A 288,358-nucleotide genomic window follows, 5' to 3' on the forward strand; every position below is an offset into this window, starting at 1 on the left:
AGAGTTAGAATCCTAAATTTCATATGGAATTAAAAAAAAAAAGCCTGAACAGCCAAAGCAATCCTAAGCAAAAAGAATAAGTCTGAAGGTATCACATTACCCAACTTCAAATTGTACTACAAGGCTATAGTAACCAAGCCAGCATGGTAATGGCACAAAAATAGAGACATAGACCAATGGAATAGAATAGAGAACTCAGAAATAAAACCATATACCTACAACCAACTGATATTTGACAAAGCAGATAAAAATATACATTGGGGAAAGGATGCCCTATTCACTAAATAGTGTTAGGAAAATTGGAGATCCACATGCAGAAGAATGAAACTGGATCCCTATCTCTCATCATACACAAAAATTAACTCAAGATGTATTAAAAACTTAAATGTAAGACCTGTTACCATAAAAACTCTAGAAGCAAACTTAGGAAAAACTCTTCTGGACATTGGCCTTGGCAAAGAATTTATGACTAAGATCCCAAAAGCAAATACAACAAAAAGAAAAATAAAGAAATGGGACTTAATCTAAAAAGTTTCCTCACAGCAAAAGTAATAACCAACAGAGTATTTAGACAACCTACAGAATGGGAGAAAATATTCACAAAGTATACAATCCGATAAAAGACTAGTATCCATAATCTACAAGGAATTCAATCAAATAGCAAGAAAAAAACAAATAACCCTATTAGAAAGCTGGCAAAAGACATGAACAGACATTTCTAAAAAGAAGATATACAAATGGCCAAAAAATATGAAAAAATGTTCAGCATCACTAATTATCAGGAAAATGCAAATTAAAACCACGATGAGATGACACCTTTCCCCTGTCAGAATGGCTGTTGTTACAGAGTCATAAAACAATAGATGTTGGTGTGGATACAGTGAAAAGGGAACACTTATACACTCTTGGTGGGAATGTAAATTAGTGCAACCTATATGGAAAAGAGTATGGAGATTTCTCAAGGAACTAAAAATAGAACTACCATAGGATCCAGCAATTCCCCTTCTGGGTATTTACCCAAAGGAAAAGAAATCAATACATAAAAAAGATATCTGCACTCATATGTTTATCACAGCACTATTCATAATAGCAAAGGTATGGAATCAACCTAAGGTATGGAATCAACAAATGTCCAGACGAGTTTTTCCTGCTAGCTTTGTAATTATAAAAATAATTTTTATGGTCATGTTTCTATCCTTTGTTAATTAAAATTATTTTTCAGTTTCAATGTACCCACTTAACTCATTGCCATTGGTTTTTTGTTGTTAATGAAATATATTGTAACTTGAAAAAGAATTATAATAGCATATGCTTTGGTAGAAGAGGCTTATATAAATTCACAGCATGCTTAAAATTACAACATTTTAAATGTGCCAGTGAATATAATAAAGAAGAAAAATAAAATACTGTAAGCATTTTCTTTTATAAAATATGGTTCCTTACAGAATTTTAACATATTCAAAAGTCATAGAAACATTAACAATGTTTGAATTTCACACTCTTAATGTAGAATCATTAACATTTATATATTGTGTTCCTATAAAAAGGGATATAATTCAGCTAGACAAAATAAAACAAAATTATGTGTACCCAAACAACGAAACGTTGTGACAACATCCAAATCTAAATGCTAAAAGTGCTGCCTTACAAAGCAGGACAATTTCAAAGAATACCTAGAGATTTCATTTTATGATGCTATCTAAATGTTAACAGAAAAATGTGATGAAATTTGGCTGAAATAATGTACTTTGAATACTATGAGCAAGATTCTTCTATAAACATGTTCTAATTTTTTTAGATCATCATAAATGCTAACTTAAGTTAATAAAATTAATTAATGAAGATTATGGTCTCTGTTTATTCCCAGCACGAATCTAACCATTGTTAGTGAATATTTAATGATAATCAATACCACCCAAAAGCATTTGTCAGGTAAATGTTTGTATATCATTACCATTGTTAAGAGTCATTGTTTCTAATGACTAAGGCACATTAAAATTTTTAAGTTTCTTTGAGCCAACAGCAATTCATGAATAGGTTTAGAACTCTGGTAAAGGGGTATGGGGAAGGCTTTTATAGGGTGAATGTGGAAGAAAGGCAAAGAAGTTATTTGTTCGGTTGAAGTGGAACAGTAGCCTTATTTGGATCATTTCAGTGGAAAGTCCCCAGTTAGAGGTTAGTTGGTTATTGCTGACTGGTTAAGCTAAGTTTCATTTTACCATTTGTACTAAGTGGGTTTTGGTTTGCTTATGTAAGAACTCAGGGTACTGGAGCAGCCTCAGTCTAATGGCCTCCCAATTAGATTTAAACACTGTAAAATAATATATATCTTGTTGCAAAATAAAACTTTTTGAGGCTTTCTTAATACAACAAAAACAAATCGTTATGGCACTTAGAATTCTATTTGTGGGTTATAATAGAGTCTATTTTTATATTGTATATTTATACTTATTTGTATATATTTATATACTATATGTTTTATATTGCATTTTATGATTTTCAAAGTGCTTTTCACACAATTTGATTTCCAATGAAACCCTGTGAAGTTGTTAGGGCAAGTATGATTATCCTGTTTTACAGATGAGAAAATTGAATCTCAGAGAGATTGGTGGGTTTTGCTCAAAGCCCTCTAGTAGTAGGTAACAGAGATGGGGGTGAAACCCAGTAACCTTGTCAAAACAGGATACCAGCCTGCCTCCTGTAGGCTCTGTTGGTTTCTATTTCCAGCTGAATGTTGGCATCACAGTCAATTGCCCTCTTTGGTTGATAGGCAGGAAAGCAAAAAGACACTAGCTGAGTCATTCTAACTACAATTTTTTTTTTTTTTTGAGACAGAGTCTTGTTCTGTCACTGGGGGTAGGGTGCAGTGGCCTCGTCATAGCTCACTGCAACCTCAAACTCATGGGGGCAAGTGATCCTCTTACCTCAGCCTCCCAAGTAGCTGGGACTACAGGTGTGTTCCAGCACTCCCAGCTAATTTTTCTATTTTTAGTAGAGACAGGGTCTCACTCTTGCTCAGGCTGGTTTCAAACTCCTGAGCTCAAGCAATCCTCCTGTCTCAGCCTCTGAGAGTGCTAGGATAACAGGCGTTGAGCCACTGCGCCGGGCCTCTAACTACAGTTTAGATCAATTTTACTATTAATGGCAATCTAATGTAAAATTCAATGGATTCTAAAGAATAAAGTTAAAAAATTAAACGTTTGATTACCATGAATTTAAGAATAAGATATATCCAAAGTAATAATGACAGGGATGTAGTAAGTAAAGCTAATTTTATTTTTTTTCTTCTTCTGTGGATTTCACGGGTCCTGAAGATAGGACAGGTACATTGAAAACCAAATAACAAAACCAAACCAAAAACTTAACTTGTAAAAATCCTGCAAAATACAGAAAGCAGGAAGAAGGTGAACAAGTTACTTATAATGTCAATATGCTGGGATAACTTCTATGAATATTTGGACACACAATTTTTTCTTATTGTTTTAGCAATGTATGTTTTTACATAGTTGAGTTCATACTGTTTATAGAATTTGCTCTTTCCCTCCTAAAATATAGTAAAATAAAAAGCACTTTTTCAAATTATTAAACACTCTTGATAATCAATACTGAAAGCTGCTGCAGAAGCTTTCATCTTGTGAATGCATTAAAGTTTATTAAATCATTCTTACACCCTTGTTCTTATAAAAAATAGAGCCATACACATTTAGTGCATACATGAAAAGTATTTTCTATACTTTGGATTGCTTTCCTAGCATAGGTTTCCAAGAATTGCACTATTCAGTCAAACTATGAACATTTTAGTCTTTGGATATCTATTGAAAATTTTCTAAAACAGTTCAATCAATTTTCATTCTCACCAGAAGAATATGAAAAAAATACCCATTTCACCTCATACTTGTTACTACAGGGTATTCTTATGTTCCTTTTTTCAAACTAGAAATAATTTTATTTATTATTTTTGCTTATTCAAATAAGAAACATTGCAAAAAACATTTAAATATACTAAAAGATTTTAGAAAGTGAAAACCACCACCCAGAGTTTATATCTATTAACATACTGGTTTGTATTTTCTAAGACTTTTTGGATATATATTACTGGTTAAGCTTAAGTTTCATTTTACCATTGACACTGAGTTTTGTATACATAAAACTCTCCTAACCACCTGTTTTCACTTGACTAAATATGATGCACATCTTTTAATGTTAATAAATATAAATCTACATCACATTTTTAACAGGTGGGTATATTGCACTGTATGAACATATCATAATTTATATAATCAGTCCTTACTACAAGACATTTATATTGTTTCCAGGGTTTTTTATTATTTTAAAAAATGAATCTGCTAGAAATACTATTACCTAGGGCAGATCAAATAATTTCTCGAAGACTCGTTTTTCTAATACGGTATGTTATAAACATTTTGAGTTAATTTATAAACATCTAATGAGCTATATTATAATATAGAGTTGCCCAAGACCCAATTTTATGCAAGTTGAAATAATAAATGAAGTGTACCAAATTGGAAAGCCTATGACTTTGGGGCATGTATTAATTTTCTGTTACTGCTCTAACAAATTACCACAAACTTAGTAGCTTAAAACAATATACATTTATTATCTTAGAGTTCTAAAGGTTAGAAGTCTTAAATTGTCTGCAGCACTGAGTTTCTTCCGGAGGCTCTAGGAGAGAAGTCGTTTCCTTGACTTTTCCAGCTTTTGTAGGCTGTCTGCATTTTTTGGTTCATGGTCCCTGCATCCCTCTGACCTTTAACTTTCACATTTTCTTCTCTTTCTCACTGTGGCCTCCTTATAAAGACCACAGTGATAACATTGGGACTACCCTGCAGGATAATCCAGGATAATCTTCCCATATCAAGATCCTTAATTTAAATCCCCTTTGCCATGTAAAATAACACATACACAGGTTTAGGGGTACATCTTTTATTCTGTTATATCTACCACAAAACGTTTACCTACATTTGAGTCTGTGCTCCTCCATTTAAGAATTTGATTTTGGACAAATGACAATTCCCATGAGAATCATCTTCTTATCTGTAAAATGAGGAAAAGAATACTGTCCGTATAGGGTGATGATGAGGATTGATAAAATAAATTATATAAAATGTCTCAAGGCCAATACCAGACACTTAAGAAACCACTTAGAACAGCAGGTGACACATAGGGAATATTTAGAAGTTAGTTATAATAACATAATTATTGACACAAAATGAATTGCATTGTTACTGTATTGATTTGTTTTCTTGGAACTTAACTTGAGACTGACAAGTGAGGAAGTCAATGTTTCTTTAATTTAGCATTTCCTTCACCAACTTTTTGCTTTCCCTTTGCAGTTGTGAAAGGGAAATTTATATTAAGATTTCAGATATATCCTGAACAGACCCAATGATGATTTAATTTAAATTAATTTAAATATTTGCCTTTCTCTCCAAAAAAACCTGAGAATATAGCAATGAAATGCAGTAATATGAGATTATTTATCCAGCTGTACATACTTACTTTGTGCCTAGTATGTGAATAGATTTTACATTGATAGGAGCTGAAGCTAGGACTTCCAAATGTGTCCTAATTTGGGATACTGGTATCGCAGGCAACATTTGTATACATGCAACTTTCTAAGTCACGGCTCTCCTTAGATTTACAAAGGATCTATTATCCCAAATAGAAGAGATCTATTCTCCTAAACCAATTTCTTCATTTTATTTTGAATTAGATAATTTTTTTTTGTTTTATTGTCTATTCGTTATAGCCTTATTACTCAATGTGTCATCTGTGGACCAGCAGCTTTGGTATCACCTGCAAACTCATTAAAAATGAAGAATCTTGGGCCCCACCTCAGATCAAATGAATCAGGACTTGTATTTTAACAAGAGGCTTATGTGATTCTATGCACACTTAAAATTAAAATTTGAGAAGTACTATTTTTCAATAAGATCAGAAGATACAGTTAAGCAAAAAGAAAATAAAGCATGGTCACAATACCGTCCAACTACTGACAAACCTTCTTAGTATTTTGGCATTTATTTATTTCCCAAAGTGGGACATCTTGCTGAATATATTTATAACCCTCTTGTTTTCAGCATGCATTGTGAATGTGTTCACATGTCAACAAATACACTTCATCATAATTTTAAGTGGCCAATTTGTATTTAATTAGATAGGGCTACATTATTATTTAATCATTCCTCTCTAGTGGCCATTTAGGTAATTTTTACTTTCAAAAACAGCCCTTGTGCCTTCCTAATGTAGCAGAGCAACAACAACAAAAAACAACCAAAACCAAAACCAAAAACAGCCCTTGTGTGATGAACATCTTTGTAATGCAGCGCCCACTACTGCTTGGTTCAAATTCTAACACTGTGATTTACTAGCTGTTTAACCTTAGGCAGGTTACTTGACTTCTTTGTGCTTCAGTTTCTTCATCTGTAAAATGGAAATAAGGAAAGCACCGACCTCATAGGATTGTTCCGAGGATTAAAATAGATGATTCCTGTAAAGATCTTACAAATGTATCTGACATATTCCAAATGAGCAATGAATGTTTTCTGTTATTATTAATCTTTAAGAAAAACTCAGCTATTTCCTTACGACTTCTCTTTGTAAACAAGAAAATTTAGGTCACTATGGTAGTTTTTAGCAGAGTCTGGCAGAACTGGATTTATGTCCTTTTAAATCTTTTCGCCCTTGCTATTGCTGGGAGTAAGTGCCCAGCAAGTCCAGGAACTTAAAAAATAAATACTCGTGGCAGTGGGTGGGGAGGGTTAACTGATCGGAATAAAATTCTTTCAATACCTCTTCTCTGCTGTGACGGACCAGTAAAACACGCAGTTTAGCAGCTGATATCTAGAATAGGCAGTGCAAAATGGTTCTGATTTAAGCTTCAATCAACGCAGGAAACAATTGATTTTCCCGGGAGTGGGGCAAGGAGACCTATGGTTTCCATGGTTACAGATCCCGCAAGCTCAGGCTCCCTGCTCCACCTACTGCGCAAGCGCACACAGCTGATTTGGACACCGGGCGCCTTTGGGTTCGAAGAGGAAGCCCCTCCTTCCCTTCTCGCCGTTCGCCTATCACCTTCTCCCTTTGCCTGTCCCAGGCGCTCTGAGTGTCTGTGACGTAGTATTCACGCGTCCGCGTCGTTTGGCGGTGCGACGCTGAACATGGCGCGTTCCTAGAAGCCGCTTTCGGCATCAGTAGGCGGCGGCGTGTGAACTGGCAGCGTGGGGCGCGGGACCAACCGACGCCACTTCGTATTGGGAAGTGGGAGCGGGAGGGCCGGACCGAACCAAACGGTGAGGCCCCGGCCCGAGAGCCACAGAGCGCGTGCAAGTGTAAGGGAGGAGTGGGTTGGGCAGCCGAGACCCACAGAGGCGAGGGAGGAACGTGGAGCTACCGGGAGACGAAGGATAGCGGTAGCGAGGCAAGGGCGGCCTTGCAGGCTTGGCTCTCTGCGTAGTCTTAGGAACCCCTGGGAACTAGGGGCTCGCGGAGTCAGCCTGGCAGCGGGAAGCATGGTGGCGGAGGAAGCAGGGTGCTGGGTGGCAGGGATTGTGTGCCAAGCTGAGCAGAGTTGAGGGTAGCCACTGTGGCTGCGGTTGCGGGCCAGGGTGGTGCATTTGTCCTTGGGGGGTAAATGGTGCAAATTTTGAGAGAACGTGGCTACGTTTAGTATAAAACTATTGTGTGTAATTGCACACACGATCTTGCCGCTAATGGCAATACTGTGAAAGCTTGAAACATTAGACCCTTCCTTTCCTTTAGTAAAAAAGTGAGAGAAGTTATCCATTTTTAGAGAGGAGCTTCATGCTGAGGTATGGCCGCCAATGCTCAAGCTCAGCGACTCCTGCAGCTTTATATTTGGGGGTATTTGTGATTCAGCAAAACTATTTTGAGGCCCATTGCATTTGTCATTTTTCTCTATTCTTTTGTGACATGGTGGTGAGTGAGAGCATCACTCTTAGAGTGATTTGGCTAAATAGAAAGAACTGGTAAATTGCCTACTGGTGCCAAGGTTGCAGTTGACACACCTCCACCCCACCACAATTTAAAGGATTTCAATGGTAGTGTGGTCGTGCCCTTGAGATATGGTTATTCTTCAGAAGGTTGTTAACAAGAGAAGTTTGTAGCCATAAAGTTCCCCACCCTCTTAGATAGGAATTTCCCTCCTCCATTTTTACATTATTTCAGACTTATCTGTTCAGTACAGAGGCTTCATGTTAAGGGCAGGGTGACTTTACTATGTAAGATCCATTGCATGACACCCTGACACCTTTTCTTACGTCCTTTGTTACTGAGGAAGATTTCGGTGAAATTAGAAAGAAAATTTTTCCCTATTGGTTGTGATAGGATTGTTGAAATTTTTTCCAGGGGAACCTAGCACAGAGAATAGGATAAACAGTTTAATTGCAGCAATTTTGTGGTCATGTATTATAGCCTCAGGGCAGGAAGGTGGTCTTAGTCCTAGTTACACTTCCTAAAGCCAAAGAGAATTCTCACCACAAATGAATCTGGTTGTGGTAATGTGATTAGAGGTACTAAACAAATATGTAAAGATTATTTGATAATCAGTAAAAAGATCTTTAGAGTTTGTTATATGTTATAAATGTATTTACATTCAGAATCAAGCCAGAATGCAGATAATCCTTGAAGGCATGTGGCAGTTAAAATATGCTGAGTTGAGTTGTTGTAAGATGACTGAAAAAACAAAATGTTGGAGATTTTTCCAGAAATAATTATATATTTTTCTAGAAATAAAAATATTCATGTTTTGGGTAAGGTAATATGTTTGATTAGTTGGATTTTGACCTTTGTGTTATATGTATGTACGTATGTATGTATGTGTGTGTTTGTATTTAAATCTAACTTATAATTTAGTGTTATTAGTGGTAATATTCATCCCTTTCATTAACTATCTGCTTCAAATGGGGACTGTCAGTTAATTTCAAAGCATTTTAGGGAATAGCAAGACACATTCAGTGCAGGTGTGAGTCTGGAGTGTTTTGTTTGGTTTTCTAAATATCTGGCTGATTACAGATAAGCCAACAATTAAAAGCTTAGTAGAACTTAAGTTGGATCAGTGTTCTACACCGTTGCTACTGAAATGTGTTATATGGCATCAGCTGGGAGTTTGTTAGAAATGCACAATCTCAGGCTCAGCTCTAGTGCTACTGAGTCAGAATTTGCATTTTAACAAGATATCTAGATGACAGGAATGCTCATTAAAGCTTGAGATGTACTAGTTTGGTTGGTAAAAGTTGAAAAAGACTAAGGTCATGCACAAACTTGCATAAAATGATAGCATCATGTATTTTAATATAAGGTGATCTTATGCTCATAATCGAGTCTGATTTATCTGGTTGAAGAAACTGAGGGCCTGAAATGGTAAGTGACTTGTATAAGGTCACAGATGTCTAGATTCATAACTCAGGTTCTGACTCATTCCAATGCTTTTCTTTTGCTGGTCATTGCCAGAGTTCATTATATTGAAAACGGACTAACATTCCTGAATGACTAGGTATTCATTCACCAACAAATGTTTGTTGGGTACTGGATAGGTAGCCCAGCAATTCTGTGTTTCCCTAGTAACTGCTTCTGTTATTCATGGTGTCTGTTAACACTACTTTCTCTTCTCACTCTTTGCCAGATAATGTTTTCTTCTGCTTCACAGAGGAAATGAAATACATTGGGTGGGAACTTCATTGCTTCATGTTATCTTTTACCTGTAAACATGTGTGCCTTTATCTGTCCATCTCTAATTGTGTTTCATGTTTTTTCTCCTTAAAGGCAATATTTCCTTCATGTGTTTGCTAGGGCCGCCATAACAAAATACCACAGACTAGATGGCTTAAGCAACAGAAATTTATTTTCTCACAGTTTTGGAGGCTGGAAGTCCATATCAAGGTGCAAATAAAGTTGTTTTTTTGTGAGGCCTCCATCCTTGGCTTACCAGTGGCCGTCCTCTTGCTGCCACTTCACATGGTCATCCCTTTGTGTTCATGCACCTCGTCTCTTATAATGATATCAGTCATGTTGGAGTAGGGCATCACACTAATGACCTCATTTTATCTTAATCAACTCTTTAAAAACCTTATCTCCAAATACTGAGGGTCCTGGGATTAGGGCTTCAACATACGAATTTTGGGGGAACACAGTTGAGTGATAACACTTAGTTATCACTCTTTTCAACTGGTACTAGCTTATCAGGATTTAAGCACATGTAAATATTTTATCTTTTTTTTTTTTTTTTTTTTTTTTTTTTGAGACAGAGTCTCACTTTGTTGCCCAGGCTAGAGTGAGTGCCGTGGCGTCAGCTTAGCTCACAGCAACCTCAAACTCCTGAGCTCAAGGGATCCTCCTGTCTCAGCCTCCCGAGTAGCTGGGACTACAGGCATGCACCACCATGCCCGGCTAATTTTTTCTATATATATTTTTAGCTGTCCATATAATTTCTTTCTATTTTTAGTAGAGATGGGGTCTCGCTCTTGCTCAGGCTGGTCTCGAACTCCTGAGCTCAAACGATCCGCCCACCTCGGCCTCCCAGAGTGCTAGGATTACAGGCGTGAGCCACCGCGCCCGGCCAATATTTTATCTTAAATACACTTTCTTCACCCTAGATTCCTCTTCAGCTTCATCTGTAACTACATCCCTTAAGTTTCTCTTCTTTTTCTTTGGAGATGGAGTCTCACTATGTTGTCCAATGATACTTTTGTCTTAGCCTTGTCAGTAGCTGGGACTATGGGCATGTGCCACCACTCCTGGTTTATTTCCCTTAAGTTTCTTGGAGAAGTTATCTATGTTCATTTTTCTCTGCCTCCTTATTACTTATTCTTTTTTCAGTATTTTGAAATCTATCAATCCATTGTAGTCCCTGTATTTGATGGGGTGGTGGTCACCATTGATCTCTTTGTTGCCTCATCTAATGGAGTCTTTTTAATCATTTGCCATTTTGACTACTTGTTCCTCCATGATGTTTTCTTCTTATGCTTCTGGGACACCAAGTTCTCGTGATGTTTTCTTCTTATGCTTCTGGGACACCAAGTTCTTATTTGCTTCGTACATCTTGGCTGGTCTTGGTTTATCTTTCTCTTACCACTTTAGATGTTTGTTTCACTCTGGGATATCTCCTGCTCTCTTTTGCCTCTTTCTACTGTCCTTGAAGGGTCTTGTCCTTGGTGACTTGAACTACTCTCTCTATTTTGATGACTTCCAAATCTGTCTTTTTAGCATAAATTACTCTTCAATTCTGATGTGTGTAGTTGTCTTAAGATACTTTAAACTCATGTCAAAAAATAATATATCTCATCCTTCCTGAAGTTCTTTTCCTCCTCTGAGCAATGCATGCACAAATCAGTTGGAAAAGCCCAAAGATAACTCTTCTCTCTTACTACCTCAGGCACTATTCTCTCCTGCAGCTATGTATTTACCTAATCTTATTTTACCTCTTGATCTACTTCTTTTTCTGTCCTGCTACTACATTGGTTCAAATTACCACTTATTATCTAGACTTTTGTGTAAACCTTCTAAATGATTGCTTTCATGCATGCATACTATCACTTTCTACCCTGCCTTTTTCTATAGATAGGTTGTGGTCGTGTTTGAGGTGTTAAGCAATCTTTCCATGCAGACTTTCATATTAAAATCCAAACTACCTCACTTAGGAAATAAAGTCCTTAATGGTTTGGACCTTGCATGCTTTTTTGTTTTCACCTTCTGCTCACATTTTGCACCATTTACCTCACATTCTTCTGGCATGTGCCACCACATCCAGATAATTTTTCTATTTTTTTGTAGAGACAGGGTCTCGCTCTTGCTCAGGCTGTCTATTTACAGTTCTTAAAGAGTTAGGACGTTTTAAGACAATTTGGACCTTTATATGCCTAGAACGGACCACTCGTCTGACAAACACCCCACCGCATGCATTCATGTGGAAAACTCCTCAACTTTCAGGACTCAGCTCAAATGCTACCTTCTTCTCTGGGAAGCCTTCTCCAACCTCCTTTGAGTGAACCTTCTTCCTTAGCAGCTTATCATAGTCTTTATGCTATATTGTAATTGTTTGTCTTTTTTTCCCTTTTTCTACTTGAATGCAAAGACTCCCTTACTTATTTTCTTCTCTCTCAGAAGAGTGCCTGGCCAATAGAGGCTGCTTCATTGTTGAATGCTGTGAATGCAAGTTGTATTACCCAAGGGTTGAAAGAAAGTGGAATGTAAACTCTGGAGGTTAGACTGAGTAGTATTGAAAAGTCAGAGGCTTGGGTGCTTTTTGTGGCTTTACACAAATAACTATAAGTAGAGATTGGGATATATTCATACAATTCATTTATTTAATATCTATTCATCACTTTCATATGTGCTAGGTACTGTATTAGATTCTAGGATATAGCTTTGAACAAATTGAAATCTCTGGACCTTAAATTATAACCAGGGAAATCTGGACTGTAAACATATATATATTAGAATGTAAGGTAATTAATAGCATTATGCAGAAAAATTAAGGATATCAAGACCAGAGAGATTCTGGGTTGAGGGGTGAGCTGTTCTAGATTGGCAGTCAGGGAAGTCCTCTTTGAGTAGAGGACAACTTGAGCAGATACTAGAATAAAGTTAAAGAGCAAATCTTGCTTATATCTAGAAGCAAGAGCTTTCCAGCCAGAGGGAACAAATTATACAGGGGAAGGATAAAATAAAATAAATTTTATGAATCTGTTTCACTAAAGATGGACATGTGTTGTCTCCAATTTTCTGTTGCTGTAGACAACTCGAAGGTTGTATAGACAACAACCTTGTCCTTGTCTCCTTGTATGCCTGTGCAGGAGTTTCTTGAGTTATAGCACCAGGTGTGAAACTGCTGGGACATAGGAGATATAGATACAGTCAAGCATCACTTGACCTTGCGATACATTTTGAAAAATGCGTCATTAGGTGATTTTGTTGTGTGAACATCCATAGAGTGTACTTGCACAAACCTGATGGTATAGCCTACTACACACCTAGGCTATATGGTACAGCCTATTGCTCCTAGGCTACAAACCTGTACAGCATGTTACTGTACTGACACTGTAGGCAATTGTAATACAATAGTAAGTATTTGTGTATGTAAACATATCTGAACTGCAAAGGTACAGTAAAAATACATCATAAAAGATAAAAAATGGTATACCTGTATAGGGCACTTAACTCTGAATGGAGCTTGCTGGACTGGAAGTTGCTCTGAGTGAATCAGTGAGTGAGTGGGTGTTGAGTGAATGTGAAGGCCTAGGACATTACTGTACTGTAGATTTCATAAACACTGTACACTTAGGCTACACTAAATTTATAAATAGAATTTTTCTTCAGTAATAAATTAATCTTAGCTGTCTGCAACTTTAAAACTTAAATTTATTAAACTTTTTGACTTTTGTCATACACTTAGTTTAAAACGTAACCACATTGTATACATCTGTACAAAAATATTTTCTTTATTAAATAAATCCTTATTCTATAAGCTTTATTGTATTTAAATTTTTTTTTTTTTTTTACTTTTTAAACCTTTTTTTTATTTGAAACTAAGACAGAAACATTAGCCTAGGCCTATATACGATCAGGATCATCAACATCATTGTCTTCTACCTCTACGTCTTGTCCTACTGGAAGGTCTTTGGGGCAGTAACACACATGGAGCTGTCATCTCTCCGATAGCAATGCCTGCTGGAATACCTCCTGAAGGACCTGAGGCTGTTTTACAGTTAATTTTTTTTTTTAATAAGTAAACGTATACACTAAAATATTGATAAAAAATATAGTAAAGATATAAACCAGTAACATAATTGTTTATCATCACTATCACATATTATGTACTGTACATAATTGTATGTGAAATATTTTTATATGACTGGCAGTGCAGTAGGTTTGTTTACCGGCAGCATTGTCACAAACACGTGAGTAATGTGTTGTGCTACGATGTCAGGACAGTTACGATGTCACTAGACAATAGGAATTTTTCAGCTCCATTAAAATCTTACGGGACCACTGTCGTATATGCAGTCTGTAGTTGACTGAAATTTATGTGACATATGACTATGTGTGTATGTGCTGGTCATTGGGTGCACACAGATATACACACACTTAATTTAATTGGAGATAGCAAGATTGCTTTCCACAAGTGGTGGTATCAGTGTATACTCTTAGTAGCAATGCATAAGTTTTTCTGTTCCCGTGAATTTTTGTCAGCACTGAATGTTTTCGGACTTTGTAATTTTTAGTTTCTCAATGTTTGGTTTCTAAGTCCCTGATAGCCAGTAAGATAGTATCTCTTCTGATACTAATTAACCATTTGGCTTTTCCCTTCTGCGAATTGTCTATTTATACGCTTTGCCCAGTTTCCCTTTTGTCTTGTTGATTCACTAGGGTTCCTTATATATTCTATGTAGTAGCCCTTTGTTTTGGTACTTTAAAATTTATTATCCTAATCTTCATGTTCTTAACTTTGTATATAGTATCTTCAAACACTCCATCGATTTCAGTCTTTGATCCTGATGTAGTGTCATGTTCATCAGGAAGACAGGCTGTAGACTTGTATTTTGGTTCTTTCTCAGGTCTAGAGCTAAAAAATCCCTGTTAATTTCACTTGAGCTATTAATGGATAGCAACTGTGATCAAAAGTAAAAGTGTGGTAACCTATAGGGAGTATCGAGTTGGGACAGGAGACTTACATTCTAGATTCCAGAGTGTTACTCATGAGCCTGTGACCTTAGAGAAGTCACAGTTTATCTCTTTAACCTCTTTGGGTCACAGTTTCTTGGTCAGTAAAACAAAATGCTTAAATTTGATACATTTGCTGTATTGAGAGCTGATATGGGTGGCTCCAAGGTGATAGAAAAATTATTTTAATGATAAAATGTAGAATGGTTAGTAACTATAGGAACGTTAATGGGCATACGGCCCGTACATGTTTGAATAAGTAAATTTTTATAAATGCAATGACTGCTTAGGCTGAGCTCTCAACAAAAGTGAGATTCTTCTAAGATTTAGTGTTATAGACAGTGAGTTATAGACAGTGGACCAGTAATTGGAAACTGTCAATCAAAGATGTCTGTATTTGGAGAGGACTCATGATCCCTTGCACTTAGCAAAAGGTTTTGACTAAAATTATCTGCTGTAGTCTATTAAATGTAATTTAGGCTGTGTTTTTCTGATCCAGTGTCTTGTGCAAAATCAGGCTTACAGTTTTTCCTTTCTGTTTCATTGTTTTATTAATATATCAGAGAGGGAACTTTAAAATTTAAGCATGATTGCTGTTCATTAGTAGTTTTTGTATAGATGGGTATTTTTGTGTTTTAGCTGAAGAGATGTCAGAGGGTAATGGTGATAGTAGTTGGGGCCTCACAGCTGGGCACTACTTTGGTGGAAGGGGTCACTATTATTTAGGATAACATATAACTTTTCCTGTTAGGAGGTGATCAGCAATGGGAGACTCCTATGTATAGTAAATAGGCAAGAGACTTAGTGCAGCATATCAATGCCATTTTACTAAAAACTCACAGTGAGAGAGAAATGCTTGAGTTTATTGGACAGGTCTTCTCTTGCAGCTACCTCCTGGCTCTGTGTACTGCCTTCTTACATACTTTATAGTTCACCCATTTGTTTCTCTGTCCCCATTTGTTGTTTGTTTGCCATTTATGTCTCCTACTAGAAAATACTCTCCACAGGGTGTGGAAATTTTTTGTTTTTTTAGTTCATTAATGTATTTCAAATGCCTAGAATAGTGTCTGGCATTTGTAGGTGTTGAATATGTATTTATTGACTGAATAAATACTGAAAAGTCTAATGGTAAACAAAGTAAATATCAGAAAGGTAATTGGAAAGCATAGGATTAGAACAAAGGGTGTTAGATGTTTCTAGTGAAGAGTATTGTTAAATTTTGTTAGCTTGATGTGCCCTGTTTTGATATAGGAAGATACTGAATCGACTGTTCATTAATTCCTGCATTTTTTTCAGCCATTCAGCATACTGTTTACTCTTGTAGTGTTCTATTGTAGATATTTCTTTCTTTACTATGATACAATTTCTGTTCTTTCAGAAAGATAGTTGACCTCTTTCTGTCTCATTTTCCACTCTTAGAAATCAAAATTCACATTATTCCTTTGTTCAGTTGATCATACATTTACTGAACATTATACGTTATATATATTAAAATATATTTTTTAATGTGTGTGTGTATATGTAATTACTGAGCTATATCCCTGACATTGTGCTAGGTGGTGGCATATATAGATAAATAACACACAGTTCTTCCCTTTAAACAGTTCATGATTTTGTGGATGAAACACAAGTCAACAAGGAAATAGGTATAATAATAGAAGTGTGTACTGTGTAGAACAGCATGGAGGAAGGAGTGCCTTACTAATCTAGTGCAGTTTAAGATTTCCAGAGGAGATGATGCCTGTCGTGAATAGCGACTTTAGCACTCTCTGTATCCATTAGCTGCTATTAAAAAAAAAAAAGAAAAAAAAAAACATACATAAGGTGTTGTGGCTACATCCCAGCATTTTGGAGGACTGAAGCAGGAGGATCACTTGAGGTCAGGAGTTAGAGACCAGCCTGGGCAACCTGGCAAGACCCTTGTCTCTACAAAAGATGAAAAAATTAGCTGGGCATGGTGGCATGTGCCTGTAGCCCTAGCTACTTGGGAGGCTGAGGCAGGAGGATTGCTTGAGCCAGGAGTTCAAGGCTGTAGTGAGCTGTGATTGTGCCACTGCACTCCACTCTAGGTGACAGAGACAGACCCTGTCTGGAAAAAAAACCCACACTCACATGAAAGTAGACAGAATTGTATAATGAACCCCCATCTACCTATCACCCAGCTTTAACAATTATCATCCATGGTTCATCTTACCTCCCACCTACTTCTGTAATTATACTGGTTAAAGATCTAGAAGCTTGGTCAAATTAAGTTTAACTTTCATGAAGCTTTTCTTTTAAGATTTTGTTTTCTCAATAAAGTGTTCCTTTTTTAACTTTTCTAATATGGTAACTTTTCTATTTTTATTATCTTTGAACTCTTCCCTGGTCTTCACAAAAATTCATTTCTTTCTTGTCTTTGGCATGTTGTCTTTCTCTAATTTGCTTTTGACTTCAGGCAATTTAGCAACTTTCTCATATCTCCTATCCGTGATTCCTCAAGAGTATGCTTCCTGCCTCCTATTCTTCTCTTTGTAGACTAAGGCTGTAGATCATGATATAGCATACAGGAATCTAACTATCTTTGGAAAAAATGCCATTTCCCTCTCATCCCTGTATGGGAAATGCTCCAGTAATACATACTAAATACTATATTGCTTATACATTTCCCCAGTAGGCTACTCTCGAAGTTGTTATTTGCTCACTGTCTGTTCTTTTAGTGGAAAAATTGGAGCTTTTAAGTTGTCAATGTGTCTTTTGCAGTGGCTTGCATATGGCAATTCTTTTTCCTCTTTCTGAATATTTATTCTCTTAAATGTGAAATCCTGCAGTGAATCACTAGGTTGTTTCATTCCTCTCATATAACTCTGCCTGTTCTTGTTCCATGGTTTCTCAATCTCCTTTATGCCAAAAGATTGCTTACATTATTATATTTTTAAAAATTCCTTTATGTTTACTTTTACTAAAGCTCAAAAACACATCTTTCACCTAACATTTGGTAGAGAGTACTTTTAGTGATGCAGTATTTAACTATAGAAGTAGAGAGAGTACTGTAAGGACTTTCTTTGATGGTCATGTTTGGCCTCAGGGTAAGGTTTTCATTTTTATGTTTTGAGTCTTACCTTTCTAGTATTATATTACTCCTTAGGCTTCTATTCATTTCTTTTTCTCAAGAGCTCAGCATTCTTTGCTCTTTCCTCTTGAACCCTAAGAACCTTGCTGCATTTTGAGATGGTTGTCCTGGCCAAATGCTCATTGAGAATTCCAAAGTTCCTTCCCCCACCCTCCCCTCGCCAGCTCTCCTTGAGGAGAAAGGATGTTTACAACATAGTTTTTGGGGTGTGGTACTTACTTCTTGCCATCAGATGGCACTGTAGATTACTTAATTTATTTTTATGTCTTTAGGAATAGACCTAATAGTATGTTATTTTTTAGTAAAAAAACAAGTTGGGAACTGTCATGGAGAAGACTTAGAAATAAAAGTAAAGACACTATTGCTAACAAATACAAATTTATTTTCTTTTATGTAATGGAAGTGTATATAATACATGAAGTTTAAAGGAAAGTAAATAGTTAGAATTTTTGGGTTACTTTGATTTTCCCAGGCTTTTAAATATTTTAAACTATTTTTCTTTTTTTTTTAATTTTTTTTTTAATTTCAGGATATTACGGGGGTACAAATGTTTAGGTGACATGTATTGCCCCACCCGAGTCAGCTTCCAGTGTGTCCATCCCCCAGATAGTGAGCACTGCACCCATTAAATGTGAATATACCCACCCCCTCCTCACCCTTCTCACCTGCCCGACACCCGATGAATGTTACTACTATATGTGTGTGCACTTAAGTGTTGGTGAGTTAAGTCAGTTAATATCAATTTGATGCTGAGTACATGTGGTGCTTGTTTTTCCATTCTTGGGATACTTCACTTAGTAGAATGGGCTCCAGCTCTATCCAGGATAATACAAGAGGTGCTAGATCACCATTGTTTTTTGTGGCTGAGAACTCCATGGTATACATATACCACATTTTATTAATCCACTCATGTATTGATGGGCACTTGGGTGGTTTCCACATCTTTGCAATTGTGAATTGTGCTGCTATAAACATTCTAGTACAGGTATCTTTTTTATAGAATGTCTTTTGTTCCTTTGGGTAGATGCCCAGTAATGGGGTTGCTGGGTCAAATGGTAGTTCTACTTGTAGGTCTTTGAGGTATCTCCATATTACTTTCCACAGAGGTTGTACTAGTTTGCAGTCCCACCAGCAGTGTATGAGTGTTCCTATTGCTCTGCATCCATGCGAACGTTTATTGTTTTGGGACTTTTTGATAAAGGCCATTCTCACCGGAGATAAGTGATATCTTATTGTGGTTTTGATTTGCATTTCCCTGATGATTAGAGATGCTGAACATTTTTTCATATGTTTGTTGGCCATTGGTCTGTCTTCTTTTGAAAAGTTTCTGTTCATGTCCTTTGCCCACTTTTTGATAGGGTTGTTTGATTTTTTTTCTTGCTGATTTTCCTGAGTTCTATATAGATTCCAGTTATTAGCCCTTTATTGGATGTATAGCATGTGAATATTTTCTCCCATGCTGTAGGTTGTCTGTTTGCTCTCGTGATAGTTTCCTTGGCTGTGCAGAAGCTTTTTAATTTGATTAGGTCCCATTTATTTATTTTTGTTGTTGCTGTGATTGCCTTTGGGGTCTTATTTTCTTTTTAAACACCAAATAATAATAATATTAAATGCTTCATAGAGATGACCATTTTCAGTTAAAACTGCTGCTTGGAAAAAACCAAAAACAGCAAACAAAACAAAACCCCAGCTGTTTGATTATAAGACCCAGAATCGCTTCGTTGAAGAAAATTGTCTCTTGGTAAACATTGCCTTCACAAATCTAGACAATACGATAAAACTGTTGTTACTCTCATGTCTTCTTTAGCTACTGAAGACCAATTTTATAAGCTTTCTCTTCTGAACTTTTGTGAGAAGAGTGTAATTACTGACCACATTATATACTTACAAATGGTATATTTAATATATTGCAATGATTTCTTGATATGTGCTCAACAAGAGAAATATATGTTAATCAGCAGCTCTTGAGAAGTTGGGATGTTTTAGGAGTAGGGAAGAGAAATCAAGCAAATAGCTAATTCTCATGGTAATTTAGAGTAGGTGTAAAATGAAAATCCTTGCCTTAAAAAATTTTTTTCATTATTAAGGTAAAATGTGTAAACTATAATAAGGATAAGCCCTGGAGCTATCTTAATACAACTACCGTTTATAATATGATATGTTTTTTGCTTGTCTTATTTGTAAATGTTTTTATATTTGTATAGTATTATACATGTATTTTATATTGTAATTTGTATTTCTTATAGATAGTCCTCTAATTACAAAATAGACTAAGTTAACAGAGAGCATTTTAAAGTCCCGATTGACTTAGATGGATTTAAGTTGTCGTTTCCAAATACGTTTCTACTAAGCAGGAGTTCATAGGTCCTTTGAAATTCTTGAGTAGAGGTGATATTTGAAGAATAGGGAAAGATTAATTAAGGAAATAGTTCCTCTCCTTCATATTATGTATGTTTTGTTGTATATTTCCTTTCTGCAAACAAACCAATCTTTGACAGTCTGCATGAAGTATCATAGGAAATGCATCAGTAGCCCTGGTGGTTCTTTTACCTGAGAGTATTTGGGAATATATGGAAGCATCAATACCTGGGAAGTGTTATTAAGATGTAGTGCGTAGGGACATAGAGATTGTTCTGGCTCTCTAGGACCCTGGCATTTCTATATGAATTTCAGTATCAACTTGTCATTTCCTGGGGAAAAAAAAACCAGCTAATGTTTTGATAGGGATTGCACTGAATCTGTAGATCAATTTGCTATCTTAGCGATACTAAGTCTTCCAATTCATGAACTTGGTATGTCTTTGATTTCCTTCAACAATGTTTTGTACTTTTCAGCATTCAAGTTTGCACTTATTTTGTTAAGATTTTTCCTAAATATTTTTTGTGTGTAAATTGTAAATGGAATAGTTTTCTTTTTTAATTTTTTTTTTTTTTACAATTTTATTTTATTTTTTATTTTATCTTAAAGACAGAGTCTTGCTCTGTTGCCCTGGGTAGAATGCAGTGACATCATCAGAGCTCACTGCAATCCCAAACTCCTGGGCCCAAGTGATCCGCCTGCCTCAGCCTCCCGAGTAGCTGGGACTACTACAGGTGCATGCCATCACACCTTTTTCTATTTTTAGTAGAGACAGGGTCTCACTTTTGCTTAGGCTGGTCTCAAACTCCTGAGCTTAAGCAACTCTCCTGCCTTGGCCTCCCAGAGTGCTAGGTTTACAGGAGTGAGCCACTGTGCCTGGCTCAAATTATTTTCTTGATTTAATTTTCAGATTATTGCTAGTATGTAGAAATACAGTTGATATTTGTATACTGATCTTGTACCCTGTAACCTTATGGAACTTACTTATTAGTTTAATAGTATAATGCATTCCTTAGGATTTTTCTACATATAAGATATGTCATTTGTAAATGTAAATAGTTTTATTTCTTCCTTTCTAGTTTGGATGCTCTTTCTAATTTACTTGGCTAGAACCTCCAGTATAATGTTGAATGTGTGATGAGAGTAGACAACCTTGTCTTGTTCCTGATCTTGGGGAAAAAGCATACAGTGTTAAGTGTGATATTAACTGTGAGTTTTCCATGGATGCCTGGATGCCCTTTATCAAATTGAGGAAGTTTCCTTTTATTCCTAGTTTATTGAGTGTTCTTATCATAAAAGGATATTGGATTTTGTCAAATGGTTTTTCTATTTCTATTGAGATGATCATGTGGTTTTTGTCTTTTATTATGTTGATGTGATGTAATACATTAGTTGATTTTTAGTTGTTGAACCAAGCTTGCATTTCTGGAATAAATTCCACCAGGTAATGGTGTATAATCCTTGTTATATGTCACTGGATTTTGTTTGCTAGTATTTTGTTGATGATTTTTGCTTCTGTATTCACAAGAGATACTGGTCTGTAGTTTCTTGTGATGTCTTTGTTTGGTTTTGGTATTGGAGTAGCACTGGCCTCATAGAATGAATTATGAAGTGGTCCCTCCTCTTCTATTTTTTTTAGAACAGTTAGTGGAGTATTGTTATTCTTTTTTAAATGTTTGAGAGACTTCACCAGGAAGCCATGTGGTCCTGGGCTTTTGTGGGAAGTTTTAAAATTACTAATTCAATCTCTTTGCTTGTTACATGTATTATTTAGATTTTTTATTTCTTCTTGATTCAGTTTCAGTAGTTTATATTTTTCTAGAAATTTGTGATTTCTTGTAGATTATCTAGTTTTTTGGCATACAACTGGTCATAGCATTTCCTCTCATCCTTTTTATTTATGTAAGGTTGGTAACAATGTCTTCTCATTTGTTCCTGATTTACTAATTCACATCTTCCCTTGGTTTTGTTGATTAGTTTAACTAAAGGTGTTGTGTGTTGATTTTATTGATCTTTAAAAAAAACCCAACTTTTGGTTTTATTGATTTTTTTTTTTCTATTCTATTTTCTATTTCATTATTTTCTGTTCTAATTTTTATTTCTTTCCTTTGCTTACTTCAGTCTTAGTTTACTCTTGTGTATTTAGTGTCTAGTGTCTTGTGGTGGAAGGTTAGGTTATTGATTTGAGATCTGTCTTAGCCAGTTAGGGCTGCTGTAACAAAATAGCATAAACTGGGTTGCTTATAAACAGATTTTTTTCTCACAGTTCTGGAGGCTGTGAGTCTGAGATCAGGGTAACAGCATGTTCAGGCTCTGATAAGGGGCCTCTTCTGGGTTGCAGACTGTCTTTTTGTATCCTTACATGGCAGAAAGAGAGTGAGCTAGCTCCCTGGCATTTCTTATAAGGACACTGATGCCATTCGTGAAGGTTCTATCCTCCTGACCGAGTTAACTCCCAAAAGTCCCACCTCCAAATACCATCACATTGAGCATTGATTTCAATATGAATTTTGGGGTGGTGGGGGGCAGGGAAAAGACACAAACATTTAATCCATAACAAAATCTTTCTTTCTTTTTTTTAATACTATCAGCCCTCTGTGTTTTCAGATTTCGCATCTGTGGGTCCAACCAACTGTAGATTGAAAATATTAAAAAAAAAGTAAAAATAAACCAATACAAAAATTAAAAAAATACAAATAAAAAAGCAATACAGTAAAACAACTATTTACATAGCATTTTCATTGCATTAGGTATTATAAGTAATCTAGAGATGATTTAAAGTATATGGGAGGATGTGTACATGCTTATGTTATATACAAATACTACTGTGCCATTTTATATTATGTAAGGGACTTAAGCATCCTCAGATTTTGGTATCTGCAGCGGTTCCTCCAACCAGTCCCCCTCAGATATTGAGGGATGACTATATAGGCATTTACAGCTATAAATTTCCCTTTAAGCACTGCTTTAGCTACATCTCATATGTTTTATTATATTGTCTCCATTTTCATTCATTTCAAAGTATTTTCTCATTTCCCTATAATTTCTTTGACCTATTGATTATGTAGGAGTGTGTTGTTTCATTTCCATATATTTGTGAATTGTTCATATATCTTTCTGTTATTGATTGTGATCAGAGAATGTATTTGTATTATTTGAGTCCTTTTAAATTTATTGAGTCTTGTTTTGTGGTCTAGCATGTGGTCTATCCTGGAGAATGTTCCAAGTGTACTTGAGAAGAATGTTTGTGTGCATTCTGTTGTAGTTGAGTAGAGTGTTCTGTAAATGTCTTTTAGGTTTAGTTTGTGTATAATGTTGTTCAAGACTTATTTATTTAGAAACAGGGTCTCCAAAACTCTGTCACCCAGGGGGAGTGTGGTAACATGATTGGTGCATTGCAACCTGGGCTCAAATGATCCTCCTGCCTCGGCCTCCTGAGTAGATGGGACTACAGGCATAAGTCACTGTACCCTGTTCAAGACTGTTACGTCCTTGTTGATGTTCTTCCTTATTGTTCCATTCATTATTGAAAATGGAATATTAAAGTCTCCAACTGTTACTGTTCCTGGTGTGATACCTCTGCCCTTTGAGCAAGCTGATATGGGCGCAATTGAGGCTCATTGTTCTTTGCCTGCTGCCCTGGGGTAGAGCTTCTGTTCCAGAAGGGGTACCTGGATGGAAGAAGTGAGCCCAAGACTACTAGCTGTGCTTGTTTAAAATAGAACTTCTGCCAGCACATAGCTGGGGTAGATGAGAAGTTCTGGCTGCCTGTCTGCCTGGGGAGAAACCGTAGCCTTATGCTAGGAGCTGGGATGAGAGAAAGCCCTGTGTTCTTGACTGTATCTTCCTGGAGTAGAGCTTCTGTTACACTGTGGGACAGGCCTGGGTTTGTAGCTCAAGAACCAGAGATTCTTGCTATTCTTTTGAAATCCTGGACTCAAGCAATCTTCCTGCCTCAGCCCTTCTAAGTAGCTAGTACTAGAGGTACGCACCACCACACCTGGCTAATTTTTAAATTTTTTTTGTAGAAACAGGAGCTTGCCATGTTGCCTAGGAGCTTGCCATGTTGCCTAGGCTAGTCTCTAACTCCTGGCCTCAAGCAATCCTCTGGTCTTGGCCTCCCAAGGCACTTGGCATTACAAGCGCTTGAGCCACCAAAGCGCAGCCTGGCCTCCTTTAATTCTTTTAAACTGGAATTGAGGCCAAATCTTGATTAGATTAATGTTGAACTTTTTTTGTGTGTTTCAGAGGTAAGGCTGTAGACTTATTGCATTGCATCTGGAGGCACTTAAAGTCAAGTTGTTTTGCTGTTGCTGATACTAACCCAAACCAAGTTTGGGTTCTTGGTTAAACTGGTGACTGACAGATTTCTTCAGTTTAAATATTTGCTTGTTTCTTCATTGTAATTAGCGAGTAATCTGTGTAATGATCCTTGACACACTGGAACATTCTGTTCCTTCACAACTATTTTTTCACTTAATGGTTTTACCATCTGTTATTGATCCATGGCTTAATAAATTATTTCACTGTGGGAACCTTTTTTGATTTTGAAATTCTCTTATCTTCAAGTTTTACATCTCTTTTTCTAAGTCAGTCCACTTACTTACTGCATTAACATTTAATAGACTTGGTGGGGTTATTGTTTGTGTGAAATGCCCTGAAACTAGGAACAAACACACATAATGAAGTACTCTAAAGAAAATTATGGCGGAAATTAAAGACACTGCAGGCCTGTAAAGTCTATCTGTTGGTGGCAGGTAGAGGTGCTGAGTTTTCTTTTGTTTACTTGTTTCATTTAATGAATATTTATACGTTTCCAACTATAGGCACATCTGTATGCCTTTGGGCTTTGGATTTTTACCCATTAGATGAACCACTCGTATTGTTTCTGTGTGAGAGATAATACTCTGAGTGCCAACTGCTATGCTAAAAACTTATTTTTCATAATTTTTTTTTTTTTTTTTTTTTTTTTTGAGAAAAGGTCTTGCTCTGTTGCCCAGGCTGGAGTGCAAGTGGCATGATCAAAGCTCATTGCAGCCTCTAACTCCTGGGCTCCTGCCTCAGCCTCATGAATAGCTAGGGCTACAGGTGCGAACCACCACACCCTGCTAATTTTTCTTATTTTTTGTGGAGATGTGGTCTTGCTATATTGCCCAGGCTGGTTTCGAATTTCTGGGCTCAAGTGATCCTCCTACTTCAGCCTCCCAGAGTGTTGAGATTACAGGCATGAGCCACGGTGCCTGGCCCCACAGTTTATTTTAATAATAAGAATGATTTCCTCTGCTTTTCACCCCAGTAACCCACAGAATTTGGGTTGAACACAGAGACCTTTCTGATTCTTATCATCCTATCAACTATTGCAGTGCCTGGCACAAAATTGGTGCTCTAAAAATGTATGAAGTGAGCTCTTCCTCACAGACTTTATGGACTTCATGGGAGCAAAGTTCAAAGCAAGGCGAGACAAAAACAGGGCATATATTTCTGGAGAGGACCTGCATGGACAGGGTGCTGGAGGGAAGTATGGATGGGAAACTCTAACATCTTTCATTAGAACAGGTAAATGGTGAGGGTAAATGGGGCATGAGGATAAGAGTACATAGACTTAGGGATTACTTTGCTGGGAAGGTCAGAGATAAGGTGTGTGTTTATGTGAGTTCTCTGCATAAGTTTTTGCTCTAGGGGAAAATTCCTTTGGGGTTTGACAGTATTCAGTGATTTTTCAAGTAGTAGCCCCAAACAAGGCTATGCCTTTTTTTTTTTTTATTTCTTTCTATGGTGATGGTGGTGGGATGGGGATGGGTTTTGGTAGAGCCTTTCTCTATTCATATGTTGATATCACTATGTTCATATATTGTTCCTATCCTATGGCTTTTTTCATACCTGTATATAAATTCAGAGACCTTATTTTGCCCCATAAAGTCCTACGTGATCTGTTTCTGCTTACTTCTCCAACTTCATCTTGTACCACTTTCTCCTTTTCTTACAACAAGTGAGTCACACTGGCCTTCTTAAGTTTGTTTTTAATCCCAAGACCTTTACTTCTAGCTGTTTTTTTCTATCGGGAGCTCTGCCTTAGATCTTTGCCTGGCTGGATCTCTGTTTTCATTCATGTCTCTCATAAATGTCACTTCAGAGAAGCTTTTCCTTGAATACTCAATCTAAAGTACACAGTCATTTGCAGTCAGTCTTTAATGTTATTTTATTTTCTTCATATCACTACCTCTTTTTTTTTTTTCCTTTTTATAGATCTGTCTTCTACTAGAATGTAAGCTACATGAAACAGGGGCACTGTTTTTTTCACTACTATCTTCTCTATACCTAGATGATGCCTGGCACACAGTAGGCTTTCAGCAGTTTTATTGAATAAATGAGTTAATTAGCTAACATGTGGTTAAGAGTGAAGTAGTTTATTGTTCAGAATTGATCACCTTCCTTTATTCAGCAAATATTTATTAAGCATATGTCATGTATCCTGTTGGGCTGGCTCCCAGCACTACAAAGATAACTTAGATGTTGATTTTGTCTCTCAAGGATACTTATTAAGACGAGTGGCGTTGGTGTTCAAGTCCAAGCAGTACCACTTACTAGATTGTGGCCTTGGCAAGGTAAAGTCTCTGATCTTTAATTTTTTTTTTTTTTTTTTGAGATGAAGTGTCGCTCTGTCACCTGGGCTAAAGTGCCCTGGCGTCAGCCTAGCTCACAGCAACCTCAAACTCCTGGGCTTAAGCGATTCTCCTGCTTCAGCCTCTCAAGTAGCTGGGATTATGGGCACACACCACCATGCCTGGCTAATTTTTCTATATTTAGTAGAGATGGGGTCTTGCTCTTGCTCAAGCTGGTCTCAAATTCCTGACCTCAAGCAATCCTCCTGCCTCAGCCTCCCAGAGTGTTAGGATTACAGGTGTGAGCCACTGCGCCTGGCCCTTTAATTTTTTACGTAAAAAATGGATTGCCACATTGTATTCTTGTTAGGAATAAATGAATGAAGCACTTAGCTAGGCATATAATATATGCTCGAATATTAGTTTATTTTGTAAAACTTTTAATTTGAGCTGGCTGCTCTTGCATAGCTTGGTAGAGAGTGAATAAATCCCTGCTTTTCATACCCTAGACTGTTAGTTTCCTTGTGAGAACAGTTCAACTATAAGTCAGTGCATTAGCAGTGGAGTTGGACTTTTAGATGTACCTCAGTTTTAGATCTTTTAAAGTTGTGCTTCATAAACTTTGGCAATTAAAAGATTGACCTAGAGAACTTATTAAAACACAGATTTTTGCCTTCCTAACTCCTGCTGCTATTCTCATTTGCTAGGTTTGAAGAGAGGATAGAGAATTTATATTTTTATGAGGGTCCCAGGTAATACTGGTGCTACCAGCCTTTGGATCACACTTTGAATAGGGCTTTCCTAGAGTTGTGCTAATATGGTAGCCATTAGCCACATGGGGCTGTTGAAGTGTGGTTTGAAGTGAGATGTGCTTTAAATGTAAAATATAGACAAGATTTTGAAGACCTAGTGTAAAAAAAGAATGTAAAATATCTCAGTATTTTAAAGATATTGATTATATGTTGAAATGATAACATTTTGGGATATATCAAGTTAAATATATATTAGAATTAATTTCACATTTTTTACCATTTAATGTGGCTAACAGAAATGTAAAGTTACATACATAGCTTGTTTTCATAGTTTGCATTATATTTCTATTAGATAGCAAAACATACTGCCTATCTTTTTAAAGTATCTACCAGGACCTCAATAAAGTGAATTTCTTTTATATATCCTGTTTTTGAAGTCATACATTACCAACAGGCCCTCTAAATTGAGTGAAAATCCATTTACTTGTTTTCAAGTGCTAATAAACACAGAAATTTTATATTGTTCAAGACAATTTCAGTTAATGAGGGAGACAATACACTAATATTACACAAGGCACCCTAGTCAGTTCTAAAATATAGTTAAGAACAGAGTGCTAATTTAAAATATTAATCCAACTCTATGGCTAATTGGTAGAATTTTTCAGATTCCAGTTATTAGGCCCTTCTTAAGATGGTACAGTGAAGTTTTTGTGTTTTAGATGAGCCCTGCTTTACTTTAAAATGCTTTACAAATGTTTGATTTTCCTTAAAATTTCTCATATTTTAGGTAAATTTCTTATTGAATCAACATTTGAGACCTTCCCTTTCCCTGAAACTTAATTATTAATATAACCCTTGTACTAAAGGAGTCATTTGCTTTGGCTATATTCTTTATAGGTTAATGACTTTCAGACTGTTTTTTTTTTTTTTTTAAAGATAGGGTCTTACTATGTCACCCAGGCTAGAGTGCAGTGGCATCGTCATAGCTCACTGCAGCTTCCAACTCTGGGGGGGTCAAGGGATCCTGCTGCCTTAGCCTCCCGAGTAGCTGGGATTATAGGGCATGTACCACCACACCCGGCTAATTTTTTAACTTTTTGTAGAGACAGGGTCTCGCTTATTGCCCAGGCTGGTCTAGAACTCCTGACCTCAAGCCATCCTCCCACTTCGTCCCCCTGAAGTGCCAGGATTACAGGTGTGAGCCACCATGCCTGGCCTGACTTTCAGACTTTTACTGTCTGGAACATTCTTCAGTTTTAGATATAGCTGGTAGCAGAAAGCTAATTCCCAGTCACCTCTGTACTGAGAACTTAGATTTATTTTCTATCAATTTTTAGCTTTCAATTTTAATCTTACATATTTTGTGCATATACATTGTGAACAACTATACATACTTGCCAAATATACAATTGTACATAATTTTGGGAGTGATTAGAAACAGAATCCTAGAGAATTCAATAAATTGTTCATGTATTTATAGAAGGGCTTCAAATATGTGATACAGGATTAGATGACCTGACTTAGGTTTTATATTTTTGTTGAATGGTTCAGTTTGGTTATTTTTCAGCATTTTCTGAGTATGCATTTATCTTTCTATATTTCTTAAAATGATTTGGACATGTACCATTGTTGGCATGTAAGATGATGTTAGAAGGTACTTACCAATGAGTCAAAGCAGTTCTTCTTCAATTTTCTTCCTTCTGATCTTCTCAAGGATAAAGTTGGGCACTAGTATGTGGTTAATACCTTTATAACACTTATTAATCTTTTTAAAAGAAAGGCAGAAGGCATTATGCTCAGTCTTGGGCAAACAATGATATTTAACTAGAATTTAGAAACTTTGGGTTTTGTGTATGTGTCCCAGCCCCTACCTCTCCATTTACTATTAACTTCTATTTATGGAACAAGAAAAGACAGTTTCCTTTAGAAATAAATTGATTTAAGCAAAAGTAATTTGAACTATGGAAGTTTTAAGAGTATGGATGGTACATAGAAAAGGTAGAAATCAAGTGGAAACATGAAGGAGTGAGTGAATGAAGTATAGGAGTACTTCAGAACATAAATTTATGTTACTGTTAATTTTTTATTACTTATAATGTACATTTAAGTATGTGAATTTATCACTGCCAGGTTTCCATGGATCTCAATAGTGCCAGCACTGTTGTTCTTCAGGTCTTAACACAGGCCACCAGTCAGGATACTACTGTGTTAAAACCAGCAGAGGAGCAGTTGAAACAGTGGGAGACCCAGCCTGGTTTCTATTCAGTGTTGTTGGTAAGTTGTTATAAAGTAATTTATTTTTATTTTTGATAAGATGAGACACCACTCTTTTAATTATTCTAAAAACCTAGTTTTATTGGGGATTTCTTTAAGGAAACTGATCCATATGTTTGGCTGATGTTGCCACTGCCAATATTTTATTAACTTAATATGTGGCTTATTGAGGGTCTTTAAGAAATATTTATTGATAAATATATGAATAATCAAGCAGAATATTTGTAGTACCTCATTAGAAGACAACACTGTACTGTTTTTCAGTTTTAGCGTCTTAATGCTGACATCATGACTATAGGTAGTACACCTTCATTTTTTGTCTTCATCCCTACTGTAATTAATGATGTTGCCATAGTTGTTCAGGTATCTGTACTGCAGCATCAGATTCAGGAATGCTGTGCTCAATGTATTTCATTTTAAAGCATTGTTCTTTTGTTCTTTTTTTTTTTTTTTTTTTTTTTGTTTTGAGACAGAATCTCACTCAGTCAGTGGAATAGACTGAGGAATAGAGGGCAGTGGCATCATCATAGGTCACTGCAACCTCAACCTCCTGGGCTCAAGTGATCCTCCTGCCTCAGCTCCCGAACCACAATGCCCCGGCTAAGTTTTTTATTTTTAGGAGAGACAGGGTCTTGCTCTTGCTCAGGCTGTTCTCAAGCTCCTGACCTCAAGCGTCCTCCTGCCTCAGCCTCCCAGAGTGCTAGGATTACAGGCTTGAGCCCCCACGCCTGGCCAACATATCTGATCTTTTCCTGGGTGTTCTGGGAAACAGTATGATGATTTAATTAATAATATGTGCTTTAACCAAATCTTCCTTGGAGCTTACAGTTTGTGGCTAATTAATAAAAATTGCTAATTATTTCTCAATGCCAGAATGAAAGAAGTCTTTTTGTGTTGAGAGCCTTCCCTATTCTTTTCCTCTGAGAAACTGAGAACTTTTAGTTTCTGGTCAGAGCAGTGAGGCTATTGATTCGCTCAGAAATTGACCCAATATTTGTGACTGGGTAATAAATTTGAAGCAATATTGTTTACCATATCTTATTAAATAGAATAAATGATAACAACTTAACATATATATTTTAACTTCTTGGCTAAAAAGTTTGAGTTTTTTGTTAAATTTAAGAAGATATTGGTCATGCCTGTAAGGGAAATTAAGTGTTTAGAGTCATACTTGTTATTCTGAATATAACATGAAAATTGGCTATTCGACTCAGTAACAAAAAGGTAAAAAAAGAGATTGATTTTAAGATAATAAAAATATCTTGCTTTTTAATATAATCCCAGCATCATGTTTGTAAATTTTGAGCAAAGTATAAATCTTCAGAAAGTTTCTGTCTTTACTCCCTGTATGCTTATTTAAGTGAATATGCTCTGTAATTAGCCTTCTGCTTTTTTCAGGCCAAAATATAAAACTTTTAGAATTTCTTACTTTAGTTACTGCTGGACCTTAAAAACCACCAGATTTAAAAGCTGTTGTATTTAAGTCAAGTCTTCATGTTTCCTTCTACTCACCGTCTTGGCACATTTAATTCATTTAGCCGAGCTATCCGTTCTAGTCTGCCAAATTTGTATACCTGATCTTGGACTTATGTTCCAGTCCTGTTATTCAAAGTACTTTAATATATTTCTACTTGGATTGACATCTGCAACTTGACTTTTCTTGGTTCCCCAAGGATGCCTGAGACGGACTGAATGAGACCTACCAACTTCCACAATATTCCCACATTAATTCCATTCATTCACTCATTTGCTTAATAGATAAGTATGAAGTTTTCTGCTGTGCCAGGCGCTATGCTAGATTAGAGTCCAGGCATGAGACAAGACTCTGTCTAGTGCTGAAGGTAGACATGTAATGTGTCAAAGTCAAGTGTGATGAATGTGGTGAAAGAAAACTACATTCTTTCTTTTATAATGGAGACCCAAAAGAGGGACTCTGACTTAGTTGTCAGGGGTCTTAAGGAATAAATGAAAGTTATACACCTATCTTTATAATTTTTTTTTTTTTGGTATGTGCACATGATTTTCTAAAATGTTTAACATATATTTTCCTGTAGCAAAGAACATACTTCCACATCATTATTTTTGGCTTTGGGATTTTCCCACACAAGGTTGTGTATAGAAGAGGTCTTCTCTGGGGATTTGAGTTGATTTTGGTCTGAGGTATAGTGTAATTGCATTCATTGTTTAGTGAGTACGTAACACATTCATTCCTACATTTTTCTTATCACCAACTATTCTAGATAAGAATTAAAGTATTTTATATTTCTTTGTAGAAAACTTATTATTGTAATGTTTTAAATTACAGTTAAATATTAGTTTTACTATTCCTTTTATTTACCTGTACATTTATTTAGAATTGCTGGTAGTAAGGTCTTTGTAATGTTCTGACTGAAATTTTTAAAGGTCACGGAACAATTGTAATTTTCCCCTTGATTATTAAGATCCTGTTGCATGATTTAGCTTGCACAGTTATTTTTATGGTCTCTTACTACTGTGCAAAGTGAGGGCTTGTGTGGGTTATTATTATTATTTGGATTAACACAGTGAATACATTTTTTGAGCAGTGGTTAATTTTGAGATGAAATTATTCACATCGCATCTGGTTTATATCACTTAAAAATGTTCTGCTGTCAAACTTACTTGTAAGCATAATTGTGTTGCTATGAAATAGGTTGTTTATTTCATAGCATGTATTAACAACCCAGGGGCTTTGTCTCCTTAGAACTCTTTGATGTACTGTAGTGGGTCTACTTTTTCTTTTTTAATTTAGAAGTTATTTATTTTTATTGGATGTGTGTGGGGTTATTGTATTCATTTTAAATATAATTAGGTTTGCTTATTTCCGGATTTACTTTTTTACTAGAAAAATTTTCAAACATACCTAAGAGCAGAATAGTATATTGAATTTCCACATATTCATTACTCAGCATAAAAAATTAACATGCTATGAATTCTTACATGAATTGCAGAACTGTATATATTTAGAAAATATCAATATGATATTGTAGTGATAAAATTTAAACATTTAATTGAATGATCTATCCATACTTCGTTGTGGGTATATTAATCATTTTTTCACTAATTACATGTTCATTCTAATACTGTGTTTTTTATTTACAGAATATTTTCACAAACCATACACTGGATATAAATGTAAGGTGGCTTGCTGTGCTGTATTTTAAAAATGGAATTGATCGCTATTGGAGACGTGTAGCACCTCAGTAAGTTCCATTGCTCCCCTAACATCCTCCCCTCCAGTGTATTTCTTTCTGAATTCAGGAAAGTTTAAGAATGTACCTATTTATGTAAAAGAATGCGTTAGTACTTACTTTTGCAGCACATATACTAAAATTAGAACAATACAGAGAAGATTAGCATGGTCCCTATAGAGGATAACATGGGAATTCATGAAGTGTTTGATATTTAAAAGAAAAAAATATTAAAAAAGTGTGTTCACTACTGAAAAACACAAGTATTCTACATAGTTAATTACAGATCAACAGCTATATTATTGTTTTTCTTCATGGATTTTTTTCTCTGTGTTTGTGTCATGTTGGCCTTCTGTTTTTGAGGATGATGCTGAGTGAATCATGTTGGAAAAAACCCTTTTTTTCCCTCCCCTTAAAAGAAGTATAAGTCAGGTTTGGTGGCAGTTGTCCCACCTCCTCTAGAGGCTGAGGCAGAAGGATTGCTTTAGTTCAGGAGTTCAAGACCAGCTTGGGCAACAGAGCGAGACCTTGTCCCAAGAAAAGAAAGTATAAGGTTAGGTTAGGATTTAGAAAAAAGCCACTGAGAAGGAAATCCCTGGTCATTTCTGAACCAACTGGATGTTAATTCCTGAGTCTTCAGCATTCTTGCCTGAGTTGGGAATGGGGTAGTATATATACGTTTGTAATCTCTTTATATTCCATTGTAACTGCCATGCCGGTGGGTAAGTTAGCAGATTTCTCTTAATAGTTAATTACATGTTATATATTTGATTGAAAGACAGTGTAGACATGACCCTGGCATTTGTTTGATAGAAATATAAGTAGTGAACTTTGCTGAAGAAGTAATGTGATCTTTGTTCTCCAGTAGATGGCACTATAGCTCTGTAAATTCTCATTCATAAACCCTTTCTAAAACCTAAGTCCTTCAAGGTGTGTATAAAACATGTCTTTGAATAATATTGGAAGCAAGTAGAATATTTTTATGCTGCACTTAGGATACTATGGTTTAAAGCAAACCCATCTCATCTTTTTGTTAAGGATTAATTTGTGATTTTGGGAGAAATGAAGTAGTTTATGATGAAAAATTGTACATTATTGATTATAGGAAATGACCCAGCAGTACAAACATTTCTACTGTTCTATTCCATTAAATTTTACATGTCTCCTAAAATTCATTTTGTTTTAATGATTATATAAAAAATATATATAAATGACCGTTTTGAATGGAGAGTAAATTATGATTGAATATTTTAGCTTGTACTTTTACATAAAGAATTAAAAGCTGGAATTTAGCTTAAGTTTAAAAAGTTAGGGAGAAATCATACAGCATTAGGTAGTTAAGTCCCAAGCTGTTTCTTTTAGTACATATTTGAGATAAAAGCTAGGAAGGAGGTGAATGTACTTAGAAAAGGGAGTGAGAATGTCAGATTAGTAATTGAACTTTTTTTTCATGTTTTTTGAGACAGGGTCTCATTCTGTCACCCTGGTTGGAGTGCAGTGGTGTGATCATAGCTCACTGCAACATCGAACGCCTGGGCTCAAGCTATCCTTCTGCTTCAGCCTCCTGAGTAGCTGAGACTATAGGTTCACACTACCACGTCGACTTATTTTTTAATATTTTGTGGAGATGGGGTCTTGCTATGTTGCCCAGGCTGGTTTTGGATTGCTAGTCTCAAGCAGTCTTCTTTGCTCATCCTCCCTAAGTGTCAGGATTATAGGCATGGGCTTCCAGGCCTGGCCAGTAACTGAATTTATATTTAAATTTGAAACACTTAAAAAAATCTATTTGTTATGTTCTTATCTAAGTTTAATCTTATATAGTTCCTACTCTTACCATTATTTTCACAGAATGAGAGTTAACTAACTTAAACTTATATATCGTTACTATACACAATGCAGTTTACCTGGGTCCTATATAATTAGATACTATTAAATTCCTGCTTGGGATATAGTCTTAATTCATCTATTGATGACGTGCATAAAATTAAAGTTGGAAAGTTAACTATTATTGGAAAATTAATGAACACATGACTTTTCTCCAGGTTAATGGCTTATTTTTTTAATGTGTATACAGATGGTACCCAATTTACGATGGTTTGATTTAATAATTTTTTAACTTTACTATGGTTGTGAAAGCATATGAATTCAGTAGCAACTGTACTTTGAGTACCCATACAGCCATTCTGTATTTCACTTTCAGTACAGTACTTAATAAAGTACTTGAGATATTTATCACTTTATTATAAAATAGGCTTTGTGTTAGATGAGGTTGCCCAGCTGTAAGCTAATGTAAGGGTTCTGGGCATGTTTAAGGTAGGCTTAGCTAAGCTATGATGTTTGATATGTTAGGTATATTAAACGCATTTTTAACTTAACAATATTTTCGATTTCCAATGGATTTATTGGGATATAACCCCATTGTAAGGAGCATCTGTATATTTTTTGCGTGGTTTCTATCTCTCTATTTTCATATCTAGTCATTATGTTATATACTTTTAATTAGAATTATGAAAACCATGGAAATTGGTGAACTTGGCATAAAAGGAAACTTGAATTTAAAGCTTGAAGCAAAACATTACAGGAGAAAAACATTATGTCAGGGATTTGATGATAGAAGGGAGTTATTAAAGCTGGAAAGTACGGCTTGTTTATAAAAGGGTTAAAGAGATCATTTCTCATGGGAAGACAAAGGCCTGTATTGGGCTTGACTCCTAAATGTTTATCTTAATCTTGTTTTCTCATTTGAGTAAGTCACTGTTAAGGTTTTTGTGAACTTTCATTGAAGTATGATATATAACATACTTAAAAAGTACACATATGAAGGGTGTGGTTTGAAAGTTTATAATATGAACACACCTGTGTAACTGCCACTTGCAACTAGGTAGAACACTGTTGGCACTCCAGAAGCTATTTGCACGTAAGTGCATTTTATTGCCATTTATATTCACATGTATGTTCGGCTTTAGTAGATAACTATCAACTAGTTTTTCAGACTGTTTATACTGATTTGTGCTCCCATCAACATGTGAGTGTTGGCATTTGCTCCACATTCTCAATAGTTGGTCTGATCTTTCATTCTAGTCATTCGGGTGGGCTTGGTAATTTTAGTTTGCATTTTCCTAATGAACAGTGAGTACCTTTTATATTCTTATTGGTCATTTGGGTATGCTCTTCTGTGAAGGGCCTGCCATTTGCACATTAAAATAATTTGGGTTATCTTATTGATCGATTTTTGGGACTTTATATATATTTTGGATATGAGTCCTTTGTCGAATATACATATTGAAAATATCTTCTCCAACTTCGTAACTTGGCTTTCACTTCTATAATTGTGTCTTTTTATTAACAGTTCTTAATTTTAATGAAGTTTAACTACCTTTCTTTTATGATTAGTTCTTTTGGGACCTAGTTGTGAAATTTTTGCTCAGCCCAGGGTCACAAAAATATTCTGTTTTCTACTAGAAGCTTTGTTTTACTTTTCTCATTTAGGGGTATATCCATCTGGAATTTATTTTTGTGGAAGGTGCATATATGAAGCAGAGGCAGCAACATATATTCTTTTCCCATTGCATTACAATGGTACCCTTGTTATACAGGCACTTTATATGTTTCAGTCTGGTTTGGATTCTCAGTTTTGTCCTATTGGCCTATTTGTCTATCCTTATGCTAGTTATTTTTCCTTATAAGGCTTGATGTACTTTATATTAATTTTTTGGATTTAATTTGCTGTTATTTTTCTAGATTCTTGAGATGGACACCTAGAGAATTTTCAGTTTTTCTTCTTATATATGCATTTAAAGCATTAAGGCTTTTCTTGTAATAGTGACTTTAGTTTCACAAGTCTTAATATGTAGTATTTTCATTATCATTCAGTTAAAAATATTTTAAAATTTCCTGTGTGATTTCTTTTTGGAACTATAGGTTAATTAGAAGTATATTACCTAATTTCCAAATATGGGGCTTTTTAGTTACTTTTTTATTACTGATTTCATTCTTTGAAATATGCTATCTTCCTTTATGATCCAACATAAAGTCTTGGTGAATCTTTTATATGCACTTGAGAAGAAAATGTGTTTTGCTGTTGTGGATTATAGTGTTTTCTATGTCAATTAGGTCAAATTTGTTAATTGTGCTATTCAAATCTTATGTGTCCTTCTTGATTTTGTGCTTTTTCCATCAGTTATTGAGAGAAGTGTGTTAATCTCTAAATATGATTATGAACTTGCCTACTTTTTCTTTTTCTTCTGATTTTGGTCTTTCTATATTAAGGCTCTATATAAACTCGGGGTTTTTATTCCTGTTTAATCGACCTTATCATAATTATGAAATGTTTCTCTTTATCTCTAGTAATATGTTTTAGCTTAAAGTCTAGTTTGTCTGTTATTAATAGAGCCACATCAGCCTTCTTATGATTAGTATTTGCATGGTATATCTTTTCCTGCTTTTTTGTTTCAGTGATGTGTGTTGTTCTATTTAAAATGTGTTTATCATAAACAGCAAATAGTTGGATTTTGTTTTTTATCCGATATAAGCGTCTTTTAATTTTAGCATTACATCCATTTACATTTAATGTAATCAATAATATAGTTGAGGTTAAATCTACCACCCACACATTGTTTTCTATTTGTCTGTGATCTTTGTTCCTTTTTTTTTTTTTTCTTGTCTAACTTTGGCTTATAGTAGTTCCCTCTTCTCTGGGGATAATAGGTTCTAAGACTGCCAGTGGATGCCTGAAACTGGGGGTAGAACTGAACCCTTCGATCTGATAACAAGACAGCTACTAAATGACTAATGGGCAAGTAGCATATTTTACATGGATATGCTGGACAAAGGGGCAGGTAGTTCACGTCCCAGGCTGGACAGAGTAGGATGGTGGGAGATTTCATCATGCTACGCAAAATGATGTGCAGTTTAAAACTTAGCAGTGTATATTTCTGAAGTTTTCCATTTACTATCTTTGGACCTCGTCTGACCCACAGAAAGCAAAGTTACAGATAAGGAGGGAAAACAAATTTTTTATTCCTCAGTTTTTCCCCCTAAAAGCTTGTTTAGTACATGTTTATTGCTCAAGTGGTTTTCCTACATGTTATAACATGCATCCTTTGAGACTATCCTTATATTAGTACTTTACTTTTTCTAAATAATGCAAGAACCTTGTAATAATACTTTATGTAGACATTCCTGTTTTTAATGATGTTGTTGTTGTATACTTTAATTCTGCATATATTTTAAATCCTACAAAATGTTATTTTATATTGTCTTGTCAACAGTATTCGTTTAAATTTACCTTTCTAGTGTTCTTCATTTCTTTCACTGTTGCCGTGCTTTGCTTCCATCTGGGTCTGTTTGTCTTCTGCCTGAAGAACTGCTGTTATTATTTTTTTAAGGGCTCATCTGCTGTCAGTGAACCCTCTCAGAAGCAGAAATGCTTTTTTTGTCATTATACTTTAATCTGGATATTTTCCACTGACCTGTCTTCCAGTTTGTTACCTTTATTTCACTTTTTTTTAAATCAGCTCTGGGATTTCCCTTTGATATTTAAAAAAAAATAGATTCCAGTTATCTGGTGAAATTCTTCACCTTATTTTCTTGAATATATTTATAATTATTTTAAGTGTGATTTTGGTAACTACAATGTCTGTACTCCTGTTTTTGTGTTTTGGTTTCAGTCATTTTTTCCTATGTGTTGGTATGCTTAGTAAATTTTGATTGAATGCCGAACATCATGTAGTTAAAATTGGAGGGGATTTGAATTCTGTTATCTTTCTTCAGAGAGAATTTAATTTTCTTTGAGCAAGCAAATGGAGTATGACTTCAACCTTGGTACAGTTGAGGGTGATCTCTTTCTCGTTTACTGTTAATTGCAGGTTTCAGCCTCCCTGAGGTTTCAAGTGCAAGTCTTGGTTGTTTACCACACTGCTTTGGTGGGCTGTGAACTTTAATTATTGTCTCTTCTGCACTGTAAGACCTGCTGAAATCTCTCCTTAGCTCTTTAGTTTCCTAGCTGCTGCTTTCAGCTTAATTTCTTGTGGATACATGCCTAAAGGGGAAAAGTACTATTTAATGGTTCATCACAGTTTATTCCCTTCTCTGAGACCTAGATCCTTCAAGTCCTGGCTGCCTGGATTGTTTTTAGGTCCTGTATTAGTTTCCTGGGGCTGCTGTAACAAATCGCCACAACTTGGTGGCTTAAGATTACAACAGAAATTTATGCTCTTGCAACTCAGGAGACAAGTTCAAAATCAAGGTGTTGGCAAGGTTGGGCACCCTCTGAAGATTCTAGGAAAGAATTCTTCCATGTCTCCCTAACTTCTGGTGGTGGCTGGCAATCCTTGGTGTTTCTTCGTTTGTAGTTGCATCACTCTAATCTCTGCCTTCATTGTCACATGACTGTCTTTCCTGAGTCTCCTCTGTGTCCAGATTTTCCTCTTCTTATAAGGACATTAGTCATTGGATTAGGGCTCAGTGGAATTCAGTATGACCTCATCTTAACTTGATTACATCTGCCAAGATTCTATTTCCAAATAACATCACATTCACAGATACTTGGGTTTAGGATTTAAGCATTTCATTTTGTGGGGACACGATTCAGTTTGCAACAGATGCCTTCAACTTTTTTTTTGTTTTTTAAAAATTGAATACAACTTTTATAGCTGATCTTGTTGGGATGATTTGTCTCAAACCAGCTATTCCATGATAACCAGAATGGAAAACCTTAAAATGAGGCTTTAAAATTTAATTAAAAAGTAAACAATAAATTCATACACTTCAGAACTCAGCATGTATAAGGTCTTATACAGTGAATATACTTCCCTCTGTCCTTTAGCTTTCTAGTTTTCTTTTTCATATGCATTCAACATTATTAATATTGTGTTTATTCTTTCCAGAGAGGTAAAATGGAAGGTTTTGAACTAGTGGATTTCTAATAAGTCTTCCATCCCAAATAGTCTCTGATTCTAAATCTTTTTTTCCTATAAACCTCACTCAAATTTTATGAAAAAAGCCAGTGGAAGAACAGTACTTACTTATATAGATTTTTCTTTTAGCCAGGCATTAAATGTTCTTGTAGGAAACTATTTTTACATCAATAAAAGTGAACATCAAATATCATATTAATTACTCTGGATTTGTCTTATTTCCTGTTGTTCCTATTTATTCAGTTGTAAAGGAATTGTATGCTTTGACTTAATCAATGTGCCATTATTCAAATAACGGAAAAATGCTGTTTGTTTACCAAAACCAATCAGGACACATGTTTAAAAAGCTTTTTCATTGTTAAAATTCGTAGTAGTGTTTACCTGCGTTTATTATTAGGTGGCATTATTTTGTGTAGTAAACATATCTTTTTACAGTGCCCTCTCAGAGGAGGAGAAAACTACTTTGCGGGCAGGGCTCATCACCAACTTCAATGAACCAATAAACCAGGTTAGTGAGAAAATGAATGATAATTACTCTTTATTCTTCCTCTTCTCTTAATTTTTGCTTCTTTTCCAAACTAATTTTGTTTCTGGCACTAAAAATAAAATCTTACTTACTACACTGTTTTTATTTGTGGTGTTTGTATACACATCTTTGTTGGTTTTTAAATTTCAAGATACAGTTGTAGCTGTTAAGAATTTTGCCTAGATTTGGCTATTATTGAAAACTCAGAGGTTGTTTTAAGGTATACTCGTATACTTCTCAGTTTTTCAGTTTTTGAGCCAGTATTGAAAGCAAACCTTATGTGCCACCTAATGACATTTTGGTCAACAATGGACTACATGTACTATGGTGGTCCCATAGGATTATAACGGAACTGAAAAATTCCTATTGCCTAGTGACATCGAAGCTGTCCTAAAGTTGTGCAACACATTACTCTATAGTTTGTGGTGATGCTAGTGTAAACAAGCCTACTGTGCTGCCAGTCATATAAAAGTATAGCACATATAGTTACTCTACGATGTTCACACAATGATGGAATTGCCTAATGACACATTTTTCAGAACATTATCTCTGTTGTTAAATGATACATGGCTATCTTTATAGTCTTACTGCATAGGGATTAGTTTTGATGATTTGGATTATCTTCCCTGCCACTTTTTAAAAAAGACCACAGGATGGCTTTAGGTTTTTATCTATTTCCTACATCCATCACATTTTCAGTATTCTCACCACTCTGTGGCAGATGTGTAGTAGATTATACAGTTTTATTTTTTCTCATAGCGAAGTTTTTCTTCTCAGAATAAAGTAAGTTTTGTTTATGGGTACAAGCATTCTTAAGTTTTTCCAAAGTAATTTGTTATACTTGATTCTTTTAACTCACATATTAAAGTATACGGTATTTGGCAGTACTTCTGATGCAGTTTCATCTTGACCTGTTTAAATGATCTCATTTGTCTGCTTTGCATTTCCTAGACAGAGGAGATGAGGGTAATGGAGAAGAAGGGAATTATTTTCATTGGGGCAGAAAGTGGTTGGGAAGGGTTTGGGTGATTGAGAAGTAAACCACTGTCTAGCTGTTATGGCAACTAACATTTGGGAAACACTGATCTATAGAAATGTCATTATTTAAATACCTAATATTTGATGTTTGTTTCTACTCTTCAGTCAGTAGTTCTTAAACTTAGTGGTCGCAGGACTTCCTTATACTGCTAAAATTAAAGACTTCAAAGGGTTGTATCTGTTGGTATTTACTGTTTTAGAAATTAAAAAATATTAGTTATTTAAAAAATAATAAAACCATACTTGTTAACATAAATAGTTTTTTAAGAAATGAGCAATAAATTAGGGAGAAGGATGGCATTGTTTTGCATTTTTGCATCTCTTCAGCATGTGGCTATTTAAAAGAAGACATCTAGATTTTCATATTTGCTTGTTTACTCTGTTGTGATATACTGTTTTGGTAGAATTTAGATGAAGAAAACTTAGCTTCAAACTGACATGTAATTGGGAAAGGGAGGACCTCATAGACCCCCAGAAGGGTTCTAGGCCTCCCAGGGGTCCATGAACCACACTTTGAGAAACACTGTCTTAAGTAGTCATTTGGTGAAATTTTAATTATTTTTGTTAAATGAATAATTAACCACATAGGCCAGGTGCAGTGGCTCACGCCTGTAATCCTAGCACCCTAGGAGGCCAAGGTGGGCAGATCGTTTGAGCTCAGAAGTTCGAGACCATCTCTGAGCAAGAGTGAGACCCTGTCTCTACTAAAAATAGAAAGAAATCAGCTGGACAACTAAAAATATATAGAAAAATATTAGCCGGGCATGGTGGTGCATGCCTGTAGTCCCAGCTACTTGGGAGGCTGAGTGAGGAGGATTGCTTGAGCCCAGCAGTTTGAGGTTGCTGTAAGCTAGGCTGACGCCACCGCACTCTAGCCCAGGCAGCAGAGCTATACTTTGTCTCAAAAAAAAAAAAAAAAACAAAAACCCCACAGGTAGTTTTTAACTATGAATGCATTCCTTATCCATTGACTTGATTTCATATGTTTATTTCTGATAATTTTTTCTTTCTAGATTGCAACTCAAATTGCAGTGCTGATCGCAAAAGTTGCTAGATTGGATTGTCCCAGACAGTGGCCCGAACTGATTCCCACTCTTATAGAGTCTGTTAAAGTCCAGGATGATCTTCGACAGCACAGAGCATTACTTACCTTCTATCATGTTACCAAGACACTGGCATCTAAACGACTTGCTGCTGATAGAAAATTATTTTATGATGTAAGTGATTTAACACAGTTAAATTTGATTATGAAAATTGTGCTATTTGTATAAAAATGACTACAGTTTTACTTTTGTTAATATTTTATTGAAAGATGATGAATTCTTTTTAATTTTATGCTAGGCAGTGATATGAATGGAAAGATCACTTAGTTGCCAGTGAGGAAGATTGGTTGGTAGGGCACAGTCTGAAGGCAGAGATCAGTTTGAGGCCATTAGAGTAGTTCAGATAAGATGATAAATATCTTAAATCAAGCAGTGGTAAAGGGAACAATAAAGTGGGCGTAGAGTTGACATTTAGGAAATAGAATTGACATGTCTAGGTAATTGATGCATATAGGGCAAATGTAGGAAGAAGTCATCTAACAAAACTGGGAGGTGATAGCCCTTTATCAGTTGTTTTTGCACCATTTGTTGAAAGATATTCCTTTCTCCGTTTGCTTGCTCTGGTGCTTTGTATTTAACTATTTTTGACCTTTCAAAATAGTGATTTTTATATTATTCAACCTAATATTTTGGACTGCACCATGTAGTAGTACTAGTGAATCTGGAAGTATTTTTAATAGTGTTCTTGCTTACCTTTGGTACTTATAGAGAAATTAAAGATGTTTAACTTGAAATCTTATATAGTCACATGATCAAGCTCAAGAAAATGATTTCAGGTGTGTTCTGAACCATGCTGCTCTGCAGAAAAAATAGACTAACATAGTGTTTGTAGAAAGATTTTTTTTTTTTTTTGTCTTTCCTTCCTTCCAGCAAATGCACAATATTTATTGCTCTTGCTTTTCCCCAATGAGCTGGCTTTTCTCTGGGAGCTTTCAGAGTTCCTTGTGCTTCTGAATTTAGCATGTGGTCTTAAACAGCCGTTTCCAGGCCTCTTTTCTTCTGACTTCTCCTCTGCTCTCTAGTTCACCTTCCATGATTAAGTGATGCTTCATCCTTTAAAGAACGAGATAGCTTGGTCCTATGTGGAAAGGAATCAGTGAAGAGTATGCAGCATGTAGAAGAGACAGTATCTAATGGAGGGGGAGCCAAGTGAAGAGAGAGTTCTAGAGGAAAATACATGTCCTGGTTTGATTCATTTTATATTGCCTTTATCTCTCCTCCAAGAGTTGGCCTACTTTTTGTCTCTTGAGCAGTCTGTTTTGTCCTGGACTCGCAGTGTAGTTCCTCATTTTTGAGAGTGGACTAGGGAAGGGGGAGAGGGAAGAGCTGTTTGAGCTGTTTTCCGTGTTAAGGATATTAGTTTTCAATCTGTCACAAACAGATTAAGAGGTTTCTGAGCCACACCTTTGTAATCCTCACTTTGAACATATGGCTTGGCAATCTGCATTTTTATTAATAACATTTGTTGTCCCAGTATTAGTGATGAATTATATCACTTTGATTTAAAGTTTTTTTGGTGCTAACTTTTCTTAAGGGAAAATTCTGAGCACAGTGGTCTTGCTGCTAAAAAAGTTTAAGACTTTTTGAAATGCTTAAAGAAATAAAACTTATGGTTTGCTTTTGATACTTCAAGGAGTTGAGGCTGCGTGCTTTTTTGTTAAAGTCATTAAGTAGTCAGTAGGTGGCACTGTTTCTTCTGGTTTAGAATGAAAATTCAACTACTTGGAGTTTTCATGAACCGGTATCTAAAATGTTTCATTAAATAGTTTATTTTCATTATGTCTCACTGAATATTCCTTTCTGTCTCCACATTTTTTAGAAGAAAATGTAGAAAAAATATTATTTACTTGCTTCATTACTTTCTCTGTTCCAGAGGAGCCTTCTATAAACCTTTATTAGCTGGTGTTTTCTGGAGCAGATAGAAAGTTTTATGTAGAGCTTGTGGATATACAATAGTTAACAGTGGTTTCTTCCTGTGTTACTTTCCTTTTTATTCATGTGGTTTCTTCCTTCTTTACCCATTTCCCCTTTTTTTTAGCTGTTTGGCTGAAAGGTGTTAAAAAAAAATTACTCAAACATTTATTAAAGATGGGAAGGCAGACTTTATTCGGGGGGGAACTACTACAATGGGGTTTTGCAGTAGGGGAGAGAGATTGGGCTCAACTCTGAATACAAGGAAAAGTGGGAATGTGTAGCCAAGGAGCAGGGGTACAAAAAAAATAGGGGGTGTTTGTGGATGGGAAATTACTAAGAGGAAACATCAGAGGTGAGGGGGGTTTCTGGCTAAACCGACTTGACAGGATTCTTGCTGAAGGCCACCTGATTAGATAATGAGGGTATCAGATGTTGAGGATTGGGGATTTTGGCTAAACCAATTTAGCAAAATTCTTGCTAAAATTGAGTGATATGAAGATAGACATTTTGGAAGTCAAAAAGTTTGAAGTCTATTTAGGAAGAAGATTCAGAAGAGCCTGACTAACATTTGGTCAAGAGGAGGATCTTTGTTAAAAGATAGTGCTGTTTCTTCTTCTTCATTCCAGTTATCTCTATTTGTTTGTTTAGTGATCTTTTGTAGTCTAGCTAAAAAGGATCTTGAATTGGAGCTTTAATAAATTCCTTATATCCTTAACTAGGTAAAACTTTGTAGAGATGGGGTCTCACAATGTTGCGCAGGCCGGTCTCGAACTCCTGGCCTCAAACTCCCCTCTGGCCTTGGCCTCCCAAAGTGCTAGGATTACAGGTGTAAGCTACCACACCTGGCCCAAATGTTTCTTAACCTACATGCTTGGGACCAGAAGTGTTTCACATTTTTTTTTGATTTTGGAATATTTGCATTATTCTTAGGTTGAACATCCCAAATTTGAAAATCTGAAATTTGAAATGCTCCAATGAGCATTTCTTTGAGCAGTGCTCAAAAAGTTTCAGATTTTGAAGCATTTTGGATTTTCTGATGTGGGTTTCTCAATCTGTAGTTCTTTCATACTAAGTACTACTTTTCAGGGCCAGAAGGGATCAAGATCTAACTTTGCCATTAATATCTATAAACCTCATTACATTGTTTATTTTATTTTTGTGAGAAGTAGAGATGAAAATTTCAAACACAGATGAAAATTGCTTAGGATGGAATGGAGTAGAAACTTTGATTACTTGAATTACTGAACTTTCTCAAATTATAAGTGGAAAGGAAGATGATTTTATGGAGCAAAATAGAATTTTATTTCAATGACTTTGATTCCATCATGATGAAATGCTTCCTTTCATCAAGCCTTAAGACCATAAGAATCTTTGGTACAGTACTCAGAGATGTTCTTTGGCATTTTTTGTTCTTTGGGGATGAGTGGAGAGGATTTTATATTTATTATGTATACTATAATTGGCACTATGTGTATGCAGGTGGTAGAATTCTATAAAGGAATGTTCTCCTGGTAACAGAAACAGTACCTGAAAAAATTATAACAGTTAAAACAGTTCTGCCCTTCTGCCACCATCATTATGAAATACTTTGAAAATAAATCAGACATGATTTCAAAATGCTATGCTCGTGATGTAGGGTAGTAAATTCTCCCTAATGTTTTCCTTCTCGAGCCTGTGTTATATTCTGTTTAGTCAACTCTTTTTTTTCAAGCTTAATCTTATTTTTAATTGAGGAACTAGGGAATGGTTACCATCACCATCTTTTTTTTTTTTTTTTTTTTTTATCGAGTCTGGTGTGCAGTGGTAGTGGAGGGTATTAAGAATTAGATAAAAGGTTCACTGGCTCTTATGACTAGTGAATGGGACCAGTTCCAAATTACATAAGCTATTACTTACATATATGTATATATATCTGAGAAAAACATAGGGTTTATATTAGCTATATCTTGCATGGATACTCTATGCAAACAATAGAATAAAAAGGACACATTTTTCTGTTGAGTGGTGTACAATAGAGGTGGTACTTCCTGAAGAATTTGTTACAGGAGATTCTAATTCAAGCAACTCATTATATTCATATTTATAGTAGTATTCACCTGGGTGAGTGTGTGGAAACATTTCACATTTCTGTAGTCATGAAAAGAAAATTTTACCGTTATCAAATTATTACATTAAACTTTCAGAGAACAGGATATACTGTATTGATATTGAACATATGGGATAGTATCTACTTAAAAATAGTTTATATTTTGACATCAGAGAGTTTAAGCAGAACTTAATTATACAAATAATGCTTATCTCTTTTATTAAATTACTATGTACCTAATTGCTAGTTACTATATCAAGAGGCATGAGAACATAGAGGGTAATATCTCAGGTTCTGAGCACCTTCCCTGGATTCAAATCCCATCTTTTCCTCTTATTAATCATGCTGTTTCCTCTTGGGCAAGTTACTTAATCTTTCTATGCCCACTGAATTTTCTTACTGTAAAAGGGGAATGATAATATTTACTTTTCAGATTGTGATGATTAAATACATTGATATAGACAAAGTGGTCTGAGTCGTGCTTAGTGCAGAGTAGGGTTTAATAAATATCTACTATTATTCTGTTAATATTATGTTATTTATCATATTTGTTAATCATTATGGATGTAATGATTCAGGATATAAATATTTATATCCTGAAAATATCTTTTAAAAGAATTTAAGTGACTTCAAGTAACACTGACAAAAAAAATCTCTCTATATAGGTAATCCTTTTGAACAATTTTAATAGACTCTATATGTAGAAGTTAATGTTAAACAGGTAGTTATAAGGAAGAGATGCAAAGGCCTATAAAATAATTCATCTCATCATTTTGTTGTAAGCAAAAAACTGATTTATGGTATAATAGCTTTTTGGTCTTATTTGAAATTTGGATATGGCACCGTTTGGGTTTTATTTTAGTTACTACACAAAAACAAAGTACAAAATGAATCTAAAAATTAAAGCCAAGGCTTTAGATTTCATATTTTTTGTTGTTGTTGAAAGATTTGCTACAATAAGAATTTTTACATCAGTTTAAAATTTAACTTTAGGTCTTCTGTAGAATTCCCATTCCTTCCCTGCCTCTAAATCCTTCTGTTTCTATTCTTTTACTTTCTACTGGCTAATGAAATATTTTTATGATTTATGTGTTTGGGGAAGTATAAGATGTTATATATTCTACAGTAAGTATAATGAAATTTAGAATAATAGATTTAGAATGATAGATTTTTCCAATTCAGGACATATATTTTAATCTTTTATTCTCTGAGAGGACTTGATTTACTAAGAAAAAAAATTATTTTTAGGGTTTATTGAAGTTATAAGTAAAGCTTACAAGTTTCCTGAAGTAAAGCTTTTTTTTCCTTATTTAAATTATTTCCCTTCTGATTACATTGAATGTTTGATTCTCTGATAACATTACTTCATGGGAAGATGCCACTTTTCAAATCTTACTTTTTATGGTACTGCTACTTGTGCTATAATCCTATGTTGATTGTGAGAATGATCACTAAAATATATTGGCTATAATGAAACATTAGGATTAAATAATTTGATTTAAATCTTTGAAATATTGCATGTGTACTCAAGAATATGCTAAAGTAGCTTAATAAGTAGTCATTGTACCTGTTGTCAAGTGTGTGTACAAAACAAAGGAAGGCCAAGGCCTAGCCCTGACTGATTTAGTTGGTAAAGATATAGTGAGCCACTTCAAGATTCAGAAAGTTTATTACTTAATTTGGATAGAGAAAGGAAGTTAGCCAAAGGTACCAGCTTCCTGTGGTCCACTTGTCTCACATGCCAAAAAGAATGACACCAAAACAAGAGAGAATGGATGATTCCAGTGGGACTTGTGGGCTTCTCCTTTGCTGGGAAGCCAATTATAGACTGTGGCTAAGTAGTTTTATATTCTGCAGTTCTATTTTAAGGGGAGTAGGGCAGAAAGCCTTATGCCTCTTCAGGACCTGAGATGTGATGAGAAGCTGTCTTATGGCACCCTAACAGAGGAAATAATCATGTAGAAGATGGTCTTATAGCAGTTTCTTACAAGCCTTCTATCCTATTGTATTCTCAGAGAATTGAAAGATGTTTTGCCAAGACCCACCTTAGCTAAGGTTCAAGCCTTTTACTGTGTGTTCTATGTAGATACATGCAAAGTTGCCAAGGGAATATGGTGAAGTTGTATTCCTATACTTATAAGCACAACACAGGCCCATTAAAAATAATGAATTGAAATAATGGACATAAAATTTGATTTTTCTGTAGAAACATTATTATGTTAACAGGATTACATCTGACTAGTTTCTGAGGCCAAACCTATAAAAGAGTACAATGTTTAGTCAAAATGGTATATTTATATCTTGAATAAGAAAAAGTATTCTGAAGTATGCTAAAGATAACTAAACATATATATATTCATCTACTTTTAATTTAAAGTAAATGGCCAGGTAGGCTCAGCTAGATTGCTTTGAGACTTTATGGAAAAAACTAAAGATACCACTGGAACAAACTCCCTCAAACTGGGAGCAGAGGTTAAGTGCATTCTCAGTGTGAGTCAGGTTTTTAAGTACCAGTACACAGTAGGAAAGCATCCTGAGAAGCCATGTGGTTTTTATGTCCCTGATTTTAAATACCCAAAAACCGTATAGATAGAACTGGCAGAACACAGAAATTTTGACTCCTTTGTATATTTCAGCATATTGATTTATTAGACATTCTCAATGACGGTCCATAAATCATTGTTTTTTTAACCTGAGGTTGCAGCTTATTAGTGGGAGGAAAAAGAGTAAAAATAGAATATATCATACTGTAGTGCAAGCATTTGACTAAGTATTGTTTTGAGAAACCAGTATTTTAGGTTTTAGGTGTTTGTGCACTAGTGTATTTGTGTTAGAGTGGCAGCTAGCATACACTATACTTGTTATGGTGAGTTGTGGCTACAATGTTTGAAACATTGCCATAATAGTCTTTGATTATTTCAAATCTCACTGAAAATGTTGCTTAATTGTAAAACCAAAAAGTATTGCTTTGTTGTTCTACTTTATTACTAAAATCTATACTATATGGTGAACAGATTTGTTACTGTTTCTTTGCAGTTAGCTTCTGGAATTTATACTTTTGCCTGCTCTTTGTGGAATCACCATACAGACACATTCCTGCAACAAGTTTCTTCTGGCAATGAAGCTGCAGTTCTAAGTGCACTAGAACGAACTCTACTATCCTTGAAAGGTACTATTAAACTTCATATGTTCATTTTTGAAATGTACCTCAGAACAATTACCAAATGGTTCCTTTGGATGGATTTTTCTGTTCCCAATTACACTAGGAAAATAAGGGGTTAATTTCTCCCTGAGAGATAAGGGCTTATTTGTAGTCTGTTGTTTTCTTTTGTGAGAATAGCTCTTCCTCTATCCTAACTTATTAGTTTTAATTTAAATTTTTTTAAATTTTTATACATTTGAGGGTACATGTGCAGTTTCGTTACATGGATACAGTGTGTAGGTATGGGCTTTTCGTGTAACCATCACCCGAATAGTGTTCATTGTTTCCAGTAAGTAATTTTTCACCCCTCGTCTCCATCCCACCCTCTCACCCTTTCAGGTCTCCAGTGTTATTTATTCTACTCTCTGTGTTCATGTGTACACATTATTTAGCTGACATTTATAAGTGAGAACATGTGCTGTTTGACTTTCTGTGTCTGATCTCAGGTAGTCTCTGTTACTTAGTACAACTCATTTTGCATGTTTCTCAGTTTAGCTTATCAGTTCTTTTATCCTTAGAATACCACCACACACTTTTGGCATTACCCTAATGCATCACTTATTTTAACCAAACAGTAGATGCACAAACTCCGAACTGCCTGTGCTTTTTGGTAAAACCTATTAACAAATGTGTGAATGATTTTAAAGGACTGCTGACAAATAAAATCCATTCTACAGGGGAGTGGAGATGGTTTTGTCATTATTCTTAAGACATTAAAAGGCCTTGGACTGAAATGTTTACTCAGAATTAGAAAATCTGATATATGTTTATATATACAAAACTATGTATATAGCAGTATATTTAATAATTAATTTAAGAAATTTTCAAGAGTACTTTTGATTGTAGGGTTTTCTTGCCTTATTGATTTCAAAACCTGTCTCTTGACAAAAAGGATGTAGCTTTACTCTCTGTTAGCCTGCCTTAATCTTTTCATACCTGTCCATCTCAGAGTCTTTGATACACATTAGCTTTTTAAAGTCATCTTGCCTTGGAAAATTTTGTTCTGTCCAGCTATAAGTTTCTGTCCTAAAATGAAGAAATACTTAGGACTAGAAATTTTGTTATGTGTAGGCTTTATCTGAATTTACACCTTTGTGAATTTAGTATGTTTTGCACATACATGTGTTTATTATTTCATTCTACAAATTTATAGGTGCTTGGCACTGAGGAGACAGACATAATAAAATGATCACACAAATACATGTAACATGATGTCTGTGATAGGGACCTTACAATGTTATGATAATTGATAGTACTCTCAGAGAAGACTTCTCTGAGAAAGTGATCTTTGAGCCCCTAGCATAAAGGATAAATGGAAGTTAACTAGGTGATGAAAGGAGAAAAAAAGCATCTTCCTAGGTAACATGGACCAACGTTCTGTGGTGAGAAAGAGCATATCCAGAATAGGGGACTCGATTTGAATTCTGTTTCCGACTGTGATGATGCAGTTACTTCTGAGTTGTATATATAATTGATTGTATCAAAGTGAAGGTCTTGTAGACAGTTACATTCTAAACCTAATTTTAATATGTTGCCTTTTGACTTCACCTTATGAAAAGTATCTAAATGATAATTCTTTAGTAATACAGACAGCAGTGCTTATTTAATGAATTAACTTTAAATTCTGTCTCTTATCTTGTTATCATTGTTGCTAGATTGTGCTAAGTGTTTTCACATATATCATTGGGTTCTTTAATAACCTCATGAAGTAGGATTTATTAACTACATTTTACAGATGAGGAAAATGAGATCTAGAAAAGTTGCCTAAAGTAATATAGCTGTGTACAGTGGAACAAGGATTTAAATCTAGCTCATACTTCAAATCTGTTATCCTGCTTGTTTCTCTGTGTATGCTAATTTGTCAGTGTTAATTCATAAAATGTCTTACTTACAATTGAGCTCTATAGTCTATTTCAGATTTGGAAATAGAGCCTAATTTTTATGTGTCTTTTAGGAGATACTGTATTTCCATTAATATAGCTTAAAACTGAATGAAGTTTTTGGTCTGTGTTGAGTCATACCTTAAAGTTTAGGCACTAATAATTATATAAATTAAATCCTACAATATAGTTTGAGAAACATGAGTACTAACTTTTTTTTTTTAAGTCTTGCCCCTCCCTTTCCCCCATTAGTGCTTATGATAACTGAGTAGAACACTGCTTTTATGAGTCAGAAGAACTAGGCTTTAGCTCCGTTTTCCCCACTAACTACCCAACCAAATGACTGGGGGTTACTTTTCTTTATGGATTATTAAATGAGAGGATTAAACCAGATTAACCTCCAAGATTGATTAGGTTTTGTGATTCTGAATCTTTATTGTGATTGGGATTTTAGTTGGATAAAATATGAAGAAATAAAGTTCAAATAAAGCTTGCTTTTACTTTTCAGTGCTGCGTAAATTAACTGTTAATGGATTTGTGGAACCTCATAAGAATATAGAGGTGATGGTAAGTGATAGAAGTAATTTATTTGTGACTTTGGGAAAGTGTTTGGTATTTTCCTGAATGTTTTAAAGCGTGTTCTTATTTGACATTAATTCAAAACAGTTTTTATTAAGTGACCATCTAGTTGTTTTCTTTGAGGGTTTTTTGTTTGTTTGTTTGTTTTTTTACCATTCTTGTATGTTATAGTGTATTTTTAGACTTGTGGTCTGTTTTCATTACATCAAAGTGGCTGTTGTATGAAAGAGAGGAAATAGGCCCAGGATATTCTTTAGATCTAGTGGTACATCGAGAGTGTTAATTTTATTTTATTTTTTTAAGAGATGGGGTCATAGTCACCCAGGCTGATCTTGAACTCCTGGCCTCAAGAGATCCTCCCACCTCAGCCTCCCTAGCAGCTGAGACTACATGTGCTTGCCACTGCTTCTGGATAATTTGTTTTCTATATTTTAGAGATGGGGTCTTGCTGTGTTGCCCAGGCTGGTCTCAAACTCCTGGCCTCAAGCCATTTTCTTGCCTCAGCCTTTTGTTAATTTGAATTTAAATTAAAATGAACTTCTATTAATTTGAATGCTATTATGACATTACCAGGTGAATTGTAGACAGTTATTTATATCCTTGATATTCCTTGTATTTGTTTTTATGTATTTAAAATGAATTTATTCCTCTGATTATAACATTAATACATATTTTTCACAATCAATTAAAAAATAAATGTATAAGAGAAGAAAAGCCTATTGATAATCCTATCACAAATTGTGATGTATATTCATTGTTGGTATATAGCCATCTATTTTTTCTCCCATCGAAGTACTAACCAGGCCCGACCCGCTTCCGAGATCAGAGGAGATTTTTTATTTCCTCCTTGAAATGACAAAGAAAGAAAATAAACAAAGGAAGATGTTTCCTAGTGTTTTGATGAATCAGAGGATGGATGCTCTGAGACTGAGAGTGGCAGTAATGATGATGGTGAAATTGATTATATAAGTAAGATCTCAGACTCTAAGACTTCAGATGATGATATCCTGGTTGAATTTTCTCAAACTCCATAATTGATTAATGAATGATATATTCCTAAGGACAAAAAGAAAACATGGCATCTGAAGTTAATCATTGCGTGGGAAGGCCTTCATCATCCATTATATTGTGAATAAACCTAGACCATCCCATTTGCTAAAAGGGCTAAAACATCTTTTATGATGTTTATATATCAACATTCATTGATACAAAGAAGTCTATTGCATTTAAATAATAAAAATTTTAATAGTTTTTCATTTATTCCTTTATATTTCCTTCTGTAAATTATTCACAACATCTCCTAAAATATATTTTAAAAATAAGGGTCCATTAGACTCAGCTGGTACATGGTGATGGCTTGTCTCTTCGGTTTCTGAGGATTAATGTTTCTAATACTTTAGGTTAAGGATGTATGCTTCAAATAATTGGTGCCATTTATTCACTTACTATTGCCAAATGCTGTTACTGAGTTCTGGGATAGAGCATTAAACAAAGTTCTGGCTCTCAGGAGCTTACTATGGTCCAGTGGGAGGAGCCAAATAATAAACAAACAATATTGCAAGGGGTTATAAGGCCTGTGAAGAAAAATTATGCAGAGTAAGGAGAATAGAGAGTGTTTATTGAAACAGAATGCTTAATAAATAATTTATTTATTGCAAAGTTACTTATGTAACAGAAATGAGATATTAAAGAATTGAAATACTATAGTTATTTTCCTGTGGAAGACTTGTTTATAATAATGGTGAATTGTTTTTTACTTCATTTAATTTTAACTTATTTTTCTTCAGCTGGTTTTTAAAAATGGTTATGATAGATATGTTTTGGTGTTTCTGATAAAACTACAAGGTAAATGTTTATAACTGAATAAATTGAGACACTTTAAAATATGTTCTTTTCTAGGGTTTTTTACATGGAATATTTGAACGTCTAAAACAATTTCTGGAATGCAGTAAGTACTTCTATTACAGTTGTTTTTACTGTAGAATCCTTATTAATAGCTTATTTAGCTAGGATTAATGAAGGATTAATAAGGGTTAATGAATCCTTATTCATTAATAGCTTGTGCTCTGCACTTGCAAATCTCCAGAAAGTGTTTTGCCCAACCCCTCTGGGTGAGTTCTTGATGGCTGGAGAGATCCTGTAGGTGGCTAAAATTAGTATCTTTATAATTAACTTTCTGAAGTTAAATTGTAAGGTTAGTTTTTTTTGTTCATATAGAATAGGCCCCTTTTATCCTCTAGGGATACCATCCAAGTCCCCTAGTGGATGCCTGAAACCACAGATAGTACCCAGCCCTGTATATACTATGTTTTTTTGATTCGAGAACTGAGACAGCCAGGTAGCATACACAGTGTGGGTATGCAGGACAAAGGGGGAATTCATGTGTCAGGCTGCACTGAGCAAGACGGTGTGAGATTTCCTCAGTATATTCAGAATGCAATTTAAAACTTAAGAATTATTTCTGCAATTTTCCATTTAATGTTTTCAGGGCACAGTTGACCCCAGGTAACTGAAATGATGGAAAGTGAGACCGCAGATAAGGGGGAACTACTGTATCTATCTCATCCTGAGAGTAGAGGAAACCTTTTTTTAAAAAATCTATTTTTTGTCCATTCCTTCTTCTGTATTTCTACTGCAGCTTTTGTTTTCCAGGCAGACAACTACAACAGTCATATATTTAACAAATATTATGTGTAGATTATATGCCCAGTGCTGTTAGACTTCTTGTAGACTGTATTTCTTTTAGTATGTTTTACCTAGCAGTATGATATAAATTTTCTTAAGTGGCATTTTCATTTTATAAATCCCCTTATTCATTAACCTCTACTGGCTTACTTTTAGGATCCTTTGTAATCTACTACCACACATAAGAGAATTTAGCATTTACATTTGTGTTGTATTTTACGGGCGGTCTGTTTGTTACCCACTTTTCTTCCATGTGATTGTAAGCACCTTTGCTTAGGACATGCACATGTGCATGCATATATATATCATATGTCGTATATATATCATATGTCTCATATATAGCTCCTATGTATATATATCTCATATATATCTCATATATATATCATGTTATCTGAGGACTTCCTACCCTGAGAGGGTATCTTGGTCTACTCAATTTTAGGGAGTTGCTGATTGTTTTATGTCAGTCATTTTCAATTTAGTAAAAACATCCCAGACACTGTCCTGGGTACTATGCATGCAAAGATGAATAAGACAGCTTATATCATGTAGTTCATTTTTCTAAAATGGTTATTTTTCTCCGGTCTTCCCGGTGGGGGTAGCAGAAGGAAGAATAGAAGTCCTTCCAGGAGAGGAGAATGAGATAAATGACCTAATGGAATATGAAGAGTATCATTAGAGAGCAAAGTAGTTGATGGGCTGATATACATTATTTTGAATGTACAGAAAAATTATGTCAGAAATTATTAGAAGAAATTTGTCAGAAGGTATATGAAAAACGATAATGACCATGTTACTCTTTGAGTTCTTTGTTTTTACACATTTTTGTTGCTTGAAAACATTTCAAATATGATTGAGTTGTTAAAAATGTGATTTATGATCCATAGCTAAAATTGCTGCCCTTTTACTTTAAAATGGGTTCAGTTCATATTTTAGGATTAATTTATGTGATGTGGCATCAGAGATTACTGTTATTAAGTGCAAATCTTAGAGTTGCTTTTTAATAATGAATTCATAATACAAAATATGCAAGAATATAACTGGCAATTTTATTTTTGGTAAAGTTTTGGTGATGTCTTGGTTGTGAAATTATAGAATATTATCAACTTGTACTAACATTTGAAATGTATTTTTAACAGGTAGAAATATAGGTACAGATAATATGTGTAGAGATAGACTGGAAAAGACCATCATTCTTTTTACTAAAGTGGTAAGTTTTCTTTTTATCTTAAGTATGTTTTCTCAAATATAATACATTCAGATTTAGAATGGAAAATGATATTTTTGTAACCATACATTTCACTTTAGTGAAAGGAAACTTATGTTCTCTATAGGAAAGCTAAAAAATTACTTTTGTGTGCACTTTAGAATTCATATAATTAAATTTATATACCATATATCATAGTGTATAGGTCACTTTGGTGTAAAAAAACAAATCAAATATCAGAGAAGTTGATTTCTCTAAAGCTCATTATTAGACCCACTGGAGAAAGCAGAGATGAAGATAGCATTTCAGCTGGAGATAGATCACATGTAGCGGGCAGTATAATACCAGAAAGTCAGCATATTCAGATTGACTATCAGATTATCATCATCAACATCAAACACCTATTGAGTGGAATTACATGGGTGCACTGTGCTAGGCAATGCATAAAAATTTTTTTATAAAATTAAGGTGTTTTTTTTTTCTTTTTATTTTTTTGAGACAGAGTCTCGCTCTGTTGCCCAGGCTAGAGTGCCATGGTATCAGCCTAACTCACAGCAACCTCAAACTCCTGGGCTCAAGCAATCCTCCTGCCTCAGCCTCCTGAGTAGCTGGGACTGCAGCCATGTGCCACCACGACTGGCTAAAATTAAGTTTTATAAACCACTGATTTTTATGAAATTTTGGGCTTGGAGGATTGGGAAAAGCACAAAGAATTGGGGTGTAGCAATTAGGAAAACCTAGCTTGAGGGCTGCTCGTACTAAAATAGGTACTGACAATGGGGCATATCTAAATCTGTAATCTATTTTCCCTTTTTCTCTGAAGATTCAGTAATGGGGCTGGGATTGTCTGTCCCTGGGAGGAGAAAGGAGCAGAAAGGAGTTGTTTTTATTTTTGTGTTTAGGTAGTTGTTACCTTTAGTTTCAGTTGCCATCATTTCTCATGTACCAAATAGCCTCAATAGCAAAAGCCCACCTAATCTTCCAAGATCCAGCATGGAATTGACTAAGATCCTTTCTGTTAAAAAAAAACACAAAGCAAGGTAAAACAGGATGATATAGTCAGTGGGGCTGTGTGGGTGTATCACTGATACTTGCCTGCATCTCTGCTACCAACAGTCCGTGCTTAATATGTTATGTTAATTACATAAGTAAAATTTAAAAAGCATTTTTTAGAAGGCCTGATTTAAGACATTGATTATTGAGCAACTTGGTTTCCAGTTCTTTCTTTTAGTTCTTACTCAAGGTAATGATACGGATAGATGGTATCTGTTATTTATTCTTCTTTTCAGAAGAAGTTGGAAGAAATTTCTTTTTTTTTTCTTTTTGAGACAGAGTCCTGCTCTGTCACCCTGGCTAGAGTGCCGTGGCTGTCAGCCTAGCTCACAGCAACCTCAAATTCCTGGGCTCAAGCGATCCTACTACCTCAGCCTCCCAAGTAGCTGGGACTCCAGGCATGTGCCACCATGCCCGGCTAATTTTTGCTATATAGTTTTAGTTGTCCAGATAATTTCTTTCTATTTTTTAGTAGAGACGGGGTCTCGCTCTTGCTCAGGCTGGTTTCAAACTCCTGAGCTCAAACGATCCACCCGCCTCGGCCTCTCAGAGTGCTAGGATTACAGGCATGGGCCACCGCGCCTAGCCAGAAGAAATTTCATTTATGAAATTCATATTTATGATCTCTAAGACTTTATCAAGGCTTTTAAAATTGGAATATTTCAAACATGCCTCCAAATAGAATTGAATAACTTTTGAGTATCCACGAGATCATCACTCACCTTCAACGATTATCAAAATGTGGTTGTGGTCAATCCTGTTCTATCTGTATGCCTTCTTTCCCTCCCACCATTGCTGGTTATTTTAAAGCAAATCCCAGTATTATTTGTAAATATTTGAGTATGTGTCTTTAAGCAGTAGGGTTTTTTTTTTAAATGTAATATGAACACAATGATCACATTAAAAAATAGTAGTGACTTTTTAACATCATTTAAATATCTAGTCAGATTTTAGATTTCTCTGATTGTCTCATTAATTTTTTATAGTTGGTTTGTTTGAATTAGGATTAAAATACTATGAGTTCCCTTTCCCTCCTTTTTTTTTTCCTTTGCTATTTATTTGTTGAGGTAACAGGTCATTTCCTATAGAGTTTTTCATGTTTTGGATTTTATTGCTTATATCCTCTGTGTTATTTACATGTTCCTTTGTCCCCATGTGCTATTTGACATGTTCCATTGTCTCTGCACTCCTCCTCCTCCGATATTTCTTAAAAATTTATAGTTAGATTTAGAGGCTTGATCACATTCAGGCTTTTTTTTGTGTAAGTGGGATAGGGCTGTCAAGAATACTTTATAGGTGGTACTGTGTGTTTAATACAGCATGACAGGAGGAGGCACACAGTGTCTGGTTGTCTCTTTTTGCATGGTAAGATTGATGAGTGAGCTATCAGGGTTCCTCAGTAGCTTTCTCCTATTGATTTTAACAGCCATTGATGAGTGCCTAGATCCATTATTTGATTAAAGGTTTACGAAATGATGGCATTCTAATTGTATTATTCACTTTACATTTATTAGCTGAAATTCTTCTATAAAGGAGAAATCTCCCTCATCTACTATTTGATACATCAAAATACAGTTCATGCAGGAAAGGCAGGATAATTTTTTAATTCTTTCCTTTTATCTATTACTTTTTAAAGGCCTATCTTTTATATACTTAAACTTTTTATATCATATTTATTCATAGTTAACAAATTAAGGATGAGGTGGGTCTGTTTTGGTCCCTGTACTGGAAATAATAGAAAGTTCTTGTTATGAAATATAGTCTTACGTAATCCGCATTGTATGATGTAACCCAGGAAACATTATAGTACATGTAAAACTATACATGTACTCCCTACCAAGGTTCAAAACTTGCTAAATGTTTATTAGTAAAGTTCTAATTGGAGCAATTCTATTCCAGTATGAATTTGGGGATAAAACATTTTAATTTTTTTCTTTATAGCTGTTGGACTTCTTGGATCAGCATCCCTTTTCATTTACACCTCTAATTCAGAGATCACTGGAATTTTCTGTAAGCTATGTTTTTACGGAAATTGGTGAAGGCATTACATTTGAACGATTCATTGTCCAGTGCATGAATCTTATTAAGATGATTGTCAAAAATTATGCTTATAAGCCATCCAAAAATTTTGAAGGTAATGTTTTACTGGTAGTTTTTTTTCTTTATTTTAATGTAAGTGTTAAGTAATTGGTACTTTTATGTATGTTTTTTGAAATGTATTTAAAAAATAAACTGTTGCTAGGACATGAAATAGTGATAAGGATTACAGTCTTTAATATGTTTATACCAACTTTTAAAAATTATATAGTGCATTTAGTAAGCTGTTTTTGTAGCATAATAAATTGGTTGAAGCTTAGGGACCTTAAGAATTAGGTACTACAGTAATCCCTGCAGCTCATGTTTCAGGCTGTATTTATTTGAATAATTAAAAGCTTTCTCTGACTTTATATAAAGTAGGGGTAGCTTCTAAACAGGTTAAGTTGTTTATTATTTGGAATTCATTCATATGCATGTGTGTCAAGATGAATGAAGAAGTCTCGTAGGAGAGAGAGAAAGGCCTGTGAGTTAGTCATCTCAATATGCTGTGATAATAGAGCATGGTAATGTACAAGTTGTGTGGTAAGATAGAGACAGAACTGATGTGGGTATGTTATAAGTAAATGAAAGAGATTTGTTTATAATAAAAATGAAGATTATACACAAGTGTATCTTTTTCTCTGAGAGTATATTTTTAATTTATTTAAGCCATATAATCCAATTTAGGTAGATTGTTTGGCTGTTCAATTAACTTGGGGATTTTATTTTTCTAGATAGCAGCCCTGAAACTCTTGAAGCCCATAAGATTAAGATGGCATTCTTCACATATCCCACTTTGACAGAGATATGCAGAAGATTAGTCTCTCATTATTTTCTATTAACTGAAGAAGAACTGACAATGTGGGAAGAAGACCCAGAAGGCTTTAGTAAGGATTAATTTTTTAGTTTTAGCATGGATTTCTCCTCTTTCTGTCAATAGATATCTATTTGAATGACAGGTATATTAACATTGTATTTTAATATAGCAATTTTGATTTGGAAATTTTGGATTTTCAAAATTAACTTATTCTCTACAACTAGCAGCTTGTTCTTACTGAAAAAAAAAACCATAAAACAACAACAAAAAATTAACTTATTCTCTCTTTGTTATCCATTAGAACAAAATGAGAAGCAGGAAATGAATGACTTGTTTAAATATGATGCAGAATTTTGTCCAGAAAGACACCTTTTTTAACTTTTAGATTCTCTTACAAATGTATCATGTAGTTTCAGATAACTGCCTGTCTCTGTTAAATCAGGTCAGTTTCTACTTTGTGATTCATTCCATATTATTTTTTTATTTGTAGAAATATTTGCCTCAGAAATTTGGAGTGTTTTTAAATTTTTTTTACAGATTTTTTTCAATCTGTTTGAATTTTAGTAATAGATAAATTATTAGCATAATTCTGTTGGGACTCTTCTTGTAGAAAATCAAAGAATCACATGTCTAGAAAAGTGTTTGTGAGTGAATTCTTTCGGCCATGGTGGGACATAGGCTAGATTGTAGCCTGTTCTTACCCGTTTGGCTGAATGTCCTTGTGTAGATACACGCATATGTTTCCTAATATTTTAAGAATGCCTTAAACTTTTTGGAAGATTTATCTTCCTCTTCTTTTTGTTATTTAGAAATAATTTTAGTTCATTTAGAAAATGCAGCATTGCACTGCCCAGTGCATCCTTTTTTGCTTTTGCTTTTTCCTAGCTAAAATCTTATCTTTCGATTTGCATTCTGTATGCAGTACATTTAATATTGTAACTTGAAGCATTGAGTCTTTAGAGTTGTAGAAGTCCTAAAGTATTTTACTTTAATAACAGATGCAGGAAATCTTTGAAAAGTGTGACTAATCATTTTAACTTGTGAAAAATGATTACTGTATTGAAATGAAATGATTTTTAGGATTGTAGTGATATTGTATCAGGTCGTATCAGATGCTCTGGAAGTGACAAGTACTTTGAGCTTTCCTGAATAATTTTTAATGAAAACAAGAATGCTTGTAGATGTAATAAGCAGTTGGTAATTGTGAGATACACGGGTGTGACCTCTAGCGTATAGTAAAGAAATCTGTGTAAGGCCTATGTTCCTGATTGATTTTAGTGTTATGTTTAAAACAATTCACAGAAATATTATACTGATGTTATCCAAATCTTTGTTTTTCAAACTGAGGTTTTGAAAACGTCATTATTGCGTATTTTTAATTGCAGCAGTGGAAGAAACGGGAGGAGATTCTTGGAAATATAGTTTGAGGGTAAGTATTGAAAGAAAAATCAATAGAGGAAAGATTAATGCTTCTAAAGTTCTTAATTGATAATGACATTGAAGATTTCAAAACATTAAGTCAGGTAGATAGGAAACTGTTTATAATTGTAAGAAACTTTATATTTGAGAGGAAAGTACTTAAATTATGAATTTTGATCTGAAATTTCTTTTTGTTAACTTGAGGATTTGCAAACTTAATTTTTCTTCATTTTTTAGTTGAATTGCTTAGGGAATAATTGTCAATGTACAAATGAAAAATGTTTGTGAAAGTAAAAGCTTCCACTTTTTGACTGGAATGTTTTTTTCCCCTTCTTAAGTATTTCATTAATAAAACTTCTTTTGATATGTTATTTCTCTTACCATCTAGTGTGAGTCTCAGAGACCAGCCGATTGCTCTCAGTTACAGGATGCTTTTAAAACACATGTATTAATATGGCAAACGTTTTACCTTTAAGGAAGATTTACCAAATGTGGTCTTTGAGCTGTTCTTTTTGTTAAGACTTGTGTTTACATAATTTACATTATTACCATTGGTTTTCTAAAAATGTATCTTAATGATTTTACATTCCATAAGCTTATAGTTGTAAACCAGATAAAATATTGGTGATTTTAAAACTTGAAAAAATTTCATTCCTTTAATTTTTAAAACTTTCTTTTACAGAGGTCAAACATACTAAAAAATAGAGAAAATAATATCATTAGCTCTTCATGGTAGTCCAGTTTATCACTTATCAAATCATGGCTAGTCTAGTTTCATATAAGCATGTCACCCCTTCAGCTTACATTATTTTGAAGCAAATATCTGGAATGACATATCATCTGTACATATTTCTGTATGTATATCTATAAGTTTCTTTTTAAAACATAACACACAATATCTTAATTATTTCTTTGTATTATGAATCCTTTAGCGATTCAATACTTTTAAGAACCAAAGCAAATCATTCTTTTATGTAGCAAATGGTGATATCTGTTACTGTTCATGCTTGTTAAGGGAAATAGTACTTTATATGGTAAATTGAATTCATGAATTGCTGTTCTTGCCTATTATATCATTGCTGAGAAAATATGTAATTTTTAACATATTAAATCTTGGGCAGTTATTTATATGATTGAACTATGAATATGGCTACAGAATGTTCTTTTAAATTTAAAGTATGATTAACTTCAAAATACAGACTGTTTGCTATCTGTGGTTATAAGTTTTTGAATGCATAATGCCAAATGATTGAAATAAGGAAATAAACTTTCTATATGTTATGAATTAAGTTATTATAACTTGATTTTCTTTTCCATTATATTTGTTAGAGAAAATCATAATCTTTTTTTAAAAGTAAAAACTGGAAATATTTTCAAAGCTTTAGGATTTTAAGAATGAATATTCTTTGCTTTATTGTAGAATTAGTAGATACAGAATAGCATTGTTTGAAATTTGTCTCTTTTCTCCTTCCAGCCGTGCACTGAAGTCCTTTTTATAGATATATTCCATGAATATAATCAGACTCTTACTCCTGTACTTCTAGAAATGATGCAAACACTTCAGGGTAGGATATATTTTGTGATACTTTGATTTACTGATTTAATAAATCAGTTAAAATACTCTGAGTGCCTACTATATAAAATGCTCTATTTCCTAGGCCATATTATCGATATGAATTTGAGAAAGGCAGAATGTATTTTTTCTTGAAGGGGTAGCATTTGAGATAGATCTTGAGTTACAGTTTGAAAGATAGTTAAATTCTGCTGTCATAAACATAATAGTAACACAAGCAAAACAGCAGTCATATTGCTTGGGGAAACTGTCCAGAGCATGTTGTGAGAAGTAGTGAGAAATGGTGAAAACAGTATGTTAGCCTTTGTTAGAATGGTGGCAGTGGGAATGGAAAGAAGGTGATGGATTTAAGAGAAAATGATGAAGTAAATTTTTGGTACTTGATCGCTGTGCTTTGTGCATGAGTAATTAATTATTTAACTATTAATTAAGATTGACTAATGATTTCTGACTTTTCTGCTAGACTTTAAGTTCCAGGGGGCATTGATAACATCTGTTTTGTTCATACTTTGTTCCCCCTGCCTGGCATACCCAGTAATTTTTTGTTGGTTGATTGGCTTTTGCCAATTGATTGAATGTGCTGGGCAAGGGAAAGTGATCAAAGATGATCCTGAACTTTTGAGTCTTAAGGACAGTGAAACAGTTATCTCATTAGTACTGGTTGGAGACAGAGATATACTTTTGGAGTGCAGGTATATAAGGAGCCTTGGGAGAAGTAAAGTCTTTCAAGGACAGACCTGAGATTTTCACCTATAGGGAAATGAGGAGGTGAAAGGCCCTACAAAAAAGCCAGATAAGACACTATCCCAGAAGTATGAAGAAAGATATGGAGGTGTATTCTGGAGAAGAGCATGTCAGAAGTGTCAAATGCTTGTAAGAGGCAAAAGGCAATGGATTTTCTAAGAGAATTGATTATCCAGTTGGTTGCTGCAGGAATCACATTGTAAGGGATCAAGAATTGAGTAGGGGATGATATAAGATAATGAGAGAATTTCCTGGAGGGAAGGAGATTCCTGATCTTATTTGTAGTAAGAGAGTTACTCACCCTTTAGGCTTTTATACTCTCAAAAGCCTAGTAGAGTATTTCTGTTTAAATTACAAGCCAAGGGAAATATGTAAAATCATTATGTTAATTTTTAAAGATAATTTGAACATTGTTGTATTTCAGATGAGTTGATCTGCATTGTACAATTAGTTATAATTTCTTTCTTTTTCTTTTTCGTTTTACATTCCTATGAGCTAGGGCAAGTTACTGCTTTTTCAGTGCAGGATTACAGATCCGTAAATTTGTAATATGCTGTTTACATTGCTTTTTTTTTTGATTTTTGAACATTATTTCTGTTTTCTCCTACACAGCCTATTTACTGTTTACTTTTTAATTTTTGTATTTTTAAATTTTTTCTTAACCTCCAAACGCCCATTTACTTTTTTAGACTACTGTAGGAAAGGATAGGCGTTTCGGTTGCACTTTGATAGGGTACTGTCTGCTGGTAAGGTTTTCAGTGATTTCCGAGCTTCATTTTCTTTCTAGCTCTGGAGCAATTTATTTATTTAGGGCTGTACTTATTCTAGCTTATTGGAACAGTGAGCTTAAGAATTCTTATTTATACTTCTCTATAAAGGTCACAGGAAAAAAACAAAATCTTATTTAGCAGCAGAAATATGCTTTGATAAACTTATTAGAAATTGTTCTACTCTAAAAAAATATATTAATACTTATTAAGTAAATTGTGTTTTCCATGTTAACCATGGTATCTTCCTTCCTGAATAGTAGTAGCATAGAAACTCCCAACATTTTATCCTAATATTTCCATGTTTCATAGTGGCTGTCACCTTTCTGTTTCCACTTTTCATTTTACTGTCATTCTTTATCTAGTGTACTGTCATAACCAGGTTTATTTTTTCTGCTTAGAGCTTCTTTTATGAATTGCTTATTCTTGTTCTTTGCTTCTTTTTTCCTGTTGTGGGATTCATCTTTTATTCTTTCTTTTAAGAATTTTCACTTATAATAAGGGTATAAAACAATAGGGTATAAAGGTATAAATAGGGTATACGGGTATAATAAGGGTATAAAGCAATTTGTGATATATATTTTTCTAGAATATTGCTTGTCATAACATTTTCCAAATATGTTATAATGGTTTGTAGTATTGTTTATGGCTTTAAATATTGTACCTGTGTTTTGTAATGGTGATGATAATAAAACTTAAGACTTTCCCTTTCTATCTGTATGCATATTTAATATAATGAAGCATGTACTTAACTGAATTGGGGAACTAATAATTGTATTTAAATGAAATATATTTTTTAAAAAACTGGTTTTATTTATTTTTACTGATACTTATTTTTTAGGGCCCACAAATGTGGAAGATATGAATGCACTATTAATTAAAGATGCTGGTATGTTAAACTTAAACTTAGTTGGTGTGCCTAGGGAAAGACTTATAAAGAAGTGTAATGTGAGGACACAAGGATAAGTAGAAGTTAGCTGTGTGAGGGGAGGGGAGAGCTGTTGGGTGGGAAGAGAGTTCCAGGGGATGGAATAGTATATTCAAAGACTTGAAAGTAAGAAAAGTAAGCACACTTAGAGTTTGAATAATGACTATTTTGGTTTAACTAGAACATAGAGGTTAAGGGGTTATGGTGAGAGATGAGACTAGAGATAAGCAGGAACCAGATTATAAAATACTGCATCCGCTTAGAAGCAGATGTTATTTTATAATTTTAATAATTTGACTTAAATATTTCAGAATAAATTTTATTTTCTGTTTGAGAGTACTAAGGAGTATTTAGGAAAAACATGAAATGAAGTAACTTAGTGTTTCAATGTAGTCCCTTTGGTTTTGTTTCTTACATATATTATGACCCAGTATCTGAAATCTTTAATTTTTTTCTTAGTGTATAATGCTGTTGGATTAGCTGCTTATGAACTGTTTGACAGCGTTGATTTTGATCAGTGGTTTAAAAACCAACTTCTTCCAGAATTACAAGTCATTCACAATAGGCAAGTATAAAATTTTATGTTTATTTTACACTTATTTTACCTTACTGATTTTCTGATGAATTGAAGAAGGCATTAAAATTGCTTATAATTTTAAAAAAATTGTACTATGACTTAGTAGGTAATGTCTAGTATAGAAAGGAGTAAGACTTGTGAATTTTATAACTGAAATATAAACAAAACTATTACATTACTTTATTTCAAATGTGAATTGTGACATCTAGGAAGTATTTGACTTCATAAAAGATATTTTGCAGGAGAAAGGAAGTAGGACTTTACGCAAAGATGAGGGAAGATGGAGGTCTGTGAGTTTAGAAAGAAACTATACACAAAAAGAAGACAATTGGATACTTAGCAGGGGCTATGCCCAGTGTCAGAAGTAGCCTAACCAAAGTAACATCGATGAAAGGTGACTGTCTTGGAATCAAGGGGAGGGGAACCTGCAGCCGTGGGGCACATGTGGCCTTCTGGGCCCTTGAATGTGGCCTTTGGACCGAATCCAAATTTCACAGAACAAATCTTTTCAATAAAAGGTGTATAGCAGAGAAAGATGAAGCTTTTCTTGCCTCCTTTGGTGCTTAAAAATGAAAAATCTTGAAATGAGAAGGCCATAGGTTCCCTACCCATATGAGATGGCAAAAAGCATTTGAATATACTTTAGGTTCTTACTGAGATGCCTAATTCAGTAGTACAGATTCATATTATAAACATTTAGAGCCACAGAACTGTATACCTGGAGATGCTTTAAAAGTTATTTTAACCAGGAAGTAGCTATCTATCTCTTTAGTTATTCACTAAAGAAATATTTTCAACACTTGGGATTTGCAATGTTCTATAGAGCCAGTAGTGAATAAATAGACTCTACCTCTGCTCTAGGGAGCTAGTGAGCCTTTGATGGAGAGAAAGCTTTTCATTTCAGACAAATGTGCAGTTTAATTGTCCTTAAACCCAGAGGCTATTTAGTTTAAGACCTTCATTGTCTGTTATGAAAGCTCCCTATATATGGCTATTGAGCACTTGAAATGTGCTTAGTGCAATTGAAGAATTGACTTTTCAACTTTAATTTAAATTGAAAAGCTGAAGCCATGTAAAATATGTATTGATTACAAGTTGAAATGATAATATCTTGGATATATTCAAAGAAAAGTTTTATTAAAATCTCACCTGTTTCTTTTTACGTATTTTAGTGTGAGTACTAAGGAATTTAAAATTACATATTTGGCTTGCATTATATTTCTACTGGACAGAGCTGGTCTAGTCTAGTGCTTCTCAAATTTTAATGTGCATATGAATCACCGGTAATCTTGTTAAAATTTAGGTTCTGATTTAGTAGGTTTGGGTCAAATCACGTATCCCTATCTTACTCCCAGAATAATGAATGGTGCCGCTAGTCCAGGCACCACACTTTGAGGAACAAACAGACCTCTAATTTTAACTCTGCTTGGAAGTGCCTATGACCTTGGAATTTGACCTTTCTGAGCTTTATTCTCTTTTATCTGGAACAGAGAGTCAAATGTAATCCTCAAGTTCTCAATCCAGAAATTGAAGGTTCTGTGGTTCCTTTACTTCACTCTACAAAAGTCTTGTTACTTCTGCCACTGTGACTTGGTTTTTACAGTTCTTACCCCTGGAAATGGCATTGTTTTCACTTTTTTACCCAAATACTGTTTACCTTAAAAGCCTGTTTAAATTCCGTCTCTCTGCCCGCTCTTCTCTTTCTTTTCTGAAACCCTAGTATACTGCTTTGCATTTTTTAATTCTTTTAGATGTGTTATAAACTTTTGGGGGATAGAAAATAGTTACATTGTTTTATAACTTTAATGAGCAATTTTTTTAATGTGCTTGATCAGCCGTCTTCTGAGGTTATAGTTTTCTGAAAAAACATGGTGTATTTATTAGCTTGTTCCATTTATACCCAGAAATTAATATTTATCATCTTACCACTGAAATCATTGCTCTCCACCCCAAGACAAGGTCTCTCTGTCACCCAGGCTGGAGCATAGTGGCATGATCATAGCTCACTGCAACCTCAAACTCCTGGGCTCAAGTGATCCTTTTGCCTTAGCCAAGTAGCTAGGACTACAGGCACATACCACCACACCTGGTTAAATTGTTTTTAAAAAATTTTCTGTGAAGTTAGGGTCTTGCTGTGTTGCTCAGGCTGTTCTCCAACTCCTGTCCTCAAACGTTCCCCCCCACCTCAGCCTCCTAAAGTGCTAGGATTACACGTCTGGCCTAAAATTTATATAATATCAAGATACTTCGTAAGTAGAATACTTGGACACAAATGTTTTGAACTTAATGATTTTTCTCCTTGCCTAAAGAGTCTTCATTTCCTTTAGCAAAGATGATCACAGAGAAAGAAATTTATTTACATGTTACTGCAAATGTTTTACAACTTTTAAAATATAAGTCATTATTTTTGTAATCTGAGTCACATTCTGTAATTGGGTACCTCTTACAAAATCAGAGAGCTTAGCTGAAATCAATAAATTTATATGAATTTTTAAATTTGTTCTGAAAATCTTATGGTATTAACAAAATTGGAGTAGGAAAGTGAATACAGGAGCTTCTTTATTATTAAGTTTTTGGGACTTTCCCAGCTTTAGGATTTGGAACATGAGCACTATTTTGAGTTCCTGGAGAAACAAAAGTGGACTTGGTTTTTAGGTACCTATCTATGTTACAATTCTTTAATGCGAAAGAATCAAGGTTACAACATACCTGTTTAAGGAATCATTTATTTAGATTGGATCTTTATTGTTAGTATTTCATACCATGGTATATTTAGAAGAAGCTTTTAAGGTCTTTATAAAAAAATGCAGATTGCATTTCTTACTATATTTTAGATTTAAGTAATGAAATAGACCTCTTAAAATATTTAACATTCTAATTTCATGATTTTTTCTTATCTTAGGTATAAGCCACTGCGACGCAGGGTGATTTGGCTCATTGGTCAGTGGATTTCTGTGAAATTCAAGTCTGACTTAAGACCCATGCTATATGAGGCAATCTGTAACTTGCTTCAAGATCAAGATTTAGTGGTATGCTCCTTAATGTCTTAAAAGAGTTATTTTTAAAGTTTAATCTATGCTAAACTTCAAGTTCACAAGCAGTTTATATTTTTATTTAGAATGTTTATGGCCTTTTACTGCAGTAGTTATTCCTTGGTGAGCAGTTTGATTTGAGGGTAGAAAGTCGTTTGATAATTGTTTGCCCTCCCTATTACTAGCCATTGAAAAAAAATTAAACTCTACTAGTCCAAATGACTTATAATTTCTTAGTAAGAAAAAAAAGCAGTTTTTTTTAAGATCTCTTAATATTACATATTTATTTTCTTATTCAGGATAGACTTTGTCATTGAGATAGCATCATAATCTGTTTCACCCCTTTGATTATTTGTGCCTCATTTTTAAAAATTATTTTAAGTCTTTGGAATTATTGTTTCTTTTAGGAATTTTACTTTATTTTTGGTGTTCACATAATATTCTTTATTTTGTGTTACTGAAAATTTGATAGTGACTTCTTTGTTGCTTTTCCCCCCTTCAAAACAGTAGGTTTGCTGCTTTATTATATAAGTCAATTATTTATAGGCCTATGATTTTAAGAAGTTTAAAATTATAAAAATGTATAGAATTGTTTTCGTCTTTTTTTTTCGCCCCCTACTGGTGCTTTATTATATGACTGAGTGAATATGTTAGTGACTTAAAATGCACTTTCTTTTTCTTGGACTTAACTTTGACTCTAGCATAGTGTTTTAAAACATGAATCCAGTTGTCTTTTCCTGACTTGCAAACTGTTGTAGGTAAAATTAAGTGATCCCTGCCATCCACCTCCTTCACTGAATTGTGCTAAGATCTCATCTCATTTCTCAGTAGTTTGAACCCATCTGATTTTTTTTGTAGTTTGAACCCATCTGATTTCCCTGCTTTTCAGCAAACACGTGGACTACACTTTTCTCTTTTTTTACATATGCCATAATAAATAAACTACTTGTAGTGTTCACCGAAGTAAAAATATAATTAGAAAGGTAAATTTGTTGTAGAAACATGGTACATTCCAAAGGCAAATAGGACTGATCTTTGAATTTTCTGCTTAAATATTATCTACTTTGTGTACATAATTGAGAATTTATTTTAAATATCATTCTATAATTATTAAATAGTATTAAAATAAGCATGGGAAGTCACAAGGGAACACAGTTTTATTTTACTATTTTTAAGTTTTTAGAAATTCATTAATATAACCTCGCTGCTTCTAAAATCACTGTTTTCTGAGATTAATTTACTTCTGTTATAGCTTTAGAATAAAACATAAGATTTAAATTTTTTATTTTCCTAGTAGGAAATATTATTTACTCTTCTGTCAGAGTTACCAGAGAGGATATTAAAGATTTATCAATGTATTACGAAAGGATTAAATTTCAGTTAGGTTTTCTTTGGGAAATAGAGAAATTTCTTGAGTCTTATGCTCTTTTTATAATAAGTCTATTAGAGAAGAAGAGAAAAATGAGTTATTTTGCCTAGGCTTTTAAAAGCAGAACATTATTTCTATCAGGTATCAACAAGTGTTATTGGAGAGAAAGCGTTTCATGGCCAGATAAGTTTGGAAAACTCTGGGCTGAATATTCAAATAGGCCTCTTTACTATAGGAATGGTGAGAACCTTAAAAATGTACAATTGCATTGTGACTATTCAAGATGACTAATACATTAATATCTATGTAATACACTTTGAAAAAATGCCATTTTTGGTTCAGCTTTTGCCCTTTTCCTTTACATCTTTTGGTGGCTAGATCTCATACTGACATTTTTTGCGTTTGTTTTATCATGTCACCGGTATTTTGTAATAAATTTTTAAGAAGACAGTGTTTAGTAAGGTACCAAGTTAATGTTGCAGACTTTGGCCTTTTTAAAAAGTATATTTAAAATCAATAATATGTGTTATACTGTTTTAATTTCAACCTTTGAGAAATCCTGGCTAATGAAATGTAGGAAGATACTTTTTACATACATAAACATACATACAACAGTGTATACACAGATTTGACATGTATGTGTATATATATGTATAAACATGCATTTTTATTTGTAGACCACATGTATATACACATAGTGTATACATGTGTATATCATGCTAAGTAAATTGGTAAACACTGAGGAAAAGTTAGAAGTATTACAAATAAACCACTATTTGCATTTTATTTCCCTAGATCAAACAGTAATGTTAAACTGTCCCATAGCTATCAGAGGTAGAGAGACATACATACTCTTCCCAGTGGCCTTTGATATTATATTTATGGAGTCCTATACTAACTGGAGAAGTTGCTTCCTTCAGTTGCTACACTGTTTCCACTCTGTCTTAAGCATGTAGATCTGGATGAGTCTGAATCCTCTCTGACTTTCAGAGTCTGCATTCTCTTGCTTGGGTGCTGCTGTTAGGGAGTTGGGATAGATTTCATATCGAGCAACTGCAGTTGTCCACGTGGTTTCCTTTTGTTGTTATAAGGAGACTGGCTATCACAGAGTAGAAATAGTTTTTAATTTTTAACTCTTTAAAAGTTAAGAATTTTGTCAAGGAAAGAGAAAAATGCAGAGACTGACATAACAAGCACTTTTGTGCTCATCACCCAGTTTTCCACATTTTTATTTTAAGATTTTTCCACATATATATTTCAAATATTTAAGACATCAAACACTACAAATTCAGTTTGGATCCCTCTACATCTTTCCTGTCTCATTCTTTTGAATTTGTTAAGCAGAGGTTTTTAATTTAATACAGTCAGATTAAATTTTTTAATACTTTTTGTTTCTATTTTAAGAATTCTTTTATTCATCTTTGGTTCTTCATTCTATCTGGAATTTATTTTTGAACATGATGTGAAGTAAGCTTCCGTGTTTTATTTTTTATAAGGATAACAATGCTACAATGATTTATTGAATAATACATAATTTTCTTAGTGGTTTCTAAGGCTGTCTCTGTCATATTCCAAGTTTACATACAGCTGTGGGTTGCCCCCTCATATTATAGCAGATTCAGTGCCTATGGCAAGTTTCCGGTTTGAGAACACTATTTCCATGTTGTAAACTAGAATTACTAAATTTTAGGGGAGAGGAACCTTCTTTTCCCAGGGCTACAGATGATTCTGTAACCAGAATACTTTGTTTATATACTAGCCTTCTTTAGGTTTTAAGGGTTCTGTACTAATTATATCTTCAAATTTCAGAAATTTGAAATAAGTTTTAAAAAAGTTTTACAACCTTCAATAAAACATGAAGTAAGCTACTAGAAAATTAACATTAGTATAATCTTTCACTTTTGTAAGAGCCTATATAAGATTTAAACTTTGGTGTGACCAGAAGGTCTATAGTTTGAGGGTGTGTGTGGTTGTCTGTGAAGCAACAAATGGCCATCTTCGTGGGCAGGTTGACTGTCAGTATAGAAATACAGTCATGCATCACTTAACGACAGGGATAGTTTCTGAGAAATGTGTCCTTAGGTGATTTCCTTGTCGTGCAAACATGATGGAGTATACTTACACCAACCTGGATGATATAGCCTACTACACACATAGGCTATACGATATGGCCTGTTGCTCCTAGGCTACAAATCTGTATAGCATGTTACTGTACTGAATACTGTAGGCAGTTATAACACAGTAGTAAGTATTTTTGTGTCTAAACATATGTAAACAGAAAAGGTACAGTAAAAATATGGTAGAAAAGATAAAAAATGCTTATCTCAGGGTGCCAATTTGTAAAAATATATGTGTGTGTGTGTGTGTGTGTGTGTGTAAATAAATAAAGATAAAAAATGGTAACTCGGTGAGTTAGTGAGTTAGCGGTGAATGAATACGAAAGCCTAGGACATTACTGTACACTTAGGCTACACTAACTTTGTAAAAAATTTTTTTCTTTATAAATTTATCATGGCTTACTGTACCTTTTTTACTTTATAGAGTTTTAAAGTTTTTAAATCTTTTTGACTCTTTTTATAACAAAACATAAACGCATTATTCAGATGTGTAAAAAAATTTATTTCTTTATATCCTTATTGCATAAGCTTTTTTTCTGTTTTTATTTTTTTTACTTTTGAAAATTTTTGTTAAAACTTAGACCCAAAGACACACAGCCTGGGGCTACATAGGGTCGGGATCAGCAGCATTGCTGTCTTCCACCTTTACATCTTGTCCCACTGAAAGGTCTTCAGAGGCAGTAACACACATGGGGTTGTCATCTCCTATGATAACAATGCCTTCTTCTGGAATACCTCCTAAAGGACTTATCCGAGGCTATTTTACAGTTGCCTTTTTTTTTTTTTTTTTTGGGATTAGTAAAGAGTACATTCTAAAATAATGATAAAAAGTATAGTAAATACATAAACCAGCAACATAGTTGTTTATTATCAAGTATTATGGACGGTACATAATTCTAATGTGCTATACTTTTATACTAGTGGCAGTGTAATAGTTTTGTTTATACCAGCATCGTCACAGACACCTGAGTGATGTGATGCACTAAAACATTACAACATTACAAGGGCTATGATGCTGCTATGCAATAGGAATTTTTCAGCTTCATAGTAATCTTATGAGACTACTGTTGTTATGTATTGTCTGTTGTTGACTGAAACATCATCATGTGTTGCATGATTGTAGTAAATTTTTAAAAATGGGAAGTTACTTAGTGGAGTTTAATAAAGGACTTTCAGTGGCATGGACAAGACTAGCAAACCCTGTGTGTACTGTGGGAGGTAGAGCTGGGATCTGGGAGAGATATTGCAAGGTGCATGGAAATTCTCCCATCTTTCCACTCTTATGCCTTTTATGGATCTTTCAAGTTTTGTCAATTTTTCTGTCTTAACGGTTTTTATTTTTTCTATTTGCCTATCCTTTGTATCTCAAAAACACTACTAAAGGTTTTAAACTGTCTAGTTGGTGTTTTGAAAGATGCCAGAATGAATTCTGAGTTCCATTATATTCACTGAATGTAATTTTCAAAGGAGATATAAAATAATCTGTGCTTGAGACATGAAAATACTAGGCAAATCTAAAACCAGTAAGAAAAGAAACCTTAGTCTAGTCAGTTTCCTGCAGTCAGTTTTGGGTTTGTAATTAATATGTCTGGTATCCACTACCTATGAAAATGAGCATTAGAATTATTTTCTTAAAAGGAGATGAATAAATTGAAGGTGTTTTTTTTGTTTTTTAAGAAACATATATGTATTTCAGAAGAAATAATATATATATCAGATTGTTTATTTGAGTGATCTTGATTTTATTGCAGAATAGAGAAAAGAAAAAGTACCTAGTTATATGTAGTAATAGTAGTAGTAGGAATGTATAGGATAATATAGGACAATATTATTCATATTAGTATCTCTTATGCCTGGCCTGGAATCAAGTCTTAGAAAATGTTTATTCAATGGCTTAGGAGACAGGGATAGGAGAGAATCTAAGAATGAGGATGGCTTTTTAAACAATTAAATTATGAAGTCATTTTTATTTCTCAGATTATTATTTCATATCTACCTTATTTATATTTTTTTGGTGGTCTTAAGACCTGGAGACACTGCCATTTCTTTCTGGCCCTAGCACCGTGCTCACTGCTTTAGTCTGTAGACTGCCTTCACTGCTGTGGCCAGGATGTAGAAGTGATCAGGCATTAGGGTAGTCCGAGTCCACCTAATTATCCCAAGGCACATTCATAGTGACATCTGCACGGAACTGTCTGGTTATGCTCACCTTTGTAGCAGTATTCTCTCGAGCTAGTGTTGACCTATGTTTCTTGCTGTTCATGTCTCTGTTGCTCTCGTGCTTTGGGGATCCTTCCAATGTTTCTGATATCTTAATGGCACTTGTTCTCCTAGTATAGAATTAGCCTGTTATTTTTTAAGGAATTTCCTGAGGTTTTATCTGGAGGTAGGGGTAGACTGTCAGGCTGAGTTTGTGGTCTGGATCCAGTTCTGAATACTTAAGGTTTCACTCACCTTCAGAAGGTCTGGATTTATTCTATGAAAAATCATGTTTAGAGTCTTGCTAAGGGAGGTTTTATGTTTCGTTTTCTGCATTTATTTATGGAAGTATTTCTTGAACAACTGGTATCCTGGGAATGTGTTAGACTCTTCTACCAGTCTTTCAGCACACTCCCCAACTCTTCATTCTATAAATTTGGGTTTTGATTTTTCTCCTCCATCACTTATGAGTTGCTGCCAAATTCATTCTATTGGTTTGTGGTAAGTACCGCCTGTTTCTTTTAAAGCTCAGGAAGAATGGATTTTGTTTTTATTGTTATTTGTCGTATCATTTTAAATGCTCCTCAACTTTCTTAGAAAGTCTGTGTTTTTTTTCCCTTATGATCTGGCTTTCTGTTCTTACAGTTAAACTGGAATGCAGGCAGGTCATCTCAACTCATTTCACCTTTTTCTCTGCGTGTAATAGGACACTGACTTCCCTTTGTTAGCAAGGAAGATACATCTGGTTTCTTTCAAGTGGCTTTTGTTTTATATACTGGCTTGCATAGAGTTTATGGTTAGGAGTTGAGTGCATCTTTAGAATAAATGGTCCTTTTGGAGAGGAAAGTCAGGAGAGAATTGAGGGTTAGAGTGCTGACAGTTCGTTTCTTGTTTCTTTTTTGAAGGGCTTTTCTGTCCTGGTGTCTGTGAATTAAATTATTAATACAATGCTTGTTGAGCACTTGTTGTGTACTAAATGCTGGCAATTAAAAGATGATTAGACATAGTTCATGTCCTCAAGGAGACCTTTTCAAGTTAGCCATTTTTATTAGCAATTATTTAATATTGGTCCCTCTTCCCTCATTGTAAGCTCTATGAGGGAAAAGACTAGGTTTGTCTTACTCAGCTTTTTCTACAGCTAACACAGTGCCTAATAATAGTTACTCATTGAATATTTTTTATCAAATACATGAATATGCTCTCTTCTCATGAGGCCATTTTGTAGTAGAACACTTGCCACAGTGCTTTGCATGTATTACATAATCAGCAAATTTGTGAAATCCAGTTACAAATCTGGAAATGTTCACGTTGTCTTTAGAGACAATGAATAAAAGGAAAAGGCGGGTGAAAAACGTCTGTACTGTAGGCTCTTAGAATCTGTGGATTTGGCAGTAGAGGACTTAACATGTGGCACAAATGCCTAATCAGCATCTCAAGACCTCATAAACTTGTGTAAAATGTTTAAAACTCTTTCTTTCTGAAAAAAGAGTCTTTCTTTATGAAAAATGGCAATTAAAAAAATCAGTTGCTATTATAGGTGTGGAAAGTATACCATCTAAGAAAGTAATGACTCTTAGCCGGGAAATAAATGTTTTAGATATATTATTTTACAGAGTAGAATATAGAATTTAGTCATGGCTTGAGTTCATGTTACTTTGTGTGGAAACTGTATGTTAGCCTATGCCAATTTAGCTGAATAATTCAGAGGTAAAACTAGACAGAATGAGATTATGTTCTAATGATATGATTTGGCCATGCAACATGCTGATAAACATAGAAAAATATGATTTGGGAGGTCAGGAGCTTGTATAAACCTTTCTATATTGTAAACTTTGGGATTTAGAAAATTAGGATACTTTTTTTTTTGTTGTTGTTGTTATATAAGGATTTACTGTAATCAAGGTTACAGATGGGAATCCATGTTCTTTTTTTCTCCCCCTCTTCTTCCTTGTCTCCTGCACTACTGATTTACACATCTTCCTGCTTGCTCAAGCCCACCCTGTTTTCCTGCCTCTTAACCTTCTGTTTTCCTTGGGCATCACATGCATGCTATTTTCCCTCAGTCTCATGCTCTCCACATACCTTATGGCAAATAATTTTTCTCCATGGCAGCACCCACTAGATTAAAGGCTTCTTAGGCAAATTATGGGAAACTGAGAAGAGTAGGAATAAATACTGCTTTATCCTTTCTTTTTATCTCTTGTTGCAAACTAAGGGGACTGTCCTTTTATTTCTAGATATTTATATACTCTGTGACTTTAATACTAATAAAAAGAACAAAGAAAGTGGTTTGGAATAAAATTTTTTGTTTGATAGTAATGATTTTTAGTCATGCTAGAATAATTAAAAACTTACGATATACTTTCTTTTAGGTCCGTATTGAAACAGCTACAACTTTGAAGTTAAATATCCTTTAAAAAATTTAAAAATACGTCATTGTGAAGAATTTTAACACTTTTAAATTGTACATATTTTGTGAAATTAGTTTATGAGATAGTTTAAAATGTAGTGTTTGATTGTTTTATTGTATTTGTTTTAGATATTGTATCCTAATAAACTCATATGTTCTCAGTATTCCTTAACTGCTCTTTACCTGTTGATGATTTTGAATTTAGAACAGATCAATTTCTACCGGTAAGAATATTCATTTCCAGATTGCTTTTTTTAAAAAGCAATTTCTGCTTATGTCTTTGAATATTGAGTGCTATTTTATAGCTGAAATTATATGTATTTGTTATATATTACATACATTTGTTGCTTATTAAAGCTGAGTTGTAAAATGTACTATATTGGATTATTTGGGAGGGTATAACTTTCACTTGTGACTATTCTGGTAACTTTTGTTGGTAACAGGTCACATTTATTCCATTTATTTTTATTTAGCTATTTTGTCATATGTTTTGGAGTTGATTGCCAAATTTTTTCTTTTCTCATGATTTTAAAACATCTAATGTTTTTATTTAATGTGTTTATTACTTTTACTCCTTATGTTATTTCCCTGTATTATTTGTGCATATGTGTCTGTATCCTACACTAGATTGCAATTTATTGCTGCATGAACAGAATATCAAGTCTTACTCTTTTTACTCTTTACTCAACCCCTAGTACCTAACAAGGCATTTTCACATAATTGGTACTCAGTAAGAACTTGTTAAATATGTCATTAAGATTGTGGTGGTAGTGTTTGTTCTTAAGAGGACTAGGTGAGAGGAAAGTTACATGATAAAATATCTGTCTTCTTGTGAGGGTCATAGATGGGGAAATTTTTAGAGTAGTGATTTTTCTTTAATAATCACTGGATATTTTTAGATGAAGCAAATGTGTTTCAGAAATTTATATAAAAATGAACCAATTATCTGAAAGAACAAATATTTATTTTATGTAAGTATCTGTGATTTGTCAGTTTCTAACATAATTTTCATAATTTCCTGTGTCTATTCATAGCCAGACACAAGATATTTTTCTATTTCCTAATAAGAAATACTCTGTCATTCTTACGCTAACAAGTATATATCTATAAAAATGTGTATCTCCATACAGCATATATGAAGGGCCACATAGCTGGCACATAAGTTCAATAATTGATGTTGTTTTTGCTTTAATGAGTAGGTATTCCAAACCAAAACATTTCGTGATTGGCAGCAGGTGTGCATTGAAGAACAGTGACAATGCGCCATTAGTGATTTAGTTAACAGTATGAAATTTAAACACACACAGTTTAGACAGTCTTCCTCTAAACATTATTCAGTTTGTGAATGAATTAAATTCTGAAATGGACACATTTAGCAGCAATAAAGAAAAAAATCACGATCTTACATATTGGCAGCTTGAACAATTTAAAGTTGTTTAGGTAATGCTACAGTTTTGGCTTTCTACTTTATTGCTTTGACATGATTTATTTCTTATTCCATCTATCTATCTATATATATGTTTCTATTTTGAACCTTTTTTTTTTTTTTTACCTGCAGTATTTGGAAACCATGTTCACACTACTTTTTCAGTTACTACAGCAAGTTACAGAATGTGACACAAAGATGCACGTTTTGCATGTCCTTTCTTGTGTGATTGAAAGAGTCAACATGCAGGTAATTTTGCTGTAAAACATGAAAATAAATGTCAGAGAGGTGAGTAGAATACATGTAGAATTTAATACCTTTACATTGTTTAAAAGTTAAAAGATTCATTAAAATGCTTCCAACTTACAGGCTATGTTCAGTTATGTATTATTCAAAATTGACATTTATTATTAGTTTTTATTTGTAGGGATGGGATTTCACTGTATTGTCCAGGCTAGTCTCGAACTCCTGCCTAAAGCGATACTCCCACTTTGGCCTCCCAAAGTGCTAGATATATAGGCATGAGTCGTGGCACTTGGCCTACAGTTTTTAAAAAATGACTAAGAAAATTAAAATATTTAAAATGGAGGTCATAGTCTTTGCTGTCAGCAAATGCAGATTTTCTCTGAAGTCTGTTATTTTTACCGTAAAAATTAAGTGTGTTTTGCAACCTATTACCCATTATATCTACATTTGGCTTAATATAAAAATGATGTGTAAAGTTCTTAACAGTTAAATTATTCATCCTCCTGTCGCACTTAATCTTTGTGAAAAACTGATAATCAAAGAAACCACACTGTAATTATCCTGTGGCTTCTTTTATCCTAGTTGACCACTGCATATCCTTGTTTGAAAAGCACTGAAGCAAATCTGTAAGGTACTAGAGAAAAATAACTCATTTAGAATTCACAGACTTAGAGTCTACTCTTGAATCTGCTATTAGTGAATGCTGACACCTTGAGCCTGTTTATTAATTCTGAAACAATTGATGAGCATAGCTATCAATATTAAATAATGACAGCGTACCAACTTACGTGCTTTACGTATGTATCTCATTTAATCCTCACAAAAGCCTTAAAGTGGAAGTCAGAATTTATTATATCAAACAATCTGAAGCTTTAAGGAACTTGTCAAAGTTCATACATTTTAATGGCATTGTCAATGCTCAAACTCACCATTTGAGTACTGAGTAGCTTACAAATTTCTTAACACTTGGGGTTTCTTATTGTATTAATTACATTAATTCATTTGATGATGGTTTTTGAACAACACTGAGAGTTTGGTTATACGGATAGTTAATTGTGGTGGGCTTATTTTTTTTGATGTGCAGCTGAATTCGATTTGCGAGTACTTTATGGAGAATTTTTACATCTATATTTATAAGGGATATTGGCCTGTAGTTTTCATTTTTTGTTGTGTCCTTTCCTGGCTTTTGCATGAAGGTGATATTGGCTTCCTAGAACGAGTTGAGGAGGATTCTTTGCTTGTCGATGTTGTGAAATAATAATCTCTTTAGTATAGGCACCAGTTATTCTTTGTAGGTGTGACAGAATTTGGCTCTGAAACCATCTGGTCTGGGACTTTTTTGTTCTTGGCAGACTTTTCATTGCTACTTCAGTTTCATTGCTTGACATTGGTCTGTTCAGGAGTTCTGTCTATTCCTGAGTCTAAGGAGGTTGTGTGTTTTCAAGAAATTGTCCATTTCCTCGATGTTTTCAAATTTATGTGCATAGAGATTTTTATAGTATTCAGAGATGATATTTTGTATTTTCGTAGTATCAGTTGTAATGTCTCCTTTTTCATTTCTGATTGAGCATATTTGTGTCCTTTTCTGTTTCTGGTTAATCTAGCAAGAAGACTGTCGATTTTGTTCATCCTTTCAGAGAACCACCTTTTGTTTCATTAGTCTTCTGTATAATTCTTTTATTATCAATTTCATTTAGTTATGCTCTGACTTTATTATTTCTTTTCTTCTGCTGGGTTTGGGATTGGTTTGCTCTTTCTTTTCCAGTTCCTTGAGATGATTCATTAGATTGTTGATTTGTAATCTTTCCATGTTTTGGATGTAGGCATTTATGGCTATGAATTTTCCCTTTAGGACTGCTTTTGCTGAATCCCACAGATTTTGGTAACTTGTGCCCCCTTCGTCATTTTGTTCAAAGAATCTTTGGATTTCCATCTTAATTTCCTCCTTGACTCAATAACTGTTCAGCAGTAGGTTGTTTAATTTGCATGACTTTGTGTACAGTTGAGTGTTTCTGTTGAAGTTGATTTCTAATTTTATTCCACTGTGGTGTAAGAAGATACATGGTATAATTTCTATTTTTTTAAATTTGTTGAGACATGTTTTGTGTCCTACGATGTGACCAGTCTTAGAGAATGTTCCATGAGCTGATGAGAAGAGTGTATATTCAGTGGTTTTGGGGTAGAATGTAAATGTCTGCTAGGTCTAGTTGTTCTAGAGTTCCATTTAAGTCCATCATTTCTTTGCTTATTTTCTGCTCGGAGTATCTGTCCCATTCTGTCACTATAGTGTTGAAATCCCTGGCTATTACGATGCTGCTGTGTATCATTTCGTTTGGATCAAGTACGGTTTGCTTTATGAATCTGGATGCACCTGTGTTAGGTGCATAAATATTAAGAATTCTTATGTTTTCTTGTTGAATTGTTCCCTTCACCATTATGTAATGATCATCTTTATCTCTCTTAACTTTTGCTGATTTGAAGTCTATGTTGTCTGATATGAGAATGACCATACCAGGTTTCTTTTGGTTTCCATTTGCGTGGAATATTGTATTCCATTTCTTCACCTTGAGTCTGAATGAGTCCTTGTGAGTTAGATGTGTTTCCTGGAGACAGCAGATTCTTAGCTACTATATTTTTTATCCATTCAGTCAGCCTATGTCTCTTGAGTGGGGAGTTTAAGCCATTCACGTTTATTGAAAGAATTGATAAGTGGGGTGGATTTCTGTTGAGTAGAACTTTATTGCTTTGTTTTACTTCTTGAGCCATTGTGGTATCTGGGCTCTGATCTTTAGCTTTTGGATTATTTTACACTGGTGCATGTTTATTGTGCTGATCCATGTATAATGCAGTTCTGAGTACTTCCTGCAAGGCCAGGAAATTCCATCAGTGTTTGCTTATCTGAGAAAGTATTTACCCTTCATATAAGAAACTTAGTTTTGCGGAATACAAAATTCTAGGCTGGCCATTTTTCTGTTTGAGAAGGTTGAGAATGGGGCCCCAGTACCTTCTGGCTTGTAAGGTCTCAGTTGAGAAGTCTGCGGTTATTCTGTTGGACTTTCCTTTATAAGTTACCTGCTGCTGCTTTCTCATACGGCTCATTGGAGTGCCTCTTTCGTGTTTACTTTGACCAGTCTGATGACTGTGTGTCATGGTGATTGCCTCTTTGTGATGAGTCTCACAGGAGTCCTTTGAGCGTCTTATACCTGGATATCTAGATTTCTAGCAAGGCCAGGGAAATTTTCCTCAGTCATTCCGTCAAATAGATTTTCCGTCTCTTGTGTGTTTTCTTCTTTGCTGTCAGGGATGCCTGTTATTCTTATGTTAGGCCTCTTTACATAATCCCATATTTCTGGTAGGTTTTGTTTATTCCTCTTGTTTCTCAGATCTTTCTCTTTGAGTTTAACTCAAAGATGTTGTCTTCAAGCTCTCATAGTCTTTCTTCTGCCTGATCTAGCCTATTCTTAAGGCTTTCCACTGTGTTTTGTATTTCCTTGAATGGATTTTTCATTTTTAGAAGTTCTGTTTGATTTTTTTTAAATAATTCAATTTCCTTAGTCAATTTTTCATTCATTTCCCGCATTGTTTTTGTGGTTTCTTTGTATTGGGTTTCTATTTTCTCTTAATCCTTCCTTGCAATCCGTATTTGGAATTCTTCATCTGTCATTTCAATCTTTTTGTTTTGATCATATGAAAGGAGAAAGGAGTTATTGTTTTCTTTTGGGGGTGTCCTTTTTGCTCTGATTTTTCATGTTTCTGGAGTTCATTCACTGATTCCTTCTCATTTGGCCTCTTGGTCAAGACCTCAGGGTGCTAGACTTGGCTTACAGGCCTGTCTCCACGTCCCTGAATATTGATGTCTGAGCATGCCAGGGAGAGGAGTGCTGGTCCTGAGTTACACCTATGGGGTATTTTAGCAGGTTTGGTATACCTCTTGGGTTAGCTCTGACCTGCTGTCTTTACCTCTTCCCAACAGTAGGTAGTGAGTTAGGTTCCCCAGCTTACTCTTGGTGATGGTGGGTGGTACTTGTGAGTGTGAATCAGCCACACCCTGTTTGCTTGGGTTGGAAGACGCTATGTGAAGCATTGTTCTTTCTGTCATTGGTTGATGTTTGTGTGATAGAGCTAGCTGACGAAATGTTCTTTTGTGTCTGTGGTAGACTGGTCCCCCAGGTGAAATACTTGAGTGCTCCAAACTTTGGGAGGCACCTTGTAGCTCCCAGGGGGTTTCTTGATCTCCACCACCACTCGGGACTTAAAAAATTTTTTTAACCCCCTTAGGATAGAGCTGTTGTTAAAATACTTGTTAGACCAATACATACTTGATTTTCATATTTTCAGTAATGTGTTACGAGTGAAAGTGGAGATTTCCCTATGTAGAAACTAACTTATGAGTCTATAATACTCATTGTTCTCCACCCAACAGACACATATCCCAAAATTCTGTGGTAAGAACACTTCACATGAGATCTACTCTCTTCACAAAAATTTAAGTGTACAGTACATTATTTTTGACTTTTGGTACAACATTGTACAGCAGATTCGTAGCGCTTATTCATCCTGCTTACCTGAAACTTTATGCCCATTGATTTAATAATTCCTTATTTCCCCTTCCCCTAACCCTTGGCAATTACCATTCCACTCTTTGATTCTATGAATTTAATTATTTTAGATAACTCATGGAAGTGGAATCGTGCAGTGTTTGTCTTTCTGTGACTGGCTTATTTCATTTAGTACACTATCCTCCAGGTTTATCCATATTTGTCCTGTGTTGCAGAATTTCCATATTGCTGAATAGTATGTATATGCTATTGTATGTATATAGCACATGCTCTTTATTCATTTATCTTTTGATGGACATTTAGGTTGTTTCCACATACTGACTGTTGTGAATCGTGCCGCACTGAACATGAGAGTACTAATAATTTCTTTGGGATCCTGCTTTCAGTTCTTTTGGATAAATGCCCAAAAGGTTGCTGGTAGTTTTAGTTTTCATTTTTTAAGGAATCTCAATACTATTTTTTTGAGGAACCTCTATACTGTTTTCTATAGTAGCAACAACATTTTGCATTACCACCAATAGTTTATGAGGGTTCCAATTTCTCCACACCTTTGCCAATATTCTTTTGTTTGATAATAGCTGTCCTGATGGATGTGAGGTGATATCTCATTGTAGTTTTGACCTGCATTTTCATGATGACTGTAAAAAATTCTTAATTCTATGTGATTTTTAAAATGTTACACAAATAATTGAAATTGACCTGCCCCCAAAACCCATGGGTTATAAATCTTTTCAGAATTGTATATGAACAGTATTTTCCTTTCATGTCTTTTTATTGAAAAATCTCAAATCTACAGAAAAGTTGCAAGAATAAATCAAGACCCAAAAATCCACCTAGTTTCTTCAGTTACTAATGTTTTACCACATTTACTTTCTTATTATCTATCAACATATATAGATTGTTGTTGTTAAACCATTTGAATTTTAGTTGCAGACATTGTGACACTTTACTCCAAGATATTTGACCTCTTCTTCTTAAGAGATATATGCTCCTTTTCCTGCATTACCATAACCATGTTTAGATGCAAGAAACTTAACACTGATGCAATATTGTTATCTAATATCAAGTTAGTATTCAGATTTCTTCAGTTGCCACTGCCAATTAGCCTCCTACCTCCCATTGGAATATGTTTGCCTCTCATGTCACCACACTGTTCACTTTAATTCCCAGGCTTTTTTTTTTTTTTGTATTTTGCAACAGTGACTATGGGTGGTTTTTGAAATATTGTTTTTGAAGCATTAATTTTAATTTAGAACATCATATGTTCTAATGAACAGGTAAGATTAGAAAATAAATATTTTATGGCTTTTGGATACAAAATATGCTTTGGTTTTATTACCCCATTTATAATTTATAGAATATACTTCCCTTCTGCCATTCCTTGGAAAGTAATCCTATTTATTCAAAACCTAAACCGGCTTATTTTCCTTATCGGTATATCATTCAGTTATATACTATTTTTAGTTGAGTGTGAATGAATTAGGTACTCTGAAACCTGTGTTTTTACATATTAATTGACCTGCTTTTACATGCAAATTGGAATGATCTTTGAGGTAGAACACTTAGCAAAATTGAGTATGTGCTCTATAAATATTAACTATTATAATTCAAGTTTTGAAAATAAGATATTATATAAGTTAATACATGAAAATAGGTAATACATGAGTCTCTGAATATTTTATTCAGTTATATCTCATTGAAATATTTGGGCAAATATTTATCCTCTTGTCTTTCTGCTTCCACTTCTACCACTAGGGTGGGGAACAAATCCTGTAGTTATTTGGCTACCCTTTTGAAATATGATGTTTTATAAGTATTATAGAATATAGAAATTCATCCTTTCTGGGAGCAATCTTTAATTTTGATCTATGAGCTTCAAGTAGACAGTACTGAAGCTATGAAGGTCTAGTGTTTGTTTCATCCCTGAGGATACTCTGGTCAGAGCAGTTTCAAAGACTGTGATGCTAAGCCCGGAGCCAGGGTGCTGTCCAGCTTCTGTGTAGCTCCATTTTACTTTTCAAAATGCTCACTGCCAAGCTGTGCCGTGCTTCAGGGTAAATTTTAAAAACTGATTGACTTAATCTATGGTGGACTTCACAAAGTACTTCACCTTTATCCTTTGCAGGTGGTTTTCTTCCCCTGCATTTCCACCATACCTTGTATACACCTTTGTCATCACACTTATCCTTTTTCATTGTAAGGGTATATATGGCTTTCTTTCTTTCTTTCTTTTTTTTTTTTTGGAGACAGAGTCTCACTCTGTTGCCTGGGCTAGAGTGCCATGGCGTCAGCCTAACTCACAGCAACCTCAAACTCCTGGGCTTAAGCAATCCTTCTGCCTCAGCCTCCCAAGTAGCTGGAACTACAGGCATGCATCACTATGCCTGGCTAATTTTTTTTTTTTCTATATATTTTTAGTTGTGCGGATAATTTCTTTCTATTTTTAGTAGAGATGGGGTCTCCCTCTTGTTCAGGCTGGTCTCGAACTCCTGACCTCGAGCCATCTTCCCGCCTTGGCCTCCCAGAGTGCTAGGATTACAGGTGTGAGCCACCGAGCCCAGCCCTATATGGCTTTCTTTACATACTTTTCTTTCCAGTGCCTTGTCCTCAGGGTCTCAATCTGATAATTGTAGAGTGAATGAATAAATGCTGACTCTTTTTAAAACATTATATAATTTCCAGTCAGGTAAGCTGTTTTATTTAAAAAGTAGCAGGATATAACAGCATTGTATATTCATTTCTAAAGAACATTATTTCATATTCATATATTTTATTTCATTCAGTAAATTTCATACTTGTTTAAAATTATTTAAAAATATTTACCATAGGGCCATGGGTATCTATGTGGTATCTGATTTATCTTTAAAAGAATATAGGCTTAATATGTTACATCTAGTGAATATTAAGTATTTGTTGCCTGGGACTTAATAGTGTTCTGTCAGTGTTTCTCAAAGTAAGTTACCTTATTTACTAATAGGATTCTGTTGCTTCCCCTACTCTTATTACGATAGATACGACCGTATGTGGGATGTTTGGTGCAATATTTGCCCCTTCTTTGGAAGCAGAGTGAAGAACACAATATGTTGAGATGTGCTATTTTGACGACACTTATTCATCTTGTTCAGGTAAGTGACTTCTCTACAAGAGTTTTTTTTGTTGGGGGGAGATGGGAGAACAGGGTCTTGAGAGTTTTTTAGGTGGTTTTTTTTTTTGTTCTTTTAAAAAGTTTTTCATTGTTTTTATGTGATTTATGTTAATTGTAGTGAAAAGCTTTACATTTTACTTTTTTTTCATGTATGATCTAACCAGTTTTAAGACAAATTTTGTATGTTTACTTTGGACATTTTTTTGAGGACATTTGAAAAATATTCCCTACTTTTTGAAGATTTATTCCATTAGATGTAGTAGTCTCCAGTTATGATGGATGCATGATCTGTGCAGTCCATTGTACTGTGCATGCCGTTTCCCTGGTGTTCAGGGCTTTTCTGCATAAATATAGTTTATATTTTCACTCTTTTTCCTTGATTTAAAATAAAAGTTTTCCCAATCATAACTTGGGAAGGCCGGAAACAGATAAGTTGCTTTTGAAGGGAGTTGATTTCAGACATTTGACTTTGAAGTGTTGTGGTTTAGGAGAGACAGCGGTACAGGTATTTTAGACACATGGAGCAGCATGTGTGAAGCTCTCTAGAATGTGGTACATTTTGTTTATTTTTTTTTTGGGTGTATATATTAATCAGTTTTACATGTAGATAAGGTTAGGTAGTAGATAGTTTAAGTAGTCGGTTCTTAAAGACTTTTTAATGAAAAGTGACAGCATAGTGCTCCTCCTTCTCTCTGTTTCCTGTTTGATGGGAGAATCTTCTTTTGCTGTATTAGCCAGATCTTTTAGGTTTTTTAATCTTTGTAGCTCAGAGTTAACATGCTCATATTGTTTATTCTTGATTTAAGCATTATAGGCATTATCTCTTGCCTTCCCTGCATAAAAGATGAAAATTTAATCCTTTGATACCTTCTATGTCACTCCTATCCTGCCATCCTCCCAATATAGTTATATTGTAACTTAAGGTAGGTACTATTTAAGGTCTTTGTTTGTGTGACTGTATAAAGGTTGTTGAAGGCATATATCATAATGTTATGATTAATTTTCTTTCTTGTACACGTCTTTCTATTCTCTACCCTTGTATTAATAATTTTGTTTGCTAGCATATAAGTTTTCCATTGTTGTGTAACAAAATACCATAACCTTGATGGCTTGAAACCATATCCATTTATTAACTCATACTTCTGTAAGGCAGAAGTCTGGGCACACTATGTCTGAATTCTCTGATTAAGATCTGATGCGCTGAAATTGAGGTGTCTGCTAGGCCAAGTTTTCCCCTGAAGGCTTTGGGGAAGAATCTGTTTCTACACTTATTCAGCTTGTTGGCAGAATTTAGCTCCTTGATCTGTAGGACTGAAGTCCCAGTTTATTCGTTGGCTGTCAGCTGGAGACTTCTCATATTCCCCAGAGTCCAGCCACATTCCTTAACACATCTTTAATGTTAGCAGTGGGGAAATTCTTGAATGTGAGATCCCCTGAGGCTTGGATTCTGTGAGGTTCCCTATGCAATTAGCCAGGGAAATCTTTTTTTAAAGGGCACATGTGAGTAGGTCAGGCCCACCTGGGTAGTCTCCCTGTCTTAAGGCCAATTGATTTGGGACCTTAATTATATATGTAAAATTTCTTCACAATAATATCTAAGTTAGTGTTTGATTGAATAACTAAGGAATGGTGTGTCTACAATGGGGACCAAGGATCTTAGGTAGCCATCTTAAATTTCTGCCCAGTACACTTAATTTTCTATGTAATTGAACCTATACTCTTCATCTGATTACCTCAGTATGGTCAAACAAACTGTTTTGTTACTTTCATTATTGTGAAGAAATATGAAAAATTGTTAAACACTTTAGTTTGGAATGGTTTTACTTTATACATGTGCATAGCTGTTGTTACTGGATCCCCAATTATTGAAAGGGATTCTTGCCTCTCCTTTCTGTGGGGTGCCTGTTTTCTGTGCCTCATGTCATGTCTTTCTTGTTTTACTCCCTCTTTCTGTTTCTGATGGAGCCTGTGAATAGCAGTGACATTCTGCAAAAGATACATTGGAGGTAAATTTTTTTGAGATTTTGCAGGTGTCAAAATGTGTTTATTCTACTTTCACATTGATTAGTAATTTGGCTGGTATAAAATTCTAACTTTTCTCCTCAGAATTTTAGAGACATTTTTTCTTTGTCTTACAGCTTCCAGTGTTGCTCTAAGAACTCTGATTCTTGATTCTTGAATATGTCACTCCTCCTTCTCTTCTCTGGCAATTTGTATGATCATCTCTGTGTTCCTGTTTTTAATTTCATGATGGTGTGGGTGTGATTTAATCCATTGTTCTGGACACTTGGTGGACAGTTCAAACTGGAAACTTACGGACCTGGGTTTTTGATAACTTTATTGTATTTCACTGATTATTTCTACTTGTTCATGTTTTTCTTTTCTCTCTTTCTGAACTTTTTGTTACTCAGATGATAGATGCTCTGAACCAGTCATTTACTTTTCTTACTGCTTCTTTTCTGCCTTTTCTTCTCTTTGTCGTTTGTTCTACTTTCTAGGGAATTTCCTCAACTTTATCTTTCAAGCTTTTAATTGAGTTTTCTTTTCCCTGCTGTCATGTTTTAATGTCTGTGAGTTCTCTTTTGCTTCCTTGAATAATCCTTTTGTGCAACATTTTGTTTTTGTTTCATGAATGCAGTGTTTTCTTTTATTCTACTGAGGATATTAATGATGTATTTTTTCCAAGCTTTTTGTCTCTGCCTGGTCTCTATTTCCTTCAAGGTGCAAATTTCTATTTATGTTTTATTCTCTATTTTTCATGTTAGATGTTTTAATTAATCATACCTGTTGATCCTGAGTTGCCTGATTTTGTTTATTTACTTTCTATTATGAAAAACTTGAAGCATACACAGAAGAAGGAAATACAGTATAATGAATCACCCAACATCACGATCATCACTTTTTTGTGTGTAAATGTAGGAGTAGGCACTAAAAAGCTGAGTGGAAGGATTGAGTATGTGTGGGAAGCTTGCTAAATGTGAGTTTTTTTCCTTTATGATGATAGGGCTAGGTTTTGTAGGAGACTTTTCCATGTAAATATTTTGAGGTCTTTCCTCATTGAAAGATCCTTCAGTCTCCTGCCTGTTATATACTAATATAATCTTCCTGTTTTATATTGTATCCCTGTTCTTGATTACCTGGTATCCCTCTTGAGACTGTCTGTTTTATCTTACCAGAAAATAGACAACCAGTTTTATGCTGGTTTAGAGGAGGACCAGTTGTTTGCTTATGTATGTGGATGAGATCTTGACTTCCAGCTGCTTTTTAAACACTTTCTGTAAGTTGTCTTATTATTAACACTTCACCTTTACCACCTTGCAAATATATACTTCTCAAAATACCAGGTGCCACCAGTTTCTGAGTCTTTTGGAGGTTCTGTAATGTCAGTCAGGTTGCTTCTTGTCTATTCCGTCACCCCGTTGGATTTGAGCCTTGCTTTCTTAGTCTGCTAAGTCAGTTAGCACTTGTCTTCCTTCCTACCTTCCAAACTGAATTGCTTTTATTCTTCTTATGCTATCGTTGTACTTATGGTTTTAGGTATTTAAAAGAAATCCTCTTATACCCTTTTAGTTGGTTTTGGGAGAGAATAGTAGTAAATGCACATTTGGATCTGAATCTGTCAGCTTTTTTCCCTGATGTTAACATAGTGATTTCTAATACTAGAGTTGTTTGGTATAGCTAGAACATAGGGCATAGAGCTTGACAGGAAGGCTAAAAGAACATCTCTTGAAGTTCAGAGAAAGAGCTATGATCATTTTTAGTTTAGAAAAGTAAACAAGGCATCACTGGGGACACTGGTTTGGAATGGGGTAAAACTAAGCTCAAGGAGAATAGTTAGGAGACCCTTTCTATTAACCATGAAAAAGATGATGAGGGCCTGAATTAAAGCCATGAAAAGATGGGGAAAAGTTTGAAAAACATTGAAGAGATAGAATTAAGGGTTGTTTGGATGTGGGGTGAGGAAGAAGAGGAACCAGGAGGTGGTTGGGATGTAATTTATCACTAGGTAGATAGTGGTTCTTGTCACTTGAGTTAGGAAATGTGGGAAGAGGAACTGTTCTTTTAGGACGACAGTGAGATGGTTTAGTATTAGAGTTTGAGATGCCGTCTGGATGATGATATCCTGCAGTCATTTGATTGTCTGGAGTTCAGAGTTGGGTTGGAGATAATAGGTATGGACATCAATCACTGTGTTCCTGGAACGGGAGAAGAGAGCCAAAGACAGTACCCTGAGAAAGGCCAACAGACAGTACTGTTCTTTTTTTTTTCCTTAACTTTTTTTGAAATAATTATAGGTTGACAGGAAATTTCAAAGATTGTCCAGCAACTGCACGTATCCTCTACCCAGTCTCCCTTTTACGTCTTATGTAATTATAGTATTAATACAATATGATTTTTCCCCCTCTTTAATCATTTCCAGTAGTTTTCTAAATAACTGATGAATTTATTTTTGAACTTTCATAATACTGTAGACAATGTCTTGTAGTTACTGTGGGCCCAAAGAGTGTTCACATTTACTTAAGCTGTATATCGGGTATTAGACATATCTCAAAGCCACTGGATTATAAAGTATTGAATTTCTTCAAGCTTTAACTGAGAGAGTCTTTGTGTGTTTAGCAATTACTTACTTTAGTTTTCTAATGCTGGTACGTTTTGCTTATTGAGACATGTATTTAAGTTTAAGTAGATAAATTCTAATTTTCCAAGGAAATTTTAAGTAGATGATAATCAAAATGAACTTGACTAATTTTTCTTAATGTTCTTTCTTTTTTTGTTCCACAAAATATTGAACTATAGATAGTAAAATTTAACTGAATTTTAATGTCAAATGTTCTACTTTGTTAAACAATGACATTTTTATAATTCTCTTCCTTTGGAAAACTCTTTAATAAGATGTTCCAAATGATTTTTAGTTATAGAAAGGGCCAACCTTATACTTCCATTTAAGGGTAAACTTTATGTATTTCCACTGAAGTGTCTATGCCCCACTTGTAAAGATTGAACTGAAAGACATATGTGGAATCTAAAAAAAGGTGAACTCATGGAAGCAGAAAGTAGAATGATGGTTGCCTGGGGTTGGTGGAAATGTCTTGGGCAAAGTATACAAAGTTTCACTTAGAATGAACAAATTCTGGAGATTTAACGTACAGCATGGTGACTGTTAATAATAATAATGCACACTTGAAAATAGCAAAAAAAGAGATCAAACTTAGTATATATATATGCCATTAAAAGGGGAATACATGTATATTTTGTGGCATTGTAATTTGCTATAAACTATATTGACATTTGAATTATTTCTTAAGTGAGGAGGTGTTTGATAGCTCATTTGTTTTCCTTTCTGTGTTAATTAGATTATAGGTATTATTATGGTTTAGAGATAGATTTTATATCTTTTTTGTTGTCTTCCAGAGTACTTATAGTGTGATACACTGAATCAGCTTCCCTGAGACAGTGATTAGGCAAACAGAAATTTTAGATTAAACCCCTTTTTCTTCCTCCATCTTTGTATTCTTGGCTCATTAAAAATATTAACAAAAGTTCTTCATTTTAAAAAAAGTACATATTTTCTATAAAAAGCACACAGAAAGTGAAAATCTGTTTGCCTTCTTCTGAGCATCGTTTTTCCCTTCCCATATTTAATGAGCATCAACAGTTTTTTGTTTGCTGTCAGAAACATTTTTATGCATCTGTCTGCACATGTATAATAGATATGTAGATATTTTAAAAATTCTTTGACATGTGTAATTTTTATACATACTTCTGTACGTTTTAAATCCAATTTGTAATTAATTTTGAAAATTTTTTCATTCCGTGCCAAATCTTATTTTATGGCTGCTTAGTATTCTAGAATATGGAAGTTCTATAATTTAATTATCTTACTGCTGAGCACTTAGGCTAGGTTCATTTTAGATTATTTAAGTGAGAGTGTTTACAGAATTTAAAATACTAATGTTTATACCTCCTCAGTAATCACAAGGAGGGGAAAAAGAACTATTTCTTATATGTAGAATCTCTTAAAATGTACAGATGTGTGTAGCCTTGGCATATGTATATATTTTTACTGCCATTAGGCAATTGTAAAGTATTTTTTGATTTTTTGGTTTACAATTTTAAATAGAGCTAACTTTGTTTTACTACTGCTTATAATTAGGACCATTCTTAAAATATCTGATTTATTATTTATAAATTGGGTTTAGGGCTTTTATATGACAGATGATTTTTTGGTGGGGAGTGGGACCTTAGAGTGTCTTATTGTAAGTTTTATTTATACTTCCCATAGGGATTAGGAGCAGACAGCAAGAACCTGTACCCTTTCCTGCTCCCAGTTATTCAACTGAGTACAGATGTTTCCCAGCCTCCACATGTTTATCTTCTGGAAGATGGTTTAGAATTATGGTAAGAGGAAAACCTTGATACCATGGATCTTATTTTTTTTTTTTTGTGGCCTTCCCTACTCATGCCAATAAAGTAAAGATCATGTAACAGGGCTTTTAAATACTCAGCATTTAAAAACAAAAACATAAAATTGGTTTTCCCAAACTGGGTAACACAATAGCTCTTTATCTTTTTGTCAGCTGTCACTCAGTGTAGGTTTATGATAGACAAAAGTTAAAGGGGAAATTCCAGTAAGAATTCAGCTGCATTTCATCTTTTGGAATTTGGCATGTAAAATGGGAATTTGATAACTTTTCCAAACTAAAAATTGAGTTAAAATTTCCAGTCTGTTAAGTGAGATGTTTTGGGGGATATTGAGGCATTATTTTCAACCTCTTACTATATCTTACCTAGTAAGTACCTAGATATCATACCTCAGCCCCAAATGCAAATAGTCTTGATTTATTATTTTACAGAGTGAATAGAATGTAGTATTAAGAGGTTTAAAGAAAAACAAAAACAAAAACACAACTCTGCTTCTGTGGCAGCTCAGCGCCACAGATGTTTGTTGACGGCCCACTGTGTGTAAGGAACAGTGCTGAAAAATCCTTTTGTTTTATTAAGCTCATCTTACTGATGGCAACAGTTTTCTTCAGAGAAAATCTTTCAATAATACATGAAAGGTTTACGAATCCCAGTTTATAAATTGACTATTATAATTAAAAAAGCAAGTCCTAGAAGTCAACCCATAGAAAAAAATGAACATTTGTTTCCCTCCCTGCCTGCCTGCCTCCCTCCCTACCTCTTTTCCTCCCTTCAGAATTTCCTTCCTTTGGAACTTGCTTCCTTCCTTCTTTCATTTTGCTTAGGTGTTCTAGAATTAACAGTTTTGGTTCTTAGAAATAATCTTTGGTGCAAATTACAAATTAATGATCTATATCAGAGTAGTAGAGGAACACATTTAAAACTTAACTAGGTAGGTATTTAATAAGTTGCAATTTGGGTTCCTCATATTCTTTTCTAGATTATATTGTTTGAGCTTAAAGGGCGTCTAGAAAGTTTGGTTGTAAATTAGCATGTTGTTGAAATCTTTTCATATATTAATATTTATATTTGTACAAGGATAGATTGTAGATTGGAGATTGGCAAAACTTTTCTGTAAAGGGCCAGACAGTAAATATTTTAAGCAGTCCAAGTCATATAGTCTCTTTAAGAACTACTCAACTCTGCTCTTAGTGTCAAAGCAGTCACAGACAATACGTAAACGAGTGGACATGGCTGTGCTCCAATTAAACATCATTTACAGAAATAAGTGTATGGGTAGAATTTAGCCCATGAACTGTAGTTTGCCAACCCCTGTTCTAGATAATAAATTAAAATATTAATCTGTGGGCCGGGCGTGGTGGCTCACGCCTGTAATCCTAGCACTCTGGGAGGCCGAGGCGGGTGGATCGCTCGAGGTCAGGAGTTCGAGACCAGCCTGAGCAAGAGCGAGACCCCGTCTCTACTAAAAATAGAAAGAAATTATATGGACAACTAAAATATATATACAAAAAATTAGCCGGGCATGGTGGCGCATGCCTGTAGTCCCAGCTACTCGGGAGGCTGAGGCAGTAGGATCACTTAAGCCCAGGAGTTTGAGGTTGCTGTGAGCTAGACTGACGCCACGGCACTCACTCTAGCCTGGGCAACAGAGCGAGACTCTGTCTCAAAAAAAAAAAAAAAAAAAAAATATTAATCTGTGGCATCTAAGTACTTTTTTGTAAACATATAGATACTATATGTTGTTGAATATTAGAAAAAATTTAAATATGATAAAGAAATAGACTCAGACTTGTCAGTATTACAAACTTAATATATTGTGCTTATTAAAGTGTATAAATTTTCAAAGGATTACATAAACAGGTAACAAAAATGTACTGCTCTGTTAATGGTAAATTTTTCCCCCTTATCCTTTAGGTATATGTAAATGAAAATAATTAGGACAAATTTTTTAAAAAATTACTAAATTTATAATAGTTAAGTTTGTCTAGATTAAAGAATTGGGGCACAAATTTTTTCATATATTTTTCTTAGCGAGTTAAAGCTCATATTTGGAGTTAGATATGGGTGCCAATCCCAGTTATACCACTGTATTAGATGTATCATTTGAATAAATTATCCTCTTTTGAGCCTCAATTTCCTTATCTGTAATATGTGAAAAAATCATTCCTACCTCACATGGCTGTTGTGAGGTCGTGATAGTTTGCCAGCATAGTTAACACTTTGTACGTAGCATTTAAAGCCTGAGAATATATATCAGGTTGCTTAGGAAGAGAATGGCAGATAGAGAACATTTTGGCTAGGGCAGAACCCTAATGAACTTAACGTTTTGAGGACACAAGGGGAGCCATCTCTGAAGACACAGAAGAGCTATGTACTGATGTAGTAGGAAAACCAAGCCAAAATAGAAGAATATTTCCTAAAAGACAGAGTGGTGGCCTATGTCAAATGTTGCTGATTTTCCTAGCAAGATTACAGAGAAGTGAAATTGGCTACATGTAGATGATAGGAGAGTTTTCAGTGGAGTTCTAGGAAGTGAGAATTGGAGTGGATTGAAGAATGAATTGGGGAAAAGTAAATACAGACTGTGAGCATTTGTAACTTCTTTGAGAGCTTTTACAATTAAGAGGAGTATGGAAATGGGGCAACAGCAGGCTGGTGAGGGGAATGCAAGGTCTAGAGGCATAAAGTGTAATAGTTATCTCAGTTTGAACTTATTAGGGGTAATCAGTACCAGTTGATGTTTGTGGTCATGAATACATACTGAAATTCTTGGACCAGGTATGTCAGGAGTCCCCAACCTATGGTGAGTTGTATAACTATTTCATTATATATTACAATGTAATAATAGAAATAAAGTGCACAGTAAATGTCATGCACTTGAATCATCCCAAAACCATCCTCATTACCCCCCCAAACCTCATTCCTGGTCCATGGAAAAATTGCCTTCCATGAAAATGGTCCCTGGTGCCAAAAAGGTTGGGGACTGCTGAGATATGTCATCCCCTTCTCTGCCATGGCTGCTCCTTATTTTCCTCTTGATCTGTCCCACTAGAGATTTGTTAGTGTTATTTTGGCTTGATTTTCTTCTTCTTTTTTTTTTTTTCTTTTTTCAAAGAATTGGCTTTGCTTTTCTTTGTTGTATATTTTTTTCCTATTTATTAATTTCTGCTCTTGTTTATTATTTTCTTGTTATATTTGCTTTAGGTTTACTTTTCTTTGTCATTTGACCTATATTCTAAGAATTAGCTCAGTTTTCAGCCTTTCTTCTTAGTAGAAACATGTAATTATTATTAAATTATTGAGTAATATTATAAATTAATTTATATAAAATATAATTTGCAATTGTAAATTATTTTTAATGACATCCTGAGGTTGTTCCTCCATTATTAGTTTATACATACTTCTTTTGGTTTTGATTTATTATTTTTGTTTTTCTTATTAAGTACTAAAATATTTAAAGCTGAATTTCTCTTGGAGTATAATTGCCTATTTCCCATAAGTTTGGATATATAATGTCCTTATTTTTTATTTTAGTGGTAGCATTACAAGCTTTTTAGTGATTTCTTTGGCCTGACATTGTTTATTTCTTGCTGTTATTAAAGCAAACAATTCAGATATGGATTTATTACATTAGAGTTACAACATGTGGCTTATACAATTTTTTTAACTTAATGTGAATTTTAAGGACTAAGGCTCCATTTTGGTAATATATTCACAATATTGTAGCAGTGATGGTGTCAAAGATACAGATTTTTACATAGATTCTTTTTAACTTGTCAGTTGGGTGGTTCACATTATTATTTTGCTTTTTCTTCTTGACACTGATTTATTATAATATCCTATTTAGTTTTCTGTGCCAGTGTCCCTTTTTATTTGTAACATTTTTGATCTGTACGTTTTAAAAAACATTGCTCAGTATGCAAAATTTTGGTATTCTGGTACTTTTATGTATTGTTAAAATGTTAAATATGGTATTTAAAATCTCATGTTTTAATGAAGCATCATGTTATTTAATATATGTACTCAATGATTTATGTTCCTTTTAGTTCTTTTACATTTAAATTTTATCTGGCATTAATATTGTCATGGTTTATTTTGTTTAGATTTGACTTAACTATCTTTGTTCGTCTTTTACATTTTAGCTTTTCTGTTTGACATTTACTTTTGTCTTCTATAAAGAGCAAATTTTTATCTTTTATGTTTTAACTTAACCAAAGATACTTTACTTCAATAGAATTTTAATGTCTTATATTTATTTGCTGAAGTGATAGTCTGCCTTTTTACTTTATGCTTTCTCTTTTCAATATTTTTTGTGGAAAGGTAACACTAAATTTTATATTTCTCTAGTCAAAGATCTACTTACATAGCTTTATGGAATTATTAATCAAAATAGTGACTTTCCACCTTTTTGGTGGTAAACAATAGTGCTTTCACTTTGTCTGCGTCACTTCACCTTTCCCTGTCTTCGTTAGTTTAATCTGGAGTTACATACCCTGTCATTTTTTTTTAAGTAGTTTAAATTCTTCAGGTTTTTTCCCCTCTTTTGAATAGCATGATTTATACTGTGGAAGCAAGCATAGGAAATGAGAGTGACAATAATCTGAATGGGCTTTAAAGGTAGTGACAAAATGAGAGAGAAGAAGCAAGCTTCAAGTAGGTCCTTAATCTGGACTTGTTGACAAGGAGAGTATGTTTATTGTGCTTTCTGTTTTCTTTACTGTATTAATTATAGTGATTTTATAGTAAATTATAATGTCTGGTAAATCAAGCATCTCTCTTCTACCCTCTCACCCCACTGGTCTTCCCATCTATATAACATTTTCTTTTCTTGGGAAATTTCTTGTCTGTTCTTGGCCACTTGCCCTCTATATCATTTACAATCAACTCACTTAATTTCTAGGGAAAACCCTATAGGGATTTGAATTGAAATTGTTTTGATTCTGTTTAAAAATTTAGAGAGAATTGGCATCTTTATGATGTTGGATTTTTGTGTCTATGACTCTGAGAACATCATCCATTTACATCTTAATGTGTGTTTTGATATATAGAAAGTCAGTTGATTTTTATATGTGCATTCATATATTCAGTGACCTTGTTGAACTCTCTTGGTAATTTGAATAATTTGTCTATAAATTCTTTCTCCCTCTCTTTCTTTTCTATAGGTCATTTTTAAAAATAGTAGATACTAACTTTTTCCTCTCTTATGCCTATATCTTTTATTAACACACTTGGCATGTTATGTGAAAGGCCCTCTATATATACACTGAATAAATGTGAAGGTAGACAAGGTAATAGAGAGTGTTTTTAGAGGCTTGTTTCTGCCTTTTTCTTTTTTTTTTTTTTTTCTTGAGAGAAAGTCTCACTCTGTCACCTCTGGTAGAGCGCAGTGAAGTTGTGGTAGCTCACTGCAACCTCAGACTCCCTGTGCTCAAGTGATCCTCCTGCCACAGCCTCCTGATTAGCTGTGCACAGGCCACCACACCCAGCTAATTTTTCTATTTTCAGTAGAGTTGAAGTCTCCACTCTTGCTCAGGTTGGTCTCAAACTCCTGGGCCCAAGCAGTCCTCCCACCTTGGCCTCCCAGAGTGCTAGGATTACAGAGGTGAGCTACCACGCCCAGCCTTGTTTCTGCTTTTCAAGAGAATGGTTTCAGCATGTCATCATTAAGTGTGTTTGCTGTGAGTGGTTGATACTCCCTTGTCAGATTAAGGAAGTTCTTTTCTATTTATAATGAGTTAATGTTTTTATAGCAAATCCTAGATTTTGATAGGATTTTCCCCCTTTCTTACTGCTACTGTGACAATCATAGGTTTTCTCTTTTATTTCTTTGAGGGTGAGGGGAGGTGAGTAGATCGACCAACCATACACTTCTGTGATAAACTACAACTCCTATATGTTATATTTGTTATACATTGATTGATTTATGTTGATAATGTGATGAAATTTGCATGTAATTGGCCTTTGTTGTACTTAGTTCGTATTTAGCACTGATTGTTTTACCAATTTATTAGCCCAGTTTCTCACTGAAGGACACATCAATTACATTTGGCAGAGGAATATATCAAGAAAATCAGAACAGCAAAATAATTTTTATCCCTCCATGACCAATCCATAGTTATTATGCTTTTGCTTTATCATTATACGTTCATTACTATAGATATTTAGTATATACAGTCTTCCCTCAGTATCCACAGGGGATTTGTTCCAGGATGGTTGCACATACCACAGTCCACATATATTCAAGTCCCTCAGTCCGCCTTGCAGACCCTGGGTATATGAAAAGTTGACGCTCTGTGTACTTGCCTTTTTCATCCTTTGAACTGTATTTTCAATCTGCTTTTGTTTGAAAAAGTCCTTATATAAGTGTACTTGTGTAGATCAAACCTGTGTTGTTCAAGGGTCACTTATAGTTACTTTCCCTATCACCTTTGCTATGTATGTAGAAAATAGGACACAATTTGTAGTAGGTTTTTAATTTTTGAGGTATTTGGTAATTTTTTTCATAGAAAGATGATTTTTGTAACTTACTGTATTGTCTACTTTCTTTCTTCCTTTAGATGAGACCATTTTTTATATTTAAGTTGAGTTAATGGCTTTAATGGGCACGGAAAGTGATTTAATCATCTGTTTTTTCTTTGTAGGTTAGTAACATTGGAAAACAGCCCATGTATTACACCAGAGTTGCTTCGTATATTTCAGAATATGTCTCCCCTTCTTGGTATGTGTTAAAACATAAACTTATTGATGTTTTTGAATGCAGCCATAATTTTGGGTCATTATAGCTAGCTGACTTTCAGTTATACCTTCTCTTTTGAGTAAAGTCCCTGATATTGACAAATAAGTTGAATGATGTTTTAATAGTTTCTAGATTTTTCTGTATAACTTTTTAGAATTATTTCTGTTTATTAAAAGGGAGCATTAAATAACCTCACCTAGTGAGAAAATTTGTAATAAAACCAGAAAAATATTCTTAGGAAACTAATTACAAATTAAAACTGAATTTTGCCTGTTAAAATGTCTATGTTTGATAGCAGTTTCATAAACTATTTAGAACAGCGGTCCCTAAACTTTTTGGCACCAGGGACCGGTTTCATGGAAGACAGTTTACCATGGACGGGGCAGGGGTGAGGGGGATGGTTTGGAGATGACTCAAGCACATTCCATGTATTGTGTACTTTATTTCTATTTATTATTATGTTGTAAGGTATAATGAAATAATTATACACCTCACCATAATGCAGAATCTAATGCCACAGCTGATCTGACAGGAGGTAGAGCTCAGGGATGCTAGTGATGGGGAGTGGCTGTAAATACAGATGAAGCTTTGCTTGCTAGACAGTTGCTCCCCTCCTGCCCATTTCCTAACAGGACATGGACCGGTCTGTGGCCCAGGGGTTGGGCACCGCAGATTTAGAAGACAATATTATAAAATATAGTATAATGTATTCTGTACACTATGGTTTTATCCCACTTTTTTTACAAAGGGATTTTGTGCTATCAGTTGTTCACAAATGATCTTTCTATATATTTATCTGTATTAGCTAATGCACCACCAAAAAAATAAAGTTTATTAAATATTAGGAAATTATTGTTTGTTGAAGTATTATGAATGAGCTATAAAATCATGAAGTTTAATGGTTTTTAAGCAACACTTTTGATACATAAACCAATCTGAATATGTATTTTGGAAACAATGGTAATAAATCCATATTTTTCTGTTACATATCAGCTACCATTCTCAAGTATGTAATAGCATAAAGTTTTTAAATAATATTTTGTTTGTATCGCTGTCTTGTGTGAGAGTTTACTAGTTGCAGGTTTATACCTTAAACTTATAGTGTATTTAAAGAATTATGTAGGGTGCTATTTACTGGCTCTGTGATTAATTTGCAGTCTGAAAAATATTTTGTTTTGATCGTTTATAAACTACAATTCATATTGTAAAACTTAAGTTTTCAGGGTTATAGAAATTCAGGGATCCATTCTTCAAGACTCTGCCATGAAACATCTTTAATTTGTTCATTAGAACTTTGGGTATGCTAACTGAATAGTTTAATGTTGTCATGAGAGGACATTTAGATACAAAAACACTAGGAAAAATGGCATAATTATTATGGTGATATTTGAAGACTTTTTTGTTTTGTCTTGAGAATGTATTCCTACTTAGAAATTTTATCAGAGGCAAAACTATTACTGAGGTATAATGACACACCAGAAAAATAGTCACCCTTTGAAAATACTAGCAAATGTGGGCTAAAACACAATTGTTACTAATTTTAAAAACTTACTCTATCCTTATTTGTTGGATGACCATGATGGCTAGATACATGATTACTCCTTCACATTTTCTCTGAATTTTTTCGTTCTTCTATCCTATTCCTCAGAGTAAGGTGAAATCTTAAATCATAAACAAAATAACCATTTGTTTTCCAGCAAAGAGCCATTCTAGTTCCAACAAATAGCCATGCTATTAATCATCTAGCATCCACACAAAAGGAAAAAGATACTAAAGACGAAGTCGGGAGCAGTAGGCATTGGTCTTCTAGAAAAAGTTGTGTCTTTCTGTGGTCATAGAGAAAAGAATAGGAAATGCCCTTTTCAATTCTCTGTGCTCTCTGATGAAGGCCTTTTTATTTCTATTTTCCCTAACTTGGAGACCATATGCAATGCCATGCTGGGTAATCCACATGCTGCTTTATACTTGGCCTAAGACTGGAAACCTTAACCAGGCCCGTTATCAACTTTGTCGTGAACAGGATTCAGCTGCTTTCACAACTGAGTGATTTCACAGAGGTCTCACTTCACCTTTGTGTTAATATTCCACCCCAAGTTCAGCATGCCTGGCCTTTACAATGTACAATTCCTTTAGCGTGGTGGGAGGTGGAATTGGTAGCCAGAAAGAAGAGATTTAAACAAAAAAATGTATGACTAACCTTATATAACCATATGACACCATTTTTAGTGTAGCTTTAGATTAGTGCTTTAGTGGAGTTTTGCCATAAAAAGCTGTATAGTTGATGCATAATTCTTGTCAAATCAGTAAGGACTTTTATGTGTTTAGAATAACATCTGGCACATTGTAAGCACTATTTAAGTGTTTTGCTATTATGTTTATTACTGCTACAGCTACTCCTATTAACATTACTACCATTTTAAAAGAAAAAAGATACTACTGCCAGACTGGCACTAAAGGCTTAGTTTGAATTGAAAGGTTGGGTCAAATGGTTATCTACCTTTTTTCTGAAAGGAAAAAGAGGGCAGAGTTTGGTCTTTTTCTAAATTGTTTCAACTACTGAAAAGTAAATGAGATAGCATTAAATTATAGGTTGATATGAGTTTTTAGGTAGATATCTATGGATACTGTAGTCTGAATAGCACTCTGAAAAGATTTGTAAAGAAGGATATATAACTTAGTTTGAAATAAAAATGAATCACTTCATTTAAACTAATTTGTCCCCCGCTTGTTGAAATTTGTTTTGGCAGAACTTAGTTCAGAAAATCTCAGAACCTGCTTTAAGATTATCAATGGGTATATCTTTTTGTCATCTACAGAATTTTTACAGGTATGTTGCAGTAGTTTATGCATTATAAGGAGTTATTTATTTATTTCTCATTTGAAATGAAGAGGTGTCTTTTCAAAGTTTAAGATTTGTCTATTATTTTCAGGGTGTTGGGGAACGGAACATTGACTGTGAACATTCCTCACTGCAGGGCAGATGTGATGCATACAATTCTATTGTTATTTAATACAGAGAATGTGGTATATAAATAAATATATCTTTATATTCTTATAAGAATCAGTATATCAATAAACTGTATTAGGTATAATCTTTTTTTCTTAACTTTTCCTAAGAGTTCTAATTGAAACTTTATATGCTTAGACCTTTATTATTTATTAATAATCCTTAAATAGATTATAATGAGTCTCAAATTGAATTTATGCTTTTTTGATATTATGGATATATTCTTATGTATATATTGATTTTTGATTGAATTTCAGACATATGCAGTAGGTCTATGTCAGTCATTTTGTGAGCTGTTAAAGGAAATTACTACAGAAGGTCAAGTTCAAGTGCTCAAGGTATTGTCATCTTTGATGTAATTCTGGACAGGGTGTTTTCTTTTTAACAGTATTCAGTTGGTTTAATGCCACTGGACAAGAGGTCTCAAATTTGAAGGTGCATATAGATTACCTGGACATCTTGTTAAAATGCAATTCTGGATTTGTAACAAGGTCTGAGCTGATTGAGATGTTTCTTACCTTGAGACCTTACTTTGTGTAGCAAGGATTAATTCTTTTATAAATTGTCCAATGACTGGTGATATATGATACTTCTCACGCCTTCATTTTGTTAGTCTGCTTTTGGGACAAACTTTTCCCTTTATAATTTGGTAGTTTCCATTTGAGTTGGCTATGATAGAGTACCAAGTTTGTGGACATCATCTATATTTAAGAACTGAGCTAGGCATGGTGCCTCACACCTGTAATCCCAGCTACTCAGGAGGCTGAGGTGGGAGGATTGCTTGAGTCCAGGAGTTTGAAGTTGCTGTGACCTCTGTGCCACTGCTCTTCAGTCGGAGCAACAGAGGGAGGCTCTGTCTCAAAAAAAAAAGCCCAAACCCCACAAATGTACGTATATTAAAATATATCTTTACATGTACATATGTGTATATAATATATCTTTACATGTGCATATGTTTATATATATGTAAGGCATACATATATTCTTTATGTATGAACTTTGAGAGAAGATGTTAAAAGTATCCCCTTTTTTGTTTCTAGTTTCTCAGCTATGTTCTAAGTGAGATGAGAAAGCTGAATTCTGGTTAGGTGAGGTGTTACTGTCAGAACTAAGTAGCCCTTAACGGTGTAAAAACCACAGCATTGCCTTAGATCCAAAAACAATTCGACTTCCTATCAGTGAAATGAAAAAGTGGTTGCCCAAAGAAATTCAATGTCAGAAATGTATTTAATCATAACAATTATAGCAGCAATCCAAAGTATACTTTGGGGACTAAGTGGGTAAAAGTTTGTACAGATGGTAAAGTCTTATTTCATATTTATGTGTTAGATGTTGTGTATCTGAGAAGAGTAATCATGAGTCTGAGCTTATAAGGTTCTGTACTTCGGAGATATTATACACACATATAAAACTCTAGATATCCATGTAAATATGTATAGTTAATTTGACTTTAAATTGGTTGTACTTAGTATCATTTGCTAAATAGTCATTCACCCTATGGGTCAGGGTTCAGCTATTATAATTTTTTCTGTAAGAAATGAGATAGGAAATATTTTAGACAGTGTGGGCCATACAGTCTTTGTCTCAGCTGTTCAAGCCTACTGTTGTAGTATGAGTGCAGTCCTAGATAATATACAAATGAATGAGAGTGGCTGTGTTCCAATGATACTTTATTTACAAAATCATGCAGTGGGTTGGATTTGGGCCATGGGCATAGGTGCCAGCCTCTGGTATTGGAATTCAGCGCTTTTGTCTGCTTGGCATAGGTGATAGAAAAGCTGTAGTTCTTGCTCTTAAGTAATTACGTCTGTTGGGAATGGGAAACAAGTAAACAACCAGTTAGTATTCAGTTTTATGGCAATAGTGGTTCTGGGTCCGAAGCATCTCAAAATCACCTGGTGAACTTTTTGAAAATTCAGGTAGAACATAGGACATTAGTTTCTTGTTTTTACAAAAAGAGGTGATTTTCACAAATGCTTCCTGCTAGGAACCATTGCTGTTTGCTTATATTGCTGTGAAAGTATAGAAGTGGTCATCTAACCCAGCATTTTGCAGAGCACATTTTCTTTTAGAGAGGAGTTGAGAGGGAAACTGAGTCTTAAAAGTTGAGTAGGGGTTAGGGTTGCCAGATAAAACATAATACAGTCATATGTCTCCTAACATTTCAGTCAATGATGGACCCTGTATATGCGGGTGGTCCCCTAAGATTATAATATAGTATTTCTTATTGTGCCTTTTCTATGTTTAGATACACTAATACTTACAATTGTGTTACCGTTGCTGGCAGTATTCAGTATAGTAATATGCTGTACAGATTTGTAGCCTAGGAACAATAGAGGCTGTACCATAGCCTAGACTATATGGTACCTATAGCAGTAGGCTATACTACTATACTACTGGTATAGCCTATAGCAGTAGGCTATACCATCTAGGTGTGTATAAGTACACTCTATGATGTTGGCACAATATGAAGTCAGATATCTAACTGTGCATTTCCTAGAACATATCCCTGTTAAGTGATACGTGGCTATATTTTTATTTGCTAATTCTGGAAATCCTACTAGGGTGAATCGGGCTAATACGCCATTATATACTGCAGAGAAGTGAACAAGACAAAGGCCAGGAAAGTACTGTTAGCATTGTCTGTTGAGGATGGGGATGATGGTGTTATTTAAAACAACTTTATAGTCTGTAAATTGGAGGAATCATATGTCTGATTACTGACATATGATTATATGTGTTAAATTATAAATTGATGAGAAAGGAATGAGCTTGAGAAGATCATTAAGGACTGTATTAATTTCCTAGAGAGGCCAGAACAAAGTACCACAACCTTGGTGGCTTAAAACAACAGAAATTTATTTATAATATTTATATTAATTATGTCATCCAAAATCAATATATTTGCAGGGCCATGCTCTTTCTGAAGTCTCTAGGGGAGAATCTGTTGCAAGCCTTTCTCTTATCTTCTGGTGATTGCAGGCAATCTTTAGCATTCCTTGGCTTATAAGTAGATGCATCATGCTATCTCTGCTTCCATTGTTGCATGATGTTCTCCTCCAGTGTCTCTATATCTCTCTTTTTTCTGTAAGTATACCAATCATAATGGATTAAGGACCCAACCTAACTACCTTGATTGCATCAGCAAAGACTATTTCCAAATAGGGTCACATTCACAGGAACAGGTCATATTCAACATATCTTATTGGAGGACATAATTCAACTCATAAGAAGGACTTCCTCTTAAAATGTAAAAAATAGCTTTTGTGTGTAGAGACAATAAGCAGAACCTGATCTGAATAACACTTTCTCTGATTTTTGCTGTTTTATATTTGAGTCATGATAGAAATTTAAAACTAAAATAATGTTATAAACTAAAAAGACAGTGAATAAGAGTGAAAATATGGCAGAACAGTTTGGTTTTAATTTCATAGGTTCTTGAGGGTTTTTTTGGTTTGTTTGTTTGCTTTATTTTATTTAAGAGTAAGGAATTTACTGAAAGGTAGGAGTATAAGCCACTTTCACCAAGCATGTGGGCTGGGAAGGGGTAATAGCAGGAATCTATGCATGTGGCTCGTTGAGACCCTTGATACTTAAGCCTGGTCTACAGCCACTTTTCTGTCATTCTTCACCCTTAATTTCAGCATAGTCTCCTAGCGCCAGTGCTTATAAGTAGACATGTTGTTTACTAAAGTGTTTTTGTGAATTTTTGTTGCATTTATACCTTTACCAAACTGACATAGTGGCAATATAATTATATTGAGGGACTTCATCGGTTTTATACAATCTCAGGTTCATCTTTTGCCTTGGTGACAATTTCTTCTCTGGAGGTGGAGATAACAAGGAGTTGGCACTTTGGACTTTATTCTGACCACTACAGGAGAAAGTGATTGGCAGTGTAGGAGTCACTGAAACAGGAGAAAATTGCCATGTCATTTTAATATTGCCTTATGGATTTCTTTAGTGTATGTGTGTGTTTTATCTTTCTCCTTTACTTATACTGTGAACTTCTCCATTATCCAAAGATCAGTAAGTATGTACTCTGTTTTCTCTGAATACATACATAGTAAGTGATTTGAAAGGCAGGGAGTCAATAATTTTTATGTTAAGATTGCACATCCAGTGGAAATGCCCTCTCTCAAGTACACTAAGGTCAATTTGGAATTCTCTCCTTGACCTGTATACTTTGGTTTACACACCCAGCTCTGCTACTTATATACCTCTTCAGTATACTCTGGGCTTCAGTTCCCTCATTTATTATATAAGGAGCTATGCCAAATGATTATTTTAATCTGTAACTATGTAATATCGGAAATTCTCTGTTAAATTATAATTCACATACTCTAAGTGATTAAGAAAAAGTTTTTTCTCACATTAGAACTCCTCCCAGACCAAATTTGAATTGAAACTTTTGATTGGGGGGTAGTTTCTGCAACATTATTAAAATAATTGTTGAAAGATATTAATAACTTGTGAATTATTTGGAATGGGCATTGTGAAACATCCTTCAAAAATGAGACAAGTTTTTAGGATGTCCTAAGGAAAATATTTAGTTCCTTCTTACTACTTTGTAATTACACTCTGGCAAAATAATTAGAGGGAGTATAGCCCAGTAGGTAAAACTGTACACTGAAGTGAGATTGCCAGGGTTAGAATATTGGCTCTACTACTTCGTGGCTCTGTGATGTGGGCAATTTACTGTTTGTTCTTCACTTTCCATCTATAAAATGGGAATGATGACTTTACCTACTTCCTAAGGTTGATGTGTGTGGATTACTTGAGCTTATGTATATAAAGCACTTGCAACAGTCCTCACGTAGCATGTAATAAGCTGATATGAGAGGTGGCTATTTTTGCCTAATTATATAATAAAATTATATAGTTTCATTATCCAGTCTCCCTTTGGGGGAAAATAGGAAAATACACTTGTAGGCCAAATAATTTGTTTAGCTGCTAAGATCTTTGGCTGTAGAAAAACAAAACAAATCACCTTGTTCTCCCTTATTCTTTGACCATTTCTTCTACATAAATGCTTATATGAAATAAAGAGTACATTAATTGAATTTACTTTTAAAAGTAAGCAGCTGGCTTACAAAACGATAGTATATTATCAAGAACTATGGATCTTATCTGGTTCTTTAAAATTAATTGTGTCTTATTCTTTTTTGCTTTTCAGAATAACACAATCTTTTAAAATTTTTTTTCTTACTGAAAATTCCAAATTAGCTTGCTGTATAACACTACCCTTATAATTTTAGCAGCAAAAACCTATTTCTTCTTTCTTTTCCTTTGAAACATAAAAAGGTGATGACTCCCTCAGTTATATACTTAATGATTTTTGGTTGAATGATTTAGCACAAATCAGTCACCTTCCAAATATAGTCAAATACTTGCAATGTTTAATACAAGTTACAGATTAAGCCAATTTCTCTGTAAGTATGCCAGTAGTAAGTTATTAATACGATACAAATACTTGAGTTAAAAATTTGGAATCTGATAACGTGTTTAAAACAGTATTTTTGTATAAATATTACTATAGCTCTGAACCTGAATGTTTGATTTGAATCTCAGAAATTTGATGTCATTTAATAAATGGATATTAAATAGTAAGCATATACTAGTTATTACGAATAAATTACTTGTATTTTTATGTTAAAGAATATTTTAGGACAATGCCTGTATTTGAAGGCTGGGAGAGCTCTCAAAATTTTTGGTATTTCTCTGTTCTCAGTTCTATTATGGCCATAATAATAGTCTTTAATATTAGCTCATTATTTTCATTTTTAATATCTCTCAGATACTGTTTCCTATTATAGTATGCTATGTAATGTTTTAAATATATTTTTGACTAAATGTCACTGTTAAATTAATTTCTGCAAGTAACTTCTTTGTTCTTTGAGGCATAAAATTGCAATGTTATGAAAATTGGATGGAGAGACCAGTGTGCCTGCTTTAGGAGCAAATGGCTTAGAACAAAAATAGACTTTATTATATTCTGTGTCTTGGAATAAGTTATTTAGATGAATACAATTATATTCTAAAAACACTCAAATTTAAATTGTTAATGTTTCTTTAATTTGAAAAATGTCAATATATACACATACTACTTTGAGTTTTGAAATTTTCCTTTCTCTTATGGTTGTATAAAGCATTATTAAGCTAAGTTTCTTTCATTCACTGACAAGGCTTAAGATGATACAAATATTTTTAAGGTATAATTTATTCTATAATAATAATAGCTAATCCTAGCATTTACTATGTGCTGTACATTTCTTAGCACGTAACATAGAGTTCATTTAATCTTCACATAAACCTGTGGCAATAGTAGTATTCTTTTCTTCAGTCTTACAGATGAGAAATTAAATCACAAAGTGGTAAATAATCTCCTCAAGGTCAAACAGCTAGTAAGTATTGGAGCTGTGATATAAATGTAGATATTTTGATGTCCGCATCCATGCTCTTAATAGCCGCATGCAGTATAAGCCTAAATTGAGAAAGTTTAGTCCTAAGCACAAACTAAAATCCACAGGAGTTTAAAAAACCAATCTGTTGCAGGTATATTCAGAAAAGGGATGGATGAAAACTAAAATCTATTTGTCATAAGAAAATGCGGTTAAAAATCAATCAGTAATAGATGACTGGATGATTAGAGGTACCACAGCTTATTCAGCCGTACAGTGGAGTACAGTGTAGCTTTAAAAAGAAATGATCTCTGTATACATCTTTAAAGTGATTTTGAGAATATAAATAAAGAACAGTGCCCACAGTTTTCTTTTGTTTAAAGAGCGGAGGAAAGATAACAATGGAAGAATAAACCAAGCTAATAAAAGTAGCTGTCTAGTAGGACTAGGGAGAGAGGACGGAAGCTAGCTAGCTACATCTCTCAGGATGTACGTTACATCTCTTTTATACTTTAGAGTTTGGAATCAATCATGTAGATGTTTTACATCATTAAAAAAAAGAAAAAGCAGTTTCTAAAGATAAAACAGCTGAATCTAACTATTATGTTGGTGGCATAGTCATCTAATAAGAATATTTCAAATAATTTTAACACATAGTATTTTAGATGTACATCCCTGGTGGGATATAACATTAGAACAAAAAGAAAAGAACTTTTAAATTACACTCAGTAGCGTTGTTATTATCAATAATATTGGTATTGCCACTTTGAAACTCACGTGTGTGTGTATAGACATACACATAGTAGGTAGAAACAAATAAGGTTATTAGGATCGGGGATTTTTCAGTATAAAAGAGATAATATAGGAGCATTTCCTGTGGATTTCCCACAGGCATCTCAAATTCAGTATTCAAAATGGAGCTTTGTTATCATCATTGGCACTATAATTGTATCCATTTGACCAAACAGGAAAATGAGGAGCAATGGAAGACTTTTTCACTTTTGGTCTACTGTTTAACATTTCTTCTATATATTGTCAATTCTACTTCATGATTTTCTCTTGATTTTTGTTCCATAACCCCTATCCCCAGGTCTGAAAATGGCATTTTTCTGCATATTTTTCAAAAATTATCTCATCTTCTTTAGTTATGGTTCCTGATCTTTTTACAGATAGTAAAAAAGACTCCATTTTAGCCCTGAAATATTTTTGTGTCCTTTACACAATAGTCACTATACCTTTGTATTTATTTATTTATTTATTTATTTTGAGACAGAGTCTCACTTTGTTGCCCAGGCTAGAGTGAGTGCCATGGCATCAGCTTAGCTCACAGCAACCTCAGACTCCTCGGCTTAAGCGATCCTACTGCCTCAGCCTCTCGAGTAGCTGGGACTACAGGCATGCGTCACTGTCCCCGGCTAATTTTTTCTGTATATATTTTAGTTGGCCAGATAATTTCTTTCTATTTTTAGTAGAGACGGGGTCTCGCTCTTGCTCAGGCTGTCTCGAACTCCTGACCTCAAGCTATCCACCGCCTCGGCCTCCCAGAGTGCTAGGATTACAGGCGTGAGCCACCGCGCCCGGCCTATACCTTTGTATTTAAAGAATAGGCATAATGACAGAGCACTGGTTTGTATTTAATGATACATTTAAATGAATTTATATTTTGGTCATAATGATCTAAATACGTATATATGACTGTGTTGAAATATTTATTCCTTCTGATTCTGTTTTGTTCATACGTAGTCTCTAACCCCTTGTGTTAATTCTGACACTCCCCCAACCACCAAAAAAAAAAAACCCTATAAGGATTCCTATGGATTGGGGCCAGCCACAGCTAGCTATATATTGCCATAAATTCTCATCAAATCCTTTTTTTTAATATTTAAATCAGTTTCATATGACATAGTTTAAGGTCAACTAGATGTATAAGATTTCTTTAAAAAATTATAGTCAGCAGTCCCCTTGTCAGACATTTTCCCTTGCACAGATACAGCCACTTTTATTGCTTATAGCAAGTTGTTTTGTATGTGTCTTTTTTGTTTTTTTTTTTTTTTTTGAGACAGAGTCTCACTCTGTTGCCCAGGCTAGAGTGAGTGCCGTGGCGTCAGCCTAGCTCACAGCAACCTCAAACTTCTGAGCTCAGGCGATCCTCCTGTCTCAGCCTCCCGAGTAGCTGGGACTACAGGCATGCACCACCATGCCCGGCTAATTTTTTTTTTTTCTATATATATTTTTTAGCTGTCCATATAATGTCTTTCTATTTTAGTAGAGATGGGGTCTCGCCCTTGCTCAGGCTGGTCTCGAACTCCTGAGCTCAAACGATCCGCCCACCTCGGCCTCCCAGAGTGCTAGGATTACAGGCGTGAGCCACCGCGCCCGGCCCTGTATGTGTCTTTATTTGTAAATAACACCCTTGTGTTGTTCCCTCATGAGTTGTTAATTTTAGGTAATATCTGTTGACTTAACTCTTTGTATGTCCTCTGTACCTTCATCCTCCAAGTAAAGTCATACTAACATTTTTGTTACATCAGTATTCAGTGTTTATATTACGATTTCTAAATTTCCTGTTTCAAAGCTGAGACATGTAGTTAGCTGTGATTACTTCTCCTTTTCTATAAAACATTGTGTACTTCCCTGGAAGTAACCATTATGTCAGTTTTCAGTGTAACTTTTTACATACGCTAAACTCTGACAGATGTCTCAGTTCATGGGGCTCAGACACAGCAGGTATTCTCTTCCAGAGCCATGCTCACTCCCCTCTCCCAGCTGCTACTGTAGGCTTACAGCTGCTGCTGCTTATTCCTCGTGTTCTGAAATTTTACAATGATGTGCATTAATGTAGGTTTATTTAAATTCATCATGTTAATGTATGGGCACTGATGGTCTCTTTTAGTCTGGAAGCAGTCCCTTTTGGACCTGTCTATCTTCTCCTGGGGTGGGGTCAGTTGCCCAGATATGTATAACTGAAAATATCTGGCACTCTGTTTCTTAGACTTTCAACCAATGTAATTATTTTATTGTTTTCTTTATTTTCAGTCATCTTTATTTTCTTCTTCTTTTTAGCTTTCCCTTTCGCATAGAATTCTGCCAATTCCTATGGTTTTGGGAGAAGAGAAGGGAAGAGAATATATAAGTCTGGTTGCTTCTTAGTGTTCTTTGATCTAATGAGTCAGTTTTCTCTTGAATTTCTTGTTTCCTGCTTCTAGAATTTGCCTCTCATTCCGTTTGTCCTTTTAAAATTATTCCTCACACCCCCAAATCCTTTTACTGTAATCTTAATGGGGTTTTAGTTGGGAGTACAATTAAATGTGTGTTTAACAATCAGCAGGTAGCCTTATTTTCTACTCACAGATAAATACTGTTATTGTCAACCTCTAAGACTCTTTCAGTGTACTAGTTTATCTGCATATTCTCCATGTTCATCTCTTTTCTTCCCAGATCTAATTTTTTCAAAAATTAAACCTTATTTAGGCCAGATTTAATTTTGTTCTGAATCTTATCTCTTCTTGCTTTTAATCAGGAATTAGTATCTCTTAGTAGGTAGCATAGTGCTTGGCCTACATAAAAGTTTTTATACTGTTAGTCTTTATTTTGGACATTGTCTTCATTTCTTACTTAAAATTGGAGAATGTTACCTACAATGGGTGCTACTTGCATACCTTGGGAATGTTTTGAAACATATGGAGGTGTTTGTGATCGTCATAGTGTTTGGAGCACATTATTGGCCTGCCATGAACAGACACAGGAGTTGTTAAAAGCCCCTCAATGCATGAGATGGTTGTGCATGGTAAATGGATGTCTCACTCAAAATGCCAGTGTCAATCTTGAAAAACATTGCTGGAGTCATAAGGGAAACTTGGCTCTGCCCAGAGGCTAGAATTTGCTTACAGCTCTCTCAGATGGTGTCTGTTTTCTTTCCTGCCTCTCAAGCCCTTGGGCTGGAAGCGTGAAGTAGATGTCCTTCTTGGTCCTCACTGCTTTTTCCTGACTATTGCTTTCCCCTCTCCCTAAAAAGTAAAATAAAAACAAACAAACAAAAAATCCTATCCCACTTTGAATTTCATGCTTTCCAATTTTCGTCATAGAGGGAACATTTCACTCATATAAAAGTAATTTCTGTTTCAAGTTTTCTTCTTCTTCGTTTGTTTTATCGCCCCAGGTAGAGCGCAGTGGCGTCATCGTAGCTCACAGCAACCTGAAATTCCTGGGCTCAATTGATCCTCCTGCTTCAGCCTCCCAAGTAGCTGGGATTACACGTGCAGGCCACGATGCCCAGCTAATTTTTCTATTTTTAGTAGAGATAGGGTCTTGCTCTTGCTCAGGCTGGTCTGAAACTCCCGAGCTCAAGCAGTCCTCCTGCCATGACCTCCCAGAGTGCTAGCACTACAGGAATGAGCCACTGTGCCCTGCCCTCAAGTTTTCTTATGTAACAGTTAATATATATGCCAGATAATCTATATAATTATAAATGAAATATGATTTCTAATTTAATAAATTTATAGTATATGTGAAAAATATCATTTCCCCTCCAGTTTATTTATAAACTTAAATGTAGGTTTAATTTGGACAGTGAGTATAGGTGTTACTAACTTCCTTTTTCACTATTAAAATCCAATACTTTTTAAATGCCATTTGCTGCCTGTGTTAGTACAACAGTCTTTAAAGGTTAGTTGTTTAAATTGCAAGGGTAAGAATTATATTAACAGCATATGATATCTATGTTATCACAATATCATTAAGTATAATTTTATGCAAGATACATGTCTAAATATTAATATTATATACTCTACATCAAACTTAAATTTTTAAATGGATTATCTTGTGAAAGTATGTCTAATGCCAGGATATTGCATACCCCATGTACTTGTATGTTTTTTCAAGTTTGGTCTATACTATTTAATTTAGTACATTGTTTTCTTACCTGTGTTTTGTGTGAAGCAATTACTGTGTCTTTCTGGTTTTTAGGTTGTGGAAAATGCCCTTAAAGTGAATCCAGTGTTAAGTCCACAAATGTTTCAACCAATTTTACCCTGTGTTTTCAGAGGTATTATAGAAGGGGAGGTAAGATTTTTTTTAAGCCTCTAAGGGTAGTATTAGACTCCAGGGTTCTATTTTTAATAGTTTTCCTTCATGGCCACATCATTTGTAAAAAAGAAAGCTTTGACATTTGAATCATCTTAAATTAAATTATGTAAATTATCAGCTAGTTATATTACTATGTCAATGATTATTTATAATTGTTCATACTTGCAGCGTAACAAAATTTTACATGTGCTATATTTTGATTGTGCAGAGGTATCCTGTGGTGATGTCCACCTATCTTGGAGTTATGGGTCGAGTCCTACTACAAAACGCCAGCTTCTTTTCTTCCCTTCTTAATGAGATGGCACATAAGTTTAATCAGGAGGTAAGAATCAGTCTACTTAAATTTAAGGAAGTCTTTATCCAAATATCACTTGGAAATATTTGATGAAATAGTGACGCTTTGTAAAAGTCCTTTTGTAGTATTTAGTAATTTTTTTATACTCATAATTTGAGGTAGAAGAATTAAAAAGGAATCTATAAATGGCAATTGAAATTTTTACAGTTTGTTCTTGCTCAAAATAGGTGATTTTATTCTTTAAACCATAGAATTCTGATTTGTTTATGCTTGCAGTTTTTCCTTATTGATGCATAATCTGAAACAGGGATATTTTGCCTATAATAATATACTGTCTTTGTTTCATTTCTTTAATCAAGTTATTCTTAATGCCACGGATTGAGAGAGTTTCCATTCTAATTATTGTGGAAAATGACCATTTCAGCAAAGGTTTATTTTTAAAAAAAAAAGTAGGTGTGACCAACTACTAGAGTAAGTTTGGGATAGGTTTTTAGGTGAGTTGGTTACTTGAAACTAATATACGTGATATGCCAATAAGATTTTTATTTTAAGATATTCATTTGCTAAGATTCGTAAGGTGTAAAAGGTACAGTGGTCTTGACCATAAGTATCTCTAGAATGGAAACAATTCATGAGATTTTTCTTAGAACAGATATAACTATTTCTAATGTAAGAAAATCCATTATAATTATACAAATTTATAGTTAGATGAATTATGGTATACTTTAAAATAACTGAAAGAGTGTGATTGGAATGTTATTGATACAAAGAAATGACAAATGCTTGAGGTGATGGATACCCCAGTTACCCTGATTTGATTAGTACACATTGTATGCCTGTATCTAAACATCGTACATGTATCCTGTAAGTACATACAACTATTATGTACCCATAGTAATTAAAAATAAAAAATTGAAGAAAAAAATGATTGTCAGAGGGGCATAAAACCAGCTTGAGGATCATTTGGGAGCTCTCTTAAAAAGAGGGTAGAAGAATTAAGGTGGTCCTCTGAGGAGAGGAGAATGAGTTTCCACACAGGGGCTCTCCAGCTGGTCATTCTCCATCTGCTACCACCAACATATATCTTATAACACAAGAAAATACATTTTTAAAAGCAAATATTTGTTTATTAAAAGCATTGAATCATCAAAAAATACCCAATGAGATCATCTCATACCTGTTATTAATAGAATGACTTATCAAACAGAAAAAAATAACAAATGCTGGCGAGGATGTGCAGAAAAGGGAATTCATACACCATTGATGGGAATGTAAACAAATGTAGCCATTATGGAGAATGGTATGGAGATTCCTCAAAACAAACAGAACTACCACATGATCCAGAAATCTCACTACTGGGTATATATCCACAGGAAATGAAATCAGTATGTCAAAGAGATAGTTGTCATGTTTATTCCAACACTATTCATAATAGCCAAGACATGGAATCAACCTAAATGCCCATTGTTAAAGAAAATGGGGTATGTAAATACATAATGGAATGCTATTCAGCCATAAATAAGAATAAAATCCTGTCATTCACAGCAACATGGATGAGCCTAGAGGACATTATGTTAAATGAAATAAGCCAGGAGCAGGAAGATAAACCACATATTCTCACTTGTATGCAGAAGCTAAAAAAAACTTCATCTCATAGAAGTAGAGAGTAGAATAGTGGTTACTAGAGGCTGGGAATGGTAAGGGAAAGGGAAGATTGGAAGAAATTGGTTAAAAGATACAAAATTACATCTAGATAGGAGGAATAAGTTCTAGGATTCCTCCTTGCTACCATTCCCAGCTGCTAGTAACCATCATTCTACTTGCTGTCTTCATGAGATTGTTTTAATATTTAGCTCCTACATATGAGTGAGAACATGCGAGATTTGTCTTTCTGAGCTTGGTTTGTTTCACTTAACATAATGTTCTCCATTTCCATTCATGTTGTTATAAATGTCAGGATTTCATTCTTTTTTATGTCTATATAATATTCCATTTTGTATATATACCACAATTTCTTTATCCATTCATCCACTGATGGACACTTATATTGATTCCATATCTTGGCTGTTGTAAATAGTGTTGCAGTAAATATGGGAGTGCAGATATCTTTTCAATAAACTGATTTCCTTTCTTTGGGATATATACCTAGGAGTGGGATTGCTGGGTCATATGGTAGTTCTATTTTTAGTTTTTTGAGGAACCTCCATACTCTTCTCCATGGTGGTTGCACTAATTTACATTTCTACCAACAGTATGTACAAGGATTCTTTCTCCATATTCTCACCACCATTCATTATTGCCTTTTGATAAAAACCATTTTAACTGGAGTGAGATGTTACCTCATTGTAGTTTTGAGTTGCATTTCTCTGACGACTAATGATGTTGAGCATTTTTTCATATACTTTTTGGCTCTTTGTATGTCTTCTTTTGAGAAATGTCTGTTCAGATTATTGACCCATTTTTTTCCCCCCAACTCCTAAGTGGAACCAGATGGCCCATTCTTTAATTGTATTATTATTATTATTACTTTGCTATTGAGTTGTTTGAATTCCTTGTACATTTTCGATATTAATCCCTTGTCAGAGTTTTAGTTTGCAAATATATTCTCCCATTCCATAGGTTGTCTTTTCATTCCGTTGATTGCTGTGTAGCCTTTTAAGTTGGTATAATCCCATTTGTCTATGTTTGTTTTTGGCTGTGCCTTTGAGATCTTATTCATAAAATCTTCTTTCAGTTCAATGTCCTGAAGCGCTTCTCCTATATCTTTTTTTAGTGGTTTTATAGTTTCAGGTCCTATATTTTAAGCCTGTAATCCATGTAGAGTTGGTTCTTGTATATGGTGAGAGATAGGGGTCTAGTTTCATTCTTCTGCATATGGATATCCAGTTTTCCCAGCACCATTTATCCATTTATTGAAGAGACTGTCCTTTCTCCAATGTATGTTCTTGGCACCTTTGTTGAAAATGAGTTGACTATAAGTGTGTAGATTTATTTCTGTGTTCTCTATTGTGTTTCATTGTTCTGTGTCTGTTTTTATGCCATTGTCATGCTATTTTAGTTGCCATAGCTTTTTAGCATATTTTGAAATTCTGGTAGTATGATATGTCCCCCTTTATTTTGCTCAGGATTGCTTTGGCTATTCATGGTCTTTTGTGGGTCCATATGAATTTTAGTATTGTTTTTTCTCTTAATGTGAAGAATGTCATTGATATTTTGATAAGGATTGAATTGAATCTGTAGATCGCTTTGGGTAATATGGTCATTTTAACAATATTAATTCTTTCAGTTCATGAACATGGTAGTTCGTTGTATTTTTTTGTGTCATTTTTAATTTTTTTTCTGATATCTTTTAATTAAGAAAAATAAGTATGTGGATCCACATGAACATTGGATCTGATTAAATCTGAATGCGTTCTAGTGCAATATTAAATCACTTAAATGTAATTTAAACATTGATATTATTCTTTGGGCTGCCATTACCTTTAAAATATTAAATCGTAATACATAAAAATAGTTCTTCTTGGGCAATTAAAATAGCTTAGCTTTGCTTGTCATATAATTAAAACACCATGAGAGGGTTGCTCCAGTTACCCATTGGTAACTTTCAAGGCAAACACATTTTAAAGTTTCTTTGATTTTGATATCACTCCTGAAACAACCTACTGTCTTTTGTCCTTTGCCTACAGCTTTCTCCCATTCTCTTTTATTTTTCCCTCCTTTCTTTGCTCCCCTAGTCTTAGACTTTTCTCTCTCTCCCTGCTCCTCCCCTCTCTCTTTGTTTAACTGAAATTGCTTTTCATTTTTTGTTTGGTACCTTCTTTTGAGCTTCTTTACAAAGCCTCTACTTGGAGGGGCTCAGTATTCTTAAGTTAGATTTATTCAAATGCCCAGCTCTTTCTAAAGTCCTTTGGTGCATAAGCAACCTATCTCCTTGAGTATTTTGGTTCTCTCCTCTCTCACCTAGATCCCCTTTGAATCCTTGGCCTCACTAGTTGTGTCACTCCTTGTATCATCTAAACATTACCCTCACTGATTCTGTATCCATGTAACAACTCGGGTGGGTGGTCAGCAGCCCTGTCTTCCTTAGCAACATAAAATATGCCCGTGGCCTCTCCTTTCCTATCGACACATCATTTGTTTTGCCAGGAGGTCAGTAACAGAAATGTAAGGGAAATAATTTTATGTCTCCCTCTCTAGGCTAGTGGGCTAATCCTGACCTTATAATATCTAGTTCCCCCTTCTTTTCTTCCCAGTTCTGTGTTGTTCTTGTATGAATGTTCATGGTACTGATGCCCAGAATATGTTAATTCCCAGCATGCTCTGCTCTTATTCTTGATTAGACATTTGGTCTTCTTAATGGGACAGCTGGTGTGATATCTGTCTGTCAGATTACACTGATGAGGTTTGACTGGTTCATAAAATTTTTGCACTGGCCATATTCCCAACAGTGGCTGAAAAGAACTCTCAGCCCTCTATTCTCTGCCTTCCCGAGGCTTTTACTTTTCCTTCTCTGCCTTTACCATCTATTCTTTACTTTATTTGCTGGGCTAGATTCATATTAAGTCAACTGGAACATTATACCAAGGCTCAATATACTGTAGTTTTAAAGGTGTGTTCTGAACCCCTGTTATACTAGTTTTAAATTCTCTAGCCCAAAGCTGATATTCAGCTGATATGTGTCAATGTGGTCATACCAGTTGTTAAAATAGTGACATAAGTCCCACTAATTAGCAAGTAGCATAAAAATGACCTTGATACATCCTATGATTAATAATAAATGTTCTAGTATGAAAAAGTTTATCATTTCTTTTAAGTATTGTAAACAAATCTTTTGAATCTGCAGGGATACAGTGAAAAAAATGTTAGTAATAAACTGCAATTTAGAACATCTTCTGATATTTTGAACAATTTAAAGTCTACAACACTTTATATATATATAAGGATTCAGTGCAAACTAAGAAAAAGTAATCTTTTTTCCTGGAATGAAAAATTCCTAGTTTCTCAACAAAAATACTGTAGTTTATTATTGCTAGTGAGACAAAATTTGAATGACCTTTAGAGACATTAAAGATTGAATCTCTAAATATCCCATACAGTGTAGTATACCAAAAGGCTAGAAAAGCTTTGAATGTGATTGCATTTTGTTTAACAGAAGAGGAGGTCATTCATGACCACAAACTTTATGAGAAATTACTACTTACTAAGGCTACAGGTTGCCTAGTGACCACAAGTTTGAGTATCCCTAATACGAAAATCCAAAATCTGAAATGCTCGAAAATCAGAAATTTGGAGCATGACATGACACTCAAAAGAAATGCTCATTGGAGCATTTCAGGTTTTCCAATTAGGGGTACTCAACCGCTTAGTCTATGCAAATATTCCAAAATACATAATGTGGAATACTTCTGATCCTAAGCATTTCAGACAAGGGGTACTCAACGTGTAATAGTAATAGTTCATGATGTGAATATTATGGAAAAATTTTATATTAGAATGCATCCATGCCCATTTGTTTATATATTGTTTACGACTGATTTGTGACCAGTTGCAAATGAGACCATATGGCTCACAAAACCTAAAACATTTACTATGTGGCTTTTTATAGAAGAAGCTTGCTAACCCCTTGTATTCTAATTACTTTTTTAATTCAAGCTTCCCCAGGCTCACTGTTATTATGTGCTGTTGTTTGTTAAATATTTTTGTAATAAAGGCAATAAGTACAAGTTATAAATAAAGTTAGACTACTTTGAAATATGTCTGTGCTGACATTTTTATTTTTATTGCATATCATGATTGCATTTTTATTTCAATCAGATATATTGTAGATTCAGTTTTATATATTACATTTTAATGATAACTTGATATTTGTTTTATAATGGTTATGAGGCCTTAAAATTTTGCTTACTAGACATTAATTATAGTAAACCTCTATCTATACCATTTATTTCCAAATTAAATATGATTTGAAGACACCCTGGTATAAATCAGAAGTTACCAAACTGTCTTGATTCATTGTACCTTTAGTGCCTTAGAAATATTTTCACAGTGCCTCTAGACCAAAAGAAATTCTGTATAAGCAAACCCTGAGATCCACTTTCAATCTATGTGTTCCACTTTCGATCTAAGTGATCAGCATGCTTGGTTGTGTGTTACTTTATAGATCTAAACTGTATCTCGGTGAGGGTTCTCCAGAGAGAACCAGTAGTGTGGGTGTGGTGTGGAGGGGAGTGTTACTAAAGAATTGGATTGTGGGGGCTGGTAAGTCTGAATTTTGTAGGGAGGACTGGAGACTCAGGCAGGATGTCTATGTTAGTTTTGATACAAAATTTCTTCTTTCCTGGGAATACTATTTTTGCTCTTAAGGCCTTCAACTGATTGAATGAAGTCCACCTACATTATTTAGGGTTATCTTTTTTACTTAAGGTCAACTCGTTGTGAATGTTAATCACATCTACAAGATATGTCCACAGCAGCATCTAGACTAGTGTTTGACCGAACAACTGGGCACCTTAGCTTAGCTGAGTTGATACATAAAATTAACCATCACACTAATTCTGTATTATGTTGATTTATTTTAGCTTTATTTGTAACATAACATGCACATGTCTTAGGAAATGATTCATTTGTTTTCCTTTGAAATTTTGCAGTTTGAGGTTGCAACGTATCCTCTCTTGTGAGAGTAAGAGCAAATCAGTCCAGCAAATTGTAGAACATTGAACAATAATCATCCAACTAAATAAACTATAAGTATAAGCTGACAATTTTGAAAAATGCACTTTTTTTTTTAAGTGTACCTGATTGGTGATTTGAAGTAACTAAATGAAATGACTAAAATCACTCATTGGCTACATAGGTATTTTGAGTAAGTCTGCTTAGCTCACAGAATTAATTAGAGTCAATTTCTGGTTTTGCTCAAATTATCCCTTTCCAGCTCAAGGCTTGCTCCAAATTCAGGTATTCCAGTTGTAGTTTTTGCTGTCATTGAACATTAGCCATGACGTAAAAGGCTTTAGCCTTTAACAATCCCAATCTACAAGTAATAGCATTTAAAATATTTTGGGATGCCTCTTCCTGTTGTTTCAGATGGACCAGCTTTTGGGAAATATGATTGAAATGTGGGTTGATCGAATGGACAACATTACCCAGCCAGAAAGAAGAAAACTTTCAGCTTTGGCTTTGCTTTCTCTTCTGCCATCTGATAATAGGTGAGGAAATGTTTTCTTAAAATTCATTTCTTTAAAGCATCAAAAAGTTAATGCTATTTTTGGTCACCAGTGTTGTGGTGTGTTACTGGGCAGTGTTGATTTTATATATATGGATGCTAATTTTGTTAGTAGTTAATGATGTGGCAAGTAATTAAATACCTAATATTTCAAAGTCAGTAGCACTTCACAAGTGCTATTGGATAAGTATGGTAACTCAAGAATTTTGTTAGATAATTTTGTTTTCTTTTTATTTTGGATTATTTCTAAAGAAACTTGCAAGTAGTCTTTTTCTCCTTCAAAATTCTCATTTCCATAAAAACAAATACAAAATGCTTTGATTTGCTCATTTAAAGAATATCTGTTTTCTTTGTTTTAATCCTTGCTTTTGTGGAGTTTGGCATTATACACTTTTTTTGTACTTTTTGTTTGTTTTTATAAACTTCATTTGACAATCAGCGATTAGTTCTCATCCACTTTGTATAGATTTATGAAAGTGGTGACAGGTATATAGGTAACCAACATATAGAGCTTGATTGCTGAATCTTTATCCTCATTACTTTTTCTGAACAACTGCTCATAGATACAATATGAAATTCCTTATTCCTTTGCTCCAGTCAGTTTTGTTGAGCCTCGTATCAATGCACACATCTGGAGTCCTCCCCTTTTTCGTGGCAAATTCCCAGATTTTTTTTGGTATCCAAAGGGCATGCTTCTTTTTTTTTTTTTTTTTTCCCATTTTTTTTTTTTTTTATTTCAGCATATTATGGGGGTACAAAAGTTTAAGTTACGTGTATTGCCCTTGACCCCTCCCTCCCCAAGTCAGAGCTTCAAGCGTGTCCATCCCCTAGACGGTGCGCATCGCACTCATTATGTATGTATATACCCATCCACCCCACATCTGCCCGACACCTGATTAATGTTATTCCTAAATGTGCTCTTAGGTGATGATCAGTGAAACCAATTTGATGGTGAGTACATGTGGTGCTTATTTTTCCATTCTTGGGATACTTCACTTAGTAGAATGGGTTCCAGCTCTACCCAGGAAAATACAAGAGGTGGTATATCACCATTGTTTCTTATAGCTGAGTAGTACTCCATGGTATACATATACCACATTTTATTAATCCACTCGTGTATTGATGGGCACTTGGGTTGTTTCCACATCTTTGAAACTATGAATTGTGCTGCTATAAACATTCGGGTGCAGACATCTTTTTTATAGAATGTCTTTTGTTCTTTTGGGTAGATGCCCAATAATGGGATTGCTGGATCAAATGGTAGTTCGACTTGTATCTGTTTAAGATATCTCCATATTGCTTTCCACAGAGATTGCACTAGTTTGCAGTCCCACCAGCAGTGTATGAGTGTTCCTGTCTCTCCGCATCCACAGCAACATTTATTGTTATGGGACTTTTTTTTTTTTTTTTTTTTGAGACAGAGTCTCACTCTTTTGCCCTGGCTAGGGTGCCATGGCATCAGCCTAACTAACAGCAACCTCAAACTCCTGGGCTTAAGCAATCCTTCTGCCTCAGCCTCCTGAGTAACTGGGACTACAGGCATGTGCCACCATGCCTAGCTAATTTTTCTATATATATATTTTAGCTGTTCATATAATTTCTTTCTATTTTTTTAGTGGAGACGGGGGTCTCGCTCTTGCTCAGCCTGGTCTCGAACTCCTGACCTCGAGCAATCCACCCGCCTCGGCCTCCCAGAGTGCTAGGATTATAGGCGTGAGCCACCACACCCGGCCTGTTATGGGACTTTTTGATAAAGGCCATTCTCACTGGAGTTAAGTGATATCTCGTTGTGGTTTTGATTTGCATTTCACTGATGATTAGAGATGTTGAGCATTTTTTCATACGTTTGTTGGCCATTCTTCTGTCTTCTTTAAATTTCTATTCATGTCCTTTGCCCACTTTTTGATAGGGTTGTTTGATTTTTTTCTTGATGATTTTCTTGAGTTCTAAATAGATTCTAGTTATCAGTCCTTTATCGAATGTATAGCATGCGAAAATTTTTTCCCATTCTGTAGGTTGTCTGCTCTCATGACAGTTTCTTTGTGCAGAAGCTTTTTAATTTAATCAGGTCCCATTAGTTTATATTTGTTGTTGCTGTGATTGCCTTTGGGGTCTTCTTCATAAATTCTTTCCCTAGGCCAATGTCTATAAGAGTTTTTCCCACATTTTTTATAGTTTCGCATCTTAAGTTTAAGTCTGTTATCCACCATGATTTGATTTTTGTGAGAGGTGAAAGGTGTGGGTCCTGTTTCAGTCTTCTTCATCCAGGGCATGCTTCTTAAAGGCCACTTCATGGGTACACTTTTTAAACATCTCATTGGTAGACAATTTTTGGTGCTTTTAATTGTGAAGATTTAAAAGCAGGCCTGAAGACTTGATACTTTGTGAGAAGCATAATGGTAATATATTAGATCTTATGTGTTAGGGAATTTTTAGAACATACACATTCTAGTGGTACAGTGGTGACATAAGTCCAGTTAGTTTTGGGGATCATTATTGTTCTTTATGCATTATTTACTTCTACTATGGTAATTAGAATTAAGAATATAGGTAATTATTTTGTCCTAACACCGTAACAGTAGATAATAATTACAAAATGCTACACGCTTTGCTAAGTGCGAAGATAATATTTATATCTCATTTAATCCTTGAAACAGTCTCGTGGTGTATAGACATGATTATCTTCTTCTTCCAAAGCAAACAAGTGCTTAAAAAATGTTAAGTAACATTTCTAAGGTAAGAGATGTGGCACATGAATATGGTATGGGACATTGCTGATTCCTTTGGCCCAGTCAGTTTTGTTGAGTCTCATACCATGTGGCATGGGATAGGCTAAATTTGAAAACCTGGGCACCTTATTAAATGTCAGGACTTCCTCTTTTAACCACCAGGTGATATTGCTTCCTGGGTGGACAAGCGCAAGACAAACAGATTTCCTCACTATGAACTGGAGTGGCATCTTATGTATTTTTGGAAACCAAATTTAATCTACCTATGTTTTAACTTATTGCTGTTTCTCCTTCTCTTAGTGGGAAAACAGTGATTTGAAAATTATTTAGGCTTAATATTGAAATATTAAAAAAACATAGTCCTTGGCAGTAGTCAGCACTCTGTAAACAAAATAAATTAATGAATGGGAAAAAATAGGATTGATAAAAGCACGTTAGAATTTTCTCTGACATAAAGTACTGAGATTATTGAGAGAAAGCTATAAGTGGCATAGGATAAGTATAGAAAGATATATAAATTGTATCAAAAGCATATTTGTTTTACAGTTTTCATAAGTATACTGTTTGCTTCAGTATTTAATTTTATGTAAGTGTGTGGTTCAAAAATATTTTTGATATATAAATTACTGAAATTTAATACAGATTGAGTGTCTCTTATCTGAAATGCTTGGAACCAGAAGTGTTTTGGATTTCAGATTTTTTCAGATTTTGGAATATTTGCATATATATAGTGAAATATCTTGGGGATAAGACCCAAGTCTGAACGGGAAATTTATTTATGGTTCATAGACAACATATACACATAGCTGGAAGGTAATTTTATACCATGTTTTTATTAATATTGTGTATGAAACAAAGTACTTATATGTGAATTTTACTTGGGGTGGGAGCTGGTACTGGGTTTCAAGGCCATGTTTTCTGTGTACTTCCTTCACCTTTCCCCAGACAGAAGGAGTCTCTCTCCACACTTTGCTTTCTACAGTTGCGGGAGAAATGACAAAAGCCGTCCCTTGGCCACTGCGACTGTCATGCTAAATTGCACCTGAAATCTGTGGCCTCTCAGACCAGCGCAGAACCCAGGCCCACCCAAGGACTTTGATTGCTACAGCCTACCTACCACTGAAATTTAGTCAGGGTCTAAGGCCACTTTGGTCAGCCAGCATTGAAGTGGACTGAGACCTCAGGTTCATCCTGTCAGGGTAGTGGATTCCCTTCTGGCCCAGGGCAGGTCTAGGAGCTCTGTCCATGGGTACTGGCCTGTAATCAGGGAACATGGGTTTCTACGTGGTGCTGTGTTTCACTGGCTGCTGGGTTGGCCAGTACTGGATTCCAAGGAAAAGTTTCATGCATACTTCCCTCTCCCACTCCACCAAGCAGACAGATTCTCTCACTGCGCTACACTGGTGTAGGCAATGCAAGACTGTTGTTTCTACCCTCTTCCACGCATCTTTTCTTGTTCTTATGCCAAAACCAGGTACTGTGATCTCTCACCTCGTTTCTTTAGCTCTTCTGAAGGTGTTTTCTTGTGTGGATAGTTGTTCAAATTGATGTTCCTGCAGGGGAAAGATTGCTGGAAGATTCTGTTTTGCCATCTTGATCCACCTTCTCTCTCAATAGTTGCTCTTTTTGTTGTTTTTTCTCAAGATATAACTTAAACTTATTTCCAACCTAGTTTGTGTTATCTGATTACATTGTGATTTGTAGAAAGGGGCAGTGAAGTAACAAGGGGAAAGTTGTTTAGAAATTTTATTTTGCCAGAGTTGACTGTAAAATGAATAGTTTTCCTGGGGTTTATTGAGTAGTGACTATTTCTCTTTCTTTTATTGTTGTGTAAGGAAAATAGAAACATGAATAAGATTACTGATTACTTTGAAGTTTCGAATGTTGAGGTTTTGCTCCCCAACCACCTTTTTAACATATGGTTTACAAGGGGATAGATACCCTTAGAAGTTCAAAAGAATATCTGTGGATTATGCATGTTTTCCTTCTTTGTATGTAATCTCATGCAATTTGTAGTAATTTTTGGTTCTGATCATTTCAGTTCAACTGGGGTAAAAAATAAAAAACTCTCTTTGATGCAGCTTTTAATGTTTTTATTTTTTGACTAAATTATGTATATGTATCTTTTGTTTCTTATGAATGTATTGAGTGGTTTTCTTCCCAGGCATAATTTGAGTAAGATACCTATTTTTGAACTGGTTAATATTCATAAACTGAATTTTGTTAGCTTTAATCTACCAAAAGCTGGAGGATATAGGCAAGTTTTAGGAAGATGAACAGTTGGTACCACAATTGCATGTCCACTGCCTTCATCTGTATACAAAACAGTCTTATGAAAAAAGATGTAAATTATTAATTCCTAGGCTTGTTGATTTTTAATTGAAGGGATGTAATCATTTATATATTTTTTTAAAGCTTCTGACAGTCTAGAAGTTTTAAAGCTTCTGAAAATCAATCATCAAAAAAACAGTTCTGTACTTTTTGATGTATTTTGACATGTTTCTATCCTCCCACCTTAGGATTTGAATGGAAACAATTCATTTTCATTTTATTTCTAATGCACATTTACTTTACCCTTGAAAGATGCATTAGAACTAAAGTGCTTTGATATCAACCTTAAGATGCTAACTAAAACAACAAATATTCAGCAGTGTTTTTAAGATGTTGTTATGTGCTAGGTCACCATGCTGTGCATTGAGAACACATCCCACTTCGCCTTTAGGATAGATCATTGTTCATTGCACTGTGGCATCCTAGAACAACAACAATTTGCATCTTCTATCTCCTGTCCTAACTACTTAGGAAAGTTCCTGAATACTTGTGAATCTGGGACTGCATTCTCAATGCTTTCCTTGCATCTGGGAACAGTGCCTTGTCTGCAAATTAGATAAAGGGTTCTGACAAACTGTTTTCATATGTGACAGACATATTATAGACACTGAGTAACCTTAACTAATCCCCAACCATTGTATAATAGCCGCCTTTTAAATGTATCACCCAGAAAACTAAACTGTAATCAAACAAGATTACTTTGATGTTCCAGGACCTCAAACTGCTTTAGAATGAGAGTAAGAGAAGTTTCTGAATGAAAATGTGATATTGGGTCTAGGTCCTCAAAGTGATTGAAGCCATATGGAAAAATCGTAGTTATAGATTAGCTAGCTCCAACAAGGAGACAAAAGCATAAGAATAGAAAAAGTACTCAGAGGTATAAAATTATGAATCTTGTGTACTTTTTTGTTTTTGCTATGTAAAAAATCTATGTGTGTATGTCACAAATCATTCCTTCATAGACTGGGGAATATCTTATTTTTGGATATACTTTACCCTGAGTTTTTGCTTTCATTCTATCCAAGAATCTCAGAGAGAAAAAGATGCAGTAAGATGAAGATTAGAGCTAGATTTGACTTCAGATACATGTTGTACTATTTGTGTGACATTGGACTAGTTTTCCCTCTTTGGGCCTCAGTTTTCTCATGTATCAAAAGGGAGGTAGTCACCAGCTAGCACCTGTGGGTTATCATGAGGATAAATTGGAGAATCTGTATATAACGTCTATTAAAGTGTTGAATGAGTATGATTACTCAGTAAATAATTATTACTACTATCAATCATTTTGACCAGCTGTGTGGTGGTACCAACTTATCTGGCAAGTACATATCCTTTTTTGAAGGGTTTCTCACATTCATCCACTTTGTGTGTAAATGAGGAAAGTGTTAACAAAGTAAATAATAACTAATAGAGCTCATAATTTGTGCCAGTCTTTATACAAGATGTTTTTCATATACATCTGACTTGATTCTGTCAACAGTTCTATGGGAAATAGACATTATTTAACTCTTTTAAAACACATAATCAAGGCTAATTACCTACCCAAAGTCAAGTAACAAACTGAAATTCAAATCTAGTCTGTCTTACTCCAGTATCTACTATGCCAGGATGTGAATCACCTTAAATAATGCTATTTTTTCTCATTTTCATATTATATAATCTGATTTTAATATTTCTAAGTCATTTTCATTAGTCTGATCAAGTTGTATAAAGTGAGATCGTATTACTAGATATTTCATTATTAAAGTAAGGTACTTCTTCAACCATTTAAAATCACATATCTGGGATTTTTATTGAAGTTGTCTATAAAAGGGATAACAAACCATTCTCTCTATCCTCTCTCTAGAAATCAAATGCATTTATTAAAAAAGTATTTTTTTGAGATTCTGTAATTTAGAAAATACCATGCTAAATTACTTGGAGACATAGTGGCAAACAAACCTAACAAAATCCAAGCTCTCAAGCTCATGGAACTTATATGAGCTAGTTGGGGAACTTATATGAGCTAGTCATTAAAAAAATCACTAGACAGCCAAAAGTCCTTCAGTTGCTGAATGTGGTACATCCAGACAATGGAGTACTACTCAGCAATACAAAAGAACATTGTATGTTCCATTCTAGACAACAATCTTATCTCTTTTATCTGTTATCAACAAATACAAAGCTTGGTTTCATGATTTTTATGAAGTTCATACCCATATAACCCAGATGTGGTTTTTCGCTAAAAGAAATCATAAGTGACTTGTTTCTAAGTCTGAAGCACAGAGTACAAAATGAATTTGAGATAGCCAGAAAGCAAGGGAGTAATCAAAGACTAATGAAATTTTTATGTCAAAAAGATATAGGAGCCAGCTTATAGGGATTCCCATTGGCCAAGGTTGGGACAATTTGGACATCAAAAAGAAAAACTTTAACCGGTAATCATTTAATTAATTCAGTATATAAAATCTAAGAATCCATAATAGTTTTTTAAAAAAATTATCATTGGAGATAACTGTTAATCCAGTTCCTTAATAGGAATTGTAATTTGGGGTTACCAAAGAGCTCAGATTTCTCTATTTTATCATGCATTGTTCTTTTGGATGCTCCTACCTGTACCTTCCCATGTGATATGATATAAAATATGCAGCACCACACATGAAGTGTGCTTCCCAAAATTATTTAACCATAATATTTTTTTTTAATTTCAGCATATTATGGGGGTACAAAAGTTTAGGTTACGTATATTGCCGTTACCACCCCCCACCCCCCGAGTCAGAGCTTCAAGCGTGTCAATCCCCGAGACGGTGTGCTTCACACTCATTATGTATGTGTACACCCATCCCCTCCCCCCCATCTGCCCGACACACAATTAATGTTATTCCTATATGTGCTCTTAGGTTTTAACCATAATATTAATCAAGGCTTTAGAGTTAGTTTCCAGTTAGCAACAAATGAAGTAAAGAAACAAATGAACTGATATAATGAAACAATCAGACAAATACAACTACCCTTATGTTTCTAAAGGTCAATATGAACCAGGGGAAGGATGGGGGATTGTTCTAGATTAAAAGAGACCTAGGAGACATAACATCCACACCCAGTTATTGACCCTTTATTGGATCTTCATTTTTTTAAAAAACAAGGGATATTAAAAGACATTTAGGAAACAATGAGGGAAACTTGATTATAGATGGATGCTAAATGATTTTAGGGAATTATTATCAGTTTTGGTAGTTGTAATAATTGTCTCGTGGTTGTATAGGAGGAAGATTCCTTAATTTTTGGAGATTTATGCTGTACACATAACAGGTAAAATGTAATTTGAGTTCAGAAAAAATAAACACACAATGATGAAGCACAAATACCAAAATGTTAGCAGTTGAAACTATGGAGAGAGTATATAGGTGTTTATTGTACTATCCTTTCTACTGTTGGTGTGAAATTTTTCATGAGTAACAAAAAGTGAACTTTGTGTTCTGTTTAGAATAGTAAGTCTAATGAAGGAATAGCAGTTTACTGCATGAGTTTAGTAAGTGCCAAGCTGGTAAGATTGGAAGTCTAAAAAAGTTTAAACAAGTGAATTTTGAAAGACTCAGGCTTCATATGGAAAAGCTGGTACATATATTACTTTGGATAGACCTGTAGATAAAATGGGAGCAGACAGTTTAGCTTTGAGGAATTACATCTCCTTGTTATGCTCTGAAAAAGATCTGACTTACAGAAAGATTAGAGAAGGGCTTCTTAAATCATTGAAGGGATAAAGCAGATTAAAGATTTCTGAATACTTAAACTGTCTTTAAGATGAAAACTGAAGAAAAGGATATACTTATTGAATAAGACATACCAGTTACTCAAATTCCTGAAAGTTAGAACTAGGGAAGATGTAGATATACCTTGAAAATTTGTAAGACATATAGAAAAGCAATGCAACTCATGGAAAGCATAATTAGATTCTGGTCGTAAGTTAGGTGAGCAATTCTTACTGCTCGCTTTAAAATATTTTTAATAGCCGAGCTCAGTGGCTTACTCCTGTAATCCTAGCCCTTTGGGAGACTGAGGCAGGAGGATCACTTGAGCCCAGGAGTTCAAGACCAGCTTGAGCAACATAGTGAGACATGGAGGCATGTGCCTGGCATGGTGGCGTATGCTTGTAGTCCCAACTACTTGGGAGGCTGAGGCAGGAGGATTGCTTGAGCCCAGGAGTTTGAGGTTACATCGAGCTATGATCAAACCACTGTACTCCAGCCAGGGTGACAGAGTAACACCCTGTCTCTGAAAAAAAGAAAGTTTCCATAGGGGGGTTATTTTGGTTAATTTTTATTTATTGATGAACTTTCCTTCCATCTCTGATGGGTATTCATTCAGCTTACATTTGGATATTTTGCTAATAGAAGTCCCTGATCCTCAGGACAGCCCATTTCATTGTAGGGCTTCTTCTTAACAATAGCTATTTGTTAGGTAAGTATTAATATTATCCTCAAAATGCCAACAGTGACTCCTAAATCTATGCTCTTAACTCCACATGCTAGTTAGTCCCTGAATTCAGTACAGTTTCCATTCATGTATCTTTATCCATTTTATAATGTCTTTTAAGCCAAGAAAAAAACCAATTTCACAAAGGTTATCTATAGTTATTAGGAGAGACTTTATCACAGACTTACTATGTTGTCTTTTAGGCTCATTATCCCTTCCTTTCTTCCTCCTCCTGTGTGTGTGTGTGTGTGTGTGTGTGTGTGTGTGTATAAAACTATAGGGAGTTATGATAACCTGGAAATTGGTAATATAAGCGTGAAATAAAAACCATCCAAGTGAAAGGAATATGCAAAAATAGGAAATTTTAATGTAGTTCAGATCTGAAATTACTAAACTGTATCAGCAAAACCCAGAAAGTGCTTGATAGGGGCAGAGGAAAGTTCCACTTACCGTGCTTTACAGTGTAAAACTATAGTGATATACAACAGATAATTTTATCATCAGCAGTGGGCATGGTACCTAATAATGTCTATAGAAATAAAATGTTGCTTCTCAAAAGGAACAGACTTCAAGAAGTTAAAAATGTTCTGGTAAAGTCATGGTAGGGGGAATGATGAATTATGTTCATTGAAAGTGTCCAAGTGGCAATACATCGTTAGGAAGGCTCACTTTGTTTTTAAAGCCCTAAAGTCACAGACATAGTTGAAATTTTATGCTTCTCATGCATAGTTTATTTTTTCATTCTCATCAGTAGATCTGCAGCCAAAAATTTCGTAGTTGATTTTCTTGTTGACAGTTGAGCAAATAGAGATTTTTTTTTTTCACTGTTTTGCCATGCTGTAGAAGCACAAAATTTAGTTTTTAATTTTAGATATACCTTAAAAACTTAGAAATGGAGGCATATCCTGACAGGAATACATATGGACAAATTTTAGTTGAAAATTCATAGCTACTATCATATGATATTTATATTTAGAAATTATTTCAAACTTATAAAAACATTGGAAGAACAGTACAAAGAACACACATATAACCTTTATGCAGAATCACCTATTGTTAGCTTTCACTCCAGTTTTTTATTTGTGCGCACACATTGTCAGAGAGATTGTATTTTCTGAACCATTTGCATCTATGTTGCATATATCATAGCCTTTTACCCCTCAGTATTTCAGTTTAGAATCAAGTATTACATTTAGTTGTCATGTTTTTGTAGTTTCTTTTACTCTGTAATGTGATTTACTCAGTCTTTCTTTTTCTCTTGTGACTAACATTTTTAAATAATTTAGTCCTTTAATCTCTCCATCTTTCCCTTTGCCTTTCTGTCTTTGTCTCCCTCCCATCCTGTCTCCCCCTACCCCCACCCCCAACAGAATAGAATGTTCCTCCTTTGTGGTTTGGTGTTTTCTTATGGTTGGATTCAGGTTATACATCTCTAGTTGGAATATTGTATAAGTGATGTTGTATCCTTCTTGTAATATCATATCCAGAGGCACTTGGTTATTTCTTACATGATGTTAATTCTCATCAAGGTGTTATCTGATTCCTCTACCATGTATTACTATTTGTTTTCTTGCAAGTGGTAAGCAATCTGTATTGAGATATAGTACTTCCCCTTATTAAAATTTCCCTCCTACTTTGAACAAGGTGATAATTTTTAAAATGGTTTACTGGATTATTTTTTAATCCAGTAATTGAAAATTGAAAATTCCATTTCACATTTTTGATTCTTTTGATTTTAGGTCCATAAGTACCTTTTAAGGTTTGTAAGATTAGTAACTGTTAGGGAAATCATTCTTTATATGTAAACCGATTTTATTTGCCTTACATACAGATGCTATATAGCTAAATACATATTGATGGTATATATTTAAAAGATGCTATTAATAATAGAAAAGTTGTTCTGTTACTTATGCATTTTTATTTATGTAAGGGCAGAATCTGAATGGAAAAGAGAATAGATGTGTGTTAATACCTAAAGCAGTTATGGTTATGAGGAGCCATTTTGATGTGTTATTACAGAGCAAAATCAAAATATCAAAATTCAGATTAGGAAGAATAATTACACATCAAAGATAATATGGAGATTCAACACAACATGTTATAAGAATTAAAGCTCAAGAGAAGAATATGAATTGCTGTGAAATAATACTCCTCAGTCAAAGCACAGGGAAATGTATCTTCCAGTAAGTACAGTGGAAAGTCAGGAAATTCAAATTCTAATCTAAAACCTGAGTGGCCATTTTTGCCACTCAAATATTACTAATTACATATGTGCCATTTATATGTAATTAGTGACATGATCACACCAAGTAAGATGAGAGGTCTCTGAGTTCCCTTCCTACATCTACCTTTGTTGAGTTTCCGTGGTTTTCTCTAGTGGTGATCACTTATCTCTATAACTTTCCTAGATGATCAGAAAGGCTAAACTGTATTTTGCTGGATATTGAAATATTGAGATTTTTACCACATCAGCCCGAGAATTACAGTGCACTGTTTAGATTTAGTTTTTACTGCAGTCACTTTAATTTAATTTTCTTCAGTTTTTACAATATAAGAAATATGAGATTCATTTTATTTTGTCATTTTTTCCTTAATATAATTTTCTAAAACTTTTACTTCTAAAATCTAGTTGACTGCTTTGGGTATTAATATTTCTGGAATAGAGGACAAGGTTAATTAATGCTTTGATTTTATTACCTTGTGGTTTTTTTCCCTTTAATTTTTATTTTGATTTTTAGCAGACTCTTTCTCTGACTTTTTCCTGACTCTTTAAGTTGTGTGGTGCTATTGAAAAATCCATGGGACAGACATACTTCATTTTACTTTGTATGTTATTGAAAATACTAAAAAAAAATGGACTTGAGAAACTTAGCCCCTCTAATTCATGTCATTTTTGTCATTTGTTTTATATTCCAGTTTCTTTATGCATAAAATAGCAATAACAATAGCCAGCCACAAAGGATAGTTGTGAAAATCATAAACCATTTTGATAAAGATCTGCTATTCAGTATGCACGCCTGATTTTTTTATAGTCATAGAAAGATAGTGCCGAGTATTAAATATTTACTATGGAAATGATTCAAATTATTAAAGTAATTGTCTTGATGTGCAATAAAGCTGCCCTGTTATCAAAGGAGAGTTACAGTATGTAATTGCACAACTATTAATACTTGTATTTTAAGAGTACTATCAGAGTATTAATAAAAGAACAAGAAAGCTTAAGCAGTTGGCCTTTTGGAAAATTAATGACTAAATATATAATATCAACAATTTATATTCAGCTCTTTAACGTCTTACCTTAAAAATTACATTAGACACAGATCCATTTTCATTCCAAAAGATTCCAACTAATTCAGGTATATGTAGGGCAAAAAGTCAGTTAAGGGGTTCTTTCACTCTCACCAGCGCTTCTTGCAAAGATAACTTATGTCAGTAATTGTTATACAACTTTATGTCATCCTACAACCCAAAACATACCTTAATAAATTACTGAGTACAATATGTTGGTAGTACTCAATAATTTTTTGCAATTAAAATATTTCAAAAATTTAAAAAAGAAGAGCAAAGAGGATAATGTAACATTTACGTTCATCATTCTAAATAGGTTTTCCTGTTTTTTTTTAAAGGAATAAAGCATAAAGCTGAAGTTCCTGATATGTATTTAAAACAAAATAAATATTTATGTACATAAAAGATTTACAAAAATTATATTACTCTATATACATTTTATTTTTTTAACTTGCTTTTTCCACTCAATAGCTGCTGTTGGTAGCTAGATCAGATAGAATCTAAAATCTGTTGATATTTAGATTCTGAATATCTAAAATTTTTAAGTATCATTTTAAAAATTATTTTTTTAATTATAGGAGATTTAGGTGTGTACATTAGGAAAACTCTAACCTCATTCTGAAAAAATAAGTTTCTGAGATTTCCTTTCAACAATACTTTTGAAACAGATAAAACTACTTCCTGTCTCTCAGTTTCCTGTATCCATGGCAACCTCTGTTTTACATACTGACTGTAGAGGAACCAGTGTGAAGAGTGGTGTTTCCTGAACAAACCATGACTTAAAAAAAAATAAAAGGTGGAGGGGTGGAGGTCAACAGAGCTACAGAAAGAAATGGAGTTTAGAAATGTCGCTCTTCAGATTTAAAAAGAAAACCTTTACTTGAATCAGCTGAATGTTAATAATATGAATTTCCTGTTCTTGGTAAGATTTTTTTATTTACATAGGAACTTTTATCTGAAATGAAAAATATTTTAGTTTTGTGAAAAATTGTAGTTTAAGGAGAGTTTAATTGTTCTGCAATGAATTTGTATTTTCATAAATTATAATGTTTGATATTAGACTTTAGGTTGATAAAGGGACATATTAAAACCAAACATTGTCATCCCTACATCATTTATCACCTTTCTTGTATCAATTGTAATATTTTAAATTAACTTAGGAAACATTTCATTTTATAGTTCATTAAATTTGAATTATTATTTTGTCAAACAGTGGGTTAATTGGCCTGGAGGTGTTAATAATTCTAGAACGTATTCCAAAATCATTATTTTATGCTATCACCATAGTATGATTTATGATACTTAGTATTATTGGCTGATCCTAATTAAAATAGGATACAGTAGTTGTAGTATTATAAAAACTTTCCTTTTAAGAACTTTTTGATGATTTAAAGTTTTACCTTCTCTCTTTATAGCCAATTCTGATATGAACAGAAAAACCAAGAACAGGGCTATGTGTGGATTACAGTTTTCTCTGCCTTGCCTACGACTGTCTCTACTTGTTACATGTTGTCTTGTATTATTATTCCATAAAGAGATACTTGGATGTTCGTCTGTTTGCCAGCTCTGCACTGGGAGACATATTAACTGCCGTAACTTAGGCCTTTCAAGTATTCCTAAGAATTTTCCTGAAAGTACAGTTTTTCTGTATCTGACTGGAAATAATATATCTCATGTAAATGAAAGTGAATTAACAGGACTTCACTCCCTTATAGCATTGTATTTGGATAATTCTAGCATTGTATATGTGTATCCAAAAGCTTTTGTTCAATTGAGGCATCTATATTTCCTATATCTAAATAATAATTTTATAAAACGCTTAGATCCTGGAATATTTAAGGGACTTTCAAATCTTCGTAATTTATATTTACAGTCTAATCAAGTATCTTTTGTTCCAAGAGGAGTATTTAATGATCTAGTTTCAGTTCAGTACTTAAATCTACAAAGAAATCGCCTTACTGTCATTGGGGGTGGTACCTTTGTTGGCATGGTTTCTCTTCGGATACTTGATTTATCAGACAATAAAATTTTGAGAATATCAGACTCAGGCTTTCAACATCTTGGAAACCTTGCTTATTTGTATCTAGAAGGTAATAATTTAACAAAGATACCATCAAATGCTTTTGAAGTACTTAAGAGTCTTAAAAGACTTTCTTTGTCTCATAACTGTATTGAAGCAATACAGCCCTTTGCATTTAAAGGACTTGTCAACTTGGAGTATCTCCTCCTGAAAAATTCAAGAATTAAAAATGTTACTAGGGGTGGGTTTAGTGGAATTAATAATCTTAAACATTTGATCTTAAGTCATAATGATTTAGAAAACTTAAATTCTGACACATTTAGTTTGTTAAAAAATTTAATTTACCTGAAGTTAGATAGAAACAGAATAATAAGCATTGATAATGATACATTTGAAAACATGGGAGGGTCTTTGAAGATCCTTAACCTGTCATTTAATAATCTTACAGACTTACATCCAAGGGTCCTTAAGCCATTGTCTTCATTGATTCATCTTCAGGCAGATTCTAATCCATGGGAATGTAACTGCAGACTTTTGGGTCTTCGAGACTGGCTAGCATCTTCAGCCGTTTCTTTAAACATCTATTGCCAGAATCCCCCATCCATGCGAGGCAGAGCATTACGTTATATTAAGAGGACTGATATTACAAATTGTGTTACATCTTCGACAAATGTATCCAGAGCTTGGGCTGTTGTAAAATCTCTTCATATTCATCACAAGACTACTGCGCTAATGATGGCCTGGCATAAAGTGACCACAAATGGGAACCATTTGGAACATACTGAGACTGAGAGTGTTACTCTCTGGGAACGAATTCGTACTTCACCTGCCAGTAGATTTTTTCAAGAGAATACTTTTGGTAATCCATTAGAGACTACTGCAGTGTTACCTGTGCAAATACAACTTACTTCTTCTGTTAACTTGAACTTGGAAAAGAACAGTGCTCTACCAGTTGATGCTGCATCAGTGTCAGGGAAAGCATCTCTAATTTGTACACAAGAAGTTGAGAAGTTGAATGAGGCTTTTGACATTTTGCTAGCTTTTTTCATCTTAGCTTGTGTTTTAATCATTTTTTTGATCTACAAAGTTGTTCGATTTAAACAAAAACTAAAGACACCGGGAAACTCAGGGGAAAATAGACTTGAATATTACAGTTTTTATCAGTCAGCAAGGTATAATGTAACTGCCTCAATTTGTAACACCTCCCCAAGCCCTGGTTTGGAGCAGATTCAACTTCATAAAAAAATTGTTCCTGAAAGTGAGGCACAGGTCATTCTTTTTGAACATTCTGCTTTATAACTCAGCTAAATATTGGCTGTAGGAAACTTTAGTACCATGGACATAAATAAAACTGAAACCTACTTATAGAATTATATGCTTTATTTGGAAATATAATGAATTATATGACCTAAGCATTATTAAAATGTTTTTAATAATTTGTGAATAGTGTATTCATTCAGCACATATTTTCTTTGATAGACACTATATTAAGTAATAATAATAGCTAACATTTCTGTGTATCAAGCACCATGCTAAATACTTCACATATAACATTTAATTCGTAAACAGTCTTATTAGGTAGTGCCGTCTGCATTTTACAGGTAAGGAAACATAGGCAGTCAGTTTAAGTAACTGTCCCAAATTCTCACTGCTTGTGATACTTTTAGATCTATCTGACTAGAGCTCATGCTTTTATTTCATTTTGTATTGCTTCCTAGGTGCTAGGAGTACAATTGTGAAAAAATAGACATGGTTCCTATTCTAGGTAGAGCTTGAAATCTAGAGGAGGAGACACATGGTTACTGTATAGTATAGTACGTGCTGTACTTGGAGATGCTATTGGGGAGGTGAGAGATGGCTTTATGAAAAAAGCGACATCAAAACTGGATCATGAAGGATAAATAGAAATTAGATCGGTGAAGAGAGCTGAGTAACACCATGTCAGAGGGTTAAAAAAAAAAAAAAAGAAAGAATGCTTCTTTTCAGGAATTAAAATCAGTACAGCTAGAGTTAAGAGTGGTGGGGTGAGATTTGAAACAGAAGAGAGATTTCTGATGAGGATAGCTATGGTAATTTCATGCCTTGTGCTGAGGGCAACAGGGAGCCACTGAAGAATTTTAAGCAGTGGAATGACATGATCAAATTTACCCTTTAGAAAGTTCACTCTTTCTGGAAGGAGGAATAGACTGGAGGTAGGATTAGCTGGGTAGGAATCTCAATTACTGATCCAGCAGAAAGATTCTGGGTGCCTGGGTCAGGGTAGTGGCAGAAAGGATGGGTGGATCAAGAGCTACTGTGGAAGTAAAATGAACTGCCTTGATAATTGGCTGAAGGGTAGCAGGGGAGGGAGAAGTCAAAGAGGTTAGGTTTTGGCCTAGGCACTTTGGTGCTGCATTGACTGAGCTAAGGAAACAAGAGGAGTGGAGATAGGGGAGGGGCAAAATAATGAGTTCAATTTTAGATAGGTTGAATTTGAGGTTCATATCACATTTCCAAGTAGAAATATATAGCAAGTAGAAATTCAGGAGAGAAGTCTATCTGGTAAAAGCGAGTAATTCTTAACTGTTCATCCAATACACTGGAAGTGTATTATATACTCTTTACAGTAACAATAATCACTTGAGCCATGATTTTGGGAAACAGGTAAGTAGGGAAGAATAAGAACTTGTAGAAGATGAAAGAGACCCTAGGAGATGTTTGTAACCTCGATTGAGAATCTTTAATATAGATGGTGATTGAAGTCATGGAAGTAATATAATGTTTTTCTCTATTAGCATAAATTTCTACTTGTGTAGCTCTCTGCAGAATATTGGACATTTATAGTAAATGCCCATGCTCCTTGTCCCATTATTAGTGACTTGGCCTTGTATGGTGGCTCGTGCCTGTAATCCCATCTACTCCAGAGGCTGAGGTGAGAGGATCGCTTCAGCCCAGGAGTTGATGACCAGCCTGGGCAACATAGTGAGACCTTGTCTCTTAAACACACACACACACACTCAACTTTTTTTTAAAATTAGCCAGGTGAGGTGGTGGCACATGCTTCTAGTCCCAACTCCTTGGGGGGCTGAGGCAGGAGGATGTCTTAATCTCGGGTGTTCAAACCTGCAGTGAGCTATGATTGTACCATTGCACTCCAGCCTGGGTGACAGAGTGAGACCCTGTCTTTAAAAAAAAAAAAAAAAAATAGTGATCTGAACCATAAATATGTATTTAAAATTTTCTCTTAAGCATTGTATCTTTCATGTTTGTGTCTATCCTTCCTCTTTCTCCAAGTAAGTACTTTTTATTATTAAAAAACAATATCCATTTGAAATTAGCCTGAAACAGTTTGAGAATGTTTAAACCAAGTAATAATTATTAAATTTATATTCTAAAATGAAAATAATTATAAGTAGGTGCCATGTTCATCATACCTTAAGACAGTGGTTCTTAAACTCAGAATTACCTAGAAGTCATATTAAAACACAGTTTGCTGCCCCCTACTCCTAATCCTCCCCCTTACAGAGTTCTTTTTGTAAAATTAAAAAAAAAATTATTGATACATAATATTTGCATATATTTATAGGGTACGTGTGGGTATTTTGGGTATCCATCACCTCGAGTTGTTATCATTTCTATGTGTTGGGAACATTTCAAGTCTTCTAGCTATTTGTGAAATATACAATACATTGTTAATTATAGCACCCTACTCTGCTAGCAAACATTTGAACTTATTCCTTCTACCTAACTGTATGTTTGTACCCATTACCAACCTCTCTTCATCCTTCTCCCTCCTCCTGTTAACTCCCCACTCCATTCTCCCCACATACCCTTCCGATCCCCTGTATCTATCATTCTGCTCTGCCTCCATGAGATCAACTCTTTTAATTCCCATGTGAGTCAGAACATGTGATATTTATCGGTCTGTGTCTGGGTTTTTTCACTTAACATAATGACTTCTGGTTCTATCTATGTTGCTGCAGATGACATGATTCCATTCTTTTTTGTGGCTAAATAGTATTTCATTGTGTATGTATACCACATTTTCTTTATCCATTCATCCATTGATGGACATTTAGATTGATTCCGTATCTTGGCTATTGTGAATAGTGCTGCAGTACAAACAGGCATGCAGGTGTCCCTTTGATAAACTAATTTCTTTTCCTTCAGATAAATGCCCAATAGTGGGATTGCTGGATTGTAAGGTAAATTCTATTTTTAGTTTTTTGAGAAGTCTTCATAATGTTTTCCATAGATACTGTACTAATTTATATTCCCACCAACGGTGTATGAGTTCCGTTTTCTATGCATCCCAAGTTGTCTCCATTCTGTTGATTGTTTCCTTTGCTGTGCAGAAGCTTTTCAGTTTTAGTCCCATTTGTTTATTTTTGTTTTTGTTGTCTGTACTTTTGAAGTCTTAGCCATAAAATCTTTGCCTAGACCAACGTGCTGAAGTGTTTTCCTTATGTTTTCTTTTAGCAGTTTTATAGTTTTGGGTCTTTCATTTAAGTCTTTAATCCATCTTTAGTTGATTTTTATATATGGTGGGAGACAGGAGTATAGTTTCATTTTCTGCATGTGATATCCAATCCATGGTTCTTGATTCAGTAGATTTGGCATAGGACCTGTGTGTGAGTTTTCAATTTAACAAGTTTGCTGATGCTGCTGGCCTGGGACCACATGTTGAGAACCACTGTGTTAACATATTTGAGAGAAAAATAGAAAGGAACTGAAGAGTGGTTTTGAAATGTATGAGAAATTCCGAAGAGAAATTAAAGCCTTAACCACCCCAAAGAGTTTTCAAACTACACTCAAAGTATTTATTTTGATCTTAAAACAAAATTCCTGAATTTAGCACATTAACTGCTATATGAGTTGTGTTTAACTCAGGCCAGTTTTGAGCCCCGGGCCTCATGAAGCATTTGTAACTCACACGTCTCTTCACCTTGGGAGCCCTGTGAACTATTTTTCAAGTTGTATATAACTCACACACAGAAAAACAATAAAAAATAACAAATTTTTCATTAAAATAGAAAGGATCATTTTGTTTTTGAAGCTTTTATTCAATTTTTTTAATAAAACACCGTGGCCCCAAGGAAACAAATTTTTTTCTAGTGTGGTGGTCAGTGTGTTAAAGAAGGGAATTCAGAAAATCTGTCAGGTTTTTTGGTGTATTGTTGTTTTGTTTTTTAAGAGATTGGGTCTCACTTTATAGCCCAGGCTGGTCATAGAGTGATTCTCCCAGCTCAGCCTCCCAAGTAGTATAGCTGAGACTATTGGCACCAGCTACTGCACTTGGCTAAATTTTTTTAATTTTTTAGAGACAGGGTCTTGCTGTGTTGCCCAACTCCTGGCCTCAAGAAATCTTGCCACTCTAGCCTCCCATGTCACTGGGACTACAGGCATGAGCCATGGTGCCTGGCTAAATTTTAACTTCTAGTTGATTTAGACTCAACTAGGAAACTTTATTTGTATAGTATTACTATCAATGTATATATGGAACTATAGTTGTACACAGTGGTGGTCATTGAATGCTCATACTTCCTTTAAAAATGGTAGTCAGACTTCCTTGCTTGTCTCCTAGCAATGGCTGGAAGTGTTGTTGACATCCCTGGAGGCTGTGGTGACAACTTGAGCCTGGAGTCTTGCTGCTTGTACCATAGAAATCTACGGTCTCCATCGCGCTTCACCAATCCATGGGTGCTGACTGCCAGAGAGGCCTTTGCTGCCCGGCCCCCAGTACTCACATAGGCCTGGGTGTTCATGGAGCCTCAGTGAGGGCTGATGGCTCCAGAAGCTTCTTGGAGGGGCAAGAGGGAGACCTTGAGAAGGGGGAAGAAGATGTCCAAATAGGTGGAAGCTATCTTGGCATGTGATTTCAAGGGGTGGTACTTAGGGAAGAGTGATGTTAAGAAAGATGAGAGAGACATTGAGGGGATAAAAATGCGGGGAGCCAGGGAAGTTTGCCAAGGGGAAGAGCGAGATGGGAGGAGAAGAATCAGACCCTGAGAGGGATGGGACAAAGAGAGCAAGGAAATTGGAATGGGGAAGAAGGGAACGATATTGACTGAGAAGAAAGGAAAATAGAAAGGAGGAAAGAGGGGAGAGAAGGAAAAGATCCCTCCACCCCCAGAAAAAAGTAAGAAAAGGAGAAACCGGGGAAAGCAAAGAACGTTAAGAAAGGAACGAAAAGGAGATTGGAGATGCAGATTAAGACATTGTATTAGGAAGACTCAGAAATCATGAGAAGAGAACCAACTGGGAGGGGAGAGGGAAAGGCCAGAAAGAGAAGAGAGAGGAGTTTGAGAAAGTAATAAAAGAAAGATAAACAAGGACAGTGGCTGTAAGGAGCTGTGGATATCCTCATAAAGATGTTTAAAAATTATTGATCCCCTGTTAAAAAAAGAAAAGTAGCGAGATGGTGGCACATGCCTATAGTCCTAGCTGCTCAGGAGGCTGAGACAGGAGGATCCCTTGAGCTCAGGAGTTTGAGGCTGCAGTGAGCTATGAACAAGCCTCTGCACTCCAGCCTGGGTGACAGAGCTAGACTTTGTCTCACACACACACACACACACACACACACGGCAACCAGATCATATTTCACTGTTTGATATTTGCACAGCTTAAAACATTATTTAAGGTATAATTGTGTGTAGTAAGTTTTTGCTACAATTTCATTGTTTTACATTTTGAACAGCCCCATCTAAAACAACTAAATTACAATCAAATAATATTTTAAATTAATATAGCTAAGGAAACTCACCCTTCTTAAGATTTCTGTATTTCTCTGTCATTTATTACAGGTTCCTGTCTCTACCAATTATTAAAAGTTTTTGGTTAGAGAACTCAAAAGTAGACAGGCTCTAATTTAAAATGATTGTGTTTCAGAAGGATAAAATCTATTTTTTTCTATCGAGTATTATAAATGGTGATTACACTTTCAGGGAATACCAAAAGTCTTTTCCTCCCAATAACAAATGACAAGCATTAGAAGTCAATACCATTTATTTTTAAGACTACAAATTAAAATTGCATAACTTTTAAGGACACTTATACTTCCATTGTGGAATTATAAAATCATATCTCTCACTTCTGGGATGGCTAAGTGAGAACTTACTCCCAACCCCTTCCTGTCAATGGTATAGAGACATTTGGTGGTGAGGGCTTCAGTGGTAGTGGGACAGAGACCTCAACAGGTGTGACCAGGAAATAGAAGAAGGTCACAGATGATGAAGGGAAAAGCTGATAAAGACGACTCGGGTGTCTCAGGGTCTCCTGGAAGTGAGGGATTGCCAGTGTTTTGATAGCTGGAGGCTGAGTGGTGGGATGAGGTAAGGGTGGGCGTTGTGGGGGAGGGAGGAAATTATGTAGAACTTACAAGTAGTGGGGAAAGAGGATCTATGGGTACATCCTCTTTGTTTTCCCTCAGCTTTTTACTCTTGGTAGAGTCCTGGACTCTCATACATAAAGTTCCAGGGTTACTTTATTGATCTACTCGGCCTCATGGCCATTTGTGTCTTTTTAGTCAGTAACCATTGGATAGATTTTTATACCTTCATTTCCTATTGCCCTGTGTATTTTGTTTTTAGGAATTCTCCCAGTAGTATAGAATTTAATCAGACCCCCACTTACATCAGTGTCAGTACATTACAAATATTCGCCCCATGAACATTTTTTAAAACTTTTATTGATGTATATAAATCACAGAAGTAGACACACCTGTGTAACCACCACTCAGGTGAAGAAGTAGAACATGCAGACATAACATGTGGACATTTCTTAAGCTTAGGAGTTATATATATAAACATCTAAGTAAGCTTTGAGGTGAAAGAGGACCAACATGTAATTAGGACATTTTTATTCAATTATCTTATGCACGCAGCAACCAATAACAGTAGTCTCCCGTATTTGTTTCTAGGTGGTACAAAAATGGGAGAGAAAGCCTAGGGAAGCTTTCACAAGCTTCTGTAAAACAACTTTAATGCTGGGCCTTCCTACCAAGTTGGGCCCATTATGCACTTCCCCATGTCCTGCTTGGATGTTGTTCTTGTTATAAGGATCCAGCTCCTTCGCTGGTCTTGTTACTGGACTGCAGGCTAGAAAAATGCATATTTGTACTTACAATATGATGTGCTCCTTTGACTTAGAGGAAGGAGAGTGTGGTATGTGAAACAAAACAGAAGGCTGTTCTGTTTACCATTAGACTTGATTGATACCTCCCATTGAATAATACCTTATTTTTTTTCCCCTAAGAAGACCCATTTCATTTCTCATTAAAATTTGTATTTGTGTTTTCTGTTACTGGACTTACCTATGAGCCCTTTTAGGTTAGTGGGGAGGGATATGAATCAGTTTTCTCAAATTGTTTATTATCTAGTTTTTTAATGATTCCATAGTTATGGAAACAATTGTAATGAGGTGATAGGCTCATTTTTTCCCTTATATTAACACTGTATCATCTCAAGGATAGTATTAAAAAAAGTGCCCTCTATCACTGGTCATCGCTGTGCTGAAGCTGGTAGGCTTCTGTGGCTGCACACTTTTAACGTGGGAAGCCTGGTGAATTTAACTATCTTGGAGAAAGCAGCATGAGAGAAAGGAATGTATAGTGGATCAGATGCTGGCCCAGGTGTGCCGTGTTTCATTGCTTCTCACTTTTTTAAGGTACCACGTGATGTAATAGGACACTGTTTTAGTAGGAAGTAGTTTTCTTACCTTGAATAATGTGGAGTCTCTCTCTGTATATAGTCTTTCTTTTTTCTTTTGTCTCCATTTCTTTGCATGTTCGTTGAGTTTCCAGTACATGTGCATAAATCCTTGTCTGTTCTTAGTTTGGTCTTTGGCTTTGGACAGCCTTATTGCTTTCTGCCAGAGACCTTCTGTGATATTCCTTTTTCTAGCCTTAATACATAAGTTTACATTTTCTTTGTATTTTTGTTTGAGGCTCTGAGGAGCAAAAGTTTTTGTGTTCTAGTGCAGTTTCCTCATCCTTTGGCTTTCAAAACCCCCTTATCTTCAATTACCTGTTTCTCGTTTGTGAAAGCCTCCTCAAACACCATCTTCTAGAATCAGAACTGTACCCACTTGTAGTTTTACTCTTATTGTAAATGCTACTCACCAGGAAAATTCGGGCAATAAAATTCCTAGCAGATGGAAGACCTCCAGGAAAGCCTTGAACTAGTGTTTGTCAAAGGGAGCTGGGGAAGCTGGAGAGCAGTGTGAGGGTAGAGAAGGTCAGAGAGAGCGAGGTCACAGAGGGCTAAGTAAACGAAGATTAGGAGTTTGGATTTTTAAATGCGATAGAAAGTTATTGAAAGGTGTGAACTTCTGTTTTAAAGCATGAGAAAGGTAAGATCAGATTTTGCAAAAGAGCACTCTAGTTTATCTCTATAGAGAATGGATTAGAGGAAGTCGAGAGTAGAAGTTTCGCCATTTGGGAAGTTAGGCAGTAGTTCAAACTAAGACAGAATTGGCTTGTGGTACGATGTTAATAGTAGGAATATGGAGAAGCAGAAACAAAGAAAAATTTCAGAGATAAATGTGACAGAATTTGGTGATGAATTGGGTGTTGAGAAGGTGAATGAGAAGAAAGGTAAAAATTGGATCCCAGGTTTCTCCACTTGAGTCACTGAGTTGATAGAAGATGCTTTTTACTCAGATAAGGAAAACCAGAAAAAAAGTTGTTTTTGATTTTCTGTTTTGTTTTTGATTTCCTTGTTTTTGTTAGGAAGGCACTTGTAAGTTTGGTGCTGGATATCTTAAGTTTGAGATGCTTGTGAGACTGCCAAGAGTGGATGAAAAGGATGCTGATGTACTTAGGGTTTTGGAGCTCAGAGGAAGGTCATCGATTGTGCTAGCAGTATGTGGGAAGGATTTGGCAGTGAGTCCCTGTAAGGCTTGTCTAAATATAAGGTGATCACCCAGTTTTCCTATAAGAAAACTACATAAAGTTTTTTGGTCAACTTGTATACATTTTACTTTTATAGCTGTAACAAAATAGTCAAATGTCCATTTATGTGAAGTTCATTTAATTATACACACAAATTTTTAAATAATGTAAAATATTGCTCTAGGGATATATATTTTTTGCTTTTATTTCATGATACAATTTTATTCAAATGCTTCTTATAAACCTTTGACATCAGTGTCTTCATCACTACCAAAATCCCCCGTTGATCATGTAACACTTTGCCAGGGCCCATTGTCTTCATTGTGGTGTAAGCTGTGTGACATATAAGACTTCCCAGGAATTTAATCCTAAACTATAAGTACCTTTTCATGTAACTTTAATAACATTAGCACAGTCAGCTTTTTTCATTTGTTCTGAAGATATGTCTACCTTGTAATTACTTATTGTATAGCTTTGTTTTCAACCATTTCTAACATTTACAATAGTGAAGTCATACCCTTAGCCCCATAATTACCAAATTCTGTTAAATTCCTTTCTGTCCCTTTTTAAAAAATAAGAACCAATTCTGTCAAGTGACTTTTATAACTATTCAAAACAAACATTGATTTTTTTTTGGTTTGTTTGTTTCAGCCTGATGTTTTTTGTTTTTTGGGGTTTTTTCCCCCACCCCAAACAGTCCTATACCAGTCATTGATCATCTCTTGTTTGATAGAACGTTAGTATAATATGTCTTCATTGGGTATTATTTCTTATAGCGTAGTCTTTTCTCTCGAAAATCACATGACAGTTTCTTCTGATCTAATTATTAATACATGTAGATTATTTTAGTTGTTTCTTATACTTCTAAAGATCATGGCTTTGGGGAAGGGGCTGTGTGTGTGCACTCAAAAAACAGGTAATCAGAGGAATGGTTTATTATGTAAAAGACTTTGTTAGGATTATTTTTCAGTGCAAAAAAATTTCAACTTTCATTTAAGATAGTAAATTTCCACTCTGAGTTTGTAGCCTATTTCCTTGCCAGTATTTGTCAGGGGAACTAGATTTATTATTATACTTTTCCATGACCATGCAGAAAATTACCGTGTAGAAGGGATGTTTCCATTTAAATGACAAAAAGTATTTGTAAGCAATGAAAACATCTAGAGGGAGGAAAAATTAATTTTAGTGTAAATGTCACCACTTTTATAGTCTCTGCTGCTGTAGAAATTCTGCAATAAGACTGATAAATCAGGATTTTCTTTCTTCCTTTGATTCTTTGTTTGAATAAACTGCTGTTCTTTGCTTTATTCTGTTAAATGATACAAGCAGGTAAATATAGTTAAGAGAGTATCTTAATTTGGTTGTGGCCTTTAGTGCCTAAAAACGTGGGTTTTTTTCCCTTAAATTACCCTAACTTGACTTACCCCCTATATTTAAGATATAATAATGCAAGAGTGACTTCAAATATTAACTAGGTATGATACATAAATAGTATTATTTTCTGGTTAGATCATAGAAAATTCTATGATGATTAAGGTTCTGTCATTTCTTTTTTGGGGATTGCTATTATGAAAAACTGTTATATCATCAATTTTAGCTTATAAAACTGTTCTGAAAAAGTAATTGAAAACTTTGTCAGTGTTTCTGTCTATCTGCCTGTTTTCCTCCGAGGACCATGGGACGAAGATGTGATGTAAATATGTGAAGCCATCACTTACAGAGAAATAAGTTAAGGCACATACTTTATGATGATAAGGCAGTTATGTAATGGGAGTATAAAATTATGACTAGAAAAATACTAATAAAAATTAGACAGGAAGAAGGAAACTAGAGACCTGTTCACATTCAGTGTAATATTCACAATTTAGTCTAACCAAGTATTAAAATATTTCATTGATTTATGCCTTTGAGGATTGAAAATCTTGCTTTGTCTTTGTAAGCATTTATTTTCTGAGCACCTGTGGTTTGAATTCATAATGATATAAGAGAAATAATTTTAAGCCAGCATAGTTTTCAAAATCGAGTGAACAGACACAAGTAAGATTAAACAAATTTGGTTTTTTGTTACTACATGGATTTATTTTTTTTTTTATTTCAAAATATTAAGGGGGTTTTTGTTACATGGATACACTGTATAATGCTAAAGTCAGGGCTTCACCAGTATGAAGGACAGTATTCATTGTACCTGGTAGGTAAGTTTCCATTCCCTCACCACCCTCCCACCCTGCCCCCTTCTTAGTTTCCAATGTCCTTAATGTTTCTTTGTGCCTGTGTGTACCCATTGTTTAGCTCCCACTTAAAAGTGAGAAAATAGTTTTCAAAATCAAGGAAAAATCACTCTTCATTAAGTTTCTGCAGCTTACATACTTTATAGCTATATACATTTATATACTCAGAAAATGCCTTAAAAGTCATACCTTTAAGGAAATAACAATATAAGATTTAAGAACTATAGTTTTATTCATATGCATTTGACTAGAAAAGAGAAGGCAACTGAAAACTATATGGAATTGGTTTAAATGATCAAATGTCTTTGCTGAGTACAGTTTTTCACACCCTCACTTGTTTATTTAATGCTTGTACATCACTTATCACATACCCGAAGAACAAAATAAGCAAATGTTTTAAAAGGCCCGTGTTCTTTTTATAGTGCATTTGTAACTCATGTCTATGGGGATAATGTAATGTGTCAAATGAGTGTGTAAAATAAGTAAAGTAAAAGTGTGACAAATAAAAAGGAAGAAAATGTTTAGGTTACCAATACTTGTTTCTCTTTAGTTTTATGTTCATTCTCCTATCTTTCTTGCATTTTCCAAAATGAATGTTTCAGAAATAGATTTCCAACACAGCCACCTTCTGTTCGATTTTCTGGCTTATGTCTAGTGTGGACTACTCAGTCATAATGTTTGTTATCTACAACTCAGCTGTCCATACTTATAATTTTAAAAAGAAGTAAGTTAACATAAAATTGTAAAAAGAATCTGAGGGAAGGCAATTCTCAAGCTTTGAGATCATTAATTGCCTTGATTATTTATTGAGTATTCACATTATACACAATGTTACTCCGAGGGACATAAAAAAAAATAAACATAACACATGGGTTCTGCTTCTGCTTCAAGTTGCTTATAATCTTAGGGAGTACAGGCATGCAGCCATGAAAAATCAAAGGACATTAGAAGAAATTAATACAAAAGATGGCATGTGAGTCACGTGACAAATGAATTGTGCAAATTCAAAGGACAGAGTGCTCAATTACGTGAGTTAGACAGTGGTCAGGGAAGGCTTCATGAAGGAATTAAGGTGAATAGAAAAAGGAGGGAGAACATTGTAAGAAACTATTATATCCAGGAGGTGATGACTTAACTGCCAGTGAAAAGAAGAGTTATGTGCTATAATAGGGGTGGGGAACCTTTTAATGTTGGAAGGCCACATTAATTTAGCTGTACTCAAATAAGGCTGTATTCAATAAACTTCAATTAGATATACTTAAAATGTATATTATTTTATAAAAATCTGTTATGTACTTAATTTCAAAAAACGAAAACTGTTTGTTAATTTTAAAGTTAACTAACCTTTTGATGATTTGTTGTATCTGCTTTCTTTGGAAAGCATTTAGATATTTGGTTGCAGCATGGAGGTCCACATTCTTTGGAAAGCATTTAGATATTTGATTGCAGCATGGAGGTCCACATTCTTTGGAAAGCATTTAGATATTTGGTTGCAGCATGGAGGTCCATGGTTTCAGTTGATCCTCCAGATGAGTATCAGTCATTTGTGACCTTAAAGGCATCTTGATTTCAGTTAGGTAGGAGAATGTAGATTTGCAGCAATAAATGGTTGAAAAGCAAGAAAGCATTTTGGGGACATGTTGCCAAAAACGTGGGTATTCTGCTGCATTTTTCCATATTTCACTTGGATCTTTCGTAGCATCAAATGATGACTTTTTTAAAATGTCATCTACTAAGAGCTCAATCAGTTCCATCTGTAGTAGTTCTTTAAAGTGTCTTGGTGATACCAACTAGGTGAGGCTGAAATGCTACTTTGAGTGTGATGGTCGTGATTCTCAAAGTCAGTGAACCTTTCCTATATTCTCCAATTAATAGGTCTATAACAGCTGCATATTCTTCAGATGATTTGCTTAGATCACCCTGCTCATCAGTGACCTTTGTTAACTGGGGAAAATGTTCATCTGAAATTTCCTTTTGAAGAGGTGTTCTGAAAAAAGATAGCTTTTTGGGAAATTCTTGGATTTTTTGCCACATATCATATATAGACTTAGTTTTACCTTGCAAAGAAATACTCATGACATTTTGATTTGACATGTTATCACAGAGATATGCTGTATTCCTATAGAAATCTTTAACTAATTCACATTGCCAATTCTGTTCTTCATAAAATTTAACTATCTGTTCTCACAGAGATTAAAATTTTGGTTAACACCTGTCCCTGCAATAGTCAACACACTTTAGAATGATATGGCAAATCCACAATGAATACCTCATCATTCAACTCTAGCATGTCATAATACTGAGGATGCTGTGTTGCATTTGCACAAATATAGTTAACCATACATAACTTATTGCAGTGTCACTTAAAATAGTAGCTTGATCACAGTTTGCTGATGCAAAATACAATGAAAGGAAATGAGAACATCTGGATCTGTTCATTTTTTTATCTGTGCAATAAACCTTTCATGTTTTCCTATCATGGAAGTTGCACTGTCTGTACATAAACTCACTAAATTTACCAAATTCAGTTCTACTTCATGACATTTATCTTGAAAGTTGTTAAAGATACCTATTCCCTGTGTTCTGTTCACTGGAGTGCCCAAAGTGAGTAACTCTTAAGAAAATCTCCTGTTACGACCTGTATGAAGCATAAACTACTGGCCTGTGGCAAGTCATTAGTATCAGTTGATTCACCCAAAGCAATTGAATAATATATATTTTCCTTGTGAAATATTGTATGAAGTTGTAAGTTGAAAGCTAATTCTTGCTGCCCATCAGTTACAGTTCTCATTTAAAGAGGCAGTTGTTTGTACTTGGAAACGTTATTGGGGTCTAAGCATCCTACAACTTTTTAACAATGCATTCTTTCACAATTTCTACATCATTGAATGGTTTCTCCCTGTCCCGCCCTCGCACCCACCAGTACATAAGCTACTTTATAAGTTGCTTCAGTGGCATTGTTCCCAGGTCTTTTTGCTGCTTGAAACAATTCTTTGCTTTTGCTTTTCATCTTTTAGTTTCTGCAGTACAACCTATGCCTCTCCCTCTAATTTAAAATATATGTGGTCCTTACGAGTGTTACGATGCTGATGAGCATTGAATTTCTTTAGTGTTGATAGTGCAGTATCACAAAGCAAGCAAATCATCTTATCTTTATCAGAAACGATAATATTACAATTCCCAATCCTCATTTAAAAATCTGTTTTCTTCCATCATTGTTCTCTTGGTCTTCTTTGACATGATGGGCTGTTAAGCATACAGAATTAAAAAATACTGTTGAGCTGTGCAAACTATTCACAAATTCCACTTCAAACATAAACACAGTGTACTGTTGTTAAAAGCTGATAACAGACTGGCTTCTGGTAAACTCTCGCCAACCAGCCTCATGCAGTAGTGGTGCCAGTCAAGTGGGGGAAGTTAGAACTAAATCATGAGCATAGCAGCTGTCAGTTTAGCCCTTATGGCTTCCTAATGTTCTAATTGTGCCGGTCAGTCTGGGAGGATTATTTCGTTGAAACTTATTTTATTCTTTGGTATTTTAAATATGTTAATTTTAAAAATAAAAATATAAAAGATGAACAAAAATGTGTTAGTAAAAATAAAAGGATTTGTTCTGTAAAATTTGGATTTAGTCAAAAGGCTGCACTTAAGGACCTAGATAGAAGGCCACATGTGGCCTCAAGGCTGCAGGCTCCCCACCCCTGTGCTATAAGTTTGGAAAGGTGGGTTTAGTAGAGCCTGCTGAGGTTCTTGATAGCCCTTGAAAGTTCTTAAATTAAGGAGGAAGAATGAAATTTAAGGGACTGAAATAGCAAGCACTCGTTTGCCTCCCTGAAACCCTCAGTAATAAGGAAATGAATACAGTCAGTAGGGTTCTGTTTAGCATTGTGAAATAAAAGCTTGTCATAAAAATTGAGATTCCATTATTTAGGAGGAGCATCTATCCTAATGCAATCAATGAAAGATGAGTTAACTTGAAAACTCCAAGGTCTTAAGTGAGGATAGAACGAATCAAATCTCTAGGGGCCAGTGATGAGAATTAGAGAATAGTAATTAGCCAGTGCTTCCCTAGCAGCATCCAGGGGACAGGATACTCTGACTTTAGAAGATTGTCAGTTAAGAAGTCAGAAATACTCCTAAAAGTGAGAAAGGCATTTACACAATATATTATAACTTGATTGAAAATGAAAAAAAAAGAACATCTAATTTTGTTGCTTATTTTTTTTATCCTTCCTGTAGACTTCTAGTTCTTAATGGGGTTCTAGAGCTTACAGCACAGCATTTCTTAACTATTTCCTTTGAATGAGAGAACAAATAACGTTCGTACATGCAACACAGTTTCACATGCAACACAGTTTCACATGCATTCAAAATTATGTGCCCTAGACAGACTTTAAGCTTCCTTTGGTTTCTAAGTTCCCAAGCTAGCCATCTTTTTTTTATCCACAGGACCTATCATGGTATCTGACACATTTATTTTTCTGGGCTCACATAATGTTGACCAGAATGAATCAATTTAACCACAGTGACCTATTCACTAGGAAGAGTTAGACTGAGTAACATGTCTGATCATTTATTCTGATCATTTCTTTCTTTGTCTGTTAACTGGTATCCTGGTATTGTATGTTGAAATATACAATAAATTATTGTTATTTATTGGTACTCATAGTGAGCCAGTATTCTGAAGTCCATTTATGGGATTATATCAATATATTAGGTTTTGTCCGGAATAATCAGTATTCAGTTTATCTTCTTCTTCTTCTTCTTCTTCTTCTTCTTCTTCTTTTTTTTTTTAAGCTCCTGGGCTGCTATATATAGAATAGCATGGAGCTTAGCTAATCTTTTCAAGATAGTTTTGTCTTTCTAGTTAATATGAACTGTCACTTCTCAGTAAGCAGTAGTTTAAGTGTTTAAGGTCTGAGTGAGATCTAAGATTACATGGTTTCCTGGGGCTACCTTCCATTCTTCCACATTGTGTCTGACTTCAGATTTGGATGAATGGGTATGGGAGGACTGTTAGAAGATATCACACCGAGAATAATTTTAATAAAGTCTTACTCATGACTTCAGTATCACATATTAATATAAAAGAGAAAACCAGGCTATTTTTATAGAGAAACACGGAAAATAATACCTATGTCCTGGCTTGCAGCATTTAAAGAGATAATGTATCTAAAATTATCTTTAAGCATAAAGCCTGTCTCCTTTGTTCCTCTAATCCTTTTTCATTTTATTCTGGGTTTACAGCTCTCTTGGGTTGTTTGCATTTTAAGTGTCTAATCACGTTTTAAACCACTAAATTCAGCAAAGAGTGTATATTATTAAAATCAAGATTGAGTCTTAATTTATAAAAGACTTGAGAGTGTTAGGTGAGTAAAAAGTGAAGCAAATGTTTAATGCTCATAACTTCATGTTGTTGAAGGTTTTAATAAGAGTACTGTATATAAAAGAAATCTTTTTTAAAGGCTTCATTTTAAAATGTTACATTCACATATTTGGGGGAATGTTTTTATTAATATAATACAGTAAGAGTAAAAGAATTTATAACTTCTTAATGCTTATATTCTTTAAATATATATTCTGTATGTCAGGAAAGTATAAGCCTCTTTTGGCTTTTGTTTTTCCTGTTATTTGAGGGCACTTCTCTCAGACTGTTTAATGAGTGGTAATTGAGGTACATCGTTTTAATGAGTGCTTTTTGAAATTGAATGCTTTGAAGATACATATATTTTTGTATTAGGTTTAATTTTAAAATTATATAATTGCATTTTGGTCTGTATGGGCTTCTGTCATATTTATATGGGTTTATGGGAAGAATCTTTTGATGGAATTTTTTTTTTTTTTTTTTTACATTTTTGAACTGATACATCATTATTGTACATAGGTATAGGAAACATGTGCATAGTGCTACAATAAACATGGGAGTGCAAGTATCTCTTCCATATATTGATTTCCTTTCTTTTAGGTATATACCCATTAGTAGGATTGCTGGAGCATATGATAGTTCTATTTTTAGTTTTGTAAGGAACCTCCATACAATTTTCCTTAGTTGCTGTATTAATTTACATATAATATATGCATATAACGTATAACGATAAAATCAGAGTGATGAGGATATTCATCACTTCAAACATTTATCATTTCTTTGTGTTGGGAACATTTCAAATCTTCTCTCCTAGCTATTTTGAAATATACAATAAACTGTTGTTAACTATGGTTACACTACTGTGCTACCAAATACTGGAACTTATTCCTTCCATCTAACTATATTTTTTATACCCGTTGACCAATCTCTCCTCATCCGCACCCCCACCTTTTCCCATAACCTTCCCAGCCTCTGCTAACCATCATTCTACTCTACCACCATGAGATCAACTTTCAGCTCCCGCGTATGAGTGAGAACATGCAATGTTTGTCTTTCTGAGCCTGGCTTATTTCACTTAACATAATGTCCTCCAGTTCCATCCATGTTGACACAGATGAAAAGATTTTATTCTTTTATGGCTGAATAGTATTCCATTGTGTATATATGCAACATTTTCTTTATCCATTAATCTATTGATGAACACTTAGGTGGATTCCACACCTTGGCTACTGTGAATAGTGCTACAGTAGACATGGGAGTGCAGGTATCTCCTTGATACATTGATTTCTCTTTTCTTTGGATATATAATCAGTACTGGGATTACTGGATGGTAGTTCTGTTTTTAGCCTTTTGAGGAACCTTCATACTATTTTCCATAGTTACTATACTAATTTGCTTTCCTCCCAATAGTGTAAGAGATTTCCCTTTCTCTGTATCCCCGCCAGCATCTGTTATTTTTTGTCTTTTTGATAATAGCCATTTTAACTGGGGTGAGGTGATATCTCCTTGTGGTTTTGATTTGCATTTCCCTCATAATTAGCGATGTTGGACATTTTTTCATGTATTTGTTAGCCATTTGTATGTCTCCTTTTGAGAAATGTCTGTTTAGATCTTTTGCCCATTTTTAATTGAGGTTTTTGGGGATTTTATTTTGTTTGCTAGTAAGTTGTTTGAGTTTCTTGTATCTTCTGGTTATTAATCCCTGTTGGATGTTTAGTTTGCAAATATTTCCTCCCATTCCGTAGATTGTCTCTTTTGCTGTGCAGAATCTTTTTAGCTTGATATAATCCCATTTGTCTCATATTTGCTTTTGTTGCTGGTGCTTTTGAGGTCTTACCCAAAAAATTTTTGCCCAGGCCAGTGTCCTAAAGCAGCAGTCCCCAACCTTTTTGGAATCAGGGACCAGTTTCATGGAAGACAATTTTTCCATGGAAAGTGGGGAGTGGGGGATGGGGCGAGTGCTGGGGAAGTGGAGCTCAGGCGGTGATGCGAGGCCAGCAATGGGCAGCGGCTGTAAATACAGATGAAGCCCGCCGCTCACCGTCTGCTGTGCACCCCTCCACTTCCTAAGTTTCACAGAAGACAATTTTTCCAGGGAACAGGGGGGTTGGTAGTTTGGAGTAGGGGACGGCGGAGCTCTACAGCCTGGTCGCTAACATGCCGTAGACTGGTAGCCGTCTGCGGCCAACGGGTTGAGGACCGCAGTCCTAAAGCATTTCCCCATTGGTTTTTTCTTAGTAGTTTTACAGTTTCACATCTTATATTTAAGTCCTTAATCCATTTTGATTTGATTTATGTATATGTTGAGAGAGAGGGGGTCTAGTTTCATTCTTCTGCATGTAGTTATCCAATTTTCCCAGCACCATTTATTGCAGAGACTGTCCTTTCCTCACTGAATGTTGTTGGCATCTTTGTTGAAAATCAATTGACTATAAATACGTGGATTTACTTCTGGATTCTCTAATCTTTTCCACTGGTCCATGTGCCTGTTTTTATGCCAGTATGATACTGTTTTGGTTACTGTACCTTTTTAGTATATTTCAAAGTCAGGTAATGTGATGCCGCCATCATTGTTCTTTTTCCTGGGGATTGCTTTGCCTGTTCTGGATCTTCTGTTGTTCCATATGAATTTTGAAATTATTTTTTCTATTTCTGTGAAGAATGTCACTGGTATTTTGATAGGAATTGCCGAAGATAATTACATAACTTCTCTTTTTACTCATCCCAGAATATGGCATGGGTATTTCTCTTCCACTCTTTTTCTTCGATTCTTCTCCTTCCCTAGAGTCAGTTCCTCCCATTCAGAGCCAGCCTACATTCCTTCCCATCTCTGAATTTGGAATCTCTGTCTCACCCCTCTGGCACTTAATACATACTCCAAGGTGAGCATGGTTTTTCCTCTCTAATGAAACTACTTCATAATTAACATTCACACCACAAAGTAGGACACAGTCACACTCAAGTTGCCAGATATCAGTTAGGAAAATTCATAATCAGTGTTTTGAGAAAACACACACTCCTCAGAAATTCTTTTGACTCCTTGTGAAATTTCTGATTTTCCTGCAAGGTGTGGGGGTTGATGCTTGGAGGTGATGTGAGTAGAAAAGGGAGCTTCCTGAATGGATTGTCTCTATGTAATACTGAAATAAAGGCCTGGGTAAAGGGCTCTGGAAACTGTAGTCTACAGAGCTTTTGTCTTTTTGAACTATTTGAGATCACTTGTTGATAGCTGTCAGAATTATGCTATATTAAGAAGGAATCTCAGGTCCTGCCTGCCTTAATATGCTGTGATGGTTTAGTGGTGAATTGCCTTGCAGAGGGAAAGGGAAATGGCTACATTTCCCTCACACACCTGCCATCTGTGAGTCCAACCTTCATTTACAGATGAAGACACTGGCACCTAAAGAGATGAACTAACTGAAGTAGGATCACACAGTTAGTGGCTAAACTTTTAGTGTAAAATCTTGGTTTTTCTAATTTTTTTTTATGAGTATATTTCTCACTGACCAAATAAGGTAGTCTGTATATGTGTTTCTTTAGGAGATATTTTAAGTTCTTATATAAAGGAAATATAATGATACAAATAATGTAGCCTCCTGCAATAAGGTATTGTATGCAGATGAGAATGTATCAGAATGATATCTTCTAGTTATTATTTTGCCCATGTGGTGATTTAGTTCTCAAAGACTTGATCACATTTGAATGTACGAACAAAAAGCTTTGACTTTATGGAGGAGGAACGTGACCCAAACTGTGCTGACTTTGGGAACTACTTTACTGACCATTTTGAAAATGAATTTTGCATGCTAACACAATATGAGAAAAACACAGTATGTCCCTTGCAGAAATGGTAGTATAAGTTTCCTGGAGGCAGGAATTATAATTTATTCAATTAGCTTTAATTTCAAATAGTATAATTTTAGGAGCCAGTGGGCAGTTATATACTTTTACTTTTTTAAAAGTCAGGTTTATTTAGATATAGTTTACATATAGCAAAACCCTCTTTAAGTGTACAGTTTTAACAAATGGAAACATTGTGTACCCACTACCATGGTCAAGATATAGAACATTTCTGTCACCCCAAAATGTTCGTTTGTGTCCCTCTGTTCAACAACCATTGATCAAATAATTTTTCTTTTCCAAAAAGTCACATAAATGGAGTCATACAATATGTAGCCTTTAGAGACTGGTTTATTTCTCCTATCATAATGTTTTTGAGATTTATCCGTGTCATTGCAGCTATGTGTATTTTGTTTCTTTTTATTGCTGAGTATTATTCCATTGAATAAGTATTCCCCGATCTGTTAATTCATTCAGTAGTTGATGGACTTTAGAGTCATTTGTAGTTTGAGGCTGTTACAGATAAAGCCCTACTGTAAATGTTCACATACAGATTTTAGAATACTTGTTTTGGTCCTGAGTAAATACCTACACGTGTGATTACTTATTTGTGTGGTGTGTGTTCAACTTTATAAAAACTGACAATGTATTTTCCACGATGAATATGCCATTTTTAATTCTTACTAGCAACGTATGAGCGTTCCTGTTGTTTTTTCATCCTTGCTAGCCCTTGGTATTGTCAATCTTCTTAATTTTACATTTAATTAAAATCTCATTGTGATTTTAATTTGTATTTCCCTAATGCCTAATGCTGTTGAGCATCCTTTCTGGATGTTTATATGCCATCTGCATATCTTCTTTGATGAAATGTCTGTTCAAATTTTTGCCTCTTTTACAAAAAAGACAGAGGATCTCGCTGTGTTGCGAGAATGCAGTGGCTGTTCACAGGCGTGTTCATGGGACCCTGTAGCCTCAAACTGTCGGGCTCAAGCGATCGTCCCGCCTCGTCTCTTAAGTAGCTGGGGCTACAGACATGTGCCACTATGCCCAGTGGCCACTAAATTGAAATTGTCATCTTACTGAGTTTTCAGAGTTTTTCAAATGTATTCTAGAAGGAGTATTTGTATATTTTCGCCCAGAATATGGTGTGTCTTTTTTTCTTTGGCTTTATCTTTAAAAGAGCAGAGATTTTTAATTGTCAGCACTTCTGTATTTTTATCTTTGTGGTTATAAAATTAATATGAATATGTTAAATCTAAGAATTTTAAAATCTCTCTCTTTTCTGTCTAATCTACTCCCTCTAGTATTTAAATGCATTAATAATCTAGTGAAAGAGAAATTTGTAATGTTATATGCGAAGGTAAAATTTTTGTTTTAAGAGATATATTTTTAAAGTTTCTTTTGTATTTCAAAACTAAAATTTCACATTCAAGAGGATATTTAGGCCGGGCGCGGTGGCTCACGCCTGTAATCCTAGCACTCTGGGAGGCCGAGGTGGGCGGATCCTTTGAGCTCAGGAGTTCGAGACCAGCCTGAGCAAGAGCGAGACCCCACCTCTACTAAAAATACAAAGAAATTATATGGACAGCTAAAAATATATATAGAAAAAAAAAAAATTAGCCGGGCATGGTGGCGCATGCCTGTAGTCCCAGCTACTCGGGAGGCTGAGACAGGGGATCGCTTGAGCTCAGGAGTTTGAGGTTGCTGTGAGCTAGGCTGACGCCACGGCACTCACTCTAGCCTGGGCAACAGAGTGAGACTCTGTCTCAAAAAAAAAAAAAAAAAAAAAAGAGGATATTTAGAATACAAAAAAAGAATTACCTGTTGAAATACTCCAGTTAATGTGTTTTGCCCTTCTTTTATTTTAGTGTTATCCAGGATAAATTCTGTGGGATTATAAACATCTCAGTGGAGGGCCTGCATGATGTCATGACGGAAGATCCTGAAACGGGAACTTACAAAGAGTAGGTGGATCATTTAATCACAGTTGGATTTGGGGGGATAATTAAATACATGCTGCATGATTTTTGTTCACCATCACCATATAAGCACAGTATGGAAATTTTGTAATTTTGTCTTCTATACAGAAAAAAATTTTGTTATTTTGCTTGTAATATTTATTGTTTGATCTTGGGATCAGCTTTATTATGTTACACAGCAATAGCTTGAATTGGGCTTCTTTGATCTAATCATTGTTTTGTGATTTGACATTAAGTTTTTTTAAAAATTCCAGGTATATTTTAGCATATAAATTCCTTTTTTAAGATGTTTCAAGCATGTTCTTTTTTTCAGCTTACAAAGTTCCCCTACCCTTTAGGCAAGTTATGGGTAAAGGGATGAATTGCCTTGTATTTGCCTGGTTGAAGGAGCACTGGTGCCTTTAAGATGTTGCGGGTGGGGGTCGTGTGGTAATTGTCTAGTTCCAAAATAGAGTAGTTAAAATTCTATTCTTTGAATGAATAGGTAAAATCATGTTGTTAAGAATGCTGGCCGGGCATGGAGTCTTGTGTGTGTAGTCCCAGAATTTGGGAAGGCCAAGGTGGGAGGATCACTTGAGACAGGAGTTTGAGACTAGCCTGGGCAGTATAGTGAGACCTCGTCTGAACAAAAATTTAAAAGTTAGGCCGGGCGCGGTGGCTCACGCCTGTAATCCTAGCACTCTGGGAGGCCGAGGCGGGTGGATCGCTCAAGGTCAGGAGTTCGAGACCAGCCTGAGCAAGAGCAAGACCCCCGTCTCTACTAAAAATAGAAAGAAATTATCTGGCCAACTAAAATATATATAGAAAAAAAAATTAGCCAGGCATGGTGGCTCATGTCTGTAGTCCCAGCTACTCGGGAGGCTGAGGCGGTAGGATCGCTTAAGCCCAGGAGTTTGAGGTTGCTGTGAGCTAGGCTGACGCCACGGCACTCACTCTAGCCCGGACAACAAAGCGAGACTCTGTCTCAAAAAAAAAAAAAGTTAGCTGGCCGTAATGGTGCACACCTGTAGTCCTAGCTACTTGAGAAGCTGAGGCAGGAGGATCACCTGAGCCCAGCAGCAGTTCAAAGCTGTGGTGAGCTATGATCACACCACTGCACTCTAGCCTGGGCAACAGAGAGTGACCCTGTCTTGAAAAAACTAAAAAGAATGCTGTTAACCTCATTTTTTACAACTATTAATTTGCATTTTTAAAAATTAATCATTGTATCCTTTTGTGGTTAGTAGAATTGCCATACCTTTCTTCTTGTTATTACTTTTAATAAAAGGCATGTTTCATATAATGACAAGCAAGGCTTTGTGAGATTCCAAACCACTCAACTTCTCCTTGTTAATAACATATTGAGCCTATTTTCTTTGCTCTTTATAAATCCATCTATAGCAAATGGGAAAGATTGTCATTTGAATCACATTTTGTTGAAAATTATCCAAAGCATATATATGTTGTTGAATCTTACCACACATATGTAAACAAAATGTATCTAACATGTAACTTAGGTTTTGAGAAAACAAGAGCTCATATAAAGTAAAAACATCAAACTCTTTGAGACCACAAACCAAAAATATGAAACTGTTCATGTACATAGGCAATTTAAAAAAAATGTTTAAGCTTATGGCATATGACTATAAGTAGTGTGTTTTTATATATAATATGTGCTAAAGTTTACAATTATTTATGAAATATTTAGGATATGTTCATGTATTCCTTATCCTCTTTGGAGTATACAGTTTAGTTCGGGGAGGACATGGCTGATAGCACAGTGAAAACACTAGTAATGATTAAAGGCAGTCATATATGCTTTGTACAGAGCACACACAACAGTAGAAATCTGATTGTGCTTTAATAGAAAGGCAGTGTTTCTTCAGAGAAGGATAAGAGTGAGGACGTAGGAAGTAGAACAAAATTATAACATGCTTTAACTGGAAGAGAGAGTCTGGAAGTTAGAAGATTTAGAAATTATCTAGTACAATCTTGTGATATTAAAAACCAGGATACCCAGGCTCAGAAAAGTTCAGTGACATAGCAAATATGTGGAAGAGGCAAGATGAGAACCAAGGTCTTCTGACTCAATATGCCATGCTCAGCCAATGAAGATAAAGTTTCAGTTTGAAAGGGGAGAATGTTGGAAGTAAGGAAGACAAACTGACTAAGAGACAATTATTAGGATCCAAACTGGAATGGCCTAGATTTGAGGATTAGTGTTTATGGGTAGCTAGAACATACAACCACTGTTTTCTTTCTTCCCCAGAATCTTTTGGTGATTTCTTTTTATCCTGGGGTGTACTTGGTCTATGGAGGCACAGTGAAGAAACAAGTTACCCAACTTTTCTGAGTCTCAGTTTCTAAGAGTGGTTAGATGACGTCTGTTGGTGAATCTTCCTACTTTAAACAGTTTATTCAAAGAAAGTTAGTCTTTCTGGTTCTGTTGAATTCTTATTGTAGTCTCAGTTGACTATGAATTAGAACAAATGAAGAAAACCCTATTTTCTTCACCTGCATTAGTAGAGTATTAGAGCTCACCAGAGAAACAGAACCCATAGGAGAAAAAAATACATATATAAAGAAATGTATTATAAGGAATTGTCTTACATGATTAGGGAAGCTGAGGAGTCCAAGATTTGCTGTTGGCAAGCTGGAGACCCAGGAGAGCCAGTGGTGTAAGTTCTAGTCCAAGTCTGAAGGGAGGAGAAGCACAATGTCCCAACCTGAAGCAGCCAGAGGATGAATTCTCCCTTCGTGTTTTTGTTCTATTCGTATTGGCTAAGGCCCACCCACATTGGGGAGGACAATCTGCCTTACCCAATCTACAGATTCAAATGCTGATCTCATCCAGAAATAGCTTCAATGATACACCTAGAATAATGTGTAATTAAATTTCTGAGCATGCAGTGGCTCAGTCATGTTTACACACACACAAAATTAACCTTCACACTAAGAAAGCCTGTTGACAGATCATCTTTTAATTCCAATGAGTTTACACCAGGCACTGTGCTATGAGAGGAAGCAGCTAAGTCTCTGTCCTGAAAGAACTCACAAAAGGGGAAACAGGAACCAATGGAGCAATACTAGCTGCAGAAGAGGAAGGGGTCCAGGGAAACTGAGAATAACTCCTGAAGATATGCAGTCGATTGGAGCCAACTAGTTAAGTAACCTGTGTGAAACACAAAGAATTGTGGACTAGAGTCCCTGGTCAGTTGAGGCCCACTGGTGATTTCCAGATGGAAGTGACATGATCAGATTTATGCTTAGAAAGGACATATAAAATGTATCCTTTTAGAAGGAAGAGATACATCTTGAGAGGTTAGGAACGTAGGTTTAGTTTTTGTTGGAGTTTTCATTTGTTTTATTTGTTTTTAGATTTTTTTTAGTTTTTATTTCATTAAGCCAGGAAAATATATTAATGAGGCTCGAGATTTACCTTCTTTGCCTTCTGCTTATGTGGTTAGAGTGTTCTCCTTTTCATTCCGCAGATAATATTTAGTTGTCAGGAACATTGGGAAATGAGATTGACAATCCCTCACCAAAGTTTGGGAAGTAAAAAGGAAGAAAAAATTTATCCAGCATTTAAAAATTAGGCTTTTATAAGGATTTTCTCTCTTTCACTTGATACAATTACCCACCAGACAGCTCTTCAGAGTGGAATGGAGAATACTAGAAGAAACCTTGGCTCCCTGATTCTGAAATTATCACCTGTATGTTATCCTAACTTGTGTAGGTCCTAGTGACCTCCCTGGTGGTCTCTCTTTCTCCAGTTTCCCCCCACTCTGATCTGTTCTACCCCCCTTCTTAAAAGCCCGGTTTCTTACAGGGAAAAGTGGATGGGGCACTATTCTATGCTGACCCTCCATCCACAGCACTAGCTTTTTTTCTTGCCTCACTGGATTCTTCATCGTTCTGCAAATGTCCCATACACTCTTTTATACTCGTGGCTTGACTTGTAATATTTTCTTCTCCTTGGTGTGTCATGCCCTCAGCCTTGCCCTGCTTAGCAAATATTATATCTACCTCTAAAATTCCTTTCTAGACTTACAGGAAGAATTTATTGCATCTTTCCCCGTTCCTTCATGGCATTTTGTCTATACTGCTAATATACAGCATTTAGTTAGTTGCTTATATTCAGTCTAGTGACCATAAGAGGATCTGGGACATTGCATAAGAAAAGCACATACTTTATAACAGGAAACTATTAACACAGGATTGAAGGAATTTAAATAAGAAACTTTGGGGAAACCTGTGGCATCAGGATATAAAACTTAGCTGTGAGCTTTCTAACTACCAGGGCAAAAAGAGAAACATTAGGAATTACATGGCTCTTATTTCAATTGTTAGGTTTCTCAGGTGTTAAATGAAAAACGTAAGATAATTTAAATTTAACAGAGTTTACTTGAGCAAAGAACTGATTCACCAATTAGGGAGGCCCCAGAACCAGAATGGGTTCAGAGTGACTCTGGGGCTGCCGCATGGTTGAATAATATTTATGGACAGAAAAAAGAAAATGAGATATAGAAAAGTGAGGTACATAAACAGCTAGATTGGTTACAGCTTGACATTAGCCGTATTTGAACAGTGTTTGAACAGTTGGCCATCCGTGATTGGCTGAAACTCTGATTAGTACAAGAGTAGGTTATAGTCTGCTTACACATCCAGTTACTTTAAATCACTGTGTATTGAGAAACCTTTAGGCTGAACCTTTAAAATATGTAATGAGGAGCTTTAGGCTACACTTAATTTAACACAGGAGAAGGGAGACCGTTTCTTGACCTGAGCCCAGAAATGAATTTTTCATAAGGTATTTACATAAGGGACTATAAGAGGACTTTTAGTTAGCTTTAACAATAAAGAATTAGTTGTCTCTTTCAACAAAGGTGGCTCTAGGATTAGCTGATTGTGGTCTGACCATCAGCAGTATCATCAGAGACCCAGGTTCTTGCCACTCCATCCCTTAGTATTATACATTAACCATATCTGCAGGTGACCTCCCCTCATCAACAAAAAGTAGTTCATGCTATTGCCAGTGACAGACAAGTCATCTTCTTTTTCCTTATGTCTTTCTTAAGATCAAGGTAAACCTTTTCTAGAAATCATTTCATCAGACTTCCCTTCACGTCTAATTGGCCAGAATTCCTTCCTTAAACACGCCCCTGCTGAAAGCAACCATTGACCAAGGGAATAGGATCTTCATGACTGCTTATTGAGCCACTGGCACTGGGGCTGGAATCGGCTTTTTCTGAAGTATGTGGTGGCGTGGAAGAAAAGGATAACGGGACAGCTTCAGGGTTCAGTTAGGAAAGAGGCTGATTATATAGGCAACCAAAGTGTCCACTACAAAGACCAACTGAATAATGTCAGTTTTGTTTTACCTAACGCAATCCATAAATAGTTCTGTATATTAGCCTAGCCGAGAGCCAGTTACATAGCTTTAAAAAAAAAATAATTGTAAAAATCAGTTTTATGGGGGCCAAAGAGATATAAATATAATTAGGAAGCACTTTTGGTGGTTTGGCCCGTAGGACTGTTGTCCCACGACATTAGTAGCAACGTTATGGAGAAAGTGATGAGAAAGCATTACAGAGGAACTTGTGAGAAATGCAGATTCTCAGGCTCCACCCAGAACTACTGAATTAGAAACTGTGGGGATGGGGCCAGCAATCTGTGCTGTAAAACAAAGCCCTTCCAGTCACTCAGATCCAAGCTCAAGTTTGAGAATCACTGATACTGGACATCAAGAACATGACTTGAATACTTGGCCTTTGCTACGAGGTATTCCACCTTTGCTCACGGAAGGCTTCCAGGTAGAATGGGACGAGGCTTTTATCAGACAGTTGCTCTGGTTCTGTCCACGTGCTGAAGTAAGGGCAAATTTTAAGCATTCAAATTTGATACTCTGAAGTAGGGAAAAGTTCACTTAGGCTGGGAAAATTTTGAGGACAAATGTTCTTTATCAGTGTTTCATGAATATAAATTCAGCCTTTTCTCATCTGTAAATGGCTTAATTACTTAGGGCACAGAGTTTGTATAGATTAAATGAAAAGTGTTATTGCAAGTACCTTTTAAACCAGAAATGATTATAAAGGTTTCATGTTTCATTGCTTGTTGGTTGTATTAGGCTGGTTTGAGTTTCTTGCTGAGAAAGATTCTGATTTAGCAGGCCACAGTGCCTCGATCTATTCAGTTATTTCTGCTGTGAGTGTGGAATGGAGAGGTTGCTTTATATTCACATTAGTTGTTCCTATTTTAAAATTCTTGTTACCATTATATTAGTATTACTATTATTACAGTCCTAGTCTACACATTTTATCATATTAGAAACCTATTAATTCTCACACACCCTTTATGTAAAACACGAATTTTGCCTATCTTTATTCTTTGTCAATAAAATGAGATGTGACTTTTAATTGGAGATTTTCCTGCAGGAGAACGTTTCAGCTTTGGTCTTTTCAATCCAATTTTTTTTTAATTTTCACTTTCCACCTTCCAAAGACCCAAATGAATACAATTCACAATTGCAGAGCGAAAATGTTCTGCTTTTTGGCTAGTTTTTGGTCAAAGAAAGAAACAAAATGTGTATTTTATATATATGCATCCAGAATATATGCTCCATTATTAGTGTGATGAATCTTTTAACTCAGGGAAGGCAGAACAAAGAGTTTTCATTGTACAGGTAAGTTAATGGATTTTGGAATGCAGTGGAAGAATTTGATGCAAAATAAAGCATGCTTCCTTAGAGATCCATATGCACTGCAGTTAGAATTCAAGTCTGCAACAGGCATAAGATGGCTAGTGTGAAAGAACGCCATCTTATTATTCAGTTCTAAAATACAAACTGGGATGTAGACGTTTTCAAGGCATTTCACTTTATTTAATAGCTTTTGGGTTGATAGAGTAATACAGTTTTTACTTTGTGCCAGAGTCCATTGGCCAGCTGCTTGTGACATTGCACCTCTGAGAAGTCAAGGCCATGCCGTGAGTTAGGGGTTGAGTTCTTGCTTTTTGTCAGGACTTCTGATTTCTGGCCTAGGGTTCTATCTGTCTCCTTGACCCCACCAGTGGGCACTGACTGGGACAGAACCAGTTGCTTCAACCATTATTTTTTTAGTGATAAGAAATAGGGGCAAAGAACTCCCATGTCCACTGCAGGAATGAGTCCGATCAAGTTTTCTGGTATCAGAACTTGTCTGAGTCAAGAATTGTCCTTCACCTGTACTTGCTACAAAGCGTAAGAGAAACCAAACTTTCTTTCCACAGTTTATTGGTTAGAAACTTATGACACTGATAAATTACTGAATTTTTCTTTTCTAAATTAGGAAACAGTAGGTTTGTTCCATCACTTTGATTCACTAGACAATGTTCATTTCTGGTCTCCCTGGAACCTGTGTTAATTGAATAGGAAACTGTGTTTCTATTATCTCTGCTAATGGTGAAGAGCAGTGGTGCAGATAATCAAAATAAAATGATTTATAACTGTCCTGAAGGTGCAAGTGCTGTCAGGGACAAGTTTTTCATAGCACAGTAATGTGATTTAGAGCACAAAGTAGATTGTTACATAATTAATAGTGTTTTAATGATGTTATTATTTAAATTATTGCATGTATAATAGTCTGTAGACATGTAACGATTAGGAGAAAAGCAGTAGTAATGTTAAGTGTTTGTATCATTTTTTGAAAGATATAAAGGGCATACATGCCTTGCTTTGTGGAGTGATATTTAGTTCAAAAGTTGCCTATAAATAAATTTCTTACCACTTAGTATCTTAAATGCCTAAGTAAAAGGCTCTAAAATTTTTTGGTGTGGCCCTTTTTAAATGAAATATCTTTTCATACTTAAAAAAAATTTTTTTAATTGTATATCTAATTTGTCTAGTCTTTCCCTCACATTTTATTGTATAGAAGCATTCATGTTCTTAGTGATTTTGAGGGCTTGTTTTTAATTAAGTATGTTATAGACATTTTTTATTTAAAACATTTTTTTTAAATTATTATAGCTGTATGTTGATGTCTCATCTTGAGGAACCAAAAGTAACGGAAGATGAAGAACCACCCACAGAACAAGATAAGAGGAAAAAGATGGTAAGTTATAAAGGTAGCTTCTAAAAATTAAGATAAATTATCATTATTTTCTACAGGTTTGAAAATACCTGTCAGTCCATTTGTTCATCCATCTGTATATCTCTCTATCCATCTATCCCTTGTTGCAAGATACCTTGTAAGGTATCTGAGTTTTGAAATTTGGAGTGTGCCCTAAAACAGATAAATTGTATTCTTGGTACAGGAAGTTGAGGTTAACTGTTGATTTGAAATAATTGTTGCTTGGCTTAGCAGAACAGAGGATTTACTCTTTTACTTACAGAAAACATGTGACCTGAAAACCTTAATTTAAGTTGAAATGCTTATTCTTCTATTTTGAGGAAATATACTGAAATTACCTGTATTCCGTATTATTTCAAGGATCTTCACAATTAACTTTTTCTGATATGCATCCATAGGCTTTTATAAAAATGCCCTAAAATTAACTGCTAACCTGCTTTGAAAACCATTAATTCTCTCTCTCTTTTTTTTGAAAACCGTTAATTCTCACTAAAGGAATCTGATAAGAAAAAAGAAAAAAAAAATAGGATACATCTAAAATACCTTGCTTTTAAAAATTACTTGTAGTCTTGAATTTTTAAATACTTATTTTGATCATGAACATGAAATAAGTATACAATAAACTTTTTTTCTCTTTTCTTTTGTAATCTCTTCTAGTCTTCTGGCCTCATCATTTACTAACTTCATTATACCTTCTTTCCTCATTTGCAAAATGAAAACAATAGTGTCTGCCTCATAGTTAGAATAAATAAATATATAAAATGGTTATGGGATAATACTGGTACCAAGTAATTGTTATGTGTTAGCTATCATTATTTTAATCTGATCATTATATTCACTCCTTAAATTACCCCATGTTAACCCTCAAGGGCTTCACCCTTAGCTTGTAGTTAATACTACACTGCTCTGATGGCCTTCTTTTAAACTGTGTCTGAGTTTAATTCGTTTTACTTTGCTTTTATGCTAGATATCATCTCCCTAGCAGATAGTATAGAGAAAGGAAAACATCCAAGGATTCTTAAGACCTGAGTTGAAGTTCTGTTTGTGCCATTATTTGTGGCCTTGAGCGAGTCATCCTGTCTTTCTAGAACTGTTTTGCCTCATCTGTGAAAAGACGGGGAAATTGGATTATGCATTTCCAGGGCTTGTGAACTGAAAAATTATTTGATTTGGTTTTTTTAACCTCTTAATACCATTCCTTTTCTTCCCCAATATATGGTGTTTGTGAATACAGTGAATTCTCAATGTCATGGATAGGTTCTTGGAAACTGCAACTTTAAGTGAAACAACATATAACAAACCAATTTTACCATAGGCTAATTGAAATAAATAAGAGTTAAGTTCCTATGGCATATTTCTTGTCACAGAAGCATCACCACACTTTTAAATAAAGACCCAAAACACTTCTAATGAAATAAATGTGAACTATACATACCTTTAAAACAGATTAATTAAAAACAGGTAAGATAATTATTTACTCACTTTTTGTTGAATCAGTGAGTGATGGAAGTCATGGGTGGTGAGTTAAATCAAGGAATAAATGTTTGCAAAGCAAAAATTTGTAAGGAGCACCTCTAACCTCTACGAAGTTCAGAAATAAATCAGAACAAGTCTGATGGACTTGCTGAAAGCTTTCAAAGAGCATCATTTATTGCTGTGTGTTTGTGTGATTATCATATACTTTACAAATTTTTATTTGACAATAATTTGTATTTATTTTTCCAAACCACTTATTCCAGTTCAGAGTAGTAAGTGGCCAGAGCCTATCCCAGCAGCTTAGGGCACAAGGTAGGAACCAGCCCTGGACAGGACACCATTCCCTGTCAGGGCACACTCACACACACCGGCACTCACTCAGGGGACAATTTAGACAGGCCAATTCACCTTACTTGCACAGCTTTGAGATGTGGGAGGAGACTGGAGTACCTGGAGAAAACCCATGCAGACATGGGGAGAATGTGCAAATTTCACACAGACAGTGGTCTCGGTGGCAGTTGATTCCCACCATTAGCGCCTCATCAGCATTACAACAAAATGACATGGAATGAAATGATGTTATGCGAGGACTTGCTGTAGGGTCATGTGCTGCATAACAATGTTTCAGTTAACAACAAACCCTATATATTAATACAGATGGTGGTCTCATAAGATTTTTTTTTTTTTTTTTTTTTTTTTTTTGAGACAGAGTCTCACTCTGTTGCCCAGGCTAGAGTGAGTGCCGTGGCGTCAGCCTAGCTCACAGCAACCTCAAACTCCTGAGCTCAAGCAATCCTCCTGTCTCAGCCTCCCGAGTAGCTGGGACTACAGGCATGCACCACCATGCCCGGCTAATTTTTTCTATATATATTTTTAGCTGTCCATATAATTTCTTTCTATTTTTTAGTAGAGATGGGGTCTCGCTCTTGCTCAGGCTGGTCTCGAACTCCTGAGCTCAAACGATCCGCCCACCTCGGCCTCCCAGAGTGCTAGGATTACAGGCGTGAGCCACCGCGCCCGGCCCTCATAAGATTTTAATACCACATTTTTACTGTATCTTTTCTATGTTTAGATACACAGAGAGGTGTGCTTTTGTAATTCCTGAGGCCATTTTTTTAGTTTTTGATTTGGAATAGTTTTAGGTTTACAGAAAAGTAACAAAGGTAACACAGAGAGTTCCCATGTGCCCCTCATCTAGTTTCCCATAATGTTAACATCTTAGGTTGCGTTTATCAAATGCCCATGCCACATTTATCAAAACTAAGAAACCAACATTGGCACATTACTATTAACTAACTCCAGACTTTTATTTAGATTTCGCCAGCTTTTCCACTAATACTCTGAGTTCTGGAATTCAGTCCAGAGTACTACACAATGCATTTAGCCTGGGTCCATTTGTAATGGTTTTCTGTCTCCTCCCATTAATGCCAGATTGTGAACTGAGCTTCAGCACTGCTGCCTTTGTTTTTGCTTATAGCAGGTTTTCATCCCTGTTGAATTTATGCACTTAAGCAAATCTAAGATAATCATACTTGTTATAAATATATGGAAAATAAAAATAAACAATGTCTTATTTCTTTGACCAAATTCTGCTATGAATAATTTGTTTGAATTTGGGCATGTGGATGCCAAACTATTTTGATTGTTCACAGACCTTTGGAAGTTAATTCCCTGTAAACCACCCCCCTCCCTCCAGTGTATTCTTGGTGGTTGAGGTTGCCAGGTTACTGAGATCTCTAGAATGTGACCTGTCGCTGTCTGTGAAGAAGACTAGGAGTATTTAACCTGAAGTGAATTAAACATTGGCTTCTGCTCTATATTCCTGTGATTAGTGTACCTACAAGTGATGGATGTATGTGTTATTTGATGATACATTATGATGGAAGAGAAAACTTTAGACAGAATGCTGGACTTGATATATTATAACAGACTCTAGAAGTAATATGGAGCCTCATTTAGTTTCTCAGTGAAAGGGAATACCATACCCAAAAAGTGGCAAAATGGTAAAAGATGATGGAGATGAATACTCGGTTACAAAGGATTGTTGTTTCTTTTTACATGATGGAATTAACCTTTCTCAGCATCTTAAAAACACTAGGAGGAAAACTGGGTGTTGGAAGAGGGGATGTAAAATCCCCAAGACTTTTAATCCCCATCTCATCTCCTAAGACATAGCAGCTTCTGAGTTGGGGGGTGAAGTACAATGTAGTTGGTAACTGGTGAATAATTCTTATCCTTTTACCCTGACATACATATACTCAATAGTCTTTGGTATATTGTTAACATATATATGGTCACAAGAGGACAAACTAAACCCCCAAAATAGTAAGTTGCCTCATTGCATGTTAAGATCAGGAGAAAACAGGCATAATTTTAGGTAGTTCTATGTGACATAAATTTTATGTATTACCCCCAAAATGCCATCAAATTAGTAAGCTTATTGAAAAACGTTTTTTACTGTATGTTTACCATCCTCTTGTGAAAAATTATGTGTTAATATTTATCTGTTTCTGGAGTATACATGTAGCCCTAATCATTGTGCTTAACACATACTATATGCATTAGTCTGCTAGGGCTACTGTAACAAAGTATCGCAGACTGGGTGGCTTTAAACAACAGAAATTTAGTTCTCACAGTTCTGGGGGCTGGAAGTCCACAATCAAGGTGTTAACAGGGTTGGTTTCTCCTGAGGTTTCTCTCCTTGGCTTGCAGATGGCCACCTTCTTGCTATATCCTCACATGGCCTTTTCTCTGTGTGCCTACATCCCTGATGTTTCTCTCTCTTCTTGTAAGTGCATCAGTCATACTGGATTAGGGCCCTGCCCTTATGGCCTCATTTAACCTTAAGACCATATTTCCAAATACAATCACATTGTGGGTTGGGAGTTCAACAAATGAATTTGGGGGTGGGGAGGGGGCACAATTCAGTCCATAACATTATAATTATATAAAATTCAGAAAAGGTCAATGGTATGTGTGGGGGAGTTAAATAACTTTCTTTATTAAGAAAAACTAAAATATTATTATAGCTCTTGAGAAATTTTAACAAGTCCAGAAGGAACACACTAGAAGTTGTGTTTGCTGGGTCTTTGATTAGCAGACATTCTATAATTGAGAGAATAGTTATAGAACCTTCCAAGTGATAAATTTATGTAATTTATCCTCAAGGGATGATGGAAATGTAAGTTGTTTCTCAAAGTGGCACACCAAAACTGACTCAAAAAGAAATAGAAAATCTAAATAGACTTTTAACAAGTAAAAAAAAATTATATTAGTAATTAAAAATATTCCCACAAAGAAAAACCCAGACACAAATGACTTCACTGGTAAATTTCTACCAAGCATGTAAAGAATTAATATCAGTATTCTGCAATTCTTCCAAAAAATAAAGGAGGATGAAACATTTCCTTATTCATTCTGTGAAGCTGGCATCACCCTGATACCAAAGCCAAAGATTTCACAAGAAAGGAAAACTACAGACAATTACGCTTTGAGAATATAGATTCAAAAATCTCCAACAAAATACCAACAAACTGAATCAAACAACATAAAAAAAAAAAGATTATACATCATGACCAAGTGGGATTTATCCCAGAATTGCAAGATTGGTTTAACATGTGAAAATCAGTGTAATACACTGTATTAATAAAATAAAGAATACAACCACATGATCACTGCAAACAGATGAAGAAAAAAATTTTTGACAAAATCCTATACGCATTCATGACAAAAACTCTTAGGGAACTTCCTTATCCAGGCAGGTACAGGGTATCTGCCAAAAACCTGCAACGAATATTGTACTTGATGATGAAAGACTGAATGCTTTCTTCCTAAGTTTGGGGACAAGAATGTCCACTCTTGCCTTTTCTGTTGTAGTACTGGAGGTTCTGACCTGTGCAGTCAGTCAAGAACACTAAATAAAAGGCATCCAAATTGGAAAGGAAGAAGTAAACATGTCTATTTACAGATGACATGAACCTGTTATAGGAAATACTAAGAAGTTCACCCAAAAAATTATATTAGAACTAATGAACAACCACAGCAAAGGTTGTAGGATACAAGAGCAATGTAAAAAGTGTCTGGGAAAAGGGAAGAGATTTATTACTTTTAAAAAGGCCACACATTCCTAGGTGTCCCTGTCAGAAATGGAATGAAAATTGGGATAGGAATGATAGGGTTTTGTTCCTAGGTGGAATTTTGAGGAAGCTGGAAGTGATATAAAAGTCATGGTATCATTTTGGGTTGCCATATAATATGATGAATCTTAAAAATCTGATCCCCCAATGTGCTGATCTAGTGCACACTTAGACATGATAAGATAAGCAGGTTTATATTGTTCTCTCCTGTTCCAAGTTCCAAACAGTTAAGTGCTCACTTGACGTTGATAGGTTCTTGGAAACTGCAACTTCAAGCAAAAAGAGTACAGCGGGTCCTTCAATCACATTGTTTCATTACAATATTGGTGAGGGGAAAAAATTGGTTTTGTTATATGTCGTTTCACTTAAAGTCACAGTTTCCAAGAGCCTGTTGATGTTAAGTGAGGGCTTACTGCATTCAAGAGTCAGGTACCTCTGATACCACAGTGGTTGTTAGGTGTCAGTGCATGGATGATTCAGGAAAGACTCCACATTTAATTTGTTTAATTGTTTTATTTTGAGATCATTGTAGTTTCCCATGCAATTATAAGAAATAATAAATACCGAGAGATCACGTGTACCCTTTACTCAATTTCTCCCAATAACGTCATGCAAAACTATACTACAATATCACAACCACGATATTGGCATTGATAAGAGTCAAGGTACAGAACATTTCCTTCTATCACAAGAACCCCTCATGTTGCCCTTTTATACTTAAACCTACTTCCCTCCTGCTTTGCCCCCATTTTTGGTTATTTTGGAATGATTTTCTATTGAAAGTTGGACCTTTTTGGTATTGTAAAACTGAATCTTAAGTCTTCTGTTTTAACCAGCTTCTCCTGACACTGCTCTGGCAGGGGAAGTGAGGTGCCACCTCATATTTGCCAGGTGGGTGTCAGAGGACAAGTTCCCCGCTATGCCCCCCTGACACCTGCCTGGGGAAGAGAGGATGGAGTCCAGGCTCCCAGGCGGTCTCCACTGACACTGTTGAGGGATGGGTGGGTTGAATCCTTATAACAGCCTGGCATGAGTGGGGTCAGGGGGGCTGCAGTTTTTTCTGTGATGTTTGGCTAAAGTAGACCAATTATTGCCTAAAAGTTTTCTGTCTTGCTAGGCTGTCCCTTTCCTAGTTGCTGGCTTCTCTAGCTCCAAGTCTGGGGCACAGGAGGCAAGGAAAGAGCCGGAGAATTCTCCACTGTATTGTTCCCTAGATGCTGAGTCTCTAGTCTGTTTGCCCCCCTCTCCTCACCTTTGGAGTCTATGTTTGTTTTATGTATAACGTCCAGGGTTCTTCGTTGTACTTAGTGGGAAGAATTAGAAAAAAATATTTGACTCTATTATTTTGAAAGCAAAAGTCTCCATCACATCTACCTTTGCAGTATATTTGCTCCAATGACAGATTTAGAATTTATTTATTACATTAGAAAACTAATTATTTTCTCAAGAACATACTACCTGGTAAACCTGGTAGGAATTTTATATTTTTTCACATGAAATGGTAATTAATTTTATCATAAGTTAGATGGTCATTATTTGTTGTATAAAGGTAATAGTTAAGTTCTTTGAAAATGCTATCAGTGACTTCAGTGTCTCTTAATTCTGTTGACTATGGGCACTATTAGATTGAAAGAAATGGAATCTGGATTTGCAGTGGATGTGCAGGAATGATTCTTCTCTAAAAATCTTTGACCAACTGATTTCACATAATATTTTTTCAAAGATGGTATTAGTAGCTATGATTAGTGAATATGTACCACAAGCCAAAAGAGACAGTTATTTGCTGACAGGCGTTTTGGCTTAAAAAAATGTTTGCTTTTTTAAAAGATCTTTTAAAGGTATAAATTGGAGAGGCCTTCTTCCCTCCACAGCTGTCTTCCTAAAAGAAATTAGTGCTTTTAATCTTCATATGACTGATCACTACATTTTTGTTTTATATAATACTAATGTACTGCTATATCTGGTGGATTTTAGTATGGTGATACTTTTTATTAATCTGATGGGAATTAAAGTATGGAGATCTGATAAGTTAACTGTTTATAGTTCCTTACAGTAAATTGAAATAGAGCATTTAAGTGATACTATTAAGCTTCTTTCCTATAGTTGGAGGGACTTGATGAACAACAATTTTAAACTCAGGTGCTTTTCACTCATTGCAGCAGACAGTTTTAGTTACACATAATTTGCTATGTTTCAACAAAGTCCACATCCTCCTCATTAGTAAGAAATCTATTTCTTTTCTTAATTTCAAAATTTTAAGGGGTACAACTGTTTTTGTTACATGGGTACCTTTTATAACACTTAAGTCAGGGCTTTTAGTGTGCCCATCACCCGAATAGTGTTCATTGTATCTGACAGGTAGATTCTTATACTTCCCCCCACACACACACACTTGATTTCCTATGACCTTCTTGATTTCCTGTCACTTCGTGATTTTCTATGACTTTTACATCTCTTTGTGGCCATCAATTAGCTCCCAATTATTAGCAAGTACAAGTAGTGTTTGTTTTTTCCATTCCTGAGATACTTTGCTTAGGATAATGGTCTCTAGTTCCATCCAAGTTGCTGCAAAAGACATTATTTCATTCCATTTTATGGCTGAGTAGTACTCCATGGGGGGCGGTGTATGTATACACACACGGGTATGGTGATAGCTCATTGTTGTTTTAATTTGCATTCTCTGATGATTAACGTTTCTTCATATGTTTGTTGGTCATTTGTCTATCTTCTTTTGAAAAACTTCTGTTCATGTCTTTTGCCCACTTTTTAATGATGCTGTTTATTTATTTTTTTTTTTTCTTGCTGATTTGTTTGAGTTCTTTGTAGATTCTGGATATTAGCCCTTTATCGGATATATAGTTTACAAATATTTTCTCCCATTCTGTAGGTTGTCTGTTTACCCTGTTGATTTTTCCTCTTCTGTGGAGAGGCTTCTTAATTTAATCAAGCCCCATTAATTTTTGTTGCTGTATTTGCCTTTGGGGTCTTAGTAATTAAAATAATATTGGACATTATTGCATATTGCTTAAGAGAACAAATATTTTAAAAGTTCATCTTCAATTTCTATGCATTTTATAGAATGAGGTCTTCAGTCTTGTAGAGACAGGCCTTTGTGTTTGCAGTTAGTTCTTCTTGGTGTGCTTTCTCCTGTCTTCCAGGGAAACTAGTATTGAAACTACCTTGCCTTGGATTTATCATGTACTCCTGGAATGGTCATATATGGGGTTTAATTTAAATTTCATGCCAGCTATACTTCTCCCTATCAGTTGCCTTTTCCATTTGTGATCATTATTTTTAAATCTACTTACCTTACTCAAACAGCAGATGTGATTGTAATTCAGCTACTTCATCTACCTTTATCAATAAAGAAAGAGAAGGATTTCCGTGCAGCCGTATCAGGCAAAAAACTCATGCATTTTACTTATAGCCTTACAGATGTTCAGTTTTATTGATAATGAGATAAATGTGCAGCTTATAGCAATGGTGTATTATTTTTCAATTGTTAAATTATAAAGCATTTAAAAAATGATACCACCAGTGCTAAGAACAGTGTCAGAAGCCAAAAACATTTATACCTTTTAAGTTGATACAAACCATTGGGAAAACAACTTAGTAATATATATGAGGAGTCATAAAATTGTCTATGCCCATTGTTTAGTCGAGTAATTCTTCTGAAATGGATAGAGAAAACTATCCTAAGAACATAATCTGAAATGCAGAGGAAAGGCTGCATGCATAGTAATACGGAATGATGTTTGTGATAGACTGCTCAGCAAAATCATATTTTAAATTATATTTAAACTATCCTATGATCACATTGACATGCCTATAACAAAAATTGTAGTAGATTCAGAACTCTTAAAGTGTGTTAGAATAGATTTTTTTGTGATAAGATAAATGCCAAGAGGAGTACTAATTGTGTGTATATGTATGTCTGATCATACCACAGGCATAGAAAAGACTAAAAGCGAGCAAAATATTTTCTCTTGTTAGTATTATCTTTAGGGAGTGAAATTATGGGTTACTTTTTATGTAATTGTACTTTTTTTGTTTCCCAAATATCCCGATACGGGAGGAGGAGCAAGTTTGTTTTTTTTTAAATCATCTATCTATTTTTCTTTCATATTTATTTTTAAATTTTTAATTTTTTTCCTGTGTTTCAACTGGAAGCACTTACACAAATTGGAATATCCTAGCTTATCGGGTGCCTTCTGTCTCGGTCCTGAGGGTGCCCCAGCGTGCGGCAGTGTCCCTGATCTTCCCAAGGAGAATCAGGACCGTGTGCTGCAGCGCTCTTCAGCACGTTCTGTCCCTTTTAGGGTGCTTCCTTCCAGGGTTTGATGCTTTCAATGGATGAGTCTTCAGCTCTTGAGAAACTGAGCTAATCAGAAACTTGTTCACAGGGCTCTCGGGAACGAAGATAGATTAATTGAGTGAAATTTTCTTTTGACAAACTTTTCCACTATGAGACCATTTTAGAATCCCTATAAGAAAGGAAGCCGAAGCAATTTTTGTTACTGTGGAAGAGATTATAAAGAACTTTAGTAAATCCCTGTAAGATGAACTTGTTTTGGTTCTTTGACATAGTTGGGCTCCTTTCTGTTTCCGACAGCTGGCGCTGAAGGACCCTGTGCACACGGTGTCCCTGCAGCAGTTCATCTACGAGAAGCTCAAGGCGCAACAGGAGTTACTGGGGGAACAAGGCTTCCAGTCCCTCATGGAGACGGTGGACACAGAGATTGTCACCCAACTACAGGAGTTTTTGCAAGGATTCTAAGAGCACATGCCATGTGGCTGCCTCCCCTTTCTGAAACAAGCCGAGTACCCAGCCTGCCGTTTGTATGTGAGAGCCTGCTGAGATAAAGAAGTCACTTGCGTATGAAAATGAAGACGTGAAGACCACACATTTTTTACTAGAAAATATAAAAAATAAATGTAAATCCTGCGTAACTAAAATCACAAACCTATTCCTCAAAAGAATTTAATTTTATATTTATGAGGGGGCCCTGTGTTTACTAGAGGTACATTTGATGATAATAGCTGCTTAGTTTCCTGTTAAGAGAACAAACTGTTTGATTACCTTTTAATCATGTACTCTTAACACTCAAGAAGATGAAGGCTAATGTCTGAGATGTTTTTCTGCAACCAAAATTAGTTAGATTTGGCTGCCTTATCCCTTTTTTAAACTAATGAAACTACAAGTTTGAAAAATGACAAAGCTGTTCAGCTGATATAATTAAAGAAAATTTGTGCACCGTGAGAAAACATATAGTAACAGATATACATTACTAAGATTATCTTGCAAGGGAGTTGTTTTCATTTGACATAGAAAATGTGTTTTATCAGACAAATGCTTTTATTTTCATTCTAGTAATTTGATACAGGAATTAGTAAAGGCATTTTTCTCTTGTTATGTTTCCAGTAAACTTATTTAGTCTGTAAATGTACATTGTAAGCCCACAAAAATGAACCTGTGGTACTACTGTACCAGCTGGGAGACCTCTGGCCATGATTTGGCCCTAGTTCCTTTGTTATTCCTGAAGCCGGCAGCCCCCAGTCCCACCTGTGCTGTGCTCGTCCCTCCTGGCTGCACCTGCCCCTCTCAGGTTCCTCGGTGCAGGGGTGCGTCTGGGCCTCAGTGATAGGGGTGCACCTCGGAGGACCCAGCTGCAATCCCCAGGGTACCAACACTGACGTAACTAGTCTTCCTTCCTTATTCCTCCAACGTGCAGTACATAAAAAGGGGAAAAGGAGAAAATAAAGCCTTACTTTGTTTTACTTCGCATTTATTGTAAGGAACCTTTAAAGCATTTTTTAAAAAATACGCAGAAGCAAGGTTGGAAAATATCTTATCTTTCTATAGAAAGTTGGATACAGTATGTAACTGCGGGAAACCTATTGCCCCTTTGTAAGCTGTGGAACCCAAAATGTATTGGGATATTTGATGTTTTCAGCAAGAGGAAGAAAATATGGTCCAAATTAAATTTTCCAAAGATACCTCACCTTTGACTGATTTGTCTTATTTTTCTTGCCCCACCAAAAAAAAAAAAAAAAAAGTCCTTAAAAATTGCCCAGTGCATTATAAAGAGGAGTTTTCTTTTATACTCTGGCTTATCATTGTTACTCAGTTCTCAAGACTGATCTAAGAAGAATTTCTGTTGACTCATTTGAAGCACTAACCCCATTAATGTTATCAGATATTCTCAAACATGCTCCAGTTTTTCAGTTATAGTAAAATACTCATCTTTCTAATTCCTGACAGATTTCATTATGGTGCCATAGCAAATACTACCGAAATAGCTACCTTGCAAAAAAAAGTAAAATCTTAGGGCAAGAGCTTGATTAATGTTTTAAATTCATAGGTTAAAATAGGCTTCGTAAATAGCTCAAAAATAATTCATGTTTGCCTTTGAACTCTAGGATGAGAAAAAATTATAAATTTATGTATCTTGAATTTTTAAGTGCTCAATTGAGACATAAAATGTAATTATTGATTTACAGAATTCTATTCATTAACAATGTTATAGTAAACATATTAAGTTTAGGACAAGCCAGGCCTCTGGTTGAACTGTGGCTCCTAATAGAAGGTAATGATTGTTTCTAGTTCAAAAACATACTCCTTTTCTATTTATTTTATATTCCAGAGACTTAACCCAGCCCTCTGACAAAGGCCCATGTGATCAACAATAACGTTTTTAAAGTTTTATTTTAAGTTGGTCTCTCTTCTCCTCCTGCCTCCCCGCCTCCCTCCCACCACAAGTCATGCCAAAATACTCAACTTGTTCTCTTGAGAAATCTTCAACTTTAGACCTTTATTTTACCTGTTTCTTTATCCACCTAGTATTTGTTGCATTGCTGTTTGGTGCCATAGTGCTGTGCTACATTCTGGGGTTAGAACAGGGCACCTCCCTTCATGAAGTTTTACAATTCAGTAGGAACACCAACGTTGCCAACGTGATACAAGAAAACAGGCATTCCGATGAAGTGCACATTGAGAAGCAGCAGGCATGCAGGGCAAGGAGCTCGTGTACAGAAAACAATGTGATCACTGTGTGATTTGATAGCCGTTTGAAAACTGCTCTCCAACAGCAGTTTGGTGAGCTTATTTACAAGAAAACAGCAATATACCGTAACCGGACAGCTCTCTGACTCCAGACTCACAGTTAATTTGAAATCACTCTAACGTAAAATAATCAGTGAGATTTTGAAAATGCTGGATTTCTGTAGCTTCACAACTAATTTCTATTCCCATGAATTAAAACATAAGGCTCACCTACTGAGGGCCTTTTCTTCTGCTTCTCCAAACCTGATAAACCTCAAGTGAGCAGAAATTGATAAGTTGTAGGAGAGGTAATGAAGGGAAGACAAGATATACGTCATGAGAACACAAACACTTTTCTTCCCCTAAATTTTAGAAAAAGAAAAATTTATCTACAGAAGCATTGAAAGAATAGTATAATGAACCACAGTATACACTGCATCTAAATGTAAGCATTTTGTCACATTAACTTTCTCCATATATATGTGTGTGTACATAGATATATATACATAGACACACGTACAGTATTTGTACTTACTTTTGCTGAACCATTTGAAAATAAAGTACAAATGCTACAAAAGTTATAACATTCATCCCAAAATACTTTAGCATACATCTAAGAATGTTATTCCTCTAAATATCCACTAATACCAGTAAATGCCCAAGAAAATTAACAATAATATCTAATAAACAGCCTATATCCCAATTTTCCCAACTGCCCTAAAGATGTCTTATATGATGCCCATGTTTTTTGATCCAGAATCCATTTAATGTTTATATGTTACATTCTGCTGTTTAGTTTTTAAATCTAGACTAGTCCTTTTTGCCATGTCTTTGGCCTTTTTGAAGAATCCAAAACAGTTGTCTTGTAGAATGTCCCTTATTGTGGAATTTTCTAATTATTTCTTCATAGTTTGATTCAGGTAAACATGTTTGGCAACAACTGCATTGTTAATGTTGGATACTTTACGTGACATGCCGTCAGAAGGCACATAGTGTCAAGCGGTCTCTATTGAGGATGCTGCAATGGTTAAGGCAGTACCAGCTTCTCCACTGTAAGGATAAGTTTTCAAAGAATATTACAGCCCTAGAAGTTTCTGTGGTTTTTCATTTTTTACCTGAGTCATAATTTTTACCACCACCAGCTCGCCTGTTCATTTACAAGTGCTGCAATTTTATTTTACCCTACAAAAAACAGCATGGCCGAGCTATGGAAAAGGCGTATTAAACCTGGTACAAATTTTATCTGCCTTAAGTCTCAGAAACTCCTGTGTGTTATGGGACAGCTTTTAGCCAAGGGTCATTTCTCCAAGAGTTTGTGCTTGTGCATGTGCACGCTTTTGTGTGCGCTCTCTCTGTCTCGTGTTTCTAAGTTATGTAGATCTTTGTGAAAACCAATATAATCTGAACTCACACACCATTAAAAATGAAGGCAAACGCTGCCTGTCCCATTACCAAAACACCCTTTTTGTATTTGGAGACTGTCAGCAAAGAGGCAAATATGCAGCAATACGTTTATCTTTTTAGTGGGACTTGTATTCGGGCTGAGCTTAAAAGGCAGAAACGTGCCAGACTCTAGAACACTTTTTTTCAGTGTGGTTTAGGATGGGAAGCAGCACATTATCAGCTGGCAAAATGAGAAGAAAATAATCACCTCCCTAAACATGACGCTTTGATCTTGGTATCTCAGTAGGACTCTGACATCTGCCTTTTACACCTTAAGAAGAAACTGCATTCTGTGCCAAACATATCCCAATTATACGGAACTTGATGTCCCATGAAGTGGTGAAAAACTGTTCATCTGGCAGTAGAGCTTGGACTTTTTCCACAGCCCCATGCTGTGTGTCTGGAATTGAGCTTTAGAGCCCTTGGGGTGAATACCTTCATACCCTGGAAAAGGGCTGTAGCCATTGGTTGGAGTTTCTCTGTTTTTACTTCTGGGCGATTGGACTCCAGGCATGAGGGACTCCTTGTGGCCAGAAACACTCGGAGAAAATTCATAGCTGAGAGTGATTGACTATAGTTTCTCTTGAATTCTTTCTTACCATAACAAGTGAAGAGTCCCTGATTGGCCAAAGACCTTTAACAAGCGAGATTTTGCTCTTTGTTCCAGCTAATGCCTGCATCCAACCCATCTGGGCCTGTATGTTGGAATTTATTTAGCGAAGTGTGTTTTGAAGAACAGTCTAATACAAGAAAGAAGGTATCGATGTCTGGTGATCTGACCGTTTTTCCCTCAAGGTGAAACATTGATTTTCATGCTGACAGTGGGGAGTTCTGACCACTGCCCTGTTTTTCAGTGCCCCATTTTGAAATGTCCTGCCCATTTCTTGTTACGAAATATTGACCTTTACCCTCTTTTCCACCAAGCACTCCCCTGCACAAGTTTCCCCTAATTATGTGCTTGTTTAGAAATTCCAGAGATTGAGGCTTGAAACAATCCAGAACCCCACTAGGAGATGACCTCAAGGCTGCAGTTAATCTACAGATAAACAGCCTTGCAGATGGCCCTGCCTATTCACCAGGTGGAACAACAATTCAGGGTAATCACTAGCACAAGTCACACTGACCGACACATCCCTGCCACTCCTGCGAGCCCTTCATTTCCCTTTTTAATCCTCTACCCTCAGCCTAAGTCTTTGAAATGGTTTCTTTGAGGCATGCGCCTTAGGCATTTCTTCACCATAGCTCTGAAATGAAGTCACTTTTCTTCCACTACACCTCCTCCTTGCTGTCAGCTTTTGCAAGTGGCGAGTAGCTGATCCTGTGCTTGATTACAATGCCACTGTAATTCCCAGTGGATGCAAGTACTTGCTCCAGCAGGTATGGGTCCAGGTGGGCTGAAAGCATTTCTACCTGTTTGCCACTAGGCAGATGGCTTTCAAGTGGGAAATAGGCCATTTGGCTAGAATTCTATCTGCTGGAGATTTTTATTGTAAGGGGTTAGAGCAGGAAAGTCCGGAAATGAGACTGTGATTAGCCCTGCAAGTGAGTTTATATTAATGGTTTTTCTCAATATCTTTAACCTAAAGTAAGATCAGTATCTCGTTTCAAAAGGGACAGGTCATTTCTACAATATTCTCTAGGTTAGCCCCAAAATGGTTTTTTTTCTTTCTTTTTTTAATGAACACTGCAACTTAACCAATAATTTAGAAGAGCAAAACTTTTTGATTGACAGGGAAGCTGTAGCTCATAAAAGTGTTCACTGAACCCAGAAATGTATTGACAGCCAGGGAAGGGAAGTCTATTGATGGATTTGAAGGTAATCACAAACTAATTACGTGCTCTATTTAGGCAAGGAAGGCAGCTTGGTTATTTCTTTTTTGGACTGAAAAGCACATGTCCTGTGCTGTCTCTGGCAGTGAAATCAATACCATGAAATGACCTTTTCCTTTTAGCTTTGTGTGTTTTTACAACACAATGCATTGAGTCATGCTGACGCAGGTGAGCAAATTCAATATTTTATTATATGTACCAGATGAACCTGCTAAATGCAACTCACAGTTTGGAAATATGAAAACCTAAACTTACTGAAATAATTAATTAGGGAATTGATTATTTTAAAATCTTCTTTATACCTTTCAAAAGGCTCTTCCTTATAGACTTTGACTAAAGGAAGAAGGTAGACTTTTGAAATAGTTTTTTTTTAAGTAATAGAATTGCAGAACACTAAGAGAATTAGAGAGAGATGATATTCTAACTAGTCCCAGATGAGGAAATGGGTCCAGAAAGGTGAGGCCTACACCCCTGGGCCCCTAGCACTGTTACAGCCTTATCAGGTTCATTGTCTGCTGCTCAAGAGGAAGCCAATACCCTGAGCAGAGCTATAGCAGAGAAAGAGTTTAAGATTGCAAGCACCATGTGAGGAGATGGGAGGAAGTTCTCAAATCCATCTCCTTAAGAATTTGGGAGAAAGGATTTTTAAAGATAGTTTGGCAGGCAAAGGGCTAGGCAATTGGGTCTGCTGATTGGCTGGGTTCAGGGTGGAATCACAGTGGTGTACAAATTGTCTTCTTGTGCTGAGCCAATTCCTGGGTGGGAGGGTCGCAAGACCAGTTGAGTCAGTTCCTTGCTATGGGCCACTGGTCTGGGTGGGTCAGCCGATCCACTGGAATACAGGGCCTGGGAGATATCTCAAAAAGTAGCCTTAGGTTTCACAAGGGTGATGTTGTCTATGGGAGCAATTAAGGAAGTTAAGAATCTTTGTGACCATCAGTTATAACTATGTATCCATCAGTTGGCAATTATAGGAAAGCAAACTATGGGATAATGGCTGGTTATATATATATTTTCACTATGCATATACCTTTGCAGAGTTCAGGCCCTACCAAAGTTTTCACCTTGTGGCCCTTTATTAATTTTATAATATAAAGGGTGGTTTCAGCATCTACTTCAGTACTTCAACCATATTTCTTTTTTCAAAAAGTTAATGGCTGCCTAAATTTACAATATACATTTTAATTAGATCTAAGTCTGCCTTCAAATAACACTTTTCCTCATGTGTAGTGCAGGGACATTACAACAGGGTATTCCCAATTCCTCCCTCCCATCCCCTATGAAGTTGCTGTCACTCACTTCACTTTCATATGTTGCAATCATCCAATACACTGTTGCTGTTATTGCTTTAAACAGTTATCCTTCAGATCAACTGAGAATTTAAAAAATCTGTACAGGTGCAGTGACTCACACCTGTAATCCCAGCACTTTGGGAGGCCAAGGCAGGAGGATCACTTGAGCCCAGGAGTGTGTGGCTACAGTGAGCTAAGGTTGCACCACTGCACTCTAGAAAGAAAGAATTTCTAAAAATCAGAGATTTGGTTTTACCTTCATTTATTCCTTCTCTGACACTCATCCTTTCTTTTTGTAGATCCAAGTTTCTGACTTATATCATTTTACTTTTTTTTTTTTTCCCCTAGAGACAGGGTTTTGATCTGTCCCCCAGGCTGGAGTGCAATTGTTAGGTAGATAGTGAGGGATTTCAGGTCTCCTAGGGACGAAAGTGGGTGCTGTTGCCCCCATCTTGGTCCTGCCTCACCCTGATTCTCCATACCTGGGGGAGTGAGGAATACCCTACAAATCTGCCAATCAGAACTTGGCGCGCCAGCTGCAAAAGAATGCAGAGGACTCTCTAGCCCACGGGACAAGCAGCATAGGTACCACAGAGTCCGGAAAGTGACCTAGAACCCACACGCGCAGTGAGACTCAGGTCATGCAGCTCCCAACTGTCCAATCAAAGTAGTTCTATGGTGACATTTAAACCATGAGGGAGGTCCCTATCTGGACACCATAAAACAAGACACAAACCATACCCAACCCCTTTTTGCGCCCTTCCTTCTGCTCTCCCTTTGCTGTGACAATGAGTCTGGTCATCATCTGTGGCATATGTACCATGCTCTGTAAACCTGTATCTTGCTCTTGCCCCATAGTACTATCTTTTTCTCCTCAATAAACCTCATTTTCATGCTTGCCTTACTTTGGCGTGTCTGGTCATTCTTTGGCCATGAGCATGTCAAGAACCAACACTTCCTGACTAAAACCTGACACGATGACCTGATCATACCTCACTGCAACCTCAGGCTCCTGGACTTAAGTGATCCTCCCACCTCCACCTCCCGAGTACCTGGGACTGCAGGTGTGTGCTACCATACCTGGCACATTTGGGAATTTTTTGTACAGACAAAGTCTCACTGTATTGCCCAGGCTGGTCTCAAACTCCTGGCCTCAAGCCATCCTCTTGCCTCAGCCTCCCAAACTGTTGGAATTACAGATGTGAGCCACCGTGCCCATTTTCTTTTTCTCTTTTTTTCCAGTTTATTTCTGTTACAGTGTTTTTGTTTTCTAGCATTTACATTAGATTCTTTCCTAGAATTTCCATCTCTCTGCTTGCGTTACCCATCTGTTTCTTGCTTGTTGTCTACTTTTTCCATTTTAGCCCTTAACATAATTATTTTAAATTCCCTGACAGATAAATCTAAAATCATCTTTGAGTCTGGTTTTGATGCCTGCTTGATCTGTTTTTGCTTGCCTTTTAGCACGCCTTATAATTTTTGTTGAAAGCTGGACATGTTATATTGGGTACAACATGAGATAAATAGGCATCTAGCGTGAGCATTTATGTTAACCTGTCAAGGAGTTGAGCTTTGTTTAATGTTTGTTGTAACTAGCGTGGGAGGCTTCAAATGCCGCTGGTGTGCTTGTCTTTGTCTCCCTTCTTGGCGTTGGGCTTCCCTAAGGACCCTTCTTCAGAGAGTGCCTGTGTCTTACAGCTCTTTCAGCGGCCGGCCACTGTCACGCTGGAGCCCCGCTGGTGTGGTTGAGGCAGTGGGAGAGGAGTGTTCTCTAATGTCATGATTAAAGCTCAAGTCTCTCCGTGGGCCTGAGTCTCTGATCTGGGACCTTCATAGGCGTTTCTTCTTGGATAGCTTTCCTGTGCCCCTCAGGTGAGACAAGAAGGAGAGAAAGGGCTGCAGTGAGAGGAATGCCCGGCCCCCAGGGCGATAGGACAAGCCGAAAGCCTGGTAAAAGTCTTTCTGCAGGGGCTTAAACCTTTATTATGGAGGAAAACTCAGGATGCATTTCACAAGGATCGCTCCTCCCCTCCCTCTGCAAGGGCCATGAGGGGATCTCTGGGAACTTCGCTGAGAAGCTGGTGGCGTTCCCAGAGGTAATGCTGACAAGACCGAGGGGCTTCCCCTGAGACTGGTCCCCAGAAGTGACCCTACCGGTTTACAGCTCCAGCACTTCTGCTCCACGTAAGTAGATCTTGACTGTGGCTCTGGATGTGCCGGTCTCTCCACATGTCAGGGGTTCTGAAAACTCAGTTCTCTGATGAGTCTTATGAAAAGTCACTGTGTTCAGTTTGTCCAGCTTTTTCTCCTGAGGATGGGAGTGAAGACTTCCAAGCTCTGTATACATTGGTGCTGAACAAGAAGTCCAGTGTCTCCGTATGCCTCCCATCATATACATAACCTAACATAAACATCAGTAGGGGGAAAATTCCTCCAAAGCCTTTTGTTTCTGAAATAATTTAGAAATAGCAGTTGAAAAACAAAAAAAACCTGAGCAAATTACATGGTCAATTGCTTTTTAATAGCATTTTTTTTCTCATTATAAAAGCAACACATGCTCATGGTAAACAGTTGAAAATACAATAAAGTGTATGTATGGAAATATAAATTGCCTACAATCTTACTACTCAGAGATAACCAGTTAACATTTTGCTGTATTTTCTTTTATTTTTCTCTACTATAGATAGAAATACATACTACCAAAACTTGGATCATACTAGTGTCCTTTTATTAGGCTACCTTCCTTTTATTCACCGTGTTATATTTAACCATTTTCCCATGTCAGTTAACTATTCTCTAAAAATATGTATTTGGCATCTGCATAAAAAAATTCATCTTAAGGATGTATCATAATTTAACTGTTATCTCTTGGACGTATTACCATGATGAACATCCTTGTGCATAGCTTCTTGTGTACATCTCTTAAAATTTTCTTAAAATTACTAGAAACAGAATTTTTAGGTGTGAGTTATCAAAATTAAGAAGATAATTAATTAATATTCTTATGATTTTGGTGTAGGCCAACTGCATTTTGGGTGGCAAAGGCCCCCTACCTTTCAGACTTCTTTAAAGACTGGGAAATGTCCATTATGTTGAACTAAAACTTTATAATGAGTTGTGTTGGGCAAAGTTTCTGTGATGTGGTTTAAATAACATCTTGTAGTCAAAATCATTCATTCTCTGGGACTATATCTCCAATGTTTAAGCCGCATTCTGAGCATTTTTAAATTTATATTTATTTACCTTTCCAGAAATATATTCATTCTCTAACATGAGAAATGTAACAACATCCCGGAAGATGGTGTATCAGTTTGCTAGGGCCGCCCTAACAAAGCACCACAAACTGTGTGGCCTACAGCAACAGAAATTTATTCTCCCCACAGTTCCAGAGGCTAGAAATCTAAAGTGGAGGTGTCAGCAGGGTTGGTTTCTTCTGAAACCTGCAGGAGAGGATCCTTCCTCGTCTCGTCTACCTTCTGGTGTTTGTTGGTATTCTTTGGTTTTCCTTGGCTTGAGGATGCAGCGCGCCAGTCTCTGCCTCTGTGGTCACAATGTCATCTTCTCCCTCTGTGCTTCTCTCCTCTTTTAAGGACACCAGTCATTCTGTATTCATGGCCCACCCTGCTCCTGCACGACCTCATCTTAACTAATTACATCTACAAGGACCTGATTTCGAACTAAGTTTACATTATGAGGCAGTGGGAGTTAGAATTTCAACAAATTTTTTTTCAGATCGAGGGGGGACACAATTCAATCCTACTAAATATTTCTCTGTTCACATTTTCCTGATGGTATTAATAATATGTCTGATAACAAGGAGTCCTGCTGGGGATTGGAACTGCAGATCTAAAAATAAAACCTAGTTCTAAACGCGCTCAGGAAGCATAGGATGAGTTTTGCCCCATTTAGGGGCTAAATCTCTGCAGACAGGGGCACCTGGCTGCTGCGGTGGCAGGAGTGTGAGCTGGTGAACACAGCAACGGAGTCATCATCAAGCTCCCTGCAAGGGAGTCGAATGGAATGTTCAAGGCTCATTTACTAAGGTTGCTTCAGTGCAGTTGCTCAAAAGTATAAATAATTCATTGTCAAATTTTAAAGATGTTCCTTGGTTTCTAACTTATTTTTCAGTTATTAGATAATGACCAGGACCCACAATTAGATGCTCGTGCGTTATTACCAGGAATTGCAGTCGTACAGACAGACTGGTTTCTGCTGAGTCTAAGAAGGCAAAATGAATTGCGATAGACGAAATCCACTTCAGCATCATTTAGTTCAATTTAAAATGATAATGGAATTCCTGCTGCCTATAGCGGCACTGAACTTTAACACCGTTCATGACTTGGCCTCTAGAAAACAGCAGCATTCAATTTGGCGGCTGTTTTGAGTTGTGTCCTGGAAGGAACATGGATTCTGGAATCAGTCAGACCTGAATTTGATTCCAGGGTCCAACTTCCAGTTTCCCCGCTGTGGTAGGCAGAATAACGGCCCCAAAAGATGTCTAGTCCCTCATCTCCAGACACTGTATGTTAATGTGCATGGCAAAGGGGACTTTGCAGATTCGATTAAGGTACAGACTCTGAGATGGGGAGAGTATCTTCTGCTATCGAGGTGGCCCCATCTAATCGCTTCATTCCTTAAAGGCTGAGAGCCCTTTCCAGCTGTGGTTAGAGACATGATGGAGAAGGACGCATCAGAGAGATGTGAGTTGCTGGCTTAGAAGATGGGTAAAGGGACGGTAATCCAGGAAAGTTCAGGTGCCTCGAGAAGCTGGAAGGCAAGAAAACTGATCCTCTCCTAGAGCCCCGGGGAGGAACGCAGCCTTGCCAAGGCCTTCATTTTAGAACTGCTCGTCTGCAGAACTGTCAGATAATAAAGTTGTCTTGTTTGAAGCCACTAAGTTTGTGGGCCTTTGTCAAAACAGCCATAGAAAACCAATACACCCACTTTGTAGCAGTATGACTTTCTGAGTCTTGGCTTTCTCATCTATAAAACCTAATAGAACAATATTGATCTTGCAGAGTTTATGTGTGGATTAACAGAAGATGTATGTCAAGCGTGTTGCAAATCACTTCATGTTTTGGTGTTAAAAGTGCAGCCTTGAGCAGTCTGATCATGTTCCCTCAGTTCCTGACCTCCAGTGTGGGCCCCGCTGCCAGCAGGTGAGCGGCTGCATCTGGTGACGTTGTCCTGGCCTTGCCATTCAGGGTGATGAGTACACCAGCAGCATCAGCCTCACCTGGAGCTTCTTAGAATTACCGAATCTCAGGCCTCACCTCAGACAGACTGACCCAGGCTCTGGATTTTGTTAAACAAGATCCAGGTGGTTCCCTTGCACTTTAAAGTTTAAGAGACACTGGACTAGTAGTTCTTAAATATCATATATGCTAACAGAACAGGTGCCTGGGCCCAGAACTTAAGGGCCTGGGTCTTCAGTATGCTTTCCAGTTATTTCTAATGCACAGAGGGTTGATACCCATTGGAATAAAGGCTTAGAAATGCACTGTAGCATATGAGATTCAAATCAGAACTGTAAAATTTTCAATTAATACCTTTTGTCTAAGGAAAACAGCTGTGCTACATAAATGCGTGTTACTAAGTTTATATTTTTAAAAGATACATAAGGAAATACACATCAAAGAAGAGCAGAGACACATTCCACTGGTTCTTAATTGCTACAAGTCCTATTCTGGCGTTATCTTACGCACTTGACTAGACTCTTCCTTTGTAAGACTCCTCCAGCTTGCTTCAGTTAGAAGCAATACTTAGACAAATCTCTGGCTGCAGAACTTGACATTGAAAACTCGTGGCTGTTTTCTTTTTAACAAGGGAGATCTAACTGCTTATTCCAATTATCAGAAGACAGACAAGAGTTTCTGGAAAGCTCTCTCTGTTCGAGGAGGACCTGCACCTCTTCCTCCAGGGGCAGAAGCATAAAGAGAAAGTTCGGCAGTTTTAATTGGGGCGGCCCAGCCGTGCTTTGCGACGCCAGAATCCAAGCACAGTTACCTTCCAAGCACCAAAGCCAGAGCAGCTTCGCCCTAGGACGCCCAGGCGGGAGGTGACAGCTCCAGGCAGAGGCTGGGGAGAGGCCCAGATGCAGCCTCTGACTCTGCATTTCCAAGTCCAAACAGACGGAAGGGCTAGGGATGAGCCAAAATCGAGAATGGGGAGCGAAAAGAGTGCCCACGAGGGCAGAAGGGTGACAGGTGAGGACTAGGCAGTGGTGACATCCTGGACAGTTGGCACAAATGGCTGTGAGGTATTTGTGGTGCTTGCTTCTTCAGCAGCAAGGCTGTGGTGCAGGTGCGCTGGGCTGCCCCTCAGCTGCAGGGTGGAGACGAGCCACATACCCCGGTGCCTCTGCCATGAAGAGCGGAACGAGCTGCGACTCAGGCCCAACCCAGAGGAGGCCTAGAGAAGACCGGCCGTTGCAGCCGCCGAGGCTTAGCAGTCAGGCACACTGACTGCAAGGGCTGCTATGTAGGAGGACAGGTCCCGGGCGGCCTGGGCTGACCCGGTTTGTCCCCATCCCGCTTCAGTTCTAAGAATGTCTGAGGAATGCAAGAGCCTGAGATAAGGAGAAAATGCCTGGGACAAGCCGGCTGTGTCCTCGTGCCTCCTAGAACAGGACGTTCTGCAACGCTTGTGCCCAGTGAGCTCCATGGCAGCCAGGATGTAAAACCCCCCCGCTTTGGGGATCCCTCCGCTGTGGTGCAACGTGGGCACTCACAGACAAGACTCCACCCGCCCTGAGTGGCTTTCCTGAGCCGTGGGGACTGGCTGGCCACGCATCCTGGGGACAGGGGAGCATCTTCTTTAGGGTCTGGCAATGCAGGTCCAGTAGGCAGAAACGTATGCACCCTTCTGGGTTCTCCACTTCAGTGAACCTGCAACCCCATGACAGCCTTTTCATTATCAGAAATTGCAATTTCCTGTTGTTGAAAAAATAAAAAGATATACTTTCTTCTATACTTCTTCAAGAGTTCTGAAATATCTATTGATGATAGATATGATACCTATGATATCTATTCTTTCATTCAGGTCGCCCTCTCCCAGAATAAACCACTTTAAATGACACTTAGGTAAACTCCGTGGGGTGTAAAATGGAGACATCTGGTTTTGCCGCAGAGACTCCAGGAGCAGACTGGAAACTTGACCGAAGTTTGTTCTCAGCTACTGGCTGTTTTTGACTTAAAGCTGGTGACTCAGGTTTTTAATATTTCTCCTACTCCTCTCTTTGCTTTCCTTTGTCCCTCCCTTCCTCTTACTTCCCTCCTGTCTTCTGATTCTCACATGCAGAGTCCAAAACCAATATTGTTCAGCACTATTGAATCACATCAGACTACACATCACGGCCCTGTGTCATCTCCAACATGATTCCAACGTATCAAACCAGAACATCAGACTCTCCCAGAGATGGGGCAGTTGTTGCCAGAAAGTCCAGGAGAGAGAGCGCTTGGGCCGGCTCAACACGTCCGGGGGGATTAAACATTAACCATGCAAGTAACTTCCCTTTGAGTCTGCGTTCACCCTGGAGCCCATCTTCAGGGAAAGTATGCACCGGGGAAGCCCAGGGTCTGGGCTCTGCAGGAGAACTCCCCATTGTGGACTCATACATAGCATTCTACTTCCACTGAAAAACCAATAACAAAAGTTAGACTCCAGTTTGGAAGTCACTCCCCTGGTGGTCCTATTCCTCAAAGAATACTTCCCGCCTTTCTTTTCCTTTCTGCACCCTTGATTATAACCCAGCAAGTAACAGTGACAAAAATAATCATGATGGTGGTGCTGTTTAATTTGATTCTCATAATACCCCTATGAAATAGGTAGTGTTATTGCTTCCATTTTCTAGATAGGAAACTGGGCTTAGAAGACCAGGGAATCTGCCCTGGGTTATAAGACTGGTCACTGGTGTTGCCAGGGCACTACCCAGGCTGCCTGACATTGGCTGTGCTCCTCATTGTGCTGGTCACTGCATGTCCCCTTGCCATCCATCTGCTACCTCCTTCCCCCTCACTCACACCAGGCCACCACCCCTCTGTCCTCTAGTTGCACACAGTCTTCTCGGGCTTTGCCTGCTTGTCCTACACCCAGATTCCCCGTGCATGCACTGCCTGGTCTCGGGGTGCCCTGGTCCCTGCGCACATGCAGAATCCCTCTCTCAGGGATTTGCACGATTGTGGATTGTCTGAAAGCAAATAAGGTCTGCCAGAGCCTACACAGCTGCTTCATGGGTCTGTAAGCCAAAAACTCCTGGCAAAGGGAGAGGAGCTTCCTCCTCCAGCTTCCTCCAGCCCTCCATCCCTGGCAGCGCGCGTGCCCAAGGAACACAGTGTATGTGTACACATGGTGGCCGAGGCCAGGCTCTGGAAGGCTGCCCAGCTCCAGCTGCTTAGCTTGTCTCTGCTCCCAGAGGTGCTCTAGGATCCCACTGCTGTCTAGACAAAAGCCAAGAACAGATAGAATCCTTTTAGGGCAACCCTGCAGCCTCTTCGCAGTTGCCAGGTCTGTGTGATTTATGCGGATGAATTTATGCCTGTGGTGGTTGGAAGCAGATGTTCACATATAAAGAAAACCCCAGTGGGCAGTGGCCGCCCTTGTCAAGGCAGAGAAATGCTCTTAGACAGGTCTGAGGGCAGGAAGCTCTATTCCTTGGGCCAGAAAAGCTGAGAAATTAAAAATTGTGAAGCCACATTTCTGAAAAGCAGCTTAATTCAGATGTTCACTTCTGAGATTGCTGAGCCCCTGTCTGCCAAGAAGGCCACTGATGTCATCCCACGTGGGATTGCAGGGACAGCCTGCAAAGAAGTTGCACCAGACGGTGAATAACTCATTGCTTAAATCACTGGAACCCGCTACAGACACGGCAGCATCCCTGACCTCCAGAAACCAGGTGTTCAGCCAGCAACTAGGGGCCAGCACTTCCTATGCACCAGGAATGGCTCTGAAGTGCTTTACATGTATTAATTTATTTACTTTTTACAATATCACCTCCCTCTACAGAGAAGAAATTGAGCTACAAGAGGTTAAGTGATTTGCTTGAGCTCACACAGCAAGCAAGTGGCTGAGCACAGCCTTGAAGCTTCTAGCTCCAGCACCCTGCTCGTTGCTCCTGAGCTATGCAGAGAAGGATAGATCGGGATTCTTATGCTCCCTACCGAGCCTTCCCTGCAGGAGGCAAACACCCCAGGATGAAATGTTAGCAAGGCAGGAGGAGATCAAGAACGATTGGAGCCAGGTGCACAGAGCTTTGCCCTTTCAAGCACTTACATGTGGGGAATACAGCACAGTAGAAAGCCTATTTCTTGGGGCGGTACTTGAGACAGAGTAAAAGACGTTCTCCTTCCTTCATGACCACCCCCCTCAGAGTGCCAAGAAGAAAGACCAGATCACAAGGTGAGGCACAGCACACCCCGGCCAGGAGTGGATGAAACCGGGGAACAGAACAGAGAAGCTGTCCCAGCTTGTGGCCTGCCCAGCCCCCTGGCCCCTCCCTGCGCCGTGAGCAGGAGAGAAGTGAGGGCGACCTGGGCAGAGCAGAGGCTTGGGGGGTACTTGACCCATCCCCCAGCCCTCTCCCAGCCTCCCCAAGGTCAGGCCTGGAGAGGAGTCTCCGGTGAGGCTCAGGGCGTTCTGGAAGTAAGGCTGGTAAGTGCCTCTCACCTGCGGATGGGTGCGGTCAAGAGCCCAGCTAGCTGGTCATGTAAACGGACTCTCACCTTCCCTGGAGCCGGAGCTGTCGCTGCACAGTGGCGGGCGCGGGTGAGGCTTTCTGGTGAGTTAGGCTGAGGCCAGAGGAGGTGGCGGGTGACTTAGAGTTTAGCCAGAGGGAGCATTTCAACCGGACAGTCAATCATAACAAAAGTACTTGAATTTGAATTTGACCCAAGAGGAACTAAGAAGCAATTTTTTAAAATGCCATTGTGGTTTGTTTGGATTGACTGGATTGGGACAAATTTCATTTTCTTACTGCTGAGTGGGCATAGGGACTTCCCTGTGAGGAAACAACACACAGCTGTAAAAATGAAACGAGTTTCCTGTCTGTCCACGGGTGATTTGAGAACGTGGTTTAGACGCACCACACGTGCGTTATTAGCACATTTGTCTTCACAGAACCCAGCGAGGAGAGGCTGCTCGACAGCTCACACACAGGGTTTCTGCTCGGGCAGCTCCCGTGAGCTCACATTTTCACGAGGGAAGCCGGTCAGTTAACGCACACACACGTACCCAAGGTGTTGCTGAGAACACCGAGCTGTGGGTGGGGGTCGAGAAGCTGAAGCCAGGGCTGCTGCTGGGGGCGGGTGGTCAGAGAACACCACCAAACCTGGGTGAGACACAGCCACATACCATGTGAGGTGGGTGATGGAACTGGGGTGGGTTTTTTATTTGTTTTTGCTATAAACTGAATGTACCTCCCCAATATTCATATGTTGAAGCCCTAACCCCCAATGCGATGGGTTTAGAGGTGGGACCTTTGGGAGGTAATTCAGTTTAGATGAGGTCATGAGGGGGTCAGTTTAGATGAGGTCAATCCCATCCTGGGATTAGTGTCCTTATATACTAAGAGGAGGACGAGAGGCCAGAGCTGTCTCATTTTCTCCCCCACCCCACCCCTAAATCCCTAACAGATTATTGTCCCCCCTTACGGATAAGGACACTGAGTTCAAATGGGGGCCGTTCTACCCAGAGAGAATTGAAAAGCTTTGGAGCCGGCTTTGGAAGGTGGGTGAGGTTGGGGGGTGATGAGGAGGAGGTGGAGAAACCCAGGAGAGAGGAGCTGACCTGTGGAATCAGGGTGAATGAGACCAGTTCTGCTGGATAGGATGGTCTGAGCTGGGGACAGCAGGCAAGAGGAGCTGGCCATGGAGACTGTGAGACAGAGACTGTTCACTGGGCCTCCTACACCTGGCTTTTCCTCCTGGCTACCTGAGGTGTCTCTGCATCCAAGAGACGGTGGATATTCTCCCAGCAAGTCTGGGCTAAGCGCTGCTTGGGTCTTTGGGAGCCGGGAGTCAGCGTCAGCTCGCCCTTGGTGCGTCACGGCCTTTGTGTTAAAGTGCGCGGGGCAAGCGCTCTTGAAGCGAGTGTATCTCCTGTGTCACGGGCCATCCCGCCTGTCAGGCAGAGATAAGTTTATTTCCATCCTAGCTGCCATTTCTCTGTTAGTTGTGACTCTTTCAGTTGTGAGGATGGAACCCAACATATATCTGCTTAAGAAATGCAGGAATGTATTGGCTCACTTAACTGCCGTAGTTGGGATATATTGGCTTCAGGTACAGTCTGACTTAAGGGTTCAAACAGTGTTGGAGGACCCAGTTCCTCTCCATTTCTTGGAGTGTCTTCCATAGTGTTGGCTTCCTGGGCAGCTCCACGTATGTGTCATCTTACTTATGGAAAGTTCCAGCAAAAAAAAAAAAAAAAAAAGCAAATGCCTTATCACCTGCTACTCCAACAAAGGTCTTATTGCATCTCATTGATCCTTATCAATGAACCAATCAATCGGTGTGGCCAAAAGCCTGTGGCAGGCCCAGTCTGAGGCCTACCTCTGGAACTAGCACAGAATCACAAGCCTGCGGTCTGAGCGTGGTCAGCAAACTGCCAGGGGAGGGCGAATGGTTGCCACATGGCGGAAACAACAGTAATAAGTAAATCAAACAAAAGCAGCCTCTTTGCACTGAGCCAACAAGAGTAGTTGGTAAAAATGAGACTTATGTGTCTGGAATGTAGGCTCAAGTTGCTCAGTTATCCCGGGGAACAGCGTCTGCTGCAGTTTTCTTCTTACTTGCTCTGAGGTTCCTCGGGCTTTGCCGAGCATGCCCTGTGCGCGCTGCTGTTTGCTTCTTTTTTTTTTTTTTTTTTTTTTTTTTTTTATTATATATATATATTTTTTCAATTTAGTTTTACAGAATCAAAGAGTCTAACAGTATATCTTGTTAGATACAGTATGTCCTCATAATGTATACATTATTTCTTGTACAATGATATGAAATAATATGGGAAATATTCATGATAAATTATTAAGTGAACAGTGCAAGTTAAAAACAATAGCTTCTTTTTAAACCTGAAGACTTGTGGCCATGTATCTTCAAACGCAATATCCTGGCTTCATTTTTCTAACTGAAATTATGTGACATCTGCTTCTCTTCTTGTTCCTTTGACATAGAAGTCACCGGGCATCTCCCTCCTGTTGTGCCACCATCTCATTAGAAAGCTGCTCCCCAGGGACCCAGCAGTGTCACCTCAACTCACCCAAACTTGACTGATATTTCAGGATGCAGTGCAGGACATTTCCTCACTTCTCCCAGCCGGGCCTGACAGCATTAGTTGTTGGATAAACTTCTGTGATCCACAGCTAAGCCCCGCAAAGAAGGGGACCCATGTCCTTTAATTCTTAAATCCTCTTACACAAGCTGTTTGGCATTTCTAAGTAGGATGAAAGCTGGCAAAATGTAGATTTAGTGAATCAATTCTATGATTAAGGTTGTAGAAATATAAGTAGGTGCCAGTCAATGTAGAGCTTTCAGGGCCAGGCCAGGGTGTCTGGCCTTGTGTCCGGTTGACAGCCGGCAGCCTTTGAATATTTTTGAGCAGGAAAGAGACACTCTCCTCCCATGACACCATTCATGGAGCACATGCTACGTGTCAAGCCCTATGCAAATGTCCTTTACATATGTGATCATATCATGGCCACAGTAACCCTGCCAGGGAAGAATCCCCTTTCTAAGTGACAGCTGCTCACTTGAAATCACATCTCATTCTTGGCAGGAATCCCTGAAGACACAGAGGACGCCCAGAAACCCAACCCCCCAGCCTAGCTCAGTGCAGCTGGGGGCAGTGGCAGCTGGGGTGTTGATTTCACTCCACAGAATGCTAAGCCCGAGAGTGAGGGCGGAGTTCATCTTTCTCCCTGTGTTTGGCAGAGGGGCTGGAGAAGGTGTGAGGTTAACATAACAGTGAAAAGCAAGTGTTGCAATTTCCTCTCAAATTAGTTGTTTTCCCGCCTTCCCGTCTTGCTTCCCCAGAGTGGGAATATCCGTACCCTGCGTTTCCATCCTTCCTCTTGGCTGACACTCCCATCACCCTGTCACTGGTTTCTGTTTGTCCCTTGCCCTGTGTGTCCGGTCTTCACATGCTCGCCTCCTTTCCTTCCCACCCTTTTCCCCATGGGACGGCTTCTTGGACTCATTCTACCGCCCTCGGCCATGTCCCTTTACCCACCTGTCTTTCAGTCCTCACTTAGTGGCCCTTGTTTGACTGCCCTGTTGTTTAAGTGCCGATGCCCTGGTCTGTCGGGACCAGTGTACTCCCCACTGGAATCTCACTTCCCCTGCCGCGTATCTGGCACCGTCCAGCTTCCACTGTCATGCAGGGCAGCTGGCTGCATGCCTGAGCTGCAGACCGGCTTTCCGTTCTCAAGCTGATTTCTCCCTGTGACTCCCTGTGTGCAGAATCCGGCCGCACCACGCACGAGCTGGGTGGTTCTGCAAAGCGACTTTACCTCTCTACACCTGTGTCCACATCTGGACGATGGGGCGGGTGCCAGTACGTCCCTCACAGGATTCTCTTGGGGATCAGATGAGCTATTTAATATGTGGAAAGCAGCTGCCCAGTGAATGTTACAGCTCACTATTGTGTGGATGGTGGTATTATATTGTTCCGACATTTTGATTCCCAAGAGTTCCTCAAAAGCAGCAAACACTGAGGCAGCTTCAGGGTGGAAGCTCGCGGTGGCTGGGAGCAAGGACAAGGCACGTGCCCCAGGCCAGCTTAGTGTTCCCTGACTCATCCCTTTTAACGACTTGGGAGGAAAGTCGCCTGTCCTTCAAGGACAAGGAGAAGACATCATTCTTGCTCACCGAATAGGCGATAAAATGAAGAATAAAGTAGCTTGGGCAAACATTGACTTGGTAGAAATTTCTTTTAAAACATAATGAAATGAAAACAAGCAATGCTCAGCAGGATCGCCACTCCATCTGTTTTGTTCCTTCCTGATGCTCCATCAAGATTCCTAAATGCAGTTTGGATTTGGAGAACATCTGGAATCAGCCAAGCACATTTTTGAAGCATTGACATTATAATCTGTATCTCCTGCTGCTGAGTTTATGCCTGCCGACGGCGCCTCAGCCTCCAAAGAGGGATCCGGCCAGCGCCTGCACCTCAGTCACGTGGGTACGTGTGTGTGTGTGTGTGTGTGTGTGTGTGTGTACTTTGTCTTTGTGTACTTTGTCTTTGTTTCTGATTATAAAGGTGATAATGTTCAGTATTGAGGCACCAGAAAATAAAGAAAAGAATAAGGAAGTAGCAATGAGCATTCATAATCCAATCACCCAGAAAGAGGCACTCTTAATATTGCGATGTAAATGTGTGAAGGATTTTGCGCGCGCGCGCGCACACACACACACACACACGCATTATTCTGTGTCTTTAAAAACAAATCCAGCTAGGACAATATTGAATATGCATTTAGAATGCTGGTATTTTTGGTAGCATTATATTCTGACCATTTTTTATCCTTATATGTTTCTTATGAATATAATATTTGAAAACTGCCTGAGTATTTGGTGGTTGGATGTCTGTCAGCTCAGGCCCTCCAAGAAGCAGATGCGGAGAGAGGATCAGCTGTGCCAGAAACCCTGGGAGAAATCCCTGCAAAGGAGAGAGGCAGGGCGCAGGAGCCGGCAGGTGCAGCGAGGCGAGCCTGGCCCCTGCGAAAGGAGAGCCGGAAGGAGGGATGGGGCAGGGGGGCAGTTCTGAGACGGCCCTGCCCGGGCTGATGGGGAGTCGCTACATGGGCAAAGGCGGCCCACTGGATGGTTCTGGTGTTGGGGAGGATGGCCTGCTCCTGGCCCCCCACCGTGCTTGGTGGCTGGCCAGGGGCAGCAGAGGAGCATGGCCTTGACGTGAACAGGGTGGTGGGTCCAGAGTGGCAGCTGGAGGCTTCCAGGCGGCTGTGCTCCCCACGGATGATCCTGCTGAGGAAGATGTGAGCGGCATGGCTCCCTGGCCACCACAGATGTGCCATACGTTATTTAATTAACCCGTTATTGTTAGCTATTTTGACCATTCTCATTTTTTGCTGTTATAAATTATGACATAATAAATACTCTTCAGTGTAAAACTTTTCATTCTTCTCTGATAATTTTCTTAGGGTAAGTTAATATGTGACTTCTGGTTGAACATGGTGTGTTGCACTGTATGTTTTCCTGGGCTACCTCTCAAAACTCAATACAAAAATGAAAAGGAATCTACAAAGTTAAAATCTACAAACTTAATCCTGGAGGATATAGCAGTGGATAAGACTTTCATAAACATTTTAGAGGATGGAAAAATATGAAGATAAATGTTAAGAGATCAGTCGGAGGGAAGAAAGTTGAAATCCAAGGGGTCTGTAGATAATGTTGCCAAGCGACTGTAGAAACCCTGAAAGATTTAGGAATTAGAGGCACTCTGTACCCTAGAAGGGTGTAGAGACTGACAGCAGGTCTGGCTGAAAGTCTGTATGAGAAGAAGACAGACTTCCCGATGACCTGCATGACCCCAGGTGACCACACTCTCCTAGGAGGTGAGAGGTTGACTCTCAAAGGGGCTGCCGACTTAAGGGTATTAGGCGGGATATGAGACCTGGGTACACAGCATAGAAACAGAGATTACGTGAAAGTCTACATGCTGACCATGAGCTCCCTGGCCCTTGCTCCATTTCACTCTTGGCCTCAGTTTTTCTATCTGTAAAAATGGGGATAAGATAATAATAGTAATTTAGTTTTCGGTGTTGTTTTAAGGATAAAATATATGAAACATACAGAACAGCACCAAATCTGTACAAGTATTTGCTATTACTGTCATTGACACTTGGTATCATTTCATACATATATATATATAGGGAGAGAGAGAGAGCGAGCTTTCTCTTTTCCATTTATCTGTTTACCTAATCTTATACTGTCATCATACTGTTCTAGCTATTCAGGCTTTATAATTTGTCTCCCCTCCTTTACAGTGTTTTACTTGAGATTAAACATATGAATTAATTTGTAGAACATTGACCTCTTTACAAGATACAGTCCTTCACTTTTGAAATGTGTATGTCTTCTTGCTTATTCAAATATTCTGTGTCCTTCAAACATGTTTTTAGTTCTCTTGTAATTTCTGCATATATATAGTTTCTTTTTTTTTTTTTTTTTTGAGACAGAGTCTCACTCTGTTGCCCAGGCTAGAGTGAGTGCCGTGGTGTCAGCCTAGCTCACAGCAACCTCAAACTCCTGAGCTCAAGCGATCCTCCTGTCTCAGCCTCCCGAGTAGCTGGGACTACAGGCATGTGCCACCATGCCCGGCTAAATTTTTCTATATATATTTTTAGCTGTCCATATAATTTCTTTCTATTTTTAGTAGAGATGGGGTCTCGCTCTTGCTCAGGCTGGTCTCGAACTCCTGAGCTCAAATGATCCGCCCACCTCGGCCTCCCAGAGTGCTAGGATTACAGGCGTGAGCCACCGCGCCCGGCCCATATATATAGTTTCTTAATTTTGTACCTAGGCCTTTTGTAATGGTTGCTAATGTGAATGATAATTTTGATTCCAGTTTATTTTCAGCTTTGTAAGTACAGATATATAATTATATATATATAATTATTTTGTAGCTGGCCACCTAATTAATATTATAAAATATTTTTAGTATTTCTAATAGTTTTTTAGTCGATTCTCTTGAGGCTTTATTTAACAAAGCATTAATTCAAGGAAAATATTTTAAGTTGCTACTGTGAGGTGGAAACCCAGTGGTCAATGTGACTTACTTCCCCCATGGAGCTTCCATTCTAATGGGAAAACACAGTAACAAGTAATGACGAGAATAGAACTTGTCATCCAAGGCTACCGAGAGCGCCATGGTAATACCTTACACATCACATAAATTGTTCATGTCTTGAAAATACAGAAGAACTTAGACTGCTAACTAGAGCCTGGAGTCTTTTTAAAGGTTGTTTAAAGGTTTGTTCTTGGATAACAAAAACATTTTCTTCCATAGTTTTTGAGCTATTCAGATTTTTAAGTAGTTTTTAAAAATTTTCAGCAATTTGTATTTCTTGAAAACCATCTTTTCATTAATGCTATGTAGTTTGTTAACATCAGGATGGTAATTATATTCCTTTATATTTAGAAAAACTCCTCCAAAACTATTTTGTAAATTCTCAATGTCTTTTAAAATTAATTTTTATAAAGCTCCAATATTTAGTTATTTATTGCCTACTGCATGTTTTTAGTCTAAATCATTTATTTTTCTGCTTTAATGTGTATGATATCCTCCTTTGTATGGTCCTTAGGTAGATTTCACATTTTTTCTAACATCTTTAATTAGTGCTATTTGTGATGTTTAATACAATAATCATGTAAAGTTATGAAAGTTCCCTAATATGACCACTTGGACTGAATCTTTTAAATGCCTCTGTTTAGGGCTCTCAGTTTTTGCAACATGGTGAACTGGATAACCTGAAAATCTTTCTCATTAAAATATGTAGAGATGCTATTTATATTATAACATATAGTCTTTAAAATACATAGCCAGGCCTTCCCCCCCCCCAAAAAGGGAAGTTTCTAGGGACTAGAAAAAAAGTTATAGTAGCGTAGGCACAGAAGGTAACACTGCAGTTATTCTGGGGTAGGATGGAGGTTGTAGAGAAGGAGTTGTCAGTTTCATTAATCCAGGAGGTTGTGATTAAGTACCCATGCAGGAATAGGAGATAACGCCTTGGGCTCATGCAAGGCAGTGTTGAAACTGAAACATCATAAATCTAGAACTCCCAGAGGGAAACATCAATAAAGCATAGATTAAATATACACTCACCCCAAAATCTGCTCACCAGCAAAATGTAGACACATTCCTATGGTAGCTAGTAGTCCCATGCAGCTACTGAGCCCATGAAATATGGCTAGTCCAAACTTGGATGTGCTCCAAGTTTAGAATACACAATGGATTTTTAAAATTCAGTAAAATGAAAAAAAGTAAGTTATCTCATTAATTATTTTTATATTGATTACGTCAAAAATAATATTTTGATAGAGTAAATATAACATGTTACTAAAATTAATTTCACCAGTTTCTTTTTACCTTTTCAATGTAGCTACTAGAAAACTTAACATCATATATGTGGCTCCCATTTGTAGCTCATATTTTATTTCTGCAGGATGAGTATCCCTTATCCAAAATGTTTGGGACCGGAAATGTTTTGGATTTTGGATTCTTTTGGATTTTGGAATAGTTGCATATATATATTGATATAATGAGATATCGAGGATGGAACCCAAGCCTAAACACAAAATTCATTTATGGTTCATATATACATTATACATAGCCTGAAAGTAGTTTTATATAATATTTTTAATAATGTTGTGCATGAAACAAAGTTTGTATTAGGTATTTAATATGAGGAATTTTCCACCTGTGACATCATGGTTGCGCTCAAAAAGTTTCAAATTTTGTAGCATTTCCGATGTCAGATTTTCTGGGTAGGGGTGCTCCACCTGTATTAGGTAGCCGTGGTGTAGAAGATCAGGTGTGGCCTGGAATCTGGATGGGGGCAACCATCTCCCCTAAGAATTCATTAATATGAATTTCCTCACATGTAAAAGTTTGTCCCACACCGATAATATTCTATGAAGGTATATAGCATCAAATCAGGTGGCCCCGAATTCTCATATTCTCATAGGAAAAGTATACTGAATATTGTCTCACAATTGAAAATTATAGAATATATGATGAAACGACCCACCTTGAGGGAGTAAGGATCAGCAGACACTACAAATGGCGGAATTCAGCCATCCTAGAACTCTTACAGTTAGAACAATTTGCTAGATATGATAAGATAAATTATTTTAAAATTATTAGAACATAAAAGAAAAAAATGAACCATAATTGGGGATTGGATAAATAAATTACAAACATCAATATAACTTACATGCCATCTGAGCTTCCCTGTCTACTGAGATTTAAGTGAAACTGGCTCAAGTTCTCTGACATTCTATGGTAAATTCAGTATATATTTTTTTGAGACAGAGTCTGTGTCATCCTGGCTAGAGTGCAGTGGTGTCATCATAGCTCACTGCAGCCTCAAACTCCTGAGCTCAAGCAATCCTCCTGTCTCAGCCTCCTCCCAAGTAGCTGGGACTACATGTGCGTGCCACCACACCCAGATAATTTTTTTACTTTTTGTAGAGACAGTGTCTTGCTCTTGCTTAGGCTGGTCTCGAACTCCTGATCTCAAGTGATCTTCCTGCCTCAGCCCCCCAAAGTGCTAGGATTACAGGCCTGAGCCACCATGCCCGGCCCCTCCCTAAGACTTTTATGAATTTCCAGGGACAAAGTTCTTCTGAGCACTTACAATGCTGAGGTCTGGCTCTTAATCAACCTCAGGTTTTATCTACCAGGCTGCAAGCCACCCCACACACATCACTCATCTTCTTTTCTTGGAGTATCCTCAGACCACTCTGGCGAGGCATCTACATGCACAACAGGCTTTGTTAAAGGTTGAGAATTGGTGTTGGTATTATGTTAGCAGCATTGTAGATTTCTCCCCCACCACTTTGCTCTACCTCCTTTCCCCTTCATGACTTTAGCTGTTCACTTGGTTTAGTTCTTTGCTTTCTGTTCCAAAGACTCACTAAGGATTTGTTTATTCTGGGATCATGCTCTTTGGTAATGCAGAAGGATTAGGAGAGTTTAGGAGTGTTGGATTTGACTTTATAGTTCTCCAGCCAGTCTGTGCAAATGGAATGACACAGTACATAATTTTCTCCATTAGTAGGAATTATGTACGCCCCCTCCCATATTTAGAAAGCAGAAGTACTTACTGGCAGGTTTTTTTTTAACATGTTAATTTATAAATATGTAAATTTATTTATATAAATTTCATAAAATTTATTCATATCACCTCATTATTCATGTATAATTCCATATAGCTATTAGAGTTGATACTATATCATTAAGTGAAAAAAAACAGCCTACTGAACAATAGGATTCCAACTTTGTTTTTAAAAATACACAGAGATGCATAGAAAAAGATCAGAGGATATTTACCAAAAGGTTAACAGTAAATGGTTAGATTGTGGGTGTATTAGTTTGCTTAAGCTGCTATAACAAAACACCACAGACTGGGTAGCTTAAGCAACGGAAATCTATTAATTTATTTTCTCACAGTTCTGAAGGCTAAATGTCCAAGATCAAGGTGTCTTCAGGGTTGGTTTCTGGGGAGGCCTTTCTTCCTGGCCTGTAGACAGTCACCTTCTTGCCGCATCCTCACTTGGACTTTTCTCTGTGAGTGCTTGAAGAGAGAGATGGCCAGTTTTTCTTCTTCTTGAAAGGACACCAGTTCTGTTGGATTAGGGTCCCACCCTTTTGACTTGATTTAGCCTTAATTACCTCCTTGGAGGCCCCATCTCCAAATACAGTCACATTGGGGTTAAGCCTTCAACATAGGAATTTTGATGGGATATGATTCAGTCCATAACAATGGGTATTTATTTTCTTCATATATTTTTCTGTGTCATTTAAGATATCTATAATGAACAATATTACTGTTGTAATCAGAAAAGGAAAGTTTCTTTTTTTTCCTTAGGAAAGGTTATTTTTTAAAAAAGAGATTCTATTGTCTCGATTATGCAAAACCAGGCACACAGACTCTTTACCAAATTCCATCTGAGTAAAGTCTGCTGTTCCATGGCCCGTATTTATTGCAAGTATTTGCTGAAGCCCTCCCTTTGGGTTCAGAGAAGGGACAAATCGCCAACGGAGAGGATCGGTAGGGGAATCTTTGGGACCCTGCTGCAGCCAGAGCTGGCTCTTGAGTGCTGGGAAGGATTTAATGGTTTGAACATGTGTCCTGAGGTGTCCCACCCTGGAGGGCACTTGATCTTGTTTATATGTCCTTTCCTCTTGCTTCAAATCTCACAGGATCTACTCTCAATGCTAAAGTTACAGAAGCAGTGGTTAATCTAGTTAATCCACAAGAACCCACAAGGACTCCCAACACCGAGGGCCGATGATAATGATTAGAGTATTCTGAGCCATCCCTAAGGCAGGATGCTCTTGGCAATTTTATACTTGAGCCTTCCTCCCTCCAGTGAAATTGTAAGCTCCTGACTGGAGAATCAGGAAGGGGTGTGAGAGTAACAGAAAGATGCATCCCAACCAACCCTATCATGGTTAAGAGCATGAACTTTGGAGCTGAACTGCCTGGAATTGAGTCCTAGTCCCGTTGTGACCAGCTGAGTGACCTTGAGCAAATTGTTAGCCTCTCAGTTCCTCAGTTTCTTCATCTGTAAAACGAGTATATAATTTTTCCTACATCCTAAGGTGGTTGTGAAGATTAAATTAGTTAAACTCATCAGTAGTGCCTACTAGGGCATAAGGACCATATAAGTGTAATTTGATAAGGTCTGCCCCCAAAGGCAGGCTGTCTGTCTAACTTCACCCTCAGGAGTCTCTAACCATTGCCAAATTGAACACAGTGCTGAACCCAGTGCACTGCATCAAGTTCCTGGAGTCAGAATGGAATTGCCCAGTTTCGTGAAATGTTACAGCTGAGAGGGCCCCAAAGTTGTAGTTCAGCCCTTTCATTTTATACACAGAGACCCAGGGGACCTTAGTCATTTGCTCAGCTCCACACAGCTGGTTGATAGCAGGGCCACAGCCAGAGCTCCTGACTCTAAACACATTTTTGTTATGTTAAGTTGAAATTACTTTTTTCCCCTCCATAAACATCTAATATAGTCAAGCATGCATGTAATTTTGTAAGAGGAAAGAATTCATGATTAAGCCTCTTTCTGAATAGATTACATTTATTAGTATGCTTTCATATTACAAATTATCTAATCATTATCCTTATTGAACATACTCAATGCCAAACATAAATGGCAGCTCTGGGAATGTGAACTATATTGCTTGTGAATTTTGTCCCAGGCTAAAGTCTTTTCCCCTTCTAGTCTTTTATTTACCTTCTCACTTCTTATCTTCCATTCCTGTGGAATGTTGCCAAATAGCACTCCGGTTTTTAATAATATTAAGTTTAAAAAATCCACTACTTTAACACATCTAGTTTTCTCTTTATCTTTTTGTTCTTGTCCATGTGCACCTAGATTTTTGCATAGTTATTTTCATAGTACTCAAAAAACTTTGAAGTCTGATTTTCTCATCTAATGTTATTTATAAACATTTTATGTTTCCACAATATCCCATACCCATTTTTAATGGATGCATAATTTATTATAATCAAACTAACCATAAAATGATAAAATCATTTTCTTACTGCTGACATTTATATTGTTTCCATTTTGCGGTATTGAATATATTGCTATAGGCCGGGCGCAGTGGCTCACGCCTGTAATCCTAGCACTCTGGGAGGCCGAGGTGGGCGGATCGTTTGAGCTCAGGAGTTCGAGACCAGCCTGAACAAGAGCGAGACCCCATCTCTACTAAAAATAGAAAGAAATTATATGGACAACTAAAAATATATATAGAAAAAAAATTAGCCGGGCATGGTGGTGCATGCCTGTAGTCCCAGCTACTCGGGAGGCTGAGACAGGAGGATCACTTGAGCCCAGGAGTTTGAGGTTGCTGTGAGCTAGGCTGACGCCACGGCACTCACTCTAGCCTGGGCAACAGAGTGAGACTCTGTCTCCAAAAAAAAAAGAAAAGAATATATTGCTATAATATATGGTTTTTGTTGTCTGTTGATTTATTGCCAAAGGACATAGACCTGGGATTGGAATTACATAGTCAGATGAAAGAATATTTTTATAGCCATAAAAATATATTGTGGGATTTTTTTCCATTGACAATGCCACCAGCAGTGTATGAGTATATATCATTTCCACCCTACTCTTACTGACATTGAGTATCTAACAGCTTTTACTCACAAACAGGTATACCTGTATCAGGCAAGTGTTTGTTAAAGTAATGACAAACCATCTCTGAGTGTTATGTAGATTAATAGTTTCCCAGATTGGAAAATTTCCCTGTTTTATTTTACACTCACTTATTAATAGTAAAACCTATATGGCTTTTATTTACATAATAGTGTTGTGTATAACAAGTATTCCATACTAACTTACTGATTTAATTTTATTACCCTATAAGAGACTGACCTACAGTAGGAGGGTACCGTGGTCTCCCCCAGTGGAAAAGGGAAATAGAAAAGAGGGATGTAAAAGGGGAGGTGAGGAGGGAGATGCAGTCAGATTTTCCAGAAGGGGAAACCAGGCACATGCCCCAGGGTCAGCGTCACAACCCCATCCACTAGTGCCCCGGCATTACCACGTCTGTCCCCTTCTATTCCTGACCCTGGAAATCTCCTCACTCCTTTGCCCCATCCCCAGCGTCTCTTCTGACTCAGCTTTCCCTCTGTTCCCTCTCCCCGCATTGGACTTGTGCCACCACCTGTGCTCACGTACTCACTAAGGTATAGGCGCAATCCTCAGCCTTGCAGCGGATGCAGAGATTAAACATGTGCGCCCTGCACTCCCGGAGGCTTCAGTCTGATAGGAGACAGAAGACATGAGTGAAGGGCAGAACACGGACGATGCCACAGGAAATCTACAGATAAGGTGCTCCAGGAGCTTTCTCCTGGGTAAGATCTTCTAAGAAGACTTCCCAGAAGTGGCATTGAGACTGGACCAGAAGGGCCGGTACTTTGGATCTGACGCCATCCCCAAGCATGCCAAGGTCCTCGATGCCCTCCAGATCCTTATTGCCTCAATCACGAACTCAGGTACCCCGGAGAGCTGAATATGCCAGCGTGCATGCAAGAGGTTCAAACACTTACCAGACGTTATTCCCCCCTCAAATTGGAAGATGGTTTTGATGCTTCCTTTTTCAGTGGGGTGAAACACATTTTTAAAAAAGTGAGTGTGCTTGAGCCAGTTGAGGCAGTACAAGGGCCACCAGTGGGTACCCGGATATGTGGGGGGAGGCAGCTGGCTGGACTGGTCCGTGCCTGCACCTTGCTGATCTGTGCTTGTGCTTTATTGGCTTTATTGACCACTGTTGGTGCTGGGCCAATTGTTAGATATTTCAATTAATATTTCTGGGAGAAGGAACACTGGCATTTCTTGTAATGTAAGGAGGATGCAGGTGACCAGCTATCAATCTATGACGTTAGTTGATCAGGGACCTAGAACCACTCATGATGCCTTATCAAAAAAGAATGCCCTTTGCTGATTCTCAGTGTATGCAGATTGGATTATCTGTATCATCTCTTTTATTGTTATCTTCTTTGCTTACTCTCCTCTGTGGGAACCCAAGCCTCAACAATTTCCCTAAAATTTTACTTGCAGAACTCTGTTAACCCAAGTACATTATAGTTGATCTTTTCACAATTTTCACATTTACTAGGCTGGCTGGATATTACAGAATTACAGGGATGTCTCCCCAAGTGATGTAGTGTTGGAGGGAGAAGCTCAAACCCCTGAAGACTCATAAGTGTTTCTAAAAGCATGTTTAATTTCAGTGTCTCCAAACATGTACTAGTGATTGCTATATCGTTCTGACACAATGTGGACACATTTATCTGCCACTTTTCCCAGTTCTAATTACTGTGGTAATGAAGTTGACACTCATCCTCTCCACCCCCGGAGAGACAGAATGGCATCCTGGGAGCAGACCCCACTCACACCCAGGTGACTGCCTTTCTGAGGCCAGGTTGGCCCTCGCTGAGCTCTTCTCAGAATGCTATGCCTGCAACTTTGGTGCATAGGGTTTGACCACTGTCTTTCCCCTGACAGTCAGGGAGCTCACCTTTCAAGGGGCCATGGGGTTGGAGTGAGGTCGGGCTCCTGGTTAGAGTGTCTGTGATGCATCTTGAGTTTTCCCTACTGCCCCCGTCTATTGATCCGAGACCACACACCTTCCCATTCCTCCATTTGGGAAAATGGTGGGTGATCTATTAGATGAGTCAGTGCCCAGTGGTCCTGAGTAGTGAGATTTATTCAGAGTAAAATCAAAATAGACATATTGTGTCCCTTCTGTCCACCATAGGACCTGACTCCCCACTACCCAAGGCTCTAGAGTTGGGGGTGACTTTGGGCCTATGGAGCATAACCTTTCAAGTCATTATTTTCCTGGGGCTTGGACTATGTGGATTTTGTCAAAGAACTCTTTTTTTTTTCTTTTTAAAAAACTAGTCATTTTTGGGGATATAACTAACCTGAGACTGTAGGAATTCAGTGTTCCTTGGAATCTCTTTTAAGAACTACATGAGTTAAAGAATCATTGCATTCTGATTCCAGGACACGGATGCACTTCACAGACCATGTCAGGTGGGGACCAGAAGTCAGGTCTGTGTTCCCTGGTTCTTGGTTCCCATTACTGAGGAATGGTTACTGGTACCAGGTCGACAGAGCAAATGAGTAGATCAGCAGATGCAAGCAAGCGAAGTGCTAAAGTTTATTAAAGCATATACATTCCAGAGAAGGAATGGGTCAACCCAAAAATGGAGGAGACCCTGAGTTTAACAAGGTTTTCCCTTTAATGTTGATTTCCTAATTTTATGTTAAGTGGAGGGTGAAACATTCATGGTTTTTCTTGGAAAAAGGTGGAGAATTCCTGGAATGGGGAATCCTCCCCATTTTTAACCTTATAAGGCAATTTCAGGGGGTTGCCATGGTATTTGTAAACTGTTGTAGCATGGGTGGGTATGATTTTTACTATGTTAATCAGGGTAGGTCACTTGAGGACACTGTCACCTTACTTGTACACATGTTTCAAAGACTCTCATTTATGGCCTTGATCATATCTCCACTTTGTGGCCTTTCTATCTCTTTCTGGTTGGTCAGTCCCTGGAGACCCCCTATCGTAGACCAAATATCTGGTCAGTCCTTGGGGACCCTTTGACATATCATCTGTTCTTTCTTGGAAGCCCCCCTTCTGGTCAATTTGTTCCTCCTAGGAGACAAAACATCTCCTAATGTCATCTGTTTCTCAATAGAAACCCCCTAGACAAAGCATCTGTTCCTCTTCCTCCTTGTCCCAACCTAACAACCATGCCACCCTCCCTGGAGGCCTTATGCATGTTCAGCTGCACGTTACCATTTGAATAAATCATGATAGACTTGCACATGGAGTGCAAGACACATTCTGAAATCTGAAATCTCTGGCCGAACACAGCAAAGTTTCGTCACTCACTCATGTAAAGTCTGATCTAGGTTGAGTGGCCTTCCTTAATCCTGTAGCTACACCATCCAGGATTTCAAGGTCACGGCTAAAAGGGAAAAGGGGGATTGAGGAGACACACTGGCTTCTATCTGCTTCCATCCAGAAGCAACATAGTCCTTGAGCATGAACTAGTCCCATGGCCTGGACAAGGAGGAAAGATGTGGGAGTGTTTAGTGAGCGCCAAACCACTGTCTGCCATGTCATTCTTATCGCAAAGTGGTTATGACTTGTAAGGTGAAGGTGCTTGTCTTGCTCAGAAAGTGTCTCAAGGTTTGGAAATAGCAGGAGCTGTCTTTAATGCTTCTATTTCATGGTTCCTAGAATAACCGATGATCTCCATTCCCTCTGGGAATCACACGGACTGATGCACTTGGCACCCACTGGCACACTCTCAGCTAGGAGGTTACTCTCGAGGTTTGCTCATTCGCTTCTGTTCCCACCGCTCAAGTTGGCTATCAACCAGGTGTAGAAGACCATTTATAAAAAATGTTCACAACTAACCCCCTCCCTTGAATCTTGGCTGGCCTTGTGACTTGCTTTGAATCATAGAATGTGACAGACGCAACATGGTGCCAGATCTGAACCTAGGCCTCCAGCGGCCTTGCACACCACGGCTCACTGAACAAGCCCAGGCAGCCCACGGGAGGACGGACCAGTCGCCCCCGTCACCTCAGCCAACATCCCATCAACCCTAGAGCAGCACCGCCCAGCTGACTTGCAGCCAACACGCATGAAGGACATGAAGGAGCTCAGCGGAGCCCAGCCTACATTCCTGAGTGCAGAGTTATGAGTTTAAAACATGGTCGTGTTTTAAATCACCGAGGTTTGAGGGTGGTTTGTAATAGAGCAATCACACCAAGGGTCAGTGTGCTCGCAATAGGTTTATGCCAGCCGTAGTGTTTTGTAATTACATAATTCAATCATTTAACTAAATATTACTTCAAAAGGATGACCTGAGTGTGAAAATGAAGAAAAGTATTCCTATGAAAATGAAATTGAATGCATTGTAAAGACTTGATAAAAACACGGACCTTAAAAATGGTCAAATAAGGTGTAGGTGAGACCTCTGTAATAAACAGAGGGAAAGCCATTAAGAATATAGAGGGATTCTACCCTCAGGTTGTTTCCTACATCTCCTTAAGTTTGTAGTCCGTGTTAGCAAAGTGGAACTGGACAGCACAGATGGGTTGGACTGTGAGAGTGAGACGGAGGCCACTGCGCAGGGACATGACAATCATTCTATGGTTTAAAGAAGATTGAATTTTAATTACTTGTTTTTCTATGTAAGAGTCCAAGGTGAGTATTCTGGGTTAGAGAGAAGTCTGTTTTGTGTAATCATTCAGGGATACAGGGTTTTGTTGTTTGTTTGTTTGTTTTTTTAACCATTTAGATCTGTGGACCTATAGGTCCTTATTGTTATTTAAATGGTTGAAAACATGTTTTCATGGGCTCTGGAATCAGGAAGAGGAGAGGGAGCATGGAGAAGCCAGAACCCTTACCCAAGGGCATTAGTCCAGAAGTGACACACATCACTTTTGCAAGCATTCCATCGACAAAACTCAGTCACATGGCCATACCTAACTGTAAGGGAGACTGGAAGATGTGTGCTGATATTGGGGCAGAAACATGCTGAGCCGTAATCCTATTGTGATAGAGAGGGAGAGAATGGATTCAGGTGAAGAGCCAGCAGTCTCAACCAGGGTGCTGCATGCTGACTATGGCTTTTGCAAGAAAGACAGTGGGAAGCTTGACTCAATGGACCCATACCCAGTGGAAAGGCCTTGGCGAGCAGATATGCATTTCCATGTTCTAAATTAAAATAACATGCTTTAGACAGGATGTATCTGATTTTATAACTTATAGCCTTGATTTCTTAAAATTAATTGACCAGTTATAATGGCCTTGCTTATGATAAACAGCACCTTTTATTCATTCTTCCTTTGGGGTTCTTCAATATCTCTGTATCCTATTTTTCCTTTTATTTTCACTTTTGGGGATCAAGAATATGGCAGACACTTGAGCACCTACATGTTGTTTTGAAATGACATGTACATTTCTGAAGTAGCCTCCCATTTTTACAAGAAAATGTAGCATTAGCTCAGTGCTTGAGATGTGGCCAACTCACTAAGTCTAAATTTATTCATTTCCTAGTCAGTGCTAAAAGAAGATAAGGTTAAAAATTAAAGATGAAGAGAAGTCGCTTCTCAAGCCTGATTTTGCTTCCATACCGCCCCTGCTAAACGAGTTAGAATGACTCCATTATCTTGGGAGCCGAGGACACAAGGGCTTGATTTCTGGCAACGCAGTGAATTGTTGGAAGTCCCGTCAGAACTGCTTTCTGTAAATGTCTGAATTTGTCCTACTGCACCAAGGAGAGCCATTCAGAAGATTATATGCTGGCCCTTGGTTTGAGCACGTGCCACCTAAGAGTCCTACGGTTTGAGGCCAGCTCTCCAGGGCTTGTCCCCGAGCCAGGAAGACTCCAGTTTCAAATGCGCCTGTTCAGGGTGCCTACCCTGCTTCGTCCTCGGTGCTTCTTAAAGAATCATCAGCCTTGTCATCTCACCCCCGCAGTTTATATGCGTGGGCCCAGTCTGGGAAGGGATTTTGGAATAAAAGAATATTATTAAACTTCAGAGGAAGTCATATTTTTCTCCATTTGCCTACCGGAGTTCTCTGAAGACTTGGCCTAACGGTGACAATGTTAAAGAGGCTAAATAGACACTCAGTAACAGGATATGACGGACATTTCACAGTTCGGCAGTGTGAGAGGGCTGGGTTTTGATGTGTCAGCTTCCTGATATTGTCTCACATCTGCTCGGTACAGATTTGGGAGATACTGTTTATGAAAGGCAGGATTTCTTTCTTTTTTCTTTATTAAATAAAGAGAAACAGGGCTCTGCTGCAAGCAGTCAGAAATTCAAAGTCACTACATTCTAAGTGTAGGTTTGGACAGCGAAGATCCTGGTGGCTCCTCCTTTTGGATACCTGTCTCGTGCCAGACTTTGAACTGAAAGCGTTACGTGTGTCATTTCATTCAGCCTCCACAATGATCCTGGGATCATTGTCTTCATTTACAGAGCAGGAAACTGAGAATCCAGAGAGATTAAATGACTTTCCTAACATCCAGCTATCAAGCTGTAAGGCTCGTATTCAAATCCAGTTTTCCTCTCTTAGTCATAGCTTAGAATGAAGGGCACATGGGAACAGTGTTTATTCCAGAAAATCAAAAAAGTGCACTTCAGGATTCAGCATTCCCAGAAAAGAGGTCTGCCTGCATTGCTCACTTTGTGGAGGATGCCTGACAGCACAGGAAAACAAAGGCAAATTGTAATTCCCGATGTGAGTGAGACAGTTACCACTTGTCTGTCAGAGCAAGTAATACGAGTCTTCATTCCCCCATATTTTGTCAAGGTCTGGGCATGGACTCATCTTCTCCGCTCCAATTTGCATGTGCTCCTTGGCAGCTCTGTGCAGATATTTTTCCCTAGAAGGTTCTGCTGTGGCACCTCCCCCATGCAGATTACGCCAGGGACCCATTTCATCAGCCTGTTCGCTAGCTTGAAAAGTACTCAGAATGTGTCACTTCCGAATTTCCACATAACCTTGGGGTTTAGGAATGTCAGTTGTTTTTTCCTGTTCTTTCTGGAAATCTCTGTTTTAAACTGGAGAGGAAAAAGCTATTCAGGTGCTCATCAGATTTATTTGAAAGTACCATCTGGCTTTGGTAAATGATGCAAATGATGAAGTTCCCATTAAAACCCAGACCTCACAGTCACAAGTGCAAAGAGATTTCAGGAATGGGAGGCGGGTGGGGTTGGGGGGAGTGTGAGGGGGAGGCGGCCAAGGACTGCAGCAGGCGGGAGCGGAAAGATGTGCGCCCCCATGTGAAAGGCCTGCGCCCCTCCACTGTGCCCTTGTAGTGTTCCGCATTCCCCTCTGTGGTATTAGAATTGCTGGTTCTCTTCTCTGTCCTCCCGTCTGGACTATGACTCCTTGAGGGTAGTGCCTGACATTTACCAGGGGATGAGCAAATATTTATTGAATGAATGAACAATGAATAAGAGCTCTGATCTTCAATTCAGGTGAAGATATATATATATATATATTTGATATATATCTTAATATATGTCTATGTATATATCTCAAAACTCACTTTACTCCCCCCTTTAGAATGGAATAGATTTTAGAAGAAGGCCATTTGAGTTAATATTCTAAGCCCAGAGTTGTACTTTAGTATTTTGCCCTAACAAGGTTTTCACTCCCGACTGCACATTGCAATCACCTGAGCATTTTTTAAAACTAGCAAGAGTCAGTACTCTACCTTCCTTCCTCTGATATTCTAATTTAATTGGCCTGGAGTAGGGCCACTGGAAATCAGAATTTTTAAAAAAGCTTCCCAGATGTTTCCATTGAGCAATCAGGGTTGAAATTCACTGTCCCACATATACCTGGAGCAACTGTACCTTATGGGTGACATAGCATGGAGACCGGTCACGTCCTGCAGACTCTGAGGCTTGTGGGAAAAGACAGAAGACAAGGACATTTTCTGGAAGCCCCACTAGGGCTCAGCTAAGATGCTGCTATTAAGTAACTGCTCATCTGTAGGACATGGAAGCAGGAATTTAACTGCTGTCCTAAGAGAGCCTCAGAATTTTTCCTGTGTCATCTCTCTCCTCCCAATGGTCCAGTCTAACAATAATGGCTTATCTGACAAATCTGAAAAGGAGTTAAATGTGTAGACAGAACTTCCTGGTAAAAATGGCTGAACTAAAGACACCAAAATTAGGAGCAAATGTTGAAGTCTCTCTTGCCCTGAGAATAGAGTTTTGAACTGTGTTAAAATGCTACGATGCCTGAAAAGTCCTGTGTATGTGGTCAATGGAACCAGAACCAGGATTGTTTTTCCTAAGCTAGTACAGGCTTAAAAAGTTTTCTGGCTTCACTGATTTCTGAATCTGTGTGCCCCTGTGACGGAGTTTGTGCTTGAGGCCACTCAGGTCAGCTTCCTTTCTGCTGAATGCTGGGGGGAAACGCAGGAAGTGGAAAGACCAACTATGTTTTCCTTTTACTGTTAAACCTCTACATTCTTAGTATATCTGTGTCTAGCTTGCCATTTCCTTTTTCTTTAAAGATTTAAAAAGTGCATTTGGCTTCACGCCTTTATCCTGTATCCTTTAAAGGAAAAAGAAGGATGTGTACAGATGCCACTGCCTTGGGGTTTCTGAGAACAGGCACATAATGTGCTTTTCCAGGGTAAATTGCAGAGAGATGGACCTTTACAAACACTAAGCAATATTCCCTACATGAGTTTGGCTGATAGTTTTACATACAGGAGTTTTGGTTAGTTGTTGTCAAGAACTAAGGAAGGTCTGAGATTTTACCCCCTTGCAAGCTAACAGATTAGCCTGCCATAGTTTCATGAATGTTGGCACAAGTCTGGAGGCTCCTGGGTGAGAGACAAAGAACTTTATTACTCACAGCAGTAGCAGTGGCCAGAATATTAGCGATTTCTTGTGGCTGGGTGATACAAACAGGACCAGGTGACATCTGCATAGGCAGTGGGTTGTGTTATAGGAGAGGATCTCTGAGCTTGTGGAACCCACATCTTTTACACTGAGCAAAGCATGCCTGCCCTGTGCTCCAGAGCCTGACACTATCTGTCTTCCAAGGCTATTTGCTGAGCAAAGATCCTCGAGAAGATGCCCTAAACCAAGGACTGTCAGTGCTTCTGCTTGTAAGACACATGGAAACGCCTGCCATCCATAAAGAATTGTAAGTCAGGAATAACATGGAGTGCTCATGGAAGTGTGGATAAAACTGAACATTGAGGGAGACAGCAGATTTTATAAAATTCCCTAGACCCCATCTCAAATGTAACAAGTGAGTACCCAGTTCCCACGTGTATCAGCAAGCATTTGCTATCTAACAAACCACCCCACAGATAAGTGGCTCAAAACAACCACTGTTTATTTAGCTCAGAATTCTGTGGGTTGGCTGGGTGGTCCTTCTGGTCCTGGTGGGCTCAGCTGATGTCGGTTGGGCTCATGCATGTGTGACCTGGTGTTTGTCAGACTGTCAACCAGGACAATAGAGACAACTGGCGACTGGCCCGGGCATCTTCATGTGCCGGCAGTCATGGGGGTCTCAGGAGCAGCAAGAGACCAAGCCGCCATATGCAAGTGCTGTTAAAGACTGCATCACCTGTGCTAAAGCCCTGTAACAAAAGGTGGTCATATGGCCAACCCGAATTCAAGAGTGGAGAAATAGACCCTTTGAGGGAGGGGAAGAATTTAAGGCTACTTTTTTTTTTTTTTTTTTTTTGTCATCTTTCACATTGCAGATCCATGGTTGGCTACTTTTATCTCATCTACTTTCATTCTCACTTGATGACCTGTTTCAAGTTTAGCAGCTGTGGAATTTAGGGAAACCTGAGTATATTATTCAGGGTATAACTATGCATGGGTTTTAACACCACTCCTGGTACCAAAATCTGTATTGGAGTTCAACCAGAGATGCAGAACCAGTAGGAGATCTATATCTATATTTTTCTACATCTATGTATCTGTATATCTGTAACCATATCTATATCTCTATCTGTCTGTTAATATTCGTCTATCTATCCATCTCTCCACCCATCCATTTATTTATTATAAGGAATTGGTCCATGTAATTGGTACTGATCAAGCAAATCTAAAATCCACAGGGCAGGTCCTCAGAGTTGAAAGATCATGGCAGCCTGGAACTCAAAGGCACAGGTTGAGGCTACTGTATACAGGAAGCATTTCTTTTCTTTTCAGGGAAGTTGCAGCCCTAATTTGGAGGTCTTTTATCTGACTGATTAGGCCTATCCAGACTATTCAGGATAACCTCTCTGACTTAAAGTCAACTTATCAGAGAATTCAATTATGTCTGCAAAATACCTTCACAGCAGCACCTAGATTAGTGTTTGGTTGAATAATCAGGCACTGTAGCCCAGCCACATTGACACAGCAAAAAAGCCATCATACGTCGGTTGGATTGAAGGGTAGGGTAGAAGAGAGGCTTGAGCACGTGCTCAAAGGTCCGAATGTATTCCTTGGTGCTTCCTTAGGCAGAATAGTAGCTGGTTCAGTAAACTGATAATTTTCTAATATAGTAATAATCAGCAGATAGAATAACAACCTACCCCAATTGTGACCCATGTGAAAAAGGCTAAGGACTGTTGGTGAGACTCTGAGAAACACTGAGCTGAAAGGGGAGAAGCCAGGAGTAAGTGGGGTGCAAACAAGCCTCGAGGGGCTCTGGATGAGTGGCCTGCCTCTGATTTCACAGGGACTTGTTCTCAAGCCTTGAACAAGCCACTTCACCTTCCTTGTCTCTCAGGTTCTTCACCTATAAGTAATTTTTACTTCCAACAATAATTTAGCTTAAGTTTTATGCATTGAAAAATTCCACATCTTCATGTACATATGCACACACACACACACACACACACACACACAGTACTCCACACACATACACACATGCATTTACGCAACAAGCCCTCCTGCAGAGGAGTTCAGACACAGGCAAAACTTGAAGACTAGGAAACTAAAGTCAGTAATCTTAATAAGCGGCATGACTTCACATTGCATTTTTTGGATGTCATTCAAAACTGGGCATCCATTCAGCTTTGGGTCAGGGTCAAAACGTGTACCCTGAGATACTACCGTAGACAAGAAACTCTTCGTTATGTTCTGGTTACTGTGAACGAAAAAAAAAAAAAAAAAGAAAAGAAAAGAAAAAGAACAAAAAAAAAAAACTCTTCGTGGGTTCCTGGGAAGCTTTTTTTGTCCCTTCCCCCAGCCCATCCAAATATTCCAAATACTCCAACTGCTTCCAACACCTAACATTTTATTAACAACAGAAAAGCCTTCCTTTCATTCAATATTAGAAATAAGCTTAAAATATGAAATATACTTGGGAGAGTTAAGAAGATGAGCAACCTGTTCACACCAAGAGGCTGATGACAGATTATTTCACTTCTTTTTTAGATTTTGATGAAATATGGGAACACCTTTATGGAGGGCTCAATGGACAGAGGCCACCACTACTTGGAGAGATGAGTCGAAAGATGGCAGAAGATCGAATAGGGGTATTGATGCCTGGTGGTTTGGTTGAGAGCTGGCCCAATTGATCTACCACACAGAAGTTTTAAGAAGTTCTGCTGATTTGTGCTTTTATTTTCTTGATCCTTCTTAAGAAAACAATTATAGTCATATGTGTGGCCAGTCAAGTCCGTGTCATTATAATGAGTTTGTATCAGATTTATTTGCATTTTAAAAGGGAAGTTGATCATGAACAGAGCTCTTCTTTTCCAGGCTGTAGCTCCCAGAGGTAGATGCAAACAAATGGTGATGTGAGACTTGTTGGCAAAACCATCCCAGGATTTCTTCAGGCGACAGGAAGAGTTGAAGTCCTAAAAATGTATCTTGAGGGCAAAACAAGCCCAAGGCAGCTGGGCTTGGCCAGCAACCCTGACAGAGACAGATCCTGCATTTGTGAGGTGGCAGTAATGGCAGCGTGCCTGCGCTGAGCGTCAGATGAGATGGCCCACTGGAAGGCGCCCATCCGCAGCGGGGTCACGCTATCAGGTGAAAGCCCTTCGGAAAATCCTAAGGAAATAGTTTTCAACAGTCAGCAGCTTCTGGGTCGGTGACCACACTGAGGTGCTGGGAGGGTGCTCACAGGGGGCACTGGGGCTCTGTGCCCCTCCCCCATACCTTGCCCCATGCACCCCTTCAGTTTGGCTGTTCCTGAGTTTTATCCTTTATCATAAACTGGCAAATGTACCACCCCCCAAATCAAATATGAAACTACTTAAAGCAAGATTTAAAAAAAAAAAAAATCTAAATGCTGAAGTGATTAGAACAGAATTCAGGATTGCTCTTCAGAATGAGAAAGAACGGTGGTAGAAAAGCCAATAATTCTTCTCTAAAGTTTGAAGTAGATCAGGTGACTCAGGGCTTTTACTAGAAGGCTTTTATACAATAGTTTCACTTTTTGGAGGCTACTCATGCTGAAGTGCTAAGCGAGGGCTAAAGTCATATTTCAATTTACTTAAGCCACCATTTGTCAGAACCTAACCTGTGCAACGCCAAATCTAGCGCTGTCTTCCTGGCCCTGTGTCCTGAGGCCTGAAGTGGCCAGAGGGGATCTTTGCCTGAGAAAGAAGTCCTCCTTCCTGATCTCTCTGAGGATCATACCTCTGACCACTTACAGGGGCTGCCCTGGTCCTTCCTGAACCCCAGGGCTTTAGAGTGGACAGACCACTGGGGGGGTGGTTGGGGGAACTCCTGCTATTTAATTCCATTTAACTAACAGAAAGTGTGTGGTGTATGCAGAGGGGACCTCTGACCTCCACATGGCTCTGGTGTCCTCGATCCCCAAGTTTCTTATTTATGTTAGTGAAACTCATAGTACTCTGAGACTCTTTGTTTTGTGGTCCCAGTGGTGGGTGCAAAGGTTGACCCATTTGTTTACCCTCATCCTAGACAGTATCTGGATGGATTTGCCCTCCTGCCTTCCTGAGTCCAGTGTTGGGAGAGAAGACAGAGTAGACCCCTGCCTCCTGAAGGAGACCACATTGGTACTTTCCCCCCAGGTGTGTCTGACACCTAGAAATCCCCAACTACTGCAGCCAAATACCTTCTGGGGTAAAAAGGTGTCCTATGGATTTCAGAAAGCTAAAGATTGTGCTAATGGGGCATACCACCTTGTCTCGTACCTAAAACCAGACTCAAGGACTCACAGAGTTAGAACTGGAAGAACCTTTGAGATCACCCAGTCTAATTTCTTCCCCTACCAATAAAGACATGGAGAGCTAATGCATCCATCGGGCCAGCAGAGCTAAGACAAGAATCTGAGATTCAACCCACCAGTTCCAGGGTTCTCTGTCATTATCCAGTTGAACCTGAATTATATGTGTTTGCTTTCCATTCTTGTCACTGTGTTAATGACACAGGAGTTTCAAGACAGTTTTGTTCCTATTCATCATCCTCTGCAACACCTGTGAGATATATATACACACACACATATATATACATATATATGAATATACACACATACACACATATGTTTTAGGACACTGCAGACACTTGCTTCCTGTCCAGGGTGCCAGCCACAGAAGTCCCTGTACCTGCAGCTCTGAGGGTGGTGCTGAGCCATGGAATTATGTTTTTGGTGAGTCCATTGACTCTGCTGCTCAAGTGCGGGGCTTGCTCAGGTGCTGAGAACAGTGGCAGAGACAGGAGAACGGTGGTCCGGGGAGGCATGCAGTGGGCTCCAGGCTCCCCCAGCCTCGTGGCATGGAAGTAAGAGGCCCTCTCTCACCTGTGCTTGAGAAGATCACCTCCGCCAGTTCTGCGCTTTCTTAGCCAGCACGCCAGAGGCTTGACCAGGTGGCGTTAACACAACAAGTCAAACTCTTCAATTATAGATTAAGCTTATAAAGTATTCTTATTGGTCAATTCATCTTAGCCTCCTGTGGTAGCAATTTATTTATTATACCTCACCAAAACTGAAATCCAGTGACCTAAGAGACTTGTTTCTTTAGATAGGTAATTCTGACACTAACTGCACTATTGCCTGGGATTTATGTAGTGCTGTGCCTCTGAAGAGCTCTACCTGCTTTTAAAGTAGCCCATTCATCTTCAAGCACCTCTGAGAGGAAGTATTGTCAACCAACTGTTTTCCTGCAGGAGAACGTAAAGCAAAGAGATGCTGTCTGAAATCACAGGAGTCAACCACGGGGTATCCAGAGCTCTGCACACCAGGCCAACGTACACTTGACCAGGTGACGCTGGCTTTAAGGTGGCTCCATCTTGAATGGGGTTGGCAAATAGATGCATGGCCCCAGGTGCTGCCCGGCCCTCGCTAGGTGATCGTGGTGTTCTTCCCCAGGGAGCCAGTTTGCAGCCTGAGAACCCTACAGTGCTGTGAACGCAGTCACTTCAGTCCGTGTTGGCAAGCAGATTGGACCCCCTTTGCCATTCATGATCAGAAAATGGGCTGAAATGCTAAGGAGGCCTTGTCTTCTGCCTGAAGTGTCTGCATCAAAACCCCACGGTGGCCATTGAAAGGTGCCGTCATTCTGACCCGGACACAGCCTAAGGCTAGCTGTCATTTGACTTTATACTGAAAACTGATGTGGAAAATAGGATAACATGGGAGAGCTTGGCAAAGGAATCGGGGCCCTAAGGAGCAGGACTTTGGAACTGCTGTAAAAGAGCGAGCTCAGAATTGAGGTGAGCGCCATCACTTGTCTGAGTCAGCTCGGATATTTTCTGTTATTGTTAAACGCACGTTTGGTTGTGCATGAAGTTCAGGCCCCTGTGTCCGCTTTCAGTGTTGGGCCAAAGCTGTACAAGATCAATAAAATCAATATAATAAAGGGTTCCCTTTTTTGATAGTGAATCATTGTGGAGACCGTAGGAGTCAGGGCTGAGTGGAAAATCCAGGAAGAGTTACCCCTTTCTGCAACTCAGGATGGGAAGGAGTGAATTTTTTTTATTTCAAGAAGAGGAAAGCTACCAAGATCTGCTCAACTCAAGGATATAATTAGCTGATGAGATTTTTTGAGAGAGGCAAATTCCCTTTTAACAGATTTTGTATCCCTGAGTTTGGAAGACGATGGAAGAAAGTCAAGATCATTGGAAAATGACTAATTATAACAGTTTCACCTTTGAATTGACACTCAGTGGGTGGCAGAGGTAGAAACACCCATATGACTTCAATATTTTTAGGTTCACAAAATAGAGAAAGGGAAAGGACATATTTTTAGCATTTAGCATGTTGACAGCCACTGATTTTAAGATAAGTGCAGATTGCAAAGCCCACTGATTTCATGATGTCTAAGACATGAGCTTTTCCAATTATCTAAATAGTCTTTGGCTTTCCTTTGGGCTTCCCTAAAACTATCAAAGAAATTAAGCTTTTCCCTCTGTTTTTTTTTTTTTTGTTTGTTTGTTTTTGTGGTTTTTTGTTTGTTTGTTTGTTTTTTAGAGACAGAGTCTCACTTTGTCACCCAGGCTGGAGTGCAGTGGTGTGATCATAGCTCACTGTAACCTTGAACTTCTGGGCTCAAGTGATCCTCCCCCCTCAGCCTTCTGAGTAACTGGGACTACAGGTGTGTGCCACCATGCCTGGCTAATTTCTTTTTATTTGTAAAGACAGGGTCTTGCTATGTTGTCCAGGCTGGTCTTGAACTCTTGGCTTCAAGCAATCCTCCTGTTTTGGCCTCCCAAAGTCCTAGGATTACAGGTGTGAGCCACCATGCCCGGCCACCCTCTGTTTCTGATGCACCAATCTCTGCAACATTCTGCGAATACTGTTCCATCCCAGACAGTCAGTTTTCTCACCTTTTCCCTTGGTCTCCAGAGAGATGGCCCACCAGAAGCCAACCCTCACTTCATAGCTCCTCTGTGGTCCCACCTCTCCTCTCTTGCAGTCTTCCCTGCCCCTGCTATTGACACTAACTCACTGACGTCGTGTTCTATTCTGGTGGGTCCTTGGATTACTACGTCACCACGGATGACTGCTGCATTACCGCCTCCCAAGCAGCCTGGCTGCGTGCTGGCCCCGGGCTTCTGCAGACACAGGTAGGAAGTGTGCGCACTGTAGAAGTTTTGGTGAGGGGGCAGTTTGGGGACTTCTCCAAAGGTTGACTGCTGCCCTCATTCTTCACCAGTGCTGGGCTAGATCTCCCTGCTTCTTTTGGTCCAGACTACGACTCGCACCTCCCAGGCACGGGGACCCATACTGAGCACTGCTTGTTTACACTTACGCACTAGAGAAGGTTGGAAGCAATCGCCGGCTGGCTCTTCCACCCTGTGATTTCACAGTAAATGATTGGACGTGGTTCTGCTCAAAATAGTTACTCATTTAGCACTTTCTGCAGCGAGACTCCATGACCACTATTTGGTGGTGTTTTATTATATCTCCAGCTCTTCCCCTCCCAGAAAAGAAATCCCATATTTTATTTTTTGGTCTGTGAGATCTTTAAATGGTACTGGAGTAGAAATGGATGAGAACTCTAGTGATTGAATTTTTGGGAAACTCTTTTCTTTCCTGTTTTCCTGGAAGCCTCCAAATGGAGATTTTCTTTTGAGGAAACTATTGCAGGATGCTTGAATAAAACTTGAAAATAGGTACAGCATATAAAGGATTCCAGTACCATTTGTCACTGTGTGTGGTAGAAGGCAAAGCTTTTAACTAGTCAGGAGGAGGCTTGGCCTCTTCGAGACCTGACTTGCCTACTGTGCAGCTGTGTAGGCTTAAGGAAATTACTTAACCTCTCTGTGCCTCAGGTTATGCATCAGGCATTAACCTTATCTTAAACGCTTTCTTAAATCCCTTGACACTCTGTGGTAGGCTGAATAACAGCCCCCAAAAGACATTCTAATGCCTGAAACCTGTGATGTTACCTTACATGAAAAAAGGCTGAATATTATCTTATATGGGAAAACATGTGATTAAATTAAGGATTTGAGATGGGAGATTATTGGATAATGGGCCCTAAATGCAATCACATGTAGCCTTAGAGAGAGCGGGAGATTTTACTGCACAGACAGAAAAGGAATAGGCAATGTGACCACAGAGACTGGAGAGGTGCGGCCACGAGACGAGGAAAGCTGACGGCCACCAGAAGCTGGAGGGAGCGAGGAACACATTCTCCCTGGAGTCTCCGGGGGCAGCGTGGCCCTGCTTTGGTCCCGCGAAACTGATTTTGGATTCTGGCCTCCAGAACTGTGAGAGAATAAATTTCGGTTGTTTGAAGCCACCAGGTTTGAGGCCATTTGCTACAGCAGTGATGGGAAATGAAAGTATGCCCCTGCGGCTGCCGTGGTACCATTGTTACCCTCTGCAGGAAACCGAGGCCCCGTCAGCACGTCAGAGTTCATGTGGGGAGCTGAGGAAGAAGCTCGTGAAGCAGCCAGAGGGCGAGTGAAATGTCCCTTAGGATTCAGGTGCCTGTGATTTATGGACGTATTTTTGCTCTATCCTCCAGGCTGCAGCCCCGCGGTCTCTGCTGCAGCAGGAGTGTGCGTGCCTGCAGGTAGCACCAATGCCTGTGTGGTCGTGATGGTGGAGACCTGGGCCTTGCCTGGTGTCATCAGAACACATTCTTCCAATTCTTTCGGTAGACCTACGTCTTCCCCCTTTCCCCTAGGAAACTTAAGGCTGCCCCATGACTTTTCAGGCCACTTTTAGGGAATAAAAGTCCCCCCCCCGCCCCCGCCCCGTGATTAATATATGCAGTCCAGTGAAATGACACTTTACTGTTTCACGTTACTTCTTCCCTGCTGAGACCCACTGGAGCCTGCGGCTCCCCTTGGGCTGCCCTTTCCCCCTTTCCCAGCCTGTCACTCTTACCTCTCCTCCATCGGACCCCACCAGGGCAGCTGCAGTGAGGAAGAGTAGGGAAAAGGCCAGGAAAGTTCTTAATTAACTGTCGGGAACTGGCATTTTGTTTTGGGGTCTGGCAGGTGTTTGAAGTGGACCGTTTCCACATTTGCACTTGATAGGTTCTTTAAGCACCTCCACTTCTTACCCCCTTCTGCTGCCCAGTGGCTGCCGTGTCTCACCTACAGTTTCTCTAGTGAGGGGGATGTTCCCACCGGGCTTGGTTGCTTCCTGTGCTCAGCCCCAGGCACCTGGTGGTACCTCTGGCATCTCTCTGCTGGGCACTAGTTGCCCCTGCAGGCAGCCATCCTGGGAGACTCTAAAAAGGCCTTCCGCTGTGCCCTCACACCAGTGACCGCATCTCGTGCACCGGAATGTGTCCGGGCATCCTTGCATCAGGGCACAGCTCCAACCCGCCATCCTTTGCTCTGCCACTGAAGCAGATAGCCAGCCAGATTTTCTACATGGGAGTCACCCGGTCCCCCAAATTCAGAGGACACATGTCATAGTCTCCAAGGGGTCCTGTTATGGCCACCTTCCTTAGATTTGAGGTGAGGGATCCCGGTGGCCCATCTGAACTCAGCATACAATAGGTCTCTCATAAGTATTTCCTCTAATCCCCCATCCTCTTACATGAGAGAAAGAAGATGTGAGAAAGGAGAGGGGTTCCAGGGTAAGAGTCACAAAATGGACTTTGATCATCTCTAATGTAAAGCCTGCACCTTGATGGTCTCACACGCAGTTTAGAATGTGGCACCGCTAGTTCTGGTGCCTCAGCTGAAACTTCTATTTCACATCTTCTCGCTTCTTTACTTACCAGAGAAACTGAGTTACAGGGGCCATTACTCAACTATAAAGGTAATCCGTTCTATTCCTTTTGGATTCTTGGCAAATAACACTCCTTGCAAGCTTGCCTTAGTAAAGTGACTAGCTCTCTACTCAGGGTCTGCACCCGTCCTGGCTCCCAGAACATACTCTTAGCACATGGTTGAAATTCAGTAAATGGCAAATAATATTAGTTCATAAACGAAGAATCCCTACCAAAGAAGAAGAAAAAGCTGCTGTGTGCTATGTGTACCTGGCCTAAAGGGGAGTCTACAAAGTGTTCCAGGGAAGAACTCGGAGGATTCTGCTCAGAACTCAAATGCAGCTATCAGGTGTTTGAACTGAGAGCTTATGGCTCTTGCTTAGTAGAAGAAATCCTTCTCATTATCTGCATATGAGTTGGGCAGAATTGACTGCTTTGCATAGGTTTGAAAAGCATGCGAGAAGCTGTTGATGGAGTCTTTGTGCTTGGTCTGGTGGATTGAAAACTGAGCAGAGCACCAAAGTTAATTTAACTCAGTAGTTAATAATAATTAATGACAGATGGTTGGTAACAGAACAGACTGTTCATTGTTTTGTGCCTAACTGGCAAGATAATGAGAAAGAAAAGCCTTATCTTAACTGGCAAAGAATGCATTTATGCATTCATAGTACGAATGCTTCTTGGGAGAAGATGGATATAAGAAACAGCTGGCTTTTATAGAGATGGATTTTTCTCCTGATGTGGAACAAGGAAGATGACTTCCATCACCAAGTTAAGCTGTTCTGACCGTTCTGACCTTAAAGAAACTGGCCCATCAGTCATTTTCCTTGTCCCTGTTGGCTACTGCTATATAACAAACCACTCCAAAATTTATGTTTAAAAGAAAAAGCATCTCTTATTGCTTGTGGGTCAATGCATCAGCTGGGTGCATCTTCTCGTCTTCGCTTGGCTGACTCGCATGACTGCAGTCAGCTGTGGGCTGCATGTGCCCCTCTGCTGACCTTGGCTTGTCTTTTCCAGGCTCTGTTGGAATATCTAGTGCCCCTTCCATGTGGTCTCTCATCCTCCAGCAGGACAGCTCAGATTTGTTCCCATAGTCATGACGGGTTCCACAAAACAAGAGTAGCAATGTGCAAGGCCTCCGGAGGCCTGGGCTTGGAATGAACACACCATCACTTCCATTGCATTCTATTAGTCAAGGCACAGATTCAAAATGTATGGAGGAGATTTGAGGAGTTGTAATGTCACATCGCAAAGGGTATGGAGACCCAGAGAGCATTAATTGGGCCATCAGTGCATTCAACCTACCATACTCCACAAACAGAAACTTCCAGAAGATGCCACGCTGTTTGACATGGTGACAACTGTCTTGGGAAACACAGAGGCCTTCAAACCACAAATGCAGCTCTGACCAGAATCCAAGCTGAGAGCTCCCATCCTGATTTCTCCCGTCTGTCCCCAGTTGTTGCTGTTACTATGGGATAGTTACTGTCATGAGCTATTTGTAAGCATGATGCTGGCAGTCCCTATTTGCTAATTTCAACGTACAATATTCTAGTGAGAGACAAAAGGATTGGTTCTGTGATTAAATCAGGAAGAGTAATATTACAGTTCGATAAGTGACTTAAATGAAAGCTCTGAATTGTCAGTGAGGTTGTATGTCACTCTAAGTAAATACTACGATTTCAAATATAATTGATTGATTGATTGATTCAACAAGCACTTATTGAGCATCTACTATGCACAGGACAGTACAATTGATAGATTAGGCTAGGCTCTCAGCCCTTATTGTACATTAGAATCTGATTCAAGTGGACTTGGGTAGAACTTAGGCATCAGTATTTTCTGAAAGTTCCCCAAGTGATTCTCATGTGCTTCCAGGGTTTAGAACTACGGCATTAAATTATTAATTCAATCTGTGGAAAGCAATCTATTCAAGTACATCATGGTTGGAGCGAGGCTCTGAGCTTGGTTGTTAAGTATTCATTCTGTCAATGACATTTAGGGAGACATCATAGGCACAGCACCATGTAATGCACTCATGCCAGTGGGCAAGGGTGAAGTCATGGAAATCCTATGCATTGAAAGACTGGTGTGTAGGCAAGGAGATGCGATGGCAATGTAATGTAAGGGTAATCTGGGGAAATGCTAGAAAGGTTTAAAAAGGCTAGGACAGTGCTTCTGGAACTGTATTGCACACATGAATCACCTGATCTTATTAAGATACAGCCCGATCCTGATATAGGCCTTGAGAGTCTGCAGTTTTAAAAAGCTCCCAGGTGATGCTGATGCTGCTGGTCTATGGCCCATACTTGGCTCTAGGAGTTGTAGCTGGTACACTACAAAGTTTCCACCTTCATCTTCCAGGGCACTTTGTTCCTGTGGAAATTTTTTCCTGATTTTACAGTGCAGGTAAAATGGAAGTTTGAATTTACCATGTGGACATTTGCTTTGAAATGTAATTTTGCTGGATGAACCGGTCCGCACACACTTGCCCAAGAGCTGCAGCCCTTGCCTTGCCCAGCTCTCCCCTTTGGAGGTACCGTGGGGAGTGGAAAGGGCAGGGCGTGGGTCATGGGACTGAACTCAGTTCTCTGCTGACTCTTCCTGGTAGGGAACTTTGAGCAAGTTGAAACCGTCTGAGTTTCAGTCTCCCATATGTAAAACAGGGATTGCAATCCCCTCCATGTGTAAATGGAGCTGTTGAGTAAATGAAGCAGTATCATGTCTAGCTGAAGCAGATGGCACAGTGCCAGAGTGCAGGGGGCCCTCATTTGATGCTAGTTGCCCTACAACTGTGCGCCAGCCCCTGGGACAGGTGCTGCAGTGGAGGGAGTGGGACTCCCTGCTCTTTTGGGTGTGTTCTCACTGTCTGAGGCGAGATCTTCTCTTGCTTTCCAGGCTGAAAAGAAAGCTCAGCAAGCAGTCCTTCCCCATAAAAGGCTTGATTCTGACTCACTGTTTTTCCCCCTTAGGAATTGAGCTGAAAGACCAGATGGGTGTATTTTGGCTTTGCACAGAGATGCCATTTAAAATAGGAGAGGGTTCAAAATGCCTTTGGAGCCATTAGTCTTTCTTTATGGGCTAAGGAGAAATTGCTGATCCGTTCAGTCATTCTTCCTGGAAAAAGAAAGAAAAAAGATAAGGAAGCAGTTTCACAGTTCCATAAGGGAATGGGGAGTACTGTTCTAGGTCTTCTGAAATTCATTTCAAGGAAAGCCGTTCTGGTCACTGTATTTCCGTATACTTTAATGTGGCCTTGGTACTCGGAGCTTCAAAAACTGACCCCTAGGCCGGGCGTGGTGGCTCACGCCTGTAATCCTAGCACTCTGGGAGGCCGAGGCGGGTGGATCGCTCGAGGTCGGGAGTTCGAGACCAGCCTGAGCAAGAGTGAGACCCCGTCTCTACTAAAAATAGAAAGAAATTATATGGACAACCAAAATATATATATACAAAAAATTAGCCGGGCATGGTGGCGCATGCCTGTAGTCCCAGCTACTCGGGAGGCTGAGGCAGTAGGATTGCTTAAGCCCAGGAGTTTGAGGTTGCTGTGAGCTAGACTGATGCCACGGCACTCACTCTAGCCCGGGCAACAGAGTGAGACTCTGTCTCAAAAAAAAAAAAAAAAAAAAAAAAAAAAGAAAAACTGACCCCTGACTCTGTTGCCACGGTTTACAGGATCAGAGACAAATGCCTTTAGATGTCTTTTCTGTTATTGAAAGAAGTTAACAAGTTCATACCTTCTCTGAGAACATTACAGTAGCTACTACCAAAATTGTTGCTTCAAGACAATCAAGGATGATGTTAGAAACTAGAGGACTCGATACTGAATATTTGCTAGTGGAGCCATTGAGTCTTGTTTTAGAGCGTCTGATGCATAAGTAGCGGCTGTGGTGGAAACAGGACGCTTGCCTCGGCAGCATCCACCGTCCTAAATGAAGTTCCACATGAGGGGGTTGAAGTGCAGACTTCACAGGTAGGGTCTGATTCCCTAGAAACATCAGGACCACTTCCTGGTGACAATATGACACTTGCAGGGTTGGTTTTCATGTCTTCTGGAGGGAGGACAAAGAGAGCTGTGCCTGCCCCTTTTTGTCACCAGTTTGTTTCCTCTTGAAGTCATCTTCCACACTTCTGCTGGATGTATCTTTCTGGATACCAAGTCTTGTTATCTGGCATTGTGTTTTAAAGCCCCCACAAGCTCCCTCCCTGTCATCTATAGGATGCATCCAAACTTCAGAAGGCCTCGGGCCTCACCACGCTTCCGTCCCAGCTGTTCCGAGCACCTTCCATTCCTGGAGGAGCTCCATGCTCACAACTCCAGATCGTGAGTCTCCTTGGCCTGACGTGTATCACTTTCTCCCGCATCGTGCGTGGTAAGTGTTGATGCATTCCAACACAGACGTCACTTCTGCCATCACGCCTTTTCAGCTCTTTCAGGGTTGGTGATTCTCAGTCTTTTGGCCTCCCACAGCCTTTGCACACACCTTTTTAATAGCACTTTCCACGTGGTTTTAAAATCATTCTTTTATGTCTTCTGCTCCAGACCTTGAGCTGTGTACCTGGCATCTAGCAGGGCTCTGTGAGTGATTACTGATCTGAAATGTATCTAATGGGAGAAGGCATCATCCCTCTTTTCCTGATCTACTTTCTAAAGGTTTTATATAACTTGCCTATGGTATATCTGGCTTTACCTTATCTGTCTCATAGAGCTGTTTTGATGATACATGGAAGTATAAGTGGTAGGCTATTGATTAATAGCCTCTGACTTTGCTATTTTGTGAGCAAATTATCAATCAGGAAATTGGTGCTTAGGGAGGACTCAAAGAATTCATCAACATGTATCATATGACTATTCAGGGCTAGCCTTGTGCTTTGGAAAGTCAGAAAGACCTAAGAAAACTTAGGTCTTCTCAAGAAGTTTAATTTTGTCTGGGAGATAATAGGAGCTGAGTGCTAAATTGTGAGTGACAGGGTTTCCTCAAATGTAGCACCTTGGCATACTGCATATTTTAAGCTGAAGGAATTAGGGAAACAGCAGGTGCTGGAAAGACTTCCTGACCTTCCCTGGAGCAGGCCATAAGCCCCTCGCTATGCCTGGAGGAAAGGAGCATCCTTATCTCGGAAGATGGAGGGACGCTGAGCGGAGGCTGAAGGAACAGGCCTTGCTGAGTGTCTCCCAGTTTCCTACCTTTAGTCCCTTTTTGTCCTCTCATTTGCTTCCATGACTTTCCACTCTTCATCAAACCCAGTAGGAAAATACTCAGGTTTAACCGTTTCATCAGCTCTTCATTTCCTCACGAAGGCTTCCGTGTGATGCACAACTTACATTAAGTAAGTTTGTGTGCTTTTCTCTTGTCGATCTGTCTTTTGTTACAGGGGCCCAGCTGAGACCCTAAGGTGGGTAGAGGAAAGAGTTTTCCTCCCCTACATGGGTAAAGAGAAATGCCCTGTGTACACATTAGGCTTTCGGTAAAGACCAGCTCACTGACACCTATGTGAAAACAGGAAGAAGACAGATGGTGAAAGAGGATTATTTATTTCCACTTTGGAAACGGCTCCACCCCTTTTGATGATTAGGGCTTCTGTTTCCCACAAAGAGAACACAGGGTTCTGCCGATTTTGAAGCTCATAGAAAAACTTCAGAAAAATTTCAGAGAATTGCTCTAGTATCTCTCAAAGTCAGCTATCATGGAAAGGCACTTCTCACTTCTTTGAAGGAGGCTATTGTTAAATTTTTATAGAATTACTTCTCTGAAGAGCCCAACATACTGAACTGTATGTACCAAGAACATGATTTTATTAATATATTTTTTTGTTTGTATTTCTTGTGAAAAACAGATGAAGGAACAATATTTTGTATACTTTTACTGTTTAGGATCAGGAGCAAATTTCCCCGAAGGACTTCATTAATATCTGGGGTTACCATTTGAGGCCAAGTTCTCATTGGTTCACAGTGAGAATTTTACAAAGTAGGTCCCAGGGTGAAATGTCACAGGGGTTGGGACAAGAGAGGCTGGAGAAAGATTAAACTTTCAAGTATTTGCAGGCTGTTGTTCATCAGGAAGCAGACAAGTCTGATAACTTTGGAACTTAAGGCACTAATGAGAAAGGCATTAATTTATTTTTGTATTCAACATTTATTAAGCTCTTTTTATGGGTTAGGTCCTACGCACTAGGCCGTAGGGACACAAAAGAAAAAAACAGCAGAAACTTCCCGGTCCCTCAAGATATTTGCAGTCCAGTGGGGGGGACAGAAATAGAAACAAACTGTTAGGTGCTTTGGACAGCCATAGGCTAACTTAAAAGCTCTGGACAGGGTAGGGGTGGGTGGGTGGAGAAACTTTGGAAATACCCAAAGGTTATTTGACATATAAGATGTGAGTAACAAAGTGCTTACCGCCTCCAAATAGGAAAACTACCCCAAACCAGAGCTTCAGAAGTGCTCCTATGAATAAGTTAGGAAGAAAGCCTGGGGAAGCCAATCACAGTCTTGCCCCAAAGGGCAAAGTGTAGCCTGCCTCAAGTTCAGGGCCTCATATAGAGACCACAGCCTTTTGTCTGCCCTACCTTCACGCTTCAGCCCCAACGCCTGGAGGAGAATTTCCAAGTGGGTGGCGAGGTCCAAGGACATGCACTGAGTCAGGGTTTCATGGATGGAGGTTTCCTTTAAGTGCAAACGGGCTGACCTGCTCTTGCCCCTCAGGGCAGGACCACTTTGGTTCCTTCTATCTCCTATTTTACAAGGCTAAGGGGTAGGACTAAAATGGGCCTGGAGGTGCTCTTGGGCTGGGAAGACTTTGAGTGGGTGACTCAGTCAGCTCTACCCTAGGCCTGTAGGAGAAATCCTCTTTCTCCCCTCTTTTCCTAGGAAAGCATCTGCTTGAGTTTATCATCAGAATGATATAATGTAGAAAGCCGAGATGAGGATGCGGGAAAGAGGCCCAGGGGCTGTTAGGATTGCTTTGGTCTGAAGCCTTAGGCAGGCTTGGACCCTTGACCTGTAGTGCTCCTACTACACAGGTTAGCCCAGCTCACCAGGAAGCTCTGCTGAGCTTTGGGGCAAAAGCCACAGGACAAGACCACTGGAGGATTCAAGGATACTAAGTTTCAACTGAGCCATTACACTTAACAAGTTTAAACAAAAGGTGAGGAAGAGAGTGGGAACATGCCCTCAACCTGCCGTGATTTGAACAATTTAGGAATGGCTGCCACAGCTGCTACTCCAGAAAAATCTTATAATAAAAGAATGATCACAAGGACTCATTTTGGGATAAATAGTTCATAATTGCCTCTCGAGTCAGTTGAGCCAGTTTATAACAACTCCAAATAAGAGGTCTCAGGGCTGCCACGAGCTCCTGCTCTCAGACTGAGATGAATGTCTTTCCTACTCAAGAAACACGCGGACTGTCCACAGCACACGACTCCCAACCCCCAGGGCTGAGGCTCACATAGGCCATTTCCTCTTTCTGGACACCCTCACAGCTTCTTTCCCCCAGGTTTTACTCATTTGTCTTACAATTGCTTTCCTGTAATTTAAACTCCACCTTTCTACAGCTACCCTAACCAATTCAACACCCACTTGAGGTAGCAATGCAGTGGTACCCTCTTATGAGTGAATACCGTGTTCAACTTATTTTGGTTGCATTTGTTTCTAGATCAGTGTATCTGAAAGCTGGCTTCACATTAGAAACAGCTGGTATCTTTAAAACAATACTGATGTCCCATCCTAGACAAGTTGCATCAGCATCTGTGAGGGTGGGCCCAGTGATTCTGATGCATGGTGAGGGTTGAGAACTATTGGTCTCAACGATCCCTCCTACCCTATTTGATTATAAACTCCTGGTGGCTGTGGGGGTGGCATGTTAGCATCTGATGCTTCCTCAACTCTCCCTATCAAACTTGTTCCGTGGTGGGGAATGCTTGCTACTCATGACTGACTCTGTGACTTCTGTGATGGCTCCTTGTGCCTGGATGGGCCCACTAGGGCCTCTCGTCTCACAGTGTAACAGCTGAGAGAGGGTTGGGAGGGAGGTGGGTGCACCTGCCACCTCTTCCAGGGTGGGAGAGCACTGCCAGGCCCCTGCCCCGCTGTCTTCAGAAGCAGAGAGCTGCTGCAGGCCAGTTGAGGGAATATTCAGAAAAAAGGATAAACTTGTGAAGAGGCCACTAGATGCTGCCACAGCTGGTGAAAGCTTTGAGTCTGAGGGTGAGAGATTTGAGTTGTGCCTGAAGGAGCCATGCAGCAAGTCTCTGTTGACTGTGTCCGAGAACAAACAATGCAAAGTGTTTGCTTGGGTGAGGAGCAAGTTCATTAACATTCAGTCAGATTAGCCAGGCTGTCAGCTGCTCAGAGAACTCAGCCAGGCCTTGGAGATCTGCCCAAGGATGAGGGGCCGGCCTTCTATGGTGATTTCAGAGCAGCTACTAAGTTTACTTTTATTGTGAATGAGTTTTGTGCCTTCAAGAAAAAGCATCATCCTAATTATGTGTGGAGTCATGGGAGAGACACAACTCTGAAGACATGGGTTTGAGCTTGGCCTTGGTTGAGGCTGAGGCACTTGCCCCTCAGAGGCCGAGTTTCATCATCTGCAACTTGGGTTGTGGTTCATGCTCTAGGGAATGATGTGGGATGAAATAAATCCCTTCCCCAGAAGGTGGCAGCACACACTAGACGTCACAGCCACCAGCTATTGGCACATAGCTGGGATCCTTTAAGGAAAGCCTGGAAGAAGCTTGGACATTCTCCCAACTGGAGGGTCCTCACTTCTTGACGGGAAGTGTTCCAGCCAGGACTCCTGACAATAAACTGTAGTATAAGGCTGTCTAAAAACTCTTTCCCCCAGGGGCTCTTATTCCTTCCTTGGTACCTCCCCTTCCTCCAACTCTTGGCTCTTCCCCCCAACTCTCATCTTGGGTCTCTGTGCACGAGTCTGGACAATAAAACTGGAAATTCTTTACAGTTTCTTACACAATCTAATTCTCACTTGAGAGGAGTGTAAAAGATGCTTTCTTCTTAGCTTAAATGTTTTAGAGTTTAAGCAATTATTGTTGTTGGACTGTCCGGAATCAATAATGATAGGTATCACTGAAATACATTATAGATAAAAGTAGGACCACAAATGAGGAGCACAAAATGTCCCAGGAGAAGCAGAAGAGAAAGAACAAAAGCCAGACGCATACCCCCTCAGCCCGCCATCAACAGTGCAGGCAGGAGTTTCTTGGCACAAGATCAGAAGGTAGTTGAGGCTTTTGGACTGAATTAAAAATTCAAAGTGTGAATAACTGAAGAGAGCAAGATTCCCTCTAATAATCGCTGGCTAGGGTTGCTTGCCAGCCCCAAGGAAACAAACATATTAATGTTATAAATCAACTTCTGACAGGGGCTTCGCTGGAGAAGGGACCATGAAAGTCAAAGTTTTCTTGGGGTAACCCATGTGTTTTTCAATGGTAACCCGGTGGCTCTCAGCCCTTTGCACATTTGAATAATTTGTAGAACCTTTAAAAATACAGATACAGATGCCCAGGCCTCACCCGAGATCAATTAAATCAGAATCTCTGAGGGTGGGAACCCACCTTGGTATTTTTCCATAGCTCTCCAGGTGATTTCAAGGTGCAGCCAGGTTAAGAACCATTGGTTTGATCTGTTTGGGAGAGCCACACTTTGCAGACTTTTGTCAATATCCTCTTCCTTGCGAAGGAAAGGGGCATATCTGGGTTGTAAGTCTTGATTATTAAGAGCCCGTGTGTAATAGCTTCTGCTGGGTAGGTTAATGTAATGGGGATTGTACACAGCAAAGGGGGAGGAGGCAGGGTTAGGAAGAGCTGTTGCTCTTTTGTGTTGACTGACTTTGACTTTCTCCCCTTGCTTTCGATAATAGTATGCCATGCAAAGGAACTGTATTTATGTGCCAGACCTTGTTCTGGGAACTTTGCATAAAATATCTTTTAATTTTTAAAAATGGGTACTTTTGTCTCCCATTTACAGACAAGAAAACCAAGTCTCAGTGGAGTTAAGTAGCTTGCTCGAGGGCCAGACCTGGGCTATTGTTGAGATTGAAACTAGCAGTGTCTGATTCCAAAAGACAAGTCTCAGAATACAACAATCATGCTTTGGCAAAGTTCAGCATCAAAAACATGTAAACACCACTGGGAAAAGTTCAAGAGGAGTTGACTGATTAGGTCTCTGCTTCTAACAGCTGTGTTGGGAGATGTGCTAGAATCAACTGCATAATTAGGGTGTGACCCACCCAGGCCTATTCCATCTTCTGGGAGTCAGGAGTCAGCAACAGGGCACCCCAGAGGCTCTGTGTGCCTTAGCTTCATTGAAGGCCCTTGTCTGATGGACCTGAGGCATTGGCAGAAGGGAAAACTGGGAGCAGGGGAAAGAAATAAGGAGGGGGCAGTAGAAGGGATCTCTCCATTGACCATTGCAAACCTGATCACCTTGGAATTAAAAGAAACAGTCCTAACTCAAGTTCAGCATATTTCTTGTTTGTATTAATGTTCACGAAATCAAAGAACCATACATCTTTGAGGAACTTGTAGTGGAAGAAAACATCTTCCACCCATCTTAGGTTCATTGGCTGGGGCCCTGCAATTTAGACCGACAAAAGATAGATTAACAGGAGAAAAACAGAAGTTTATTAACGTTTGCATTTTGCATGCACATGAGAGCATTCAGATATGAGTACCTCAAAAGGGTGGTGAGAACTTGGGCTTATATATCATCTTAAAAGATGATATCACTTTTTAGAGAAGTGACAAGACAAAGGAAAAAGACTTTGAGCTTCTAGGGGCAGCAAATTGAAGGAAGGTAAATGTACGGTGGAAACTAATGGAAAGTAAGGGCTAGTTAGTAAGATTTGTTTGTGTAGACTCCTCTGGTGCCATGTTTAGATAAAGGTCTGGAATTGTTTCTCATGATTAACTTCTGTCCTTGCTGGTATAGGGGAAGGAGGGACTCCTTTACAAATTTATGTTCTGCTTTTAGGCAAATGGGGGAGGGCAGAGAGCTTTTCTATGTATTTATCGATTGCCTTCAGCTCAAAATAATCCTTATGTCAAAGTGTCGGATTTGGGGGTTGCATATTTTGCTTCCCTTTAACCTCAAGCTGGAGCAACCCTCTGCTAGAAGAATGTGTCAGGAAGGGCTGAGTTCTAAATGGGAGCTGGATCTCAGGTGAGGACAGGACACTCTGCCTGTTCTGGTATTCGACATGGGTGGAGAGGGGGACATCCCTGGTGGAACCAGCCATAACTTAATTATCGTGCTAGTGGCCTATCATTTCTGAGTACAAATCTGTCCTGCTTGAAATGCCCCATGATGTCTTTGAAAATATGCATCCAGACTATTTCCAATCTCTTAAGAAGATACCCTGTGTAGTTACAACTTGGGGACAAAAACAAGTGTACCTGTGCATAACTACCACCATCTTATTCATAAAACCTTAGGTGGTTTTCTACCCACATATCATACTGCTAGTGCTCTAGACCCCAAGTTATTATTCCAGACACCTGCAACAATGAGTGATATGAAGCAGGAAGCCCTGGAATTCTGAGTATTTTGGTTTTTAGCTCCTATATCTCTTCTAACAGCAAAGTATTTTTGTAAAGTACTCTCTGGACTTGATCTGTGTCCAACCAACCATCTGGAAAACGCGGGAACATGTACTGTCAGAATATATATGTCTGTATTTGTTACAACTTCAGCACTTTGACACATACTATTAGGCAAGAGATCAGAGAGACAGCAGATAATTACATTACTGTACCACAGTGTAAAGTTTGCTTGTTTCTAGAGAAGCTGTATTGAGCTGTGATTTATAGGAGTAGCAATAAGGAATCTCATAGACATTATGGACATATTTTTAAGATGAAAATATTCCAGGCCAGGACATAATTTATTTGAAAATCAAGTACTGTTGCTTCTGAATCAAAGAATTAGAGCAGAGGCTACAAGAAAAAAGAAACAAGTATAAGGGAGCAAAGGTGGCTGCTTTCTCCTTGCCCCTTTCTTTTCTTTTTTTTTAGTAATATAGGATTTGCTTTTGTAAAGGCATGTTGACAAATATTAAATGTTTTGTTTGTATTTTGAACATAATCAATGTTAAAGACTGATCTCCCATGGATGGACACTGAATATTTTACATTTTATAGAAGGGAACTTTCAAAGTTTTGTCAGTATTATTCCTCACCAAAATCTTCATGAAATTTAGAAGGCTAGTATTAAAAGTAGAGTTTTCTTCTTGAATACTCTAAAACATGCCAGTTTGGATTAGCTTTTAGACTTTCAGGGCATGAAAGATACACAGATAGAGTACCCAAGAATATGATTTAACACATTTAGGATAAGTTTGTTTACAATTGTGACAGAAATACCTTTGACTTTCACATATTAAAAAAAAAAAATACCCTAAGCAAACATAAAAGGTATTTTGGGTCAAGTTACTCATTAGTACAAATAATACATTGCTCTAATCAATTTTTATGCCAAATTCTTAAAAGCATTTAAAAATATTTGCATTCTATAATTGCCAAACAACATATTTATGTGGTAGAAGAAGATACAAGAATAGAAACAAAAAAACTCAAACTATTTCCAAGTCCTAAAATAAGCAATAAGAAATTTGCAAATTAAGAATTTATCAATGTTGCTTGGAAAACATACCTTATGTTTACTCTCAAATTCACTTTGACTACTTGATATATAATGTAATGCTTAAAAAGACTACAGCTAAATTAGTGATATTTGTAGAGTGTACTTCTCTAGGTAGATATGTTTCACACAGTTTTCAATTAATGCTGAGAATTCACTTGATAATTTTAATCACAATTTATGATTAACTTTTTAATGGATTAATAATTTATTCAGTAATTTAGGTGCTATAAGGGCCAATAAGTGGAATAATCTGATAATTGTTCATTGTGCAATTCTGCCCATTAGCAATCCTAAGTCAAGAATTTGATAAGATACTCCACTCAGTTGAATCACATGTTTCCATGTGTGTGATTGATCAACAACAACAACAAAAAAACAGGTACCCAATGTCAAGCTTTTTCCTTTTTTATTTTTTAAGAGCAGTTCAGTGATTTTGGGGTTGCTTAATACAATACAGAGAACATAGGGGAAGAGTACAAAATGGCACTCAGCACCAATGCCAGTACTTATCTCATTATGGTTATAACTAAGGATATTATTACTTCTTGTATTATTTGCTTTTCTTTAGAACGTAAATCAAAGCCATTAACTTGAACATGAGGTATATACACCATATATACACAACCTTATACAAAACACTTTTCATAAATAACATTACATTTTAAAATATTGGAAACTGAATATCTGTGCTGATTTGTATTTTAACTTAATGGAACAAGAAGAGACATTCTTAATATACACTATTTACCATGTGTAAGGTATTTAGCAGAGGTGAAAGAGAAGTCATGGTTTTTATCCACAAGGATGGTCACACTTCGCTGCAGAGAGGGACTTGGTGTAGATATGTAAAGACATTGTGTTAGAGTGGTTTCCAATATGAATGGGAATTATTCTGACTCCTCGTTTAGGGGCAGGGCCTGGGGATAGGCAGGCTCTAGGATAAGCCAATGTCACAGTCTTCTAACCTTCATTGGCACTTCCTTACATATTAAACAAAGCCATCTGTTGGTAATGGAAACTCTGTACTTAGCAGTTCTCATGCTTTTTGGTCTTAGTCCCCTTTACACCATTAAATACTATTGAGGATCCTAAAGACCTTTTATTTATTTTATCTGTCAATATTTACCATATTAGCTGTTAAGATGGACATTTAATATTTGCTTAAGAGTAACAATAATAAACCTGTTTTTAACATCAATAACAGTGTTTTATGAAAAATAACTATATTAACTAAATAACTAAAACAAAGTTTTAGTGAGAAAGGCATTGTTTTACATTTTTACAAATCTCTATAGTGTCTGGCTTAAAGGAAGACAACTAGATTTTTGTATCTGCTTCTGCATTCAGTCTGTTGCAATCTGTTGTGCTGATTGAAGCATATGAAGAAAATCTGGACTCAGACAGATAATTAGTTGGAAAAGGGAGAAGTATTTCATGAGTCTTTTCGGATAACTGAGAATATTCTTCTTTGACACTGAACTACAACTCGACAAGAGGTAGTTTCTTTTTCTTTTCTTTTCTTTTCCTTTTTTTTTGAGACAGAGTCTCACTCTGTTGCCTGGTCCAGAGTGCCATGGCGTCAGCCTAGCTCACTGCAACCTCAAACTCCTGGGCTCAAGCGATCCTCTTGCCTCAGCCTCCCGAGTAGCTGGGACTACAGGTGCATGCAACAACACCCGCCTAATTTTTCTACTTTTAGGAGAGATGTAGTCTCACTCCTGCTCAGGCTGGTCTTGAACTCCTGACCTCAACTAAAAATAGAAAGAAATTATCTGGCCAACTAAAATATATATAGAAAAAATTAGCCAGGCATGGTGGCGCATGCCTGTAGTCCCAGCTACCCGGGAGGCTGAGGCAGTAGGATCGCTTAAGCCCAGGAGTTTGAGGTTGCTGTGAGCTAGGCCGATGCCATGGCACTCACTCTAGCCTGGGCAACAAAGCGAGACTCTGTCTCAAAAAAAAAATAAATAAATAAAAATAAAAATAAAATAAAAAAATTAAAAAAAATAAAAATAAAAATAATAAAAAAAATAAACTCTACCGCTACAGAGTTGAAAAATATCCCCGATTACAGAAAGGCAAACTCAGTACTATACTGAAGGAACCCCTGGTAATCGCTTCTGCTTATTTTGAAATTTTGGATACATTCCTGATAATTCCAATCTATGGATGGGGAAATTGAGTCTCAAAGAGGTTAAATAACTTGTGCAAAGTTATATGGCTAGAGATGGCAGAGCCAGAATTCAAACACCTATGTATCAATGCTTTTTTTTTTTCCACTAAATTTGTTATCTCCTTTCAAATAGAACTCACTCTTTAAGGAGAGGACCACAGAGGAGAGACATGGAACTCCTGGTCTTCTCTGAGGGAGGTAGTAGAGAGCAGGGAGGAGTTAAAACAAAACAAAACAAAACAAAACAAAACAACAGAAATTTGGCATTTCTAAGACACAACAGGCTTGTCAGTCTGTCCACCATTAGAAAAATCATGTTTTCTTTTCCCTCCGCTGCTTTTTAAATTTTACCATGAGATAAAATGAATTTAAAGGAACTGAATGTTAAGGTTCAAGTATGTCTGAAATCATTCATAGGTTCCAATATTATTCCTGGATTGGAAGAAAACAAATTTGTTACTAATTTAATAACTCAATGTAAATTTTTCTGACAATGCTAGTACAATTACTTTCAAAAAGGTGTGAAAATTTTTTTTTATTGCATTTAGAAAATAAAGATTTTCTAATATTTATGAGTACTCCTTTCCTGGGTTATTCTTAGCAAGAACAAAATTTAACTTCTTAACATAAGTTTGAAGTAGAGGCAGTTGGTTGCTTCATATTCCTTTTTTACTTTGTCAGAATTTGTCAAAACATGGTAAAGTAAAAATGCATGGAGTAGGTGAACCAGAGTAGGTTTATTTATAAGAAGAAACTTGAGCCAAATGCAGCAGTAAACTAAAAAAAATGGAACAAGTCACATCAGTTGGTTTTTAAAAATAAGGCAAAACAAGGAGGATTAAAAAAAAACTCCCCAAACTAATGAACCAGTTGAAACCAGATCTGAATAGTATTGGGATGGAAAACTTACCATCTCAGTAATTGGCACCGGAAAAAATCTTAGGGAGAGCATTGTCTTACTTTAGGAAAACCTTTGTACTCTACGTAGGGGAGGAAGGGGGGGCCTGGGAGTGTGGACTGAAGGAATATGATCATCATATGGCCCTGGAGGGGAGGAAAAAGAACTTTATACTCTCTCAGTTCTTAACTGGGACAGACCCCTGTAGCAAAAGACAGATTAACAAGAGAAGGACAAACAGAAGTTTATTAACATGTGTATTTCATCTGTACATACAGGATATCCAGGGAATGAGTAATTCTCAAAGAGGTAACTTAGACCTCCAGCATCTTCAAGGAAGAACATTGCATTTTTAGAGCAGTGTCAAGACACAGGAAAAAGTCTTTAGATTGTGGGGAGGCACACATGCAGGAGCTAGCCAGGTCTGCCATGCAGATTCCTCCGGGGCTGCACCTGGGCTGATGAGGCACTGCATTATTCTTTTGTGTGACAAGTTGTCCATGCTCTTGATAATTTATTTCCCTTAAGACATATCTATCTTCTGTCTCATTCCATTATGACCCTGTTCTCTGCCATGGAGTTGATGAATTTAGTGGAACAAAGACATTCTTCACTGAAAATGTCTTAGTATATCAACTGATCCATAACATATTTGTGTTTTAATAGCTGTCTTCAGGAACATAATCCAAAGAGGTTAATAATGGTGAGAAAATGGGTCGCTATGCTTGCACAAGGGTTTTATCTTCATGAGAATCTTCAGATCTACTGAAAAAGACAGCTCAACATCAACCCTGATTACAAGCAGCCATTGCAAGTTGACATGCCACAATATAGGTGAGCCAGGGCTTTGCCTGAATGGTAGGACTTATATTTGGGAAGAAGAGAGGAGAGACCTGATGACAATAAAAAGCATCTAGAACTGAAATGTCCAATGTGGAAGCCACTAATCACATTTCTATCACTGCATACAGTTTTATTGAAAAGTTTCCCTCTAGGAAGTGAGGAGGGCTTTGATGAAAGGAAGGTGATTCTTCCTAAGAAGCTAGTTTTACCTGTGTGTGCCACGATCTCCCTCGCTTGCTAGTAGACCTAAGGATTATGGTCCCTAATATGAATAGTAAAAGGTACATATATCATTATGATGGATTTTTATTCTAGGGAATTAATTCTTATGAAGGGAGACTGTAGCTTATATAGATTTAGTAATAGTAAGGGATGCCATTTATTATATATAAAGACTTAACATACATTATCTGTAATGCAATACTTTCAAAGTAGGTATATTAATTGTACTCTACATTTTACATACAGGGAAACTGAGTTCTATGGACTATAAGCTGTTTTGCTTATTTATAAACTGGGCAAAGTCTGCCCAGTGAGTCTTTGGAAACAACTGCCCACCCAGGGCCCTCTTTTGTGCATTTGGTTGTATCAAATTCAGTCCAAATCAAGACATCCGGAGGAGCTAATGTGGTCCCTTTAATGAATGGCTTTTTATAACATCATTTCCCAAATTTTGGTTCAGGACTTCAGTATTATATGAAAAAGAATTCCAAGATCAAACAGGTTTGGCAAATATTAGCTTAAGGAAAATTAAACAAGCTATTCATTGTAGAACTTCTCAGAGCCTTCAGTATATTATTACACATTGTAAATCTCCAAGAAAGGATATGACAGCCAGGAATTCCAAAACTTACTTGACTACAGAACCCTTTTACAGCAGAGTTTCTTGAAGGAAAATGTTCCACAGGGCACTCTCTGAGAAGTGACGTCCTATGCAAATGGTTACTCAGAGTAGAGAACTCTAACTGGAGGAAGTGTTTCTCTGTTGCTGGTAATGGCATAGCTTCTTGGTATACATTAGGTGCTCAATAAATATTTTAGAGTGAATCTTTGTTGAATGAACTAATCTAGAGTTTAGGCTTCTGCTCTGCTAGATCCAGGAATCAGGACTGGTTTCTCAGCTTCTGAGAGGGCACCTGGCCCTGTTTGTGGTGGTGGAGGTAGCGTGTGTGTGTGTGTGTGTGTGTGTGTGTGTGTGCATGTACACACGCACACACACATGCATTCTCTTAGCCTATCTATAAATGGCGATTCTTTTTTTAACATTGATAACAGAAAGTTAGGCAATAAAACAACACAACCCAAATGACAGAGTGTGGCCAGTGTTTCTGTCTTATGTATGCTGCTGGGCTCTCACACTGGTCCTCCGGCTGGGAAGATGGCAGATGAGACTCAAGCTTTCATGCTCCATGTGTCCCTCAGAAAAGTCTGGTCCCTTCCATCACATCTAGTCTCATCACACAGCTCATTTCTGTTCATAACAGGTGCTGTTTCTCATCTACAGAATCCCTTCTGAGCTAAATGAGCCCACTGGGCTGCATGTGTAATTCTTTCTCCAGCTGAGTACAGTTATGATCAAGTGTCTGTGGGCAGTAATGTTTCCTTATTCCGCTCTGGAACCAATCAATAGGAATGGAAGATGCTACAGTGTATCATTCAATAGATATGAACTAAACAGATTAAACAGTTCCCTGCTAGGCAATGCCATTGATTCATCCTCATCAGTAGTCAAAACACAATGAATTAGATATATAGCCAACAGAAATTTGTGCATGTGTGCACCAAAAGCAGATACATGTGCTTTCATAGTAGCATTATTTGTGATAGCCCCACACTCGAAGTATTAATATCTCAACTCTCCCTTAATAGTTTGGATAAGTTGTAGTATATTCACGCGATGGAATATTACACAGCCAGGACTAAACAAACTAAGGCCAGAAGCAACAACATGTATACTCTTGTGGAAAAAATGTGGGGCAAAAGTAGCCAGCCACAAAAGGAGTGTAATACTCTAGGATTTCATTTATATTTAATTCAGAAAGAGGCAAAACTAATCTCTGGTGTTTAAAGCTGCTTTTGAGAGGATAACTGAGAGAGGGCACAAGGGATTCTTCGTGGATGTTGGTAATGTTTAATTTCTCCATCTGATGGTAGTATCATGAGTAAGTTTACTCAGTACAAATTGATCATACTGTGGACTTGTGTGTATTCTTCTGTGTGTGTGTGTCATACTCCAATAAAAAGTTTACTAAATAATGTAAAAAATACAATTAGGGTTCATAGTGGTCTGTTTCTGTCTTTTAGAGGGTCTATTGCTGAAATGCAGGAAGAGAAGGATGGGGGAATTTGATGAGGCCAGTTCTTTCTTCCAAACTCTCCCACTGGCAGGAGTGAGTGAGGGTCTCACTACACTGTTCTAGGGATATCCCTCCATGTGAAGATTGGGGGAATACATTTTCCCCAATAGTGTAGATTCCAAAGCCCTTACTTAATGCAAAGAAATGGCTCAAATGTAAAATTCATGACAGTGGAGTACATATTTTAGGATCTTGGCTTTTGGGGAGATTCTTAAAGCATCCAAATAGGTCCCCAGTGCTTGGAGACATGTAGTTATTAATAGAATGGCCTTTGCCAGTTTGCTACATCTCACTGGCAGCTGAAGAACCAACCTCTCACCTGATCACAGAGATCCACGAGTATGTTGTTAACGGTTTGGCTGCACAACAGATGAATTGTCAACAGATGAATTGTATGTTCGTTTCATGGGAAATTTAGGAAAACCTAAATAATTTTTGATTAATGAGGATTTAAGCTAGATAGTTGGTTTCTACTCTGTATATACTGATGAATACTTTTATTATCAGATCTTTTTCTTGGAATGGATACATTTTTTAGGTAATGGAAAATTTCCACAAATAAGTATTTTTTTTTTTTTTTGCCAACAACACTAATGAGAGAATAAAAATCACTCTCCAAGGTTCTTTCTCTACAGTGCCATCAAGGAGACAGTAATAGCTTCAAATAACTAGAACTCATGTTTAAAATCACAAATTCAGCATTCAGCGTTGTCAAAACCCTCAAATACACAGGCTTGACTGTCTAAGGCGACTCAGCATTAGCTATAGCAAGAGTGGATTCCTAGGACATGCCTAATTTGTGAGAAATCTTTGAGTTCAGAGAACTTGCTTAGTTGAAGTTTCATTATGTATAAAGTTGTTCATGTCTGGTTCAAATATTGAAACTCTGCAATTTGCCAGCTGTGCATTGAGAAAAAAATGCCTGACGGTTTTAAATGGGAAGACCAAGTCTAGGTCACTTTTAAGGCTGGACTGGGGCTTTTAAAACTTTGGATCATTAAAAAGAATATAGAAATGTATTCATTATGAAGGGATGACACCTGTGCTTCAATAATTATTAATAGGATAGTTCTAGCAAAATTAGATGTAAATTTTGTTTTTAGATCTCTTTCCCCTATGGTCTCTTTGCTTTTTTTACTTCCCTTAGGCCCTACCCCCAACACAGCGTTGCTCTGGGCTTGTTCTGCCTTTAGCATGTGTGTTCTCTGTTCATTTGTTTGTACTTCAATTCACTCACCCATCTATACATCTACCCAATATATAGATTTACATAGCACATACTATCAACCTTAAGAAATATATACAATTTATTTGGGATCTCCTAGAGATGATGTCCACCTTTTTGGGGTTTTATCTGTTAGTGATTATGAAAGGAATTCTTCATTAGTTACTTGACAAGAATAAAAACAGAAGGCTGATTGATGGGATAACTCTTAGTTAATACCCAGTGGTTTTTGAGGTTGATTGTGGAAAGAGATTTTTCTTTTCTTTTATTGCCTGATGTATAAAAAATGTGCATTTCTGCCATCAATTAAGCCATCAATTATGTACTTGCCCAAATGCTCTTCCTTGGGACAGCCCCATTAACTAGACAAGGAGCCAGCCCCTTTATCCAGGGAGCTGCATGGTGGCCTACTCTTTGTAGTTGGGTGTAGATCTCTATGATTTTGCCTTCATCTCCCACCCATGGGTAAAGCATGACCAGATGACGAGTTATAAGGTGAGTCACTTATGATGACAGTCAAACAAGTTTGGATAACAGGAGGCCCCCTCAATACACAGCCATGGAGTGGTCCACTCCAAATGGACTTTTAGCTTTCCACAATCTTCAGGTTTCAGAGGCTGAGTTGGAGGTCTAGCTGCACTCTGGTAACCATGTCTTCAGTCACTCTAAGTTCCTGTACGCAAGTGTCCAGGGAGTGGGTGACTCCAATATTCTGCTTCTGATTCAAATATTATAGAAAAAGAGTAAATGATCCCAAGGGGACCACACTATCTCTATGGACCCCATCCTATCTAGTTGTAAATGGAACCACTACTCTTTTTGGCTAGATCTAGAAAATGAAGGAGAGTATCTTCCTTTTTGAAACTTATTTTTTCTTTTTTTATTTAAACATTTAATGACAAATAAAGATTGAATATATTCAAGGTATACAACATGATGGTTTATGTATACATTAGCACAATCAAATTAATTAACACATCCATCACCGCCCATGCTGTACATTAGATCCTCAGAACTTGTTCATCTTATAACTGAACCCTCTCTCTTTTGAATTCTCTGGTATCTTACCTGTGATAGAATCACACAGAGGGACCATGACAGGTTATGTAATTCAGGGGTCCCCAACCTACGGTGAGTTGTATAATTATTTCATTTTATATTACAATGTAATAATAGAAATAAAGTACTCAATAAATGTAATATGCTTGAATCATTCCCAAATCACCCCCCAACTGGTCTGTGGAAAAATTGTCTTCCAAGAAAACGGTCCCTGGTGCCAAATAGTTGGGGACCGCTGATGTATTTAATTCCTTTCTCATGTCCTCAAATCATGATGTAATCCATGCAGGAAGTACAGCAACTGACTGCAAGTGGTTTACTGAACATCTCAGTGGGATTTAAATATGAAGTGGTTTGTTTTTCTCCTATCACTTCCTTCAAACATGCTCTTTTGAATTGCCTTTTCTTCTTGTGTCCTTTAATAACATCTTGGGAAGATCCTGTAAGTCCTCAGTTATTTTTGGAAATTGAAAAGTCCAGTCTTATCTGGTTTATGTTGAAACTTCAATCTCACATCCAATTTAGTGCTGCCCTCCTCCCTGACCCCACAGCCAGCCAGGCCTTGACTTGAGGGATTTGTATAGAGGGGAGTGGCCATGATCTATTATTTCTTTCTTCCTTCCTTTTCTGCTTTTAGCTCCTCCTGAGTTGAAACAGATAAGAGGGATCTTGGAAAAGAGCCATAGTCTTCTGACTTTATTGCTTTTGTTATGGTCCTTCCCTGCCTGCCTATCCCTGACTGCCATGTGGATGGTATCCAAGTGCTAGATGTGAGTGAGTCCACTGTGGGGCATAGTCAGGGGCATCTGCAATGCGGAGTTCCGTGACCTGAGCCCAGGAAGGGAGAGAGAAGCCTGAGCGCTTTCCACAAGGCAGCATTGTCCAACTCCAAAGATCCTCAGCCTTCTTTCCTTGTGGACCAGTTGTTCTCCATGTTGGATGCATTATTAAAATCACCTGGGAGCCTTTGAGAGCATGGTAGTGTCTGGGTTCAACCACAGAAGTTCTGACCTGATTGGTTGAGCTCAGGTGTGGGTATTTTTGAAAGCTCTCCAGATTTTTCTAATGTGCAGTGAGGTTTCGGAACCATTGGTATCATCTGGTGGGAATGGGTGTGTGTTAGGAGCAGCACTCATCAGTGAGTGCCATGGAGTTGTGGCCGGTGGTTCCTTGGTGGCTTTCTTTAGAATATGGGATGTACAAAGTACCTGTTGTTTCTCACCTTGTGACCTTTGCTGAAATTCACAATCAACGGGAAAATCCCACTTGACATTCTATTTTGCTTCCATTTTTATAAGTCTCCCTGGCCCTCTTGCCTGTGTTGGCATCTTCCCTGTTAAGAGAAGGTTCACAGAAAGAGCTACAATTGCCTTTTACAAATGCAGGCTGAGAGACTCAGATAGGTAAATTCTGTGAAATTATCCCTCACTCCAGCAGTTTCTGGAACACTCTGGCAGGATCATGAGCTCATAACACAATTCCTCTTTTCTAACTAAGATTAACAAGAGTTTTCTTTAAGAAATAGAGACATTCAAGTGACATTTTATTTGCTCTCATTTCCTATCTCCCCTTTTTCTAACACATTTTACTAGCAACTTCAGTATAAAAATAGTATCTTTGTTACTGAGCTATTTGGCGGTTCCTACTACTTAGGCTACCCATGAAGTCATTATCCTTTGGTCTCTTGACATAACCATAATTGTTTCCATAGCAACAGATTTCAATATCAGAAACTGAGGTGATGACTTGGGGTGAAGCATAAATAACAGAAGCCAACAAACAGGGACACCAAGCATACCGCTGCAAATGCAGTGAAAGCCACTCTGAAAATCATGGTTCGATACCGAAGCAGAATCATTCCTGAACAGAAATTCCAGTTTTTCTGGTAAATCATCAGAGACTCTACATGTAGTTCCTGTTGGCAATAAATTTACACAGTTTTGGGCATGAATGTTGCCATTAAGGAAATAGATTGCCTGACAAAATTGTATCTCGTTCAAGATGGGAACATTTTGACCATTTAAAGGTATTGGCTTGTAGGTGTATCAAGCAGAGGCCTTGCCGATAATAGTGACATTGGGGATGTGAAGTTATACCATGCCCATAGATATACACAGAGGCCAACAAGTGCTCATAGGTGTCGTTTGCTAAGAATGTGAAAATTCTCTTCCTCTCTATCTTGCCTCTGAAGGGGATAAGGATATGCCACCCTAAAATATGACACTTTGACATATTGGTTATTTTGAGCTGAAGGAATTTGAAAAGCAGCAGATGCAAGGAAAGATCTCTGCTCTCCTCCCCTTTCTGCCTAAAAGAAGGGCATATATTTACCCCCTCTCCTATATCAAGATAAAGAAAACAATGCTTTATCCCTGGAGATGGAGAGTTGGTACTTAAATGATTCTGCACAAACATACCTTGCTAAAATAACCCTTATCTTCCTTTTGTTTCCCCATATATTTTCTAGTCCCTTTCCCACAATTCATTGGCCCTAGAACCCCCAGCCCTCTTTCCTCTGTCTAGTCTCCACAATTTATTACCCTTTGTTAAAATGGCATATAAACCTTCGTGTCTGTTTCACTTCTTTTCTGTGAAGCTCCTGTGTTTACTAAAATTAAAAATATTAATAAAATGTTTATGCCTTTTCTTCTCTGAATCTGTTCTTTGCCAGTTTAATTTGCAGGCCCCAGTTGATAAACATAAGAGCATGGAGGAAAAGTTTTTTGCCTCCCCTATACCTCCCAAGGGGCAATTTGGAGTCTTAAAATTCTTTTTTTTTTTTTTTTCTGGAGACAGCGTCTTACTCTGTCATCTGGGCTAGAGTTCAGTGGCATCATCATAGCTCACTGCAACCTCAAACTCCTGGGCTCAAGCGATCCTCCTACCTCAGCCTCCCAAGTAGCTGGGACTTCAGGTGTGGGCCACCATGCCAGGCTAATTTTTCTATTTTTTGTAGAGATGGGTCTCACTCTTGCTCAGGCTGGTCTTGAACTCCTGGCCTCAAATGAGCCTCCTGCCTTGGCCTCCCAGAGTGATGGATTACATGGGTGAGCCACCTGACCTGGAAAGAGTTGGGTCTGTGACTTTTGCGAAAAATAAAGCCAAAAACTGGTGAAATTGAATTTTAATGGAAAAAGCACCTGCCAAAGGCTCAAGAGATCTTAGTTCTTATTAATGTATTTTTTTCCTGTCATTAATTAGTTTTGCGGTTTAGAGAAAGTAACTTAACATCTTTGGGCTCCAATTTCTTTGTTGTATATTAAGGAAGTGAGTCAGGCCATCTCTACCCATGTCCTTCATGGTGTTATTGCTCGATGAACTTCTGATTGTCACCTGCTCATCATTCTACATTAGTGATGCAGAGAGAGTCATGATACAGTTATTTTCTGTTTCTCTTCTTTCCTTTCTTCCCAACTATTGGCTCTTTGGAGGGTCTCATTACCATAAGGAGAGGCAGATACATTTTAATTTTGGATTACCTATGATCTGGTTGCAGAGATAGCTAATTATTAATCAAAATATTTACTTTCCTATCCATAGTATAGAATTTATCAATACTCTTGCACTTAAGTGAGGCCCTGTGACTAGACTCTGCCACTAGAATATAGGAAGACTTGATTGGTGCCACTGCTGAGTCAAGATGGATAAGAAGCAGGTTTCCTCTCCATGTCATCTTCCTCCTTCTGTTTGTTGGTTGTCAAGGCCCATGATAACCTTGGCAGCACAAGGTGAAAAAAGCTGCTTCTCTCAGCCTGGGTCCCTGAGTGAAAATGTGGAGCAGGGAACTTGGCCACTAGGAAAACCCATATTTTTTTCAACTCTGTTGAGTCACTAATATTAGGGGTTTCTTTCTCATAATAACTGGTGTTATCTGACCAATATTGTTTGAAATGTCATTTCCAATATGATTTCTCAAGTATGAGAGAAGGCTTTTTATTTCAAAGGTGGAATATCATCGAGATGATTTGGTTAGATTGTCTAAGAGGAGGTTTATTGATCGGAAATTTTACATTTGAAGGTTGGAGAGCAGTGGTCCATTTTCTGGGGGGACGCAGTTAGATTCCTTGTGATTGGTACAGGAATGATGTGGTCATTCAGAAAGTAGAGGAGATCTAATTCCACCAGAATGCAGCCCCCTGGAGGAGGTAGAAGATGAATTGAGATGGCTACACGGGCAACCATGAATACTGGAAACTGGCATTCTTTGAATGGATCACATGAACCTGGTGCCTTCTCGTTGTTTTTGAACTATGTAAGCATTTTGCTTTTGTTTTTGATTTTTGATTTTTGATCTCTTCTTATAATCTGACATCTGATTGATCTTGTTCTTGTTAACCTTGGCCAGTTGGAACTTGAATTGGATTTAATTTGATTTAGAAAAATAAAGAAACATGACATTTCTTGCACTCTGGGTGTTGTGGAACAAATGGTACCAGTTATAAATGGACTGATAGATAATTTGTGTGGCTACTGTACACGTTCGTGAATAGCATTCAATTATGGAAGGCTATACTTTACTAGTTAGCTTAAGTGTCTCACAGGCTAAGCAAATATTGTCACTTTTGCTTTGTGGATTAGCTCGAGATATGTTAAATTAGGGATATGTGGATTATTTTAGGATATATGAAATATATAGTGATGTTTCTGCCACTTTACCTCCAAATTCCCATTTTTTCTCTTCAGCTTAAAAAAAGTTGAGTTAATAAAAATAAGTTGGCTGATACTTCATCAAAACAAAGATTGTGCAATGCTCCTAAATCAGACAGAAATAACTTTTAAGATTATTTGTATCCCTATTATCATCTTAGCTTTCCTAATTAGGAACTGTACCTAGAAAATATTATGTGCAAAAAAATACTAGAAAAATGGGTGTCTTAAGTATTAAATGGAAGAATAAATATTCTGAAATTCAAATATTTTTCTTTTTTAAGCAGATGGTACCCACGGGAAAGATAAGCTAGTATATTGCAAGAGGGGTGGGAAGGTATTAGGGCTAAATAGTAGAAATAGAAAGTGTGAAGTCAGCAGATTGAGGGATACTTATACAGGTACTATGATCTCACATAGAGAAAAAATAAGTAAGGAGAGGAGCAGATGTAATGCTTTGTATTCTTTTAACTAGAATGGTGGGTAAATAAGAATGTAGTTTGTCCATAGAGAGCAGAGGGCATAACTGAATGTGCCTTAGTCCTGCTGACTTAGAAATGGTCCTCTTAGACTACTGGGTTTACAGTTGAGGGGGAAAATCTACTCTAAAAGGCAGTTAAAAGTATTAGTATATGGTGCTGCATATAGTCTAGTTAGGTCCATGTTGGAAAAAGATTTGGGGAGAAGGGTTGGGTGGGTTTGTGGCCTAGATGAAGAAGGAATTTGTGAAGGAAAAGGATTTGAGTTGTGTACTAAAGGGTTAACTCTTGCTCACACACTTAGGAGAGCTGCTGAGTATCGTGACCTGTTGTTTTTTCCTTTGATTCCTGCTGTGTCATATAGCCCTGTATCACATTCATTCTCCTGCCTGGGTCTGGAGGGAATGATGACTGCACAGAGGACAGAAGCTCCCTCTTTTGGTTATTTGTGGAAGTTGGATTATGTTTCTACCCATCTAGACAGCTTGCTATTTGTTTTATTTGTTTTACTTACTTTACAAGCCTACTATTTGTTTTACTTATTTTCACCATCACTGTAGAGGCAGGGCATGTTAAGACAGGTAATGAACAATTTGTATTGGTTTTCAATGTGTTAAGACGCCACCACCTCCTCAGTTAAGTGAAGACAAGGACTTACCTTAATCGTCGTATCCCAATAGCATCAGGTACAGTACTAGGCATATAATGTGCATTCAATAACTTTAAGTGAATGAATTTATGACTAAATGAACAAATGAAATATTTGGGAGAAAAATAGGATCTATTTTTACATGCTTTTAGTGGTGCAAATACTTCTCTATGTCTAGATTCAAACTTGACAATGAAAAATAAATTCTGAAGATGAAATTATGAAATCAACTTTGTTGTGTCCTCTGCATAAGTCCTCTGCATAAGCCTCTGCATAAGTACTCTGTGAGGCTAATTTTCTTTGCCCCTTAAATGATATTTTTAGATAGATCCCATAGTCTTCTGGCTTCTTGAGCACTCAAAAAAGACTCAGTTCAGTTCAGTATGTCTGATCCAGTGTTTTAATCAAATTTCCTCTTTGCAGTTCAGCCATGGAGAAAGTGGGAATGGCTAATTATACAGTCAGTATTTCTCCACCTGAACTTCATGATCTTCTCCCCCCAGCCCACTAGCTATACTTTCAACTGGTGTTTGAAATTGGGGATGGAATCAAGGTCAGCAGGAAATGTGTTACTTATTGGTCATGACGTTACTCGTACTTGCTGGGCTCAGAGGGTGAGCAAAGCTGACTGCCTTTCAGGGCAACATTTTTGGGGTCTTTGAAACTTCCCATATGCAGTTCCCTTGGGTGAGTGTTGTGCCTGCTCTGACTGGCTGCTTGGGGTTTGCTTGAGGTTTCTCTCCCTCGATATCTGACTGTTCATCTTCAGCTTCTCTCTCCTGAGGGCTCCACACCTTCCACGTTGATCTTTTGCTCAGAACCTAAGGTAACCCCATTCTAGCTTCCTTCCTCCTTTTCCCTTTTTCCTCTTTTCTCCCCATATCTGATCCACATAAAATATGTACCTTTCACCCATGATAGATGGGAGTTTAGTTACTTTCCAAACACAGCACTCTTGTCATTAACTTTCTGGCAGTCAGCTTCAACTATGGCACTTCTTTGATGTGAGTCGGGCCCAAGTCCATCCTGCTCCAAGTGCCAAGGGACACGTATAGCCCTCACTGAGGGGTTTCCGCGAGACCCCTGTCTCTAGGCTTGAGCAAAGACAAAGCACCCTGTCCATCCCCCAGGGGGGATGTGGGAGGTGGAGCTTATACAGCTCTTCCAGAGAAATCCTCCGTCTGACCTCCTGCCTCTAGTTAAACCTTCTGGCCTCAGTGTGAGTGTGTCCAAGGGGCACAAATGCTTCCTTTGCCTGTCTTGCATGGCGATGCAAACTCATTCTGAGATGCGAGAGTGGTTGGCTCCTGTGTTGGGGCCTCAAGTGAAAGTGAGTCTGAAGTAGTTCCATATGTTCACTCTGATACATGAATATGAAAAAAATTCTTATTAGTTGAGTTTCTAAAGTTACAAAAAAAAGGTCATTCAACCACACAAGTAAATTTCGAATATTTCAGTATTTCTAGAGTAGCAGACAGATGATTATTTTTAAAAAGTATTTCTGCATAGAGAGTCAAAGATCAAAATGCGGTATATGTATACCATGGAGTTCTACTCAGCCACAAAAAACAATGGTGATATAACACCTCTTGTATTATCCTGGATAGAGCTGGAGCCCATTCTACTAAGTGAAGTATCCCAAGAATGGAAAAACAAGCACCACATGTACTCACCATCAAATTGGTATTAACTGACTTAACTGACCAACACTTAAGTGCACATATAGTAGTAACATTTATCGGGTGTTGGGCAGATGGGAGCAGGGAGGAGGGGAATGGATATATTCACACCTAATGGGTGCGATGTGCACTCTCTAGGGGATGGACAGGCTTGAAGCTCTGACTCGGGTAGGGGGAAGGCAATATATGTAACCTAATCATTTGTATCCCCATAATATGCTGAAATAAAAAAATTAAAAAATAAAAAATAAAAAGTCCACCACTTTTGTTGAAAATATAAAAAGAAATTTGGTTTAATCAGAAATCAATTCTTCAGCCTCTTTGGCTTGGGACAGAAGTGCTAATTAGGTTTATGCAAGTTTCAGTTAGTTTCTTTTACTTTCCCTTTACTCTGCCTTTTGTCTTCTTCCAGATATATTCTGGTGATATTTGGATTATTTATTTTTAGTAAGTAATTTCTGGTATCTAAACAAATCTGGGAACCAAATCTCTGACTCTTTCATTCATAATTTAAAGTATCTAGTGATTTTCTGTCTCCATTTCACTACACAAATTTTCTTTTCAGAGTCTTTGAGAGAGGCTGAGGTGAATTATTAGCTCCGTACTTAGAGCTCAGGGCCCACCTTCTGTCGTGTTCATGGAGAATTCAGACCTTAAGTAGGAAGCTATTCTGTCTTGACGTACCTATTTTAGATGAGGGGAAAACTTTTAATTAATAAATTAATATTCTTAGGGTAAAGAAACTTTAAAACATCCCATTCCAAACAAACAAGTATATGCTTTATGGATTTGGGTCAATTTGATTACATACTTCTACATGAGAGAAATGGCTTTTTTTGGTGGATATTTAATCGGATTAATTAATTTAAAAGGTGTTTACTGAATGTCTACCATATGTCAGGCATTGTGCTGGGGGCTGTGGGCACAACAATGACCAGGCCACAGTCCCTCTATTATTCTGGCATATTTGTGTGTCTTTATATTTTTAGTTGGAGAAAAGATGCTTTTCACTTCAACTTTAAAAGTCTCAGGGGCATGTATTTGAAAGGAATATGGAAATAATATACATATTGTCCATAAGTGAGACAGTTGACACAGGCGGTTAGAAACTGAGATTTAAGAGTTTCATCTATGTCCACCGTTGTCTTTGGAGGTCACCTGGAACAAGCTTTATTTTCTCAAAGCCCCTTTTCCCTTGACAGATCAGTGCCGTGGAGATCATAATTGTTTGCACAGTGTTTTGAAATCTTCAGAAGCAAGCTGCTGTAAGCGTAAGATGTTATTCAAAAGACACAGGATTTGAGTCTAGTGTTGGTTTTTCTTTTCCTTAGGCAAGTACCTGTTATTTTTCTCAGGGAGCATAATTACGCAATGAACCTGTCAAATATTTATGATACAAATTTCTTGCTTTGTGATTTGGATCCTGGGGGAGGATTTTTGGTTATTTATAATTGCTCATTTTTAGCAGGTGACCTGATTTTTTTCTTTCTGTTAATATTTTATAATTGCTTAATCAGTATTATTTTAAAAAGATACCTTAGAGTCTGCTACTATTTTCATTGAATTTGAAATTCTAGAATGATAATAATCACCCTTCAGCATTTGTCTTGTGCTTTTCCAGCAAGATCTTTGAACCATTGTTGTTGTTATGTATTCACCAGACATAGAGGTGCCTGACCCATGTCAGGCAGTCAATGTAGTTTGAATCTACTGAGTCACATGGCTGTACCTCCCTGGGGAGCTGATGTCATCCACCTCCATCCAACAACTCTACGTCCTCTTTTTCCCCTTCTATCTACTAGTTCGGTCATGCTATCTTGGAAGCAGATTGGATTAACCCGAAGGATTTATTCTTAATGAAGTCTTTTTGGTTATTACCCAGGATCCCGTTACCTTCAAAGAGCTGAAACTTTGATGTTTTCATGAGTGAAATTCAGATCTCCTGGGAAACAAGGTGCTTCTCCCAACCAAGCCCTGCCTTCTGCTGCTCCTGGTTGGTCCTCTCCCTGGTGTTGGTGTCGTGAGTCCTAGCAGTCTCATGGTAGAGGGGGAGCAGACAATGTTGGAACCATGAAGTAAATGTTCTTAAGAGTTTAATGTCTAATTGCTAGTACTCTGTCCCCAGCAAAACAATCACAGTCATTGCACCATTTTCAGGAGTGTGGCCAGTTAAGGTGGGCTTCATGAGGTGAACACAAAACATAGCACTCACACACGCAGGCAAGGTAAGTGTGCATATGCTTCTGTGTGTGTGTGTGTGTGTGTGTGTGTGTATAATGAACATTTTAGCAATTATCTTACTGAAATCTGTCTCCTAGGAGTTGATTTCAAAATGTTTTTTGTAACTTTATGTATAATACTCTTAGATTGATTATAACTCTGTACCAGTGATCTTGGCAGTCAAATACTTTGACATTGTTAAAAATGGGATCACAAGCTTGTGATTTGTACTATTTTGAACAAATTAAGTTGTCTAAGCTCACCACACTCTGACCAACTGGAATTTTGTTCCATAATATCAAAGATTCTCAAGTTGGAAGTACCTTTAGGCCACAGGCCACAAACTACTAATAAAGGAGGGACCATTAGTTAATGTAAATGAGTGTAATGAATGTCGTGAGTACAAGGTAAAATAATATAAATAGTGTAAATCATAAGGCCTTCATGGGCAAGAATCCTTTTCTCACTTTTGGTAGACACGTGGTTTCAGAAAAATATTTTTGGCAATATAAAACAATGGTGAAATTGTGACACTACATATCAACAATGACCTAGAAATTCCAGTTGTGCAAATAAGAGGAAGATATGCCATGAACATATTTTTGAGTCTCTCTTCTGGTCAGGTGCAGCATGGGTGGGCGCTGGCCTGAGTTTGTAGCCCTGGGTTTCTGGTTACCTGGTCAGGTGGAGCTGGGGGTTGCAGAGCAGGGGGTCATTTCTGTTTTGGGGGCACTTTCCTACCAGTGTTCATCTTTCGTTCCCATGTCTCTTCTGTCTGACAGTTCTTCTCTTGCATATGCACACAGTGGCAGAGGGGAGGGGTTAAGGGCATCCTGGGTGCTCTGGGATCCCCTTGTCCTACTTCATATGTCTGCGCTTTCATGGTCTGGGTTCTAAGGAGAGTTATCCAGTAGCTTCTTATCTTTATCAAGCATGTCACTCTGCTCTAGACAATCACATCAACAAATGACTCTTTTGTGTCACAAAGATTTGAACTACATTCTTCTAAGGAAGAAGGTGGTCACCCTGTCTTCCTGTGGCCACTGTGTTGGACAATCCAGGAAGCACTGTCTGCTCACAGCCCTTTATCAGAAAAATAGCCCAGGTGGTTTTTTCTGTAGAACTGGTTTTGTTTCGTGCTGAGTGACCTTACCCTCTGATCCCAGCTGATTCATGCCAGGGGTGTGTATTCAAGCCCCTGGCATCCATTACCTTCCACGTATTGATGCCTCTCAAAACTTGTCTCTGGGCAGACTGTTCTCCGATGATCTCCAGCTCTAGACATCCCACTCTCTCTCTGCATCCATGTGTCTATATTTCAGTTGCCTGCTGGGCTTCTTCACAGTGTCCCACTGGCATCTTAAGTTCCACATATTCAAACTTGAACTCGTCATCTTCCTCCTTAAACCTGCTCTTCTTTCTTGATTCCCAATCTGTACAAATGGCACAACCATTCACCAGTAACCTGTAGCCACACACTTGGGTGACTGACCTCTTTTCTCCCTCACCCTGCACTCAGTGAATTGCCAAGTGTTATTGATGCGCCCTCCTAAGAATCTTCCACAATTATCTACCTCCTCCTCCTGTGCAGTTTCATCCTACCCCAAATCCCTACCCACTGCCATATTCTGGATTTCCCACCTGGCTTCCTTGCTTCCACTTCTGCTCTTCCTTCATCTTCCTCACAACAACCAGCTGGACGAATCTCCATTAAATGTAAATGTGAGCATGTCACTCTTCTGCCTAACACCCAGTAGTGGCTTCCCTTTGTGTTTGTTGATTCCTGCTTTTGGCTACAGTCTTAGGTCTCCCCACTGCCCAATCACACTGCATGCTCCATTCACAGTAGCCTTACTTCATATACCATTTTTGCCATGAAGGTCAGGTACCTTCTTGCCTCTGGACCTTTGTATATTCTATTCTTCCTGTATTAGAATCAATCCTCCTCTCCAAACATACACGTGCACCTGCATGCACCCGTTTGGCCAACACCTTCATTGTAGATCTCACTTTCTGTGGGAAATATTTTTGACCTCCCAGATCTGGGTTAGGTACCCTTCTAATATGCTTAAGAGCACCAAGTCCTTCTCAGACTGTTGTTATATTTATTGTCTTGTACTTTCCATGTTTGCCCACCTCCCCATCCCCACCCCGTAAGCTCTGTGAAGACAGAGGTCTTGTTTATCCTACTCGGTATTTTGGTTCTATCCTAAGTGCCTGAGCCAATGACTAGCCCATAGTAGGCGTTCAATTAATATTTGTTAAAATTATTGATTACAAGGCCACATTATATAGATTGCACTTACAGGAAAGTCCCATGTAGTGATTTGGAACATGTGTGGGTATTCTGCATCTGACCTGACCAAACCCATTTTTTAAAAAAATATGAATTCGTGGTACAAATTCATATTTAAAAATGACATGTTTGGTCAGGCCAGATTCAGAACACCCATGCATGTTCCAAATTTTGTTTCTGATGGGATAAGATGCCCTGCGTTCCCAGAGCTGCTGCTGGACCTGAACAAGGACAAACTTTGATTCCAGTTCTTGGTGAGGTCTCTCCTTTCTCTTAATGTTGGACATTTGGCCTCAGAGTGACTCTTTGGCAGCTGAGATATTTCCTTGTGCTTCCTCATCTTCACTTACGCTCATACCATACCTCCAAAATATGATACAACTGGGCCTATTTATTTTTACTATCCCCAAAGAATCCAAAACACTTACATCTATACTTGCTTTCTTTTGCCCTCCCTTAAATAATGTCAATTTTTATGTAGCCTAACACCTTAAATGATATTGACTAAAAACCTCAATGCTTTCATATGTCTATCTCCAGGTGTCTGCCCTCAGATCAGGGCTCAACACTGTACCGGAGTCCTTAAATTAGTCCAGTCTTTCAGGTTTTTTTTTAAAAAAATATTCTAGGATTAGCCTTCTCCCTATTTTTTCTGTTTGCTCAGTGCTTTGACAAATCTTTATTCTGTGCGTGGTGTTTTATCTTCAGCTGGTCCTTGACTTTACTCTAGGTGAGATGAGATTGATTTTTCTCACTACCATCTTTACGTGCTTCAGATCAAGTCCCTCTCCCCCATCCATCCAGTCTGGAGATCAGCACTCCTTGACTCGATAGCTCTTCTCTTTCCCCAGTGCCTCGTTTTGAATCAGGGATGTTCTTAGCGCTGTGTGTGCATCCAGACGCGATGGTGTTGTGACTGATGGAAAAATGCCAACAGACACCATTTATGCACATGACATTTCTTTAATTGCAAAGTATATAAAAATTCACCTGCTTTATGACGAGGACACAAAATAGACACACAGGATGTTCCCAGACTGATAAATGGGCTCCTCCATCTCTCAAACTTTCCAACCTGCTGGTGACCCCACCTGCACAGAGTGAGTTTCTGCCAGGTATGAGAAGTTTACCTGCTGCCTTACAGAAATTTTTATAGTTTCTGGGCCTCTCTGGGCCATGGTCTGCTCTGGAGACTCAGACTATGTGTCTGCCTGCTACCAGGTGAGGCAACCAATGCAAATCAACCTCAGACTATTCCTGGATGTTGACTGCAAAGGTAAGTTCTCTAGGTTACCTGTTCCCCAGCAGGATCAGGGCCTCCGGCCTGCCCGTGATCTATTTCTGCAAGCCAGTTTGATTTTTCTCTTTTATGTTATGCCTACAAAGTCAATAAAAACATCAAAATATTTCAGCCAGGGGAAATATTGCAGGCTGGCAGGAATTAGCCCCTGAGAAAGCTGAAGGCATTATTCTCCAGAACTTTTATTCTATGGAAGCCCTTTCTGCAGAATATCTTTTTTTTTTTTTTTTTTGAGACAGAGTCTCGCTTTGTTGCCCGGGCTAGAGTGAGTGCTGTGGCATCAGCCTAGCTCACAGCAACCTCAAACTCCTGGGCTTAAGCGATCCTACTGCCTCAGCCTCCCGGGTAGCTGGGACTACAGGCATGCGCCACCATGCCCGGCTAATTTTTTCTATATATATTTTTAGTTGGCCAGATAATTTCTTTCTATTTTTTTTAGTAGAGACGGGGTCTCGCTCTTGCTCAGGCTGGTCTCGAACTCCTGACCTCGAGCGATCCACCCGCCTCGGCCTCCCAGAGTGCTAGGATTACAGACGTGAGCCACCGCGCCTGGCTGCTGCAGAATATCTTTATTGTTTTCAACTAGACCTATAGCATCCACTTCTGGTGACAGAGGTAATCCCTAGAGACTTCTAGAAATAAAAAGCAGAGAGTGTTGGCAAAGGACAACCATGAGACAGAATGAAATTGCAACACATGTATTTTGCATACCATAATGCAGTGTGATTAAAAGAAAAGCTAATGCATGTAAATGCTTAGTCTGGTGCCTGCCACATGGTAGGTCCTCTAGCTACAATCATTTCCATTATTATTCTGTTTCACTCTTCCCCCCCCAATCAGTAGCAATGATAAATCACAAATGGCAGAGGCACATGGCAATTATTGTTTCTGTTCCTGAAGGAGGCTATCTCAAGCTCAGCATGGCTGAATATGTGCCTTCTACATTCATGCTGCAATTGGGGTAGGTGATATGTGTGTAGTTAACACTCACAAAACTCCTTCATCACTTTGCTGGAATGAAAAGCCAGTGGTGGTCCACGTGGAGCCCATTACAGACTACGCGTGCTGGTGATTAACTCTCAGGTTTATTTCCTAGAGCTGCGGTCTCCAACCCTGTTAGGGACTGGGCTGCAGAGCTTCGCCCCACCTCCCTGCCACCCCTAACCTCCCTGTGCATGGAAAAATTGTTTTCCATGAAACTTAGCAAAGGGGCGGGGGGAGGCAGGGCACAGCAGGAGGTGAGTGGCCAGTGAGCAAACAAAACTTCATTTGTATTTACAACTGCTCCCCATTGCTTGCATCACTGCTTGAGCTACGCACCCCCGCAAGTCCATGGAAATATTGTCTTCCATGAAACTGGTCCCTGGTGCCAAAAAAGTTGGGGACCACTGATGTAGATAGAAGATGAAATTGATAATATGTTACTCTAAGACCTATGGCATACACTGAGTCTTGTGGATATTTTTTTCCTCTTTGGCTGCCTAAAACCTTTTCCCCCTTCCTAACGCTATCATGTTAGGATGATTACCTCGTCTGCACCGGGGTGGAGGGCGGGGAGCCTGCCGGGGCTATAACCAGGTGCCCTTCACTAGCCAAGAGGCAGGATTTGACCCGAGTTAGGCCAATTGGTTGTCCCTCCCTGGAAAATGAATCTTAGGTAGAGGGACAAATAGACTGAATGTGATTGCAGTCTATGCATCTCATTGGCAGACAGGTCTTGGTTAAAGATAATTCCCAACTTTTGCATCTCAGCCTCTGGAGCAGCTGGGTTCTGCCTATTTCTAAGTCTGATTCTTCAGTCTTTCCTTCGGTTCTGTGATCACGCTGTAATAAACGCACTTTGTTTATGCTCGGCAGCCACTTTTGGTGTCTGCAACCAAAGCAGCCTAGCTGTAATAAGAACCTGCCTGATAGCAACAGGCCTGACACACAGGCCGGGACTTAGTAAGAACAGGTGGGTCAAGAGAAAGCGATGTGTGTTCTCAAGTCCCCGGACCCCAGAAGTGAGAAGAGTAGAGTGAAATTTCTTAATTGAGGCTAATCTCCCTTGCTGGGTTACCAACTTTTTGATTTACTTATCTGGCTCTTCCCCTGTAGCCTACTGGCTTTCACGTAGCAGGTGCTCTGTCAGTGCTAACGGCATCGACTGAGCTGATGAGGGACCCGAGCCCTGCGTTCTAGCTCTGACTCTGGCTCTATTAGCAGTGGGAACTTTGCTTAACCTTGGCATCACTTTCTTCCTGAATGAAATTAGAATCATAATATCTGCCTTGCCTACTTCTTAAAGCTGTTGAGAGGCAAAAACATTATGTTCTCCCTTTTCAGCAGTTGTCACCCTTGAAATCAAATAATAACCTTTAGAATTAGCTGATTTTATAATTAGTGTGTTGTGTGGGAAAGTGCATGGGAAAGGACTCTATATGCGAAAGCCGTGAGGAGGCAGTTGGAAAAGGAAGGCGTGGACTCTGGCTGGAGTTCTGGCCAAGGTCCACTCACTGCGGCCAAGCCCCTGCTCCTTGGCCCTCAGTTTTCTGATTTATGAAGAGAGGAGTTCGAACTGTGTGATTTTGAGGTTTGCTTCCACTTCTAACTTTCTGTAATTCTGTGAATGGAAAATTAGGATTATTTGACGTGGAACAGCTGACATCATTTAGTGAGTTTGATCAGCTGCTTCTCTTCAACATCTTAGTCTAAGCCTCCATCATCTCTTGATAACAATCTCCTGTTTCATAGATCAAGTGTTTGCTTCTCTCTGAGATGCACTGAAGCTGGGGTTACATTTTCACAAAAATCAAATGCTTGTACTCTGCCGTTCTGCCTCACTGGCTTTTTGTGTCCCAGACATGTCCATCTCTTCTCTTGTGTCCAGGGCCTTGTGCATAATTTCCCCTTCTTTTCCAGTTAATTCCTACTCATCACTCAAGGCTTACCTTGAAAATCGCTTTCTCAGAAAAGCCTCCCCAGACCTCCTAGGTCTTGTCAGATTCCTGTTAGGCACGATTACAGCCCTCTGTGTGCTGCTTTTTCAGCACTTGTCACCCTTGTAATCAAACAATAACCTTTATAATTAGCTGTTCAAGGAAGACCTCATGCAATGGACTGAATGTTTGGCCCCTCTGAAATTCATATGTTGAAATTCTAACCTCCAGTGTTATAGTATTAGGAGGTGGACCCCTTGGGAGGTAATTGGGTCATGATTGTGGAGCCCTCATGAACGGGGTTAGTGCCCTTACAAAAGGGAGCCCAGAGAGCTCTCTCACCCTTTTTCCACTATGTGGGGATACAAGAAGAAGATGGCAGTTGGTAACCCAGATAGGAGCTCTCAACAGAATGGAGCCTGGCACCCTGTTCTTGGAATTCCAGCCTCCAGAACTGTGAGAAATAAATTTCTGTTGTTTACAAGCTACTCAAGTCTATGGTACTTTGTTATACAAACCCCAATGGATTAACATGCTTGCTATGGTTTGAATGTTTGTCTTCTTCAAAACTCACGTTGAAATTTAATTCCCATTGTAACAGTATTAAGAGGTGATTAGGTCACGAGGGCTCCACCCTTATGGGCGGAGCTGGTGCTATTATAAAGGGCAAGGGTCAACCCCCCCTTTCTTTCAGGTCTTTTCAACTTCCGCCACGCGCTGATGCAGCAAGAAAGCCTTGGACAGATGCTGGCACCTTGATATTAGACTTTCCAGCCTCCAGAACTGTAAGCCAATACATTTTTGTTAATTTTACATTACCCAGTCTCAGGTATCCTGTTTAGCAGAACAAAATGAAATTACACAACCCACTAATTGGTAAGTTCCATAAAAGCAGAATGTGTATCTGTCTGTTCACTGTTGTATACTATCCCATAGCAAAGTACTGGCACATGAGTAATTATTGGTTGAATGAGATAATTTCCACAGTTACTTGGCTGTTCTGGGAGTGGGAAGATGCCTGGAATTGGAATCCAGAGACTCAGAGTTGAGATACCGGGAGCTAGATGATGTCTGCAATAAAAAGACTGAGGGACTCTATTTCTAGTGGTGCTTACTCAAGTCCGACCTCCACCCCAATCTTCTCATTTTCATGTGGGAATTAATAGGTTTGGGCTGCCTTAATTTTAGCCAACCATGTCAAGTGGGGTGTGTTTTAGTTATCTATTTTATATAGCCAATCCAAAACTTAGTGGCTTAAAATTGTAGCCATTTGTTTGCTCACAGTTCTGTGGATTATCAACTTGGCAGGGTTCACCTGGGTTGGCTCATCTCTGCTGCACTTGGGGTTGGCTGCCCTCGCTCACGCTTTTACAGTCAGTTGGCGTGGGGCTGGGGCTGGGGCTGGGGCTGGCTGGTCCCGCATGGCCTCATTCACATGTTAGGGGTCCCAGCTGGGAGCGCTGGAATAGATGGGGTGACAGCGCTTCTCTTTCCAAGTGATCTCTCTCTCTCTAGGAAGGCTCTCATCTGCAAGGCAGCTAGCTGGGCTTGTTTACAAGGGGGCCGTGTTCCAGCAGGTGGGCACAGAAGCTTCAGCTGTGCTTGATGCTGATGCTTGGAAGTCACGCAAGTGATTTCTGCCTCATTCTATTGGTCAAAGCAGACCACAAGGCCAACTCAGATTCAAACAGTTGGAAAATAGACTCCATTCACACAAAGAATTTGTGGCTATACTTAATCTACCACAGGAGAGCATTGTAGAAGACACTGGGGGATAAAAGCAGAAGTTAATATTCATATGTGTGATAAAACTGATTTTTGACTGTAAGGAGAAAATGTTAATATAAAATCATTGTTTCATTTCTCCATCAAATAAAAGATGAACAGATGTTTAAGGAATACTGACATAAAGTGCTTGTTACTATATAAAATATGTAATAAACAGATTGTTATCTTGCTGGAGTCCCCACATGTCTCGATTGGGCTCAGTATAATTTGTTGGAAATGGATACATTCTCTTGTCCAGGGGAGTATCCAAGGGAGGAGATTTTTGCATCAGATGATTTAAAATCCAATAAATGGAGCTTAAAAACAATACAGAAAAGGCCAAGGCTTTCTTGGGGGGCAGGGTGGAGGAAGGCTGTTAGGGATCTTTGAAGCAGATTGAGGGTTTATTTCTTTAAATAGGCAAGTCTAGCATGTTTTAGTTACTCAGCTATCATCATTTGGCTCCATTAACAGCTATCTTCCCAACTGGAGTAAGGGTTCAGATTTAAGACCAGTTGATTTTCTTATTGCGGAAACAGACATGCCCTGGAGGCTTACCAAGCACATCTCTTACGAACTACTATTTGCCAATTATTGTTGTTTAAGCTAGTATGTTTCCTTTCTAATAAATGCTCTGGCATGTACAATATTATCGGTGTGGGAAGGCTTTACACTGAGGTTTATCTATGCCATGATATGCCTAGGTGCGTGTTTAACTTTTTGAAAAAGAATTCATTGCTAGATGTTAGAGTTTATACAAAGAGAGGTGATTTTTTTAAACTCTTTTTCCTACCAGAAGTTCACATTTACTATGTATTTTTCTATTTTAATTAACTGTAGAAATGTTGGTATTATTATTAATAGCTAACGTGCACTGAGTGCCAGGTACTAGGCTAAGCATTTTACTTATTTGATTGAATTTAATCCTCTCACTAAGTCATTTAACCTGTGAGGGATGGATTGCCCGCATGTTCTAGATGAGCAAACTGAGGCTTATGGTAATCAACTTTGCCTAAGTTACCTAGCTAGCACAATACGGTTTCTACTGCCTTTATTTCCATGGGCAAAATTTGAAGACACAGTTCAGCCATTTTTCAAAGACTTATTTCTTTGAGATGGAAATGAATTAGCACAATAGGGGACTTTAATACATGTTCAACATTTGTGTGGCCTTCATCCTCATCTGGATATTCATGGAACACAGCTGACCCTTGAACACTGGTTTGAACTGTGTGGGTCCACTTATGCTTAGATTACTTTTTTAAAAATAAACACAGTCAATGCTCCTTACCGGTGGGTTGTGCATCTGCAACTAAACATGGATCCAACGTGCAGGTAACTGCTAGCAGGGTGCAAAGCCTGTGTATATGGAGGGCCAGCTTTTTGTATACATGGGGCCGATTGTAGGACTTGAGTATGTGTGGATTTTGGCATCTGTGGGTGGTCCTGGAACCAATCCCCCCATGGATACTGAGGGATGACTGTTTACTAAATTAATGATGAATCTGAACTTTGATTTCAAATTGTCATGACTATTCAACCTTGCCCTTGTAGTGCAAAAGAAGCCGTGATAACATGTAAGTAAATGGACATGGCTATCTTATTTACAAGACCAGGTGGTGGGCTGAATTTGGCCCATAGGTTATAGTTTGCCAACCTCTATTATAGACCATTTTGTGTCCATTTAGTCACCATTAGTGTTATTCCCCTAAACAAAGTTGTTGGAATATGTTTTTAATAATGATACAGCAGTCTGTTCTTTAGTATAAGAAAGTCTGACATATAGGCAAACTGCTGCTATTCACATTTACTGACTTTTTTTTTTTTTAATTTTTTATTTAAGAGACAGGGTCTCCTCTGTTGCCCAGGCTGGAGAGCAGTGGTGCAATCAGAGGTCACTGTAGCCTCCAACTCCTGGGCTCAAGTGATCCTCCTCCTCCTGCCTCTAAAGTAGCTAGGACTACAGGTGCACACCATTAGGTGTGGCTGATTTTTTTTTTTTTTTTTTTTAAAGATTTTTTTGTAGGGATGGGGTCTCACTGTGTCGCTCAGGCTGGTCTTCAGCTCCTGCCCTCAGGTGAGGCTCATGTCTCAACCTCCCAAACCATTGATATTATAGGCTTGAGTCACCACACCTGGCACCCATATTAACTTTGTATGGCTTGTTGGCTTTAATATCTGCATAATGACTTTTTTAAGCTAATTTATTAGCAGCTGATTGAGTTAGAATATCTATTGTAGAAGTCAAATTGCCATAGCCTTGCCATCATCATGCCTAAGTGTGCTCATCCTGTCCTACAATTAGGATAAAAGAAAACCCACTTTGTACCCTGAGACAAACCAAAAATAACAAGTTTGTTCTGTCTGGTTTAGTTTCCAAGGTGAAGGAAACCTTGAGTATTTCCTGTAAGTTACTGACTGCCTTACGAAACAACTTATCTCTGACTTCTGCAAAACTGACATCTGGAGATACATTATGACATATGCAGATATAAGCTGTGGGAAAACTGCTGTTTTTTCCATCATGAACAGATTAACTATAATATAAACTCAGTAGCCTTGGTAATTAAAAAGGCTAACATACTCATTGTGTTTTTATTTGGTGTGTCAGTTCTACTGAAGTTTGACTCCTTTGCAACTTTTGCAAGCAAACTTCTTTTATTTTCTGTATACTTAGTCTGTTTTTTCCTTTCACATATGTTAAGGTTTGGAGACCTGTTTGCTTATAGACCAATGTAAACAGGATGAATAATTTCCTACTGAACACATAAATGACTGATAATTTAGGATTTTGAATTTTGGCCTAAACTTGAGGAGGCTGGTCATGATCTGTTTTGAATAACTAGGGATAAAGCCGTTGCACAGTATGGCAACGGAAAGAAACCTTTCCTTTGCCTGACTTCCTTCCATGGTGACAAAAGAGGGCAGATTTTGAAGAAATTGGAGAGAAACTTGGAAAAATCATTGTAATTTTAAAACTTATAAAATTGTTGTGAAATCTTCATTGCCTGAGTCAGACTGGACCTTATGCTTATGCCTGATTCACACAGTGTGGTAGGCAAAACAGAGTACTGAAATAATCTAACGTTCTACTTGCCTAATGGTTTTTATATTCTTTTAACATATCCTAGTTTTCTAGAAGAGTTATGAATATGGTAAGGGGTCCTGGTTTTTGCAATCCCAAGATTTCCATTATTCCATTTCTCTTCTGCCCTACGATGGAGACCCAAGCTGAAATGACCCAGGAAAAGCCATCCAAATATTAGACTTGATAAGGAGAACCCCCAGACATCAGTTTTCATCATAATGACATGATATGAGCTAGTTCTATGACAATTGATAGAGCCATTTAGTTAACTATGGCAAATTGAACACATGTATTTATGTTTGCTACTTTCCAAAATATCATGAGAATGACAATAAGGAAGTTAGTGTAAATTTATAAGGGCAAAGAACAGGGAAGAAGACAGTAAATGAACACTGTCAAAATTTTAGAACTGTGCTATCTAATAGTACCCGAGAACTAAATGTACCTACTAACTACATGGGGCTATTTTCACTTAAATTAGTTAAAATTTGGTTATTCAATTTCATGAGTTACGTTTCTGCTCAATAGCTACACGTGGCTACCATATTGGATGGTGCAGACACAGAACATTTCCACCATGGAAGAAAGCTCTATTTGACAGTGCTGTTTTCACAATAGGAAATGGATGGAGGAAGAGGAACTGAGCGGGGTTTCAGGTTGCTCTGCTCTGCGAAGTGACTGCATGAGTGTGATGGCTTGCGTGGTGGCTCCCCCTAAAGATATATGCATGTCCTAGTCCCTGGAACCTGCGAACATCATCCTTTTGGAAAAGGGCCTTCGCAGATGTAATTAAGTTAAGGTTCTTGAGGAGAGATCATCCTGGATTACTGGGTGGGCCCTAAATTTAATGACATCTGTCCTTAGAAGAGAGGAAAAGGGGAGGCTGTGTGAAGATGGAGTCGAGAGTGGGGTTATTTAGCGATAAGCCAAGGAATGCTTGGAGCCACCAGAAACTGGAAGAGGCCAGGAAAGATTCTCCCCAAGGGCCTTCAGAGAGAACATGGCCCTACTAACACTTGAAGTTTTGACTTCTGGACTCCAGAATTGTGAGAGAATAAATGTCTGATGTTTTGATCTGTTATGGTAGCCACAGGAACTAATAATGGAGGGAAGTCAAGAAGACTAAATGCTTACTAGATAGGTTGAGCCAGAAAGGCTTGGACTGGGAGAAACTAGGCATGCATGAGGGTAAGAGTAAGGTGCTTTCCTGTGAGAGTCTGAGAATAAGACTTTAGTCCAAAAGGTGGCATTTATTAACAATGATAACTTACAGATCCTAAGAATATTTCTCAGAGAAGAGGGTTATAGGTGGGGCAGGCACCCCAAACCATGGCTACTGACCACCTCCCCACCCTAGTACCAGGATCATGGTATCTCCTTTGTCCCTGAAAGGAGAGGGATAATGTGTATTATCTCAGCTGTAGACTAAGAAGCTAACTTGCCTCTTCTCTGAGCACTGGGTTTCCTGAGTGTTTATTTCCCTCTTTAGAGTTTTAGAGAAAATCTGCGTCATACCTCATTCCTTCTTTGCATTCTGTTTTAGTCCCCACAGTTTACCAGCCTCTTCATTCCAGATAGATATTTCCCCTTACTCTGTAGTTGAGTCCACTGCTGAAATGTACAGAAATAGTACCAGACCCATATCAAGGAGGGGTTTGCAGGGGACACCCAATGTGACCTGGTGACATTTCTTCTTTCTTCAGGACTCTTGAGTCTTCTAGAGAGGATCTTTTAGGGGAGGATCCTAATTTTTATGAGACCTGAAGCTTTTGTAATGTTGAGAGCACTGTTTAAGAAAAGAAATTAAAATTTATAAATAGAAAAGTAAGCATGAATATCGATATTCACTTAGAACATAAAAAGAAATCACAAGGTACTAAGTTAAAAAATCTGATAAATACCATAGCATATAAAGTCAGAAAAATAGCATAGATTTAAAAAATTAGTTACTTGTTAATATAATATTTTCTGTATTTATGCATCTAAGGCTGCATACTCTCTGATTCCTTCTTACTATGACAACAATTATGTTTTTATAGAGAGGATAGAAAGACAATTCATTATTTTCCTCTAGCATGCTGCATAAAAGTTTTCTGTTACTGATAATTGAGAGAAGTTTACTTTCAGCTTTACAACGTATTGGCAATATGTTTGGATTATTGCCAAATGTGAGAAAATATCATTGCATATAGGAGCTGTTATAAACATACTTGCTATTTAGTATACTGCTACCAGCTTGTAACCTACAAACACAGGGATAGTATAAGTTCTATGCAGTGCATTCCCCAAGAAAAAATGAAAAAAGAGGTGCTATAATTTCATGTGCTGCATTATTGAGTATGTTCCTGATATAAGAAAAATTCCTTTTCACCAGTTGTCAATGAGAACCCAATCTTCTGTTTATACAGTTGACCCTTGAACAATGTGGGGGTTAGGGGTGCTGACACCCCATGTGGTTGAATATTTGTGTATAATTTTTAACTCCCCCAAAACTTAACTACTAAGAGCCTACTGTTGACCAGCCTTATCAATAATATAAACAGTTGATTAATACATGTTTTGCATGTTATATGTAGTATATGCATTATATGTATTCTTATAATAAACTGTTACTAAGAAAATTATAAATAAGAGAAAATATATTTCCTATTAAGAGGAAGAGGATCATCATAAAGGTCTTCATCCTTGTCATCTTCATGGTGAGCAGGCTGAGGAGGGAGGGATTGGTCTTAATGTCTCAGGGGTGGCAGAGGCTGAAGGAAATCTGTGTATAAGTGGACCTGTGCAGTTCACACCCGTGTTGTTCAAAGGTCAACTGTAATTTTATAGGTCTCATGATTGGATGAATTTTTCTCTAACTTGCAGCTTCTTACAGTTCTTATTTCTCCTCCACTAACCACATGCTTCTAGCGCTGGGTGCTGTAGGACCCACTTACATTGTGATACAACCTCTGGTCCTATATCTTCATGCCGTGGTGCTGAGGGAGTGGCATAGTGGCAATAGGAGTATTCTTCCTAGAAGGTCTTCTTACACTTGATTAGCTATCAATAACTTAACTATATTGGGAAGTGGCTGTGAACCACATAAGTACATCCCATTAAACTTAAATGTAGTTCCAATCCAACTTGCTCTCTTAGATGGATCCTAAAATAACTGCATCCACTCCAACACTCTCCTACTGCAATTGGTTGATTAAGACTGCTGTTTCTTTCCACTCCAACATGTGCATGAAGATGATGTTGAAGTGGAAAGAAACAGGGGTCCTAATCAACCAATTGCAGTTAAAATGTTTTACTTTTGCAAATTTTACAAAAACATATAATCAAGTGACATTATGAGGGCATCTCCCAGAGCCTTGGAAGGGGCCCATGCAAGTGAGGGGCCTGAAAATTTATATTCATTTACTTTGCAGCAGATCTGCTTCTATTACAAAACTTTCTTGAGTCTCTGCAGGGGCACTATTAACAGATCAAATTAATTCATCCACTTCTCTCAAGAACTAGCATTAGTCAGAGGATTCTAAGAGCATTGACCTGAGAAAGACGTTTCCTCATTAAAATCTATTCCTCTAATTGGCAAAAATCAAGTTCATACTTTACATCCTAACTTTCAATCTAGACAAATGACACAGGGTTGATTGTAAAGAAACTTAAAGGAAAAGTGAATAACAAAGTGGTTATAATTAAGGATTCCCCAAATTTTGCACTAACGCTTAGATCTTTCTTCCCAAATATCATTTGGCCTCCATTCTAACATGTACCATATTTACCACCATATCCAGCATATGTACCACCATCATTCTTGACCGTATAGGTCTGTTTTTGTCTCGAAGGATGGGGCAGAGCTGTATGGTTGATTTTCGCCCAAGTACCCACAACCAAAGAGGACCCTGCCATGCTTTTCTTATGTGTATTGTACACAGAGAAGTGCACTACTGAACAGAAAGTATTCACAAGGTTTGCTGTCTTATCAGAAAGTGATCATTTTGTTGAGCTAAGTGAGCTTTGAGATACCACCTAGGTCCAGGTTTCCACGATTCTGTGAATCAGTGGTGCTATTCAGGCCTGTGGTTCCAATCTTACATGGCCAGTTGTTAAGAGTTACAGAAAACCTCACTCATTTTATGGGGTCTCCTGGGTTAGGATTTTAGCCATGTCTAGCATGAGGTGCACAAATAGAAGAACATCTTATCTCCTTCTTAAAGGCAGAAGGTATTGTCTGGGTCTCTATAACCATCTTGGGGTGGATAAGAAAGCCATGTGCTGCAGAAGGTGGCTGAACTCAGGTGCCAAGAGAGGCAGAGAAAAAGCCAGTCCGGGAAGTTTCTGGGAATGAAAGTCCATGGACCTGTTCACTGTGTGTGTGATTTCAGAAAAGTCACTTAGCACTCCTGAGGCTCTGTCCCTCTGCTATATGTGATGGGGGGTTGTTGTGAGAATTCAATAAATACGTGAAAGGGAGGGGGTGGGAAAGTACCGATCCAAGTTTATGTTGATTTTTTTTCTTTTTTTTTTTTCTTTTTGAGACAGAGTGTTGCTTTGTTGCCCTGGCTACAGTGAGTGCCGTGGCGTCAGCCTAGCTCACAGCAACCTCAAACTCCTGGGCTTACGTGATCCTACTGCCTCAGCCTCCCGAGTAGCTGGGACTATAGGCATGCGCCACCATGCCCGGCTAATTTTTTTTTTTCTATAAATATTTTAGTTGGCCTATGTTGATTTTTTTCAATGGCATGAGCAAGATAGAGACAGTAAGAGAAAAATTTGGGGTGGGGGTTGGATTTAAAGTTATATGTCCATATATCTATGTATATGTGTATATGTATTAAATAGTTATCAATAGGACCCAAGTAGCTACATAACATCAAGAAGAAAAATAATGCAATTTCTGGCTACTTGGGGTCTTTTTTCTATGATCTGGAGAATATTGACAACAATTGACTATAAAAGTACCTTTCACTTTTGGTACTACCAGGAGGGTTGAGTTCTTTGGACACAGCATAGATTTGGGCCCCTGAACATCTCTAACTGTGCTCTGAAGGTGTTCTTTGTACCTCATGAGCTTAGAGCATCTGGTTTCTCAATCCTTAAGGGATTTTAGTTAAGCCCTGATTTTGCTAAACCAACATAGGTCCTAGAGGGACATAGATCTCTTATGTTATTTTAATTTTATTCTGACTTGAAATTATTTTTAAAAATCTACTAATTAATACACATCAGTTGCCTGAAATCAATGAAAAGATTTTCTTGAGAATTTTGACATTTGACATTTACCACTGAATTCTGAGTTAACACACTGTTTTCCTTTTTCTTTTTTTTTTGTGACAGAGTCTCACTCTGTTGCCTGGGCTACAGTGCCATGGTGTCCGCCTAGCTCACTGCAACGTGAAACTCCTGGGCTAAAGCAATCCTTCTATTTCAGCCTCCCGAGTCACTGGGACTACATGTGCCCACCACCCCCGGCTAATTTTTTCTATTTTCAGTTGTCCAGCTAATTTCTTTTCTTCTAGTTTTTAGTAGAGATGGGATCTTGTTCTTGCTGAGGCTTGTCTTGAACTCCTGAGCTCAAGGTATCCTCCTGCATCAGCCTCCCAGAGTGCTAGGATTACAGGCATGAGCCACCACGCCCAGCCCCAACACATTGTTTTTCATTTTATAGAAAGCCATTGTCAAATTTTTCTCTAACAAATTATTTTAATAGAACTGCCTAAAAACTCTTTTTCTTTCTTTAGGGAAAAAATACTTTGCTACAGAGTTGAAGGGCTTCATTTTAATATTGCAATCACTTGTTTTTAAACTTAAAATTTAAATACATTTCCCTATTACATTCTTTTAATTTATGGCTATGATTTGCAAAATGTGATTTGCTTTTGATAGAATAAGATTTTCAGAGATTCTTAAGAGTCATCTCCTGTCAGAGAAACCACTAATAGGATTAATACATTATATAACTTCTTTAAGATTTAACAGCTTTTTGTATTTACTTGGCCTGAGAGATTAGGATGTTAATGGATAATGACTTTCATTTTAACACAGAGAGATGAGACATTTCTATTACAACAAGCTAGGATCAAACTCTTCTATTAGAGCTTTTTAAATTTTGTTTCTCAGTGTTCCATGTTGCTTTTTATAATTAATTTCAAATTTATTCATATAAAATTTGAGGGGGAAAGAAGAACTTACGTGAAAATTCACATTGACAACTGGGCAAGTTTTAAGCTATTAAGCACAGATGGCATGTGAAGGCAGAGAAGCCCAAATGAAGAAACAAAGGGGTTTATAAGTGTGATACAGCCGTGGGATTATACTACTTTCTCCCCTAGAGATAGGGTAAAAATCTGGGGGCTAAAAGGTTGTCCTTAAGAATAGGGTCAACGTGTGTGGTTGGATATTGAACTAGATAATCCATTGTATAAAAATTCTTAATATGAGTGAATATACCTTGTGAAGAGGTAGCCTATAACAGACAAAGGAGTAATTGTCTTACTATGTACATAAAGAATGCTACCAATCGGGCAGGCACGAATGCTCCACTAGAAAACGATGGATGAAAGGGCCTTCAAGATGGCTGCCTAGAAGCATTTCATGCCCAGCTCCTCTGCTTAGAAGACCCCAAATAGTGTATAGATAGTCACACTTCAGATATATTATGCAAGAGAGAATGCTGCAATTTAAAAGTTAAGTGGCAGGAAACACCAAAAATGGGGAAGGAGAAGGAAGAGAGGCAGTTTCCCTGGTTGGGATTGGCTGGGAGCCAGGAGTGGCTTCCCAACATGGGGAAAAAGTAGGTGAGAGACTTAGAGCAGCCCACGTACCCTCTGGGGAATTATGTAATACTCGCCATGGGAGAGCCCCTCAACTCTCAATCCCTGACACTAACATACGGAATTGCCAGGAGACTGGGGGATGGAACTGCTCTGGGGAGGGAGTTCATGCTGGGTCACACACCCTGAGACCTAAGCAGCTATAGCAAGGTGCCATTTTCAAACCTAGCCTTTGGCAGACCTTCCCAGCAGCTCTGGGACTGAGGCATTATGGAAACTCTGGCCATTGATGCTGGGACAGGAGAGTGAGCTGAGAATGGGTTCCCACAGCCAGGGCTTAAGAAGTGAGTGAGGAATGGGTTGCAGCTTCTGGAGCCAGGAAGTGAGCAGTGCCAGACTGGGACACAAGTGGGGTACAAGTTGCCACTGAGACTTGTCTGAGCTGGGAGGGAGCTCCTGCAGCCACAGTGGGGGTGTGAGCTAGCAGTCGGCTACCATTGCCAGGATAGAGGGGAAGGGATGAGCCCCACTAGGATTGGGGCAAGAGAGGGACTGAGAATGGCCCCAACCCTCTTCACTAGCAGCTGCTCAGTGCAGCTGCTACTGCCCATCACTCAAGCCCTCCATCTGTGGCCTTAGGATTACCTCACCCCTGCCCACCATGACTGGTGCCTGCTTCACCATTGGGAGACTTAAGCATAAGACTGCCCAGCCTGGCTTCACCCCCAACTCCAAGGCAGAGCACGTAGCCTGGGGTCCTGGCGCTTGCCATTGTTGGTAGCAATGTAAACGAGTATATTCACTATGGAAAACAGTATGGAGATTTCTCAAAAACTAAAAATAGGGATACCTGCACTCCCATATTCACTGAGGCACTATTCACAATAGCAAAGATATGTATTCAACCTAAGTGTTTATCAATGGAGAAATGAATACAGAAAATGTATATATACATGACGGAATACAGTTCAGCCATATAAAAGAATGAAATTATCTTATATGCAGCAACATGGATGGAACCAGAAGTCATTACCTTAAGTGAAATAAGCCAGGCACAAAAAGACAAATATTGCATATTCTCACTCATATGTGGGAGCTAAAATATTTGATCATAGGAGGTAGAGAGTGGAAAGATAGATAACAGAAACTAGGAAGGGTGAGTGGGGGAAAGGAGGATGAAGAGAAGTGGATTAAAATCTACAAACATACAGTAAGATTGAAGGAATAAATTCAATGTTTTATAGCAGAGTAGGGTTACTATACCTAATAAAAATGTATTGTACTCAGGTGACGGACACCCTAAATACCCTGACTTGATCATTGCACATTATATACATGTAACAAAATTTGTCATGTATCCCATAAATTTGTACAAATAAAAACACCATGGATGATGTCAGTATTTAAAATATAAGAATAAACATACAAAAATAATCAATTTTAGTAATCAACAGATAAAAATGAACAGAAAATAAGATATCACTCTGCCTGTTAGATTTTAAGAGCTCAAGCAGATTGATAACAGCCTACATTAATGAAAGAGTGGGGAGCCAAACACTTATTCACACAGGCAGGTTATGAGCAATCCCTACAACCACGAAGCTTAGAGCAATGTAATGTAAATATAAAAAAACTTTCAAAAGTAGATAGTCTTAGAAATCCCATTTCTAGATTAATATCAAAGAAATAATGGGATGGGCTGGGTGTAGTGGCTGATGCCTGTAATCCCAGCACTTTGGGAGGCTGAGGCAGGAGGATTGCTTGAATCCAGGAGTTCAAGACCAGGCTGGGCAACACAGTAAGACCCTGTCTCTACAAAAAAATAGGAAAATTAGCCAGGTGTGGTGACATGCGCCTGTAGTCCCAGCTACTTGGTAGGCTGAGGCAGGAGGATCGCTTGAGCCCAGGAGTTTGAGGTTGCTGTGAGCTGTGACGATGCCACTGTACTATAGCCCAGACAACAGAGTGAGACCCTGTCTCAAAAAAAAAAAAAAAAAGTCCAAGTCCAAGAATATTAATGGTGGTTTTAGAAATAACTAAAAGTTCCTTAAAAACATTAGTTAAATGTATAATTGAACATTAATATTAATACAAGGCAATATTATGCAGCCACTAAAAGGAGTGATATGTATCCTACTGGAAGCTGATTCCTCTTGAGTCTCTCACATTCCTGCATGTCTTAAGAGCAGAGCCAGTGACTGCCTAGTTCCAAACTGTCTTTACCAGGATGCTTGCGTAGTGAACAGCCTTGGCAGAGAGAGACCGTGTTTTCCTCCTGAGCACAGGACAGGTATGCTTACTACCCAGGATAAAAGATTCAGGTTCTTTAAGCTTAGGGTGCTTCTCCTTTAATATAACTCAGGGCATGTATGCAGGTATCCCCTGGCCCTTTTTCCAGTGCCCTGCAGGATTAGGGCTTTGGCAATTAATATAAGAAAATACTGACACTCTGGCTACTGCTATTTCTGTGAGTAATGGTTATTTATTTCTAACCCAGAAGTCTTGTGTCTTCTGTCAGTGCAATGGGTTGAATGTTTATGCCCCCTAAATTCATGGGTTGAAATCCTAACCCCCAAGATGGTGATATTAGGAGATGGGACCTTTGGGAGGTGTGATGGTTAATTTTAGGTGTCAACCTTGACCAGATTAAGAGATGCCCAGATAGCTGGTAAAGCATTATTTCTGGGTCTGTCTTTCAGAAAAGATTAGCACTAGAAGCAGTAGACAGAGTCAAGGTGATTGCCCTCACCAATGCATCATCCAGTCCACTGAGGGCCAGAATAGAACAAAAGGGCCAGGCGCGGTGGCTCATGCCTGTCATCCTAGCACTCTGGGAGGCCGAGGTGGGAGGATCGTTTGAGCTCAGGAGTCGGAGACCAGCCTGAGCAAGAGCGAGACCCCGTCTCTACTAAAAAAAAAAAATAGAAAGAAATTAGCTGGGCAACGAAAAATACATAGAAAAAATTAGCTGGGCATGGTGGCACATTCCTGTAGTCCCAGCTACTTGGGAGGCTGAGGCAGTAGGATGTAGGATTGCTCAGGAGTGTGAGGTTGCTTTGAGCTAGGCTGATGCTATGGCACTCTAGCCTGGGCAAAAAAGAAAGGAAGAAAAAAAAAAAAGGCAGAGGAAGGGCAAATTTGCCCTCTATGTGAGCAGAGACATCCATCTTCTCCTGCCCTCAGGTATAAGTGCTCCTGGTTCTCAGTCTACTGGACTTAGCTTGAGACTTGTCCTAGTGGCTCCCCTGGTTCTCAGGCCTCGAATTTGGACTGAATTATATGATTCGTTCTCCAGCATGCAGACAGCAGACTGCGGAACTTCTCAGTTTCTATTAATATGGTTATAGGAGCCAGTTCCTATAAGAAATCTCCTCTATCCAGCCATCTATACTATTGGTCTGCTTCTCTGGAGAACCCTGAGTAATACACAATGTACAACTGGCTTATAATTGATTTAACTAGACTCTCACTGGTAGTTCTGGTTTTTGACTAGTACAAACAATGCTACAGTCAATCTTCTTGTCTAGATACCTTGGTAGATTAAAAGGATATAAATATAAACAAAATAAAAACTTTTCCAGATCTGTGCTGCAGTGTTTGACCACAGTGACTGGCTGGGAGCCATAGGCTCATTTCACAGTACGGGGTTAAAAATATTTCTGGAAAAAAAAACAAAAACAAAAAACAAACAAAAAAAACACCTAAAATAAAGGATGTTAAAAAGGATATGCACTATGGTTTCATTTTGAATACATGAATAAGTAGAAGTCTGGAGGGAAGTTACAGAAATGTTAGCAGAGGTTAATTTTAGGTTGTGACTTTTATTCCTCTTTATAATCTTCCGTATTTTCTGATTATTTTGAATTAAGCATGCATTTTTTTTGTAATCAGAAGATAATAAAACTACGAAAAGTAAGAGTGAATAGACAAACCCAGTGTGAAAAGCTGGGATATAGACACAAGACATCAAAACATACGTCAAAGAAACAAGGTGATAGATTTTAATTAGAATGGTTTGATTCAGTCTTAGCATTTCTTGAATTCAGAGGAAAGAAATGTTTCCCAATGAAGCAGATGTGAGGATGAGCAAAAAACCCAGGTATTCATTTATTCTTTTGTTCATTCTGCATACTGATTTTTTCTTCTCTGTATTTATTCACCAACTCTATTTCTTGAGTTGCTACTCTTGACCTAGGCCTGCTTTGGATGCTACAACAGCTGCAGTAACAGGAGCAAGTAATAAGAGGTAAAGCATATGATGATATGCTTTACAGTGATTTTATATAGAAATTTCCCTCAGTTTGTGGCTAGTTGAGGACTTTATTTACCTTCTGTTTGTTGTTCATTTGATCATTTTATTGCTTAAATTCTATTTTCTAGAAGTACGTGGATTTGTGAAAGGATGCACACATAAAATGAAGAGTCATCAGTTTAGCCACATTCTGATCAAATGAGTGTCTTGAAGAAAAATTACAGTGAGTCCCCTGACGCTTTTGCTCCTCATTTTTGGAAAGAATTCATATGTGTGCATTAGAGGGTGTATTGACTAACAAATAGCTCGCAGTGTAAATGGAAATTTCTCCTTAGCTAGCAGTTTCCATGGAAATGCCAAAGCATGATGACAACACAGAACTTTCATTTCTGAACTAACACTTTCTAGTTAGCAGTTATTGGATTTAGACCCTTGTGCTTAGCATCTGTAGTAGAGAGCTATTTCTTATTAATATTCCTTTTTAAAAATTTTTTGCCCCTCTTCCCACCAGTAAAAATGTCATGATTTTCAGGGATGCCAGCTCGTGTCTGCTCTTGCTTCAGTCCAGAGTCTTTTGTTCGGGCAACGTTAATGAGTACCTCTGACTTCTGTTGCAGTATTTCTGACCCAGCACTCTGGAAAGAATATATCCTTTCAGCTCACAGACGTTCCTGGTAGGTCAGGAAGCATTTTCATTTCTTCAAGGGGAGACTTTCAGTTCATGCTGGGGGAAGTTAGTTAATTTGTTAAGTTTGTGGTGAGACTTTAAATGCTAACATTAGGCTTGACAGAGTAGTTGATGACATTTGGTCATGCTTTAGCTTCCTAAAAGCCTCTGGCTGACTTGAAACTAAATTATTATAGACAAACTATTAAATTTTATGAACTATGAATGTGCTTAATAGCCTAGTTTAATAAAATGCTTTACTTTTCTCTATGGACCATTTCTTTTACCTGAGCCATGGTCACATTTCAAATACCATTGACCATGGAAAAGGTGATTATTCCACTTTCACTAAGATGATAGCATGGCTGGTGCCCTTTTAAAGCATTTGACTGTGTTTGACCTCATGGTAAGGTGAGGTTGAAAACTGGTAGGACTGCAGTTGTCCCCCCCTTACCCATGGTGGATACGTTCCAAGACCCCCAGTGGATGCCTGAAACCATGGATAGTACATACCCTATATATACTATGTTTTCCCTATGTATACATATGCATGAAAAAGTTTAATTTATAAATTAGGTGCAGTAAGAGATTAACGCAATAAGATAGAACAGTTATAACAATGTACTATAATAAAAGCAAAATAAGGGTGACTTGAACACAAACACTATGATACTGTGACAGTCAGCTACTAGGTTGTTAACAGGTCGGCATCCACAGTATGGAGACACTGGACAAGGGATAATTCATGTCCTGAGCTGAATGGCCTGCAATTAAAAATTTATGAATTATTTATTTCTGGAATTTTCCATCTAAGATTTTTGGACCTTGGTTGATGTTGGGTAACTGAAATTGCAGAAAGCAAAACCGTGGATAAGGAGGGACTACTGTACTGAGAATATTTGTTAACTAAGGAAAACTTCTGATTATGGTAAGAGTGTGATTAAAATCACTTCTGACTGCATAAAGTCTATGAAAGCGATGATTAAAAGGTGATTTTTTTTGTCCACAACATTTATTTTATTTAATTAAAATTAAATTTTTTTAGAGATGGGGGTCTCACTGTGTTGCCCAGGCTGTACTCAAACTCGTGGGCTCAAGTGATCCTCCCACCTCAGCTTCCCTAGTAGCTGGGACTACAGGTGTGTGCCACCATGCCAGACCTCCTACAACTTTTTTTTTTTTTAAAGTAACTCTAGTTTTCTTCTAAAAGAAAACAATGACTTGTCTCCTAATGTGTTTTTATAATATTATGCACAAGGTGACATAGGTTCTTATTTTATAAAATCTCTGTAATAAATGGAAAGGAATTTATCGTGGTGGTTAGTAACTGAGTTTGTGTTCTGGTTCTACTTTTTAAAGCTGCTTGATTATGCTGATTAAGGTACCTAGATCCTCTGAGACTGTCCCTAAAATGACAACGACTGCAGCATCATTGATTTACTCAAATAAGGCAATGGAACAAAAGTAAACTTATAAGTTACTGTACATATATGAAAACTTATCACAATTGTTGTCTTCATCAATATTTACATGGTACTTGCTAATTGCTTATAATGTTCTAAGATCTATGGGTAGGAGTATAGGCTATCTAGGCACCAAATCATTTTACAAAGAATCTTCTTACGGTTTCCCTATTTGCTAGAAGCAGCAGAGATGAAGTTGCAGGGGTTAGGAATTTGATATTGCTGAAGAAACAGTCTCATTTTCTTTTTAAAATATTTTTTAAATTTAAAAAAATTTTTCTCATTCACTTAAGAAATATACCTTACCTACAAACCCTCTTTATCAAGACTTGGCATGTTTCAAGGTGACTCTATGGTCCATGTTAAGGCCCACTGACCAAAGACCATCAGAAACAAACCTACAGATAAAAAAAAAGTTAAATCTAATAGTTTGCTTTAGTAGGACGCATGTACACCATGGATGATCCTGGGTGTCTCCAAAGGGAAGTTAGAGAAGGGTACTTTTAGGGTTTTGGGGACTGGAATTAGTCACAGGATGGTCTTGGTGGCGATTGGTCAGAATTTATAAAGGAGGTGAGTCTGTGGTCTTAGAATATATGAGTCTGAATGTGCCGCTGTTAAGGAGTTTGAGCTTAGATTGTTTTGCATGCCACAATTCAGTACAGTTTATCTATTTTGTGAGTTGTAGTACAAATCTGCAAGCTGTGAGCTCTGTTTCAATTCTGCGTTACTCTCTTCTGATCAATCTTCAGTCTAAGCTGGAGGGAGAGACCATTATCTCTGGGACATGATCAATCGGATCTCTACACTATTGCCTGGAGTCTGCTGATTAGAAGGTTGCTCGGAGACTGAAGTCTGCGGGGGAACTATAGTTAGTCCTTCACATTTCTTCAGTTGTAGGATAAGCTGCTGAATCACCTGGTATCACAGGGACTACATGGCAGCATTTGAGACTCTAGAGACCGTATACTTGGAACCTACGAAACAGGCGGAACTAAGACAAGGATTATCATTAAAGTTTCAGACTTTAGTCTGAAGCATGCCCATAGCTTCCATGATCTAGTTGGACGTCCTTTAATTTGGATGTGGATTGTTTGATGTTGCCAGTGTCCGAATAACTAGTCCTTCACCAAGTGGTTTGTTAGGGGAAAAGTTCTTGAGGTACCATGATTAAAAGTGGAGATGTGTACCTAACAATTTATAACCTTGAACAGCAGGAACAAAACCATGGCTTTTCATGGTCAGCTGGTCAGTAGTGTCCGCCTCTGGAGAGGTTTGCTTTTGAGGTATCAAGTGGAAGCCATCTACCTCACATGGTCTTCAATTTTGGGCCCAAAAAGTCCTTTTTTAAGGGAGTGGGGAGGGACGGAGTGGACCATCTTGAGTGAAGAAGACCTAGGGACTTGATCAGTGAAGCCCGGGAAAGCGGAGAAAGGAGATTGGGTAGCGAGAAAGCCTTGAGCTCCCCCTAGAGGTAAGTATCTGATCATCACTATTTTGGCAGGACTTGAAAATACAATTAATATTTTTAGGTTTCTGTATCATGGAAATCATTTAAAATTCTATTTAACAAGCACCCTAATATCTTAGTTAAAGAAGTAAAAGAATAGTTATCTTTTAATATTAGTGCTTACTTGAATTTACATATTATTTTATAATTTAAAATGTGTCCCTATCAACAAAATATCTCTCTGTAAAATGTGTGTATGTTCTTTTTTTCAAAATATATGCATGTAATATTGTCATTCTGTATATTAATATTGAGAGAGACTAATTTCCCTACAGCTATTGCAGTATTTATCAATTGCTTCTCTTGTCTAAAGGGCATGAACTAGTCAGAATCTGCATCTTTCTGTTTGGTAAGAAACAGCCACGGATGGTCAGCGCAGACCATCCAGTCTGTAAATACTATGTCTTATCTAAACAACTTTGGCTGACATGACTTTTATGAAGCCTTCAAATGCCAACTCTTCATCCTTCTTCCCAAACTGAGCCATTGAAGTACGTTTACTTATTACATTTATTTCTTATATGTATCTACCTGTAGTTGGTAAACGGTAGGCACTTCTCTTAAATGTGATGATATTAAGATACGCTTTCCCCTTAGGATGCCTGTGGCACTTGGGATTCTGTTAAGACCATTTTAGAACTATGGTGGTTCAAACTTTGTACACAAATGCCCTGTTTTCTGTCTTAGGATGTTTACGACCAAAAAGGAAGGTAGGCTTTCCACTTACCTTTCTACCAGAGAGGTGGTCTCTGGTTCAGTCTCTTCCCACTCTGTGATTTGGAGAAAATCCTTTAGTTTCTCAGGGCCTCGGAGTTTTATATGTCAATAGCGAGATGCCATAATATCCCAAGCAGAACCCACACTATCAGTTGTGCTCATGGAAAGGCAACTCCACGTGGGTAGCAAATGGAGGCACATTTATCCCCAAGTGTGTGGGGAAAGTGCCAAGGGGCAGATGAAATCAGTACAATCATAGCGCATCTCCTTAGAGATCATATTTCTCAGATTTAGGAGGAGGCAATATTAGTTTTTACATTAAAACAAAGACACATTTGCTTGGGAGCACATTAAAAAGACATGAAATTTTAACGTAAAACATAAGAATGAATTTTGATACTTCCAACAGGCCCCAGGCATTCACTTCTCTTTACCGTTAGGGTCTTTCCAACAGAATGGCTTGAGAAGCGCAGCCCCCAGCCCAGAGCCCAGGGTGACACCAATCTAGCCTGGAAGCCGCCTCCAGTATGAGCACAGCATCATCTCAAGCTCGCTCTAGGTCAGCTGCGCATCGCTGCTTCTCCGTACACTCCAGGGCGGTTCCACCTATCACGCAGTCACTGTGTGCCAGGCACTGTGCCAAGCTCTTCACACCCGTTACTTCATTTAATCTTCCCAGGAACCCTATAAGGGAAGAACTAGTATCCCATTTTACAGATGAGAAAAACCAAGACACAGGGACTTGGAGTTACCGTATTTGCCCAGGCAGTGGGTGCCGGGGCAGGAACTGCAGGTTAGTCGGTTGAGTGATCCAGTGCGCGGTTTGTCCTCCAACCCTGCGGGAGCGCTCGCCAGGCTGCCCCTGGCGGGAAGGTGAGGCGTGCGCAGGCTTAGGAGAGCAGCTGGACAACTCAACGTCTCCAACTACTCGAGCCAGAATTTTAACGGATGAACAGTGGCAGTGGTGGTACACCATGACTGCATTATCCATCTGCCTCTAGAGAATCTAGGAGATTTTGCCATGCATAGTTTGACCCAAGTCTCATATTTAAAAGACTTACCACTTCGCCCAGTTGTGGTGAGCATAACACCGTAATACACTCCAAGACCAAAACAGAGGATGTCTCAGGTGTAGATAAGTGATTTGAGGTTTTTAGATCTTTCATTCTGCTAAGATAGAAAATAGAGAATGAAGACAATTTAGTTTCACTTAAGAAATGTGTGTTAGGTGTTCACTGTATACCAGCACCGGGCCCTACAGCTAGAGGAGACAGACATGTACATGAATCACTTTTTTTTGCAGGATATGTTAAGTGCTATGACAGAGGTTAAATAATACTCTTTATTTTGATATTTCCTAGTTTATATTCTCAAAGAGGGAAGATTTTTTTTCGTTTTTGTGCGTGGCTGTGCCCTGTGTTGCAAGCCTATCATTGTTGGGGAGGGCACCATGAGATAACATTGGTTCTTGGTAGTTGGTCGTTCACAGTGGCTGTCCATTGAGCAGCCACCACGATTGAGATGGTTACTACATCATTTACGAAAACAATTCCCTTTGTTTAGCACTGTGATTGTTGGCCTGATGAGGGAAATTTTGCTTGTTTCAGAACTTTAGGGTCTCATTCTGGCTACCCCCTTGCTTCTGCTAATGTAATTTGTGTCTCGGGGTTTGAAGCTATTTGGTTTATTAAGAGAGCCTGATATGAGGTGCTCGGTCAGTATCATCTCATCTCCCAAATCCTGCTTGTTGTTCCAGGAAGAAGGGATTTAATGGGCTCTGGTCCCTTTAGGAAGCTTTATTTGAAATTCATGTGGGCGTAGAAGTTTTATGGGCGCAATCAGATCCAGACACTGCTTAATGAAGTTCTAGGCAGGATGTACAGTGAATGGTCTGCACCTTATCCAAATCCTCAGTTAAGCTTCTCTGATACACCATTAGTGTTTAGAAAAACCAGAATCCATGGTCCAAACTCTAATTAATCCTAAGACTAATGAGATACAAAGGCATATTCTTTTTCCCTTTATTTTTTTCTCTCACTAGCAAAGAATCTTAAACTGTGGCTATAGAATTTAAATATGTGCATTTGGAATTTGCAAAGTGTGAGAATAATGCAAAGTTATTAGCAGATCCATGAATTAGAATATCTTTGTGAGAATATTAAAACATCTATAGTATAACTTTTTCATTTATTCTTGTGTCAACTATTGCTTATAGTAATTCAGTATCATAGTCTATATTTACCTTATTCTACTTTACAAAAGACTTTAACACAAATTATGTTGCATAACATACACTGGTATTATCATCCCCACTTCCTACTTAAGGACACTGGAATTTAGAAAAGATGAGTAATTTGCCTAATTTCACACAGTAGTGGTCCTAGGAAGGAAACTCATACATTTCAACGGCTAGCCCAGGGTTTTTTTTCCTTTCAATGATTAGGTTATCTGCTATTATGTTTTCAGTTTTGGTTAATAGGCATATTGGTTGTTACTGACATTTCATTGTCACCTCTAACTGGCTATTCTTAATGACCTTCCAGTAGGCTCTGGACACTTAAATACCTACTAGTGCCAGGCAGCTAATGTAAATGAGTGTGGTGGGCTGAGTGTCAGAACAGGGAGTGATGGGGAATGTGGCAAATTGGAAAGCATACACTCCCCTAAAAGAGGATGCCCTTACCTATTTCCATGAGGCATGCTAGTGTGGTGTTACCAAATGTCTTAAATTTTTAAAAAGAGCCAGAGCTCTGGATTTTATGTGAAATCTCTCCATTTTAAGTACTAGCAACCCCTCTGCCCCAGCTTTTTTTTTTTTTTTTTTTCTTTTTAAACTTTGCAAGCCAAACAAAAACCATGTATTGGTTTGAGTCAGCCCATCACTGCTTTTTATTTTTTTGGAGGTACATATGGAGGAGGGGTAAGTGGGTGAGATAAGGTCATTTACTTGGACTGTAGATGCTTCTTTTCCTGAAGCCAGGAAGTCTGAGCAAAGCCTGTTTCCAGGCTGCTTTAGTGTGGACTATTTTGGGACTGCTGTCTTGCAGAACTATCTGAAATGAGGGAGACTTTCTTATAATTAGAGGCTGACCACGGGGCACCGTGCCATTGCCCACTCTCTAATACTTAGGTGTGCATTATTTAGTATCTTTTTTTGTGTGTGTGTGTTTTACATACTTCATTCCTGGCCTCCTCTTGGGGATTTCATTTTCAGCTGAAGATGAAACTGAAATCAGCAACATTTGCAAACTTCTCTTTTCTTTAGGAGAGGGCAAAGTTGTTTTAACACATTGACTGCCATACTGGAAAAAAATTTTTTTTCCCTGGGGCCATGATGTTTTATTTTGAAAATAGAATAAAAACATCAAAACCAAAATGATCCTAACTTAATGAAAACTTTGTTATTTTTTTAATTTTCTGTGTGTGAGATTCATGTGGCACTAGAATCAATTTTTGCACTGCTCGCCAATTGAGTTGTATGTGACTCATGACGTACTTACTGAATTTATTTCGGAGAATTGAGTCTTCATGTGCTTCACTAGGCCCTGGGCTCAAAACTAGCATGAGTTAAATACAACTCACAGGGAAGTTAATGTTAAACAAGATTTCTTTTTGTTTGTGTGATCTATGGATTTTGTTTATTCAGTTTCCTATCCTTGCAAGCACAAAAAGTTGCAAGCTAATTTGATTCAATTTTCCCAGATGCAATCTCATATCTGTTTCGTGTTAGTTTAATTTAAAGTTTTTGAATTTTTATCCAACCTGGCACAAAGTGACTCTGTCACTGTTACATGCTCCCCTGCAAAAGTAAGCATCACTCTCAGATTTTTCTTATTTTTTTTAAATTAGAGACAGGATCTCACTCTTGCTCAGGCTGGTCTCGAACTCCTGAGCTCAAGCGATCCTCCCACCTGGGTCTCTCAGAGTGTTAAGATTACAAGCATGAGCCACTGTGCCCAGCCAGATTTTTCTTTATTGTAAAGAAATTCAGACCTCCTCTATGTGTCTAATAAAATTCTACCTAGATTAACATGTGCTATGACCAAGAAATTCTTTTACTGTGTCAGTGTAATAGTTTAAACATTCCTGATCTTTGGAGGTATGAGGAAAAGCTGGAAAAAACATGCTAGGAAG

At 37.7% G+C, this 288,358-nt stretch overlaps 2 protein-coding genes and 1 non-coding gene across 4 annotated transcripts; all 3 read left to right on the forward strand.

The window, feature by feature from the left end:
* The first annotated feature begins 7,156 nt into the window (after nt 1-7,156).
* Nucleotides 7,157-179,590, forward strand: IPO11 (importin 11). 2 transcript variants are annotated; one of them, XM_069492183.1, is made up of 31 exons: nt 7,177-7,313; nt 26,702-26,775; nt 29,655-29,798; nt 32,919-33,019; nt 40,360-40,432; nt 42,502-42,705; nt 49,628-49,760; nt 52,182-52,240; nt 54,152-54,200; nt 56,074-56,144; nt 59,136-59,328; nt 60,005-60,157; nt 61,473-61,516; nt 62,981-63,071; nt 65,432-65,479; nt 65,978-66,083; nt 68,998-69,124; nt 77,185-77,218; nt 77,406-77,446; nt 78,781-78,897; nt 86,465-86,578; nt 92,882-92,997; nt 99,663-99,739; nt 102,505-102,584; nt 103,022-103,102; nt 114,131-114,226; nt 114,459-114,572; nt 121,629-121,750; nt 159,760-159,855; nt 167,852-167,936; nt 178,179-179,590. In XM_069492183.1, the coding sequence occupies exons 3-31, from the start codon at nt 29,661-29,663 to the stop codon at nt 178,341-178,343; spliced, it is 2,928 nt and encodes a 975-aa protein (XP_069348284.1). In that variant the 5' UTR covers nt 7,177-7,313; nt 26,702-26,775; nt 29,655-29,660; the 3' UTR covers nt 178,344-179,590. The 2 variants fall into 2 exon arrangements, with proteins under 2 accessions (XP_069348283.1, XP_069348284.1); XM_069492182.1 differs by lacking the exon at nt 26,702-26,775 and having other exon boundaries at nt 7,157-7,313.
* On the forward strand, nt 33,120-33,225 carry LOC138398494 (U6 spliceosomal RNA). The gene has a single exon (XR_011235984.1). It is a non-coding gene; the product is annotated as a U6 spliceosomal RNA (small nuclear RNA).
* Nucleotides 135,375-138,026, forward strand: LRRC70 (leucine rich repeat containing 70). The gene is made up of 2 exons (XM_069492184.1): nt 135,375-135,492; nt 135,986-138,026. The coding sequence occupies exon 2, from the start codon at nt 135,997-135,999 to the stop codon at nt 137,887-137,889; it is 1,893 nt and encodes a 630-aa protein (XP_069348285.1). The 5' UTR covers nt 135,375-135,492; nt 135,986-135,996; the 3' UTR covers nt 137,890-138,026.
* Nucleotides 179,591-288,358: the final 108,768 nt, after the last annotated feature.

Source organism: Eulemur rufifrons, chromosome 17 (genome assembly GCF_041146395.1).
Source record: "Eulemur rufifrons isolate Redbay chromosome 17, OSU_ERuf_1, whole genome shotgun sequence".
Classification (NCBI taxonomy): Eukaryota; Metazoa; Chordata; class Mammalia; order Primates; family Lemuridae; genus Eulemur; species Eulemur rufifrons.

Excerpts from the sequence above, each read along its gene's own strand:
- IPO11 (XM_069492182.1), top strand. The coding sequence starts at position 29,661 with ATGGATCTCAATAGTGCCAGCACTGTTGTTCTTCAGGTCTTAACACAG. Across the intron at positions 60,158-61,472 it reads AGAAGACCCAGAAGGCTTTA|CAGTGGAAGAAACGGGAGGA; the intron begins GTAAGGATTAAT and ends TTTTAATTGCAG. Across the intron at positions 99,740-102,504 it reads GAATATGTCTCCCCTTCTTG|AACTTAGTTCAGAAAATCTC; the intron begins GTATGTGTTAAA and ends TTGTTTTGGCAG.
- LRRC70 (XM_069492184.1), top strand. The coding sequence starts at position 135,997 with ATGAACAGAAAAACCAAGAACAGGGCTATGTGTGGATTACAGTTTTCT.